Genomic DNA, 288358 nt, shown 5'->3' with positions numbered 1-288358 from the left:
AACATGGCTAATGGACTATTTATCCGAAATCACAGTGCTAGCATCCGATGAATCACAGAGTACAGAAGATTTTCCAAAGGCCTGAGGGGCGGGGGGGAGAAACTCATCCAAATTTAAACATGAATGGGACTAGATGGCTAGGTGGCACAATAGGTTATCACCCTTTCAATTTAGAGACCTAGATTTAAATTGCAAAGCAGGTAAACAATCGGAAACCTACTGACCGCTATTCCTACCTACATGCCTCTAGCTTTCATCCAGATCATACCACTCAATCCATTGTCTACAGCCAAGCTCTACGATATAACCGCATTTGCTCCAACCCCTCAGACAGAGACAAACACATACAAGATCTCTATCATGCATTCCTACAACTACAATACCCACCTGCTGAAGTGAAGAAACAGATTGACAGAGCCAGAAGAGTACCCAGAAGTCACCTACTACAGGACAGGCCTAACAAAGAAAATAACAGAACGCCACTAGCCATCACCTTCAGCCCCCAACTAAAACCTCTCCAACGCATCATCAAGGATCTACAACCTATCCTGAAGGACGACCCATCACTCTCACAGATCTTGGGAGACAGGCCAGTCCTTGCTTACAGACAGCCCCCCAGTCTGAAGCAAATACTCACCAGCAACCACACACCACACAACAGAACCACTAACCCAGGAACCTATCCTTGCAACAAAGCCCGTTGCCAACTCTGTCCACATATCTATTCAGGGGATAGCATCATAGGGTCTAATCACATCAGCCACACTATCAGAGGCTCGTTCACCTGCGCATCTACCAATGTGATATATGCCATCATGTTCCAGCAATGCCCCTCTGCCATGTACATTGGCCAAACTGGACAGTCTCTACATAAAAGAATGAATGGACACAAATCAGACGTCAAGAATTGTAATATTCAAAAACCAGTTGGAGAACACTTCAATCTCTCTGGTCACTCGATTACAGACCTAAGAGTGGCTATCCTTCAACAAAAAAGCTTCAAAAACAGACTCCAGCGAGAGACTGCTGAATTGGAATTAATTTGCAAACTGGATACAATTAACTTAGGCTTGAACAGAGACTGGGAATGGATGAGTCATTACACAAAGTAAAACTATTTCCCCATGTTATTTCTCCCCCCCCCCAACTGTTCCTCAGATATTCTTGTTAACTGCTGGAATTAGCCTACCTTGCTTGTCACCATGAAAGGTTTTCCTCCTTTCCCCGCCCTGCTGCTGGTGATGGCTTATCTTAAGTGATCACTCTCCTTACAGTGTGTATGATAAACCCATTGTTTCATGTTCTCTGTGTGTGTATATCAATCTCCCCTCTGTTTTTTCCACCAAATGCATCCGATGAAGTGAGCTGTAGCTCACTAAAGCTTATGCTCTAATAAATTTGTTAGTCTCTAAGGTGCCACAAGTACTCCTTTTCTTTTTGCGAATACAGACTAACACGGCTGCTACTCTGAAAAGAAAATAAATGTAACACTCATTCCAGTGAATATTTGTCCTCCTAGATTTCTACACATTTTTCAACAATTCTACACATCTTCAAGTCTCCTTTTGTAAGAGAGCCAAGAAACTTCAGGATTAATATGCAATGGAAGATATGTGTAGGGAAATTTATACAATCACCTACCTCCATTTTATCTGGCTCTCCAGTGCTTTATTTCAATTTAAGTGGGAAGGTCTCTTAAGAAGACAGTCTGAGCTTTCAGTTGAGGTTCACCATCTGGCTATTTTTTCTGTTTTTCTGTTTTGTAATTATTCACCCCACATAAATTGTAATTGTATATAAAAAAAATTAAATTTGTAATGCAAACCAACAAAAGCCAAGAATTTCAGGGCATCAAGTTTAATGATGAATAGATGAGCTTTTTTGGATTATTATCAAAACTAAAACACTCAAACATATTCTTTCTTTACACTCATTTAGCATTTTGCATGTTTGCCACAAAATCCCATAATAATTGTGAATTATCTGTATCTTCTATGAAGAATGTTGCCTAATATTCTAATACAATATTTGTAATACCGGTGGCTGGCAAATCAGTTTCCTCAATTCACCAGGACATTCTCAAGATATTTACTGCTCTCTTAACCATTGAGATAGATGGTTCATAACTATGCTTGTCCTATTAGATATTTATACCATGTAACATCCAATTGTCTTTTAATGCTTAGATATTTGTGTAAAACTATTAGAATCTCAAGAATTGGTCTAGTGTTGGTCATGCAAACAACATGCAATGAAAACAATATGCATTTTAATAAAGCTACATGTGAATGTATACATCTAAGAACAAAGAATGTAGGCCATACTTACCTGATGCAGGACTCTATCCTGGGAAGCAGTGACTCTGAAAAAAACTTGAGGTTTAAAGTGGATAATCTGCTGAACATGATTTCCCAGTGCAACGCTCTGTCTAAAAGGGCTAATGTGATCCCTGGATGCATAAATGAGGGAATCTCGAATAGAAGTAGAGAGGTTATTTTGCCTCTGTATTTGACACTGGTGTGACCACGGCTGGAATACTGTGTCCAATTCTGACATCCACAATTCAAGAAGAATGTTGAACAGAGGGCAGCAGGAATGCTGTGTAAGGCTTCAACCAGGTATATACATTCATCTTCCATACCTAGCAGAAATTATTGGACAGGGCATGTTTAAATAGATGCGATTAGGTGGGTTTTTTAAATTTATTTTGGCTTGTGGATTTCCTCTGTGCTAATCCCAGATGCTTTTGTTTGCTTGTAACCTTTAAGCTGAACCCCCAAGAAAGCAAGTTTGGGTGCTTAATTTTTGGAATTGCTGTTTTAAAATCTAGCAAAAGCCAGATGTAATTTTTCTTTTTTGTTTTTAATAAAATTTACCTTTTTTAAGAACAAGATTGGATTTTTGGTGTCCTAAGAGGTTTGTGCATATTGCTTGATTAGTTGGTAGCCACAACTAATTTCCTTTGTTTTCTTTCTCAGCTCTTCCCCAGAAGGGGTGGGGCGTGAAAGGGCTTGAGGATACTTCACAGGGAGGAATTCCCAAGTGCTCCTTCCTGGGTACTAAGGTTCTTTTTTGCATTTGGGTGGTGGCAGCATTTACCAAGCCAACATCAGAGAAAAGCTGTAACCTTGGAAGTTTAATACAAGCGTGAAGTGGCACGTATTAATTTTTAGAATCCTTGCAGGCCCCCACCTTCTGCACTCAAAGGGGGATTCAGCCTTGACAGTGATAAACTCAAAGAGCTCAATCTATTTAGCTTAACAAAGAGAAGGTTAAGCATGATTTGATCACAATCTATAAGTATCTACATGGGGAACAAATATTTAATAGTGGGCTCGTCAATCTAGCAGAGAAAAGTATAACATGATCCAATTGCTCGATATTAGACAAACAGAATGAAAATAAGGTGTAATTTTTTAACAGTGAGAGAATTAACTATTGGAACAATTTACCAAGGGTCATAGTGGATTCTTTTGGGAAAGTTCTATGGTCTGTGCTATATAGGAAATCAGACTAGATGATCACAATGGTCCCTTCTGGCCTTGGAATCTATGAAGTTCTAACCCATGGTATGTACCCAATTCTGTTATTTTAGGCAATACTGTGTACTTTGGTTAGGTGAAATCCTAGCCCCTCAGAGCTAGAATTTTATCTCTGAATTTCTATTTTGGCAAAGGCTCTCTTACTTCAAGGTTCAGGTCATATGTTCTTGATATTATACAGGTATGCAGACACAATGGTCAAGATGTTCAAATTTGAGTGCCTGAAAATAAGCCTCTAAATCCATATCCAAGAACTTAAATGTTCAGAAATGCTAAGCACCCTCAAGTTCCATTAAAGTCAATGGGAGCTGCAAGCATAAAGCATCTCTGAGAGCCATGCCACTTATTTAAGTGCCTAAATATGGACTTAGGGGCCTATCATTAGGTTTAATTGTATTCAACTTAGGGGCCTATCAGAGTTCTTTAATCAGTTGTTTAAAGTTGATCAAAAGATCAACCTTTTCATTTCCTATTCCCAGTACAGGAATTCATATTTGTGTTTCACCAAATTGTTCATTTAACAACACTCCCTTTCATTTTAACATTTCCCAAATGAAATGTTTCAATTTTTCAATTCAAAATGACCTTTCATTCAGAAATTTCCTTCGATTTTATTGAAAAATGCAAACGCATTAAAATGCTCAAAATATAAACAAAACTGTTTTTTAAAAACTTTTTGATTTGTCAAAAGTTGGAAAAAGCATTTCATTTTTCGGTTGACTTGAAACAATTGTGTTCTGTTATGTTTTTTTGCCAGTGAACCAAAAAATCCATTATTTTCTCAGTTCTAATGGTAGTATATTGTACTGAATCAAGAATGGTGTTCAAAGAGACAGCAATCAACAGAGAATATGAGCAAAACTGAATAAGCATAGAGTGCTTTTAATTGTGCTTCATCAACAAAAGAGTAGAAAGGACAATGAAGACATCAATGGAGAGGAAATGCTAAAAAAATCTATATATTATTTTGAATAACCTCAATTTTGTATAATAATTGCACATGCAACCTTGAAGGAGGAATAAGCGAGATTCAGAAAGGTATCCAATAATTAAAAAGGTGACCAATCATAAGGCCAAGGAAAGACCCATTTATATCTCTGTTGTGTACAGTGCAGAGAAGATATTGCAAAGAAAAAACAACAAAAGGAAAGATTACAATATGTATAAAAAATGACATCTTTAGCTGTAATTTTCAACCTATTTCAAATTCCTTTAATAAATCCAGCGATGCATGGGTTTTCATTCCAACACCCACAAGGTGAAAGAGCAATAAACTGTGGTAGTTCTAAGGACCCAGTTTACCAATGACTTACATAGTACATTCATACACAAGTTGCTCAGGAAAGATGAAAAAACGCACCTCACTCCCAGGCAATAATACTGGAGGAAGTGGCATTCATCACTATAGTTTAGTGACCCCCTAGCATTAGCATTTAATTGAGCAATAAGACACGACAGACCATTGCATTTGGGTGATTATAGAAAGTCTTGGGTGTTGTTATAAGACATGAGACTGAAGGCCAAGTGACTTCAACCACTTGAGAAACATAATAATCCCTTAGAAATGTGCTGCCTGGAGTGTTTTATTGCTATTACAAAATAGAATATATAAATAAAAATAAGGGAAATGGTTACAATTGTGTATTTACTGAACATTAGAGATGTGGGTATAAAACTGAGAGCCAGATAAAAAGCTGTGGGTGTAGCTAGAGTTTTAAAGTTTTTAAAATGTAAGTGAAATGACAGTATGCTTCCTTTTTTTGGCAATGGAAGATCTAGAGGGACAACAGTGCTGACTAAAGCATGGGCTTTAGTGCCTTAGAAATGCAGATGAAGGGAGGACTGTGTTTTATTTCTGATAGCCCAGCTGTTCCACACCATATCATCAGTTTCAATTGCTCCTAGTGGTGATGTGTCCTGACAACCGTTGGTTCCAAAGTATGGCTTAAAGTACACTGAAAAGTAATATATTTGTTATGACCGAAAGAGAGAATCTGAATTATGCAATTTTCAAAACCACTCAGATGTTGTTGTATTGGGCTAACAGCAGTACCGGTTTTAAAATGGCACCAGTAGCACCATGGAGCCAGGCCCATGCTCAGAAGTGGCCCCAGCCTGCTCTGCTTGCACTGCACCCTGAGACCCTGCCAGCCTGCTAGCTCCCACCCCCCTTCCACTACTTGCTCCTCTCGGCCTGCCCACCGGCCAGCCAAGGGCTCCTCTCCATCCCCTGGCCCCACCCGTTGGCTTCTCTCTGCCTCCTGGCCAGACCCCAGCGAACCTCCGGCTCCAGGCAGTGTCTGCTTTCCCTCCACAAGTGGGGCCTTGCCTGTCTCCCAGATCTCAGCCACCTGGGACTCGTGCAGAAACCTGGCCAATCCTGGACAGTTGTGGAGAGGAGACAGTGTCGGGGGCTTGACTGGGCCCCTCCAGGCAAGTGGGTCCTGAGGGACCCCGCTTGGGGCAGGCCCAGGCCTGGCTGATTGTGCCACTGCCGAGGGGCTGGAGCAATTCCCCGCCCTGGGGCCAACCTTGGCTGCGTGAGCAGCTAAGCCCGGCAGACACAGTCACCTCCCAGCAGGGCCGGTGAGTGCAGCCAGGAGGCAGAGAATGGAGGAATGGGTCTCTGGAGGGAGGGGAAGTGCTGGACTGTGAGAGGGTAGGAAAGATCTATGTGCGTTGGGGGTTCTGGGCCATTGTGGTGGGGTTGTGGGCTGGGGGGAGAGTCACTGGGCAGAGGTGGTGTTGTGCAGAGCACTGTGCATTTGTGGCAGGGTCTGGGCAGGAGTGGTGCTGCCATAGCAGGTCTGGGGGAGCTCTGGCCATAGGGTGGGGGGGGGTTCCAGTGTTGGGTGGTGTGGCTGTGTGGCACGGCATGGACCCACCCCTGAAAGGAAGGGGCACACTGGAAGCATAGGGCTGGGTGGGCTATTTGTGCATCTAGCAACTGCCAGTTTGTAAAAGTACCCTCACGCTGGGCTGGGTGGAGCAGGGCCGCCCCTGCCATGCCATGCTCCATTGCCTCTGGCTGGCCCCTTGCTCCGGGGACTGACTCCCCCATGCCAGGCTCCACTGCTCCCTTGGGAGCCCACAAATATGTTTGGCACTGGGCCCACAAAAGGTTAATCTGGCCCTGGCTAACAGGACAGGTATTTTTGATTTTCTTGTTAATTGAAACAGATTAGATTGTCTTTGGTGTCATTGTGGTGTGCTGAGCTAAAGAGATGCATATCTAACTCAAACACTGCTGATCTGCACCCTAAAATTAATTACATCACATATGTAAATATACAATACAATATAATATAGGAAGGGTGTCGTGGACGTCTACCTAGCAGCTTAAGAATCATAGCACCAGAACCATATTCTCCATTGTCTAAGTCTTGTGAAAATTTTCTTTAGTTTGACACTAATCCTGGTTTTCCCATATGATTCATTTATTAGGTCTAAAATTTAGTTTGCAATAAACATTGGGGAAATCAAATACTATGTCCTCGTCCCTTCCTAATAAATATCGCAAAGAAACATACAAACCTAAACAGGAGAGACTGTCTGACTTCACTGCAGGAAAATATGTGAGATTTAAAAGCCAAAAACAGTCATTTCTCAGAATTTATAATCTTATACGCTAATTATGTTATTAAAATATGGGGAAGGACAGTAAAAAGGTACAGCTTCAGTTATGCAAATTCTTAGCATTCATTAGAAAAGTGTGCTTTAGGTGAGCAGAAAGGCCTGGATTCAAAAAAGGAGTTAGGCATTATGATGCTGACTATCCCAGAACCTACATTTTAGATGCCTAGAAAATCACTGGTTCATAGAGTCTAAGTTATGCACGTACGCTCCTACACAATGAATGGGAGAGATAGGTAACTTAGATTGTGATTCACAAAAGCCAGTGTGCTAGGCAGGGAGCCATGTAAGCTAGCCAGTGAGAGATGCAGATGACTTTGATGTGTGCTAAGCCTGACCCCTCTCATGGAGATAGGTAATTAAGTCCAGGCTGCCAGGAGGCTATGAGATATTCAGTTTTACCTGTTGACACTGTTGCACTGTGAATAAATAATTAAAGAGTCACTAGAGCAGGGGGACTGGATCCTGGGTCTCCCACATTCTGTTGAGTGCTCTAATTGCTAGGCTATGGAGTCATTCTTACAATTGTGCTCTGGCCTGTATTATACAGAGCAGACTAGATCATAGAATCGTAGGGTTAGAAAGGACCGTGGGAGTCATCTAGTCATAGCCACCCCTGCTGCCAAGATGCAGGGTGCAGCCTCCTTTTCAAAACCTCCAGTGAAGAAGCTTCCACAACCTCCTGAGGCAGTCTGTTCCATTGTCCTGCTGTTCTTACAGTTAAGAAGTTTTTCCTGAGTTTTAATCTAAACCTGCTGTAATTTGAACTATTGCTTCTTGTCCTGCCCTCTATGGCAAGAGAGAACAACTTTTCTCCATCTTTTTTATGGCAACCTTTCTAGTATTTGAAGACCACTATCAGGTCCCCACACTTAATCTCCTCTTTTCCAAACTAAACATACCCAGTTCCTTCAACCTTTGCTTGTATGGCTTTGTATCATCTTTGTTTCTCACCTCTGGATCCTTTGCAGTTCCTCTACATCCTTTCTATATACTGCTGACCCAAATTGGGCACAGTACTTCAGCAGAGGTCTAACCAGCGCTCAGAAGAGTGGAACTATCACCTTCCATCACTCGCATGCTATGCCTCTAAAATTGTATTTGCTTTTTTTTTGCAACAGCAATGCATTGCTGACTCATGTTGAGGTTGTTATCCACCATAGCTCCCAAATCCTTCTCACCAGTGCTGCTGCCAAGCCAGCTTTCTCCCATTCTGCATTTGTACATTTGGTTTTTCTTCCCTAAGTGTAGCACCTTACATTTGTCTTTGTTGAATTTCTTTTTTGTTGCCTATAGCCCCGGTCTCAAAGTTATCAAGATCCCTTTGAATTTTAGTTCTATCCTCCAAAATATTAGCAACCCTCCCAGCTTTGTGTCATCTGAAAACTTGATCAATATTGTGACAAAGTTCCTCCTCTATCTTGGTGGGTCTTGCGCTTATTGGCGGATTTGCTTGCCTTGGAGCTTCACGGCAGCCCTCAGTTTGGCTGTTTTCGTGAATCCACAGTCCAGGTCAACTCCTCCTGTGTCTGATCAGGAGTTGGGAGGTTTGGGGGGAACCCGGGCCCGCCCGCTCCTCCAGGCTCCAGACCAGGGCCCTGTGGAATGCAGCTGTCTAGAGTGCCTCCTGAAACAGCTGTGCGACAGCTACAACTCCCTGGGATATTTCCCCATGGCCTCCTCCCAACACCTTTTTTATCCTCACCATAGGTCCTTCCTCCTGGTATCTGATAATGCTTGTACTCCTCAGTTCTCCAACAGTATGCGTTCTCATTCTCAGCTCCTAGCGCCTCTTGCTCCCAGCTCCTTACACGCGCACCACAAACTGAAGTCAGCTCCTTTTTAAACCCAGGTGCCCTGATTAGCCTGCCTTAATTGATTCTAGCAACTTCTTGATTGGCTGCAGGTGTTCTAATCAGCCTTTCTGTCTTAATTGTCTCCAGAAGGTTCCTGATTGTTCTGAAACCTTCCCTGTTACCTTACCCAGGGAAAAGGGACCTACTTAGCCTGGGGCTAATATAGCTGCCTTCTATTACTCTCCTGTAGCGGAGGCTTGCCAGGCCATCTATTCGGCAGCCTCCTCCGCACGGGTCAACTGGGTCAAGAGCTCTGGCTTGGTGGTAGGGGACTGGTGGCAGGTGAGCTCCCTCCCACCCGCGCTTCAGGCCATCCGGTGGAGTGCAGGTCCGCTGCTCTATCTTGGCGTTTACCTTTCTGCCATGCATCCCTCTCAGCTGGAGAACTGGCAGAATTTAGAGGGCGGGTGACAGTGCAGTGCAATTTAGAGGGCGGGTGACAGACTCCGGAAATGGACAGGACTACTCCGGTGCCTCTCCCTTCGAGGGAGAGCGCTGGTGCTTAATCAACTAGTTCTGTCCATGCTCTGGTACCAGCTCAACACCTTGGTCCCAGCCCCTGGTTTCCTGGCCAACCTCCGGACATCAATTCTGGAGTTCTTTTGGTCAGGACTGCACTGGGTTCCTGTTGGGGTTCTCCATCTACCCCTGGAGGAGGGAGGGTAGGGCCTGAAATGTCCGCTTACTCAGGTCCATGTCTTCCGCCTCCAGGCCCTGCAGAGGCTCCTTTATGGTGCAGGTAGTCCGGCGTGGAGCATACTGGCGCACGCCTTCCTGCACTGCTTCCGAGGGCTCCGATATGACTGGCAGCTTCTTAATCTCCATCCAAGAGGTCTTCCGCGAGACCTCTCCGGGCTGCCGGTCTTCTACCAGGACCTCCTCTGGACCTGGAAACTCTTTTCAATGACCAGGTCTGCGGCGGCCACCGAGGGGGCAGATCTCCTCGCGGAGCCCCTGCTACACAACCCCCAGCTCCGTGTGTAGGTGGTGGAGTCCCGCTCAGTGAGCCAGAGATTGGTCCTGGCAGAAGTCACAAGAGTCGGAGACCTCCTGGACTATGACCGAGGAGATTGGCTGGATCCCCTGACACTCGCTCAGCGCATGGGGCTCTCCAGACCTTGTACTCCCCAGCGTATACTTCAGGAGGTGAAGGCCGCTTTGTCGCCCGCTGCTCGGGTTTATCTCGACCAGGTTCTGCACAAGGGCACACCCCGCCCACCCTCTGCCCACCGGACCTTTTAATTGGACCCCTGCCACATGGACCCAACCGACCCCCTCATCCCTTCACTGTAAGACAGCTGCACGAGATGCAGCCGGTCTACTTTCAAACCACGCCAAGAAAACATCTATACATGCTCGTGCTTTACACCCTTCACACCTTCACCCTCGTGTCCCGCCCCGATACAAAATGGCGGGACCTCCTGCCACCTTTGGAGGGTGAGGAGCTCCGGTGGGCCAGCCTATATTCCACCTTAGTCCCAAGGCCCGCCGGGGATGTCAGTTGGCGGCTCCTTCATGGAGCCGTGAGCCCGGGCGTGTTCTTGGCGTGGTTCACCTCAATCCCAGACACCTGCCCCTTTTGCGGCATGAGGGAAACCCTGGCACACACATACCTGGAGTGTGCCAGGCTGCAGCCCCTATTTCAGCTACTCACCAATATTTTATTACGTTTTTGGTTGCATTTTTCCCCTCACCTTCTTATTTATGCACTCCCTATCCGTGGCCCCACAAAATCACGGGATCTCCTGGTCAACTTCCTCCTGGCCCTCACTAAAATGGCCATCTATAAAACCAGAGTGAGGAGGTTGGCCGATGGAGTCTCCTGTGACTGTGGGGCCTATTTCCGATCCTCGGTCCATTCACGTATCCGGGCAGAGTTCCTCTGAACAGCGTCCTCTGACTCCCTTGACACCTTTGAGGAGCAGTGGGCGCTATCTGGGGTTCTCTGCTCAGTGTCCCAGTCCAGTTCCCTTTGTTTGACCCTTTGACCACACTCCTGTCCCTGTTATTTCATTAGTTGTCCCCCAGAATTATTTGGTATCTAGGTCCTGTGGATCCCCTTTTTAGCCTGGAGGGGATCCTTTAGCAGTGGATGGGCTTTGCCCACTTCCCGGATCCCAATAGGATTACTCTCCTGTAGCCATCTGGCCCAACCCTGTCACAGTATGCGCTCTCTATACCTACATCCAGATAATTAATAAAGATTTTAAACAACACCAGACCTAGAACAGATCCCTGTGACCTTGAGACCTCCTTCCAATCTGACATCATTCCATTAATAGTTACTCTTTATTTGGAGTTGTTTAACTAGTTATGAATCCACTTAATGGTAGTTGTGTCAAGCCCCCATTTCTTCAGCTTACTTATCAGAATGTCATGTGGGATTGTGTCAAAGGCCTTGCTAAAGTCCAGGTATATTATGTTCACTACATTCCCCCCATCCACTAAATCAGCTTCACTGCTGTCCCTGCATTGTTCTTGTGCCTAATATTTCTAGGTTTACTGGAGGTCCTTTCCATGACAAACACTATATGAAACTGAACCAATCATATGAATTGTTCCATTATTAGTTAACAGCATCTTTTTCTCAAGGTATTTATAGATGGGGATGATCAGACACCCATCAGCATAAGATTTTGAGGGGTTTTTCAGTCCTCCATGAATAGGTTAGTATCCTTTAACGCGGTCTGTGATTAATCTGCTTGCCATATAGGAATCAATACTGTAGGTTATAATAATACTTAACTGTTATACAAGATCTTATCTGTAGATCTAAATATGCTTTACAAAGTATTATTATCTCCATTTTACAGATGGAAGAGTTGAGGAACAGCAAGGTTAAGAGCCTAAAGCAAATTTTAAATCAGGAAATATTTCTGCTAAATTTTGATTTCTGCTAAATTTACTACATCAATATAAAAGCAGAATACAATATGTATATATAATTTGCAATGGAATTACCAAAGCACATTACATGTAGCAAAGCTTTTCAAGGAAAGATCTATTCTGTGAAAATGTGGATTTCTCCATGATGATTCTGATTCTATTTCTGCTTCAAAGGTGATTTTTTAAATTAACTCCTCTTCATTTCCTCAATGCTTACTGGGGCCATCTTCAGAGAAGTGGGAGGCCAGACCATACCCCCCTTTGTCACCTGTAGTGGAAGTAAATAATTTATGGCCCTGTTACTGCCACTACCTATTAAAACTGTAGGGCTAAGAATATGAGACCATGGGGAAACTTTATGTCTGTTAGGACCAGTGCACTCTGGGAATCTCTAAAGAGTGTTTCTTTAGTCCCATTACTGCAGGACATTAAGTGAGGGAGAGGTGGGATGATTGTGTGTGCATCTCAAGATAACTCCAGTAGGATTTGGAGTGGAGTGAGCCCCTCCGTATAGAGAATATGAATGGAAGGAATGAATTAACCAATCACCCTAAGAATTGTGAAGAAAGAAGGGTAGCAGCTGGCTAGCCATAAGGAGGACATCAAAAAGGTCAAGTTGCCAGCTTTTATTTAGTAGTAGAAGTAGTAGGAACAGGTTTGAAGCATGTGGGGAAAAATAAATTTAATTTACTTTTAAATTTGTTAGATGTTTTTTCTTGTCATCAGCTATACATTTTAAAATCCAAGAACTGAAAAGCATTTGAGTGATGAGGTCTTACATTTAAATATTGTTTCCTCCTATTTGTAAATTCTAGTTGCTTCTTTGAGGATACTTTGTGTCTACAAGATGTTAACCAGAATATAAAGAAGGTAACTGAGAAACAAAAACAACCTTGTCATCCATTGAGGACTGCGAACATATTCTTAACCTCAGCATCCATCACATACTTCAGTACAGTGTGTTGCTTCATTTTCAAGCACTTGATTGATATGCTTATTAGGTTCATAAAACTGTGCAAGGAAAAACATTATACACTCAAGAAAAGAGGCAATTGTCATTAGCAATGCCATATTTCTGGTCATAGATGGATTTCCAGATCAAAGGTTGTGTTTCTTTCCTTACCTTGTAACAAAAAGTAGGATGTGGTAGCTGTCTGGTTCTTCAAGAGTGAGCCAGCACCTGAAAGAAGTGACAACCACTTGACTGGATTCTGATACAAGAGGCTTCTATATATTAAAACACACATAGCTATGTGTTAAGGAAGAAAACTCATTGAAATATTTGTATGTTAACCCTTCAATGTAATTGTCAAGAACTTAGCATGTGCTTGGCCATACCATGCAATACATGATAACAGTTATCATTCCATAGAAGAATGGAACAGGTATGTTATATTTTAAATGGTGGACTGAATTATTATTTCTATGATTCACTAATGTGTTCTTAGTATCATTTTTAAAAAATTCTCTTCCTGTTTTGATTGACTCTTTGCAGAAAGTGCATCTGCATTTTCATCTGTGCTGTAAGACCTAAAAGAAAAGCAGGTTCACACCCAACCAGAAAGGGGGCTCCTGCGAGAGGCAGGTGCTGCCCTATTTAAAACTGATGGATTGCAGGCACACATTGGCCAGAGAAGGGGTGTTCATGAAGAGGTGGATGCCGATGCCGTTACAACCAGATACAAAAGACAATAATTAAATGTCATAGCAGTAATATTTTAAAGGTATTTAGTCATCAACAAATAACCAAAAAACATGAATGTATGTTTTAAATTGTGGTTTAACAGAGGCCCAGTGATCACCCAAATATCACATTACACTAAAATTACAAAAATTCCTCATAAGAGGCACTCAGTACCTTGCAGAATTGGGCCCATGATCAGTAACTTGATTCAGGAAATCAGCCAGTGCTCAATTCCCATTTTTTACTGATCTTACCCACTTAAGACATTTCTTTGAAAGTGGTCCTAACTTAGAAATGTTAACGTAGGATGAAGTCATTAGCCTTAACACAGATACTAGTAACTCTAGGCTATGTATTTAGTGGATACAAATAAAGATGCATGTAAGTAGCCAATTATCCGAGGAAATGAACCATTGATGGATTAATGTAATTGGAATACATTCTTTTATCAAGTGAGGCATGTGCTTAAAGTGGTACTGTATTTGTTTTACACATGACTTGTTGCATATCCAATATGTAGTACATATTCCAAAGCACTGACATGCCACAAGTTAAAATTGGGAAAAAATTAAACCATCCTGCTAAACCCACAAATATTTTGATATGTCATTGGCCTAAACTCTATTCTGGAAAGAAGACAAACACAAAATAATAACATCGAGGGTGACCAGATAGCAAAGGTGAAAAATCAGGATAGGGAGTGGGGAATAATTGGCACTTATATAAGACAAAGCCCCAAATATTGGGACCGTCCCTATAAAACTGGGACGTCTGGTCACGCTAATAACATCTAACATTCCACAATAGGCACAGGTAGTTTGGTATAAAGAAGAGCAAAGATTTGATCTGCACCACTGTTACCCTGCATCTACTATGTAGTAAAGCTATATAAAGATCTGATAATGAGAAAATCAAAAACTTTTTAAAGTTTTCTTATTGATTTTTTAAAAAAAATAAAAGATAAAAAATAATACCAGAGAAACCCAAAGAGAGACACAAAATCCCAATGCGATAGCTAGACATTGAAATTAAATACAACAATCATCATTACTGACCAGGATAAAGGAATGCAGACAACAAATCTATTTTTTTATGCTTTTATCTTCTCTCTCTCTCTCTTTTTAAATTTTGACACAGAGAAAGGCCACTGCATAGCCATATGACCAGTGTATACTAGTTAATGCTTGTCTTTACACCACAAAACTTCTGGATTTCCTACCAATATTGCACATATATCCATGTGATATTGACATATATACAGATGGGAAAAATGTTATTAAAAAGAGAGACCTCATTTCGTATCTGAAACAAATAAAAGAAATTCAGGGTTGTAGAAAACCTAGATATTCCTCAGTTCTGTCAATAAAATGGCACAGCAATAGCAGAGCTCCATGGCCAGCTATAAATGAAAGCTGAGGATTCCAGCATCTCTGAAAATAAGGTCATTTTCTGAAATATCTAAATATGGAAAGTGGGGCCTAAATTTAGATACAGAAATCTGGGAGAAAAAAAACCCTAGTTTTATAACTTAATACCATGTAATATACTTTTTTTTCATGATGTATGTTATTTGTGCATGGAATTGGACTGATTTGCTATAAACCATATTTGTCATCCAGAGTATATATTTAACTATCCATAACTACATGAAGACAAATATAGGTATGCAGATGATATAAAAAGTTAAATATTTAGCCCAATAGGTTTTAAGGAGATAATTGTGTTTTTATGACCCTGGGATTAAAAAAAATGTTGATGTATTCTATAAATGACATGGATTACTTTCCAGGGAAAATTACTTTACAGTTTAATTTTTTCCCTGACATTTTCCCCAATAAATAATCAGCTGTTTTCCAACAAGACAACACACAGTCTGAACCCGGAGCCTGGAGGTTAAGCAACCATCCATTTATCTCTGTCCACATAATGTGAATTATTGGTTACGTTTAACGTATTTTACTTAATCTCTGCCAGCATTTGATCTGCTAAATTCCAGGCATGTTGTTTTGCTTTATTCTATAGATATAGACTAGGCTTCAGGTTCTACTGGAAAGCTATTGTAGTTCAATATGGCTGTCGCTCTTGACATTTACACACATCTCAACTTTATTTATATTACTGCATAGTACCTATCTTGTGAAATGAAGACTGCACATTCAGCAATTTATGCAATCTCAGCCACAGGACTATTTTACTGGCTCTTGAATAATTAGCAACGTGTATGCAGATAGAATGTACAGTAACTTGATGGACTTTGCAGGTGATGGTGGTGGGTGGAAGAAGAGAATGACAAATAGTCAGACCCTAGGGTCAAATGCTTTGCCAGTAGTTGCATATGTTTATGCCAAAATACATAAAGAAATGTCACTTCAGTACATGAGTGATAACAAACACTTCAAGTGGGACTGCACTTCATCAATCATTTCAAATGCTCAGAGTGGGTTTACCTATATAAACAAAAGCAATAAAACTACTCAAAGTCTCACCTTAAACTAGTCAAGCATGACATAAACAGTGTTACTGAGCAGTCAATCCCTGTTTTACTTGAGAGGCAGTCAGAAAGCAACCGAGAAACTGTGATTTATTAAGAGTAATAAAGCATACCTCTAATAAAAAAAAACTAGCTAACATTTTGCATAAATATGGGATTCTGATTTGGTATTATCACATGTCAGAAAGCATGTGCAGCAGGAACTTCACTCTCAACAGGTCTCTGGACCTGGTTTTGATTGCATGAGGTAGGCTCAGGATATGGAGAGCTCCTGCAAGCAGCAAGCTTTTGGCTCAACATTCATATTTTAGGAAAGAAAAGTAGCTCTTTGAAAGAAACTGATGTCCCAGAGGCTTTCCACCAGAAATGGCTTTCAGAGCCAGCAAAGTTAGAGAACACCAGCTCTTGGGCCTTTCTGTGTTGAGCCCTCCCTGTACTCTCACTTTGGTCTCATTGAAATCCCATTTAAGTTAGTTGGAAGTTTTTGTTGTTGTTGATTTCACTGGGAGTTGGATCAGGCCCCATGGGAGGGATACTTAATTTAATTCTTACCACTGATCCCTTCAGTTCATTTACTCATTTGTCTTTTATTCTTAAATCCACACCTGCTTTTTCTCAGAGTGACAGAAAGAAAAAGGGAGGTGAAGAAAAGAGAGAGAGAGAACACACTGTTAAACCATTCAATCTATGTAAGGAATATCTAGATACTCCTAAACCATTGCATTCACCTGCTTAACACAACTTGTAGATAACTACTAAACAACTGTGCAAGTGCCTTTTGTGCAATCCATTACAGACACAAAAGAGTGAGTTGCCATTTTCTTCTCTCCCCTCCTCTCTCCTGTATCCCCCCCCCCAACTTGTTATAGAAGTGTTATATGACCTTATGCACAAACTGTTTCATTAGCAGACGTCTAAACAGGACAATGCAACAATCAGAGCAGGATATGTGTTGCAATTTGAGGTACTTGAGTAATCATTGTCCAAGGGTCAGCTGGGGTTTTTTAATTAATTCCACAACAGGTTGGGTCAGGTATCACATTTTTGGTCCATCTCATACTGAGTGGTTGGTATCCCCAACTCTAATGACATGTAATCAATAGTACTACTTTGCAGCACCTTTCACCAAAGATTCTCAAAGGGCCTCATTTGTTAATGAGTTAGTTCCACAACAATCCTCTAAAGCCAAGAAATAAAATCCCCATTTTACAGCGAGGGAAGCTAAATTTCTAATCTACAGGTTTTCCTTAAAACCACACATCAAGTGAGTAGCAGACCTTGGAAGAGAACACAGACATCCTCCTGATTTACACTGCATTGCTTTAACTAAGCTTCCAGTTACATTAGAGCCACCATCCCACCACATGATAAGAATTTCCTTTCACATATATTTTTAACCCAATTTTATATATATATTTTACATGTATCACAAAAATGTTTCTGAGTCGGAATCCCATATATAACATAGCTCCTCATTAGTAAGGGCAAAATCCTTCTCTCACATTCAACTCAGCTTTGGTATTCTGCTCTTCTTTTGGTTCCCCTTTTAACATCAATGGGAGATCTGAACATGTAGGGAGAGCAGAATAAAGAAATCCGAGTGCAGCTGTTTGGATCTAAGAGAAGAATTTTGCTTTAATCTTTAAAGTTTATTCGTTGATTTTTTTTTCTATTTAGCTTATTTTAACTGAATATAAACCTACAACCTAGGCTATAGGTCCCTCTAAGAGGTTCTAGTCTGTAGCAGCTTTCAAGATAGCAGCTTCTCGAACCCAAGGAGTTCTGACTCCTTGTTCAGCCTGTTTGAAGTGTCTATAGCTTGGGGAGAGGGTGGATATTTTTCTCAGAAAATTCCAGCATTTCAAAGAAAAGTCTTACTTTCTCTTTAGTCCCAAGTTTTGAAATATATTTAAAATGCTCTGATCAAAGGGTGGGGGGAGGGGGGAAGAGCAGCTGCTCTTTAAACACTGATTCTCTCTGAAAAAATCAGCTTCTCCACCCCACATAGGCTTCAAACGTTCTCCTTAGCAAGCTAACACAGCTCAGGTGCTGCCACAGACAGTATAATATGGGGTTTGATATTCACTGAGTGTCACTTACAGTTTCACAATTAATTTTAAAACTCTGTCCATTACTTACTTTGTTAAGACCTTTGCTCAATGAAGGAATCCACATGAATGGACCTACATAGCTACACAAATCCTCAGGTAGATTGACCCTAAATTTGGTAGTGAAGTTAAGTTAATCATAGAATATCAGGGTTGGAAGGGACCTCAGGAGGTCATCTAGTCCAACCCCCTGCTCAAAGCAGGACCAATCCCCAATTTTTGCCCCATATCCCTAAATGGCCCCCTCAAGGATTGAACTCACAACTGTGGGTTTAGCAAGCCAAAAGTCAAACCACTGAGCTATCCCTCCCACCCAGTTCATCAAACTGACTAAGTGACAATGTTTCAACATCACTCTTATAAACAAGCTAATGTTGCCTTAGATCAGGAGTTCTCAAACTTCATTGCACTGCTACCCCCCATGACAACAAAAATTACTACATGACCCCAGGAAGGGGACCAAAGCCTGAGCCCACCCAAGCCCCGCCCCCGGGTGGGGGAGCCAAGGTCAAAGCCCAAGGGCTTCAGTCCCAAGCAAGGGGCCTGTAACCTGAGCCCCAGTGCCCAGGGCTGAAGCCCTTGGGCTTCACCTTTGGCCCCGGGTTTTCGGGCTTGGGCTTTGGCCCCAGGCCCCAGCAAGTCTAAGCCAATCCTGGCGACACCATTAAAATGGGGTCATGAACCGCTTTGGGGTCCCAATCCACAGTCTGAAAACTGCTGTCTTAGATCAATGAGAGTACACTGGGTGAGCCCACTTTTAAAAGTGCCAGCTGGCCAACTTTGAAGGGTGGTTGTCACTCTAGACTGAGGCACAAGTATAGAAGGGCCATTACCACCCAGGATCCATATATATAACGCTGACATCAGTTTTGAAACCCCCTATCTTTATGTGCCTGCAGGAAGTTGTCAGTACTTCTACTTCCTGTGTCCCACGTGCAGATTATCAACCAGAATTTACCTTAGCATAGGTGACCATGCCCCTTGGAATAGTGTGATGTTCACTGACCTGAGCTGCTGTTGTGAGTGATAGCTCATAACAAGATTTCTAAGAGGTTCTAGCCTGTAGCAGCTTTAATAAGATCTCTTATTTGAAATGCATACTTTTTGTATCAAAGCACACTACAATAGTCCCTTATTTGGCATACTGTCCATTTCTACAATTTCTTCTGCAGCTAGCTAGAGCAGAGATCATACGATTTGGGTGACCATAAGAGCGGTATTTTTATTACTGCTACCTTGTATATTTTCTGAGTCTCTGTGGGTTCTTCCTATCGCTGAGCAGCCACTGGAATTGGACTAGATCACTCCAGGGTTGTGATCTGGTGCATTTTTCATTTTAGGTTGCATCTTGTTCCAGAATCTCAGCTCTCAGTTTTTATAAAAACAAGCCCCGACCATTATGGTTGTGAAAAGAAACTTGAAAATGAGAACCAAGTGTAGCTGATGCAGTGACATTTGCATGAGTCTTCAGAGAAACCAAAATAACTACTGGGAGCTGGCCTTTACTTCTCTATTGAGGATTATAATTCAAATGCCTAATATCGATGAATGATTGTTTAAATGTGTAATCTACTGCGAGTGACATTTAATTTTGGTGCCATGAAGGATGGTGCTTGGGGGAGAACCACTACTTTTTCTCCCTACAATCTGAACTGTGCAGCCACAGGGGAGGAATGGAGCCCAGAGGACATCTGAACCCTCATCAAGAAAAAACAAGATCAAGCCATGGGAACCCCGTCTGATACAGTGGTGGGTATGGGCCAAGTGGCTCTCTCCCTGGCTTTAATAGCTGTTCCTCCGTCTTCTGGATCAGGCAGACATTAGTGCATTGGCTACAGTCAGGACACATTCGAAAGCTTTTCTCCATAATCATGAGACTCAGGGCTTGTATACACTTATAGCGCTGCAATGCTTAATGCAGATGCTATCTATGCTGCTGGGAGAGCTCTCATCAGCATAGCTACTCCACCTCCCCAAGAAGTGGTAGCTATGTTGACGAGAGAAGCCCTCCCATCAACATTGTGTGGTCTACACTAGGGATTAGGTCAATATAACTGTGTCACTCAGGCATATGTGAAAATCCACATTGATGTAGTTATACCGACAGAAGTTTGTAGTGTAGATCAGGGCTTTTTTTTTTTTCTTTTTATTGGTGAAAGCTTAGGTTCTATCAGTATGGCATGACTCAGGGAGCCAGGATCTAAGGCAGGGGTTCTCAAACTTCATTGTACCACAACCCTCTTCTGACAACAAAAATTACTACACGACCTCAAGAGGGGGGACTGAAGCCTGAGTCTGCCTGATTCCCACTGCCCTGGGTGGGGAGCCAAAGCCAAAGTCTGAGTCCCACTGCCCTGGGCAGGGTAGGGGTCAAAGACAAAGACAAAGGGCTTCAGCCCCAGCCAGGGGGCCTGTAACCTGAACCCCGCTGGCCAGGGCTGAATCCCTCGGGCTTCGGCCCAGGCAGTGGGACTCGGGCTTCAGCCCCGAGCCCTAGCAAGTCAAAGCCAGCTCTGGTGACCCATTTAAAATGGGATCACAACCTACTTTGGGGTCCTGACCCACAGTTTGAGAACTGCTGATCTAAGACATGTGCCTATTTGATCTATATCCTTAATCTGCCCTTATCCAGGCATGGATTTGAACCACACTGAGGATGCATTAAGCCTGAGAAACACACCAGAATATGTGGTCATGTTTGACTATACACAATCCACCATTAGTAGGTGGAGCTCAGTCTGTGGATGGAAATGGGAAAGTAACACCATTCTCCCCAACCCTCAGTTTGAGCATTGATCACCACACAGTCTACGCCTATCTTCTTGCTCATTGTTTTGGAGAGAAACTTTTAGTGAGCACAGTGTAGTTGAGTCCCATTGCCTACTGTAACAGCTGCCTTCTGAGTGCCTGAGTGTGCAGCTGATATCACAGCTTGGGCAATGAGATCAGAGGTAAATAGTCAGAAATCTAGCACGGCCCATATTTGGCTTTGAACATTTCTCCTAATCTGCTGCAGCTAGAAAACAGTGATAGGGCCCCCTCTGAAAATTCTCCAGTAGAAGGCTTGCCTAAGATCACACAGGAAGACTCTGGTAGAGGCAGGATCCAAATCCAGAACTTTTATGTCCCAGTCTAATGTTTTAACCACAAGACCATCTTTCTTCTCTGTTACAGTTAATGAGGAGCAATATTTTTGTGTTTGTGCATTGAATATTCCATCTCTTCATGTGTGGGAGTAAATAAGAGTGAGTACAATTCCATTTGTAATTTTTAATGACATCAGAATTCTAAAAAGGCCTTTGATAATTAAAGTAGATACTATGTCAAGAACATATAAATTAGGGGGAAAATGGTACATCAAAATAATTTTCTAGGTATTGAAAGAATCATACTACAGAATAAGGAGTGAAAGAAAGCGAGAAAAACATCTGATACTGTGAAACTAGCAATTGCACATTTGGTTCTCAATGATTTAACAGGTTTGCTTCAATGCAGTGGCAGCTCGAGTCCACAGTAGAAATTCTTTATTAATTTCCCCCACTAGACATGGATTTGATTGCTGACAAATGCTTAAAGCCACAAATGAAATCTACCAGCTTTTCAATTGCTTGATAAAGAGAGTATAATCACAAGGCAAACTATAATTTTTGTGTTTAAATTCCTGACATTATCCTGCCCAGGACAGCAGCCTTACTAACATTTGTATTGTCTGAGCAGGAATGCGTGCACACACAAAAAATAAATAAACCAAAGAAGTAAGTGCCTAACTATGGCCCTCTGAGACATTTGTGATGAGGGAAGTTTCTTCTAAATGTATTAGCATATTAAACTGGGTGGTTTGTGCAACATCCTCTATAAATTAGCCGCATCCTTATGGAGCACTGTTTCATGTACCATGTGCTGAGTAATAACATGAAAGGGTTCCATGCTTGTAAAACTAAAGTACTTCTTTATTAAGAGAAATATTTACAGTTCTTCAACTGCTAACATTGAAGCCATGTACCTACAGACTGACTTCCTGGTTCCTCCTCCAAACTCTTCCCTTCTGCAACCTGTGCTTCTTCCTCCTAGTTCCATGCATACATCTTCCCTTTAATAATTGTTGTTATTGTCGTCATCATCTTTTGTAATGGAAAATCAAAATGTCCTACTTTGGGAAATTCCAATTATTCTGATAACTGTTTTTATCCCAAATTGGAATAAAAAGTTTAAATATTGAATTGTTTTGTGGAATATAAAGTTCAGAAAAAAATTGTTTCAAAAACACTGATGTATGTATCAGCATCCTGGGAGTTATAGTCCAGTAAGGGAACCCAGATCATAGCAGGAAATGGGGCATGAGATGCTTGAACTACAACTCTAACGAGGCATCAAGGTGGCTTAGGGGGACACAGATTAATGTGAAGTTGACAAAAAACGAAACAATTTGATTCAGTCTGAAAAAAACAAAATGTTTTGATTCAAGTTAACCTTACTCAATTACATATTTCAGTTTTTCCAATGGAAAGCAAAAGATTTTTAAGCCAAATCCATGTTTTCCCTTAGAAAATGTCAATACTATGGAAAACATTTTCTATGAGGAAAAAACATTTTAACAGAAAATTCCCCACCACCTCTAGGTATAAGTTTTTTCCATATAGAGACAAGAGAAAGAAGTACTTTAACCAGGGCATTTTCTCATTATTGATTGCCGAATTAAAAATATTGGTGTCAGAGAAGAGGAAAATTTAAATAGATAACTAGATAAGAACCAAAGCCCAATAGAAGTCAATTTACAGAACATTTGGAGGTTTACCCTTATAGAACCTCCTTCTTCTTATGAAACCAAATTCTTGATTCAGCCAAGTTGAGCATCTCTTGTCTTACTCAGAGAAAAAAGTTTTAGCAATAAGAAAAAAAATCCCTCTCAAGCAGTGATATATACTAATACTCTCAGTAGTCTATTTCAAAAGGAGTCTGTACAAAACCTCATTTTATTTATTTTTTGGATTCAGACAACAATCAAGGAAGGGGTGCTTATTCAAGACTCTAGTTTACCTCAATCCAAATTATAAAAACAAACTAACAAATCAATCTGTAAATAGCAAGCTCTGAAAAGGGTCAATTTTCTTTAGGGTAGTATGGAGACAATTTGATACAATGCAGTTTAATGTAATGTGCAAATGGTAATCTTTTCTTCTTTCTGGTTCTGGTGATCTTCTAATATACACAGATGGGATTCTCTCCATTGACTGGGATCCTTTACTTGAACTCAATTTCTCTGAAGCTTCGGTTGTTCATTTAAGCACAATGGAATTTGTAACTGAAGCTGTAGTGCTGTTTATTCAGTCATTTCATTTCAGCAATAACCAGCAACTAGCCTCATTGTACACTTGTAGCTATTTTCCTCCTGCTGTCTCCAAATAAGTATCAACTCCCACTATTCCCCCCTCTAAAATTTTCAGCTTAGCTTTCTAAAAGATATTTCATCCATCTGGTCTTCCCTGATGTGATAAATATTGAGATTTGCTATCTTTGAGCCTGGAATCTTTCTTTCTTTCTTTCTTTCTTTCTTTCTTTCTTTCTTTCTTTCTTTCTTTCTTCTCCTCTAAGGTATATTTCTAGGAGGTGCTTCACTGCTAGGTGCTCTGTAACTTAGTCCTCTTTTCTTTCACATGCAAATACCTGCCTCTGAGTCTTCTCCCTAGCTTTGTAAGGTGGCTTTATCCCGATACACTTGACAGAATTTTGTTTTTATTAGCACTGGATAGAACCTCTGCTAACTTTTTTTTATTATACAGGATCTATGATAACACTTTTTGCCTGCAAAACACATTGTCAGCCTTGGGCTTGATGTATTCCCATGAACAGAGGGTGCACTTGCATGTGAAAGGGCACCCGCACCAGTACGGCATTCCTCACTGTGGAGGGAAGGCAGGAAAGCACTGATTCTCTGCTCCAGAGGGGAAGGAGGGCCAACAAAGAGGAAACTTTTAGTCCCAGACAAAACTCTATGAGAACCCTGGCAAAACAATTCCATTCAATACATTAATTTTATATCATTAGCTCTTTCCTTCCTTGAAAATGACAGTTTAAAGCTTTAATAAACTTCAAGAACTAGGAGACTTACCTCCCTTCAAAAAAAAAAAAAGTCAACTATATCCCAGGTATTATAATCATGCCAGTAGAAGCTATCTAGGAAATGTGCCCAAATCATACACCCATCCTGGCTGGCTATGTTCACTCTCCTAGGCAGGCAACAACTGAGTTTTCTTTCTACCACAGAGGAGCCACAGACAGGGCCACACCAGAATAATCCAGGAAATGAATCAAGCTTTTTAACTAATAAATCTTCAAAACCCCTTGTGAGGTAGTTAAGCATGTATTATTATTATTCCCATTTTACTGATGGGGTAATAAAGCCTGTGAAGGTCAGAGGTTAAAGTTTGCTCAAAGCAAAGAAGGAGTCAGTGTCAGAATTAGAACTTAGGTGTTCTGACTCAGCTCTGTGCTAATGTACTCAACTGGTTACATGTCCCCTCTTTGTGCCCAATCAACAGAGGCTATTGATCTGTAATAGCCCTCACTTACAATTTAGGTTATAGAGACTCAGAGAATCATTTTTCAAGAGAGGCTCCTAAATCAGTGCTTTTGAAAGTTTTACTCTTATGTTTTTTCCACTCTGGAGCTCCCAGGTTTAATTCTTGGTGTCAGCCAAGAAGGAGACCATCGCACTAACATCACTTAAACCTCAAATTTCTTTCTGTATAAAGATCTTCTATGGTATATTACCTTTGAATGCATGATCAGATACTTCAAAGTGCTCAGCAGCTGGGATCACTCAGTGAGAACATTCGTTGCTGGCCAGTCCTCTTCTTCAGAAATCATATAGAAGTCTAGTTGGCCTCTCTTTATATTAGAGTTGGTAAAAGAAAAAAAAGAGGCAATTGTCTCGAGAAAATATTTGTAAAAATGGCTGTTCCTTGCTCTTTGTCAGGGAAAAATGTTTTTATTGAAATTTTTGACAACTTCTGATAAATACAGAGATTTTATGTATGGTACTCTAGGCTCCAGTTCTGCCCCCCCAAAACACCAGAGGCTTCTCTGTGAATACAAAAGAAAACTGCCTTCCCAAAAGGGACTCATTCTTTGGGATTAGATCACATTAAGCGAAAATTTCAGATTCAAATGCCCTTCCAATATCCTCTGAGCTGGCTACTCAGATAACCCAAACTACAGACAGTTAACAAACAGGATTAGACCACAGGGTAGGGCTCAATTTTCAGGTCTCCCCTTAGAAATTCCAGAAGCTTCCTACCCAAATGGAGATATGTTACCTTCAGCAGACTCTTTTTCCTAGAGGCTGACCTTTATTTCTGCTCCCCTGAGTTAGAAAGAAACCACTGCTGCCTTTGTTCTCATGATTCAGACTCCCAAAGGAATTCCTGTGTTCTCTTTCAACTTCCCTGATCTATACCAGGAACTCCCTTGAGTCCTAACTTCCCTCCTGTCTTCTCTGTCCCAATATCTAGACTTTACATCATTTTATTAGAGAAACTCAGATGGAGTGTGTCAGGTATCACAGTCCCCCATTTCAAAACTGAAAGGGTCTGTAATGTTTGTTGCAGGTACCCTTTGAATACGCAGCTATTAGGCACAAAAAATCTCTATAGCAATTAGTTTTCTGTTCCAAGTAGATATATTTTCTCTTGACTTCAGCCTGATTGAATTCTCTCAAAGTCCAAGTGTTAAAGACTGATTAATTTATCTTGGATCTCAGTGTTTCACCTTAACTTTATAGTAACCCTGTGTAGGCAGCGCTCTGCAGCAGGTGTCTAACACTGCTCAGCCTTCTGGATCCAAATTAAAAGATTTTCAGATAACCAGCATGTTACATTTGAACCTGGTGTGGGTCACATAACTATAGCTAGGGCATCAACTTCTATAACAAAACAGACACACCCCTCACCAGTTTCCTAATATACATATGATTACACCATAAACCTTTTACCCAAACATTCATATCCTCTTTCCTGTTGTATATTCTCTCCTTGAATTAATTTCCTCTGCTATAAGTTATACCCATGACCACTGTTCCCTCTAAGCTGTGCGCATGTCCGCATGCACACAGAGCCTAAACCCCGCACATACGGCGAAATACCGCATGGACAAAAATTTGCACAGAAGCACAACAATTTGCACAGAAGCATTTTTTTTGCGCACACGGCCTGTCAAAAATTAGAGGGAACATTGCCCATGACTACCAAGGAGATTGGAATATGATCACTTTGTTTACTTTCTTAGTAACTTCCAAAAGGCACCACATGATTGTTAAACATAGGAAGAAGAACTGAGAAGCGGGTAAACTTTTCAGTGAAGATCTTTCTTCTGTAGTTTTCCCCACTTAAAAATGGTTTCCTTCTGGGTCAACCAGGAAAATACGAACCATTCTTCTACCATCAAGCAAATTGCTGTCTTCATATGGAAATATATACAATATAATTAACTGCAATCTGACCAAACAGATGGTAGAAAAGACACAACTAAGAGTCTCCATCTTCAGTGAGACAGCAGATTGGGCCTGGCAGTATGTTGGTTTGACATAGTATCTCCACTATTGTGGCAAATAAGTCTCACCCTACTGAACTGTTAAGGAGTGGGTTGCCACCTGCTAATTTAATCATGGATGAAGAAGCTCAGGTTGCCCGGGATGCTGAAAGCAAATTGGATTGCCTGGCAAGAGGTCCAGCTATGCTTTCTAATATTTAGCATATTTTGTTTTTATTTCATCCTCTACTCCTTTGGCCTGATCCAAAACCCACAGAAGTCAATGGAAAGCTGCCCGTTGATTTCAAAGGGCTTTGGATTAGGCCCTATGGCTGAACTCTGGTAATTCAGTATTTTCCAAAATACAGGAAGTAAAACTTACAGTAAGAATGTGAACAAGAAAAAGAAAAAGCTATAAGGACAAGTACACCATTCAGCATAATGTCCTTTACTTGTTAAAAGGGAAAGTTATTTTTTCCTCTGCAAATGAGACAATATGATGGGGAAATTAAATTAAATGGTGATGTTATTCCCCTGGGGCAAAACAATTCCATTCAATAAATTAATTTTACCTCAGTAGCTCTTTCTTTCCTTGAAAATGACAGTAATAACCTGACAGCTTAAAGCTTTAATAAACTTCAAGAACTAGGAGACTTACCTCCCTTAAAAAAAAGTCAAGTATATCACAGGTATTATAATCGTTCCTTTTTCATCATAAAGAAAAAATCCTCCAAATTCAATTCTACTTACTGTATTTACTTGATGAACCAGACCACTTAAGATGGTTTTGACAGCATGCACTTTTAGTATCTTAGTTCCCATTCTTCAGAAGATGTTCAAACCTCAGTGACATTTTGAATTAGGTGGCTCTAAGTAAATATTATATGAAAAGGGCAAACACCTGGCAAAAGTATTCTGTCTCCGAGACAGACCTGCCTGCCAAAAAAAAAAAAAAAGTTATAAAAGCATTGGTGGTTGTACTCAGTGTCTTAGAGGACTCTAGGGTCTCCAATTCCCACTGACTGAATTGGAAATAAAATAAATAGTATTTTCTTAAACTTTCTTTTAAATTTTTCTTTTAAGAAAATCAGCAGCACTATGGCATATACACCAATAACCCACCATCCCCAAGTTGAGCACCTCACTATATTTCATTTTGTAAACAAAAGCTTGTACAACTGCTTCTGTTTCTTCAGAATAGCTGCAAGGAGAAATAAAGGACTCTCTCTTTCTTTCTCTTTATTTTAATCCTCAAAGTCAACCCACAAGTGCAAATATTAACCCCCAGCCCTAGAATAAGTCATCTCTTTTATCCTTCTTCTCATAAAAACTTTATGTTTCTCCAAAAGTATTTTACAACTGTGACAGAAACCGCTGTGGCAGATTCCGGTAGAACAGGACTGAGAAAAAACCTGGGAAGTCAGCCAGAACTAAAGAATGATTCCCCTTTTGCACCCACTCCAGGGTATGATATCATCTCTTGTACTTCGGTGCCTCCACACAAAATCTTTGGATAACAAGCCAAATGTATTGTGCCAAATATCTTTGCTATTATTACCATTTTTCATTTGGGGATGAGTCTGATAAATGATTTGTAAATGTAAAAAGGCCATTAAATAGAATAATAAAGAGTTGCTCAATTCTTTAGCTGCACAGAGTGGTTCCAATTAGAGTTTGAAGGAGGAATATTGTCCTTTCTATCATTCAAGTCTGTGACACAGCACATCTCCCTGAGGTCATGGGTCCTCGATACTCAAAAAAAAAAAAAAGATGCCACCTGTATACTTAAATGGATTATAGAAGTTTCCTATTCAGTAAAAATTTGGGTCTCCCTAAAGCATTTGTTGGGTGGTTGGGCAGAAAGGGCATTTTAATAGCCTAGAGCACTACCATTTTTCACAAATCATTTCAGAAAACAGGATTATGACGCTAAATATTTGCTACTCTTTCATTTGGTTTAAATCAGAATACTACTTTTAAAATAGCCTGTTTTAGGGTGCATCAGCATGAGAATGGCCATACTGAGTCTGGTCCATCTAGCCCAGTAGCCTGTCTTCAAACAGTGAACAGAACAAGTAACCATCAAATGATCCATCCCCAGTTAACACCCTTTTAAAGCATGTCTTTAAGTAAGGGGAGCATTTGTGTTAAAGAAGAGGCCCAGTGCATGCCCCAAGATGTGCTCAGCATCCTCAACAGTTATTGAGCTCCAGGAGAATTCAGGGCACTCAGCTAATCACCAGATAGGGGCGTTACCACTTGATTTTAAAAGGTTCTATAGTTGAATTCAGTGGTAGGGGAGGGTCCTTGATGTTTTCAGGTGTTGCCCAGCGCCTTCCAAAATTGAGGCCTTACTGGGTATCTTTTGGTCTATAGCTCCAATGGCAAACATCTCAACTTTATTGTGAGCAGGGTTTGATCCTATAAGCCCAATTCTGCATTCATTTACATCCATGCAACTCCAGCTGAACTGACTTGAGTTGTGCTTGCATTTATGAAGGCAGAATTGTGACCTATAAGGATAGAAGGGAGAGGACAGAAGGCATTCTGGTGAATTCTCTCTTCTATTCCACTGAAAATATTGATTAAAATCGATTCCCTGCCACTACTATTTTTCACTGAAAACAAACAAGAGGTCATTTTTAAGCACAGAGTCCTGTGTGCTTTAGTAATTATAGAAATGATATTTTTGAGTGACTCAGAAGAGAAATTGGCCATTGTCAGACAACTTTATTAAAACCTTACATTAATAATGCCTAAATATAGCCATGCTCTCCAGCAAGTCATAGGGTCTGGAACATAGTCTTAGCCATTCTTACAAGGTCACCCAGGTGATTTCACTTGACATACAGCAGCAATTTGGCCTCCATTTCTTCTCCCAATGGCCTTATTTAACACACTTATTGAAGATCTGATCCTTGAATAGTACTATTGGCATAATAATAATGTCTCTATGAAAACAGTGATTTTACATTTTATTAAAAGTATTAATAGTAAAGGATAACTACCACTGTGAAAGCAGTATGCAAAATGTCCTCCTCTCACAGCAGAGAGAGAAAGAACCATAACATTTTCATTCTGTAAATAACAACTTTTGAAAGCAAAATAAATACCATTGCATTTCATTATAAAGCATCAAAGTTCAGCCAACCAAACCACTAGATTTGGCTGGAGTTTCTCATATTTAACATTTCAGCTTGTGCAAATAATAAATGGCATGCTTGGGACAGTGGGAAGTTTACAGTTTGTTTCTATTTTGGTATGTTGAAAAAAAAAGACAAAACCATAAACAAAAATAAGAAGTTCCTTTGCTGCATATTAATAGCATTATCTAATGCAGGGATCGGCAACATTTGGCACATGGCCCACCAGGGTAAGCCCCCTGGTGGGCCGGGCTGGTTTGTTTACCTGCCGCGTCCACAGGTTCGGCCAATTGCAGCTCCCACTGGCTGCAGTTCAGTGCTCCACGCCAATGGGGGCTGTGGGAAGTGGTGGCCAGCACATCCCCTGGCCCGCGCCACTTCCCATAGCCCCCATTGGCCTGGAGCGTCGAACCACAGCTAGTGGGAGCCGCGATTGGCCGAACCTGTGGACAAACCAGCCCGGCCCGACAGGGGGCTTACCCTGGCTGGCTGCGTGCCAAAGGTTGTTGATCCCTGATCTAATGGCATCTTTTTAAACTCATTAGACTGGAAACATATTTAAGTCTGGATGAGACAGAATCAACTGAATTTGTTCTCATGTGATGACATGCCAATTGGAAGAGAGAGATCACAAATATAAAATAAAATCTGCTCTTGTATATATTTAATTTATTAGTATATGGAAAATTAAGAAGCACTAATTGTGAAATTCAGGTCTATTCAGTGGGCTATGACAAGGCCTATCTTAAATCCTCAAAATAGAGATTAAGTAGTAATTAAGGCATATGTAGGCTTGCTGAACTTCTACACAGGGCTGAATTTCACGTAAGAATTTTATACTGCAATGGTATCTAGGATTTAGTTTTCTGGTAGCTCTTTTTTTATTGTTATTTTTAAGGTGAAATCTGACAATCAAAGCTGCACAGAGGAAGCACATCTAAGAGATTCTATCCTTGGGTACAAATGACTCCCTAAGTGATCTTGGATAGGTCAATTATAAACTCAGCTCCAATTCTACTTCCCAAGGACTTGAACCAAAACAGACTTCAGTTAATGGGAGTCTTTCCATGGGCTTTGGCTCAATAATAAGGAATACCTGCTTATACTGGTGACACCTTACCAAATGGTAAAAAGGACAAAGGATACTTTTTAAACACGGTTACTACAAGTGAGGTCAGTTCCAGGTTGAAATGCTGAAGGGAAATGTGACCCTAGACCCTTATCTCCCAGACCTCATGGCTCCTTTACTCAGCATGAACTAATTAAATTTCTCTAGGGATACCCTTCAGAAGAATATATTTCAAAGGTTCACCGAACTATAAAAGAGAGGGAGAGTGAACCCCTAGGTTGTCTTTCACTTTAAGGAGACAAACAAACCAAGCAATTTGATTTCGGTGATGGGTCCAGGGCAGGCCAGCCAGTAAAATACTGGAAAGGAGACTGGCGGTGAAAGAAACTATTTTAAACAAAAACTATATCTCACTACATTAAATTTTAGACTTTTAAATGCATGTTTTCACTTTTATTTGCTTGTAACTATCTCTTTAGACTTGTGCTCTTTGACTTGGTATCACTTAATCCATGCTCTTTTGTCTAAACTAGTTTTGCTTTCATTATAAATCACCAGTTCTGGGTCAGTTCAGTAAAGAGTGTGTTTCTAGTAAGCTAACAGGTTGGAATGTTATACTGTCTCTGTAGAGGCAGCAAACCTAATACTTTTTCTGTTGAGGGTCCAGTGAGAGGACTGGAGTCAGCAGGATGACAATTTTGGGGCAAATTCAGGGCTGGAAGCGTGCAAAGGTCATCCTGCAAGGAGTATCATGTTGGGCAAAGCCAGTGTGAGGATTGTGGCCTGCTGGTAGGCTGCTGGGGTCAGAAATCTGAACAAAAGCTACACAGCCACAGGGCACCCAGGGTTACTAAGCAGACGTTGACTCCCTTTACTGGCCTGGGTGAACCCCAAAATGTCATAGGAGGGTCTCAGGATTCTTTCACATTGCAAAAATGTGCCAAAATCCTAATACACAAATGTTAGGTAGTGGCAGTCCTAATGGAGATGTATTTCAATTTAGGAGGTATGGTTTCAGCACAAATCTAAACTCACACACCTTAAATAAAAAATAACAAAATAATAATAAGCTGAAAACCAAATATAGATGGCTGGATGAAAAAAAATTATGAACAATTAAATATATTTTAGATTTTACTATAGTACCTATCATTATAGTATATGAGTAATAATTAAAATCTCATGATTTTTTGCTCTCTTTTCTAGATAAGGAGGGTCTACTATTGGTAATGTTAGGTTTCAGAGTAGCAGCCGTGTTAGTCTGTATTCGCAAAAAGAAAAGGAGTACCCGTGGCACCTTAGAGACTAACAAATTTATTAGAGCATAAGCTTTCGTGAGCTACAGCTCACTTCATCGGATGCAACCGATGAAGTAAGCTGTAGCTCACGAAAGCTTATGCTCTAATAAATTTGTTAGTCTCTAAGGTGCCACGGGTACTCCTTTTCTTTTTATTGGTAATGTTGGAAACACTTTGTCAGAAGAAGACTTTGCAGAATGGTTGGACTCAGTTAATCTCTGTGTATTTGGCCAAACTTTTTTACAGTATTTTCAGATTATCAGTTGGATCCTTGGTTTTTCAAAAGCATTATCATAGAATCATAAAATATCAGAGTTGGAAGAGACTTCAGGAGGTCATCTAGTCCAACCCCCTGCTCAAAGCAGGACCAATCCCCAACTAAATCATCCCAACCAGGGCTTTGTCAAGCCTGGCCTTAAAAACTTCTAAGGAAGGAGATTCCACCACCTAGGTAATGCATTCCAATGTTTCACCACCCTCTTAGTGAAAAAGTTTTTCCTAATATTCAACCTAAACCTCCCCCACTGCAACTTGAGACCATTACTCCTCGTTCTGTCATCTGCTACCACTGAGAACAGTCTAGATCCATCCTCTTTGGAATCTCCTTTCAGATAGTTGAAAGCAGCTATCAAATCCCCCCTCATTCTTCTCTTCCGCAGACTAAACAATCCAAGTTCCCTCAGCCTCTCCTCATAAGTCATGTGTTCCAGTCCCCTCATCATTTTTGTTGCCCTCCACTGGACACTTTCCAATTTTTCCACATGCTTCTTGTAGTGTGGGGCCCAAAACTGGACATAGTACTCCAGATGAGGCCTCACCAATGTCGAATAGAGGGGAACAATCACGTCCCTCGATCTGTTGGCAATGCCCCTACTTATACATCCCAAAATGCCATTGGCTTTCTTGGCAACAACGGCACACTGTTGACTCATATCTGGTCATATTATGGGAGTCCATAACGATTTTGTAAATGGGCTACATGTAACTATAGACATAAGAACATAAGAATGGCCATATTGGGTCAGACCAAAGGTTCATTCAGCCCAGTATCCTGTCTACCGACGGTAACCAATTCCAGATGCCCCAGAGGGAGTGACCCTAACAGGTAATGATCAAGTGATCTCTTTCCTGCCATCCATCTCCACCCTCTGACAAACAGAGGCTAGGGGCACCATTCCTTACCCATCCTGACTAATAGCCATTAATGGACTTAACCCCCATGAATGCATCCAGTTCTCTTTTAAACCCTGTTATAGTCCTAGCCTTCATAACCTCCTCAGGCAAGGAGTTCCACAGGTTGACCATGAGCTGAGTGAAGAAGAACTTCTTTTTATTTGTTTTAAACCTGCTGCCCATTAATTTCATTTGGTGGCCTCTAATTCTTGTATTATGGGAACAAATAATTAACTTTTCCTTATTCATTTTCTCCACACCACTCATGATTTTATATACCTCTATCATATCCCCACTTAGTCTCCTCTTTTCCAAGCTGAAAAGTCCTAGCCTCTTTAATCTCTTCTCATATGGGACCCGTTCAAAACCCTTAATCATTTTAGTTGCCCTTTTCTGAACCTTTTCTAATGCCAATATATCTTTTTTGAGATGGGGGGACCACATCTGTAGGGAGTATTCAAGATGTGGGCGTACCATGGATTTATATAAGGGCAATAAGATATTCTCCGTTTTATTCTCTATCCCTTTTTTAATGATACCTAGACATGGTACTAACTATTGGTCGATCTCATGTGTGGGAGGTGTGTGGATCTGAAGGCCACTATCGTGGATTTGGAATATATGTGTTTGTAAAAAAATAGTTAAATTTAAATTGAGCAACTTTTAAAACCCCTAGAAATGCACACAAAGTTTGCAATGAAGAAACAAGGTTTTCCCGATTGTAGGATGATGCTTTCAAATGACAAAACTTTCTGGTTTGCAGTGTTGTAGCTGTCTTGGACCCTGAAGACGAGCTCTGTGTAAGCTTGAAAGCTTGTCTCTCTCATCAACAGAAGTTGGTCCAATAAAAGATATTATCTCATGTACCTTATCCCTCTAAAACTGTCTGGGTCATTTCTTTAGCTGGTGTGATCTACTGAAGCCAATGCATCTATGTCAATTTATACCATTGGAGGATCTAATCCTCTGAATATAGGCTCAGATTCAGCGAAGCATTTAAGAATGTACTTAAGTCCATCCCTATTCAACAAAGAACAAAGCATGCTTAGTGTTTTGCTGGATAGGGATGGATTTAAGTATGTATTTATGTAGTTTTCTTGGATCAGGCTATAGAACATTGTCATTATTTAATTGCAAGTGCTTTAGTTAGGGCTTCTGTTTTCCAGGGTTCATTAATTTAATTTTTCAGGTTTTATTTTTAGCATTTTTTGAGTTTTATGTAGATGTCCAAAAATGGGAGGGGAGGTGCTCAGGGCTCTCTCTTTGATACTGTAATGAGAAGGTTTTCTTGGGTACTTCCCAAAATATTTATCTAAATAGGATCTACTTTAATTTTTATTGTATGTACAAAAATGACTTACATGTTAGTTTAAACGTTGTATCCTTGTTATCGAACCCCTGGTTTAGTGTTTAGTGCATTTGTTCCTACTATGCTTTATTGTAATACTGTTTCAAATAGCATTATGTTAAAGCACTCCGTGAAACCTTTAGCGAGCACCAGGTGGGTCTATACAGACTAATTAAAGCACAACACATTAGTGCGCTTTAGAAATCGCACCCTTGTAGTCCGCATGACTGCTCCATATAGACAAGCATTTAGGCTAGGTCTACACTACAGCATAGCTGTGTATGATCTCCTGTGTAGCTGCTCTATGTCAGCGGGAGAGAGCTCTCCTGCCGGCAAAATAAAACTACCCCTAACAAGTGGCGGTAACTTTGTCGGTGGGAAAGTGCTCTCCACATTGTCACTTTTCACTGGTACAACTTTTGTCTGTTGGGTGTGTTTTTTTACACCCCTGACTGACAAAAGTTTTACTGACAAAAGTGCAGTGTAGACATAGCCTTAGATACAAGCTAGGGAGTAGAGATATCACCTATATAAACAAACTGCACTGAGAAAGAGGTGAAGTTAACAAAATTAAGTAACCATTTCTGTTGTTTTTCCAGTGTTTATTGGGTAAACACTGATTTTTTTTGTCCTAGGGGTGTTCTATTGGTGTTTATTGGTTAAACCAAAAATCAGTATCCCTAACTATAACTAAGTGAGCCACAAAAAGTTTGGAGAATTGTTTCAAATACAAATCCAAAACTTTTTTTTCTATTTTGCTTATAAAACATAATTCTGACAAAAAGCTTGTTTTATGAAGTTAACTTTTTTTTTTTTTGCCTGGGCAAAATCTGACAAGAGCACCTCCTTGCAAGAACTCCTCTCTCAAGTCATGGAAAAGAAGGAATTTGTAAAAGGATAAAAGTTATTGAGAGAAATTCTGCTAGAATTCAAAATCTATTATTGAAAATAAGAATTTTTTTTTCAAGTAATACATCAGATATTAATATATCAGAAGAGAGGTGATTTTTATGTGCTGACACTCTGCTAACACATCAGTACTTCACATCCAACTCCTATCTATCACATTTTTGTTCCTGATAGGAAGCTTCAACCTGAAAATCAGATTTAAATTTTTAAAACCCAAACTTGCTACGAATTAGCCCATTGATTTTGGTCTGTGATTCCCAGGGGATCTCAGTTCAAGAAAAAAAAATCATAGTTAGCTTTTTTCCCTTAACAAATGTAAAAAATTAGAAACAAACGGAAGCTACATTGGTTTGGCTACCTGTTTAGTATTAATAATCTCATATCATCTGTCAAAAAATAAGTTCATGGGCATTTTTACTTCCACTTACCAACTCCCTTCTCCTGAGTTGTAATTTTCCATAACTAAGTACAAATGAAATTGCTACAAAAGAAAATAAAGTTTGCATCATTTCCCACCATGGTGTAAGGCTCCTGTGTAATTATTGAGCCTGCAATGACATATATGAGTGTTTTTGACACACAAACATAGAGCAAACCACTTTGTCAACAGGCTGCTGGGAAGAATTAGAGGTTGCAGAGTTGGACAGTTTGTACAAGATAGAGTACAGAGAAAAAATGGGTAGACTGAGGAATAGAGCCACCATAGCAAAAAACAGAAACAGCACTTGCAAACAGACCAAGACAAGGACTTCACTTTACAACTCACTGTCTCAAATGATGATTACAAATTATTAGTATAACCTGTTCAGTCCCTGAAGTCTGTGCAACGGCCTCTAGCCCTCTCTGCACACTCTATCACGCTTCCTCAGCTCTCGTCCCCTAATGCCTCTACTCTACTTGCCCTACATTGATGACATCTTCATCATCTGGACCCATGGAAAAGAAGCTCTTGAGGAATTCCACCATGATTTCAACAATTTCCATCCCACCATCAACCTCAGCCTGGACCAGTCCACACAAGAGATCCACTTCCTGGACACTACGGTGCTAATAAGCGATGGTCACATAACCACCACCCTATATCGGAAACCTACTGACCGCTATTCCTACCTACATGCCTCTAGCTTTCATCCAGATCATACCACTCGATCCATTGTCTACAGCCAAGCGCTACGATATAACAGCATTTGCTCCAACCCCTCAGACAGAGACAAACACCTACAAGATCTCTATCATGCATTCCTACAACTACAATACCCATCTGCTGAAGTGAAGAAACAGATTGACAGAGCCAGAAGAGTACCCAGAAGTCACCTACTACAGGACAGGCCCAACAAAGAAAACAACAGAACGCCACTAGCCATCACCTTCAGCCCCCAACTAAAACCTCTCCAACGCATCATCAAGGATCTACAACCTATCCTGAAGGACGACCCATCACTCTCACAGATCTTGGGAGACAGACCAGTCCTTGCTTACAGACAGCCCCCCAATCTGAAGCAAATACTCACCAGCAACCACACACCACACAACAGAACCACTAACCCAGGAACCTATCCTTGCAACAAAGCCCGTTGCCAACTCTGTCCACATATCTATTCAGGGGATACCATCATAGGGCCTAATCACATCAGCCACACTATCAGAGGCTCGTTCACCTGCGCATCTACCAATGTGATATATGCCATCATGTGCCAGCAATGCCCCTCTGCCATGTACATTGGCCAAACTGGACAGTCTCTACATAAAAGAATGAATGGACATAAATCAGACGTCAAGAATTATAACATTCAAAAACCAGTTGGAGAACACTTCAATCTCTCTGGTCACTCGATCACAGACCTAAGAGTGGCTATACTTCAACAAAAAAGCTTCAAAAACAGACTCCAACGAGAGACTGTTGAATTGGAATTAATTTGCAAACTGGATACAATTAACTTAGGCTTGAATAGAGACTGGGAATGGATGAGTCATTACACAAAGTAAAACTATTTCCCCATGGTATTTCTCCCTCCCACCCCACCCCCCACTGTTCCTCTGATATTCTTGTTAACTGCTGGAATTAGCCTACCTTGTCACCATGAAAGGTTTTCCTCCTTTCCCCCCCCCTGCTGCTGGTGATGGCTTATCTTAAGTGATCACTTTCCTTACAGTGTGTATGATAAACCCATTGTTTCATGTTCTCTGTGTGTGTGTATATAAATCTCTCCTCTGTTTTTTCCACCAAATGCATCCGATGAAGTGAGCTGTAGCTCACGAAAGCTTATGCTCTAATAAATTTGTTAGTCTCTAAGGTGCCACCGGTACTCCTTTTCTTTTTGTGAATACAGACTAACACGGCTGCTACTCTGAAATCTATCACACAGTTCAACTGCTTGACTTTTGCTACTTCTTACTTTACAAAATTATAAGCACTTTAGTACTTGGTCACAAAACTCTCTCCAAGATTTCTTTATTTATTATGTCACCTTCACCAGCTTCTGATTTATTATATCTATAGTGAGTGATGGGATTGAGAAACCTTCATCATGTAATGCTGTACCTGCCCCCAAGAGGCATTGCAAACCCAAAGCACCCTGCACTGTGGGATAGCTACCCATGCTGCCCTGCTCTCCTTATTAATGCAAGAACTACTATTGTGGATGCACTCCACTGACACAAGGAGCATAGTGTGCACATGCAACTGTGGTTTAATTATAGCGGTGGCTGTATGTCGGCATAACTTGCATCGACAAAACTCTGTAGTGTAGACAAGGCCTGAGAGATGAGAGCTTTTGAGCCACACAGAGCTCTTTTTGAGGTCTGGGAAAGGTACTCCCACAAAGGTGGAATAGATTGTTTAGCATCAGTAGTTAGCACATATTGTAAAGGACCATTCAAGATAGAGTGCCCTGTTAACACCTCTGTGGTCATAGGTCAAAAAAAAGGGGGTTACAGATTGTTATAATAAGTCATAAATCCAGTGTCTCTGTTCAGTCTCTAGCAGAGTAATGACTTTAAACTCCCAGGCTTGTCTTTTGAAGGTGTTATGCAGGTTTCATTTGAGGATGAGGACTGAGAAGTCATATATAGAGTGATCGCTTTGTGAAAAGTGTTCACCCACAGATGACAGAGTATGTTTATCTTTTATCATTTTCCTGTGTGAGTCCATTCAAGAGCATAGTGATTGTCTGGTTTCACCCACATAGTCATTATTGGATGAGGTTTATCATGTGTTGGTATGTGTAGGATAGGCATGTGTAGGATCCACTGATCTTGAAAGATTTGTTGTGGGGAGTGTTGATCACTGTAGCAGTGGAGATATGTCTGTAGGTTTTACATCTGTTGTTCTGGAAGGGTCTGGGGCTGCTTTGAGTTGGTGTGACCTGCTCTGTGCGGAGCTTGCTTCTGATGATGAGCTTGGTGAGGCTGGGGGCCAGAAGATTTTTTTCAGGATAGGGTCTCCAAAGGGCATGAGTTGTAGTTGTCTGATGATACCCCATGTGAATCCTGTAAAATATTAGACTCAGAATAGAAGCCCCCTCTGCAGGCAGAAAGGAAGCCTCCTCTGCAGGAACAGAGTGCTCTGAATGGAGTGATGATACCCCATGAGGTGGTATGTGACAACTGGGGTGTGTGGTCAGGGGGCGGGGTGTTATTTCTATAACGAAGCAAGTTCTCGCAAGGTATTTGGTTAGCCTATTCTAAGATGCAATCTACTTCTCTGGTAGAATATCTTTGTTTGGTGAAGGCAGTTCTGAGTATGTTAAGGTGTGTATCCTGGACTTTCTCCTCAGAGCATATTCTGCGGTATCTGAGTGCCTGGCTGTAGATTTCTTGGTGTGTTCAGGGTGGTTAACAACAGTCTGTAACCCACTGATCCCCTCTCTTTGTCCTATGACTGCAGAGGTGTTAATGGGCCACTCTACCTTGAATGGTCTCTTAAACTACGTACTAACTATTTATGCTAAACAATCTGTTCCACCTTGCATTTTGTTGTGACACTGCGAGTTCCTTTCCCAGAGAGGAAGAAGAGCTCTGTGTAAACTTGAAAGCATGTCTCTCTCACCAACAGATGTAGGTCCAACAAAAGATATTACCTCACCCATCTTGTCTCTCTAATATCTTGGGACCGACATGGCTATAACTACTCTGCATATATCTATAATATATATATATAAAAAGAAAAGGAGTACTTGTGGCACCTTAGAGACTAACAAATTTATTAGAGCATAAGCTTTCGTGAGCTACAGTGAGCTGTAGCTCACGAAAGCTTATGCTCTAATAAATTTGTTAGTCTCTAAGGTGCCACAAGTACTCCTTTTCTTTTTGCGAATACAGACTAACACGGCTGCTACTCTGAAACCTGTCATATATCTATAGTGTCAATTAATGTGCAAACTGGTTTGAGCTTTACTGATGGAGATGTTGGACATAAAATTGTACTGATAATAATGCTGACAAGTGGAGTATGAGCTAGGTAAGTTTCTCAATTGGTTCTGCTAATGCACTACAATCTTGAATTGCAACTGTGTGACACTTCTGCTATCCTAAGCCTCTGTTGAGCCTCTGTTAGCACAAACTGTTCACTGTGCCAACTTATGCATGCCAATTTGTAATTTGGACATCTAATGGACCATGCCCATCTTCTCCAATCACATCATAGGGAGAAATTAATCTGGGGTTAATGCTAACACTATATACCAGAACCTGACTGGGATTTTACATCATTTTAATGAAGAGGTTCAAAGAGTTTGTTTGAATTTCTCTAGCAGAAGCAGCATGGTACTTTTGAATTTCAGATGTGTTTTATGCTAGATTTGGATCCTGTAAAATATTAGACTCAGAACGGGAGCCCCCTCTACAGGCAGAAAGGGAGCCTCCTCTGCAGGCATAGAGTGCTCTAAATGGAGTGAGATTATTGCAGTTCTCTTGCATAAGGAGCTAGATATGGGGTTGCACACCAGTGTTGCACACCACAGTGTTCCACACCACATCACAGACTTTCTGCATCCCAGTGCCAAGCGCCTCTGGGCATAGACTATAGAAAATGTAAGGGATTAGTGGATGAGAAGCTGGATATGAGTCAGCAGTGTACCCTTGTTGCCAAGAAGGCTAATAGCATATTGGGCTGCATTAGTAGGAGCACTGCCAGCAGATCAAGGAAAGTGATTATTCCCCTCTATTTCGCACTGGTGAGGCCAAATCTAGAGTATTGCATCCAGTTTTGGGCCCCCCACTATAGAAAGGATGTGGACAAATTGGAGAGAGTCCAGCAGAGGGCAACGAAAATGATTAGGGGGATGGGGCACATGACTTATGCAGAGTGGCTTAGGGAACTGGGTTTATTAAGTCTGCAGAAGAGAAGAGTGAGGGGGGATTTGATAGCAGCCTTCAACTACCTAAAGGGGGGTTCCAAAGACGATGAAGCTAGGCTGTTCTCAGTGGTGGCAGATGACAAAACAAGGAGCAAAAAGAAAAGGAGGACTTGTGGCACCTTAGAGACTAACAAATTTATTTGAGCATAAGCTTTTGTGAGCTACAGCTTCAGGAGCAATGGTCTCAAGTTGTAGTGGGGGAGGTCTAGGTTGGATATTAGGAAACACTATTTCACTAAGAGGGTGGTGAAGCACTGGAATGTGTTACCTAGGGAGATGGTAAAAAGAAAAGAAGTACTTGTGGCACCTTAGAGACTAACAAATTTATTAGAGCATAAGCTTTCGTGAGCTACAGCTCACTTATCCGATGAAGTGAGCTGTAGCTCACGAAAGCTTATGCTCTAATAAATTTGTTAGTCTCTAAGGTGCCACAAGTACTCCTTTTCTTTTTGCGAATACAGACTAACACGGCTGCTACTCTGAAACCTAGGGAGATGGTGGAATCGCCATCCTTAGAGGTTTTTAAGGCTCGGCTTGACAAAGCCCTGGCTGGGATGATTTAGTTGGGGTTGGTCCTACTTTGAGCAAGGAGTTGGACTAGGTGACCACCTGAGGTCTCTTCCAACCCTAATCTTCTATGTTTCTATGATCTATTGGTGACTATGCAGATCTGTTCAACAAGCCCATAGGTTTGTTATATTTTGAGTAGGATGAACTGGAAGAACAAGAGTGAGATGAATGACCATGTCTGCAATCTGAGGACAGGAGAATTCCTCTGCTGTGTACTGCTGCAGATCTTTTCTGAACACATTCCCTGCATTCTCCAGCTGTGCATACATGTGCTCTGTGAGACACTTGTTGTACATTATTCTACAAGACCACTGCTAAATTCTTCAGCAAAATGAAATTGTTGCAGCAACATACAATACATTTTAAAGATTCATCAGAAGTTTCTGTTAAATTAAATATCAGCATATCAGAAGGCATCCAAATACCTATGTATTAGTTTGGGATTTTCCAAAGTACGCAGCATTGGACTAACTCAGCTTCCATTGAAGTCAATGGCAAAACTCCCATTGATTTGAATGGGAACAGTTAGGCTGCAATTGGGAACTTCTGAAAATTCCATCCATAATTCTTTCTTTTCTCCATGTAAATGTCCATGAAGAGAAGAAGAAAGAGAGAAGGACAGGCTCTAAACTCTTATTTCATACCTACATTTTCATTAGATAGGAATAAAGTGGATAAATACTATCAAACCACATGTTTCAGGACATAAACCAGCTAAACGTCTCGATTTAGAAAGCAATGTTTTTCATAGGCATGATTTTGTATAAACGTTGGTTATGGGGGTTTTATTCCTGTGTTTGAAGCACAGAGTTCTTTTTTTGTTGGTTTGTTTTTTTTGTCAAAGAGAGGATGCAATATTATAGACACTCTAAAATGCTGCCTTTGAACCGTGTTCTGCCCTGTACTTTTGCACAAAACTCCCACGTCTTTAAGTTTTACATGCAAAGAATGGAATATGGCACTTTTAAAAGGGACTATGTGCTATATATATACATATACATATACATCATATTTGCTAGAACTAAAATATTTTGACCTAAAAAAAGGACTAAAACAAAATCACATTAAAATATACTGTACAAGAATGGTTCTCTAATAACCATCAGGCAATAACAGGGGCCAACAGTGAGAATCAGTGCACAGTGAAGGGGAAAAAAGGCAGAAAATTGAGTAAACATGTTATACATTTTAAAATCAGGGCCTGGATATTGACATGGAATAGAAGTCAGATGAAAAGAAAGAAGCAACAAAATAGAATGATTAAGACAACTGACAGGCTTAAAAGAAAACAAGGAATTTAATAATTGAAATGCTTACTGTCAAAAGAAATCAAAAGGACAAGACAATGGAAATAAATGAATCAGGTAAAACTCAAATAAAACATGGGATTCATGATCAAATAAAAATAGCAACTGGGTTTGGATTTTTAAAAAATTAAACATATAGTTTGCCCTGAAGATGGCCATTTCACTTTTTAGACCACAAGGCCATCAATCAACATTTGGTTGTGCCAAAACACTTAACAGGGACACACACATATAGGTTGCCATCTTCCTCCTTTTCATGACAAACATTGAAATATAAGCTCATACCTACGTGTATGCCAACTCAATGTACAAGGCCTCTCTCCTGCAAAATGTGATTACTTGACCAAGCTGCTATGCAAAACAGAAGATTGATGTCCTTCTGCTACAAGAGACTCATTTACAGATAATGCAATAGCATCAAAAGGTTGCATTCCAGGATACCACATAGTGGCAAGCCAACACCACCCAAACCATGGGTTGGCGACATTCATGAGTCAAGAGCTAGAACATCTGCTTTGTGGACTTGTACCTTTCAATGCCATATGCCATCTCATTGAGAATAGGCTAGCTTATGATCACCAATATCTATAAGCCACAAAAAGTCACCCTGCCCCACATTACTTCTACCAAATCACAGCCAAACTTCAATACGGATTAGAGACTTCAGTAGCCTTCATGCATCCTTGGCAAGTCTGCAGGCCCTAATGGCATCTTCCCAAAATTTCTGAAAAAGCTAGGTCAGCATGTCTGTGACTGGCTAATGCATTTCGTTGCCAACCTTAGTGCCCTTGGCAAAACGGACAAACTGCCATCCTGAAACTGGGAAAAGCAGCTGATGAACCCCAAAAATCTACTAGCCAATCTAATTCCTATGCATAATGTGCAAACTCTTGGAAAGGGTGCTACCCCACTGATTTACATCCATCTTTGAGGACTACCGCCCTAAAGAATAATCTGGGTTTAGACTCAGACGAAGCACATGCCATGAGATAATTGCACTGATGATCTACATCTTGGCCAGCTAGCAAGCAAGCTCAAAACAACAGGAGCCTTTGTGGCTCTGTCCTCAGCGTGTGACATAGTTTGGCAGGACAGCCTGTTTCTGAAAGTGTTGAAAATAGTCCTCTGCAGAACAACACTGTGTCGACTGACAAGTATGCTCACCACATGCAAACTTTGCAGACCCTTAAAGAAACCAGTCAGCGACCTCATCTACTGAACAAAAGGCTCCCACGGAGATCTATCTTGGAACCATCACTCTGAAATCTTTACATCAGCAACATACCCTACATCCGGTCACGTAAATATGGATATGAGGATAATTTCATGCTCACCACTGAAGTGAGCACTCTAACCAACATGGAAAGTATCCTTACCGAAAATCAGAAAAAACTGGAGGAATACTACCGGTGATGGCAACTCTGACCGAACCCTCAGGGAAACATCTGTGTATTCCTGAGCAATTAACATGCAAAGAAGCACCTGAATGTCACTTTCTGCAACACCAAACACACGCACAAGGATTTCTCAAAATAACTTGGAATAGTTCTGGATCATAGCTTCACATATTGCCAACACCTGATGAAGACAGCTGCCAAAATAAAGATGATCACCAACATGGGGAATAGTTGAGGAGCAGATGCTCGCACCTTGTGGACAGCCATCTTGGGCCTCATCTTCTCAGCAGCTGAATATTGCTCACCCATATAGAACACATATGAAACTTCTTGATGTGCAATTGAACACCACTATGAGAATTCTCATGGGAGTGCTGAAGTCAACATTGATCATCTGGCTTTCCATCCTCATGCATATCTTACCACCATCCCTTCAAAGAGAAGCAGTAATAATTTGAGAATATGACCACCAAATAATGAATGTAGACGTGCCTGTGGTTAGATATTTGGCTGCATAAGTGTGTTCTCCCTGTGTGCATCCTCAGCTCTGCACAGGCAGCTGGCACAGCCAGCCGGCACAGCAGACCTCGAGTGAACCACCCAATGAACAGAAGATCCGTTAAGGTACGAAGGTGTCAGGCTAGGTATATTTTCGACAAAGCATGGTAATAGCACCTGGCAGACTCTGCGAGGATACTAAGACGTATGTGCTGTGACAATGGATACAGCTCAGTGAATGTCAGGACTTTCCATTCCCCCCTCGGATGGACAAAGATACTCCCTCTGAGATACATCTTTATACTCTGAGACAAACAAGTTACTACTGCCTCTGATATCATTAGTCATTGCCCCCTAATATGGCTAGTTATCACCTTGTACATCTTGGTTTGATCAAAAAATCTCTATTAGGTACTGTCAACCTGACCTTATTTTTTTAGGAGGGGTCAGTGTGTTCCTGTTAACCTTGGGGAATGTTTCTGTACCATCCTTGATATCAGGATGTTCTGGTACCAGTTAATATCGGGATGTGTTTGCGTGAGTACTCTCTCCTTAGCACTTCTTAGGAATATGTATTTCTGCAATATCAGCCCTGTTCTTGACAGACTCTGTGAGCAGTTCCTGCCTCATACCAGGCCTCTGATACAAGGGCTTATGTCTCAGGACCTCTTCACACTACATTCCCCTGCTTTTTGTTGTTGGTTTTTTTTATGGGGAGGATGTTTACCCATCATTCTGGAAAAACATAATGCATGGACTGAAGATGACCCAGTGGGCTAAACACTGCTACTTGGCTACCTTACTTTCCCATCCATACAGTCATGCCCCATCTGTCCCTTAGTCTGCACACTCCCTTGTACGACTGATGGACTGATTTTATTTTCCAATCATGTGTAGTTCCGTATAGTGAACTTGGGAATGTTAGACCCAGGACCACGACTGAGGTGTGAGTTTTGCTTTGGTAACCTGCAGGTGACATGAGAAGGCCTTTTAAACTTAGTCGATGGTCGATAAGATGGGCTTTGGTTAGGATTATAATAATATGCATATATGTGTTTGTTTGTACCTTAAATATTTCTTATAGGACACATTTGGTCCAAGACACCTCAAAGTATCCAGGTATACAAGTATCCAACAGCCCTTACAAGCTATATAAGTACAAACAATTACATTTAAAACATTGATAAGTATTTGATTATTCTTATAATTATTATTCATTACTATGGCAGTGTTGATAGCTAGTTCCATGCCTTTTTTAACCTGGTGTTGTAATTTAGCCTTTCTGGTTTGATGCTTCAACAGTGAGAAACTAACCTCATTACTGAAAAGCAGTTTAATATTTGGAACTCTAGGAGCTAGCATGGATTTGCTGATGAGAAGGGTGACTGCCCTTGAGAATGGAAAAAACACAGTCCCACACCATTCTGATCACATTCACTTTTGCTTACTCAGGAAGATACAATGACAGGCAGGGGCTGGAGTAGGGGGAAGGGATGATTTGAAGTTAATCTTGCCATTCAACTCTCTACAAGAATTGCTTTCAGCACAGTACAGTGACATGAGGCAGCGAATCAATCCAAGAAAGGGACATAGGATAAAAATAGAGAAATGCTTACAACACTAAGTCATTTAACTGTAGGATACCTCACAACCTCTCTACTGATAGTGAATTATGTATAGCTACTCAAAACAGATATTAGATTGTGTGCAGATACGTTTGTACATATTAGATCACGCAGAATAGGGATAACTATGGGATGATGAGGAAAATAGTCAGAACCTGGATGTATTTATTGAAAAGACGACTTACTGAAGTAGCTGAACTAATAGATCAAAACACCAAAGTTTATGGGTTCAAGTCAGCTGTCGCTGGCATGGCTATAGGAGTTATAATATTCTAGTGAAATCTTCAGATTAAAATAAAAAAGATTAGAACTCCTCTCTCACTTAATTGATAAACCAAACCAGAATCAATCATTCCTGATTGCTGACTAGGTCTCAAGTTCACCATATGTCTCTCAATTCCTATGCTCAGATATAAACCTCTGCATCACAAGTAGCAAAATCTGAACTGTGGGAATTCTGTTATTCAGTAGAACACAAGGGCACAAGAAAAAGTAGAGGTCCTTATTTTGCTACCATTATTCACACTGAATAAGAGTTTATTCATTAGTTCACTGGTACATCAGTTCACTGTCAGGGAGGTACCCAAAGATTGGAAGAATCTGGCCCAGAGACAATATGCTTGCAAAATCTTTTGAAGCTCTCATGCATGTGTGTATGTTATTATTAATTTAACTATCAACAGTGTGCTCTGTGGTGTATTAGAAACACAAGATGACATGGGGTCATACACTCAGTTTGGTAATTTGGCAGAACTCCATTGAAGTCAATGTTTAATTTTTTAAAACTCACGAACATATTCTAAAATAGCTAATAAGTAATAATTAAATGTAATCTTTTTCACAGTGATTGCCTTTAAAATGTGATTATTATCATGCAATTATTTGTGGAATGTTACTGAGGCATTCTACATTAATCCACAGGCTAGCTATAGGAATGCATTGAACATGACAGTAAAGTTAATTTTATCTGCAAATGATAAACTCTCAAGAGTTGAAATTGTGATCACTATTATTATATATTATACATATAGAATGTAGCAAAGTTAGTTCTATTCCTAATATGCTCCATGCATAACAGTTCAGATCAAATTAAATGATACTAGTAATTAATATGTTTATACTAATTTTTATTCATCAGTTTTCCTAAGATTTATATTTAGTAAGTATTGTACTTTGTAGTCTCCTATGTAATAAATAAGAAATAATAATAATAATTGGGAATACTCATGCGTATACAGTTAAGCACTTATGTGTTTGCAGGATCAGGGCCTTAAACTGTATTAGTGTAAATCACACAAAATTAAAAAAAATAAAATAAAAATAAAAATATTTAAAAAAAATTTCTACCCAATTACTGGAGATAAATATCAAAGTCAGATTCAACTGGATCTTTACATTCTGTTGTGTTTTCCTATATGATGGTCCATTAGTATACACAACAAATTCTAACATATAGAGACTTCAATTGCTAATTAAGATAACCCAGGTTTGTTCCTGGCAACAATTGAAGCAAATATGAATCACTTTCTCTGATAATGTTTACGATATATATTCACAAACCCTACAGTATAAAGCACTTTGATTAAACAATGTAAGAAGCAAAAGCACAGCAAACCAACATGCTATACAAGAAACAAGAAGTGAGCATCTCCCAGGTTGTTACAAGCTAAGTGCTATCTATATACAAAAAAGAATTTTTACGCTATAGCCAGAGTTCCAGAAAAGTGACAGTTACGCTAATATACATTAGCAAAATGTAATGACAATGTGAAACATTAGCTTCCCATCCTTTTCTGTGTGCTTTACCAACATGGAAAGTTTCCGAGACTATCTACAGTAATTAGAAGTCCCTGGTTGTGTTTACACTGTTAGCAAGTGTAAAATATGATGACCCGCTGAGGATTTGCAAACAGCTAAGTTATAATGATGGATCATGGAGGGAGGACATGTAAGATTTCCCAGACTTCTGCTGGGAATACTGCAAAAGTAAAGCATGTTGTTTTCCCTTGGGGTTTATAACACCTCTTTGACTTACTCAACTTGCCTTTTTGCTCTCCAGGAGAAATTTCCCAGTTTTACTCATGATGTTCCAGGTGTTATGATAGTTAAGAAAATCATCATCTTCCTTCATGGTAGACATTGGGGTAGGGTAGAAAATGACTCCTCTGTAAAAGTTGGTACATTATCTTTGAAGAAAGATAAATTGTAATCTCTTACAAGAGTGTTTTTTAAGTGTTTTTACATTAAAAAAGTAAAAGTCCCAAGTGTGAGGACAGCATAGCAAAATAAATAGCAATTTATTCCAAATTATTGGGATGAATTATAGGAAGAGGCCTGGTAAAAGCAAAATTTGTAGTTAATTTACATTCTCATGGCATCCCAAGCAAATTATTCCTTCTCTGTGATGGGATAATGTATGAAAGCCATGCTCACTTATTTTATATTGTAACTTCTGAACAGAGCTATCACTTACTATATGTTTGCTCTTGTGTCTCAAAGAAATAAAGCAGAGAAATGAGTAATGCTTTATTACTGCCAAACCCTGCTGAAAAGTGAAGAATACCCATGGGCATAGTTTGAAACATTACTGTGGGGAAGGAGGAGCTTTGCCCATCTCACTGACACAGCCAAGAGAAAGCAGAGTTGAAGGGTGAAAATGATTCAGGAGAGCTACTTCATAGCCACAGTATCTATCTAAACCCCTCCAGATTCATGGCTAGAGCTGGATGAATAATGGGGGAAAATAATCTAATATTATTTGAAAAAATTAATGGAGACAATATAAATTATCTGACAAATATGATCCAACCATCCGTAGGCAGGGGGACCTGTCTCCCTCCCTTTGTAATAATACTGGTTGTATTATTTGTAGTGCCCACATGACTCAATCAGGATTGTGGCTTCATTGTTCTAGGTGCTGTGGGAACAGATAGTAGATATGGTATCTTCCCTGCAGAGTTTACAATTGAGGATGCAAGGTATTCAGCATTCTGATTCAATACAGGAAATCATTTAAGCCTGAAGTCAATGGGGCAAGTCAAGTGTTTAGAGACAAGCAAGCACTTTAGCTTTTTGCCAGAGGGGGGTAGAGTTCTTAGAAGTAGGGCTTTCAAATTATTTAAAAAATTAATCACAATAAATTGTGAGATTAATCATGATTAATCACAGTTTTAATCACTCTGTTCAACAATAATATAATACCATTTAAATATTTTGGGATGTTTTCTATATTTTCAAATATATTTATTTCAATTACAACACAGAATACAAAATGTACAGTGCTCACTTTATATTATTTTGATTAAATATTTGCACTGTAAAAAAGATAAAATAAATAGTACTTTTCAATTCACCTCATATAAGTACAGTAGTGCAATCTATTTATCGTGAAAGTGCAATTTACAAAATGTAGAATTATTTTTGTTACATAACTTCACAATGTAAAATTTTAGTGCCATCGAGTCCACTCAGTCCTACTTCTTGTTCAGCCAATAGCTCAGCCAAACATTTATTTACATTTATGGGAGATAATGTTGCCCCTTTCATTTTTAAAATATCCCCTGAGAGTGAGAACAGGTGTTTGCATAGCACTGTTGTAATCAGTATTACAAGGTTTATGTGCCAGATATTTTAAACATCTATATGCCCCTTCATGCTTCGACCATAATTCTAGGGGACATACTTCCATGCTGATGACGGGTTCTGCTCGATAGTGATCCAAGGCAGTACGGACCAACGCATGCTCATTTTCATTATCTGAGTCGGATGCCACCAGCAGAAGGTTGATTTTCTTTTTTTGGTGGTTCGGGTTCTGTAGTTTCCGCATCGAAGTGTTGCTCTTTTAAGACTTCTGAAAGCATGCTCCACACCCCGTACCTCTCAGATTTTGGAATGCACTTCAGATTTTTAAACCTTGGGTCAAGTGCTGTAGATATCTTCAGAAATCTCACATTGGCATCATCTTTGCATTTTGTCAAATCTGCAGTGTTCTTAAATTGAACATGTGCTGGGTTGTCATCCAAGACTACTATAATAGGAAATATATGGCAGAATGTGGGTAATACCACAGAGCAGAAGACATACAATTTTCCCCCAAGGAGTTAAATCACAAATGTAATTTACACATTTCTCACTGTATACTTTGTATTCTGTGTTGTAACTGATATCAATACATTTGAAAATGTAGAAAAAAATCCAAAAATATTTATAAATAATTTCAATTGGTATTCTATTTCAATTGGTATTCTATTATTGTTTAACAGTGCTACCAAAACTGAGATTAATCATGATTAATTTTTTAATCAAGTTAATTTGTTTTGAGTTAATCGCTTGAGATAACTGCAATTAATTGACAGCCCTACTTAGCTCCTTACAAGATCAAGCCTGGAGGGCCTGATCCAAAGTCCTTTACATTCAATGGGAGTCTTTCCATTGACTTAAATGGGCTTTAGATCAGGCCCAAAAGAAAAATTTTCATAAGTGCCTTAGAAGCTAAAGTCTTCTTGAAAGTCAATGGCACGGATGAAAGTTTTACCCTTCGAGCCTGATTTAGCACTGTACTTAAGCACATGAGTAACTTTAAGCATGTGAGTCAATGGAATTACTCACATATCTGTTTAACTTCAAGCACACACAAGTATTTGCACAACTAGGGCTTATTTTATGATAAGATTCAACAAGTGAGTTACAAACATTCAGAGAAAAGGAGAATATAGAAAGATGGTAACTGTAATAAGATTACGATTACATAAACAAAGTATGTGCACAGCTTGACGGTTCCAAATAAAAAAATCATGTTCTATAAATAAATAATTGCAAATCAGCTATTTCAAACTGTCCCTCAACTTAGCCATTGCATTTCAAGTGGAAGTTGGTAGGAGTGCCAAATTTCTGACCATCATGATTTCAAACAATATTGAAAACAAATGTATTGTAATAATTGTAAAACAGCATAACATATACAGAACAGAAATAAAATACCACATTAGGTTTTCAAACTTTTTTCTACAATCATGAGGGCTAGGAATACTTTTTTTAAAAGTGAGAGAGATAACTGAGATTCTCACATAATCACATGATTCCAGAAGCTGAGGCTTGAGCAAAAAAAGCAAACACCAAAAATCATGAGACTTGCGATAAAAGAGGAAGAGTTGGGAAAGCTAATAATCTATCCCATAAGTCCTTCCTTCACATTTGTTTATGGCCATTCCCTTTCCCCTGACTATGTTCTGTCTGGTTTAGAGCTCAATGCAAAAGAAGCATGTTGAGCTAAAACACTAAGTCTCAGCATCTGTACAGAGGCTTCTTCATAGTGCAGGACAATGTGCATTGTATTCAGCAATGTCCTGAATGAACTGAGAGTGTGTAAAATGTGCTCCCTACAATCTGAATTATGGGGTGGGGGGGTTTTGTCCGGGGAAGAAAAGGAGCTGTGGCTCCTTTAAAGATATTACCCATTCTTTTGGGTCAAGAGGAGAAGGCAAAGGGGCATCACCTGGGCTAGGGCAGACCAGAAGGGGCTCAGGTGGGCCAATGGCCCATGTGCACCTGGGGGAAGGAGGGTTTTTATATACTGTTCCCTCCAGATGGAGCCTTCTTTCACCCTAAACAGCAGTTCCTACCTCCCACCCACAGTATCAGAATAGGACCAGGATTTTTAGTCTCTGGTGGGCATTGTGCTTTTTGCCTTTTTAGGGACTAGGAAGGAATTTTTCTGTCACCCTCTGATTGGCTGAGGTGGGTGGGATTTTTCAGCTTCCTCACAGCAGTTCAGGGACCTCTGATCAGGAGATTGGGTTCAAGTTGCTGCACCTTAGCAGGTGGCATGTTTCCAGTGCAGGTGATAATTCCATTGGGGTTCCAGTTCCCTGACAAACTGGACTTTGAAGGGGACTTATGGGAAAGCATCTCCTATAGAAGCTGGGGAAGGACATTGGGGCTCCTAATGTCTGGGGTACTCAAGGAGATAGTCCCCTCTCCCCAGCCCATTGACCCACATACAAAGGGAAAGCAGTGGGCTCCCAGTAATGGGCAGAGAATGGGTTGGAAATAGGTGGAAACAATTAAGGAAATAATGATAACCTGCACTGTACAATGTATCCCGGGGTATTCCCCGATGAGTTAATAAAGCTGTGATGTAATTAAACTACATCACCTTGTATCTTGTCTTTTTTTTGTGTGTGGGTGGGAAAATGGAGTGTAGGTGTTTAAAAGATCTGTGCGTGTATTGTCTTAATAAAACTAATTTTTAGATCAATTGTTAACAGAAAACTGACTTCTGCATTGTTTGTTTTGCTTCTAAAAACTGCCTTATGCTATTTTAAAAACAAAAATAAGGCTGTGGGTCACCGACCAGGGAAAAGCCTCAATGAAAGAGGGAACCTCACTGGTTTAGACTTAGCCCCTTCTTTCCTTGTTGCTACTTGCAGAGCTGTTTCCTTCAATATTTCTTTACATGTCCCCCAATTCCAAAATGTTTTTTTTAAAATGTGTAGTTCATGTTTTAGTTCAGTGCAGTAACTACAAATTATGGGTCAGATCCAAAGCCCACTGAACCAATGGGAGCCTTTCAACTGACTTCAATTGCTTTTGAATCAAGCCCTATGTGCAGAGTGGTCATTTTAAGGATTCTGATCTTCTCCAATCATCAACCAGGAGTAGCATCTTACTCCACTTTGCTTAGAGATGAGCTGGAAAAAAAAATAGGCATAATTATTTTAATTTTAGAAATTCAAGCCTTGTCCACTCTTTACTCCCTGGGCAACTGGAAAGGTGGAAGTCTTCCCATTGAATTCAGTGGACTTTGGATTGGGTCTTTACATTACAAAAGGTAGAGTTTCACCTTCCATACACAGTCTGATCTAATTCTTCCTAAGTATTTTTCCCTGAAGTGTATTTTCTCATCATCATTTTCTCTATTCTGTGCAACAAACTTTCAGTATTACATCATCTGTCATCTTTCCCCCATCCCTTCTGTATTGTTTATTTACTTCAGTAGAATGTTCTGGTAATTAAATAGATATACATAGCTAATACCACTTATGCTTGTTAACAATCTCCATATTGTCCACACCAGAAATGAAACTATACCTGTCAGAGACTGGCTATTTCTATTTATCTTTCTGGGCTGAAATCAGTCTTTCCATCTTTCAACTTGTTGAGATAAATTATTGATCAGACCATTCTTCTCCTACCCTGATACTCCACCTCCTCTTTAACAAGCCGTGTATTATGTGCTACTGAACAGCTGAATTCTTGTGTTCATTTTTCACTCTTATGATTCAGTTTGGATTCACATTAACTTGTGAATTTTATATCCATAGTAAAGACCTTTCCAGCATTTTGTTGATGCTTAAGGGTCTCCTGTTTTTATCTCTGTTGAGCATCCTGCTTTAGTTGATGGCAAAAATGTTCATTAGACAACACTGTTCTCGCCATCCTTTTAGCCACCCTAAGCTTATGCTTTCTATAGCAGATAAAAGCACGAGTCAAAATAGTATGTCCAAACTGCTACTCTCCCTGCCTTTGAACACACAAATAAAAAAAAGATTTTGAAGCCAAAGAAATATGCTGGGAGTCTACATTTTTCTGTGATTAAGCTAGAGCCTCTTGTCTACTTAGATCAATTGTGTTAACATTTCCATTACTGATAAATTCATAACAATTATAATGTCTGTACCACCTTTAATCAGATAATCTCAGAGTGTTTTATAAACATTAACGAATTAAGCCTTGTGACACTCCTGTGAGGCACGTATATATATAAACTATTATTATATAGTGAAAGTAAGGCACAGGGAGACTTTAAATGATTCTTCAGCCTAATTTTTTGAGGCAGCTTAGCTTTTTCTATGATGGTAACTTTAAAGGTTTAACAACCAATTCTTCCACGCTACCACTGAAACCACATACAGCAAATTAGAGAGTTGGTTGCATCTTAGTTGTGGGCTGCTAATGTATTATAAACTGCATACGTACCTTTAACTAGCTCTTTCATCATAAAGTGACTCTCTACCTTTAACTTTGTGAGAGATTTTCTCTTTGATGTTTATTCCTTATTTTGCATAAATTGTTTTTCAGTTCTTAATATCTGCCATTTAATGCTCTGTCATTGTCTGTCAGTTGTTCTATTTTTATCATTAATTCAATGATGTCTGTTTTATTTTCCAGTTACTTGGGCCTTTAACTGTTTGCAGGAGGGGTTGCCATCAACCCTCAAAAGCAAAGTGTGAAGAGCATATTGCAAAGCCTTTTTTACATTTATAAACCCAACACAGACTTTGAAAATTTATATTATGAGTTGGTTCTATTAATTCATTTAATAAACTTAGTTTTGGCTCCAAGTAGTATGTTCCTGGAAATCTGCAAAAGGAAACACTTAAACAGAAGAGAGATCAGTAGTTATAGAGAATTCAGCCATCACTATTAAAACATCAGAATTTTTCACACCAATACTTCCTTTTCTAAACATAAGGAACACTGACTTTTAATAGCAACCTTTGTATCTACTTTTATCTATAGTTAAACCTGTAAGCAAAAGTTTAAAAATAGTTACCTATTTTTAATATAGGTTTCAAAGTAGCAGCCGTGTTAGTCTGTATTCGCAAAAAGAAAAGGAGTACTTGTGGAACCTTAGAGACTAACAAATTTATTTGAGCATAAGCTTTCGTGAGCTACAGCTCACTTCATCGGATGCATTTATGCTCAAATAAATTTGTTAGTCTCTAAGGTGCCACAAGTAATCCTTTTCTATTTTTAATATTGTCTCTCTATTAAGTCAAAGTAGATGACAACTATTGTATTTGTTTTAAATCTCTATTGCAGAGTTATTTGTATATAGCATAAATAGAGCAGGACACTCTAATCTCCTAGATTGACCCAGAAGCGGTTCATAGAAAGCCTTGTGCCCTCCTCATGATTTTCTATTAAACAGAGTAAATGTTTTAAGGCCACCAAGATAATTTTACCATTTTTACTAAATGGCTACACCGCCTACCTGCATTGGGGAGCCTATTTTTCAACACAATTTTCTATGCATTTTCTTTCTTTATTATACATAGCTGTTTATAAATGTCTGTGAAGTTTAAATTTCTGTTGGAAACTCGTTTACCTACTAGCTAGGTCTGACAACAGGTGAAACTTATGCTTGTTTCTGCAGTATCTTACCATGCCCTTAAACTCCCTCCCTTGCTTGAGAGTGGTTACCCTTCCCAAAGGAGAGGTGAAACAGCAATGTATTATCTATACTTTCTAAACATTGCAGATATTGAAGAAGACTGTACCAAGAGGAGATGGCAGGTTTTGAAATGTCCTTGGTTCATTTCATGATAGCTCCCAGACACATCCCTAAATATACAGGAGACATTTGTACAAGAGACTGTTCCAGATATTCAGAGACTGATTCAGAGAGATGCTGAACAAGGTGTTGCATTCCTTAACACCCATCAACTTCAATGTGACTTAAGGGCAGTCTTGAGCATTTTGCAGCATCTGACCCTTTTGTTGTGGGAAGGGCCTTTATTAAAGACTTCCAAATAAGACTTCTTAGTATGGGGAAGCCTTTGAGAGTTGCAAAAGTTGCTCAGCTCTAAGATTCTACAGTGCTATGAAGACCCATACACCATTCAGAGGATGCTTCCTTATTGCGGAGCCTGCAAATATGTTCACCCTCTGCAGAGTAAAACCCAGAGTGAAAGATTTCCACATATGGTAGCTGAGTGTTCTTCAGCAATGTGGTATTCTTGGTAATTCCTTCCTTCTATGGTTTCAGTTATATCTGTATATGACAAAACTCTGCTGAGCTGTTTAATCGTGCGCTCTGCAAATTTCACAGGCAGAGCGCCAGCCACTTAATTGCACCAATTATTATTCAAGCATTAGCACCTATTAGTCTGCACTTTTTTTTAAGGGGTTCAATCAGCATTCAGATCTTGTTTGCTTGGCAGAATGTCATAGTGGCTTTCAAAATCTGGCAAAAAGCCAAGAAAAGAGCCCACTTTTGCCACTGGGACAGCTAATCCAGACAGCATTATCGATCAAACTGACACATGCCTGCCAAAATGGTTGAAACTATGTTATGGGGAAAAACAGGAATCTGAAGCTCCAGTATTTCCCCATGCTAAACCTACCAAACGATGGAGATCCAAATATGAAATCCATATTTATATGGATAATATGAGTCTATATTTACAAGTATACTCTTGGGATTTGAGAGAGAATAACATATATTTAATGCTGCAACATTTAAAAAAAATATAAGAGACCATGGTCAGGAAATTCAGAAGAAACTTCCTGTATAGGCTTAAGTCCAAGCTTTGATCCTGGTAACACTGAATCAAAACATCAAGGTTAGACTACTCCCTTACTGGTGAAGAATTTAGAGGTTCAGTTTAGAGAAGAGGTAACTTGCCAACATAATAAAAGCACAATTACAAAAGCACCTGTAGTCATCAGAGCTTCTAAATAAATCTGAATTCCCATCATCAGGCACTGTAGAGGGAACATGAGGGTCATTTAACTTTCCCTACATTGTGGCTGTTGAACAGAGTGTGGTATAAGTAACATAAGGGAGTGGATGTTGTGTGTGAAACACAGAATGATTTTGACACTCCAAAGGCTAGTTTTCTTTTAATGCTGACCTTTTACAAAGCCATCCCACCTGATTTATTATTAATGTGGATGACACCAGAGTAGATTTGGTACCAGTTAACAGCTGGCCTATGGCATAATGTGGCTCAAAGCAAGTTGAGAGAACAAGGAAGGACAAGTGTCAAGTCCCCATTGTTCTGGCTTGCATTTTGCCTGGTAACTGACTGTATCTATCCACAGGTCGCAAAGCAGATCAGCCATCATTTCTTTTCTCCACCAACTGTGACAGCTTCTCTACAGGGCACCGCGAAGCTTAGTATAACCATGTGGAGCAGTATGTTAACAACTTTTAGTGCCTTACTTTATGAACATAAAATACCATTTTGGACTAGCAGATGAGCAGCTCATCTTTCTGATTATAGAGCTTCACAGAGCATATGACAGGTTTCAGGGTAGCAGCCGTGTTATTCTGTATTCGCAAAAAGAAAAGGAGTACTTGTGGCACCTTAGAGACTAACAAATTTATTTGAGCATAAGCTTTCGTGAGCTACAGCTCACTTCAAATGCATCCAAATGCATCCGATGAAGTGAGCTGTTGCTCACGAAAGCTTATGCTCAAATAAATTTGTTAGTCTCTAAGGTGCCACAAGTACTCCTTTTCTTTTCACAGAGCATATGCTAGTGTTAAATGCTCATTGCATAACCTTGACAGAGAAATCAGAATGTCTCTTACTGTTCCTGTTTCCCAGACTGGCTAGCTTCAACCTCTGGATGTACTGGATAGCTAATTATTAATGGACTTTTACTGACTGATATTCTGAATCGATCACCCTTCAGTTGCATGATGGAAGAAATGAGAATAATATAGAAGTGAATTTACCTACGGATGGGAGAATGCACTTTGCTTCATTTCCGTCCCACTGGAGCATCATGAGTTTGAAAGTTCAATTTGAATTGGGTTTGTGGGCCACTTAAATACTCAGGGGAGATGGGGAACTGGTGTGGGGGTGGGGGAGGAGCAGCATAGCAGGGGAGAGGAAAAATATAGTAAAACAAACAAACAAACAAACACAAAAACTCCCACAAAACCCCCAAAGACAGAGAAATTGTGAAAAAAGGAGCAGAGAAGGGGGGAGAAACACTCTAGTTTAAAAGGTTTCACAGTAGCAGCCATGTTAGTCTGTATCCGCAAAAAGAAAAGGAGGACTTGTGGCACCTTAGAGACTAACAAATTTATTTGAGCATAAGCTTTCATGAGCTACAGCTCACTTCATCGGTTGCATGAATTTGTTACTCTTTAAGGTGCCACAAATCCTCCTTTTCTTTTTTGAAATTTAAAAATGAAAGGAATACAGAATATAACGCTACATCCCACACTTGTGACAGCTGAGAGTTTTTGGGTGGATTTTCCATCTCTAAAATATAATACAGGCTTCTCTTCTGCTAGAAAAAGCACTGAACAAAAGTTAAAATCACCCATGAAAAGTTGTGTGAACCTCAAATAACTTTGCAAATTCAAAAGTCAGTGAGAGCGATTCACCCATTCCTATACATAATTCTTGGAACACTAGACAGGAAACACTTTTAAAAATACCTCCTCTTGTCACTCCCCATAAAACTAGAGCCTCACATATCTCCAGCCTCCTAGCCCCTTCTATCTTCCCATTCTCTAGATCCCTAACACACACCAGTATGCTTTGCACTTACAAAGCCGGGCCAGTACCCTCACACATTATCCACGTTGTCTCAGACTCTGGATCCACCTCTACATTTTCTCCTTCAGCCAGCTCCCTTCCATTTCTCCTGCACACAAGGCTTGACTCATGGTTTGTCTCCATAATGGCGATAACCAAATCAAGGGAAAAAGGACAGGGACTGGTAATAAAATAGACAAGTCACGGCAGAAAGGAAGCCTGGGATAGGAGGAAGGTTTTGGACACAGAAAAGAGGCAGGGTGAGTCAGGACTGAACTCCAGACATGAATGCCAACCTTCCTGGTTTCCCAGCACCCAGAATCCCTTCTCTCCATCACAGAGCATTGTGTTTAGTGACTCCCTCAAATTCTTAGGAAGTTATCAAGTCCTCTGGAGACATGAACCTGAAAATTAACCATTTTTGTCTTCACTGAACATCACTGCATCCAAAAAGGCTGACTCAGTTGAACTGCTGAAGATTTCTACTTTCAGGGCTTTTCAGAAGCTGGCATCAGGGATGCCTGTGATTGTAATCTGTAGTTCTAAAGCATCTGAAAAAATGTTAGATAATCCGTCTGAGTATTAAAGTGAGGTAATTTATCGTGCCCCAGTGGGCATGAAAATGAAAACTCACATGAAAATTCAAAGTTTGTCGGAACAGTCCAGTCCATCCATGTATATTTTTACACCTTGCCCATACACACACTGCACATATGTAATTATTATTAGTAGTAGCAGTTAAGTGCTAAAAATATGCTCAGTGCTGCATAAGACACAAAATAGTTTACAATGTAAATCAGAAGACAGTGTAGACAGGACAGCAAGGGGAGAAATAAAAAGTTGAAAATAACTGTATACATACTGTCCTCGTGAATCATGCTGAAATCCTACGAAGAGTCTCATGTTATTTTAATAGCACATAGTCAGAAAGTATCATCAATTGTGGTTCACAAAAGGGCATGTCAGTGGCATCTGGGAAATGCCTTTTCTCAGAAAAGGAAGGTTGAAAAAATGTAAGAGAAAAAAAGAAGCTCCTTTTCTGTTAGTATGTCCCTGTAGTCACAGGCTTTTTATTTGCAAAATTTTCTCTTTAGGTCCCTTTTGCTCAGTAGCTACCAACTATGAGGTCTTACAGGGTAAAATGTTCAAGTGAGTTAGGAGCTTAAGTTCCATTGACTTTCAATGAGACTGAGTGTTCCAAATGACATTTGAGAATGAAATTTAAGCTCCTAAATCACATAGCCTTTTTGAAAATTTTACCTCACCGAAAGTTAATCTTAATCACCTAAGTGACTTTTGAAAATTGAATGTAAATTCTTTTAAAGATTCTACCCACAGTGTATATGGCATTTTTGTAACATGGCCAATCATCGTCCTGGATGAAGGTCACACTAGTACATTTATTTAATTTACTATAGGTCTACAATTCACTATTTTCATGGGGATTAACAATAGCTATGTTAATTATTGATAGCTTATCAAAACTATTAAGAATGCTTCTAACTGTTCCTATCAGTGGTGTCCTTGTCTTTCCCCATTCTTTCCTGTTGATTGTTACACCCATTTGCTGCACTTTGTCTTAAATTAGATAGCCCATGTCTCAATGACTGTACTGTGTGTTTGCTCGGTATCTAGAACAATAGGGCCCTGATCCTGAAAAGGGAGCCTTCTGTAATAATAATCCTGCAGAAGAATAGCAAAGACTTTATTCACTAAATCACCCAGCTCCCCTTGCATGTTATTTCAAATTTCTTATGCGTTTTTTGATTGGCCAGGGTGGGAGAAAGAAAGAACAAACAAACAGACGATGACCTTTATGAGTAAAACATCTAAGCATAAAAAGATTAATCAACCCCCGTCAGCCAGTCACTAAATCAAATAAGAGCTTTTCTTGTACTTTTAAAGCTCAGATTTACAGTCAGGCAAATTGTGTAAAAAGGCTGGTAATACAGTGACGCCCAAAGCCACTGGGCTTTAGAAAGCTGACAGTTGCTCTAAAATAGTCATTAAACAACCTCCAGAAGAGACTCATCAGCAGATGCCCCCAGGTGAAGGAGAGAGAAAGCAGAGAGAATGAAGGAGAATCTAACATCTTGGCATGACTGAATTAAACAGAGCATATTATGCTGATTTTCAGAGTCAGCCCAGTAATTTAATTTTCATAGCAGTTCCTTTGATTGTAGCAACCATTTTATGAAACATTTATAAAACTTCTTTTTTTTAATGTAGCACCGATCTCTTTTCCATTTCATTAAGAAAAAAAATCAGCATGTACAAATTTGCTGACCATTAACTCTGTAAATGACAAAAACAAATGAAAGATTATTTTTAATGCAGTGATGTTGTTGTGGATAGATGGTAGCCACTTGGCACAATAATCTCAGCACAAATGGGAAAAGATCAATAAACTGTACATGGATATTACATGTCATATAGTAAAGTCATCTCATAAATCAGAAATTAGGCTAATATATATGTGTGCGCACATATACTGTTTTTGTATGTAACTGTAGTTATACATATATTATATACTCCATTGGGCCTGATTCTCTTCTTGCTTATGCTGGTGTAAATCACTGAGCTCAAATGAGTTAATATCTGCATAAAACTGATGTAAGCAAAAGGAGATTTAGGTCTTACTAGAGCTGGTTGGAAAACTGATTTAAAAATATATCACAAAAAGTTTTGAAAATTTCAAAACTCATTTTTATTATCCAGGTTTAGACAGGAATGGGGTTTTTGTTGATCTGATTATTTTTCACAAAAATTTGTATTAAAAATTTCAGGTTTTGTTTTTCTTCTTCCTCTTTTACCCTGCCCAGTTATTCCCTTTTCCTCCTTTCCCACAAACATTTTTCCAGTTTGCTAGTGAAACACAGGGGCAGAGGAAAGAAGAAAGGAGAAACATGGCTGCTGGGAGGGAGTGGTCTTTATATTTTTAATTTTCTGGTGTAATTGAAATAATAGACATTTTCAAAAAATCCAAAATTTTCCACTACAGTTTTGAAAAAATCAGTTTTTCAACAAAATTATTTTAGTTGAAAAACTGTTAACCAACTTTACAAGAGCTGGGTGAAACATTCAGCTCTGACAGAGACTTCCTGTGTGATATCTGGCACATCACCTCATCTGTTTGTGCCTCAATTACTCATCCATAAAATGGGTATAATACTACTTTTCTCTATCTTGTGACACTTTGCCAGTAAAGATACACTGTACACAATGTATCACAATTTTTATTTAATTAAATATTAATTGTAAGGCATATTAATTATAAGGTTTACACTTAGAATAGATGTTAAATAATATAAAACTCTCTATATATGCTCTCTATATACCTGTAAATCTGCACACAATACACCACTGACTGACATAACTATGCTGGCTGAAGTCTGTAGTTTAGATCTATCCTTAGATTGTAAACTTTTTGGGCAGGGACAGTCTTTTACCTTGGGTCTGTTCACTATCTTAAACAATGGAGCCCTGATTTCATTTTGTGCTTTTAAGTGCCACTATAATATAAACAACAAACAAGAGTATAAATACAATATGCTAAATGTAATAGAATGCAATATAAATAACAAACCATAGGTCATTTAACTTTACTTTCATCGGTTTCTCCATCTATAAAATGAGAATAATACTTACCCCCTTTTAAAACACTTTGAGGCCAACACATGAAAGGTGCTATAATTGCAAAGTACCATAAATCTACAGTATATTCATTTCTGCCAGGTCAGTGTTACACTGATAGCAGCCTAATGGACATATAAATTACATTATATATTGTGATTATTTTTTGCTGTCTCTCTTTTCACTTATTATATCCTAATAATCTGAAAAGCCATGTCAGTTACATTTAGAAAATGTTTATTAAACCTGAATAAATAGCCAGCAATTCTCTTATTTTTATTATAGCATATTATACACTGCAATTACATCTTTTGAGCATGTGTATAGAGTTTTATATTGTTTAACATCTATTCCAAGTGTAAACCTTACAATTCATATGTAGTAAAGTGCCTACCAATTACAAATTAAATTGCTGTGTAAGAGTACTTTTCCACAGAAAATTCCAGGAGCGTTTACATAAAGTTTCTTCATCTAACAAACACAAGCACTTTCTCTAATTACATCAAACACATTAACCCTTTATCTCCTGTTTTAATTAGTGGATTTAAGTAGTAAACAAAATTGATTTTCCCATAAGTAAATTAAAAAATTCACGCTATAGTCTAGAAAGCTGTTACATGGAGCTACGAATTTTGTACATCACAGCAAGGTAAATGTTGTAAAAGGCAGCGTATCACAGATTTCACTGTACAGATAAAAGGCAAAGCACAGCACTATCTTTACAGACAGAGTTTCAGAAACAGAAATTTGTATTAATTTCTGTCCTATATTTCCCACAAGAAATGTGTTTTTGCAGAATAATTCATTTTTGTATCAAAGATGATTCTGTATGCCACTAAGACAACACATTTTTTCAGAGAATCTACACAGATGGGCTGATAGACTGCCACATAACTGAGAAACTGAAATTTATAAAACAAAACTTCCAAACAACCCCAAAACAATGCTCACAAATTCCTGGTGCAGTACAGTTAGGCACAATGTTCAAATAAGGCAGAATATTTTGCCCTATGTCAGGTGGGGATTTAATTAGAGAACCAACCGGGAGGGGGGGGGGATACCACAATAGTTTATTTTACCATTTCCTAACCATTCCTTTCAAAGGTTAGCAGACTGAAAAAAGCACAAACACCAGGAAGTTCAATTATGTAGCATATTGGGCTCTACTTTTTCAAAAGTTTAACCTCTGTTGCTAGTCAGATTTAAAAAAAAAAAAAAAGCTGCTGGCCCCAGTATTTCCTGCAGTGTTATTTTTGATCGAAAACTTTGTGGATGTATATGATATTTCTGAGAGCCTATTGGCAGCTAAGCATCTCTTGCTGTAGTCTCCATCATTATTTGCCTGTCTTGTCTATTAACGAGCACTATCATCCCATCGTAGGATGACAGCTGCAACACGTACTCAGGCGCAATAAACAGCTAAATGAGGCGCACAGCAATTTCACTTGTCACCAGAGCCCTCGGCACGACTGGCTGCACAGCTTGATGCATAAATTCATGAGGCTGTTGCATATGATGGAGTATGCCTGGCTGAAAGAGGTGATGGATAGCAGGGCAGCTAAAAATGGCCATCACCTTGACTCTGTCAGGACATTTTTTAAACCTACCCTACTAGCGCTCTTGCATTCTTTCTTGGCCACTATCCCTGAGCTAGAGGCTCTTTCAGGTACTGATTTGAGACTTTTCTTTAATAAAGGTTTTTGAGCCTAAAGTCAAGTTTCTTCTGTTTGTTGCTAGGTCATATAAATGCAGTACATAATAATTTCATTTATGGTAAAACTGCTCTGAAATAATCATATAATTGAACACAAAGAAGTAATAAAGTTAAACGCTAACAATAGAAAGTCTCAATTTTCTGAAAGAAGTCTAAAATATGCTGGTTTTAAAAATTATATATAGACACAGATCAAAATAATATATTTCATGAAATATATGAATACATAAATAAAGCAACTTTTGAAAAAATCTGTGGGCAGATTCAGTCATTACACTGTGGAAACTGAAATCCCAGTACAAAAATGTATATAGTTCAAAATAACATTCCAGTGCACACTGCTGGATGTAAGTTAATAATGCATTTTCTAATTAACCAATAGAATTGAATAAAGTAACAGTCCATGAATTAACTTGTGTCTAAAAAAAAGCTATTTGGGGGGTGATTGGGTGTATGAAAGACAGAAAAAACCCATTTGAACCAACTTACTGGGCTTTCCAGAATTAACATCAGAACGCCAGTTGCCAAAGGTGCAGTATTTGATGTCCCAGTGAAATGTGTTACATCCCCTCCATCTATGTTACTGTAAGTCACCTAAGGAAGACAAATATAAAGGCAACAAAATCAATGAGGCAGTATTCTGAAAAGCTTTATGCATTAATCTCTATCACACAGTGAAATATACACCACTCCAAGGGAAGGAAGTCACTTGTTCTCCAATAAAAAAAGAAAACCCTTGGTAATAAGCAATTAATAAAGTTGTCATTATTAGTTATGCAACTATGAATCAGTGTTCACAATAAAGATGACCTTTTTCATAGTTTTACATATCTATGATTTAATCCCATTTAAAAAATCACTAGTATGTTTAAGTTTTTACAAGTATTCTGATCATTTTCTGAACATTGAATTTAAAAAGGGGGGGAATTTATTCTAGGCTGTACAAGGAATGATCTGGGAGCAAATTCTCTGCCCCTCCCCCTTTTATTATTCAGAACCTTTCCCATTCAGTCTCAACCTCAATTTTGAGTACTTCAAATTCCCCTTACTGATATTTGTATATTTTGCTTTTCTACGCTGATAATTTTCTTTCTTCGGCATCTCCTATATCAGTCCAGACACTTAGGGCTTGTCTACACTGGCATGCTAAATCAGCTTTGCTGTGATCAATACAGCATAATTGATTTAACGGGTCTGGTTAAGATGCGATAAGTCAATGGCAGTACGCTCTCCCCTCGACTTCAGTACTCCATCTACCCGAAAGGCAGAAGCTAAGTTGGCAGGAGAGCATCTCCTGCTGACATCGTTCAGAATAGACACCGCATTAGGTCAATGTAAACTACATCACTCAGGAGGGTGATTTTTTCATGCTCTGAGTGATGTAACTTGCATCAACTTAATTGGCAGTGTAGAACAGGCCTCAGATATAGTTTCCTCCCTTCCAGCAGATGGAGACCGTACACTGCAACTTCATTGATGATGTCATCCCTAGTTAAAAATAAAAACAAAAAAGGGGGGAGGCACTAACTTCAACAGCAGACAAATCAATGGCTTCATAAACTCAGTTTGATACTTGTAGTCCTAATCTATGTAAAAGACAATAGTAGTGCAAAAAATAGAAGAGAAGAGAAGAGAACCTGGATTGCCCTTGAAAAAAGAAAATTATCCCATTGTCTTTGATTCTCCACCATTCCAAAAGCATAGTTACAAACTGCAGACTGCTCTCCTTCTAAGCACTGATTCCACTGAAGCCTGACCATCAAGGTCAACATTTTCAAACTTAGGTGCCTGAAGTTAGTTGCCTGAATTTTAGACATGCTGAACTCCCATGGAAGTTAATGGCACCTCTGAAAATTTAGATGCCTAAATATGGATTTAGGTGATTGATTTTAGATATGGTATAGTGCCATATTGTGGTCAAAAATCTATTCATAAAAGAGGTAGGAGGAAGTAGTCTACAGAAGAAGGAGGCATACCAAGTTTCAGGATTCTCTGAGTAAGATACAAAATACAGACTCATGCAGTGTAATAATTAAATAAAACCATTTCATTGAAATCTGAGACTCCCTTCTTCCCCCAAGAACACAACGTTAGTCACTGAAGCTGGAAAATGTTGGCCTAACTCACTAGAGTGTTTGGAAAAAGCATGAAGCAAAACCCAAGTGGTTGCTTTCCAGATTGTCAGGAAAGAAGGATCTGCAACTATGTAGTATTGGAGTCCTAAGGGAACCAGAGCTGTTTCTACTTGTCATGTATTTATATCAGCTGGTAGGAGAGTGGATTCTCAAGCAAGTGATCTTGGTCTGCTAGCAAGCCCCTTATGTATATGAAAAATTACATCAACTGCTGGCAGTGAAGGCCTACTGAATGTTCTACCACAGTGGTTCCCCGACTGTGTACTACAGCCCCAAATGGGGTTGTGCCATTGGCAGATGGAGACATGGAGATCCCTAGTGTGCATAGGACACTATTTTGCACTGCACAGAGTGACTTCAGGTGTATGGTGTATGCAAGGTCATGATGCATGGAGGATGCCATTTTCGCTGTACAAAATGGAATCCTCCATATAGCATGATATCTCAGGTACTATATGTATAAAATCAAAATGGCATGCTCTATCTGGCATGACCTCACACATATGGTGCATGTGAGGTCACACTGTGTGGAAGACACCATTTTGCTCTACAAAATGGCACCCTCCATGAGGCATGGTGTCACACATATGATACATGTAAGGTCACACTGTGCAGAGGATACCATTTTGTTCTTCAAAATGGCATCCATCATGCTGTCTGGGGTACCAAGAGGAAATAATTAATTAGAATACGGTTGTGCTGGCAAAAAGTTTGGGAACCCTGCCCAAACCACTGGCCTAGCCTACAAGATTGGCAAAAGATGTGTTTAACGTAGGAATTGCAAACTTCCAAATCAGGCATAGATGAGAAGTGTAATTCCTAATCCCTGAAAATAAAATAAATCCTCAAAGTGGTTTGTGAGGGTTTCTGGCCCATGTGGATAGGTGCTGGGTATATGAGGTTTACTGGAGTCTGGACTATTGCCTAAGTCTCTGTGGGAATCTGGGACAGAGTTAATGTCTTTTGGGAAATCTTAACTATAAATTGTCTCACTTCCTGGATGTTTATTTACATCTTTAACTATATTTTTTTCCTGGGAATATAATATTAAAGCTATTATGCATTTCTCATTTACTATATCATGTTTCAGTGCCTGAGCAAAGAGAGTCTGTCTTATAAAGGTATAGTAGTATGAATAGCTACATGCAAATTCATGCAACTCAAGAACTTCCCAAATGCTATCAAAACTTATCTACAAAAGGACTGATTTCTCATACTGTGTGTGTATAAAGTTTTTTACAAAGCATCCTTACGCTTTGTCCTAAACACAATCACGCTTCCCACTGAGACATCTGAAGATCAAGCCTAAGGGCCAAATTCTTCTTTTAGTTACATGTTCACCTGTGTAGCTGACAGCACAATTTCCCTTAGGACTCTGATAGTCTATGGACAGCCAGTGCACTGATCTGAGCGCCAGAGTGATGTGCTGCTGTCAACCTGTGAATCAGAGGAACTGCTGCACTCACATTAAGTGAGGAAAAAGATTCATGTAAATTGCCATTGAAACCGCCTCACACCTCTTTCTAGTAGAGATGGGCAAATCTGAACCTCGTGGGTTGAAATTCAACACAAACTTAAATAATGTTTAGATGCCAAGGAGACCGATGCCTTAGAAATACTTAAGACAAGTTGATGATTTATCAAGTTTGCCTTCCACTTAGGACAGACTGAGGAGCAGAGATGGGAAGAGAGACATTGAAATGAAAAAAAATCAAAGTATATACCAACCCCATTTACAGAGTACCCATTTGAGCCAGCTCCACTTTTGGGTGCTTCTTGTATGGCTAATATAGCACATGCTTTTCTCTTGCTAGAAAAATATATTCCAGTTTTTAAATGAAATCAACCTTACCAGGGAAAAAATATAAATTAAAATCACAGGACAAAGTTTCAACAACTCAAATTAATATTGCAATCAGAAAACATTTTGACAGGAACCAGTGCCTAAATTCCACATAGATTGGACATTTTGTAAAACTTAGTACACTGGGAAGTTATTTCCGCAAACTTTTTGTTGTTGTTTGAATTGGTAATGGAGAACATGGGCCACCAAACTGTTAAGCAGGCTGAGAATGTGGGAAACTGTTTTAAGACTACGGAACTGATTTTGGAGCTGCAAACATGAACGGACTCAAATTGAGCCTACATTTGAGTTTCACTTTTGGGAATCTCAGGGAGGAAGTCTGCACAGCAAGGAAACTGCAGACTTTCTTCCTTCAAACAGCCAACTCCTTCTTCCCTGAGCCTTCTTCCATTGCTCTGTTGCAAAACCCACCTTTCCCTTCTTAGTTCCAAGTTCCTCTCCTTTTTACTGTTGCCTAGCTACTAGATTAGCCTATAGAGCCAGCTGTCACAGGAGAGGGAGTGATTCTCTCTGATACTGCCCTGCTGGTGCTGGTGGGAATGTTAGGCACTTCCAGCCAGTTCAGAAGGTCCTGGGGATTTGGAGCTGGTAGGGGCCATATCTAATGCTTCCTCAGGAAAGAAGAGGTGCTAGCCAGCAACCCTCAAAAGCCCTAGTGAGAGGAAGACACTCTGTGCCCATCAGTAGATGTAAGAAGACCACAACCCCTACCTGATGAACCCCAAAGTAATTGAGGGTAAGAGGTCCTAGGATTTAGTGTAGTGAGAGACATGTGCCCAGTGATTTTGATTCATCTTACTTGGCATTTGAAAGCAAAGCTATGCGGAAGATCTATGGTCATCACCTAGCAAATCGACATCACCTTGCAAATACCATGGTGAATCCAGCACATTTCACACAGCCCTAGTTAACAGGGGAAACATGCCAATGGGCCATATGCATTTCAGATGATGAAAAAATTTCAGATGAAAAATATTCGAACTGCAGCTCATGTAGAAGTGTTCATTAATGACACTTATGCTTTTTTTTATGCTGACAATATATGCTTTTATGGGAAATTAGGTTCCCATCCCAAGTAACATGCAGAATGGACAGACAGCAGGCTGTATACATCCTTGTTTTCATTAGAAGACTCCTTGGTCTACTCTGAGGAGAACAGTCTACTCTCTTCCTAATGCAGAAAAAAATCCCCTACTGTCTTTCACAGGCCAGACAGATGCTCCTTCTTTTTCTTGTTCATTATCATGCATGTTGATGGGGGGATGGGGGACGGTGACACTGCACCCCATATTCTTCATAGTTATATTATTATGATACGATTATGGCATAATTATGATGCATTTTGTACAAGATAAGTCACGTGAGTTATGATTTGCTGAATATGATTATCCTAATTATATGATGTATCATTTTTGTATCTGAAGTTATGAATATTGACTATGTATCTGTATTTAAAATGTAGTTACACCCTGGGTAACACCCACTGGACAAGATGCTTTCAGTCTAAATAGCTGGCAGGGAACGCCCTATTCACAATAATGGGCCATTATGGAAAACAATAGGCCCTAGGAGAAGCTCATCTCACCTGGTGAGCCTTCCTGGGAATGCTCTAGACCACCTGTTGACTACTATGAATCTACAAGGACAGGTAACCAAGCCACAGGACTCTGGACTCCATCTTGGGATGTTAGTATTTTTCCAGAAACTGGTCTGGGAACTGGTTTTGGAACAAAGGGTTCCCGCCATATATTAAAGTTATATAAGGCATGGAGTGACATCACCGAGACATTCTTCACTCCCCATACAAGAAGACTCCTGGAAACACCTGAGGAACATAGACTGAACTGGGACAAGTGCTGGACCCAGGCTAAAGGGATTTCTAGCCTGTGTATGAAATACCTGGGGATTCCAAGCTGCAAGGCAAGCTTGTGCCTTAAAAACAACAAGGAGTCTGGTGATACCTCAAAGACTAACAGATTTATTTGGGCATAAGCTTTCGTGGGTAAAAAACCCACTTCTTCAGATGCATGGAAGAAATGGGTTTTTTACCCACAAATGCTTATGTTTAAATAAATCTGTTAGTCTTTAAGGTGCCACCAGATTCCTTGTTGTTTTTGGGGATAGAGACTAACACGACTATCCCTCTGATACCTTGTGCCTTAAGAATCTACAAGTCTGCCTGTATCATCAGTTAGGGTGAGAATCTATTAATTCATAACTAATCTATCTAGTATATTAAGCTTAGGTTGCATTTTTGTTTATTTACTAGGTAATCTGCTTTGATCTGTTTGCTATAATCACTTAAAATCTCTTCTGTAGTTAATAAACTTATTTTATTTTTTAATCCAAACCAGCGAGCTTTGACTGGAGTGCTTGGGGAAAATCTCTTCTTAGTTACCAGAAGTGTGCCTTGTTCTCTTCACATTGAGGCAGAGGTGGACAAGATATTAAACCCATATACGGGCCAGATTTGACCAGGGTAGGACGGTACTACTCTCAGGTCCTAGGCTGGGAAGCTGGTAATTAGGGAGCCTGCGTGTAACTGCAGCTGGGTGTATCCCTACCTGTCTGAATGCTGGAGAAAATGCAGGCTGGAAGGCTTTGCAGCTTGTCACAGCAGCACAGTGTGAGAGAGAGAGAGCCTAGGTTGGTGGGTCAGAAGGCTCAGAGGTACCCCAGTTCCACGTGGCACCTCGGGGAAACCCATCACAGGGACTTTGCTTAATTCTTATTGGGTAAGGAGGGAAAGCAATATGAGGAACTTTTTTGGCTTTTCTTTATTGTCCCAGGTTCATTCTTAATTTACAAGTTAAACTATTTCCTTTGCAAAGTAAATTCATTATAGAAGCATCTGGGAGGGATATTTCCAAGACTGGCCAACTTCTCTGGCCAAGATCTCTGACATGTGTTTGTAGGGGTCCAGAGCTTGTTTATATTCCTTGTTTATATTCAACAGCCATGATAAAACCCAGAAGACTGGAAGCATTTTTCCCCACTGTGATAGATAGGAACAAAGCCTTCTGGAGCAAGCAGTGGATAGAAAGTAAATAGGTTCTTGAGCTCTGGGAACACTACTAGTGCTGCAGGCAGGGAAGCAGAGAACATATAATAAATATAGTTAAAGAGTAGGGAAAATATATTTATTTTTACTCCTTTAAATTTTGTAACATCCAAAGACGTGGTAAAGGCAATCTTAATTCCAGAAGGGCAGAAAACATCCTCAATGCAGGCGACGCAGTTGGCTGACAGGACAGGAGAACTGATATGGGATTCTGAGTGATCTTGTACACCAGTGAAGACTTAATCAGAGTTCAAACCCCAAACAAGTAAGAGCCAGCAAAAAAATTCACTGCCATCACCACGAGTATACAGACAAATATTTAAGATATTTTTGACTTTGCTATCCACAAATATATGTAATCTCTGTTATCAGTCCCCACAGAATGACACACGTGTAGTACAAACATATCAGTACAGTTTGGACCATAGCGAGGAACATTCTACAATTTTGGGTAAACTTGATAGGAGCATTTTTACCTATGTTGAGTGCTAATTGTCACAAGTTGCATCTCACATGTACATGTAGTGTAAAATCCACAGCCCTATAACACAATGCAATGCTAGACATAGAGTAGCGCAATATGTAGTATTTTTAGCTAAGCATGATGATTTTTTGTTTAAATGGATATTGCCTGGAAGGCACAACAAGAGAACCAGCACTGCACTAAATCAATATTCTGTCTTGTAAAACATATAACAGCATTAGGAAATAACACTTAATCTGAGTAAGACCTGGGTATGATACATTCCTATCTCTATGGAATGCTCCCCAAGTACAATGTTTACTTTCCTCTCCTTTCAGTTTATACTATACTTATCTCTGAGATTATGGTCCAAAAATAATTAACTTGGAAGCATTCATATATATAGGTCATTTTATACGGTGGTATAAGATTTTAAGTGAAAGCACAGTCATAGAAATTAAAGATGAAAAATAACTCAGAACATTTTGTCCAACTACTACCAGCATGGTCTTGTTGCCTACATTAAATTTCGCAAACACTTGTGGCTCCCCCATGAACACGCCATGGCTCCTTTAGGGAGCCACGGCTCACAATTTGGAAAGTATTGTTCTATAGATTCTTATAATATGAGAGCACCATTATGCTGCCAGGGCAGTGTAAATGGGCCATAGGCTATAAAAGAGACAGTATGAGTACACACAAACAAACACCTATCTTTCTTGAATTGAGATGACTAGAACTATATACATCCTGCAGAAACAACCCAAAATTACAGTGGCTTTTTTCAACATCATATCACATTACCCGCTCATGTTAAATTTGCTGTCTACTGTCACCTCCAGATCTCTTTTGGTCTTTCTTGTTTTACAAGTAAACACCTGTGTTTCAGATACTTTCCCCTGATGTATTAGCTTGTAGCAACTATAGACTATATAAGGCTGACAAGTGAGGCCAGATAGAGGATGATTTCTTGAGCCCCTGAGCACTCAGAATTCATTTAAAGAGGTGCTACATTATTTTACTGATTTACATTATGCCAGGGGGGAAAACAGTCACAAGGGGGAAAAGGAGTGAGTAGCAAAGCTGAAGGAGAAGAAATGAGTCAACAGAGAGAAAAATCTACGAGTTTTCTGTTTCCATTGGAGGGACATACAACTAGGAATTTGTTAAATTTTCCTCTGACATTTTATTTTTCTTCATTGCACGAAAGCATACATGTCCTAAAGGCATCTACTTGAGAGTGTGTTGTTTGGCTTGTGCCATTATTACAGGCCGAGTGTCTCTGACACATTATTACAGCCTTAGTGTCTCTAACTCATAAGAAATAACCACTATAAATTTAAACCACAGCCTTGTTTAATCCCCCTTCGCCCGCACAGCCAGGAAATTGACTGGAATGTATTACCTTGTATGTTCTCCTTGATTTATTTGCATGTTCCTCTATTTGACATTATTTTATATTTCATAATATATTTCTTCATCACATTATAATATACCATGTGTTAAAAGCAGCCATGTCCTCCATTTTTTAGTTCTGTTTACCTGTGCTATTATTATACCTATACAATAATATCCATTACGTGATAAAGGTCTGACTCAAACAATGAGTTAGGTCACCACCTTGATTATTTCCATTACCTATGTACCAAGGAAATAATTGTGTGGTAATTTATTTGATATTTGTAACAGGACGGTAGGCTCTCTGACCTGCATACGAATGTATGGCTTTTCTATTGACTCATGCTGTTAGCAAGAGTAAGAAACTGCATGAAACCACTGAAGAAGTTTTTGATTCAGAGTAGTTGGTGTGAGTTGTTCATTGCACCAGGATATAAGAAATCTGTGAGCTCCTCTGATCAGATGGACTCTCTGAGATGATCAGAGACAAGGACGCTCTGCAGAAAGTCATAGGAACAGCTAGACTTCAAAGAAAGCCTAGGCTGAGGTTTATGAACTGTCAAGTGTTGTTGTAGGCACATTGGTCCCAGGAGATGAGAGAGACAAGTTGTGTCATCTGAAAGAGCCCTGTCTAGCTCAAAAGCTTGTACCTTCCATCAACTGAAGTTGGTCCAATACTTTTTCTCTATGTTTGTTACCAATATAGCAAAACTCCAGGCAGTGGGTAAAGTTTGCTCTGATACAGCACAAGATTACTTAGTACAGAGTGGGAACAATATCTTGCTTTCAATGTTATCAGTAGACCTGGCTGAAAATTTTTCAGCAAAGTATTCTTTTTTTTAAAAAAAACCCTTTTTTGAAAGAAAAAGAAAATTTCAGAAATCAGTTTTCAAATTAACCTTTTTTTTAATGAAAACTGAAACATTTTCATTTTTTGTCCTAGTCATTTCCTGCATTTTCAGTGAGAAAATGGAAAAGGAGAGAAAGGAGAAGGGGAAAGGAGAGGAAAAGATCTGAAAACCAAAGTGTTAAAAACACTTCCAAAATTTTGTGCCAACTCTCCTGATCATTTTTCGATCAAATACGTCTCCTTTCCCCCATTACATTTCTACAAATGAAAAATAGTGAGGTCTTTTCTGTTCATGTAATATGGGTTCCATACATAGGCGCCTACTCCGTGGGTGCTCCAGGGCTGGGGCAGGGAAAAAGGTCGGGAGAGGATCGGGGTCAAGAAGAGATGGGGGAGGGGTGGAACAGGGTGCGGTAAGAGGAGGCAGGGGAAGGAATGGGGAGCGAGGGCTAGGGCAAAGCAGGGGGCAAGCATTCCCTAGGGAACTGGGGAATTCAGTGCCTATGGTTCCATAAAAAAGTGAAGAGGTATTTCACTAGCAGTGTCAAAAGTTGTTGTGTGTGGGATAGAGGAACATTTCCAAAAGAGGCACTGCTCACAAGGGCCCAGGAGTGGCTGGCTAAGCCTAGCTGCTGCAGCATGGGTATCTCCACACTAAGTAGTTGTGCCTCATGCCATCAAAAATTGGCCAAAGGAACATGTCTAAATTTGTCAAATATAATTGAGAGACACCTGTATTCTGGAATAAGGGAACCAGTACATTGGATGATTCTGATATTCCAGAACCTGGAAAGGAAGGATTATCTGAAGATAAAACATTTGTTCCTGACAAATGAGATTGCTGAGAGTGCCAGCAAGACAGAGGACAAGGAGAGGGCTGCTAATAAGGAGGAATGGTAGGCAGTTATAAAGTGGTGGCCAGAAGGTGGAACGATGGACTGAACCTTCGCCCCCCAGTAGATGTCTAGGATCGGCTTGTGGGATTGTCATATCCAGGCTGAGAAAAATTCCTAATGCTTAGAAATTCTGGACAAAAACATGCTATCTGGACAAGCAAAAATGTCAGGTAACCTGGACAGGGTGGTTGAGTGACACTAAGCCTAGCAAAACTGGAGCATCAAAGGGTGGTCGAAGAGGCTGAGTGGGCATAGAAGAAAGAGCATCGGGGTAGGAAAAGGAGAAGGGGTTGAGCTGAGCAGAACAATAGAAATTAGCTGCCAGTTATGGATAAGAGGGGACGGGCCTACTTACTGTCAGCCACATCAGAATGCCGTGGGAGATGGGAGTGGGACCCGGGAGAAGTACACCGTGGACTCAGCCTCAGTTTGAATGTCTGTTATTGATCCAATCAGTGGGATGTAATGAATAAAGAGGAAGAAAGACTGGGTCTGGGGTGTTCAAAGGCAGCTCTCTTTTCCAGAGAGGCCAAGTAGTTTTCTTGCCTGTGCAGTGACTCTTAGGGCCTGGCAAACTTGACAGTAGCTGCTGATGATGCAGCTTGGTTGGATTGTAAGAGAGAATAAAGTTTGCAACCATTAGGCCAAAGTCTGATAGTTCAAGGGCACGCATTTTTGACGAAAAGGGATAGTTTAATTTGCCATTCAAGCTAAGAGAATGGCAATTGGCTTATTTGCTACTACTGCAAATCAAACTTTGATTGATTTTAGGAGGAGGAGGACTTCTGTCTAATACTTTGCTATCATAATTCCAAACATAGTGAGGAGACAGTGCCACAAGGACATAACTTGTAGTACAGTGTGGTGCATTGCTGTGCTGCCCCACAAACACCCCAGGAAGGATTGGATTAAGGGTTAAGATTATGAGGGCAGTAATCTTAATTCCTCCACTTTCTAAAAACAAAAAAACAAAAAAATGAAGCTGGTCATACTCTCCATCATGTATTGTGACTTACAGTTATTTACTTACTTTAATCCCCATACTGATTTTATTAGTATTTATATGCAGTAATACTTTTTTTTTCATTCTTTTTACCCACACTTTAATACAGAACATGTCCATCTCATTTCTAAGCATCTGGGTTGGAAGTACATGCTTTGAATTAAGTGAAAGTTTCATCTTTTTTTCCTACCTAGTTTAAAACTTGCCTAAGCCCTTGCAGTCTGAGTAGGGGGAGGAAAAACAGGGAGGGGGAAATGTAATCTTCATGCTTTCTAGAGGCATCTTTAATTTTCAGATCCCAGCCATGTCACTTTAAAATAAAAAGACAGGAATATTACTATCATCTATGATTCTTTTAGTCTTTTTACTCTGGCATGACAGCAAACTCAAAGACACTACGTGGACCTGCAGAAGACAGTATGAGGAGAGTTACTGAGGCATTGGTTCAAGTTGTGCTATTCAGCTCTTTCTTTTTCTGTTGCCCGAGTTATTAAAAAGATAGAAATTCAATGGCTCCCTCACATACTCCCCCACAGCAAAAACTCCCATTCTATAGTAGTTGTAAAAATTAAGAAGATTCAGAAAAGGATCTGGGACAGAATACATTCTCTGTATCAAACCTGTACACATAGGCCATCCTTTTCAGGGAAGAACAATAAATGTGCTTTTACAAGACAAACTCAGTGGTAGAATTTAAATCCCCCTCTCTATACTGTTTTAGATCCAGGGTCCAGTGTGATTTCTTTCATTTACAAAGAAAAATATTCTAGACCTTTTCTGGGGAGGTTGAAGGGAGAAATGGAATGTTTGAGAACTTGGTATTGGGAATATGTGGCTTTGGGTAAATGGCAAGGTGTGAAAGGCATCTGGGGACTGTGGAGTATGATGTAGTTACCACTACTTACTTACTTACCAGATCAAAATTATTTCTCTTCCCAAAGATAGGTGGCATCCCTGCCGGCCAAAGGGAGATCCAATAAATATCATGGCTGTGCTAGCCGGGCATGGTTCAAAGACAACCATATGGCCATCGCAAATGCAATGGTTCTAATGGAAACAGAATAGACACTATTAACAAAGTAATCTGCTGCACAATGATTGTTTACCATTCTTCCATTTTTAGAGGCCCAAATGAAGATGTGCACGCTCTCTCTGCTAACTGAGTGGATAAAAAAAAGTTTAAAATTATTCATGACTGTTTTACACTTTATTTTGTTTTAGCTATGGAGATTATCCTTTTATCTCTCAAATCCTTTGCAATCATTTCCATTAATGCAGAGATAGCTCCCGGAGAGTGCAGAGATCATCAATCACACACTCCCCTGCTGCTTCATTCAACTAACACACTACTCATATCTTAGTCACTATCTGTGCTTTTAAGCATTAAAAAATCTGTAGACTTGATCATCTCTCCTTCCCAGGAGTTAGCATTGATATGATAAAGAACCTGATACATTTGGTTGATGAACTTAAGACCATCAAAATCACTTTTGGCATATTTGAATATTGGTTCTTTTTTTCAAAATGGGAATAATACAAAGGAAAAGTCAAAACATTTAAGTGAAAATAAAGGGTACTATTTTTCTTGCATTGGTTCATAACTTTTAAAAGAATGATCAAAGTTCAGCTAACAATCATGTTTGTCAGCACAAGTTACCTATGAGTACAGGCCTTCCACAGCCTAAAATACAAAACCTGTATGTACTGCCAATACAAAGAAATGAGACCCTGCCAGGACTATGATTTTCACATTAAAGGGAAGGTTTCAAATCATATTTGGCCCAAGATTGTGATTTTGTAAAAAGCAATCTTTACAGAATCTAAGACACACAGAAAGGTTTCTATGACTTTTTTTTTCCAAATTCCAATCGAAATATAAAATTGTTAGATTTTCTGTTATAGAACTAACTCATGCAGCATAAGGCTAAGTGGCCAAATCAATAAATATCACTATTATTTCTTACACTACCAGGCTTAACGATGAAAGAATTACTTAGTCCTCAAACTGGTATAGACATTTCACCTTATTATCTAGAGTCCAGTAGAAAAATGAAAGGAAAAACAAAGACATAGATATTGTAGGTCTAACCAGGTACTGTCAATAAAGGGCTAGATTCTGCCATCTTTACAGATGCTAAGCAGAATCTTATTCCTTGTTCTTGCAAACATTTATGCACATGCTTAAATTTAAGTATTTGAGCAGTCTCTCTGAAGTCAATGGGACTATCCATGTGCTTAAAGTTGAACATCTGTTAGTGTTTGTGGGATTGGGATTTTACTACTCAAACCATCCCATAGATTTACAAGGGAAAAAAAAACTACATACAAGAAAACATGTCTGAGATACATTATAGATGGTGTTACTTGGGACTAGGACTCCATAGTAAAATATTTGGGTTGTACTTCTCTTTGTGTAGTCAAATAACCGAGAAATGTTTTATCTGCCTGTTCTAAAATTTACCTTCTCATTAAAATTTTTTTTTAAATGAACACTCGTTAAAAATTAGTTAGGATTTTTCTTAACAGCTATTTATGAACTAGCTAGCAGCTTAGTGTTAAACTTATCACACTTTTTGTTAAACTGGAGTGAATCAGGCTTAAAATATTTTGAGATATATTTATTAAAAATTCAAACTGCAATATTGTAAATACCATTGCTTTTACATAAACTATTTTCTCTCCAATTCCATTTTAATGAAAACATTTTTGGAAGACTCTGGATATTATTTTTATTGCAAATCATTTATCATAATAAGCCAAAATATTACAGATGTACACTTCTATATTATTAGCCAGTATGAAATGGTTTTGACAATGTACTATTTTAATAACTATTCTGTTAAACAGTCCCATCATTTTTAGTATTTAACTATAGCTTATATAAAAAACCTGAAACAATTGGAATTGACAGCTGTATGAATTCATTTGTAATTGTGTAAGTTTAGCAATTACTGACATGCAGTTTTCAGGTTATATCACAGTCTTGAAAACTTTTTAATCCCATCTCAAGTCCCTTTAAAGAAAACCAAAAATACTTTTTTTGAAGACTCAGAGGACTTTAAATTTGCGAACAGATTTTCACTTATGTCCCTATTTAGCAAAGCACTTACCGGTAGAGTTGGTCAGTAATTTTTCAACTAAACATTTTTTCATTGAAACCAAAACTTTTCATGGAAATGTATCAAAACTATCAGGGCCAGGATGGCATTTCTGGTCAAAACTACAGATACCCACCCTCATCCTAATATAGCTAATTGCCTAGTAGGTAGGGTACTTTCTTGGGACATGGGAAACCCAGATGATTTCTGTAATCACCAGTTTATTAGCTATTTTACAGGGGTAAAATTTTTCTCTGAGAAAAATTTCAAAAGGTCTTTATTTTTGAAAACTCTCATTTTCATAGGACAAGAAAACCATTTCTCACCCATCTCTAATTAAGAGGTGATATTCAATAATTGGTATGAAATCAGAGACCCAACTAGATGATCATAATGATCCCTGATGTATGCAGTGTTGTTGTAGCCATGTTGGACCCAGGAGTTTAGAGAGACAAGGAGGGTGAGGCAATATCTTTTAGAGGACTGACTTCTACTGATGAGAGAGTCAAGATTTTAAGCATACACAGAGCTCTTATTTTGTCTCTATAATGATCCAGTCTCACTTTAAAGTCTATTAATGAAGCACATGTTCAACTTTAGGCACGTTTTTAGGTCCTTTGCTAAATAAGAATGGGCTTAAGTATATCATAAATGGTTTGCTGAACTGAGGCTCTATAGCTGGAGAAGTAGGGGTATAAAAGGTGGTTTTAAGTCACCTTTGTACTTCCCTAATTCTGGGCTGTTCTAACTTGTGTTGACTAGCTATGGTCCTAAGAGGTGCATGGGAAACAGCCAGAACAATCAGGCACCAAGAATCCAGCTCCTAACTTTATGCTCCATACTATAATCTCTACATAAAATGAAAAATCCATCTGCTTTGCAATTGACTGCAGAAGAGGAAACAAGGATCACTTTCCTTTCCATGCCTTTAGCTTCAAAGTACAACATTTAACTCCCACTTCCACATCATTCTTATAAATATCCTCAGTGTGTTACTTACGCTAAGGACCACAATGCACCATGGTGCATTTTTAAGCCTGGCTCACATGAAAGAATTGGGAGATTACAGTCATCACGTAGTGATGGAGATCCATTGTGTTAGCATTTTCTCTTTTACCTTATTCTTTGTTATTAAGGATGACTACACTGTTAAATGTCTGTTAAGATCATTTATTTTTTCCAGATCTTATTGTGATTTTTTTAATCATGAGAATCCAAATCTATTAGGAGGCTGAGAATTTATTAAACATTAAAATCCAGTGAAAATTCATTCCCATGGCAAAGACTGGAATCAGAAGAAATAATGGCACAGTATATTTTTGCTCAAGACAATGTTAAAATAATAACAAGAATAGGCAGTAATAGAGAAACATTTAACCATAATACTGGGAAAGATTAGTGCAGGGGAGGAAATAGTTCAAAACAAACCTTTGTGAAAATATTACAATAGCAATTTTACATCTTAAATCTTGGGTGCAGTAGTACTTATGATGTATTGACTTCTGAAGAATGAAAATCCTCTTCTAATCTTTGCTTGAGAACATTATATTCCCAGTATCACTTTTGCTACGTAATTGTCCCTCACAGTTGAGCCTAAGGTTTTATAAAGAGTTGTGTGGGTCATTAGAAGATAGGAGTTTAAAATGCTCTGCTGGCATAACTGTATAAAGTTGATCACATTTACCTCAAAGCAAAATATTTATATACAAGATTATTAAAGCTGTGTAAAAATATGATGTTAAAATAAATAATATTCTGACATCACACATACTACATGTAAGAATGATGTCAAAGTGAACATTCTTCATTTGTATTAATGTGGCAGAATAGAACAGGGAAAAATAAAAAACCCAGGTAAATATAACCTCTTGCAGTGTCGTATAAGAAATAATGAAGACTGTTTATGAAAATGTAGCAAAATGACATGTACTGTAACAGTATAACAGAAATCACAGAATAACAATCATGATCTAATAGTCAAAGAAGGGAGAATTCTGTGCTGATTTACAGTCTGATAAATATGACATGACAGAAGACCATCCACTATCCAAATCTTTACATACTTAAGTCAGTAACTCTCTTTCAGAGTATTTGATAGATTTGAACCCAGGTTTTTTTTTATGATGCACACCATGAATGTATTATCTGAGAACCAATGTCCCAAGTCCCATATCCCATAAGGAGTTACCTTCCATGTTTAGCCATACAAAGTTTGCGTCTAGTTTCAAAATGACAAGATTCTGCTCCAATTGTCTATTTATAACAACTTGTGTCTATTAGACTGCACCTGGCCAAAGAGGACTGAAGATTAAAATCATAGAATCATAAAATATCAGGGTTGGAAGGGAACTTAGGAGGTCATCTAGTCCAACCCCATGCTTAAAGCAGGACCAATCCCCAACTAAATCATCCCAGCCAGGGCTTTGTCAAGCCTGACCTTAAAAACTTCTAAAGAAGGAGATTCTACCACCTCCCTAGGTAACGCATTCCAGTGTTTCACCACCCTCTTAGTGAAAAAGTTTTCCTAATATCCAACCTAAGCCTCCCCCACTGCAACTTGAGACTATTACTCCTTGCTCTGCCAGCTACCACTGAGAACAGTCTAGATCCATCCTCTTTGGAACTCCCTTTCAGGTAGTTGAAAGCAGCTATCAAATCCCCCTTCATTCTTCTCTTCCACAGACTAAACAATCCCAGTTCCCTCAGCCTCTCCTGTGTTCTCCTCATGTGTTCCAGTCCCCTAATCATTTTTGTTGCCCTCCGCTGGATGTTTTCCAATTTTTCCACATCCTTCTTGTAGTGTGGGGCCCAAAACTGGACACAGTACTCCAGATGAGGCCTCACCAATGTCAAATAGAGAGGAATGATCATGTCCCTCGATCTGCTGGCAATGCCCCTACTTATACAGCCCAAAATGCCATTGGCCTTCTTGGCAACAATGGCACACTGTTGACTCATATCCAGCTTCTCGTCCACTGTAACCCCTAGGTCCTTTTCTGCAGAACTGCTGCCTAACCATTTGGTCCCTAGTCTGTAGTGGTGCATTGGATTCTTCCATCCTAAGTGCAGGACTCTGCACTTGTCCTTGTTGAACCTCATCAGATTTCTTTTGGTCCAATCCTCTAGTTTGTCTAGGTCCCTCTGTATCCTATCCCTACCTCTCCAGTGTATCATTTATGAAGATATTGAACAAAACCAGCCCGAGGACCGACCCTTGAGGCACTCCACTTGATACTGGCTGCCAACTAGACATGAAGCCATTGATCACTACCCGTTGAGCCCGACAATCTATCCACCTTATAGTCCATTCATACAGCCCATACTTCTTTAACGTGCTGGCAAGAATATTGTGAGAGATCGTGTCGAAAGCTTTGCTAAAGTCAAGGAACAACACGTTCACTGCTTTCCTCTCATCCACAGAGCCAGTTATTTCATCATAGAAGGCAATTCGATTAGTCAGGCATTAGTTGCTATGTTCCTTTCCTTGGATTTTTGCACCATACTACTACTTTAACACTCTATTTTTAATAAACGAGTGCAAATTTTCAAATCTATAAAATCCAGGAAGTGAAGGGGAGAGACAGAAGAATATATTAACGTTACCTATATAGTGACCTTTTTCAAAGCTTTCCTGGCCCTGCCATTTTTATACCATTGTGTTTTGGTCTCCATGAAAAGATAGAGGTATCAACATTGATCATTACTGTAGATGAAGGCAGTGACCAATGTTGCATCGGATTCAATTCAACAACTGAATGCTTTCACAATGAGGAAAATGCATCAAATTTCTTCCTAAATTAAGAAAGCATAGCAAAGCAAACACCACACATTTACCTTAAATCTCCACTATGGATTTTATTTGAAGTGTAAATATGGCTAAAATATTACTACTGAGTGTTGGCCAAGTCATTTGTGAGCCTATAAACTTTGATTGATGGATACTAGGGAAGAAGGACGGAAAGATCTTTTACCTGAGTATGATGTACTGAGTGACTCATGATGGTTTACGAGGATGTTTAAAGCCTTAACAGCACTGCTTGTTTCCATGTAAGAGCTGATTTTATTACTTGGACCAAAGGCCACTGACATTTTGATTCCATAAAACATACATATATCTATCAGAGAAGGTTTATTTTTCAGAATATGAAAAGTCACAATTAGGCCTATGGGCAAACACTGTTGAACTGAAATAAAAACATTTTTATGAGAAAAAATGTGATTATGGTAGAAAGGAGAAATGTAAAAGATGTCAGAGGTCTGTATACCATCTATTAACTGGCCTACAGTACATACTGTACTCCAGTCACTTTAAAAAATATAGTGGATATCTAACATCCACTGTCCCATGTGACATGGAATCCATCAAATCCATCTATAGAAGGCATATTCAAATATCCATTTAAAATTGCAAACAGGCTCAAATGCAGCTGTGGACACCTGCTTTTAGAACAATGGCCAATACTCTTGAATGGGCAGAATGAAGGAGGTTTAAAAGGATACAGTTATATGTCTCTATATGCTTTATATTCTCTACAAAATACACTTAAAATCCGTCTCTCTGTTGCACTGGAACCACTTTTAGACCACAAAGAGTTTCCTGGGTTTCCCAGGGCTCTTCAAAATCCTTCATGTTGGAGTTCCTTATGCTTGAAGTGAAATCACTTGGCCAGTGAGAGGTACAATTTCAAAAGTGTTGGAGGTACCACTAAGGCAGTGTGAAATACCAGTAAAAATGTTAGAAGTTTCAGGGCTTTGCACATCATATTAATTTCACAAAAATTGATTTTCCATTCAACATGGTTCTAATTTAAAGTGATACGTTCAGATATATACATCTGCTGACATGAAAACTGATGCATGCATATTTTGATGCAAAAAAAAAATTGTAGGCACAATCCCACAAAAAATGAAAGTGCAAAGGTTTTCATGAAAAACACACCAACACATAAAAGGGTACATGCCCTGACCCTACCTGGTGCCACCACCCCAGATATCCATGCATTTGCAGGACTGAGCCAGATCTGGGATCTTCATTGTATGATGCCTGGTGCATTACCATCAACCATGGTCACTCTGACTGGAGGACCAGTCCTTAGTAGGACCATGAGTGTTTGATTTGAGGTATCCATCAACTTGCTGAGGCTCAAACGTGCATGCTTTGCATGACAAAGACACAAAATGAAGCACATAAAAAGCTATTCATACAAGAAACTTGTGCAATCCATTCCTTCACTGTGAATAACTTTTTCTATAAACCTCAGTTTCAGGATTTCAGACAGGTTTCAACAAGGAAAATGAGGAGACATCAAATTTCTGTCAAAAGTAGGAGATTTTGGGAATTAAGCAAATGACATCTCTCAAAATGAGGGACATTTGAAAGAGATCTAGAGGCAACCCTTTCATGTACTGGTACTCTGTGAGGCTTTCCATATAAGGTGACATTATTCTAAAACACATAAAACCTGACTACTGAGGTTTTACCTGGATGAAGTGTGGAATGGATGAGGATAGCAGGGACACAGGGTTAAGTTCTGTGGCCACTGCACTTGTCTGTCGTTTGGAAGACAGAGCTATTCCATACTGTTTTTCTTACAGGTTGTTAAGACCTCTGCTTCCACATATAGTTATGGATCCTCCAGTGGCTCAAACCTCAATACTACCTTTCATATTGACCTATGGACAGCCCAGAGGTTCCATCCATGAAATACACAGATGGAAAGGGTGCCTTGCAAAACGACTCCTCCCACATCACATTAAATATTTAGTTGACACGATGCAGAAGACCTTGACCAGAAAATCCTTAACCTAAGTGAGGTTCATGCAGAATGAACATTCCACCATAACAGTGGATAGCAGCAGGCATCTTAAATCTCCCAGCAATGGAAGAGTTTGTTGCCAGCTCGCATGTTCTTTTTTCAATCTACTGCATCCTTAACACAACCATAACAGGCAAATATACACACATCTTTCCCAAAATAATTGTACCTCTATGGATTCATTTTTGAAATCTATTAGAAGTCAATCATTACTGGCTTCTGCTAAAATCTTATACAATATTTTGAAAACATATCCCTGGTAGTCTTTGCAAATTGGCTTACTTCCCCTTTTTTTTTTTGGTGGGTGGGGGTGGGGGTGGGGGAGAGAGTGTGAATGCAATCTCAACGCCATACCTAAATCCCACGGCAATCATTAATTGTTATACTATCAGGTTATGGGAACAGATTATATAGAAACAAGTGTCCTCATAAATGTATGTACAGTGGAGTCCATGATTTAGTTTTCAATTCCACAAGCCATGTTCCCTCATTCCCATGAGATCCACTGATCACTCAGGATTGTGTTTTGGGGCAATTGCTCCATTTCTGCACCAAGTCATTATTTTGTAAATGCCAACAAACAGGCCTTCCACCAAGCCCCACCCTGCTTCTTTCCAGCTTCTGCCCCCCTCCCCCAAGTGATGCTGGGAGCAAGCAGGGCAGGGCAGAATGGGCTGGGGCTGGGGCTGGGTTGCTCACTGCCTCTGGCGCCAGCCCCCCCCACTAACTCCCCAGGCCTCCCTTGACCCTGCATCCTCCTGAAGTGGGGGGCCCCCCAAATCGCGGGGCCTGGAGCAGTTGTCCCAGTCCGTCCGATGGATGGGATGGCTCTGCTTGGATCCATTCTGGGCACCACCAAAAATTATACAAACCTGGCACCCATGCTGGCCAAAGCTAGCTTGGTTTGATATCGCTTGTGCTCAGTGGGCAGTCTAATCAGGATGGTTGATGGCTCCCTTGATTCTCATAGCTCCCACTGTGCTCAAGGTTGCAATGTATTAGCCTGAACACAAATATGAACTTAAAAGTGTACACAAAGTATTTATTTAGATAATACATGCAGATACATTTACCCATTTCCTAGAAGGATAACTTTATGAAATTAACTTGAAATATTTAAGTACGGTAACTGACGTACATGCTGTATAGTCAGACTCACTGATGCACTTAGTATTTTCTTGTTATGAAAAATTAGACTTGATTTATTTTTATAAAAATAAAGGTGATCTTTCTAAAATATATGCATCTGAATAAGGGGACAATTTTTCTTATAAGAATGAAATATTCAAAAATAAACATTGATTTCTCTTGGATACACAAAGGTTTTTAACTATCAGTTTAAATAACCACTTCCCCTAGATACCTAGTCCTTAAAACTTCCATTTAAAATCACTTCTGGTTCTAAGTTGCTGATTCTTGAAATATCCTTGTTTCAATGTCACAGGCTAGGTGTCCATTTGCCTTTCTTTACCAAAAAAAAAAAAAGTAGGTAATGCTGTGGCTTTTGAGATATAGCAACGTGACGCAAAGTGACAAATAGGACAATATGTCACAATGAAATATGCTATATTACAGCATAATGCAATGCTGATACCTAAAGAATCTATAATATAAATCTTATAAGAGAAACCTTACTGCTGTACTTGAGTCCAGGGATTTTTCTGATAGATTAAAAGGCTACCGTTACAATCCAGCCAACTTTAACAAGGATAATCATGTATTTATAGTTTATACATGGTCATATATTTTTGCGATATTCTTTTTACAATGATGTCTGAGTCAGGATTTGTGTGTGTGTATAAATAGACTTTAATATTAGCTCACTCCTTTTGCCTGATGGTATCACTCAATGATACCACAATTTAGAGTTGTGTTTCCCATTTCAACCCAATGGAAATGACTATGACTTCAAGAGCAATGAATTGTTTCATCAGTAGCTACAGGCTTATTAAAAAAAATAGGGGCCCTGATTCTTGAGTCTGTCCATGTTCCACTTGGTATACCTCCCCTGAGGTAGAAGTGAAAGGAGGATTTAAGATGTTTTTGTGCTGCTATTATTGTTGGGCTATCTAGGGTCTAATCTGGCCACCAGCATAGGTTAGAGCAGTTTCAAGGCTCCTCTAAATTGCATTCAGCTACTGCTACCCCAAGAGGTCATTGTAACATCCGAGAATAGCTAGAGCATAGTGGTGCTCTGGTCTCAGCCCTTTTCGCCAGTCAGGTACCACTACATTTCCCATACTGAGGGCTGTGAGAAGATGTAGGTATAGCATCACCCTCCGCACTCCGTGCCTCTGGAGGAACATTAGAGCATCTCCTGAGGGCTGAATCCAGCTGGTTCTCAGCCTTCTTACAGTACCAAAGCAGCTATACTGTACCCATGTTTCAGGCCCATATTTTTAGTACCAATGGCTGGCAATCAGAAATGAGAGGTAGCAGGCCCGCCGATGGGGGCAGGCAACGGGGGAATTTCCCAGGGGCCTGGGTGATTTAAAAGGGTCCAGGGCTCCCGGCCACTGCTGCCACTACTACAGCAGCATGGCAGGGAGCCCCGGGCCCTTTTAAATTGCCTGGGCTGGCCACAGGGCTCCTAGGAACACGCAGGGTGGCGACCGCTCCGGGCCCCGCATTTTGGGGGGCCTCGTGGGCCAGTTTGTTTGGCCATCACAGCTGTTCCCAGAAGTGATAGGTCGGTCCCGGAAGTGACGGATTCGTTATTTCCATCCCAGGCCCCGCACTCTCCTAGGGATGGCCTGGGGCCCAGAATTGATGTCAGCAGGCCTGAGAGGAAGTGTATGGAGTTTTAATTAAATATTACTTTGCGAGAAAGTTTTCTCAGGTGTTTCAAATGCAATATATCACAGCTATCATAGAGTATATCTACCTGCAGTATATATTTACTCCATACATAAATGTTATATTAAGAGAATGGTCAAGTTATACGGTTAAGAAATCAAAAATCAGGAAATGTCAAAGTTAAGATTGCATATGTCACCTTAAGCCTGCCCTTTGTTTGTATTACAGCAAAGTCCTTAATTACTTGATCATATATTTTTTCTTTTGCTCTCCTTTTTTCCCCTCCCTGCTCCTTTTTATTCTCCCTTTGTCCAGAAAATGCCTCTGGTTCAGAGCTTCAAGCTGTACGAGTTTAAAATCAAGAGTGTTTTACAGATAGAAAATATATTAAAAAATTTATAACTATACTAAGAATATGGAATTCATCTGTACACAACAAGGATTCCCAAATTACCCATGATGAAGTCACCCGTATCTCATCAAGATACATTCCAATACACTTATGATAAATTCCCTGCACACTGGAAAAGAATACATAAGAGCTGAACTCTTCTCTGACATTTATCTTCTCTTGTGAGGAGGGATAACTCACAAGTGCTGTAGTTACAAGTGAGTTATTATATCTCTCCTCACAAGCAAAGATAAATGTCACAACAGAGATGAGCCATCATGTACATATGCTGTAAATGTATATACGAGTATATAAAACACGATAAATATTTCTTTTCCCTTCCTACTTTTGAGGATTGAAATTGTTTTGGATTGCAGCTACTGCAAATTAAAAGGCATTGGAAATCGATGTTTAAGTGGCAGAGTTCAAATAGGACACTTTAACACTGTGTTATATCATTAATAAAATAACTATAAAAATAATCCCTGTGCTTGTGTTTCAGAGTCGAGTGATTAGGCCAGAAGTCTGGGACCTGTGAGACCCATGTTCAATTCCCAGCTCCAGACTTTTTGCGACCCTGGGCCAATCACTTGGTCTTTCTGTGCCTCAGTTCTCTACCTGTAAAATGGGGATAATCACTTTGCTACCTCAAAGGCTGCTGAGAGAATAAATATATTATAGATTGAGAGGTGCTCAGGTAATATGGTAATCAGGGTGGGGGGGCATTATATCCAGGAGTAAGACTTAAATATAGATTTCTAAAAACAGAATTTACCCAATGAAGAAATTCTGCAAAATATTTTCAACCACCTCCTCCCCACCGGGGGAAAAAAAATTCTCAGGGTGAAGCTGAGGTTCTAAGTATGATAAGTGGAGAAACTATGAGCCTATTCAGTTCTCCCTTCTCAACCAAAACTCACACAGGTTTTAGCAGGAGTTCTGCCTACCTGGGGAGTCAATAAGGTACTTAAGATCACTAAGCCTTTGCAACTGCTTTTCTCCAGTGGGAGAAAAAGGGGAGGTGGCAGGCGCGTGAAGTATGAGAAAATGGTTTTCTTTCACCAAAATGAAATTAATTTTTTGTCATAAAATAGAAAAAAAAATCAAAATCAAAAAGCTTCTTTCTATTTTTAATGAAAATATGTTTTCCATTTTGACAAGCATAATCTTAATTCATTGCTACTTTAAGCAGTGTTAATTAACTATTGACCCCCCCAAAAAAATCCCAGCAGGGTGGCAAAATATAAAGCATTCCTGTATACATAAAAAGACCATGTGCAAACTGTGTGCATATGTGGGTGAGCTTCATCTCATAAAAGAGCGAGAGCTTGGAAAAATATGTGTTTGTTTCTATACACAGTGGCCCTTTACAGTTGGTGAGCTATTGGCATGCACTTTTAAATAGAGTAGCTGTATCTACAGGTTTTTCAATGGGTTGCTAGTAACACCCACTCCTGGTTACCCCAAATATTTTTTCTCATGACTAGATGGATATAATTTAATTTATGTAAAATACATGGTATATTTTTGTATAACCTGAAATGTCAGCTCCCAGCTTCTAAAATGTATCCTTGTATTCTTTATTAAAGTGAAAATTTAAGGACTCACGATTTCCTTTATTTGTAATAAGGATTTTGAGAGGATTTGCAAAGGAGACTGAGCACCTCAGAAATCAGAGCTAGATAAGCAATGCTAAAATGATTGTGCAGATGTGTTTTCAACATGCTGCAAACTGATTTAACTAGATTCATAGATTCACAGTTTCTAAGGCCAGAAGGGACACTTATGACCATCCAGTCTGACATCCTGTGTAACACAGGCCATAGAACTTCCCCAGTAGAATTCCTAGAGCACATATTTCAGAAAAACATCTAAGCTCAATTTAAAAATTGTCTGTGATGAGGGCTAAGATTTACTGTTTCATGGGGGCTTGATCTGGTAACCTTTTCTTTTACAAACCTAAAAGAACACAAATTTGGTAACATATTACATTCTGGAGGGTCTCCACTGAAGAGCAACATTTCAGCCTAACGTTTGAATGACATTTTTAAGAAGTATATGTTATAAATAGAATACCAGAGGAGGTTTTTTTCCATTCTGTAATACATACTGTATCAACTCTTCCTGATCATTCCGTTACATACAAAGTTTATACATGATTCTGCACACACCTCACCTATACAATGCTAATATCCATGTGATAAGTTTCCAAGTCTGTAATGATGGTATGCAGCTTTGACAGCCTTATCTCCTTTTCTGCCTACTAATTTATATTCACAGGACTATTCTAAAGATTCCAAAACTTTCAGCATCTGCAAACAAAAGCCACAAAACAAAAAACATGCTAGAAAAATGGTTCCTTTTCTTCCTTCAAATGCAGATGAACTCCCACCTTCAACTTAAAAAAAGTTACATGTGTTTGAGATTCAGGACAATTGTTGCATCCTGGATTATTGACAGTTTTAAAGTCTGACAAAGCCTGATCCATCCAGACTAAAATTCAAACCACTGGAAAAGGGGGGAAACACAGCTGTTCGAAATAGCCCATCATTTGCTTCTAGCTCTGAAAAGTCCTGAATTATTAAACTGCAATATTATAACATTATTCTCTCTCCAAAACTATTTAGGGAATTTGAGAGTTTCCTCCTCTTCTTAGGCCTGTATGATTAGACTTAACCAGTGTGATGACTAAGACACCTAATTTAACAAGAAGAGGGATATGAAATAGAGGACTGTAATGGGACTTGCCTCACCACTGCAGCACCTCCTGCTGGCTGTATGGGGAATTAGTGCTGCATCCTCTTCTGGAGGTGTCTCTCCCACTGTCACCTCTGTTCCTGGACCCACATCACTCCCAGGACTGTGGTGCCCTCTGCAGCCCCCCAACTGTGGAACACTATGTTCCCCACCTTCCAGAGGGGACCTGCAGTTCACTGTCCAGCTACTCCCTCCAGTGGCAAACTGCAATCCAAGGTCTAGCCACTTTCCACTTGGCTCCAGCACCCTCCTTGCCCTTGTGTCAGGGCCTCAATCTGCAACCCCCAACAGCCAGCCAGGAGCTGTCTTTTGCTCTCTCAGCCCGTGTTGACAACACTGTTCTGTTCTGTCCTGTCCAGAGTTCTGGCAGGTCTCGCAGCCCTTCAGGGACCCAGTCCTTCTCCCCTGGGCTCCCAACAGAGAACTCCCTCCTCTGCCCTGCAGCTCCCTTTTTATATGGGCCTGCTCTGCCCTGATTAGCTGCTCCCCTCAGCCCTTCTCTGATTGGCTGCCTTTCATACAGCCTCCCTAGGGCTGCTTTTAACCCCTTTTCTGCCAGTGTGGGGCAGACACTCCATCACAAGGACAATCATTTTTTTAAATGTTCTAAAAATATGGTACCATTTTTTGCCCCTCTGGTAAAAGACATAGCATTTACAAAATTCATATGAGTGGTATTTAGGGTTTACTGTTCTCAGTCTGGGATGTGGTGTACAGTAATCATTCTAGATCCAATATGCTTGAAAGAGAGCCTCTCTATTCATGGACACTGTTCCAACTACCTTTGCATGACAGAACATGGGCTTCCGCTGCACCCTTCCCCCAGACTTACTGCCTGGGAAGCTAAACCACTTAACAGTACAGTTGCCAATACCACAAGGAAATGTTCATATATTGAGATAGATGTGAAAATAGAACTATAATCAGACTATTACCATTCATTAACTTACCGCTGAGAATATCCACTTTGCTGAAGAGAGAGGCACCATTCATGATACCAGCTACACAGGACCCACACTGAAAGAAACTTCAGGTCTGATGCTGCCTGCAGTGAGCTCAGTGGAGACAAGATCAATCCACTTTTTCTTAAATAGGTGCTACTCTATTTTAGTGTGAATTTATTTTCAAAGGAATACAACTATGAATTTTCAGAGAGTTAAGGAAAATTAATGCAGCTTGCTTTTACAGCAAATGGCAAAATGAATGGCGTAAAATGACAAACCTTACAGACTATTTAATTGCTGTCACCTACAGTATATGAAGAGTGGTACCAAATCATAAATCAGTTAAATACAACTGCAATGTAGCAAAGAATTTTCTGCATACACTGAAATTCTCACTTTTTACTTTGCCTTCTGGTTAGACTTTATTCAGTCTCCTATTTCTATATTACAGTAAAAGCTCTGTTATCTGACATGTTGGGGGAATTGGAGATGCCAGTTAATTGAATATTCTGGTTAACTGAGAGTTATACTTTACCAATGGAATACCAATTTTCAAAGAATTAGATTACAATAAAATGAATAAAGTATAAAATAGTATACAGGTACTCACCAATCTAGTAGTAGTACTGCACTGCAGAGTGGTTGGTTTCTTGAAGCACTTAGGTGTATACAGGTAAAGTTTTCTATACAGTATGTTATCTTATGACACTACATATCACTATGGGCTTCGCATGACGTACACCAGATCACTAAAAATACACTTAAACTAAAACTATACTCAACATATTTAATCTTTCTTTGATGATTCAGAAGACACTTCAGGATCTTGCAGTGCCTCAGGTCATCATTATCAACACCAATTACCACTGTAGATGTAGAAGGTGTAGGAGATTGGGCTGAATCTGTAATGACCCTATGACACACCCCAGAAGCTGCTTTTTTGAATAAAGGGGATATCAGCTTGCTTACTTGTCTTCTGCCTCTTTTGCATAACAGTAGAGTGAAGAATGTGCAAATGCTAATGTGCTGGGCAGTATACTAGTCCTAGTAACTAGATTGAAGATTTGTATTGGGATAGATCAGAAATGCTGGTTAATTGAGTTTTCTGGCTAATTGAGTGCCGTAAAACAGAGCTTACTGTATTTTATAGTAGTTACACATTGGAAAGCACAGTGAGCTACTCCACATGGGCAGCAGTGTATAAATGTTGCTCTATTGTGTTTTATCATATTCACGATTCACACAAGTTAACTGCTGCAGAGAATTGTATTCTAATAACACTAAAACAGACAATTTCAGCAGCAAAGCTGAAGTTCATGACTCCACAGACATGTTACATGTGTTCTAAACCCAAGGGTGACATATTCAATATTCTGATCAATTCGATAGCCTGACACCACATATATAGACTAGTGCAAATGTATTCTACTTGCTTTGCTGATTCTAAAGTAAATGGTAAAACATTCCAGATTTGTGGCATAACTTATCGATGAAAAGCACATCATATCTGATATGTTCAATAAGTAACCATTCAGCCTTTTACAAGCCAATAACTTATCAATTTACATATACATCCCAGCCCATATAGACAGATAACCACCATAAACTGAAGCACTGAATGAACAATATTCATTTAAACTTTTCACCTGAATTTTGATTCATTAACTTAATCATAGCTATGGATCAATAAATAACTCTTCAATGTGCAGGAGAATAGTGAATTTTAATATAAATAATATTGATTTAACAAAGAATAATAAAAAGGGGAAAAGAAAGTTTGGAATGACCTGCACTCCTGTACTTTGTATATGTAAGTGGGTGTTTAAATACTATTGAAAATTGACCTTTCCCGAAGGGAAAGATTCTCAAGACGATATCAATAAATCAAGAATTTGCACTTAAGACAACTTTGTTCCTTGCTGCATTTTTTTCTCAGAACATGTAGGAGCTTCACAATATCTGGAGGAGCACAGAATTATTTTCAGAACAAGCTATGTGCAGGGGATGTATCCATATACTAAACAATGTATTCTATGTGCCATGTGGGTAAAGTCCTGACCCCATTAATATCAAGGTATGTTATAATCTATGAATGTACATTTAAAAGAATGTAGCAGAATTAATACACAATCAAATCTATAAAGTACCATTCACACTTATGGCTCTAAATAAATGAGTCAGCTAGAAGAGCTTCCTCATATCCTCAAGCTTCTAATAAGCTTGGCCAACCACCATTATTCACTTCAGTTTTATATCACATACATTGCATCCCTAACATGTGTTGAATGGTGTAACCACGATTCTGATTACTATGACCTGCACCTTTAAATACAGAGTGCTCACCTGTGTGCTAAAGGATTCGTAGATTTTACTTCAAGAAAAGGACTATTATGATCATCTAGTTTGGCCTCTTGCATAACAAAGCATATACCTTTTAGAAAGACATCTAATCTTGATTTAAAGACTTCAAGCATTGGCGAATACCCACTACATCCTTTAGTAAAATGCTCCAATGGTTAATTCTCTCACTGTTAAAAATGTGCATCTTATTTCTAGTCTGAATTTTTCAGCTTTCAGCCACTGAAATATCATAATGCCTTTGCCTGCTAGATTAAAGAGCTCTCTACAATCAGAAATCTTCTCCCTATGTAGGTACTTATACACAATGATCAAGTCACCTCTTAACCTTTGTTCTGATAAGCTATATAGATTGAACTTCTTAAGTCTCTCTCTGCAAGGCAGGTTTTCCAGATCACAAGTCATTCTTGAATTTTAAAAAGAGTGAGAAACACATTAAGCTTCTTTCCATAGATTTTTTTTTTCTTTAAAAAAAATATTTCATTGCTTACTTGAACAATTGAAAGTACATATTTTGTTCCATGTATGAAAAAAAGAACACCCCGCAATTTGATCACTGATCACAACAGATTATTACCAAATCTTTTTTGTTCTACTTTTTGAAAACATCCTTTAAAAAAATCCCACAAAATGTTTTGTTTGAAAAAAAAATCTGGTTGGAAGCTTTTGTGACAGTTACTGCAGTGACACAATTTATTGTATCTCCCTTCTCACCTCCAGGCAAGCTAATGTCCATGCACATTCATTCAAATCTTATGACTCACTCTGATTTTCATGTACAAATGCTGCTCCATTTGCCAGATATGAACATTCCAGATGTTCAAGCAAAGTACAATACTTAGTACAGCCAGCAGAAGATACGATAAGTCCACAAAGAAATTGAACTCCTATACATTTTGTACAAAATACATTTGCTCTATGTATCACTGGAAAAATGAAGAGCAATACATTTTTCACAAAGCTGTATTTTGTTTGGAGTTTAATGGCCACTGCATTAGAAATCATAGCTACACTTTTTTGATGTTTTGAACTACATTTTTAGGTTTTCCCTAAATTATAGTAGTTATTCACATTAGTGGCCTGTGAAAGCATATTGGCAGGTTGTCTGCCCAAAGTTAAATATTATTGTCAACATCATTTAGAAGGAAAAAAAAATGCTCAAGTATTGTTTAATAGTACAAAATGATTGTTGCTCACTCTTACAAAATTCTGGTTTCTCTTTAAGAGAGGTTCCAAGTTTTCCAGGCCCCCTTCCTCCTCTTTGCCCTCTTCTACTGCTTATGTGTGTGGCAGCTTTCTCTCCTCCCTGACCCTACCCCAGCTGGCCATGGGAGGAAGTGGTTCCTTGGATTTGGAAAGGTAGTCAGTTAACCAGTTAATCAGCAATAACCTTTTTCACTAAAGGCCAATGTCAGGCGGTGGTTCTCTGTGAGTCTCTCTCGCCTTAGGTATAGGCCACACTCACTCCAGGCCACCTTCACCATCACCATACTTTATTATACTGTTCTAGCAGGCCATTGCCTGTAGTACTATTTACAACTCCCAGTCAACTCCCCACTTCTTGCTTCTGGGGAAAAAGGGAACAGTACTAGCAGCAGCCAGTTCTGCCTTCCTTCTGACTCTCCACCGCTTTCATCCTCCCCCTTCCAGGGCTTCCTTCCTTTCCATTTATCTGCTCGCAACTGCTGGAGTTGTTTCCCCTTCTAATTAAACATTCAGCTGTGGGTCCTACTTGTTAATTGGGACCTAAGCAGAGGATTAATTAATCTACATTGGTGGGTATTTGAGTGACAAGGTGCTGAGTAAACTTCTGCCTCAGAACCCCTGCCGCACCCAGACTGAGATAGCTACTACTCAATGCGAATAAGGGTAACTTATTATTGACTTAAATGGAATTACTCAGGGTGCAAGGTACTATTTAATTGTGAGTAAGGTATTGCAATCTGAGCCTAAAATAGCACTTACCAGGTCTGACTGTTTTATAGAATGAGCATAGAATCAGAAGTTAGAGATGGAAAACACCTATTCCATCATCCGTTCTCTGTTACAGAAGAATCAGCTACAACAGTCACAATTCAATATTTAATATTAAGAATTAACCAAGGAATGAAAGTTTAGTGGTCTTGTTTTAGCCATACAGTGACGGAACATATATTGTGTAAAGGCAATTTTAATCCTTTTTTTAAACATTTGAAGGGAGCCTCAATTTCAAAGTCTCAATTCAGTCCAATATATTTTTTAAAAATCCTGTTGTTAGAAATACAACCTATGGCCCCAATTCTGCAATAAAATGTGTACAGACACATTTCAGTGTGGCTCCACACAGGTGCATGCTTGTACACAGAGACTTGCAAGGTCACGGATTAAGTAAAAGCGGTTAGAGGGAAAATATTTTCTCTCGTTGATTCTACTCCCACCCCTCACTTCCCCCCAGTTTGTTTACTTCATATATTGACTGCTCCTTCTAAATAGTCAGTTTTACTATCTCACTACACACACAGTTCCCTCAGTTTTTATTTTTAATTTTTTTTAGTGTTTTGGTCAGCAACATGGAACTGAATATATTTTTTTAAAAATAGGCAAATGCATCTGTAAAATTACAATAAACAGCTGGTGTGACCCTGGGAACCCCTAAGTGCCAACTGGCAGAGGGTCAACCATACTGTAACTGGTGTCAGGCCTGACACATTCATCACCTCTAACATACTGTTGTCATAATATATCTAAAAGGTGTCATGTAAGGTATCGTGTAAACTGGTGACACACTGGTCCCAAAAATCATTGTGTGATGTATGTTCAGGTTATGTACAAAGAGTTATGTGTGTGCGTGTGTGTGCGCACTGAAAAATATGTTCTTAAAATGCATTTGGGAGGCAATGCATAAACCTAGCCTGCCCACGACAAAGAAATGTGTATTTTTCTCTTTGACCAGCTCAATTACTGGCAGAGGACAATGAAAATACATTTACATATAAGATAAACAAACCTATTGAGCTAACGAGCAGCATCTTAGCAAACACACCCAGGGAAAGTGTCTGCACCGCAGCAATCCTTCTTAGCTCTTGAGGCAGAGACAATTGACTTTGGGTAATATAAAGGGAGCAAAGGGAAATCTTAGCTATTCATCATTTGGGAAACCAAGCCCTTTAGTTCTATGAACATTGGATCCCCTGGCCTCAAGAGCTGGAAATGCTGGTAACTTGATGTACGAAAACTGCATAGAAAAAGATTGTAACTTGCTAAGATTAAGTTTAAGTCACTAGAAAGCATGTTTTATTTTGTTTTATTCGTAACCATACCTACCATACTTGCTTAGTATCACTTAAACTTCTTTGTTAATAAACGTTCTTGTTTTATTACAAAGCCATCTCAGCACTGTGCATTGATAAAGTGTTAGCCATCAGGTAACCTAACAGGCTGGTGTATGCGCTGTCTCTTTGGAGGCAACAAACTTAATTTCTGTGAGAGAGCAGTGAAAGGGACTGGACACTGCAGGGAGATATGTCTAGGGAACTTGGGAACTGGAGTTCACTGATTGTTATCTGCAAGGCAAGGTTTAGACTGGCAGAGTCTTGGAGATTATTGGCAAGGAAGACACACTAGTGTGTAAGGGAACTGACACACAGCTTAGCAGCAGCAAAACTCTCAATTGCTGAGGCAGAGGATTAACAGGGCCTCACAGTTCTGGGTGTCCGAGTAGGATGTCACAGCAAGGGACACAGGCAGGCAGAGGACCTGACATTACTTTTAACTTGTTCTTAAATTGACTAGTTTTCAAATTGATACTAAGCCTTTAACTTACTTGTCTTTATTTTAAGAGGCCTAAGCCAAGAAAAAAAATCAAATTGAAAATTATTTTAAAGTCTCCAGAAATCTCCAATGTTAAATGAAAATACAGATATTATTTGACACACCTCTTGACAAATTGTCTGAGGCATTCAGATCTTGCAGTGAGGAGGCCCATATACGAGAAGTTTCTGGATAGATATGCTCCAAACCATCAGCACAAAGTAGCCTTATGTTTCCTATGCTAGCTTCCCACCACCACTCCACACAGCTGTCATAGGTGGCATGGCCACAGCATTCCTAACCCCACTGATTTGCCACCTCCATATCAGCTCATTGTGGACATTACCAGCTGGTGCAAGTTAGCAGCCTTTTGGCCAGTCTCATTTCACCATGGCCAGCCATCACTGGGGGTGCAAAGATAGATTTAAGCCAGCTTTGTACTCTTAATTGCCTGAGTTGTGTTGCATGCTCCTCAGCCACCCCTGAGGATCTTGGCCATTAGGAATTTGTTGAAACCTACTACCATGGAAATATGATGCAAAGGCCTACTACAAAGCCCAAAGAAGGCAAGGGTAATACAGGCAGTCCTCGGACTTATGACACAATTGGTTCCTGAAAATCGTGTCTTAAGTTGAAAATTTCATAACTCAAATTTCCCATAGGAACAATGTTGGATCGAGCATCATAAAGTTGAAACCGACATTGTAACATCAAAACAAAATGACATTTTATAAACGTAAGTGCTGTTCATCATAACTTGAATGATGTAAAGTTGAGGACTGCCTGTATTCCCATTTTCTTCAGTAGATTTTGGATCAGGCCTTAAATTAATAAGATCATCATTGCAGAATATTTCAGAAGAAATGTGACATTGCAACTACCTCACCGGAGCCGGTGTGATTTGAAACTAAGGTGAAGATTGTGCATCTGATGAACAGGAGCATTCATCCTTCTTTTTTGTCACTGTATTGTGTAATTTTCATGTCAATGCAACAATTTCTGTTTAAATGTTTGCATGAAAAGCTCACTAAAAATCAAATGTTTTCTGCAGTGTCTATAGCACACTCTTAAGTGGTACATATCACAATTAGTATTCAAAATATAATCAAAAAAAGGTATGGTGTGAGCACAGTGCATCCTATTCAAATTTGCAATGACAAAGATTTTGTTTGCAATCAACACTGTTCAGTAAATTTTAATTTTCAAAATCCAGACATTTATACCCAAATCCTCCCTAGCCCCTGACCTGCATAAAAAAAAATTACTCCATCCAACCCCATGTACTGTATTTGTGCATCACTAAATCCAAAATAGCTATATGGGTTTAAATCAAATGTAGAGAGGAGAAAAGAAAAGAAAAGAAAAGAAAAGAAAAGAAAAGAAAGTGGCACTTGCTTTATGTTGAGAATTTCTATGGCAAGTTTCAGACCAATGTGAATTAAAATGGCTAGGTTATAAATCCCTCGAAAATAAGGTTTATAATGGAAATGCTGACAGACATATAACGATAGCAGCAGTAGCTGGCACCACTGTAATAAAAGGACTTAAATGAAAAAGATTGGTATGCTTCACAAAGGCTTGTGGATTTCAGGGTAGAGATCTATGCAGACTCAATGTAAAGATGGACGTTAATATGCCCAAGTCATTATGATGCATGGGTGTCGGTTACAAAGAATTTTGACACTCAATTTCTAGTCAAACTGAAAGAATTTAAAGAAAAAGCACAACTCATAGATTCCAAGGCCAGAAGAGACCAGGGTGATCATCCAGTCTGACCTCCTGTATAACAGTCACAGAACTTCCCCCTAAAAACTCCTAAAGTACATCTTTTTTTAAAAAAAAATCCAATCTTGATTAAAAATGGTCAGTGATGGAGTACCTACCACAACCCTTAGTAAATTGTTGCAATGGGTAATTAACCTCACTATTAAAACTTACTCCTTATTGCCAGTCTGAATTTGTTTAGATTCAACTTCCAGACCTTGGCTCATGGTGATACCTTTCTCTGCTAGACTGAAGAGCCCATTATAAAATATCTGTTCCTCGTGTAGATACTTATACACCATAGTCAAGTCACCCCTTAACCTTCTTTTTGTTAAACTAAATAGATTGAGCTCCTTGAGTCCATCACCTCTCTGAAGCCTCTCCAATTTATCAACATCCTTCTTGAATTGTGGGCACCAGAACCGAACACAGTATTCCAGCAGCAGACACACCAGCACCAAATACAGAGGTAAAATAACTTTTTACGCCTCCTCAAGATTCCCTTGTTTATGCATCCCAGGATTGCATTAGCTCTTTTGGCCACAGCATCACTCTGGGAGTTCATGTTCAGCCATAGACGGCACATGACTCTTTCATTTGGGGAGGCTTATGTGAGCGCTGGAAGCTCCCTAGAAGTGGGGGGACAGGTGCTTGGACCATGCCCCTCCCGCAGCTCCAAGGCCCTGCCCTCCTATGCCTCTTCCCCCTGTGGTCCCATCCTCACTCTGCCTCTTCCTGCCCCCACTCCAACTCTTCCCCTGAAGCACCCCCCTTTATTCACTTCTCCCTGTCCCCTCCCCTTTGGTGCTCCCCCTTAAGGTGAGAAAAAAAAAGTGGGAGATCATAGACCTCTCACTTTTCAAAGCAATGAGGCCATGGCCCCCGACCCACCCTGTTCCGGCACCCCTTAGCTAAGTTGCTGTTGCATGAACATGCACAGCAGGAGAAGGAGGAGGAGCCCCACAGCTGGGCCAGCCGGTCAGAAGCTGGGCCAGCCAGTCAGAAGCTGTGCATGCTGATCCCAGAGCAACTCAGCTAAGGGGCGCCAGAACGCAAGGGAGGGGAAGGGGGCCATGGCCCCATCACTTTTAAAAGTGAGAGCAGGGGTGGGAAGAGGCAGAGTGAAAGCAGGAAGAGGCATAGAGAGGATAGAGTCTCAGGGGAAGAGGCCAAGCAGGGGCGGGGCCTCAGGGCAGAGCACAGGCGGGGACACGGTTCGGGCTCCCCACTTCTAGGGAGCTTCCAGCTCCAAAGGCCAGCACGCCTCCAAATGGAGGTGACCCACACCACATCTGGCATTTCTTGCCCCCCTGCAAGGCCAGCCTTTTTTTTAAAGGAGGCTTACCCCTCCTCCCCCAAGCCTCTTATATGCACAGCCCATGTGTTCAGCTGATTATCTAATATGACCCAAATCTTTTTCAGAGTCAGTGCTTCCCAGGATAGAGTCCCTTATCCTGTAAGGATGGCCTACATTCTTTGTTTCTAGACCTATAAATTTAGACATCATAAAATGCGTATTGTTTGCTTGCACCCAGTTTATCAAGCGACCCAGCTTGCTCTGAGTAGCGACCAGTCCTTTTCATTATTTACCCCCCACCCCAATTTTTGTGTTATCTACAAACTTTATTGGTGATCATTTTGTGTTTTCTTCCAGGTCATTGAAAAAAATGTTGAATAGTGTAGGGCCAAGGATCAATCCCTAAGGGACCACACTGGAAACAGACCCGCTCAATGACAGTTCTCCATTTACAATTAAATTTTGAGACAATGATGAATTTAACATTGCCCTCTCCCTCCTCTCACATGATCTTTTTAGTTATCAGATTCTTTCTAGTGCCTTGTCATCTGAACACAGAACAGTATGTAAAAGTATCCTAGACACAACAGCCCTGTACTCTGCACATGCAATCCAAACAAAAACTAGGTTAAATATCCAAAGAACCATATTCTGTATATTTAGCAAGACTTTTATATGGACCCCCATCGTCTTAGTATCTGAGGACATACTGTATTCCCAATGCTTATTAGATTCCCTTCCACCTTGGATAAGATTTTCTTTCCCTTACTAGAGGCTGCAGATCTGAGTCAATCACTGAGCCCTAAAACATCAAGGCTCAGAAGCCTCCAACTTAAATTCAACCATTAAGTTATTACCTATATAATGTTAACCAAAACCAACAGCAGCAAATGTAACATTGTAGTTTTGAAGTCCAGGGAGTCACTAGGTTGACACAAAAATTCCCACTGAAAAACTGAAGCAATAGCCCCGAACCACTACTTCTTAGTGTTTTCAGAATTAAATGTTTCCTATTTATTCAGTGGGCTACAAAAACTGAAAATACTTTTTTTTTTTTTTTGGCAGCAGTATACCTGACTTGACCACTGAAAAATCCACCAAGTTTTATTTGACATCCCCTAGCAGTTACAATTTAGAAATACATCTGGTCACTTACATATTCCTGTTTTCAAATAATAATGAACCAGGTTTCTCTCAAATAGCTCCATTTGGTAATCCTTTCATGTCTATTCTGCTCCTGCGCTGTTCCTGCACTGCATTGTCTACAGGGAAAGGGATGCAGAGTGAAAAGGAGCAGTTGTGTGTGTCAGTGTGCGTTCTTTTTCCATGCCTATAAAACCCAACCCAAACTGTCAAGGTGACAATCCAAAACGATAATCAAAACCACTTTTTACATTCCATCTTGTAACTGCCTCAGGCAAGTTTTAAAGGAGATGCTAACAAATCCCAAAGTATAGCTGGTATTAAATATTTGATATAACCAGAAATGTATACAATGACATCAAGCTTACGTTATATATCTCTGTAATTTCTATACCGTAGGTAAACAGTCATATTTCAATAACAATGTCTTAGACAGGTATTTGGAAATCTACATAAAAATCTGTTTACATTTTAAAAATGGCTCTGGTTGCTCAAAACAGCTACAACAACAACAAAAAAGGGATCTTACTAGGGAATATTACCTCCCAGAAACATACTAGGAAAAATATTTCAGGTGGGGCTTTTAACTGTTTATATCTTTTCTTGTATTTTATTTAGAATGATCTTATATTTATACTTATATTTGTGGACTGGTTTAAATGGTAAGACTTTCAATTAACAAAAGAGTTTACACTCATGCCCACATTTTAATGTTTACATTACTTAGGATCTATTAAAATGCAATTCATTTTTATATAATGTCCTTCACAGGAAACACTGAGAAAGCTTATAGAAAGAAGGAATCCTAAACTAAAAGGAAAAAAGAAGGCGTAAGGAGAAATTTAAAGAGGTTACTTGGTGGCTCAGAAAGAGAGAGAGAGAGAGAGAGATAAATAAGGCAGCATAGTAGAAAGAGTGACCTTGCCCCCAGCTCTTCAGAGTCCGAGAACAAAAAGCAAAGAGACCAGAGATCAATGGGAGTAAATGGTTATGGAGTAGGTGGACAGTAAGTGAGATCGATAAGAAGGAGAGTATCTTGAAAATCAGGAGAGCAATTCTGCCTAATTTGGAGATGGGCAGGAAATTATAATTATTTGTATGACAGTAGTACCTACTTGCTCTGATACCACACCGTATTCTGTACAAACACACAGTAAGGAATAGAATTCAGGTCTCCTGACATCCAGCCCAGTGCCCTGGCCCGTACACCACACTGCCTTAAAATGAAAGTGATAGAGGATGCGTAGAGCTCAGAGAAGAATTTGCCCAGTTAACTTAACTTCTTTTTTCTACTTGTAGAATGTCAATACACAGACTACTGGGGTTTTTCAAGTTTATTTGTTATTCAAATATACTAAAGGAACTTCTGTTGCCAGTTTTTTCCTTTTCTGTGGATTGATAATACAGGATTCACCATGTGTATTAAACATCTGGAAATAAAAAAGAACTGGAAAGATATATATAAAATAGTTTATCTTATTGCCTTTACTTTGTAATATTCAGGTGTACCACACACCCTGTGTCATTTTCATTCACATTGATATTAGACCTAAAGGACCAGAAGGATCCAAACTGGTTCCATGGTGAAACAACCTCCTTTCCAGTCATCTGTAAAGTATCATGCATGCATGTTACACTATACAAATATATTATTATAAAATAATGGAGGGTAAGGGTAAGCAACTGAGAAGCCTGGACAATTAGGTTTTCTGAAAGTAGACTTAGGGCTCAGGTATAGAAATAAATCCCAGAGCTGAGGGATTGACACCAACAATGCCTTGCCATTGGTCCCTTGTGCCTCACATATGGGACTTAAGTGCTCCAGGAGCATAGAGGAAGGGCTTTGACATAAAAGGCCTAGAGTTGGCCTTGACCTTGGTAATGAAACAATGATTTGCTACTGGCAGTTGCCTAATAGTGATGGTAGCATGTGGAGCATGGTTGTAATATGCTCTGACTAATCCATGAGCTGCTCAGTAGGACAACTGTATTGTGCACTAACGGCACTTCCAAGTGCTCTTCACAGTTCGTGTCAGATAGAGTTCTCTAGTTCAAACAGAAATTATTTTGGCTATGGCTTGAGCCATGCAAGAAGTCAGACTAGATTATCAGAGCAGTCCCTTCTGGCCATCAAAACTATGATTTTTGAAAAGAGTGCATTGTCGTAGACAAGCTAAAAGGTCCCTAAGTGTTTATTAATGTTCATTAATGCACTTTTGATCTAGTCCTGTTTCAAAGAGGACTAGATCAAAAGTGCATTAACAAACTGTTAATGTGCATCAAAAGGGTCCACATGGCAGTGGAGCACAGCAAGCTGGAGCAGGATAGATTCATATCCCAGTTTGCTGCAAAATAAGTGTTCATGTAGACAAAGCCTTAAGTCATGGGTGACTGTAGCAAAGTCTTCATTTAAGAAGAAAAGGTGCAATCTCTAAGCCAGCTGCTGCCATCTAAGAACAGATAAGAGTTTGATACAAAATTGAGATTCTGAATACAGTAATTTTGACATCTCAATTGAGGGAGAGATTACAGAATTCATCAGTTCCTCAAAATATTTCCCTGCGTAGATCAGCATCACCTCTATCTTATCAGGAACGAGTCTGAGTCAGCTGACTTCCACCAAGGCCCCTCTCCCTTCAGAAATGTGATGCATAAACAAACAACTCAGTCTGGGTCCACTGAAAAGGAGATGCAAAGTGGAGGGTCATCATGTATTGATGAAAGTAGCACATATTGCCTCATCATTTCCCCCAGTGGCCTCAGGTAAGTGCTGAACTTGCAGGACCATCCGACTGAGTCTTGTAGGACTCCATAGTTGGTAGGAAAGGCTCTGGGTTGCTCTGACAAGGAGAAGCTGAATGACTTTAAAGTGCAAATATTTTCTAAAGCTATATCGTGTGCAGTCTCCTGGGTATATAGGGCTGCTTAGGGAAGGACTGCATGAAGTTTGGCCACACCTGGCCTTTTTAGGTGGGCCATGCAAAAGATGGACAGAAAGAGGATCCTTTGCCTTGAACTTTTTTTTTTAAAATAGATTTGCAAAAGCGAGAACACATCACCTGTTCAAAAAAAAAACCCAGCAAACAGTATGAAAACATTCATTTTCCATGAACTAATTCCATTAGAAATCAAGGGGATTATTCCAACCATCATAGTCTCTCGTGTAGACATGGCCTTAGACCTTACAGCAGCGCAGTTGTACCAATGCAGCTGCACCACTGTAAGATCTCCTCTGTAGTCGCTCTATGCCGATGGGAGAGAGCTCTTCCATAGACATAATTAAACCACCACCAGCGAGCGGCGGTAGCTATGTCGGCAATAGCTATGTTGGCAGGAAAGCATCTCCCACTGACAAAGCACTGTTCGCACCAGTGCTTCTGTTGGTGTAAATTTTGTCACTCAGGGGTGTGTTTTTTCACATGCCTGAGTGACATAAGTCATACCAACAAAAATGCTAGTGTAGACATAGCCTAAAGTTTTATTTGCTGGACTTAATTTCCAGTCTTTCTCAGATAGTGAATAGAAGCAAAAAACAGAGATTAAATAATTTAGGGGAGCTGTTTCATACTAACTATTTGTGTTTTAGTTTGTTACCAGACTGGGGGTCAGGCAGCTGCTCTGACAGCACTCAGTTGAATTGCAGGGTGTGCTCCCAAGTCCCAGCCCGATGCAAATCCCGTTTCCTGTCAGCTGGGGAGAAACATCTAGAAAATAATGTTTTATTTGATTTTCTTTTACAGCAGTGCAATGTCAGCCCATTCATTTGGGATCCAATGAAAAGGGAAGTGATATATGTGAAAATAAGGTTTCCCAGAGAGAAGTTTTTAAAATTTATTTTAAAATTTTGTATCAGCACTGTAGATTATGCTCAGTTGTCAGCCACTGAAATAAATTGTGCCTGCAGTCTAGGAGGGTGGAGCATGACAGGTAGTGAAGTAGCATTTTCATTAACCAAAAAAAAAAAAACCCACCTCTGAAATGTGTCAGTATGCGTGCAGCTCAATAAGAAACCACAAGAGGAAATTAAATCTGGTGATATGTATCTTCTTGTTATAATTCCCTTTGGCAAGCACCAAACAAACTCCGGCTCATAAGACTGAGGTGGTAACATTTCAATTATTCCCTAGTGAACAAAACTGTGATGTCATAAAGCATATTACATCACCCCATAAGTGCTGGAACTAGGGGCGCTGCCACACTCCTGGCTTGAAGTGGTTTCCATCATATACAGGGTTTACACTTTGGTTCAATGGCTCTCAGCACCCCCACTATACAGATTGTTCCAGTGCCCCTGCATCACCACAGACTCAAGCAGAATTGAGAAACTGGAAAGAAGAGGGAGACCACCATTACTGAAACTGCAAATGTAGGCAAAGAACATAGAAAAATATTCACAAACATACATCATCATACTGTAATATTCATAATATAAAAGGGCCCACAGACCCCAATCAGGACCACAGTACTGTTGTGCTAAATGCTGTATAAAGAGGTAAATATGATCCCTGCCTCCAAAGGCCTTATTTTTGTGTACTGAAGATGTTCTTGACCAAGTTTGCATGAGTCTGAAAATCCTTCATTAATAAAGGAGACAGCTTGGAGGTCAAAACACCGCATTTTGAATATCTTGACTCCCTGGAGCTACAGATTCCATTCCCAACTGGGGTTGACTCAGTCCTTCATCCTTCCAACTTTTATAAAAGTTAAGGCCAGAAGGGACCATCAGATCATCTAGTCTGACATCTTGAAAATCACAGACCATAACATTTCATCCAGTTATTCCAGTATTTAGCTCCATAACTTATATTTGATTAAGGTACATAGGTAACTTAGGTAAGTACATTAAGGTCCACGCAGTATTCTGTGTGTGCGCAGGGGAGAGGTGGGGAGGGACTTTTTGGATACGAGCTCAGTTTTCAAGTCTTATCTATTTCACGTAGCCATTAATGATTCCATGGTACTTCTATAAGAAAAGAAGTTTACACAGGTATTTTTGGCCAACACTGTAGTGCAGTTGTTGCCCTGCTTTCCGGAAGCAGTTGCATGGAACTCCCATTCTTCAAGTCAGAAGCCAAAATTAATGGGAGCTAGAAAAACTTCCCAGTGGGCAGGTTATTCCATAACTGCCTGCCATAGGATTTCTTGCACCTTCTTCTGAAGCATCTTGTACAGGACAATGTCAGAGATGGAACACTGAACTAAATGGAATACTGGCCTGATTCAGGCCTGGTCTATGCTACAGAGTTAGGTCGACACAAGGCAGCTTATATTGAAATAACTATGGAAGTGTCTACATTTAAATTTCACTCCAAATGATGTAACTGCTCCCCCTACGCTGACTTAACTCCACCTCCACGAAAGGTGTAGAGTCAATGTTGATATAGTTAGGCTGACACAGTGTCAGTGTAGACACTGCATGCCTTACATCAACTATTAGTGGCTTTCAGAACCCATCCCACAATGCACTACACTGATAGTATACAATCGATAAAAGTGCTCCTGATGGGGACATGCACTGCCAACACAAGAAAGGAAGTGTAGACAGGCACAAGAGATGTAATTACTGCAGTGGTTGTACACCAACATATGTTAGGTTGATTTAATTTTGTAGTGTGGATATGTCCTAACTAAGGCAATTTCTATGCTCCTATGTCATCTTTATAAGGCCATGATCTAGAAAAACACTTAAGCACATACTTAACTAAGGATCTGAGTAGTCCCACTGAAGTCAGTGGGTGTACTTGTGCTTAAGTGCTTTGCTGGATCAGGACTATAGTTTGCATGAACATCTTAGTGGCGAATTTGTCACTAACTGTCATTTGGGAAGAGCTTCTCATCATGCTCGGAAATGCCAGTAGCGGCTCCTTTACCTCAGTCATCATACAGACAGGACAATAGTGGCCTGGGAACCTTTGTTTTCAGTCTCCAGCCAACTTCCACATAAAGGTTTTGCTAGAGAACCTTAAAACTACCCAAATTGTAGCCATTATACACTGCACAGAACTAAGCTCTCCATTCTAATACTTTCTCTAATAGAAGACTAGTATTCCCTGCATCCTACATTCAATCTATTATGGGCAACCTTGTAATTCCCAAATATCTATAATGCATTCAGAATGCTTGCTGCTTAGTAGTGACATACAATAAAGAGAACATAGTCTTTGGTTAGAAAACATCTTTTGCAACATGTTTCTTGTGACTGCCTCATATACTTGCTGCCTGTAAATTATTTTGGGGAAAATCCATACTCTGGATTCAGAACTGGCAGCTTTTGGCATCAGAATTATTGGTTTACAGAGAGTGGGGAAAAAAACAAAACAAAACACACCCTCTGTTCCCCAGACCAGTAAAACATTGCATTTGTATCACAGTATAATCCTGTGAAGCACTAGCAAGATAGCATCATAGAAATTCAGCCAATACTTTCTTTCAGGATATAAAATAGGCAGTGACTTATGTTGGAGTTACATGATGCTGACAAGAGGCGATAGCGATGCTTAGCAATAATAATATTGCTAATTACATTGCTATAATAAAGATATAATAAATAATGCTATTAGTTCCTCTCTAGCATAACACATCCTTATGGCATTGTAAACACAGATAATATGGCTGGCAAACATCAATTCCAATACTTTACAACATAATGGGAAGCCAGTCTCTGGCCAAGTAAAAATAAAAGGGACCAAATTATTCTTTTGATCCACTGCTATATGGTACTGTAGCTTTGCCTGGTATTTTTGATGAAAATCTCACTGGTTTTATTCATATGATGAAAGCAAAATAATATTGTATAATAAAAATTTATCTGTTCAATTCTAAGCTTTAACAGTAGTTTTCGGAGTTATTTTATAAAACAACTAAGACAAATCAGTCCTTCAAAAATGTCAAAGAAAGTATTTCAAACCCATCAAATTATTTTTGGAAACTGTTGAATATTTCTTATAATTTTTCACATACTGAAGACAGTTTACAAAAGCTTCTTGCATGTATATTTAATGAACCATATTTGTAATCAAACATGGGATCACTTGTATTTCTATAGTGAAGAAGCTGTAGTTGGCAAGTATATTACAGGCTAGTTTTTTGAAGGTAGCTTTTATCTTTATCTCATGTGTCAAAAAGCTACAGAAATGTGGTATTTGCATGTATCACATAACCTTTAACCAGAACAAACTTTGACCTTTGTTTCTAATGACCAAATGTATTCACTTTCTTAACCCTTTGATTTTTTACTCGCAGTGTATATTATTGTTGATCACTACAATTCAATGAAAGTTTTCCATGAGTAATAAATGCCAATTTTTTTTAAAATAAAATCTGTGCCACTACTAAATTGCATTCATGGTACTGTCGAGCAAATGAACTAATCCCACAACCATGGGGTAACAAAATTCTGTTTGGCAGTCAAAAGCACACTGATATCACTGAATAGCAGCAACAGAATGAGACTAACAAATTTATTAGAGCATAAGCTTTCGTGAGCTACAGCTCACTTCATCGGATGCATTTGGTGGAAAAAACAGAGGAGAGATTTATATACACACACTCTCCTCTGTTTTTTCCACCAAATGCATCCGATGAAGTGAGCTGTAGCTCACGAAAGCTTATGCTCTAATAAATTTGTTAGTCTCTAAGGTGCCACAAGTACTCCTTTTCTTTTTGCGAATACAGACTAACACGGCTGCTACTCTGAAACCAGCAACAGAATGGTTTCTTATCACCAGCACCCTCACCATCAGCAATGTTTTCATGAGTCAAATATTACACATATTTTAAGTGTGTGTAGAGGATTACAAAAAATCTCTATGTGCATCTCCAGAGAGCCGCCACAAAGGGTTAAACAAAATCAACCCTGACAATACTAGAAACAGTTCTCTCAGTGTGTGTTGGTTCACTGCTCCACAGGGCATAGCAGATGTTGTGTCTGGTAGTAAGAAGGGCCCAGGAGGTGTGAGCTGTCAATCACTTTTTTTTCTAACTACAGGCTATGCTATGGATATGAAGCACGACTAAAACAATCTGTCTCAGCTGGGGTGTGTGAGGTATCAATAACCCTTGGTAGAGGTGTCAAGAGCCTGGCTGGAATCAAACTACCCTGCTGACCAGCTGCTTAGCAAGTTAACAAGCTAGCATTCAGCATTCACTGCCCTCCCAATGCAACAATTAACACAACTGAAGAATTACTTTATTGAAATTCTTAAGAAGGAACCTCACCAGAGCTCCCTCATACTCACTACAGACACATTTATAGTTTTAAAATATAAATATATACAGGGATAAGGTTGTAATAAGTAAATGGCCTGGATGAAAGCTAGTGAAATATAGTGTATTTTATTTGTAAAGGATACACTCAGATGGAATGTTATCAAATTTGCAAATTTGCATTGAACAAACAGAAATACTTACAAAGTATTTCCACATATCAATTTCATTGTGATCTGTACCTACTTGTACATTGGAAAGAATGAAGCTATTGTCAGACAAAATCCTCTTCAGAAGCCAAACTAAAGTAAATGTAAACAATAGGGACAAACAACAAAATGAAAGAGTTGTGCTGAACTAATAAACTAAAGGATAGCTGTGTAGCTGCTTGTTACATGACTGGTCCCAGTATTTATGTAACAGACAGATTGTAAAATGAACAGAAAAACAGTCTGAAACCACTAACATTTTACGCTCCTGGGTCATATTCTATTCTCAGTTATATCAGCGTAAATCTGGAGTAACTCAATTAAAATCGACAAAATTCTACCAGATTTACACCAGTTTAGCAGGGCAGAATCTGGCCATGGGTTTGTAGAAGTATTATTTGATTTTTCATTTTACAAACTGCTAACTCTAGCAGGCTAAGTTAATGCTTTTCCTGAGGCCCCCCCCACTTTTTTGTTTTGATTTGAAAACTGAATTACTTTCAAGTCCTTTCGTATTCTACATTACTTTATTTTCTGGTTTGGTTCTCAAGGGCATCAGGCAGTGATTATATACTGTTCTGTTCTGCAAAGATACATGGTGTTCAGCAAAACATGAATATTAGCTTTAAGCAATTTAATGTTGTTTGCTTTGAAATTCAATAATGCCATCAGCCCATAAGACCTCTTAGAGCAGAGCATTTCACACAGTGAAAGCTGCTTTCTGCTACAAAAGCACAGCAGCTGTGGCTCCTGCAGATACTCTTAAAGACAGATATAATAAAACACTGGGAGGGAGTAGGTCGACACAGGAGCATGAAATGGACGAGATGAAGCCCCTTTGTCACAGTCAAACAGGCTGTAAAGTTACTATAGTAACATACAGTATTAAGTCCAGGTGGATTGACTTAATGTTGCCTAAACAGAAAAAAGGTTAACAAAAACCAAACCAATAATTACACTCATTTTGCCAAAATGTTTGCCAAGATGTTATTATTTCTGATTTAACCAAAATCAGGATGTGGGCAGTTCTCTAATCTGGTGGGTACCACTACTTAGAAGTTTAGAGCAAAAGCTAAGTTGCGAAAAAAGAATATGGACAATTCTGCTATTCCCATGAATGACACAGTAGTGAAATGCAGGCAAGAGATGGAGGCAGAATTTAACTGTCTTGAATGAGTCTTTAGCTCTTCAGGAGCTGGCCAAACCTTTCCTAGTGTGAGAAACCTAAACACGTTATGGTGTTCAAAATCATCCTGACTTCCAACACCCGCTAATCACTATGGCATTACAGATAGAGATATTTTAATATTTTCCCAATCAATTAAAACTAGAGTTGATTGACTTGGCCATTCTTTTTTTCCCCAAAAGGCCTTGGAATCCCCTCCTTTTATCCTTAGTTGTGTATTTGTTGGATGCATAAGATGATGTTCTCAACATCTTCCCAACCGGCTCTCCCCAATGTTCAAGGTATAGACATCTCCTCCACACTAATTCTTAAATGCTCCTCAAGGTTAGCACTCTCTCTCACAAATCCCTCCCAGTAAGGATTTTCAAGGGGATCAGACTATCCCTGTTCCCATATTGTAGCAGCAGGAGCAGAAAGGCTCCTCCCAATACAATTTTTGCTGCAATGGCCATTTACCTCACTCTGGTCTGAGAGGTGTCCCAGGATGCACCACGATCCTGGGAACTAAGCAATCTGGGGAGGTTCTGTGCAGAAGTAAAAACTTCCTTGTTTCTTTATGAAACTATTTAGGACAACAGAATTGACACTTTCTGCTAACGGAACTACAAACGTTGGTTGGTCACTCCATCTCAAAAAAGATATTGGAATTGGAAAAGGTACAGAAAACAGCAACAAAAACCATTAGGGGTATGGAACAGCTTCCATATCAGAAGAGATTAATAAGACTGGGACTTTTCAGCTTGGAAAAGAGATGACTAAGGGGTGATATGATAGAAGTCTATAAAATCATGACTGGGTTAGAGAAAGTAAATAAGGAAGTGTTATTTATTCCTTCTCATAACCCAAGAACTAGGGTCATCAAAATTAAATTAATAGGCAGCAGGTTTAAAACAAAGTAAAAGAAGTATTTCTTCACACAATGCACAGTCAACCTGTGGAACTCATTGCCAGGGGATGTTGTGAAGGCCAAGACTATAATAGGATTTAAAAGAGAACTAGATAAGTTCATAGAGGATAGGTCCATCAATGGCGATTAGCCTAGCCTTGGTTTACCAGAAGCTGAGAATGGGCGATAGGGGATGGATGATTACCTGTTCTGTTCATTCCCTCTGGAGCACCTGGCACTGGCCACCATCAGAAGATGGAATACTGGGCTAGATGGACCTTTGATCTGAGCCAGTATGGCTGTTCTTATGTTCTAGTTGTGTCACACATGCTAATGGGTTCAAAATTAATGTCTTTAATCTTTCTAGAATGAAGAAAATATGTTGCTACATTGAACGTCATATGGAGATTTTCAGTTTAATTAGTCCATTGAGGGCCAGGGAACTAGCTATTAAATCACAAAGAGAAATTGATATAGACACTGTATACCAGAGGTTTCCCTAATCATTTAAATGAGGAAGCACCAGAATTATCACCTCTTACATACCTTATCATGCTTATACATTCTATTAGTTATAGACAAGTAGGAAGGTTGACTACTTTTCCTTCTACTTACATTTGAGTGACAGGTGTGGGGATCACCATAGTCTGTATCCAGTTGCAGCTACTATGCATGGGTATGTAGCAGTGCCTGGAAAGAAAAAGTTGCACATTCACTGTATCCCAGCTATTAGTCGTCTTTGCGATCTTAGGACAGTTCACAGTTGACATAAGCATGTTCTCAGCCCCCACTGAGGTTCATGCTCTGCTAAATTCTGCCATGACACAGGCTGCCAACATTCTTTTAAACAACTGGAGTTCATAGGTGGTTGAAGTAGGACTATAGCACGTGCATTCAGAGCTGATTGGTAACGTGCAGGGAAATATTGAAAAGAGTTCACTTGATATGGTGTTCTCTAGTTAGAGATGCAATGTTTGAGTGCGTATCACAACAGGAGACTGTCCTTACTATGTGCCTGTTTCGCCAACAGGATTCTTTACCATTCCCCGTCCTAGGGATTAAGGCCCAGTCATGGGAGAATACTTTTATATTTAGCAACAGTTGAGCCCAACAGCAGCTGTGTGGCAGTACCTATTGTGACAGTTTTCTTCAGAAAATCCCTGCTTCTCAGCATGTAGCTGGAGTCAAAGCCACTAGACAGTTTCAGTCTAGATCAGAGGCTGAAGATTTTAGAACATTAACACTGCCCAGTTTGAAAATTCCCTAATATTACAGTATGTCGAAAAGTGATACTTGTTTTGCCTTTACATCTCCCCCCCTTTTAAATTTCCCCTGCACAGAACTTTCCCATTAGTTACTATGCCTGAGTATGATAATCTTGCTGGTAGAATCAAGAAGCCAGGGAAGCCTGGGTGCCTAGATCAGGGGTTGGATTGAAGTACTTATCCACAGCTCTGAAAATTACTCCAAATTCCAGTGCATCCCAAATTGAGTGTTCACATTCCCTGATGAATGTTCGAAATGCTCCCAGATGAAAATTCCAACTCATCTTGCTTTGGGAGGCACTGTAGTTGAATAGATTAAGCATAGGATTTAGAGACAACAGACTTGGATTATAGCCTTGGTTCAAACTACTTGCTTTGTGACTTTGGCCATGTCACTTAACAGTAAAAACAGGGGTCATAATGGTTATCAAAGGGCAGTAGTATTTTACCTACTTCCTACGTAATTAAATAATGTTAAATAGTGCAAAGCATTGCTGAGGCTCATTGGTGGCATAGTCAAAGCAGAAATCAGAGCCTCCTGATTTACAGGACGGTACTTAATCCTCTAAATCATATAGCTTTGTACGGATACCAACAACAACTTTTTCTGAGGAAGTTTTTTCAAAGTTCAAAAGTGTGAATTAAAAAAAGTCTACTTCTAGATTTTACAGACATCCACATAGTAAGAAATGTCATGCACAAAAATGCATCTTTTAAAATTTTGTAAAGTTGATCCTCCTTTCTGGAAGGTTAATGAGTTGAAAATCAAAAATGTTGTTGAAAATAATTTTTCACAATGAATATTTTGCCCAGCTCAACTCATTAACCAGTGGTGACACTTTCATGGCACCACACTTTGCTTTCTCCTTCAAAAAGGGAAACTCAGTTTCTATTTAATTTAAAGCATTAGAGGTGCAACTGTCCTTTGCAGGATAATGGGAGAAATGGCCAGTGGATCTACACTGTTATAGAACTACTCCCCATGCGCCAAATAACCCCTCATTGCCCCCTCCCCAAACTCTACCTTCCCCTAAATAAGACTCCAAAGCCATCATGGCTGGAAATCACTAAGCTGTTAATGTACAGGTGATGTGGATTCCCTGAACAGGCTCCCCAAATCCTCTTTGCCTGCATCAAGGGCCAGCCATACCCTTGGAGAAAGAGCAGGGTTTGCCAAAAGTGCTCAATGGACCTAGTTTCTCCATTTTCAAACTAGTGCACAGCGTAGGATAGGTGATTGAAATCCAATGCTTCAGTTTGAAAAATTATAGGACTACAGTGTATTTTATCCTAAAGCTAAGGAAGTAGTGATAGTATCAAAGGTCCAGTTGGGCAAGTAGCAATATGCACACCGGTTACATTGCTGTCATGGTTTGACCTCAAGCTCTAGATCCGAACAAATCGCAAAGTACAAGAAAGTTCAGATCTAATTTGTAGGTCAGGTCCATCTTTGTATTCTTCATTTCTAAGTTAAAGCAACAGGATTTTAGGTTGTTCTCATTTTAGTTATCCATGATGCTTTAAAAAGTGAAGAAGCAGGTCCATTGAAAAGCCATGTATTTCCCATGATTAATTTCCACTTGTATGTTCTTTGTACATTAAAAAGCTAAATTTTACTAAAATCATACCAAAGACTTTTTCATGTTACAAGAACAATATCAATCTCAATTATAAGAATATCTTCAAAAGATAGACGATGTGATTCTGAAGTTTATTTAATAGCTTTTAAAAATGGGATTTCAATCCTATGAAGTGTTGAAGGGCTACAGTTATTGGGCATAGAGATGTTAAAGACCTGTGGTTGCATTTTTAGAGGCAGTCCTTCAGCATTTCTCTGTGGTTCCCAGAATATCTGTTCATTAGTTGAACTTGTGATGCTAATTGATAGGCTTAAAGGAAAGTGATAAAAGTTGAACATGCAAGTGATGAAAAAAGCACTTTTACACTGTTTTGTTTCTGAAATGAGAGCCCTAGCCTTTCCTAATATGTACAAAGAAAATTAGGGTATGCATACACTGCAACTGGGAACATGCTTTCCAGCTCAGGTAGACAAACATGCACTAGCTCTGCTCAAACTCGCATGCCAGAAGTAGCAGTATAGCCAGAGATAGCATGAGCACCAGGTTGGGCTAGCTGTCAAGCTGCTATCCACACTACTGTTGGCTACATGGTTACTTTTAGTGTGCTAGCTCAACCAGATCTAGTGCATACCTATGTTCCCAAGCCGGGAAGCACATTCCCAGCTGCAACATAAATGTACCCTTAGAGTGAAGGGAAATGTTACTAAGAGTGAAATATTGATAAATATACCACAGTACTGATCTCACTGGTGAACAAATGTCTTAAAAATAATACAGTCCAAATCTCCGGGTATCTAGTTCACATATGTCCCAAGCAAAGTTTTCTATAAACAAAGAAGGAAAGAACAGCAAAAGTCTACATAAACTCTATTCGCAAAAAGAAAAGGAGTACTTGTGGCACTTTAGAGACTAACACATTTATTTGAGCATAAGCTTTCATGAGCTACAGCTCACTTCATCGGATGCATTCAGTGGAAAATATAGTGGGGAGATTTATATACACAGAGAAAATGAAACAATGGGTGTTATCATACACACTGTAAGGAGAGTGATCACTTAAGATGAGCTATTACAATGCCATTCAAAGCCTCAGAAACAACTCTGACATCATAATCAAAAAGGCTGACAAAGGAGATGCTGTCGTCATCATGAATAGGTTGGAATATGAACAAGAGGCTACTAGGCAGCTCTCCACCACTACTTTCTACAAGCCATTACCTTCTGATCCCACTGAGGGTTACCAAAAGAAACTACACCATTTGCTCAAGAAACTCCCTGAAAAAGCACAAGAACAAATCCACACAGACACACCCCTTGAACCCCGACCTGGGGTATTCTATGTGCTACTCAAGATTCATAAACCTGGAAATCCTGGACGCCCCATCATCTCAGGCATTGGCACCCTGACAGCAGGATTGTCTGGCTATGTAGACTCCCTCCTCAGGCCCTATGCTACCAGCACTCCCAGCTATCTTCGAGACCGACTTCCTGAGGAAACTACAATCCATGGGTGATCTTCCTGAAAACACCATCCTGGCCACTATGGATGTAGAAGCCCTCTACACCAACATTCCACACAAAGATGGACTGACTACAAGCTGTCAGGAACAGTATCCCCAATAATGTCACAGCTAACCTGGTGGCTGAACTTTGTTACTTTGTCCTCACCCATAACTATTTCACATTTGGGGACAATGTATACCTTCAAATCAGCGGCAATCTGATGGGTACCCAAATGGCCCCACAGTATGCCAACATTTTTATGGCTGACTTAGAACAATGCTTCCTCAGATCTCGTCCCCTAATGCCCCTACTTTAGTTGCGCTACATAGATGACATCTTCATCATCTGGATCCATGGAAAAGAAGCCCTTGAGGAATTCCACCATGATTTCAACAATTTCCATCCCACTGGACCAGTCCACAAAAGACCAGCCTGGACCAGTCCACACAAGAGATCCACTTCCTGGACACTACGGTGCTAATAAGCGATGGTCACATAAACACCACCCTATACCGGAAACCTACTGACCGCTATTCCTACCTATATGCCTCCAGCTTTAACCCAGATCACACCACACAATCCGTTGTCTAAAGCCAAGCTCTACGATACAACTGCATTTGCTCCAACCTCTCAGAAAGAGACAAACACCTACAAGATCTCTATCATGCATTCTTACAACTACAATACCCACCTGCTGAAGTGAAGAAACAGATTGACAGAGCCAGAAGAGTACCCAGAAGTCACCTACTACAGGACAGGCCCAACAAAGAAAACAACAGAACGCCACTAGCCATCACCTTCAGCCCCCAACTAAAACCTCTCCAACCCATCATCAAGGATCTACAACCTATCCTGAAGGACGACCCATCACTCTCACAGATCTTGGGAGACAGGCCAGTCCTTGCTTACAGACAGCCCCCCAACCTGAAGCAAATACTCACCAGCAACCACACAACAAAAAAACTAACTCAGGAACATATCCTTGCAACAAAGCCCATTGCCAACTCTATCCACATATCTATTCAGGGGACACCATCATAGGGCCTAATCACACCAGCCACACTATCAGAGGCTCGTTCACCTGCGCATCTACCAATGTGATATATGCCATCATGTGCCAGCAATGCCCCTCTGCCATGTACATTGGTCAAACTGGACAGTCTCTACATAAAAGAATGAATGGACACAAATCAGACGTCAAGAATTATAACATTCAAAAACCAGTTGGAGAACACTTCAATCTCTCTGGTCACTCGATTACAGACCTAAGAGTGGCTATTCTTCAACAAAAAAACTTCAAAAACAGACTCCAACGAGAGACTGCTGAATTGGAATTAATTTGCAAACTGGATACAATTAACTTAGGCTTGATAGAGACTGGGAGTAGATGGGTCATTACACAAAGTAAAACTATTTCTCCATGTTATTTCTCCACCACCTACTGTTACTCACATGTTCTTGTCAACTGCTAGAAATGGCCCACCTTGATTATCACTACAAAAGATTGTCTTCCTCCCTCTACCCTCCTGCTGGTAATAGCTCATCTTAAGTGATCACTCTCCTTACAGTGTGTATGATAACACCCATTGTTTCATGTTCTCTGTGTATATAAATCTCCCCACTGTATTTTCCACTGAATGCATCCGATGAAGTGAGCTGTAGCTCACGAAAGCTTATGCTCAAATAAATTTGTTAGTCTGTAAGGTGCCACAAGTACTCCTTTTCTTTTTGCGAATACAGATTAACATGGCTGCTACTCTGAAATAAAGTCTATTAAGGTCCTTGCCATTTATGAACTTATTTATCAGGGAAGAACTTGCGTCTGATTGTGATGGGCACTATAGAAATCCCTGTTATGGAGGATAGCTTAGTTTAATAACCAGAGTATGGAACTGGATGTAAGGACATCTGTCACTGAGTCATAGGGCCCTACCAAATTCACAGTCTATTTTGGTCAATTTCAGAGATTCATGGGATTTAAAAAAAATCATAATTTTCATGATTTCAGCTATTTAAATCTGAAACTTCACAGGGTTGTATTACAGAGTTCCTGACCCAAAAAGGAGTTGTGAGGGGGTCACAAGGTTATTGTAGGGGGTTGCAGTACTGCTACCCTTACTTCTGCCTTCAGAGCTGGGAAGCTGGAGAGCAGTGGCTGCTGTCCGAGAGCCCAGCTCTGAAGGTAGAGCCACTGCCAGCAGCAGTGCAGTAAGGATGGCATGGTATGGTATTATAACACTTACTTCTGTGCTGCTGTCTGCAGAGCTGGGCCCTCACTCAGCAGCCACCACTCTCTGGATGCCCAGCTCTGTCACCAGTTCTGTCACCCTTACTTCTGAAGGTGGGGTGCCACCTTCAGAGCTGGGAGCCTGGCCAACAGCCGACACTCTCGGGCCACCCAGCTCTGAAGGCAGCACAAAAGTAATAGTGTCAATACTGTGTCCCCCCTAAAATAACCTTGTGACCCCCCTGCAACTCCCTTTTGAGTCAGGACCCCCAATTTGAGAAACACTGGTCTCTCCCGTGAAATCTGTATAGTATAGGGTAAAAGCACCCAAAAGATCAGATTTTATGGTGGGAGACCAGATTTCATGGTGCAGGACATGTTTTTCATGGCCATGAATTTGGTAGGGCCCTACTCATAGTGTTATCTTAGACTGGTCACTTAGACAGGTCAGTTTTTGGACACTTAGCTTGACATCCCAAAAGAACATTAATGCATCTGCTTAGGGCAGCCACAATTGAGTTCTTCGTGTCTGTCACAGGGTGTTCTACTCACTGCTGGCACACTTCCTTCTGGCCACATCTGGGGATTAGCTCTGCCAGGCCAACACCCCATCCTGCAGTTGCACTCCGTCACTCTCCCATTCTTGCTTTCTCAGGACACAACTGCTCCTGCTTCGTGGCTGGGCCCTCCAGCCAGGTCACTAGGGCTTTCCCCTTTTGGGGAAATTGCATGCATCAAAGTCTCTCAGGACCCACTGTCACCAACAGTTTTCTCTTTCACTGCCCCTTAACGGTGCCACTTCCCTAGTGTCTGAGAGGGGAACCCAGACTCCCCTCTACACTGGGGTCCAGGCCAGAGATCCTACAACAAGCTGTCAAGGTCTGCACAGTCCTAACCCTTAATGCTGTATCCTTCAGCTACTTTCTACCTTGTCTTCTCTCACTCTAAAAGCGACTGCAGTCTCTGTCCCTCTGCAGCCTCCTTCTTCTCTCAGCTGCTGGGCTTTATACTAAAGCTGTCAAATGATTTTTTAAAAAAATCACAGTGAATTATAAGATTAAAAAAAACAGTTGTGATTAATCACAGTTTTAATGGCATTGTTAAACACTAATAGAATACCATTTTAAATTCATTATAAATATTTTGGATGTTTTTCTATATTTTCAAATATATTGATTTCCAGTACAACACAGAATATAGTGTGTACAGTGCTCATTTATATTATTATTTTGATTACAAATATTTACACTGTAAAAAAAATAAAAGAAATAGTGTTTTTCAATTCACCTCATACAAGTACTACAGTGCAATCTTTTTATTGTGAAAGTGCAACTTACAAATGTAGAATGTAGGGGAAGCTGCCGCTTTGTGAGGAACAGTTAATGCAGCATCTGACTAAAGAGTCACTGTTTGCCATTATGGAGACTTTACTTTTGTTCCTTTTTGTTTTGCAGTCTCTCAATCTACACTGAAGGCCATTCAGATTGAAAATATCATACACATTGCACATGTAACTGCCTTCATGATTGATGGGACTATGTCTATGCAGATTGAAAGGAGGGATACAGCCTCTGAAGTGTTGTGTGAAAAGCTGTGACATATCCCAAGGATTTTTTCCTGTATCTGGTGGCCAGTTGATTAAGATTTTGTTTATACTGAAACACATATGTAAACAAACATTTAAGAAGAATTTATTGATTACAGTATTACCTAAAAAATCATGGACTCCTAGATCTGCCAGGCTCCTGCTTAGGAAAAAAATAATACTTCTAGAAAAACCTCTTCAGTTCATAAGTGCTGGAACTAGCGGTGCCGGGGGTGGAGCAATATCCCCAGACTTGAAGTGGTTTCCATCATATACAGGGTTTACAGTTTTGTTCAATGGCTCTCAGCAACCTCACTATATAAATTGTTCCAGCCCACCACATTCTCATTTCCCTTGGATTTTATTTCATTATTTCCGGCCTAACATCTCACTGCATGAACAAAGAAAATATCACCTGGAAAGGGCTTCAGGCTAGCTACTTCCAAAGGATTCAACCTTCTGAGTACTATCAATATCATCCCTATACTCACATGCTTAGCACTTTTTAATACATTCGCTGAAAACCATTAACAAAGCAACAATCTTAGTCAAGTTCTTAACCCTGTGTCACAATGAAATAAGTTCATGTAAATCTGTGAACTGCACGACAATGATCAAATTAACAGTCATTTCAGAAAAAAAAACCCTCAGGCTGAAAAACAATTAGTAGTCTCTCACTCTATCTTTTCCTACTAATAAAAATTACGATATTATTGTTGACTGTGCTAATAAAACACCTTCCGTGACCCTGATGTAACTTGATGTAAAATATAAAGACTATTCCATTGTGCAGATTGCACACATGTTTTATTGAACATTTCTATTTGCTTCTCATCTGATAACTGAATTGCTTCTACTAGAACTTTTGTCAAAATGTTACTACACTTCCTTCTTGTGGTGGAGGGGCAACAATTCATATGATGAAGTGAATACCAAATTTAAAAAAACTCCACAGCCTTTTAGTTTAGCTCCCATAAAGCTAAGAACACTCTAGATTCTGTTCTACAAATAGGATATTAAAGTAATTCCCATCTTTCAAGCATTTTTAGAAAACAAATATTAGTAAACAAAGGGTAAATAGTAGTGGAAACCATCCTCATCCCCAATCAATTTAAAGTCTACAACTTCTAGAAAACTACCCTGGTACAAATGAGAAATGCAAATTACATAGAAGGAAAGGAAGAGATCAAATGAGAAACTATGTTCCTCACCTAGACTTGGAAATCTATTCTTCTATAAAGGGAGGAGCACCCACAATTTCCATGGGAATTCTTACAGAGTCACTCAGTGCTTTGAAGAGTCATGCCCACAGCTACTAAATCCTAAATACTAAATCAGCACTGTTGGAGACAGGAATTTGCCCAGAAAAGGTGAATCATTCTGCAGGTTGAGTAACAATATGTTATAAACAACAAAGTAGTAGCACGGCCTTAGAATGCTTATATTTGTTGGTCTTATATAGCATTGGAATGGCATGCATTTCAGTCATTGACTTTACCTTAAAAATCAAATTCTGGATGCAATATGCTGTTGCTATTGGAGTTTTTGTTGCTGGTCTATCTTGTCTTTTAGACCGTAAGCTCTTCAGGGCTGGGACACTTTTCTGTTCTAGGTGTGTACAGTGCCTAACAAAACAGGGCTCTGACCTTAGTAGGGGCTTTTTAGGATTAAGTAACAACAACTACTCTTGTGTGGAAGGATGACTGAAATGCTCTAGGAAGGGATAATAATAGTTTCCTCCGTCACACATTTTGTGGGAAGTAGAGTTGTGCCTGCAAACTTTGGATCCCAATTTGGCCCCAAATTTCATGGCTTTGGCCCATCTCTAGTAGGAAAATACCAGTCATTTTCTCTCACAATTAAAACATAAAACACAAATCTTCCATTAATAATAATCCAAGATTCATAACCATTAATTATCTGGAAAAAGGAGTGAACAGTGAAGTAACAAAATTTGCACATGATACAAAATTATTATGGTTAATCCAAAACTGACTACAAAGAATTACAGAGGGATCTTACAAAACTGGGTGACTGGGCAACAAAGTGGCAGATGAAATTCAGCATTGATTACTGAAAAACAACGCACAGTGGAAAAAATAATGGGCCCAATTTATATTATAAAATGATGGGGTTTAAATTACCTGTTATCACTCAAGAAAGATCTTGGAGTCACTCTGGCTAATTCTTTGAAAATGTCCACTCAATGTGTAGCAGTGGTCTAAAAGGCTAACAGAATGTTAGGAACTATTAGGAAAGGGATAGAAAATAAGACAGAAAATATAATGCCACTATATAAATCTGAAGTTCACCCAACCTTGAATACTGTGTCCAGGTCAGGTTGCAACATCTCAAAAAGGATATAGTAGAACCAGAAAAGATTCAAGGAAGGGCAACAAAAATTATCAGGGTATGGAACAGCTTTGGTACAAGGAAAGACTAGAAAGATTAGGGCTGTTTAGCTTAGAATTGAGACAACTAAGGGGGATATGATAGAAGTCTATAAAATCATGGATGGTGTGGAAAAAGTGAACAGGAAGTGTTGTTTACCCTTTCTTATAATACAAAAACAAAAGATCACCCGATGAAATTAATAAGCAGCAGGTTTAACACAAACAAGAGGAACTACTTTTTCACACCACACACAAACATGCCATGGGATATTGGGATGGCCAAAGCATAACAGGGTTCAAAAAGAATTAGATAAGTTAATGGAAAATAGCATCAATGACTATTAGCAAAGATGATCAGGGATGCAACACCATGCTCAGGGCAACCCTAAACTTCTGACTGCCAGAAGCCAGAGGTGGAAGTTGGGGTGGATCACTTCAGCTGACCTGTTCTATACATTTTCTATGAAGCTTTGGTAATGGTCACCATTGGAGACAGGATACTGGGCTAGATGGACTATTGGTCTGACCCAGTATGGCCGTTCTTATGTTCTTAAGATTTCACAGGAGTCACAACTTCGGTCAGACGTCGTCAATTAGTATAGCTCCAGTGAAATCAATGTAATGAAACCAATTTACACCAGATGAGAATTGGGCCATAATTATTACACAATCTGTAAAGCAAGAACTAACCTTTATCTTTTCTCTCTGAGCTTATCATTACCCTTTGCTATACTACATGCTGCATTTACTTTTTTTTTTTTTTAAAGCTATGGGATGCTAGGATGTACTTCAGATAGTCGACAGAATAACAGCTGCATTCTATCTTGATTTACCCGGCATACTCACCAGAAATAGTTAAATGACCAATGAGAGAGAAGGGAAGAGCCTTACAAAGTATTATTTACAAAGGAAATCGTTCCAGCCAAGTGCTATGCTGCTAATATCCTGTGTATTGGTCAGCACTGAATTTGGTCCTAGAGTTCTTGATACATAAGTCTCTTCGCTTGATTTCTGTGAGGAGAAAAAGGTGAGGTTCAATCTGAAAAAGAAATAGAAGAATGAAATGAAAGAGGGGAAGGGGGAGGAGGAGGGTTGCAGGAAACAAAAGCTAAGAACAGGCCTCACACATAAGTCAGCTCTGTCCCCTTCAGGCAGGTGTGACTCATGACTAGCACTTACATAGTATTTAAGCCAACACTGATACTGACCTTTCAACATGACAAAAGTAACATTATCCCTGTTCCAATGCATCAGGTATACACTGGCTTTCTTTCATTATTACTTTCCAAAAAGAAAGCTGCATTGTATCACTTCTTGCTGGGCAAATACACTAGTCACAATTCTCCCTTGGATATTCAAATGAGACTCCCAGTAAAATCAATGGGAGACCCACATGTATAGTATCGAAGGGCAGATTGTAGTTCACTGTGTTTATTGTGACCAATGCTAAGAAAAAAATTCTCATATCCATGTTGAGTTCTATCCTTTTTTAGTTCTCTCTATAGTGTCTCTGGATAATGTTTCAGAAAGGATCTGACATTAAACCCATCTCTTATTGTGTAATTACTTAGGACTGTGTCATAGACCAACTAGTCAAGACATTTTCTGAGCCTCTGAGCCACTAATTCAACTGTCTTGAGAACAGCAGGACCAGTTGCAGAGGCAACAGCTTTTAGGAAATCAAAAAGGGAAGTACCAGAATTACCAACATGTGCATTGCCATACACTTCAATGGATCAATTCTTCCACAGACCTCTGCCAGGTGCTGCTTTTATTTATTGGTGAACAAGGTGTAAAGAGCATCGTCCTCTGCATTGTTCATACAGTCCCTGAATGGTAGCACCATTCTTCATTGCAAGAGAGCCAGGTATCAAAGTTTTTAGTCCAAAGGCTCCTAAGAGCTTGGACTATTAGGGAATGGGTCTGTTAATTTATAGTGATGGATGCTACCCACTTCTCTGATAGAACCAGCTTCCAGCCAATACAAAACTGTGCTGATTGTCCCATCTTCCATTACCATATTTAGAGCTTCTAGCTGAAAGAGTTAGTTACAAAGCTGTCTTGACAGCCTGCAGGAAGCCACAATGCTTATCCTGTAGCCTTGCTGATTCACTGGGTCAGATACGTGTGATCTGAGGTGATTAGGAGAGAAAAATGGGGTTGAGTGGTGGCTTCAGGAGGAAGTGTCTGGTGAAAAGTGAAGAAAGCACTATGAGTAACTGCGTCATGTGCGACACACAATGGACCCATAAGCATAAAACACTTATTTGCACCCATGGGACAAAGAAATCAGGAGAACTGAAACTGAGATAGGTGAGGTCAGGGGGGGAAGAGACCTCCTCAAGACGAGTTGCATTGATCAGAGAAAGGATTGATTCCGCTTATATTGGAAGTTAATGCAACCACCCTCTCCCCTCCAAAAGACCTATCTAACCAACCTAACCACTGAACAAACATGGAAGAAAATGCATAACATGTGGAACCAGATATGGAACATTACTGTTTGATCATTTGCTTTTTATGGCATCCCATCATCTGTCTTTTATGGAGCAAGGACTTTGTCTGCACAGCACTTAGCACATTTTGGATTCTATAAATGAATAAAGACAATACTAATAAAAGCTTAAATATTGCACAATTGTGTGATGGGTCCTATGCATGCCTCCAGCTGAGTAAAGAAATCCCATTAGCAGTAAAATATATTCTGATAATTTCAATACGTCTGGGAAGGGGTGCAAGTCTCCCAGGAGGGTTTGGTTGAAAGAAAATGTACAGTAGTACATTTGAGTTGTCTGTGTGGGTCACAATATGGCTTACCATTTCATATGGTGAATTAATTGACAAGGAGAACAATAGCATCCAACAGTGAACAAAGAGTGAATCTCTCTCTGCAGTTCTTGGAATGGCCCCTTGGGGGGTTTGTTTGAGGCTTGAGGGGAGCTGCAATGGGGATACAAAGACATGGTATAATGATCTGGGCCTCTCTGCTGCATGACCTCCGTCCACTTCCTCTGTTATCTTAAAGAGCATTATGCTCCAAGAAGTGGTATGTACCAAAAAAAATTTAAAAAAACCCCCTCCAAAATTAACCAACCAAACACACACCTCACCAACGATCTGCAAACTGAGTGTTACAATAGCAACTTTCCTACTCCAATCATTTGATTTTCTGTAGCTATCTTTGCTGAATAGCAGCTTTTATTCAGTCTATAAATGCGTATATAAAAATCTTAATATTAATATGAAGCGAATTTTAGAAGATTGTATTGCTAACTGTTCCTTCAGCAACTGTACATTAAAATAGGAAAAAGCATAAAGCAAGGCCAGGTCTCAGGTGAAATATTACATGATAGGTTTTAATTTTTAAGTTATTTTGATTTAATTTACTTGGATTATTGAGGGCTAAGCAGTCCATAATTATAAAATGACATTGACATGCATCTCAGGCAAGTCACTATGAGACAGCATTAAATTAAAAAGGCTACAAAAACTGTACTGACACTGCATGCATCTGATAAGTGAGCTGTAGCTCACGAAAGCTTATGCTCAACTAAATTTGTTAGGTTTCAGAGTAGCAGCCGTGTTAGTCTGTATTCGCAAAAAGAAAAGGAGTACCCGTGGCACCTTAGAGACTAACAAATTTATTAGAGCATAAGCTTTCGTGAGCTACAGCTCACTTCATCGGATGCATTCGATGAAGTGAGCTGTAGCTCACGAAAGCTTATGCTCTAATAAATTTGTTAGTCTCTAAGGTGCCACAAGTACTCCTTTTCTTTTTGTAATGACATTGTCTATTTGTCTCTTCTCGAATTCATCTTTCACATTTAGTCATTCATCTGTACCCCATCTCAAGTCATTAAGGATAATAATTTCTAACTGCTTCATGATCCACTTTTTTTTTTACTGCAGAATGCACAAAAGTAATTAATCCAAATTGAAACAATTATAGAAAAACAATATTCAATAACTGAGTTGCCAAAAAGTTTTACTGTACCCTAAGGATGCAAAAAATTGCCTGTGAAGCAGTTATATTATTCCACATTACATTTATTCCTGCAAGCTAGCCAAACTCAAATTAATTGTACTGACTAAACTTTTCTTCTTAGAGAAAATTAAAGATATGCTGTTGTCAACACTTGAGCACAACCATGCCAACACTTAAACGCAGAGAAGGGTGTGACATCCTGCCCTGGCTGCCTTGTGCTAATTAATCACTCTGGTATTTAGGACCATCCAAGCAGACAAATTAATGGAGAATAATTAGTGTATCTTTGTTCCAGCTCAGCTTTGCACACCAGACACTCTCAGGGAGAGAGGGGAGTTTGTAGAAAGTGAGCTATTAGCATGCGCATAGTTTCGCTTCTGTTCAGCAAGTTCTGCAGAGATTAAGAGAAAAACCAAATTAGCAGTCCCTGTGACTGGGGTTAGACATCTTTCTGAAAAGAAGCCCACTGTTTGGGTATCAGCTTCCAGAAGCAAGTTGTTAATCCAGATGTTAGTTTTCACAAAGCACAAAACACAATTACAAATCTCCTCTTCTCCCCTCTCCTCTCGCACATACACACCAACAAAGAGGTATATGGAAGAATTGCTCCTTTACATTAAAATGATTTATATTAAATTCTATCATCATTCAGTGTGGTTTTATATATCCATGCGAGACTTCTAAACATTAACCTTCCCTTTCTATGTCACTATTGGGGCTACACTAACTTTGATGGAGAAAACAGGAGAGAATGTGATAGACCATGTAAACAATTTGATTACTTTAATCATCAACAACTTTTACTACTATTTTACACCATCCTTTTATGGGCATTCCCTTAGAATGCAGAACTCCACTTGTTCTGAACAGAAATCCCGAGTAGCAACAAATTTAAATTAATTGCAAACATAAAATCCAACTAACATTTTGAGATAGTCTAAAGCATGACTAAGTGCATGCAATAGTTACTAAACTGCAACAAAACAGAGATCTACATTTCCCAAAGATATTACAGATATCCTGATTTAGTTGTATGCAATTTAGGAACCGTTTTGTCACAAATTCTCCAGTTATTTCTTCTCCTGGGATCCAATTCTGCAAGGATTTGACACCTTTTGAAAAGGTGTTGGGGATTGAAGATGCTCAACACTTTGCAGATCAGACCCATTAACCAAGGCACAGTTCATATTTTTATATAAGTGCAAATGGTTGACTCACACACTACCCTCATGATAGTTAGCAAGGCCCCAGTCCTGTGCCAGGGTTCTTTTGGGAACCAGAGTCCACTCACATAGACATCATAGCAGAATTAGGGCCAAAAACTCTAGTTCTGAACTCCAACATTTGGAGAAGACTGAGATAGAACTTTGCTTCTCAGATCTAGTCTAATGGATGCAGACTGCAGACACTGAGCTTCACATGCCTGAGCATTTCATATATAGAAGGGGAAGGGGGGATAGAGGGGTGGAAACAGGGTCAGAAAAAAAAAGGAGGAAGACCACAGAGGGAACCACTACAAAAGCACACATTCTTACAATTCCTCACTGGGCTTAAAAATAGACTGAATCTCTACAGCCTCCTACCATACTAAATTACTGTCTGAGATAAAGCCAGATGCCATTAGAAAGGCTACCATCCTGGGAGTAGGTCCTCCTAGATTTTTGAAGGTGCATAATCCTCATTAAAGGAAAACCCTGAGCGTAGGAAGGGCTGTGCTGACATCAAGGCACCTGGCCATGACTAAAAGAGCTGGCCCCATATGTGGCTGCTGCTGAGCAGCAGAATGTAATTTAGTCGCACCAGCAGGAGCAGAGGTCAATGATTTTATATTAATGGGGATCACGACAGTTCTAAGCTGTGGCGTGCTTTGAAATAAGTGTTGTACAAGGCAGCAAAGAGAGCTCAGCAGAGGAAATGAGCTGTGTCATTGTCTCCTCATGCCTTGCAGCAAACACTGGAATGTTTAAAGTTGCCATAGACTTAAAGCCATAATATTTTATAAACAACAATTACCTGTTTCAATCTAACATGTCTATACATGATTATTTTTTCTATCGGTTTATTGTTGCAGATGGCATTGCTGATCCAAATACAATCCACACATTTTAGACAAAAATGGAGGAAACGTGATAAACGTACAGAAATCCAATATACTTGTAATTAATAATTCCTGTGCAAGGATTATGATCATGTATGACATGAAATCACTATGTATCAATGAACAATTCATGTCAATATCACCTTAAAAATAAAAACAAAAACAAAAATTCAACCAGGCAAAAAGATCTATGCTTTCATTAAAAGATGTTCCAGAGTTTTAATGTTTGAATCAGAGCTTGAATTAAATTCACATTTAATCAAGCTTCTTTGTGGAAATAAAATGTGAGCCTTACTGTGTTTCATAGGTTTATATTTGGAATTTCATATGAGCGCATGACACAGTAATCCTTTACATGGATCAATATCTAACCCAAGGATTAACTGAAGTTCTTAATTAGGTTTTCTGGGTAAAGATTATTATTAATTATTATTATTATTTGTATTCCACTAGCCTTGCAAAGTGCTAGGCACTGTCCAAACACATATGAAGAAGGCAGTCCCAGCAGTAAAGAGTTTTCAGTCTAAGAAGACAAGCAACATAAAAAGGGTGGAGAAGCAGAATAAAACATACATTTTTACCACTAAATAAATTAATTATCAGCAATCTTCAAGTTACCCTTTAACCCAGCTAGTATTAGCTAACAACAGAAATGGATGTTTGAAGGAGAGTTGTGGCCTTGTGGATCAGTTCAGAGAGAGTGTTCCATGCCTTAGGGGAGCAAGGAAGAGGATGCAGAGATGACTGAGAACAAGCTGCCGGGTGGGGATTGAAGGTGATAGACCAGCGAGGGAGGTGAGTGATTGTGACAGGGTGTAAAAGCCCTGCACTGGTAACAAAGGAGTTAAAGAGCTCCTGAGAGCAAGGTTGATTCCTCCCACCTGGTCCTATGAGTCATGCTAGGGATGGAATAGGGGTTTAAAAGCAGGAAGTTCCAGTCAGTTGCTGGGCAGCTCTGGAGAGAGCAGACAGTAGCTCTACAGCTTCCAAAAGGAACTTCATGGAATCTCCCCTCAGGGAGGACACTCACCCATCCCATACCCCTACAAGGAGGCAATAGGCTTCCATATACCGGCCGGGTTAGGCCCAGCAGCAAGCCATTAGGCATTTGGTACTGAACCCTCCATCCCTTCAGAGGGTTAAGAGTCTGAAAGGAAAGCCCCTGTCCCCTCCAAATGCAAGCAGATTATGTGGACTGAGGCACCCCAGGGGTTTTGCAGTCCTCAGACGGCACCATCGCTAACCTGAGGATTATCATAGTGATGAAACAAGATACAAGAACTAATAAGCACGAAGGGTTGCAAATGGCCTTGAATGTGAGGACAAGAAGCTTAAACATAATTAGGAGATAGAAAAGGTGGAACTGATGGAGAAATTCAAAGAAGAGGGTGACATGGACAGAATGACAAGCAAAAGAAGATTAATTTAGCAGCTGTGTTTTGAGCAGCCTGCATCAAGGGGATGTATAACTGAAGGGACAAAGAGGAGGATGCTGCAGAAGTTAAGGTGGGAGATAAAGGCTGAAACAAAAGTTTTAGCTATGTGGTCAAAAAGAAAAGTCAGACCTTAAACGTTAGGGAGAAAAAAGCAGCAAGGTTTGGACATGACCTAGGTATGTGGAGTAAGCATAGTGGCAGTTGGTGATAACTCCCATGTTACAATCCTGAGTGATACAGAGGATGGTGGTATTGTTATCAGTGATGAAGAATAAGGGGAATGGAGAGGTCCTCAGAGGAAATAAGGAATCGAGTTTTGGACATATTAAATATAATTTGATGATGTGACAACCAGGATGAGATGCCCAAGAGACAGGCTAAGAAGAGGGATTGGATGGAAGGAGACAAGTTTAGGGGCAGGGAGAGTTTTCTAAGGTGTGAATAAGTGGCTGGGATTAGTAGAAGTGAATGGGAGTGGAGAAATATTGCTGTTTGATCAGGAACAAGGCAGAGCTGGAGGAGGAGAGAACGCATTTGTAGAAAAGAAAATCTGCCTGGTTATGGGATTTTTTCCAGCAATGTTCAGCAGCAGGACTGGTGGAACTGAAGCAGATGAATCCTCTTACATCCAAAGCAGAGCGTTGTGGTCCAATGACATAAACATAGTTCACTCAGAGCTAGCAACTCTCGAGTCCCAGTCCAAATTCTCTAAAATCAGCTTCCTCTGGTGCCCGGCCAAAAAAGTAAACTTCTCAGCCTTAGTTTCCCTGCCTGTTAAATAAGCAGAATTTCTCCATCACTGTGGCTTTATAAGTATTAACTGTATGCATAATGCTTTGAAGATCAACAGTGCTATAGAAGGGTCAAACATTCTCTCCCCATTTATCACTATATTGCCCCACATCAGACTCTCACTGCATATAAGCTGAGAGGACTAGCCACTGTTCCCATGTTGTCTGGGTACATGCTCACCGGATTCATTAGAAATTGTTGCTAGAAACAACGCTAAAGGGTTCCTGCCTCTGTTGCTTCTTCACCAGAGCTGTGTGCAAAACCTTTGCTGGGATCACAGACCTTGTAGGCACTGGAAGTGGAGGATTATCTGAGGCCCAGAACTTGGTTGCCACAAAACTGTATGGCCAACTCTTAAGTATTTTTAAAAATGAGTATGATATGATCCTAATATAGGTGTTCATTAACTAATCATAAATCACAATGGACACCACTGACATCCATACGAGTACTAATCAGATTGACGAGCACAACTGCTATAATGAATGCCAAATGAATTCATGATAAAGACACACTCATTTTAGAGTGTGTGTTACTGTATGAATCACTTTGGCAGTGAATCCTAAGAGAAAAAGGATTTGCCTTTCTGTTCTACTGCCATTATGCACGTGTAACTCCACTGAAATACTTTGGACCGCTCTCTCATTCAGGACCTGATCCAGTCCTTGAGAATCAATGGAAAGATTCCAGTTGACTTGTATGGGCTATAAGGCCCCCACTGTGCAATCATTACGGTAGGGTGCGGCAAGGATAAAAATATACTTTGATAGGCAGCCTCATTCGCTGCACAGTGTCCAATGTGTGCACTAAATGAAGCAGCAGCCTGCAATATACATGATCATATAATTAAAGATTGCATCATGAAGGCCTATACACAGGGGCTGAGAAAAGGTTAGAGAGGCCTCAACACTGACATTTCTTCACTTTTGAGTGTTGTCCGTTGCGATCTCATTTCTCAGTCGATGCAGTTTTGTATGTAATCTCTTTATATACGAATTTTGTTGATAGATAGGTTTGACTTGAAAGTTTATAATACAAATTTACTTGCCCAACCACAAAGTCTACCAGTCCAAATTCTAAAACGATAAAAAAAAATAATAATAATTTATCTGCCCATCAAAACAACTTACTAACTTTGAAACTGATAGCTCTGTTTCCCCATTTTTTAAGCTTTTCAATATCACATTTTCTCCCCTTCTGCATACACAGTTGGACTTTTGATGCAAAAGCTTTTCAGAGGGATGGAATTAAAAAAAACAGTGCTAATTGGCTGAAATTTTGATTATTATTTGTATTGCAGTAATGTCTAGAACTCCACTCACGTATCAGGACCCCACTGTGATAGGCACTGTATAAACACAAAACAGAAAGCATTTCCTGCCTTAAAGAACATTTTCAAAGCTGCTTAAGAGATGCATAAACCTAATTCTCACTTAAATAAATGGGAATTGGGTGTCCAAACTGCATTGACTGTAAACTCTAAAATATTTCTAAGTAGTTGTTCCTATAACACATGTACCATTGCACTTCCTGAGACAGCGAGTTACATTTCCACAGACCGAGGGTGGGAATGGCAATTGCTACTTTTAACACTGAGTAAGAGAATAGGGGGAAAGGCATCCTGAGCCCTAGAGTTAGTTAAATCCATCATTTATGGCCTTAGGAACAGAGGATACCGTCTTTAAAACAAAAATAAAAACAACATCAAGATATAAATGAATATAAGTGTACATTACAGAGTCTTCTCAAACAACAGCCCAAAAGCAAATCCTTCACAGCACTGGACGATTTCTATAATTCAGTTCTGCCCACAAAAGCATCATAAAATATTTTAGCCAGATGTCTTTAAAATATTTAGATTTCTATATATTATAATTAATTTTCTTATTCAAAATTCTCATTTCAATACTGCCAAATGTGCAACATGAAAACTGGTCTTGATCCTCATTTATACTAACACCTCTTTTCACTTCACTCTGGCAGCATAAAGGAGCCTTAAAGTGAGTATAAATGTAATTTATGTCCAATTTAAGGATCCTTTAGATTGCCAGAATTGTGTGAAGGAGCCTTAAAGTAAATAAGAACCAGACCCTGTTTGTTTTAACTAGTAAGTCTCTACCAAGACTATAGCATTGCATCTCTATAATCTACAACATACAGCCTAAGCTTGTAGCATCATGATTCAATCTCATAATCTGATATTCAGCAAAAATTAAAAGGTCTGTGTGTGCTACTATTGCTGTTGTCATAATGGGATATACTCTAGTGGACTCCAATACTTAGAAAATTAGGTCTTATGCATCTTAACAAACACACCTTAGAATATAGGAGCAGGTAAAGCACACAAATCATGAAAATATACTAGTGAAATAATTTACTCCTTTGTGATATGTTACAAAATTGTTTAAGGCAATTTATGCTTTTTGATGGCATCTTTATAGAGGACTACTGCTTTAAAAGGAATTTTTAAAATACCAGTAAACAGCTACAATATTTTAATTCTATGTAGTATACTTTGGATAAAAAAAAGATTACTCACAGCTATTTTTCAGTGAGTAGATTTCAAAGCTCTCTCAATTTCCTATCTTTCATACCTACCTCTGAAATAAACAATTTTTTGAAAATTTTCACTAACCAATCAACTTGAGAGAGAGAAAAAAAAATCCAATTTCTGTAACCTGAGAGGGAAATTTCTGATGAAAGAATATAGAATAATAATGCTTCGGAGGAAGATGACATTCAAAATGGTCAGGATGTGAACTAATGGAACATCAATGCAAAAAAAGACTATTCTATTATATACAGGTTGTTATACTATGCTCAGAATGGTAGCATTTGAGTGCCTATATTAAAATACTCTCCACAGTGAAGTTTTAATGGACTAAGAGTCAAGACAGTTATTAAAGATTACTAGACAACCTTAACTCTTCCCTTTCGATACGAATTATGGGTGTAATACACTACAGGCTCTCATACATTAAGGCTTTCAATGATGCTGTCAGATACTGCCTTGAGCAGGTCCCCTGTACTGGAGTAAATTTCGCTCAGACAAAAGAGTATTTTGTTGCATGATCATACTATATACACTGAAATAGATAAATACTATGTATGCTATGCTTCTTGTTTAACTGTGCTTGAGTGAATTAGCACAAGCTAATTTAGGTTTCCTTCATTCCTTTAAAGTAATAATAGAATCCTGTTAATGGAGCACCTTAAGGGGACAGCCTACTGTTCTGGATGATAGTCTCAATTAAGAGCAGATTATTAGATCATCTTGTCTGACCTCCTATATAACACACACCTCAGAATTTCACCCAGTTGCCCCTATGTTGAGCCTAGTAGTGTGCATTTGACATTTAAAGTATATATTCCAGAAAGGCATCCAGGCTTGATTTGAAGACTTTCAGAGAGGAAGAATCCACCACTTCTCCTGGTCGCATTTTCCAATAGTTAATCATCCCCACTGATTTAAAAAATGTGCCTTACAGAGCCCTTTACTCCTAAGAAAAAGTCTGAAATGATCTATAATGAAATATTGTACCAAATAAGAATAGAGGGCACATTCTGTCAAATTCTGTCTTGTCTCCTGTGCACACCAGTTTCTACAGAGAAGGTGCATGTTCAGAATTTGACTTAAAATTTGTACTCACTACATCTCCCTCTCTGTTCTCTCTCTTTCTCAGTATGCCAGTTTCCATATTAAAACATCAAGGCTTAGAACGTTAGATACGTTTAGCACCTGGTTAAGAATTGTGGCTCAGAATATCATACCAAACACCACTTAACCACTTGGCACTGGCTGAATATGTTCCCCTTAAGATGACGTTTCATAAATACTGCCCAATTAAGTATTTGTTTCTATTCCTTATTGCAAGGATAAATCAGTTTCCTGGAAATGTGCCAATAAAATGGCTTGTATTGCATTTACATTCTTGATAGATTTGGTGAAGATGTCTCCATGTTAGTATAATAAAAGCTTATTATCAGTTCAGCTGCAGAAACCTGTTTTCATTTATCAAGAAAATAGCAGGTTCAACACAAGTTGTCTTTTTAAGTGAAAAATTGGAGGCATGTTATAAAGAAATTATGAGCCATCACAGAGAATGATGGCACCGTCAACCATGTTTTTAAATTTGACAGTCCTTTACCTGAAAAAGAAGACATAACATGAGAGTGGAAGAAACAAAACAAAACACAAACAGGCAGATGGTGAGGGAGGAAAAGGTAACAATAGTAAAAGGATGCTTTAGCATCAGAAGCTGTAGCCACTGCCTACCCAGTGTGGTGTGTATTAAGCAGAAGGGACTTTGCTAAATTAATAAAAAAAATTTTTTTAAAAGTGGACAACAACTTTTCCTTGAAAATAAAGAATAATGAGAATGAAACCCCTTCCCCATGATACTGATGCACAATTTTCTCTATTGCTCCCATTTCAGAGAAAGATATTACTTTCTTTCAGCACTTTCTAATGCAAAAGATCTTTGAAAAAAAGGGTGAGGAAGATGTACAGGTGGAGGGATTCCTGAAAGAGAAAACGGATCCCCAAATGGAAACGGAGAAGGGAAAACAGTCACCATAGGCCTCAGGTGAAAGTTCTCAGCATACCCTCAAATGTGTTTCCTAGATGGAGAGAGAAATGAACCACTGGCCAAAGACGATGCACTTTTATCTCCCATACTTTATACATTGTTCACTCATTACTGATCTGGCTAGAGGAACAGGAGTTGAGCATCAGTATCTAAGAGGTGATTTAATCTCATAGGGTAGACACATAGAGGCCCAGAGTGTCAGGGTAGATCCAAGAAGGTCCTTCTCAAAAATCCCAGCAATGCACTCACTGAACAAAGTAGGATAGAACTTCTAGTGTCCAGATGATGTTTAGCAACTGAGCCGTAAGGTCCCAGTCATATTCACAATATCAGTACAAAATGCCCAAACTTCAATTTAAATTGAAAATAATATTGCTCCAAACAAAACAGTTCCTGTAAAAACATTTTTTGAGTATCTAGGCTTCTTGCTTTATTTTGAGCTATTTTAAACAATTTCATTTTCCCTTTCAATTTGTTGCTACTTCTCAAAGAGCCAGAGGTAAATAGAGACAGCCTTGCTAAATATATGGATTTTAGAAAAAGTTTTTCCTTCGCAGTGAGAATTAAGTGCAAACTTACAGGATGTCTTTCCCTACTCATGACTTGTTTAAGCCATTTAGAAAGTGTGAGCAAAAGATGTGAATATAAAACTGGCACTATGGAATATAATGTACTTTGATTGCTCTAACCTAGTCCTATCAATATAGAGGATAAAATCATATGAACAGAACAAGTTTCAAATACAGTTAAAAAAAACTTTCTGATACTATAGGTTAACACTAGATTTTACTTCAGATCCAGTACCACAGTTTTATCCTCACTATTGATGGGACCTTAGTTTAGGGTGTATCAGATATGCCACAAGTACTCCTTTTCTTAATGCAAGTTTTGAAACTAATAATTTGTATACACATCCTCTGTTCACACCCTTTAAAAGATTTCACATATGACTGTACTCTGAAAAGCAACTGTGTAAAAGTTGCAGGTTTCAGAATAGTAGCGGTGTTAGTCTGTATTCACAAAAAGAAAAGGAGTACTTGTGGCACCTTAGAGACTAACAAATTTATTTGACCATAAGCTTTCGTGAGCTTTCTGTAAAAGTGGTCTCTCTTCAATTCCAGACTGAATTTGCTCAGTTTACAAATTAAAATGAAATAAAATAAGCCAACTCTATCTGACATCTTAAAATCAAGGTGGGTTCTCTCTGGTTCCTGTACCCCTGTTAGTAATAATGAATGTAAAAATAGAATGTAGCAAAAAAACAAAAAACAAAAAACTTCAGATGTACAATCCTGAAAAAAAAAATCAAGCTCACTCTTCCACAGCTCTATTGGCACTATTGTGCCATCAGGAGTGAAGAAGCATAACATACTTATTTTAGTCAGTAACAAATATATGACACTCTGAATACACCCAGAGCCAATGTGTTAAGAATAGCTATGCTTATCCAGGTTGTTTTCCATTTATAAAACTACACAAAGTCTAACCATAATTAACGAGTAAGGGAAGACATTCTGGAAGCTTGCATTTAAATCTAGGTAATGGGATTTTCCAGACTAACTTTAAACATAGTTTGGCTGTATCCCTATACGATGCCCCTATCCCAATATTGAAGTAAGTGATGGGCACATGGGGCCTTGTCCCCTTTCACACCATCCAAACCCAGTGTAAAGGAACAGGAGGGATTAGAGAAAGTGGCCCCAACAGACATTGCTTTCTAGTGCTTTCCCCCCAATAGTGGGATACATATGTTGCTGTGCTCCATCAGCATATAGCATTTACGGGCAGAAAGTAAAGTATAAAAACAAACTGAAAATTACAGGAGAAATTTTAGATAAATAATTACTTGTTGTCTAAGTTGGAATCTGGCCAAGACACAATGGTTAAATATTTCTACTCTGACAGACAGTTCCATGTGATCTTTAATGACCACAGGAGGTTAAGAAGAAGTGCCATGGATTTTACATGGCATCCAAAAGATTGTACCTCCAAAGCAAAGTAACCCAAATGCTTCAATATTAGAACTAGCAGGAAATTTGCAAACATTCAGATAGTTCCAGAGCACACTTTGATTCACCCATGCTGACAGTTCTTTTAAATCATCTTTCTTTTTCTTTTTTTTAATATACGGTGGTGTGAGTGAAGTTTTGTTCACATGATTTTCATGGAAAATGAATTTCAGGATTGTAGCTAAAATTAGTTTCCAATAAAACAACATTTATGTTGAGAAGAAGTAAAAGTAATGTAGAGGCCTTCTTAGGATTTCATTCCTGGAGTTAGCGAAGGAGGGTGGTTGCAGCAGCAGTTCAAAGAAGGAGAGAATGGAATAAAAAAAAAAGAGGATGTACTTTGAAATCTTGAGTGCTAAGTATTTTTAACATGGCAGGCATCATTCAGAGCAGCAACAGCAGCTGCCATGTGTTTGTTTTTTAAAGACAGTACAAACAAAATAGCATAATGCAGCATCAAAATGAAGAAGTAGTTCTAGACTATTTCAGCTAAATTGCTGTGGTTAGCAACCTTGGTAGTACATAATGCTGTTGAATATCCAACCTAGTTTTAGACTGGAATAATTTTTCTGAGATACTGAAAATAGCTGCTCCTCTAATTAGTGAGGAGCTGCACTGAGTGCTTATCTTCTTTTCTTGTTCAAAGTATCAAACTATTTCATTACAACACAAACAGGAGACAATTTGATGTAGAAAGTAAGAGAAGGTGTTTTAATCTGTACTAAGAAGCAGTTGCCCTTAATTATTTTAAAAATAAAATGAAACAAAATACCAGAATATTTCAATTCTATTATGTCATGTGACATGTCAGTAGCAGCAGTGGATAATATAACATGCTACAATATGACTTGACTACTATTGACATATTATTTCTGCATTTCAAAAGTAATATAAAGTTTAAAACCAAATACATTTTGAAATGAAAATTCAGAATTTTTATTTAACAGGAAATTTTGAAAATATTTGTCTTTGAAATTGTAACAAAAAATTTAAAATACCAAAAAAACTCACAAAAATCAAAATTCTCAGTTTCAACTCTAGGCTAAATTTCAGTCTCTAGGCTAAATTACCTAGGTAAGCAAAAATGTCCATTTTAATATGGTTAGGGCACTATCTTGTTTTTAACATGATCCCTTAACACAATATATTTGGGTTTATACAGCGGTCTCGTGTTTTTAATTGTAACCCTTCTGCCCACTAGTGTTAGCAGAAACAAGGACCGGGTTCACAATAATGACTCACGTTCCCATCCAGAGTCTCATTGGTATTCCTGTTATGAGAAATTAATAAAATAAAATACAATATAACCCTCTCTGGTCATACTTTTCAAGTGATTCTTCCCCACTCACAAGCACTCTTGTGCTGGAATGAAAGAGTCTTAATTGATAGGAAGGGGAACACAAATGAGAGAATATCAGAAATTAAAAGTTATTATGCTGATAAATTTAAGAAATTCCATGTTGACTTGCAAGAAATCTATTCAGCTCTTCTGCTTCACAATCTCAAAAAGTGTTTAGTGCTAGGAGTCCATGTCTTTGATATCCCCCCTGAACCCCACTCACAGCCTTAGTCAGTTAAGTGTAGCCTGAGCATTTAGGGGTGGGCTCTCCCCCTCTGGTCCTGGCTCCTCCTGTCACAGCTGCCAGGTCTGATCTCACCCTAGAGCATGGCTGTGGGCTCAGGGTTCAATTTTCCCTGACTGAGTGGGTCAAGGTCCCAGGAAGGTGACTTAGCTCACTTCTACTATCCAGGGTCAGTTCCATCACCACTGTTGCTGACAGTCCAGCCCATCCAGAGTCTATTCTGTCACCAGTCCATGTTGTCTCTCTGAACAATCTGCTGCACTACTCTGGTCTGGGCTTCCCAGTAACACAATTTAAAGGATCTGCTTTAAAGATCTGGTCAGGTCCTCTCAGAAGGTTAGCTCAGCTCTATAACATTGGCAGTCAGCATTACTTTCGTCAAGCTGCTGGCTCTTTCAGTTGGGAACCAAGTACACCAGATACCTGGTCAGAATCTTTGCCTCTTGGAATCAGAGCTTTCAGGTGAGAAAGTGCCCCCCCCCTTTTATATCATTATTATTACTATTCTGTGTGCCCAACCTCCTCTACCCAACTGGGTACAAAACTGGAATTTGGTGAGGTGACCCCTCATGCACACACATTTAGTGCAGTTCTTTTGCCTTTTGGTTACATAATAAGGATAATTATATTTTGTTTCCCTTACACTCAAAACTTAGATGAATTTAAAACAACTAAAAACCTTCACAGTGGAATGGTTGGTCACAGAAATGCAAATTAATCATAGCTCACTCTTTTACCCCAAATGCCAATAGAGAGCTTTATCCCACTGTGGCTCTGGTGTGGCATAAGGTATGTGTGTAAGGGAAGGGAGGGGGGTGGCAAGAAGAGCCAGAACTAGGTCCCCAACTGTGTAGATCCACCACCTATTCTCCCCGCACCTCCCATGTCAGAGGGGCAGCAGCCTGCTAGGATACTATTGTAGCACTGACACTACCAACATAATGGCAAAGTGATTTCACTCCACTACCACTGCACATCCTTGGGTGGGGCAGAGGGATACATAATCTGGCTACTTGACCAGAACACTGGTTCCAGAATTTATCGTTATTGCAGTATGTTAATACTGTAGCATGTTATATATCAAATAGGAGTAAGATCAGGTACCACACTAAGTATTTTTGAACATATTAAAATCTACAGATTCAAGCTAAACCAATGTAAGGAAAAATAAATTAAGAGTGTCTATGCCAGAACTTGCACTGATTTATTAAATCATTTTAAACTCACTCCTTTAATTAAACTGGTGCAAACTTGTGTGTAGACCAGACCTTAGAGATTCTAGAGGATGGCTCCATTTCATCAACTCTTCTCTTTTCCCTCTATAGCAGCCCAACCCTCCCTCACTAAAGGGGCAATATGACTCAATCAATCTATTCTAACATATGGCATTTGAAACACACCCAATGGGATTTAGGAGCCTAAGTCACGTGAAGTGCTTTTGAAAATACCTCTGTGCCCCTCAGTTTTCACAGTGGGGAAAATAAACAAAAATTCACAGATTTTCTATATGAATTTATAGATGAATATCAAGATTAATTAACAAAGAAACAACAACTGCTGCCATTTAGTCATTTACCTTTTTATTTTTAATGAAAGTAAAAATACAGCAATAGAATCTCCTAACAGTATTGTGAGGCTTAATTGTTTGCAAAAGGTTTAGTGATTCTCAGGTGAAAAGCGTTATAGAAGTGCAGTTATTGTTTTAGAATGATTGTAAATTAAAACAAAATCCACATACAAAAGTTTTCCCTGAGAAGTTCTTTTGGTGGTAAAAATGTATCAAGCTGATACGCTTTCATTGAAAGACATGCAAAGGCTTACATTTAAATTAAATATCAAATTATAAATATTAATATTCCAAACAAGAAAAGATCCATCTTTACTGATAGTTTTGTCAAAAAATATTCAAAGAAAAACTTAAATCCAAACTACCACAGTGTCCTCCTCACTCCGACCCACTAACTTTGCCAAGATTTTTTTTTTGTATTTTTTTAAATCAGGAACATTTATGCTATGAAAATGAAATGCATTTCTGCCTTATAATGCATCTCAAGCAGACACAGATGTGAGACACATCTAGGGTGTGATCTAAATTTTATGGACCACTGTTCTGCCACACCAATCCTAACCATCCAATATTTTTGCATTCTGCATAATCAATTTATTCAGCTTGCTTAGCATTTTCTCTCTGTCCCTTGACATTTTGGATTTGAGAAATAATCACTTTCCTTTACAGTATGCAGTTTCCTCTCATCCAAATCACACACAAAAATGGAAAGCTCAAATCAAAACAAAATAAATAAAATAAAAATAAAGGACGGATGGTAGACAAAAAATCGAGGTGTTTCCACTGGAATTGGATTTCTCTTAAGCAGCAAATAATTATTCTTGGCACATGATAGGGATACAACAACTGACTCTTTGCCCACCGCCATCCCCAGTGTATGCACATACATACCGAGCAACTAAAAACTGAATCAAATCACAGTGCATTAAGAGGCAGAAACAAACTGAAGTGTTGGTAATGTGGAACACAATGGAATTTGGTTTCAAGTGATCTCCCGTATAGTGTTCATGTGGAGCTTGATCCTGCAAGGTGCTGAGTATACTGGCCCTGATCCAGCAAAGCAATTATGCACATGAGCAGCCTCATTGACTTCAAGGGAAGCATGTGTTCAAGTACTTTGGTGGATCAAACTACTGGCTCTATGCATGGAATGTTGCTTGCCAAAAGCCTTTTTATACTGTTTGTTACAGGGTGGCTTGCCCCTTAAGGGCTGGAAGCCTGGGGCCACCCAACTCTGATTATTGAAGGAACTGCTGTGGCCCATCTGTGCCCCACTAACAGCCTAGATGGGGCTTTATAGGCGAATCAGCTGTTCTCCATCAAGGGCAGCAGGAAACTACAAAAGGATGAAAGCTCAGAAAAGACCTTGAGTAGTCAGTGCCAGGCAAAGTCTGGGAATGACTGTGAATTAGGACCCAGCTCTGGGAAAAAAAAAGGCTGGGCACTCCTTACTCAAGAGGGGAGAGAAACACTGAAGTGGAGGTGGGGCCTGAAGGGCCAGTGTGTGTGTACGAAAGGATGAAACAAATTGGACTCTTAGAAGGGGAGTGATTTAATTACCTTTGGAATGAGTAAGTTATTGAGGGGCCCTGAAAATTAGGAAACAGGCAGGAGACTGCAGAATGACCTCTTGCCAGGAGGGAATGCTTGGGAGGCTGCTGGCCCTGTTACAATGTTGCTGAGGAGAGTATCCCTCACTTGGGTGCATTGACTTGTTAGGCTCAGATGGGGTGGGGGGGGGGGGGAGGAGAAACAGTTTCTTTGACTCCTTTAAAGGAAAGGGAGAATTTCACCCTTCTGAGTGCCATTCAGCTGCTATACAGTTTGTATGTTGCCAATTAAAGCCTAACTTGCCTTGGCACTAAAATACCTAGCGGACTTCTGTTTCACCTTGGAAGGTGAACAGTTTACTTGTGCATAGGTATTGAATGGGGAAGTTCACTGTTGTATGGATCTGCAAGTAATTATTAAGATATAACAATCAAAACTTAACAGGATTCCACCATGCAGCCTTTCCTTCCTGATAGCAAGTAGTTGGTAGTACAGGACATTAAACACAGTAAAGTCTACTGATTACACTCCACAACACAAAGAGGAAAATTAAGGCCACCCAATGTCTTCTGAGGTCCTGTCTATGTAGTACATTTAAAATTCTCTCAGACATCACCCTTATTTTGGATTTACTTGTTTCCAGACAAAAACTGATTTTTCCAGTAGCTGATCTTGTACTTTTCAAACTCAGATCACAAAAAAGTATAAATCATGATTTAACTCTTTATTTTATAGATGTAGATAGCTGATGCAATTAAAGAGAAGATTGCATTTCTATTTACCTGGAAGAAAATAATAGTTGTGCTTACTTCTGAATCAGAAATAGCTCAAGTCGTACCAGTAAATCATGGGGTATGGATGACCTGAGTCCAGAGAAGGGAGCATTATGAGTAGTAGTTTGGACCAGGACCAAGACTCTGGGGTCTGTGTAGGCCACTGCTATTGCCATTGGGCAGTGGGAGTGGTGATGGGTCTGGGAGACTGGCTCCCATGTGGCGGTGGTGGAGCATGAGGGAGGTTGATATAGTTGGCTGCCTAGGGGAGTAAGCCAGGGATTCCCTATGTTAGCCACCTCCTTTCCTCAATAATCTAGTTGCTATGTCTCTGTTGATGCCACGGCCTGGACTGATTGCCAGTTCTGGGGTCTGGATAGGATTTTTCCCACTTGGCAAACTGGAAAGCTGCTGTCTGGGTTTTTTCCACTGTCCATACAGCATCCAGGAGGTCCAGCTTTGTGAATTATCAATTATGAATGTTGCAACTTTGGCAGTTTCCAGTGGGGTTGGGGAGCTTGACCCAGTGGGATGCCCGGGCATTGGTCCTGAGCACAGTAATACCTGGTAGGGGGGGCTGCCTCTATGATTCATGCTGCTTTTGGGAAGTTGGTTGGGACTCTGGCTTCCAGTTAAAGTTCCTGAAGGTATAAAGACAGCTTGGCCTTCACGCACATCCTGAGGTCTATATAGTCCACCCAGGCTGCTGGTGCAAGTTGAGACTGACCTGGAATAAAATCATGAGGAGGGTTCCAGTGCTGTTGACAGATTTAGAAAGCTTGAGCATTCATTTTGAGAATGATATTGCATGGTGAAGAAGTGTGCTTCTAATGTGGTTCCTCTCATCAGAGCTCTCCTAGCTCCTGGTTGGAAGCAGGAAGTGGGTTAAGACTCTGACTTTCAGTCAGGGTTTCGTGGCAAGCCTGAGGGAGGGAATGTGGTGGTCATACTGACCTTCAGGTTTACAGTCCACCCTAAGGCCACTGATACCATTGGAGAACCTACCCGGAACAGCCCTGCCAGGTAGTTTGGTAGTAAAAGTTTTAAATAAAGTTTAACAATCTTATGTCTGTCTCACGTTCTTTTGTTCACATCAACTATACACCTTCAATTCTAAAGGAGTGATTTGCAGGAGCATATACTTATTTACACACGTCCTTTCTAATAAAGCGTGCATTGTAACTGCCTGATATAGAACTATTTAATTTTTACTGAGCTAATTGTTTGAGCATTTTATGTTGTAGCATTTTCATTACTAACATTTTCACAAGTTTTCATTAATTGCATATGCCTGAATCAGGATGCCTGGCAACTGTTTTCAGGGAAGCTGAATGGGAGCAGCCGCTCCTCAATATCACTAGAAGAGAGTGACAAGGTGTCTTAAATTGGGTGATCACTCAAAAACAGATATAGAAAAATTAGTGACTACATCTAAAAATGTGGACCTTCGCAACTAATAAGAAAAAAATATAGTCAACACTATTTTAACAAAAAATCCCTAGTCAGAACTGCACTACCTTGACTGCAAACACCGTTGATACTCAGAGATTTAAACAGCCTTACAGAGGATAGCTTTGTTCAGAAGAACTGGCAAGACTGTTAATTACTCAGGTGGAGTTAGCATACAGCTCATTAAACCATGTCAAAACTTTCAGTCCTTCTGCACTGAATCAGTCCCTTCAGGAGCTCTCACATCAATATAATCTGGTTCTTAAAAAACACATTAATTCACGTGATCTGTTGTTGCACCATAAAATGATTTTATTTTCTTTGTAAAATGGGTCTGATTCTACCAGAGTCATAACTGCAGTGAAGAGAATTTTTGTAATTAATCTCTAGTGTGTGTGTCTGTATGAGGTCAAAGAGCATTTGCAGCCTGCACTGTGCAGGCAATATGAATGGTAGGTTTATTGGAAAACCTTTTAAATTAGCTTATTTGCTGCATTATGAAAATTCCAAAATGGAATGTCATTTTCTGCATAGTCATATTTTTATTGGATCTCTGCAAAATATACACATTTCAATCACTCTGAGCCACGAGTTTTAGGTTAGAGTAATACTTAACTGTACTTCATGATTGTGAACATGAGTAATGGTTGTTTTCCCAAGCCCCTGGACTAATCTGAAAATAAGGAGTAAAATTATCGTAATTGCCTATGTGACTGAAAAGACTAAGTCCCATTTTCAAAAGTGTTGAGGCAGTTAGGATTTATAAAGTTCAGGGAGGTGTGTTTTCAAAAACGTTGTTCTAAGTGACTTAGGAGCTGTCAAGGTTCCTTCCCCACTCTGAACGCTAGGGTACAGATGTGGGGACCTGCATAAAAACCTCCTAAACTTACTTTTACCAGCTTAGGTTAAAACTTCTCCAAGGTACAAACTACTTTACCTTTTGCCCTTGGACTTTCGCCACCACCACCAAATGTCTAACCGGGTTTTTTATTAGGAAAGAGCCGTTTGGAAACTTCTTTCCCCCCAAAATCCTCACCAAAACCTTGTACCCCCCTTCCTGGGGAAGGTTTGATAAAAATCCTCACCAATTTGCATAGGTGACCACAGACCCAAACCCTTGGATCTTAAGAACAATGAAAAAAGCATTCAGTTTCTTACAAGAAGAATTTTAAGAGAAGAAAAAGTAAAAAGGATCACCTCTGTAAAATCAGGATGGTAAATATCTTACAGGGTAATTAGATTCAAAACATAGAGAATCCCTCTAGGCAAAACCTTAAATTACAAAAAGACATAAAGACAGGAATATCCATTCCATTCAGCACAGCTTATTTTCTCAGCCATTTAAAGAAATCAGAATCTAACACATATCTAGCTAGATTACTTACTAAATTCTAAGACTCCATTCCTGTTCTGTCCCTGGCTAAAGCATCACACAGACAGACCTAGATCCTTTGTCCCTCCCTCCCCCCTCCAGCTTTGAAAGTATCATTGTCTCTTGGTCATTGTGGTCAGGTGCCAGCGAGGTTATCCTAGCTTCTTAACCCTTTACAGGTGCAACGGTTTTTCCTCTGGCCAGGAGGGATTTTAAAGGTGTTTACCCTTCCCTTTATATTTATGACAGGAGCCTAAGTGCCAAAGTCACTTTTGAAAATGGGACTAAAAGCACCTACATGACTTAGACATTTTGGAAAAATTTCCCATGCTGTCAAGTAGGAAGGTGTCTCTGGGTGTGTGCACAGGTGATGTCCTTTTGGGATTTGATCTTTCAAAATGAATGTGCAAAGACTGGTTTTCTTCCAACTTCTGCAAACCAAAATGCAATGTCCAGTTCACCAACTGAGCCCGATGGGCTTCACAAACGCCTCGTCATTATACAAACCAATCATGGTTGATTTATCTGTGGATTTCATTTAGCTGAACAATAAATAAAATCAATTTGGCATTGATTTATAAACGCCTCTGTTTCTCAAGAGGCACTACAACAAAGGGCAATTGTTAGCATCCCAAAATTCTGAGCAAACGTTTAACAATTGGAATAATGAATTGTAGGAGTAGTTGGATTACTATAAAGCTAATGGCAATTTACATTCAAGATAAAAATCAAAGGCATGATCCTGTTCATTGTGTCCAGTCACTCCAATTGTATTCAGAGGGAATTTTTTGCATATTGTCATAAGATCAGGCCCAAGTTTATAAGATCTATAACAGAGGGAAAACAATTTACTACTCAGGAAGAATTAACTCTGTTAAACACATTTCTAAAATGACATTTCTAAATGGTTTGCAACTATTGATGAATGAAAGCCATCGTCATGGTTTTAAAGTTTAGTTTGTTGATTTTTAAATACAACGCTTCACAGGAACCAATGCTTATTCTTTTCTCGCTTTGCCGGAGAAAGCGACTAGGAACAAGTTACAGAACACACTAAAACATGGAGGGAAAAAAAAAGATTCTACATCGTTCTCCTGGTGTTATTCCACCGATTTCTCACACACCAAACCTCCAAATGGGATAATGCATTTTTAAAATATGAACTTGAAGCTAAAATATTAAACATGTATTTCCTCCTCCTATAGGATAAGTGCTGAAATGTGTCACACTATTGGGGAGAATGACCCGTAATGTTTTTTTTTTCTCTTCTCCTCCTCCTTCTGGAGCAGTTATTGTGGCATGCAGTGAACCAAATCAACAATGTGATTCAAGCTGTCGCTGCAGCTTCATGGTAAAAGAAAGGATAAACTATAAAAACTACCCTCCTACAGCTCTTAGTTCTTGCTTCCCACACTTTAACATCTTCTGTCACCCCTGGCACTGTTAGTGACCCATGCTAAGCTAAACTAAAGGATGATAAGTTTGCTGCCTTTGCCCTTGTCCTAAGGGGCTGCACATTATCCTATCAAGCATCAGAAGCCATTTCTGTGGGATATTTGTCAACCTACGAAGTCCTTTTAGAACAAATGAAATAGGCAGCGAATTACAAAAATGTCATTCTCTAAAGGAAATGGATGAAGGCTTTTGTTCTCCAGTAACAAATAGATGCCATAGGCTTATAACACTATTTTTGTATTAAATTTGACAGGGTTACTATTTCCAGTTCATTAGGGGAACAGTTTGAAAACTATTTTTCATGCTTTTAAAAATAATGTTTTCTAAATAAATATAAGCAATAGCAGACGTAACATTCTAAATGAAAGATCAGGGTTAATTTCAAGCCACTTCTACTAGGGTGATCAATTACATCTACGTAAAATGTATTTTTTCAGAAAAAATTATTATAAATGTATTATTTAATTGGCATAACTTTTGATAAATATGAGTTATAATTGCCTTCCCCTCTTTTCTCTTTTCTTATTTTTAAACCATACGATGGTCTTACAGAATACCATGATATATTTACCCTGGGCTAAGGTCAAGCAAAGGAACAATAACTCATCTCCTTAAATGAATGCTTCAAAGTAAATCTTCTGTGTTTAATAGCAGTAAACAGAGGTCAGGATGACAGTCTCCCAGGCTTGAGAATAAAGCTTGTGTGTTAATATCCTCCAAGAATCACAACTGCACCCCTGGGTGACAAAATGCTTGCTAAAATGTGATACAGACAAAATATTATACACCCCTATGGACATGAATGTAATTGAAAATTTTCAAAAAACTGAACTGAGACACAAATTTAGAAATAGGTCAATAGATGTTATTCCATGATCCCCATTTAGATAATTTGTTAGAATGCGTCATAGCAGATTATTAGACTTTTTTTTCTTTTTTGACAACAGTATGCCTGGCTTTAACTGGCTGAAAATTAAGCAATATAATATATTATCAGTAAACAGAACATGGCTCATATGTCAGTCATAGCATCTAATGTGTAAGGTTTGTTTCTCCTCTTATCAACTAATCAATAGTTAAGTTAACATTTTATTTACCACAAAGTGCTATATTCTCCTCTAATCTTTACAGCTCATTTTGCATGTAAAATATTCTATCAAATATCTTATATCACTCCGACCATTTATTGCTGGCTATTTTGACTATTTTACTGAGCATGCTAATAAGAAGAGCACAGAATTAGCTTTGTAGCGAAATAAGATCAGTAAATCTAAATAGTGTTAACTCATCTCTTGCTTTGTAACTGTCACTAACAATGTTTGTGCAATTATAATCTGGGATTTTTATTGGTAAAATTTTACATGAGTTAACTGGGCAAGACTCAATGCATAATAAACACTAGACTGCTGAAAAATATGCTCCTTCATTGTAGCGCATTTTTCAAGATACACACCAATGCACCTCTGAGATTAGACTGTCCTTTAGTTATTGTTAGTCAGATAAAGAGGCAACTAAACTTTAAAATGGATAGCCTCCTGAAGTGCCAGTACATTCCACTCACCTCCCCTTGCAGCCTTAGAGGTGGGGAGGCTTTGTCGCGGACAACAGGGGAAAGAAAACCCTTGGCTCTTTTAAAGAACTGTACCACCCATTGTTCTCTTCCATCCTTGTGTGCACTCCGAAGCTTCTTGGCTGATCAGAAGGGTGCATTGTAAACCATTTGGCTCCCATGCATCCAAGGGTGGTCTTATAAGACCTATTGCTTGCCGGGGGGTGCCACTCTGTGCCCTGAGGAAAAGCACCCCTTTTCCACACCCCACGTAGGATTAGAGTAGGACCACGTTTGGGAGCTTTACTATAGGCATCATACTAGTCCACTTTGTGGGATTGGAAAGGAATTTTCCACTCATTGCCAGATTGCCCTACATAGTGGGGGGAGAGGTGGGGGAGAAGTTGCCTTTCCCATAGCAACCCAGGGACTCAGTGCAGGTATGTTGTAAAATTCATGTTGCAGCAACTTGCCAGGTGCCCAGTGCAGGTAATGGATCAATAAGGGGTCTAGTTCCTCTAAATTCATTTCCCTGGAAGTGAATTTAGGGGAAGGCATTCCCTAAAGATGATGGGGAATAGGGCTGGGACTCCTAAATTCTGATACACTAAGAAGGCAACCCCCTTAGCTCTTAGATGAGGGAAGTGCATTGGGGTCCCAGCAACATTACTGGGATCAGGAGGCTGAGGGCAACCCTCTGCCAGGTAGTACAGATTACTGGATGGGTTATCGCGGGATAGATAAGTAACATTAGATGAGTTACTTAATAAAGTTACAGCCTTCGTTAAAACTTCAGTCCTAGTGTCTTGTTTGTCTTCCTGTTTGAGACAAAAACCTATTTTTAACGTCAATAGGAGCTATGCACGTATATAAGAGAGGATACCCAATTTAAACAGAGTGGTGTTGTCTCAGTGATCTTTTAAAGAATATAATACTTTATTAAAATTGGTCACTAACAGTGACAGGGCAGAATTTCACACTTAGATTCCTAAAGTTGGCCACCTAACCCTTTTTTCTGAAATACTGAACATCCTACAGCTCTTATGGGTGTCAATGAGAGATGTAAAGTACTTAGAACTCTGAAAGGCAGGCCATACATAGGATTTATCTGCCTAAATCGGGATATCAGCCGCTAACTTTAACATACCCAGTTCTGCAAATCTGGCCCTACTTTTTTTTAGTACTCATCACTGGATGTGCTAAACAGTTTGGGGATATTGTTTTAGGCTGTTGAACAGCTGCTGCATTCTACTGCAGACATGGAAGAAGAGATCACTGTACAGTTTTTCATTTCATTGTTAGGTTTGCATAGCACTTGAGGAGCCTTTAGATGAAAGGAGCTATCTGAGAAGATTATTTTTACAGGAAACCTATGCGAACAGTCACATACTAACTTTAATCACCTGTCCTAACACCCAGTAAAATTTCAGTCTCTCTGAAGTTCCTTTATATTAGTCACATTATATTATGTGACTACCTATTATAATGGCCAAAATAATACTGATCCCTTTGGTGGCAGATAAGAGGTTTCACTTTAATATTAGGACAGGCTGAATTCTTTTCAGGCCAAGTTTAATAGGAACTCTTCAGTTAAAGTAACCTAAATAGTAACCAAAAAAACCTCCCACCCCACTTAGAAAGATATACTTCTTTTACTCCCCTGGTCATACAGAGTTTCTATTACAACAGACTTTAAGATGTTAGCTGTAATCCTACAGTTTTACTCTGGCTCTAAAGAAAACTCCTCTATAAATGCAAAATGGTCTGAGCATGTTATGGCGTACAGCATGCATCTAGCAACCAGGCACTCGTATTGCACTTCGATATACTCAGTGTTATACAGCGGGTCTTGCAACTTGTAAAAATCAACAATTTAAAAAAACAAGTGGATTCCTACATGTACACAGACAGTATGCACATTTCTAATTTTTCTTATGTTTTAGAGATATTAGCTATGGTGGTTTTCCCCATCTAAAGTATGGGGAATTTTTCCCAGACCAGAGAAGGAAGAAGTGTATTCAGTTTTTATGTATATACATGCACACAAACACACTTTATATGTATATGCAGCATATTCGTAAGAAAAAGAAAGTTTACCAATAGAGTAATTGTATTGTCAGGTATTTGTCCTAGTGTCATCATTAACCCATGATATAATCTTGTATCAACAGCAAATAAAAGGAAAATAAACACACCACAAAGTACCACAGGTAAATTAAAAAAAAATTTGCTTATAAATAAACTGTTTGTAGCTGTGATAAAAACTCAAAAGATGACTGCCATAATAAACTTTCTGAAACCTTAGTAATAATACTTTGCACTTATACTTTGCCTTTCAATTTAAGGAGCTCAGTGTGCTTTACAAACATCAAGTAGCTGTGACAAAGGTGTGACACTGATCTATTTGTAGAAGTGACATAATTAAGGCCTGGAGAGTTTCAGAGATTTGCACAAGTTGGCTCAGCGAATCAGTGGCAGAACAGGGAATAGAACCCAGGAGTCCTGTGCATTAATCATCATTGCATCCATCTTTAGGATTCGGTGTAGATCTATTTCTCTGCCAACAACGGCTCAAGAATACAAATACTTTTTGAAAAATATTTATGCTAGAGATAGAAGGGTCAGTATTTCAGTGGCTATATATAAAAAAGGTGGGCCTGGCTCCAGAACAATATGGTGGTTTTCACCTATGCTCCGATAACTAGATGAAACCTAACATTTTAAGGCATGTGAGAATTCCCTCTGCAATTTTCGGCATAATGTAAAACTTGATTAAGAGCAGGTCTTTTCCTGTATGTGCCAAATGACCCCAAAGTTGCCAATTTAATGATAATTGACAATGTAGAAACAGCTGCTGCTTATCAGAGAACACAACTTATGAAAATTATTCACAAGTTGCCACAAATGCACTTTATTGGCATCTTAGATGAAAGTGTGCTATATTTGATCATCCAAATCTATCAAAGTATCTGAGACCAGCAATGGCAGCAAAATCAGGGTGCATGGGTGCACTTGGAAAAGTATTGATAATTGTCTATATAACTCTAAATGTTGTCATATACTGTACTGCACTCAATAACACAATGCCACAGGATTGTTGGCATGGAAAGGCTTTGGTTTTATCAGCACAAAGTATCGAAACAAATCTTAATCATATGCATCACATGAAATTAACATTTACAATTTTAATATTGATATTGCCAATGCCACCAGGCAAATCTTCAGTATGGGAAGAACAGACAATTTTAATCAAAGGTAACAAATGCCCCAGGCTTGTGAGTGACTGAAGCACGAAGTTTGTCCCCAGCTGGAAACTCCCTATGCTCATTGAAGAAAGTCACCTTCTGTTTATCTAAAGAAAGTAGCACTTACCCTCTCACATCTAGGTTTCCTTTTCCAATGTGGACTCTACTGAGTTGCCCCAAAACAGATTTAGTGGGATATACAGGCCTGCTCCCAGTGAGGTTCCAAATAATAATAAAAACAGCAGCAGCACACTTCACTCTTAAAAACAGGTTTCAGAGTAGCAGCTGTGTTAGTCTGTATTCGCAAAAAGAAAAGGAGTACTTGTGGCACCTTGGAGACTAACAAATTTATTTGAGTATAAGCTTTCGTGAGCTACAGCTCATCCGATGAAGTGAGCTGTAGCTCACGAAAGCTTATGCTCAAATAAATTTGTTAGTCTCTAAGGTGCCACAAGTACTCCTTTTCTTTTCACTCTTAAAGTGCTTTTTCAAGTATCTCTCAGTGCTTTATCCCTATTTTACAAACTGAGAAACAAAGACAGAGCCAAAAGTGAACTGACTTGCCCAAATTTATGCAGCAACTTATGGAACCCGGTCTCTCAACTTTGAGTCAATGCTCAATCCAGTAGCCCACGTAGACTCCCCATAAACTACAACAAAGAAGATGCGATATACATGGACTAACTAGTCTCCCAAATAGATAAAAAAGCAAGAGTTATGCACCCTGTGGTTGACAGTGGACAGCCCTGTAGATTTGAACATTTTTTTTTAATTTTATTGCTTGTGCACTTTCATGCACTTCACCTAGGGTAGTACAGTGAAAAGTACCTACAGAACAAAGGAATGTGAGAGGACAGGACAACATACTTTATTTTCTCTAATCATTATTACTGTTTTTATAGAACAGGCATACTCAAGCCAGTTTGCTTGCCACAAGAAGCCATGAGTCTAGACATGCCATAACTTATGAGAAAAATGAAACTGAGTGGCTAGGGGAGCTAAGGTAACAAAGGTTACAAATACAAGATCATGAACAAACTGAAACACGGTAGGTCCATATTTGTATTCAGGTCTTCGCAGAGTTTGTTAGGTTTGTTTTTCCCCAGAAAAACTAGGCAGAGGGCAAATATTCTGGGCAATCCCTGTTTTTATGCCTTCTTCATCTTCTGTCTCTAACAGATGCTTTTTTCTTTCCATGACTTTTTTCTCATGTCCACCTCTTTCTCTCCCTTTGTGGAGACAAAGAGGATATTTCTCTCAGTGTTTGTGTGTCAGAGTCTGTGCCCATTGGGCTTACCCTGACTTAGCCACTGTAGACATAATTATTGCTTCTTCCCCACCACCCCAAAATAAGGAGTGGGGATTCACTAAGGAAGTGTTTTGCATCGGTGGGGCACTGTCACGGTGTTGTCGGCCCATTTTAAGGGGAGTCTGAGCCCCGGCTATCCATGATGAGCTAAAGTTAGAAGAATAGGCCTATTTCGGCTACTTGAATAATGAGGTCTGAGTTTGATAAAAGACCATCAGGGCTCAGTTGAAGAGAGGTGATCATATAGGAGATGCTCTCAAGGGAAAAGAGCTCCAACTTATCACTGCAAGGGTAAATACTGTGTATGTTAGAGATTCATTTTTCATACTGGCCCATTTCAACAGTAGTAACCTCCATTGATTTTGTTGGATCTGGCCAAATTCAGCCCCGTCTAAATGGAATATAAATAAATAAAAGTCTTCCTAAACTGATTTTGTGCAACTGATTTTTTTGTCTTAGAGATTGAAACTACTGTATTTGGGAAACATCTGACCCATTAGCAAGGGTCACAGACATTCATCCTTGCATGATGAAAAAAATACACTCAGGTTTTTAAATCTTAAAAGACCATTTAGATGGCTTCCAACTATGGATGGCTCTTCAGGTCATTTTCTGTTCTAAGAGATGAGCAGAGACTCTGACTCCGCAACAGTGAGCTACTGCTAACCTCCCTGAATCCATTTCAGGACACTTCTAGTGCCTTTTTATTCACAGAAGTTCACCTTTCCTCTCCTCCAAATACTATTCCCCACACACCCTCCATAAAGACCATTCTCCTGATCTGTCTGCAATATTGTAAATCCTTCACTATTGTGAACAACATGCATCTTATCTCTGTAATTTGAGAAGGGGGTGGGGATTGCTCCTGATATAAAGAAGCATCTTTCCCCCACCCCACCCCCTTTTCTAGTGGATGAGCAATGACCAGTAGAATTCTGAAAGCTATCCAGGGTGCCTGTCAAAATTTCTGATCCAGGAAAACGTATACCCAAACCACCCTCTGTGATTACAAATTATAGCCCTTTTACTTAAGACAAACATCAGATGAATGATAAAACTGGTGTGTGTGTGTGTGTGTGTGTGTGTGTGTGTGTAAAATGCATAGACATAAGCTTTTCTCTTGATTATTACACTACCAGGGAAATTGTCACACACATAGGTATGTGTATGCTTACACCCCTGTATAAGTGCAAGGTAATATCTTATATATGGCTATAGATACATAAATACTTTACCTAGCATACACACACACACACACACACGATAGTGGAATTATCAAAAGCACTCAATGCTGGACTCTCTCTTCTCCCATTAAAGTCTGTGGTAACACTCCTATTGACTTCAATGGGAATACAGTAATGCTAGTGCTACTGGAACGCCTGTCCATAGTAATACACACACATACACACTATCTACATACAGAGCAACATTTAAAAATATACGTATTGTACATAAAATATATATGCATCAATCCATATGCCGAGCTCTTTAGGTCAGAAAATATAGATGAATACTATATAAATGGGCACACTAGAGCTGAAATGAAATGTTCATATTAGAACAGATTAAGGGGGCATTGTCTGAGCTTGTGTGTGGTTTTGGCTATAATGCAGGCAAAAGCCTGAATGAGCTCAGCTCTCCAATGCTGGCTTTAATCTAAACGGGGTGGGGTGGGATGGACACTAAACCTCCACCAAAGTGTGGAAAAAAACCACTTAAACAAACAACTTCAGTATTTTCACTATTTTCATTGAGTCACTGGTGATAAAATACACACAATGTACCCTTTGAGCTTGTAAAAGGCTTCCCCCCTGCTATTGTGCTAAAGCTTATTTTACAGTTTAATACTTTGTATCATAGCATGTCCAACTCCTCTTCATCTTTAGGTTTTTGAAAAATAAAAACCCACATTGTATTACATGAAATTCAATCCTTGTTTGGCAGGATTTTATAGAGTCTGTGCTGAGAGCTGTAACACTGAATTTTAAAAGTGCTCAGGAAACAGTAGCTAAGTGGGGAAATGTATTTGCCTGAGCCAGAGATTGCATCCTTTTTAGACTTTTCTAAAATACTGGCACTTGTCAAGCAGAATACACATGCACACTTATTAAGGATGCAGCAGAACTTAGCCGACACTGTAAGCTGGAGTTTTAATTCATTCCATTTCTGTGCCTCATAGGGAAAAAAAAAAGTAAACGATGAGGTATGTGCACACCCCCACCCCTCTTTCCTGAACATTCAGCCTCTCTGATCCTCCTGTTTGTAGACCTGATCTATATCTCAGGTGCTAGTGACAGTTTCCTTCATTAGGAAATACATTTGTATGGCAAACAACATTTTGGCAGATATGTTAATGGTCACAGTGTAATGTTCTTTAGCAACATAATCTAAAAATATATACGGTACTGGATGAAGCCATCATTTCCAAGGCACAAGACACAACTGAAGTGAAACAGAACACACACCTCTTCAGTTCTTGACTTGTCCAGCACAGTGTTGTTATCAGACATGAAAAGAAAAGTGATTTTGCAAATCATCTGGAGGTGGAAAAGAGTGAGGATGCAAAATTCAGCACAGGTCTATAAGGAGAGAACTTTAATGCCTCTGTGCTTGTTTTCAACTGTGACCAAGGTTTGGCTGGGCACTAACCATAGCATACCTCATCAGCCACTGTCATAGCTACTCCAGGGTACCAGCAGGGAGCCAGCTCCATAGCCTGAATTCTCAACTACCAGCTACCCACTGCCTCCTCTGCACTAGCTGCAGAGACCCTGCCGAGAAATCAGCATGCAACCCAAGAAAGCATCCTTTCCTCTGGAATAAAAATTAATATTACTTGTCATATTTCATGTCTGAGCTCTTTTCATGCTTTATCCTCTGGTAATGAAGGCTAAATTACCAATATTAGTAGATTTTCATGGCTAGCACAGAAAGAGCTGTTACTAGAATAAATGTTCGCATTGCTTCTGTTGGACACAGGCTTTGCTAATGCAGCTTTGCTAATTATTTCTAAATAGGCAATAATCTGCATCCCCTAGTGCTAGGTAGTGGATTGGCCACGTACCTGCTATTTCCCTTATTTACATGTTTTACAACTTTATCAACTACACTAATTACACTCTGAACACTGTTTAAAATTTTCTGTTAATAGAGATACAATGATGCACCAGAGGATGTGTATTTATGCCATAATTACGCCTCTGTTCCTGCGATGCAGTCTCCAATTAGCTGTCGACAGTGGCACAAGCAGCTGCCTGATATTCTAAAGCAGTGAAACATCTGCACGGCGGATGATACGCTCACATGGATTTTTTTTTTAAGCCTGGAAATTTACACCCAAGGGAGTGCAGACAAATAGGAGCCTGTCATGTGTAGGGATGATTAGAAATCCTCACCATGGCAACATTGGAGCAGCCATGTCACAGAGTGAGGGGACACATGTCTAGATGAAGGCGATAAAAACATTTGCCTTTTTTTTTTTTAAGCTTCAGCATTCCCAACTTCCCTCCCTCCCCCTCTCCTTTTCATATTCTTCTCTTTGCATCTAAAGCCAACCAAAACAGCAGGGTGAAAAGGCCAAACTCTGCAGCCCATGCAAGGAATATGACTGTAGATTTAATGTCAGGAAAACAGTGAGTAATCAGAAGATGCTGTCAGGAATCTAGTGGATATTCTCCTTTGGGTGGGAGAGGAAGAAGGTGGAGGAATAAAGGAAGGGGGAAAATATGGACCTCATTCAAAATAATATAATGTAAATGTCTTCATCCTGGAATGACATTTAATGGAGAACTTCCTTTTAACCCTCATTAACAGTTACAGTTTCCCCATGAATAGTTGGCCAGCCAGTATACAACACAGTGAGGACAGAAAGAAAACAAGTGCCTCCTAGTCTGGTGTAAGTCTCTGTTTCTGGAGTGAAGTTCCAGCAATGTCATTATATGTGCAGAAAATGCATCTGGGGATGTTCAATATTATCATCATTTTTATACTGAAAATCTTAAATTATTGAGAGAATAAAGTTAATTGGATCAGACTGGGCCATTACCATGTGTTCATATCTATTTAGAATCATAGAATCATAGAATATCAGGGTTGGAAGGGACCCCAGAAGGTCATCTAGTCCAACCCCCTGCTCAAAGCAGGACCAAGTCCCAGTTAAATCATCCCAGCCAGGGCTTTGTCAAGCCTGACCTTAAAAACCTCTAAGGAAGGAGATTCTACCACCTCCCTAGGTAACGCATTCCAGTGTTTCACCACCCTCTAGTTAAAAAGTTTTTCCTAATATCCAATCTAAACCTCCCCCATTGCAACTTGAGACCATTACTCCTCGTTCTGTCATCTGCTACCATTGAGAACAGTCTAGAGCCATCCTCTTTGAAACCCCCTTTCAGGTAGTTGAAAGCAGCTATCAAATCCCCCCTCATTCTTCTCTTCTGCAGACTAAACAATCCCAGCTCCCTCAGCCTCTCCTCATAAGTCATGTGCTCTAGACCCCTAATCATTTTCGTTGCCCTTCGTTGCACTCTTTCCAATTTATCCACATCCTTCCTGTAGTGTGGGGCCCAAAACTGGACACAGTACTCCAGATGAGGCCTCACCAGTGTCGAATAGAGGGGAACGATCACGTCCCTCGATCTGCTCGCTATGCCCCTACTTATACATCCCAAAATGCCATTGGCCTTCTTGGCAACAAGGGCACACTGCTGACTCATATCCAGCTTCTCGTCCACTGTCACCCCTAGGTCCTTTTCCGCAGAACTGCTGCCGAGCCATTCGGTCCCTAGTCTGTAGCGGTGCATTGGATTCTTCCATCCTAAGTGCAGGACCCTGCATTTATCCTTATTGAACCTCATTAGATTTCTTTTGGCCCAATCTTCCAATTTGTCTAGGTCCTTCTGTATCCTATCCCTCCCCTCCAGCGTATCTACCACTCCTCCCAGTTTAGTATCATCCGCAAATTTGCTGAGAGTGCAATCCACACCATCCTCCAGATCATTTATGAAGATATTGAACAAAACGGGCCCCAGGACCGACCCCTGGGGCACTCCACTTGACACCGGCTGCCAACTAGACATGGAGCCATTGATCACTACCCGTTGAGCCCGACAATCTAGCCAGCTTTCTACCCACCTTATAGTGCATTCATCCAGCCCATACTTCCTTAACTTGCTGACAAGAATGCTGTGGGAGACCGTGTCAAAAGCTTTGCTAAAGTCAAGAAACAATACATCCACTGCTTTCCCTTCATCCACAGAACCAGTAATCTCATCATAAAAGGCGATTAGATTAGTCAGGCATGACCTTCCCTTGGTGAATCCATGCTGACTGTTCCTGATCACTTTCCTCTCCTCTAAGTGCTTCAGGATTGATTCTTTGAGGACCTGCTCCATGATTTTTCCAGGGACTGAGGTGAGGCTGACCGGCCTGTAGTTCCCAGGATCCTCCTTCTTCCCTTTTTTAAAGATGGGCACTACATTAGCCTTTTTCCAGTCATCCGGGACTTCCCCCGTTCGCCACGAGATTTCAAAGATAATGGCCAAGGGCTCTGCAATCACAGCCGCCAATTCCTTCAGCACTCTCGGATGCAATTCGTCCGGCCCCATGGACTTGTGCACGTCCAGCTTTTCTAAATAGTCCCTAACCACCTCTATCTCTACAGAGGGCTGGCCATCTCTTCCCCGTTTTGTGTTGCCCAGCACAGCAGTCTGGGAGCTGACCTTGTTAGTGAAAACAGAGGCAAAAAAAGCATTGAGTACATTAGCTTTTTCCACATCCTCTTGCCTCCCTCATTCAGTAAGGGGCCCACACTTTCCTTGGCTTTCTTCTTGTTGCCAACATACCTGAAGAAACCCTTCTTGTTACTCTTGACATCTCTTGCTATTTAGTACAATCGAACTATTAACATTAGAGATGGGCCAAAGTTGACATTTTGAATCTGAACTTTCTTTCAATTTCAGGGAGAAGGTTTGAATTCAAACCCCTGGCTTCTAACATATCCACCTATAGTTTTGTTTCCAGGTCCCATACAAAAAGAAAGTGGTATATTTTCTGGTTCCGTTGAAGCCAAAACCTTACAACAATAGCTAATGTTATTCTCCAAAGATTTCAGTCCAGTCCAAGAGAGCAGAAATATTGCAAGGCAGCTGATCTCATGAGATTTTCATCATTCAAGATGACAGGTTTCAGAGTAGCAGCCGTGTTAATCTGTATTCGCAAAAAGAAAAAAGGAGTACTTGTGGCACCTTAGAGACTAACAAATTTATTTGAGCATAAGCTTTCGTGAGCTACAGCTCACTTCATCAAGATGGTGAAAGTTTTAGGCGGCCAGCTGCTCTCTCCTGAAAACAGCTCACAACATTTCAGTGCCATTGAATAAAACCCTAGACACTAACCTAACCCTAATCTGCTGCTTCTGACCATCTCTACTTATAGTGTTAACATATATTTATTGTTTTTTTCTATGCAACTCATCACCACAGTATCTGAAATGGATATTCATATTTAGAAACAATTATTGCATATACAAAATTGACAATTATCAAAACTTTAAATAATTTTAATTTAGTGATTGTAAATTCTCAAAGACCGGACTCAACTCATCAAAAACATCAGTGTGACAGAGACAAGATTTTCTTGAATTGTTGTAGTGTATTCCTATAGCTGGATCTCTGTATTGCAGAGACCTCAGGACAGAACCATGTGTTATACTGCATATCTTAGAAGCTGCTGTACCTAGGCAGAGCCATGTTTTGGCTCCATTTCAGCCTTTGCTTTGAATCTCCCACCTTAGGTGTTAAGAGTCAGCCCCCTTAATGTTATTTTCTTTGTGACAATTAAAAGTATGTAAATAATGAACACTTATTACTTTACTTGGATGTTTCAAATACTGTGGGAAAGAGTAATATTTTTCAAATGATAATGCAGAAGTTTCCCAGGGTTATTACTATGTGCTGTAATTACTACATATATTCAGTGAAATTCTGTGTGGTATTACAAGGTACATATGTCACCACACTTTATGCATAAAGTTCACTTATTATGCACTGTGCGTACCCTGCTTTGCACAGCGTTCATACTGGAGTGCATGATATTGAAGATCCACTATGTGTCAGAGCAAGGACAGAGTTTATCAGATAAACAAGTCATTTTTGGAAACTGCAGATGCTCCTACTGTGAAGCATTAAACGTGGCCCCTCTTAGATACACAGAATGGGGTTCTGGTCGACTGAACACAGGCTGATAAGCTCTGCACAGCTCTGAATGCTGTTTGCCCACATACTAATGTTAAACAAAAGAACTGCAGACTGCAGAGAAAGGATGCGGGTCAGACAACTAAATTGCTTAAACCCTAAAGCAGCCTGCTGAAAAGAAAAAGCATGAAAGAAGCTGATATGAAGCTTTTCTGCAGAATTGTTCTGTTTAGTATCCCTGTTAAGAAAATGATGGCAAGTATCTTGTTAAACTATATATTCCCGAATATGACAAGAGGACAGACACCTAGTAAACAAGATTCCGTGTCTCACTTGTCATTACATGTTCAGCTATATATCAGTTTTACATTATGTCCATATTATGAATACAATAAAACAAAAATAAAGCTGTATACATAACACATGCTGTTAAATTATATTTTTTGCATTCAGTTACCTGATTTGTCATTGGGAGTTTGCAGGTAATACCAGTCTGTCATTGGAGAAATCCACTTTGTGTTCAAATTTTACAAGTGTGCATTAGAACTTTGTTATAGTTCAACTGTTACAATGCCATTTAACTCCATTACACAGACAGTTTAATAATAAATCTCTGACAAAGTACATTATTCTGACAACATCTAAACTTGCTTTGGATGAAACTGTGATATGTTGTTGTTTTAAGATTTCTACTATTTTGAAACATAATAAAATACTGAAAAAAGTATCACCTCTGAAAGCAGAATTCTCTCTCTCTCTCTCTCTCTCACACACACACACACACACACACACACACACACACACACACAGTTTCTCTCTCAAGGGCTATAGGGAGTGGAAGGTACTGAAGTCTCAGAACCTTGAACAGTACCTACCAGTGGATGAATGGCCCACACTAGGAGACTAAGAGCATCCAATAGCATTCAAACCAAGGTATCACAAAAAAGAATGGGAATAGCCAGTATATAAGGGGAAACAGTATATAGCAGAAAAGATAGAAAAAAGCCCTCAAGGATTCATACCAAAAATTTTTTAAATCATTTTTGTCAAAAAATATAAAACATCATAGGTTGTCATTGGCATCTCCCTGGGGTGTTCATCTGATAATACATGAGAATCTAATCCAAAAAGCCTCTGCAAATGTGAAGCAATTATACATTTGAATACATTTGCACAATGCCATTCATACTGATACTAATGCTTGCTGGGCTGAAAATTGCTGGTTCACAAATAAGGTAAACAAGTTTATAACAATAACTATTCTTGTAATAGAACTGCCTTGTTTCCCAATAGTACTCCTGCCAACAAAACCAGCTTCAATTTGTCAGGCATGTGTGAATCTCACAGGTCTTCTGAATGAACCCCTACTAGTCCCAGGCTAATTTCTGAACCTTAATGGGCTGAGGAATCCAAACTGATGATCCTTTAAAACAATCTCTATAAATACCATACAGAGAAAGGCACTACATTCATTGCTATACTTTTAGCACAGTAATTTCTATAGAAGTTGAGTGTGGCCAGTGGTGAATCAATAGCAGGTGTGTTGTAACTAGGAGAGCTTAGTTCAGGAGCAGACAAGAAATATCACAGGTTAGTGGAGTAAAAGAAAGAGTGAGATCCCTGCTGAAAGAAAAAGCATTCAGTTGCTAGGCTGAACTGATGCTGACACTGTGACACAGCAGGTTTAGTGAATGATCCACCAAGGGACCTGTTTACACAGTTCATAGGTGGAGATAAAATGTTGCCATTCCAACCATCAGAAAAGGGAAAGGAATAGGAAATTGCACAAAAATAATGCTCTGAAGTGGTTCAGCTTCTATTTCCACAAAGAAACTGCTCCAGTGCCTTATATTAAGACACTAGAGGTTTGAACTATTATGCAAGCTACTTAGATGACATCTGTCATCATAGAGTGTGTTTATCCTCACCAAAAACTTGTGAGGTAAGTGCTATTATTCCTGTTTCACAGGTGTGGAACCGATGCACAGAGAGACTAAGTAACTTGCCCAAGGTCACACAGGAAGTCTGGTGAAGCAGGGATGAATGTGGACCTCTGGAGTCCTCGGCTGCAGCTCTAACCACTGGACCACCCCCTTCTTATAATTAACCAGCCCATTGTTAGCTCATATATGGCCCGAGTCAATCCTAAAGGCATTTGCTTAAGTACTTTGCTAAATTGGGATGAGCTGCTGAATCAGGGCCTAAAAACTGGTGCTGAGTTCCACTGCCACACACAGAGGCTGTAGTACTAACTAGCAGTAGTGGGTTAAATAAAGCATTTTAACCCTTTTAAGAGTTCCGTTTGCAAGCCAAACAAAAGCTTAACAGGATACAGGTGATCGTTTTCTCTCTTTACATCTAACCAATGTTTGCAAATGGCCTAAGTGCTTATAACTCAGGATTTGCTATCATAGGTATGCATCCTATTCTTCATGTATATGGGGCTTATTCCAACTCTTTATATAATCCCTGCCTCTGGATTGTATGAACCAGCTATTGTTAGAGGTGCTATATTTGCCTAATTTAAAAGTTTTACAGCTAGTGAGCCTCCCTCTTCTCCCGCTCCTTTTTGCTTTGGTAACTGGCAATGGCAAAGTTCTGATGATAAAAGCAGAAGACATCAATGCAAGATGAAGAGCCTAAATGCTGCCTGACTATGTCGATTTATTCCAAAAGATAAACAACAATATAATCTGAAAGATGTTTGCAGGCGATAGCATTCAGCCAATTGTAAAATTGGCCCTATGTTTATGTAAGAGAGTGAAACAAGGCCAAGTACACTGCTAAGGATGAACTAAATCTAAGAGCTGTAGGTGGGTTCATAATTCATTTGGAGAAAAGCTATGTGCAGCTAACAACCTCTCTCAAAGACCACTCTTCATGACATTTGTTTACAAAAGTAGGAGAAGCTTTATGAAAGTCTAGTTTATTTCATTTTCCTTTCTTTTTGTCTTTCCTTCTTGCTGTCAGGCATAGTTCTGTGAGATGCTGAACACCTTCAGTTCCTAATGGTTTCAATGGCTTTTTAAGGCATTCAGCACTTTCTTGTATCATGCCCATTAATTACATTTTAACAGACAGACTTTATCACCCTGTAGAATAAGATGTAATTTATTGGATATCTGCAAAATTAGAGGTTGCCTTGAACGTAATATATTTCAGTATGTAGGAAACATTCTGTGCACTTCTATGATAGCACAGTAAACTAATGAATGTACATTCATCTTTTTTTTTTAAAAAAAAAAGACACTGAATATCTGTTGTGGGATCATACAAACTTTGTCCCTCTACCAAGCCTATTTGGAAGAAAGGCTGGTACAGCAATTCCCAGATGGTGAAGAATTGTTTTTATATTTCAGTTAAGGACTGAAATTGAGAAATTTCTCTTTCACACCTCAATTTCTGTGTAGCTTGCACTATTATACTCAGCTGTATTACAGAGCATGAAGCCTCTAAAATATGTAAATTTCCAGATGAATTTCTGAACAGAGGAGAGTCGCACAGATGCAACACATTGCAAAAACCGGAGAATGTCAAAGAAAGGAAATAGATCAAAACAACGTTTTTGACATTACTTTCAATTAAACTGCAACGGTGAGGTCCACATACGCATGGTGAATTTTTAAGGAAAGAAAAGACACGAAGGAATTATTTTATACTGTGTACTGGAGGAATACCAAATAAACAGTGAGATCTGTTTCAATACATCATTACCCTCCAATAATGATTTCAGATCTCTTCGGCTTATCCAGTACATAATCTAAAACTACACTATTCTGGTAAGAGAATTTGAAATCTCAAATTCTAGAAAAGCACAGAATCATACAAATTAGAGATGAAAGAGAGCTATTTATTCATCTAGTCCATCACCATGCCAAGCACAATTGCCCTCTCTAATAATTTCTATTTCCCTTGGGAGAATAACTGTAGAATTCCATCTTTTAAATTTGTGCCCCTTTTAGAAAAAGATTATCAGCCAAATTTCTAAAACCAGACTTCTGTTTGTGTGCATACAACTACTCTAAACAGGGTAGGCAAATCTTATATTTTCATATATAAATGAACATTTAGATGATGTTTAGTAGTTCACACAGAAAAACCTGATGAATGTGTTTGGTTATATATAGGCAACATAAAAAGTCTGTCAACTTAGGATAAAGTCTGCAGAAATAATGCTGAAGGTAAGAAGAAAATTAACAAGCCTTGCACTGCAACAGAAAAAGAAGGTATTATAAGCAAATATGGCTCTCTCCTTCCCTCTTCACACCAAATACTCAAATATAATTAAACGTATTCAACAAGAAATTTTTGAAAATCTGGAACAAAAGCATATTCATTTGTGTGTGAATTTAAATATTTGAGGAATTTTAATTCACTGATCAGACTTTGCTTCCCCCCTTCCCTTTGCTGATGACCTTATCTCAAGTCCTGTCCCAGTTATCACAAAATCCTGGTGTCTTAGTTATGCAACATAAGCCTCTGTTACCAGAAAAGGTTACCAGCATCAACACATGCGAGTGGCAGGAGTTATCCCAGTTGGGTGGTGGATCATCTTGCCTTCAAATCTGACCGCACATCATAAACAAGAATTGATGTATGTGCAGGAGTTACTAAGGCTAAACTCTTGATCAATATGTCAGATTTCAAAAGCGATTGCAACAAAGTAGATTCAGGATTATGAGGCGGTTGCATTCACAAAAACGGTGGAAGGACAAGTCTGAACCACTTTTTTTGCATGTCAAAAGATAAAGCACATGATGAAAGATCTTAAGCATGCGGATAGTACCTCCATAGCCAGTTTAGCTGTGACTCATTAGGGAGACCAAAAACATACTACACATAAAAGGTTAGTTAACAGTACATACACACACAAGCTTCAGCTACAGTGAAGACCAACACTTTTGCACAACCACATGATTCTCCCAATCGGTACCATAAACATCCATTAACATGATAATACCCATTAATCCAGCCAAACGCAACTCATTTATCATCTTTCTATTGCAACCCATCTGTGTGCATGTAGGGAGGAGAGATTCACAGCCTTATCTGTTGGGGGATTAGCTTCAGAGGAAGGGCTGATTTTCAGTAATTCTTTGGTAAGGAAAAGCTCATTTGTTTCCATTTATTGAAATACCTATTTGTTATTCTACTTTCATGATCTCACTTATGTCTTAAGCAAAGCGCTTGGAATGAAGTGGGAGGGAGGAGTGCAGTAACAATATCTGATTGCAGAAATCAAGACAGACTATATTTAGGACTTTTTTTTAAAAATTATCTTTGCATCACTACTTGCTCACATTTTTCTGATGTTTAGCTTATGGACCAAGAGATATATTTTAATGGATGGCAAAGACATGTCAATGCCTGAAAGAATCCATTCTAACCTGAAAATGCGGTTTTCAGTTTTGTTGTTTTCTACATAGATCTCCTCTCTTGGACACAACAAGCTAAATACATAAGGCTGTAAGCTAACAAACCATATCCTAATTCCAAAGGATGGCCAAGTGTGGCTCTATGTACAGTCTTATTATAGCAGCAATTACACAACTTAGCCTCTCTCTAAAAGTGCCTTTTGTGCCACTAGAGAAATCATCACTGCTATAGACCACAGAGATGGAGGCCTATCTCTTTAGCAATCTGGATGCATAGGGCACCAGAGAGTCTGAACATTCTGAATGTATAACAACATTGTTTAAAGCAACTAAGAAAAATAAAATCACTGCAGAAGGACAGGGAAATTCTCATTTGGGTTCATGCTTGGGATTTTATGTTAAATATAAAAAAGAGAATATAGCTGTAACAGCGTCCCTGATCCTTGGCTGTAACTGAGTGCTCAGTATAATTTGGAGGAAGGGTTTGGTGGTGGACATTTCTGCCCATTGCACCAACATAGGAGCTGCTACACTAATTCCACACTATCAGAGGATCTTTAAGGTAAGCTAGCATTAGAGCAGCGTGGCAGTCACATACAGCTGCCTTAATGCAGGGAAGAATCTGTCACTAAATACAACGTAATGTAACTGTAAACACAAAATTCTGTAAATGCAACAATTAAAGTTCCAAGTTCAATTTCCATGGGGTGGATGGGTCAGTTTGTTTAGCAGAAGAAAAAGCAGGGAAAATAGCTCTCTCTCTATTGGTTTAACTGTGTACTTCCATAGCTGCAGAGTCAAATGGAATTTACTCACCTATGGAATTCTACAGTGAATACTGTGGCCACCATTAAAAATTCAAGGGGAAATCCTGGTCTTATTGAAGTAAATAGCAGAACACTTATTTATTATAACTGGGCCAAGATTTCATCCTCAGTACTTACCAACAGTTACCACTCAGTGTTATATATCTGAGACAGTGCAGTTAATCTTCAGAAATCTAACCAGAAACAACAACTGTAACTTAGATACCACTATGTGGGTACTGTTGGTAAATACAAGCTTTAATAGATACTAATGTGTTGATTAACATTGCCATTGGGCTTAATAATGCTCACAATCAAATCAATATCATAACATAACATCCACTGACGTCACTGGAAACTGAATCTGCTCTAGTCCATATAAACAGTAGCAGAGGCTTTGAGCCCGCATTGTAATCCATTTGAGTGGACTGTTCTACCCATGTGATTTCTTATCGACTTCAAAGGGTCTCTGTTTAGATGCAGTAGTCTGTCTGAATGGATCACAATGCAGGACTAGATCCAAGAGGCTCAATTTAACAGATATTTCAGATTGTGCATAGGTAATTATCAATCACTTATATCTACTTTAATTGTTAACTGGTTTTGCAAATTAACCTGGAGACTAGCTCTAAGGAAGTAAAGCCATTTGACTTATATGCACACACAAGGGGGAAATGAAAGCCTTCACATGTTTTCCACAGCAGAACATGGTGTTTTTCTTCACCCTTACATAATATGAAAGCAAATCAATTTTGGGATGCATGGAAAATGTCAGCAAAAAAGGATAATTTTTCAGACAGTTCTGAGAATGTGAGGGGATATTAAAAAGAACCTGAACATAACCTTTACTATAGCATTCCTTTAAAAGAAAAAGCTTTAGAATGAGCTAAAAATTGTGTGAGACAATAAATCAAAGTGACATCTCAGAAGTAGTTGTGATGCTCTGCTCAGGACACCCAAAACCATAAACCACTATGTTACCTCTCTGTCTCAGGCAAGGGAGACTTTTGCTAGAGTTTAGATGTGTCTGAGTAACCTTTGGGTGGGCTAGAGTTTACTTCACTGCACCTCTCCTAATTCAACACATTTCCTATAAAAAGCACATGGAGACCCACAATTCAGTCATTCAGGATTGCATTGGGTAAACCTCCCCACAATAAAGCCCAAAAAGAACAAGAGGAATTAAATTAATTCTTAAGTACCAACTTTATAGAATTTTATACTGGTAAAAACATAATAAATAATAGCATAATTTCTGCTAAACAACAATGGTATTTCATAATCTACATACATTAATCTAAGTTATACATAATATAAAAAAAGGAACCAACTAATTCTAAACAGCTTAATCCACACAGAAATGCAGTGAGAAGTAACTCAGAGTTTGAAAAGCTGTGGTTGCGTTCACCTGAATCTCAGTTGGAATCTTTGGTCCTCAACTCTGTATAGTCTGCTGAATCAAAGCCCTGCAATAATATCTTTCCTTCTCTTGCTTGCAGAAATATCCAATCAGAACTCACACAGCCACTTTTCCTCCTCTGCTCAACTGTGGAATCATTCAGTTAGTTAGTCAGCTAAGTAATTAAGTCAGTATTAAGTATATAATTGAAAAATCCTGTTACAAGAAAAATACAAAACTGAGAACAGAAAAATATTAATGACTCTTTCCCTATTATCACATTGAAAAAGAAAAGCACTGGTGAGTCATACTGGTTAACACACTTTCATTAAAACAAATTATCTTGAATCAAACATTCATGGTACATAACTAAAATAAAAGAAATTATGTTTCCCTCTCAATTTCCCCTTTCTGTAACTTACACTGCCATGGCTTTCTCGTTAGAAAGTTAATAGCGTTAACATACTGCAAAATGCCTTCTACTCCTGTAGAAGGCTGAGACTCTCCCAAACCAAAGAGGTCACATGTCCCCTTGTAAAGCAGTTTCCATGATTACTTGCCCTCAATGGAGTCTATTGAGCATGCCCAAAACTGCCACACCCAGTCCAGAGACTTATAGGTGTGGAATAGTAATTGTGCATCTGCCTAGCAAGTCACCCTGACAACTCATTCCCTCCCTCCCTTCTCCTCTCTAGAGCTCTTAAAGATATTAGGCATGTAGGTTACATCAGGTATCTGCCACACCAGTCTGTCTGCCTCACAAACTCAACAAGACTCTGCCAGTCTAGACTTTGTCTTCAAAGTAACATTCAGTGAACCCCAGTTCCCGAGTTCTTCAAAGACATCTCTCTGCCTTGTCCAGTTTCTCTCACTGGAAACTCAGATAAATGGTTACATTTGCTGTCTCCAAAGAGACCACGTACACACCAGGTTGCTGGCTTGATGAGCACACGCTATCTTAAACACAGCACTGAGATGGTTAATAGTAAAACTAAGAATAAGTTTATAAATAAAGGAGAAATTTAAGTGATACTAAGCAGCGAACAGAAATGGAAAATGATTACAACAAAACAAAATAAAACACTTTTGACTAAGCCTTAATTTTAGAAAGTTACAATCTTTAGCTGCAAAAAGAAAAGGAGTACTTGTGGCACCTTAGAGACTAACAAATTTATTAGAGCATAAGCTTTCGTGAGCTACAGCTCACTTCATCGGATGCATTTGGTGGAAAAAACAGAGGAGAGATTTCGATGTGTGTGTATATAAATCTCTCCTCTGTTTTTTCCACCAAATGCATCCGATGAAGTGAGCTGTAGCTCACGAAAGCTTATGCTCTAATAAATTTGTTAGTCTCTAAGGTGCCACAAGTACTCCTTTTCTTTTTGCGAATACAGACTAACACGGCTGCTACTCTGAAACCAATCTTTATCTGAAGAGCTTTCTCATGTACAGTAAGCCACCAGCATCTCCAACCCTTCAGGTAGGAGAATCCAATGTTCACAGAACCAGAGGGGGCTGTCTGCTCTGTCCCCTAAATGATTGATAACTAGAACGTCCTTTTGCTCCCCTTATCTTTCCCAAAATCCTTTGTCTTTCTCTCAAGAGCCAGTCAGACCTCCTGGGGGTTCAGACTGTGGTGTGTACCCTCAATGTGCTCACCCAGCTGTTCCTCCTCCACTTAGTAGCTTTGCCTACCTTATATGCAAATGTACTTCCACTGTCCTCTGCTTGCAATCTAAGAAGGCAAACGGGTAAATCTACGTTCCTTTGTCTAAGGCAAGCTAGTTTATTCACCGCCTCCAAAACATATTTTAACATATGTTTAACACAGAGCTAACTTTTTAATACATAACCTGTATATACATCACACAATATTAATGACCAGCACGTAACCAGTTTTTATAAGATATTAGGGTTTAGCTAGATAGTCTGACAATAATGTGTTGAGTGTGCCCTTTTCCAGCAAATTCTCATTGCTTTTTCCAGATTTAGATCTGGCTTTTCTAACAGTCTTTTTTCTTATCTTGAATCGTGATATCTTTTGTACCTATCACAATCTGATCTCTAACCATTATCTTGAATCGTGATATCTTTTGTACCTATCACAATCTGATCTCTAACCATTGACTCATATTCTGAAAATTACATGTCTGATTTCTTATCATTAAATCTGTTAAAATTATTAAAAAGTCTCTTCTCCATTTGATTTCTTGAGTGAAATTGAAATCTTTCAAATGTCTCATTTATTTTTGGTACACCCAGTATCCCTCAATTTTTAAGACAAATCCAGTGAGCCTATTTGCTAACATTACACTCAAATTACATAGGGAAATTGCATCAGAACCAGCAATATTTAAAAAGATGGTAATCTTTTATTTATCTTCCTTACAAGTAAATCCTGATGCCCTCAAAAACAAATCAAAGTCTTGTTTAAACTTTTTCTAATTTTCTGCAGCATTTAACATTTTTAGAAATGTGGGACTCTTAATTGATCCATTTTAGATCATTCAAATTTGTTTTTCATTTCAGAGTAACTTTTACCTCAGTTTTTCCCCAGTCTTTTCCAGTTCTTTTTAACACTTACTCCTGATACCATATGTTGTTTTATATTCAAGTAATCCACTAGTCTTCATAATAACTAATTACTAGTAAATTAACAGCAGCCTTTACGAGATACATAGTTAACATATATAGAGGGAGCATTTTAACTCCAGTCAATCTCTCAGTCTAACTTAAAACCAGTGGCTTCCTCCCACTCCCTGGAGTTTCTATTAGTTCTCTTAAAGCCACACTACAACAGTAATCAAAGATGACAGTGTTGGATCTCAAAGCTGAGAAGAATTCCTGCAAGAGAGCTTAGTAATAAGTAAATGACATCAGGTAGTGAAGATTTGTCTCCCACTTATGGCACTGAGAGTTGAACAATTAATCTGTTTCCTGAGACTGCACTGGAAGTTTCCTTCATCTAATTAGCAATGTTCAGTAAACATCCCAGAAGGAACTCAGTGTGGTTACTTTACAGAGCTTACAGTTGGAGGTAATGCTGATATGTCTCTTATGAAAATGAGCTTTAATATCACCTTCAAACAATGGCTATGTATTTAAATGCTCTTCATAACTGAAGATTAGCCAGAAGCTATCTTCTACTGTTTTGTGAAAAGCAGAAATATCTATATTTCACACACACAGAGAGAACGCACACACATGCACTCACTCCCTCCCCCCCCGTAGTGTACAGAATGGACACCAACATCATTTCTGTTGGTGAAATGGAACAAAAACAAATCACTCAACTATAAAGCAACAATACATTTGCTGATGCTCTTAATGGAAAAAGAAAATAAAGTTTTCTAAAGTTGGTAGAATGTATATGGAAAGTGTGAACAAACTACAACATCATTTGCTTCCACCACAGAACAAAAAGCACTTGAGTGATGTTTTCATAAAGAAGTCACTGTCTGCCCATTACATCCAGGAGGTGAAACAGATGTAAGAAAACTACCAAGAACACAAATGAAGAAATGTAACTTGGAAAAGTTTAAGCACGTGACTAAGCTCTTGCAGGATCAGGGCCGTAGGCTGCAAGCTCCTTAGGACAGAGAGTATGAGGCAGATCCTCAGCTAATGTAAACTGCCTTAGGGTCTTTGACTTCAATCATTTACATTAGCTGAGGATGTGCCACTATATCTTTCTCTTGGTGTGGGCAGCACCATCCCTAGCACACTATGATCAGTATCATAATACAAAAAATGATAGTTCAAGCATGACGAAAGGGGGGAGGTTATACTGTAAGTGCTTAGATCTCCCAACTCCCTCTGAAGTTATTGGAAGTAATGCATATATATGAGAGCCAAATTTATTTTGAAACACCTTCTTATTATGGGTCCATGTGAACTATGCAATGTCCTCCCCCTCCCCCCCACACACACCTTTTTTTAAATCCATACCATAAGTTCAGAGTGTCAAGCTATCTGGAGTGGCTCAAGCACTGAGTACCCATCGCAGGGCAGACTGTTACAAATCAGAACACAAACCCCAAACTGGTTGAATATTCTAAACTTAGATTTCACCAACCAGGCATCAACTGTGAACTCCTCAAGCACTATAAAGCTTTAACATGGAATCCCAGATAGTCCCCTTGGATTCTCCAGTTTATCTTGTCACCTAGGCAAGCTCGTCTTTGTGATACATGGTCTCTGACACCAAAAATCACAATATTCAGGTTCCTTCCAGTCCCAAAGGACCAGTCATTTAACCTAGGTCAATTTCACCTTAGATCTCACACCAAAGATAACTCTTGTAGCCAATCCTATAACAAATTATCTAACGATTTATTAACTAAGATAAAGATATGAGAGTTATTTACAAGGAAAGATAAACGTACACATACAAACAAGTCACAGTCTTAGGTTCCACAAGGTGTTAGAAGGTTCTATAATAAGCAAGCTCTACAAGTCCTTTGGGCTAACCCAAGCTAAGTGCTCGGGATCTTTTGCTTATGCTTAGTAATCCTTCCCCTTCAGAGTCTAAGCTGCATCAAGATCCAGTTTCTTCCCACCAGGGATTTTTATTCTCCTCCCCAGAGTCCTTATGCATGTCTCCTCTTCATGGGGGTTTGAGCAATCAAAAGTCTTTTGTTCTCTGATGTTCCATAGTAGTTTGTCTGGTGTCTGTGGGTCTTCTTTTGTTGGGCAGCAGATAATACTTCCTGTGGCAAACTAGTATTTCATACTTGGTAATGCTTCGCTCCTGTTTGTGAAGATGTACAGTTTTAGAGCAAACTCTTTTACAATTACAGAGCGAACACTTAACAATTATCATTTAACTTGGGATACAAATATTTTAAATGACTGATGCATGCAGCAACTTAAAAGGACTTCATAAAGTCTAAACACTAAACACATTTTTATACATTTAACATCTATTTTAACAGGTGAGCCAGACTGGTTTTCCACTAGGCATTGGTCAGTGTTTGGTTGAGGACTAGGGGCCTTGGCATAAGCTGACACCTGATCTGCCAGTGTTACAGAGTTCCAGTTACACTGTAGCACATGCAGTAGGCTGGACACTGGCTTCCATTACCCTCATACTACAATGTTAGTGTCACTAGGATTGTGTAGATGTAGCAAAGAGTAGAATTTGACCTACTGCATTTATTTTAATATCCAACAGTGCTGTCAATGAAATATATGCCTCAAAGCACCTGTTTGAAACCCCCATCAGTCAGCTGTATTTCTTGGAACATAGAATTTTTCTCTTTGTATAATGTGTGTATCTGAAAATGTGATTAATCACAGTTCTGTTTTCCCTTTCTCTCTATTAACAAGGAAATCCAATATAAAAACAATGTTGTGGTTGAGAATTTAAACTTGCAAACATCATGAAATTTAACCTATGGCTTCTGTATCAAAACATTTGATCACTTTGAATATACATATAGGGAATATATTGTATATTTAATGGTATACATTTCAGCACCAGAAAATATTGAAATATTGTACATGCCCAAGGGGATGTAGATACGGTTGCCTTAGGAAATATAACTGAGTTTCCCTAGTTGTGTGTATTTAAGATCTCAATCACAATGTTGCATTAAACAGAGTTTTTATGATACATTTTATTCTTACAGTAAAATGCATTCTGTATTCCTTTGTGAAAGAAAAGACCAGTCTTGTTATACTTCAATAATGCTTGTTACTAGAAGAGAATTGAAATGTATTGAAAACAAATTGACTTCATTCAAACATTTTTAAAATAAGGGAATCAATATGCTAGAAAATGAATCAAAATGGACCTGAACTATATCCAAACTTAAAGGTATCCAACATTTTGGCCTAGGCACATCTCTACTTATAAGTTAAATTGAAGCCTGGCACACAGTTAGCAAAATTTAATTTGCAAATATAGTAGGTATTAGTTTTGCAGAAGTCCAGTGACATTATATATACAAAAGGCAGAAAGAAAAATGCCTGAAGGATTTGTCTTTGCATATTTATACTTGTGATTCTGGCTGAAAAATAAATTTCGGGGAGCAAGTAAGTATCTAAACACTTTTAGAACTTTTCAGGTAAGTTTTAGAAAAAAGAGTGAATGGTTCTAGGGGGAAGGAGGCTTATATTGCTTAAGAATCAGTTTTCTAATACCACCCACTCCTCTCCCATCCAAATTCATTCTCAAACAAACAATTAGAAATTTTACAAAAATGATGGGCACAAATTCATCTTATCAGTAATTTTCATACCATCTCAGTGAAAATGAATACAAATAACATTTCCCCTTGATAGAATACAATTTTTTAAATATACAAATCAATATAGATTTGTCATAAGAATGTGGTCCTTGCTTGGTTTCAGCACACTGCATGTATTTGTAAGGGAATAGCTCACATTTCACTGCTTGTGAGCAATGCACTTTATATATTTTACATGAGAACAGACATAAATAGAGCTGGTCAGGAATTTTCTGGCAATGCTTTTTTCCCAATCAGAAAATGCCAGTTCTTTGAAACCAAAATGGTTTGTGGAAAAGGGAGAGTTTTGATGAATCTCATGGATTCTAAAATTATTTGCAAAAAGGTTTAAAATTGTCAAAACATCTTGTTTAGACATTTTCCAAATGAAAAGTTTCATTTTCTCGTTCTAAATAAATTTGTTTTGAATTTTTAGTTAATCTTTACTTAAAAGGATTTAAAAAGGTAAAAAAACAGAAACAAACCATTTGGACTGACCCAATCCCAAACTGTTGCAAAATTATCAGTTTCTGAAAAATTTCAAGTTTGACTTTTTGTCCCAATTCAGGAAAGGAAAAAAAAAATCAAAATCTTTCAAACTCTCTTAGGATGGGAAAACCCTTTTATACCCAGCTCTAATTATAAGCTCATTGATAGGTGAGACCTGTTTTCATGTAAATCTGCCTACTTTTCCTAAACACACACATACACCCCGCATATAGAGTGGTAATACACATATGGCAAATTTATTATTCTCCATCTAAGAAATCAAATATCTAAGTTGCCTCAAAAGCCTGATAGAATTGGTGTTTCCTGTTGAAATTCCCTCTTTCTGGAACACAACTTTGAAATCATTTTGGTTAAAAGTTTCAGATCTGGGCCCTGAATGTAGGCGCCTAAAATTATACTTATATACTTACCTAAAAGTGGCATCATTATCAGACCACAACTCCCAGAAAAGTTGATGAAACTGGCAGTTGCTCAGCTCTTTTGAAAAAAACAAGCCACTTATTAGGCAAATAAGGTATTTACTTCAGGAACTCAGGGTTGAAGATTTAAACCTCTATTTTCAGTTCCAAGAGCCTAATGAAGCTGGTGTGTACTAGTTCTTCAGGAGTAGTAGATCTAAGAGCTCTTGTAGTGTTCAATGGAACGGGGGTTGGGCATTCCAGAGGGACACTGGGAAGACTCGGGGGTTAGTGTGCACCTGTCACCCGCCTCTACAGAGAGAGAGAGAAGCCTGCTGAGGCTGGGAGGCAGTGCTTGTGTTGCCATATATTGGTGGATTCAGGTAGCTCATCCACAGCAGGCACAGGGAAGGTGGTAATGAGATGCCTCCCAAGCCTGAAAACCTTTGGGAAGTATCATACCAACTAAATATTAATCCCAGTGACAGCAGCTCCGCTCTCATGAGCGAGATCATCATATTTTCAAAAATAAAAACCAAAAGGAGACTCCTTGACAACATTTTTTAAGGATACAGAGTAGCCAGACAAGACACCAGGATACTTAAAATGTGCTGGTATCATTCCTGGTAGCTTCTGAGTCAGACTCACATCCACATTTCTCTGGTAGTACAAGTTTGTTTTTTTCCCCCCAGAAACGTATTCAAATGCTAAGTTATTCATGAGACACTGAAAAAGTGCCAATAAGATTCATTTTGGCTACGTCTATCCTAATGACTATACGCATGTCCAGGCATGTGGTTGTTCCATAGTTGGCACTGTCCACATCTGACCCTCAGAAGCATATGGCTGAAGGTAAGTAGAGGGCGAATTACCTAGCATTCCTGAGGGTGTGGGTAAGTACATGCCTTGTGCATGGCCCCATACTCATGACAGTTTCCAGTGTGGACAGAGGTAAGGGGTGTGTATCACACCTCGTGTCTCAGTAGTCCTCCACCCCTACTCCCACAATGCACTGAATCCTTTTTGCCTGACCCTTACACAATTTATAAACATCCCTGTCCCCCTGATTTTCACCAATTTGATCAATATAGGTGAATATGGATCCCCTTCTGAGAGCAGCCACCTGACCCGCCAACCACACCCAGGTGCTGATCAATGTGGTTGGAGTACACCATTTTCCACGACATTGCTTGGAGCAGCAGGAACATACACTTGTACAGGGAAATTTCACAGAGGCTGGAGCAGGTGGCCATTGAGCCAACTCTGACTCAGTTCCTGCAACATATAAACCACTTGAAGTTCCTGTGTAGTAAGGCAAAAGACTTAAACTGTTGCTCTGGGAGGGCTCATCATGCATTCCCCTTGTGCAACAAGCTGGAGCAGGTGCTGTCAAGGATGCCCAGTGCATAGCCTGAAGTGGCTCATGACACCCTCCTTAAGCCTGCTGGCTTCATTGTTTATCAGGATGCTGATGAGGGCCAGGATGAGGAGGCAGCAGGGACTATGGAGAACAAGGAGTGTGAGATTTTTCACCTCAAGCCAGTTAAGAAAGCATCTCCTGACAACCAGGAGGACCACCTTGAGTCACAGCTGGAACCAGGACATGAGGCTGGTGAGTTACAGTGGACTCCCACCCTCCCCACCAATATCCTTATACTAATGCAACATTCCTGATTTCACTGCACCCCAAAATGATCCACTGGAGGGCCCTGAGCGATGGTTCTGATAATGGTTACCCTTCTATATATACCTGAATGGGGGAGTTTTGTACGCTATTAAGGTGAAACATGCAGATTTGCATTGATGGTGGAACCTCAATATTCAGCTCCAAGCATGCACTCCAGTATAGACATAGCCTTTGACCAGAAGATTATCTGTGACCATATCTATGCTCATGCAACTTTCATCTTCCCTCCAAATGCTGTTCATCAGACTGAACACTCGTGCCAGAGGACTGTTTGTTTTAGGTGAACAAAGAGCAAATTCTACTTGGTGCAGCAATATGTGTTGGAAAGACACACACACACACACACACACACACTATATATAGATATAGATATAGATAGATATATATATATATATATATATATAAATAAATAAATAAATAAATAAATAAATATAAATCCACTGCTCAAGTGAAAAACCAGGGCATTTTAGGTATACCAAAAGGGGTTCCTGAGACATCTAGACATTATGTGAAAAATCAGGACTGTCCAAGTACTGCCTTTGTTTTTTGTTATTGCTTTGAGCTTCCCTGGTTGTCTGTATTCACACACCATCTCCTGCCTTATACTTAGATCACAAGCTCTTTGGAGCAGGGGCTATCTTTGTTTTATTTCAGAGTAGCAGCCGTGTTAGTCTGTATTTGCAAAAAGAAAAGGAGTACTTGTGGCATCTTAGAGACTAACAAATTTATTTGAGCATAAGCTTTCGTAAGCTTCAGCTCACATCCGATGAAGTGAGCTGTAGCTCACGAAAGCTTATGCTCAAATAAATTTGTTAGTCTCTAAGGTGCCACAAGTACTCCTTTTCTTTTTACGAATACAGACGGCTGCTACTCTGAAACCTGCTTCTTTCTGGTGGTTTTACTCTAAGAGGCTAATGTATAATCTCTTCGGGTTTTGTATTTCTGTGCATTTGACAAATCGTTTCGAATACTCTTCAGTCACACACGTGCATACAACACTCATTGCCTCATCTTTAAAATTCCCATAGATGTTATTTTGCTATTAAAACAGCCATTGTGGGGCAACCCTTGCTTTTTTTTTTTTTAATTGGTACATGTAACTTCTAATATCTAATGCATATGTGCATTGATGTGATGCAATAGGCAAAGTGCAGGGACATGCATGACAAATTAGAAGAGCTAAAGTGAGTGAAGGGAAGTAAAATCAGTGCTGGTTTAACTGGCTAAGAAAGACACCACAAATCGCTTGTTGGTACTAAAATCTAGTCTGCGATTAAGATTAACTTAGTACCTGAAAGCAATGAAGTCAATGCTTTGGAAACTAGAATTGTTATTATGGTTTAGTCAGCCAGTTATCCATAAGCAATTAAAATCAGATTCAACATCACACTGTAGATTAAAGGAAAAGTAGGCACAGAAACAAACAGTGCCAAAAAATGGACAGGACTTGGGGAGAGAACAGGATAGGAAAAGCAATGGTGCTAGCTATTTGTTGGAATGAAGAAAAATAACTTTGCTACATGACATGAAATGGTTTCTTTTGTACAGATTTATTATTCCATTTATTCTTAAAACAAAACCAACTGTAGACATTTACCTTAGGAATAGAAAGTTGCTTATTTCAGTACTGTGGAGTTTAACACAACTATGGATTGATGGTTTCAAAAGGCACCAGTCACACTTCCACAGCATTTGCTGATAGAAATATAAAAGCTTCACTTTAAAGGATAAATAAAGCAACACTATTATCTAAACAGGGTAAAATTTAACATTCTTGTGGTTTGTGGAAATTTTTGATGTGCCTGCTGGCTTTTCAATAAAAATCAATTATGCCTTAAATGTGAGCAGTAGTCAACATACTACAGACTATAAATTCAATTTCATACTCAGAAATATGGATTAGCTGAACTTGATGCCCTTCCATTGATTTCAGAAAGCAAAAGCTGATAAGGTAAATAACAGTAAGAAGCTCTCTGACACTTCACATCAAGTTCCGGATTTCCATATTATTTTTGTAAGAACTTTCCAGTCACCATAATATCCTCCTTGTGAAATATGTATGATGAATAGATATTATATGGATTGCTGATTCATCTCTGTTTACAGAATGGATATTTAGCTTTTATAATACAAGATGGGAACTGGATAGGAAATGAATATACTGGTTTCCTTTAGCACCAGGCAAGATGTGTATCATCCAGCCTGAATGAAGCCTGTGGCTAATTACAGAACATTGTGATTAAGCTCATGTACTTTGGACTGCAGTCTCATATAAGACTCTAGAGCTCAGATATGCAAGAGGGAACCAGTCTCTAAAATACAAAGAAAATACAATCCACTATTTAAAACCAAATCAGTTCTATGTTCTCTGAGATATTTACCATAAGAAAATGAAAAGTAAACACGCATTCTAAATCCTAAAATGTTAGTCTAAGCAAGAGTTGTATCAAACAATGCTTCACCCTGACAGATGGTATACGCAGGTTACAGTTCCTCAATACACAGGTTTGTATTACCTTCCAGCCTGGAACTGCCCTTCCCCAGTTCAAAGTCTTTTTCCTCCAGATATTCCTCCAGGTGTTGAGACAGGGGAAGAGAGGCCAAGTGATGATGTCACTGTCTCTCTTTTTTAAAAATCTTCTTCCAGCTTGCTAGAAAGATGCTTGCTGTGATCTGGGGGTTAGGCAGACCCAATTGGTCAAGCAGTCTCCATTGCCTATGTGCTCTCTCTGAGAATTCTCTATGGTGATCCTTGCGGGAGTGGATTCCCTTTAATGGGCCATCAGCACATGTCTGGCTGGTCCTTTGTTGCAACTGAAAGGTTGGCTGTGGGGGATCTCCCAACCTCACCCCATAGTTCAGTAACACAGAGCAATTCTTCATAACGTCCCATATAATGATAGGTTTCAGAGTAGCAGCCATGTTAGTCTGTATTCGCAAAAAAAAAAAAAAAAAAAAAAAAAAAGAAAGAGTACTTGTGGCACCTTAGCGACTAACACATTTATTTGAGCATAAGCTTTCGTGAGCTACAGCTCACTTCATCGGATGCATTCAGTGGAAAATCTCCCCACTGTACTGATGAAGTGAGCTGCAGCTCATGAAAGCTTATGCTCAAATAAATGTGTTAGTCTCTAAGGTGCCACAAGTACTCTTTTTTCCATATAATGATAGAGATAGCTCAGTGGGTTGAGCATTGGCCTGCTAAACCCAGGGTTGTGAGTTCAATCCTTGAGGGGGCCATTTAGGAATCTGGAGCAAAAATTGGGGATTGGTGCAGCTTTGAGCAGGGGCTTGGATTAGATGACCTCCTAAGGTCCCTTCCAACCCTGATATTCTATGACTATATTGTTGCTCCCTTGATAGTCTTCTCTGACAAGCAATATCTTACACTAATCCCTATGGCTGGAACATCCTCCCATATTCTGCATAGCACACAACCAGTGATGCTGCTTACTACAACAGTCATATTGCAGTAACCTTGTGGCCTATTGGGTAGCTCACTGGACTAGGACTCAGGAAGCCAGAATTCTATGCCTAGCTCTGTCACTGGCCTGTTAGGTGACCACTGGGCAAAACGCTTTCCCTTCTCATTTCGCTATAAAACTGGAACAATGACATTTATCTCCTTTGGGAAACTCTTTAATACATATGGATGAAAAGTGCTATAGAAGAACTAGGTATTATTATGATGCTCCCCTGGCCTGGTTGTTTTGTTCACCATTTTACACTTAGATTGCAATCCCTTTGGATCTGGGACGGTCTTCAAAATTGGCTCTGCATTGGAATGAACCTGACACCTTTCACATTTTTGAGGGAGACCCACTACCCAGAATACCAAATAGCCTAGTGGTTAGGGAACGGGTTCAAGTCCCTGATCTGAATCAGGCAGAGCAGGGACTTGAAGCAAGGTCTCCCACATCCAAAGTTAATGCCTTGCCACCAGGTTATTGCCTATTCTGTGGGGTAGGTCGGTCTCTCATGCACAGGGGTGCTGGAGCAATTTTTATGGAGGTGCTAAGAACCATTGAACCAAACTGTAAACCTTGTTTATAATGGAAACCACTTCAAACCAGGGATACGGCAGCCAAGGGTGTGGCAACCCTAGTTTCAGCACCTATGTGCGCATGCGCACGCATGCGCACGCACGCACACACACACCCCCACCCTGAGAAACCCATCTCAACTAAAGTTTTTATCAGACCCGAAACATTCATGTGAAAAGTTTTGGTCTCAATGAATTGGCATTTTCTAACAATCCATTTTGTCAAGAAATTCTCATCTAGTTCTAATTACATGAGAGTCACCTTTTGTTATCCTTCACTGTGGTAAGTCTAATTTAGGCCCCGATCCTGCAACTACTTTTTGCCAGAATAGTTCTGATCCTGCTCAGATCCAACATGGACTGTAAAGCATAATGCACACCATACTACCCTAAAATATTAACTGTCTCATACTTATTTAAATGCAGGTACACTTTCATACAACACTTGTATTGGAAATACGTGTTAATTTCTTCCTAAATATGCAATGAAGGACCCTGATTAATATATGTTCTTTGTAAATTATAATTCTAGCTAAGTTTACATAGTGACTACAAATGCAGCTAATAAAACCAATAAAAGCTACCCAACATTGTCTTTATATTATTCCATTGTAACCAAAAAATTGAAAAAACACACGCATTGTTTAAAAATAATTCTTGTAGATACACTTGGAAAACTGCAAACATTCATAAACAGCTCTCTCTTTGGGGAAAGAGAAAAAATGCCATTAAACAGGTGTTAGAATTTAAATGACATCTCATTAGTGACTTCTTTTTTCAGCTCAGAGACAAATAAAAGCATTATTTCATTTAAAAGCATTGGTGTTACTCCTAAGGGTTTCTGGTATCATAATGTTTTGTTTTATAAAAGCTATTTAGCCCCTTCCAACATTCTTGCTTATTTCTACAAAATAAGCAGACTATCCTTCTAAATTGAGATTGAGAAAGAAGCCATGGGTGAATAAGGTTATTGTAAATAACCCTGCTCCTTCCCTGTAAGTCACATAGAAGTGTCATCTTCCTCAACAATAGAGGAAAACTGAGGAAACAAAGGAATCTAGAGTAGGAGTAAGGAGGTTATATTACTTCTTTATTTGGCTCTAATGCAACTGCTGCTAGAATACTGTATCCAATTTTGGTGTCCACAATACAAGGATTGTCTTGATAAAATGGAAAGGTTTCAGAGAAGAGCCACAAGAATGATTAAAGGACTGGAAAAATATGTCTTATGGTGAGTTTAACAAAGAGAAAAGTAGTTTAGATTTACAAAGAGAAAATTAAGGGATGACTTGATTACAGCCTATAAATCCATAGATGGGGAACAAAAATTTGATATTAGAGACTTCAACCTAGCAGACTAAGATATAACAAAGATCCCCTGGCTTGAAGTTGAAGCTAGACAAATTCACATTGTTAAAAATGTACACTTTATTTCCAATGGGGTAATTAAGCATTAGAATAATGTACTAAGGATTGTGGTGGATTTTCCATCACTAACAATCAAGACTGAATGTTTTTCTAAAAGATATGCCCTAGTTGAAATATGAGTAATCCTCCTAATCATCAGAAGGGTAATCTAGTGAATAAAGCACATGTCAGGGTCAGGCATCTTAGGTTAAGTGCAATATTATATAGTGGCAGAGCCAGTAGTAGAATTTATGTGAGCTTTGGTTTCTCTATCTTTAAAAAGAAAAGGAGTACTTGTGGCACCTTAGAGACTAACAAATTTATTTGAGCATAAGCTTTTGTGAGCTACAGCTCACTTCATCAATACAGTGGGGAGATTTTTCACTGAATGCATCCGATGAAGTGAGCTGTAGCTCACAAAAGCTTATGCTCAAATAAATTTGTTAGTCTCTAAGGTGCCACAAGTGCTCCTTTTCTTTCTGCGAATACAGACTAACACGGCTGCTACTCTGAAATCTATCTTTAAAAGGTAGTATAATCGTTACACAAAATATAGTAGCTATATACAAAGGAGTTTTGCAAGGCTTAGCTATTAGCTTAAGTCACTAGTTACTATGGTGATGGGTCCATTAGGTAATGCTTGTGAAGCACTTTGAGATCCTTGGATGAAAAACACATGCATTGCTGGGTTCTAAATTAACTGTAAACACTTTAGGAAAAGATCTGGGTATCTAGACACCTAATTGAAAACCTCCACATAAGGAATAGGATAGAAAATAATACTGAAAATATTACAATACCATTATATAAATCAATGATACAACTTCCCTTGGAAAACTGTATTCAGTTCTGACCATTCCTGAGGGAATGTTACAGAAGCACAGGGTGTTCAAAAGCAGTACAAGTGATAAGGATGGAAAAACCTCTATTTGAGAAGAAGTGGAAAAGATTGTGACTGCTGGAGAATGAGGGGGTGGGTTACAGATTGCTAAAACAATTAATAGTACAGAGAAGGCAATCAGGAACTTATGTTCATCCTTACTCTTAATAAAAGAACAAGGGGACATTTAATGAAATGGAAAGGCAAAAACTGATACAAGGATTTATTTTATAGACACACACACACTCACAATATTTACCCACATTTTGTTCCCCAAAGATATCATTGAAACCGTGAGTTCTGTATGGTTTAAAATGGGATTGGACTTTCATATGGGTAAATAAACTCTAAACAAACTATGGGTAAATAAAGTAGATAGGCTCTAGTTATGGGCCACTGACCAAAAGTTACAATTAGAGGTGTTGGAAATTTGAATAATTTCCATTTGCTGACATCATTTTTAGATGAAAATGGCAGTTAAAAAAATCTCCCCTCCCAAAAATTTCTATAGAGCTGTTCAAGTTTTTTTTATTTGAGAAATTTTGAAATATTAAGAAACCATGAGTTAAGGCTTTTGAAAAATTTTCACAATTTTTCCCCACCAGCTCTATTGACAACATTAAGTAAGTGAATTCAAAAGCCGGTAGCCAAAAACAACAGTTACCTTTGTATTTAACTTAAGCTGTCTCTTTCCAATGCAACAATGTACAAAAACATGATGTGCCTATTATGAGAACTTTTTTAAAACTATCACATTTAATAATCACAAAATTTTATCTGGAGGACCAAGACCAGTCCATTTAAGACATATGTCCACATCGCACAGCCAGATCTATTGGGAACATTCTGCTCAGCAAAGAATCAAATAGACTGAAAGGGGAAAAAAAAAAAAAAAAAAAAAAAAAAAGGTTGTCAAGACAGTTGAGAGGTTGACACTATGGACAGCACTACAGCTTGATGAGGCGATAAAAAGAGTGTTTGCTGGTGAATAGAAATAAACTAGAAAACCTGCTGACTGAATATACAGTGTGCAAGTGAATTTCCGTAAATTACTAAAGGCGTATATTGTATACAAATAACCATAAGAGATGCTGTGGGATGGGGGAGGCAGGAAGAGGAACACTGGATATGAATTTAGGTGAAAGTAGTCTTCAGGGCGTACATGTCATTGGGACTGAAAAACTTATTTAAAAAAATTGCTCTGATGCAGCAACATATTTAGGCTGAAAAGTGTTGACAGTGTATGAGATATTTAAAACTCCTATTGACTTCTCTGGGTCCAGGATTTCACCCATTGCCCTTCACCAAGCTGAAGAAACTATACAGGTTCCAATATCCAGCTAGCATTCTGTACACACATAGTGGAAAAGGGAGGATAGGAATGGACTGCAAGTTCAGCATTTTGGTCACATTTTCTTTGTTTTCAGTTATTTTTTTAGACTGCAGGAAACCAACCAACCATACCACTTGTTAAAGAAATAATACCACACATGATACGCTAAGCTGGCTCTGGGCCCCTACAGATTTTGAAGAATTGTGAACACAAACATTCTTACCACATTAAAAAAAGTTATATGATGCCCTGAAACTGGAACTGTGAGCGCTCAGCACTCTTGAAAATCCTTTTCCTTTCATAGGCCTATCTGAAAAGAAACTGGGGTAAATCTATTGCTTGGTTTCAAAGTTTGTCACAAGGATATTTTTTTAAATGTGGTAAGAATGTTTGTATTCACAATTCTTCAAAATCTGCAGGGGCCCAGAGCCAGCTTAGAGTATCATGTGTGGTATTATTTCTTTAACAAGTGGTATGGTTGCTGGGGGGGGGGGGAGGGATAGCTCAGTGGTTTGAGCATTGGCCTGCTAAACTTAGGGTCATGAGTTCAATCCTTAAGGGGGCTATTAAGGGATCTGGGGCAAAAATTGGGGTTTGGTCTTGCTTTGAGCAGGGGATTGGACTAGATGACCTCCTGAGGACCCTTCCAACCCTGAGATTCTATGATATTTCGTGCTGTATTTATGGACTTTCTTTTCCAGCCAACAACTGTGCATCATAAGGGGAGGAGAAGCAACTCCATGGCATAAGAGAAAGTAGTCTGCACGTGATAAACATTGTCAAAATGTTACTACAAAGGACACTTTTATGGCTGATATGATAATGAGCAAGGTCATAGCTGGCCCTCTCAAAGTAGCCTGAAGAGTATAATTAACAGATATCTATCCAACTTCAAGAGCTCACTGATAGCAGGGAACTCTGAGGCACGACAACGTGGAGACTCAGACAAGGACTTCGACAACCTGAGAGAGCATATTCTCTGCCCAATATACACTGCATGCTCCTGTTTCATTTAATACTGTATTTGCTGCTGCTGTATTTTGTATTGTATGTTGCTGCACTTGCCAACTCCTAACACATAGTCACTCTTTATATATACCTGGTCCAGAATGACATCCAATCTTCCCATATCTAAGTATAAATTAATGTCCCTTTAGAGCCACCCAACATGGAGGCTATCAACCATCCCAACTGAAGGTCCTTTCATATGGTACTTACACTTTCATTGACCAGACTGAGTGTTACCTGAAACAGTTTATCAATATATCTTTCTCATTCAGAAATGTAAAGGAGCCATATTTCAACAAAGTTCTCAGCAAAATCCATCTGTATCAAATGTATTTCATTGATGCACACTATCTAGTAGGTTGTAATCACAAAACATTTTTTTTAAAACATGCAACTTTTCCAACATAAATTGAGAGCAATAGGTATTTGGTTTTGACGGGAAGCCCATTATTTTACTGTCAGCTTCTTTCTGAGACACTAAGCAGAGTCTATATGAAAAGTCTGGTTCCCTAACACACAGCAGCTTGTTAAAGAGACACGAGTGACATACCAGCATACTCCTAGTTTCCTACTGAGTCTCCAACATCTGTTACTCCATAACTGTCTGAAGTACATAGCACTTTCTAAGAAAATGTGAGCTTTGCTTTTATGCATATGCTCCAGTGCAAAATGTCTGAGACTAATCCCTACCCTTGGATTTTCATGTCATTTGTTTATTTACATGTTACAGAAGGTAGATTAAGAACACATCCAAATAGCAATAGAATTTACAGTACACGTGACAAACATACAGAATACAAATATTGCTGACTCAACACAAACCAACAGGGCCAATTTAAGAACGAACATTCACTAACTTGTAGAACTGCTAGTTAGTTGGTCTATAATGTAAGCTATAGTGAATGTCACAAACTTTATCCATATTGGAACAGATTAACAATTTTGACTGCAAGTTTAAATTAAAAAAAAGAAATCCAAATGACAACTAGAACAAAAATGCATGGTGAGCTGCAGGTAAGTAGTAAATCAGAATGGTCGTGCCTTGACTGAGTTAGCAAAATATAAGAGGCCTAGCTAATAAGAGGTCCAGAGATGTCATATTGAATGAATTGGACATATTTAGATTCTCTTTCATTAATAACAGTTGATTTATCATGCCAATTAATTACATGAAAAAACAACAATTTAATAAACATTACATGAAATGAAACACAATTGCTAATACAAAGAAAAGAGGCTTGTCTAGATACTTTCTCCTGCAATCTATTCTCAGTTAAAGAAAAGTACTCTCATTTTCTAAAGGTACACAATTAAATTTGAACTAGTTTAAAAATATAGCACTAAGTTAAGTATGACCCATCTGTAAAATGTGTTGGTGCTCAGCCAGTGTACAATCTGGGCAACACATTGAACCACCAAAAGCAAGTCACTCCTTTGCTCAGCATTCTTCAAATGGTTCCCAATTCACTTCCAATGCCAATTCAAGGTTTTGGTGCTAATCTTCAGAGATACCAGTGAACCAGGACCCAGCTACATACAGACTGCATCTCCATCCACGATCCACCTAGACCATTGTGTTCTTCTTGGCTAAGGCAACTAGCAAAGCCTCAGGTGAAACAAATGAGACAGATATAAAGCATATTCAGTTGGGGGTGGGATGGAGAGACGAGAAACAGAATAAGCAATGAGATGAGATCAAACTAGGCCAAAATCTGGGTGATGCTAGGAGGGTGGCTTTGCAGACTGTCCCATTTGCTGCAGTTTTCCCATCATAAGTGACATTTTAAATATTTCCACAAGAACACAACCAGCACCAAGCAGAGCACCCTAGACTTGACAAAGATGAAGAGCAGAATCCTCTACAAAACTGGTTATGGAAATGGTCACGCAGAGCTAATTTGATCTGATCAGTACTCAGATACTATGGTGACAGGTGCTATAGAAAAATCTAAAGCAGATATTTACAATACAATACAACACAACAACAAAAAGCATTCCGGTAGCCACCTCCCAAAACAATACACCCTAGCTTTTTTTTGGGGGGGGGAGGAAAAGTAAGACGACCTATACTATCAGCATCTAATGTCTTCTGGTGCACAATCCTGTAGGAATTCATCTGTACAAATAATAGTTGCTTTTGTGACTCTGGTTTATACTCTTCAAGGCACAACTACATAGATTCTACTAATATATTTAGTAAAATACCATTTCATGAAAAATTTGAACTGGAAAACTTTTCCTTCATTAACTTTATCTCCTGATTTAGGTATGAAGATGTTTGAGAAATAGTCCAAAGTATCCAAATATGTTTTTTTAAAAAAACAAGTTATTTGTGGTAGCATTGCTCCAAAATAGATTTATGGTTTGTTTTTTCCATCTTGAAATCAAAATGTGGGTGACAATGCATAGTAATAAAACGTTGAGGGGAAAAAAAGAAAAAAACAAACAAACAAAAAAAACTTTTACAGGAAAAAATGGCCAACCCAACTGATTAGAACTCAGGCCACATGCCTGAGGTTAAGCAGCAAAAACTTTTTTTTGAGGCTTAATTAACACAGTGATTTTGATTTGTACAGAGCCTACATTTTACTTGTAACAACATTAGTTACTGGTGCTGAATATCATTAAGTGTGTAGATCTCCAGATGACTTATAACATTACTAATTCCGCATAAAGGAAAGAGCATTGGAAGGGTAATTTTATTTTAGAAAAATGAAATTTAACATATTTTGCACTGAAATGTTCCATTACATCTGAGGCAGCTACTATTAAAATATATCCCATTATAAAGTGATTCTGCATTCTACAGGAGTGGCTCCAAGCCCTACAGCCTACCATGTGCCACTTCTACAACAACACTGTAGCTGGCTGTTGCAGTCATAGCCATGTAAGCAACTCTTGAGTGGCCACTGTAGCACCTACTTGCCTCTATCCACCCCCCCCCCCCCGAATGATTACAGTCCATTGACTGCTATATAAAAGTAAGAGATGCTAGTAGCATCTTCTCCTAATAAGACACTTTGGGGTTCAACCCAGAGTAGCAAGGGGCTGTGTCACTGCCTGCTGTGAAATTCTGGGTGCCTTAAATGCTATGTTGCTGTGGCACATGGCTGTTGGAGTCAGGACTAGCATTCAAGTACACAGGTCACACCCTGGCTTCCACCACCCAGTTGCTTTTTATAGGTGACCCCAACTCTAATCCAGTCCCAAATTTCTCAAAAACTGTCTGACCTGCAGTCCACAGCCCTTTCACTGAACACTAAACAGAAGTTTTCAAGTTTGCTGCTTCCTTAAAGAGGCAGTATCCTGCAGCTTATTACCTAAACTGGGTTTAAAAAAACAACAACACTTCTATCAAACCACTGAATTACTTTTACTATAAAGTAAAGCAACTCTGTTAAATAAAAAAAAGTCATAGGTTTACATAATAGCAAGGAATGAAGATGTAGCAAGAAAGGCTACAAATAAACAAAACGTGAATATTTGCTTCTAAGACTAAAACCTAATTTCAGCAAGTTACAATCTTTGCCTATGTAGGTTTCTCACCTATATTCAGTTCCCAGAGATGCCAGCCCTCTTATCTGAAGAATTCATTCTTCTGTGATTTCAAGAGCTCTGGCCCCTTAGTCCTTTCTGTGATGGGTGCCAAAATGGCTTTTCCTCTTTTCTTATATCTTCCCAAAGTTGGTCATTGGTCCTGCTTCAAGCGTCAGGAAAATTTCTTGCTGGCTCAGTCTCCATCTCACGTCAAGATTGTTAAATAGTCATTGTTCCCACTTGTTCTCCTGATGGCTTTGTTTACCTTCCATATAAATGTTCTGTCTGTCGGTCTTTGATCATACCTTGCTTAAGAAACCCATTCTGTTCTCTGGAACAGGTGTGGCCGACACCCTGGCTTATCAAACACATTTTAAGAACGTAGTTGCAGCACATATCTATTAAGTCCTTTGTGGGCTTACTGTACACACAAGAATATCTTAGCTTTTCATTGATATATTACATTCCACCTTTTGGGTGTATAGTATGGCAGTGCACCAGCTGGCATTGGGGTGCTCTCAGTGTGTCAGCTACCAGTGGGAGATGTGATTAATAAATGGACTATCAGCAAGAAAGCAAAGTCAGGGCCAGACAAAAGAAATACTAGGCTAAAAATTGTGGGGTGTAGGGAGGAGACACACCTAGAGGGTTGCTCTGCTTTGATCATAAGAACATAAGAATGGCTATACTGGGTCAGACCAATGGTCCATCTAGCTCAGTATCCTCTCTTTTGACAGTGGCCAGTGCCAGATGTTTCAGAATTAAAAGAACAGGGCAATTATTGAGTGATCCATCCCACCATCCAGTCCCAGCATCTGGCAGTCAGAGGTTAAGTGACATGCAGAGCATGGGGTTGCATCCCTGACCATCTTGGCTAATAGCCACTGATGGATTTATCTTCTATGAACTTATAGAGTTCTTTTTTGAAGCCAGTTATACTTTTGGCTCTCACTACATCCCCTGGCAATGAGTTCCATAGACTGACTGTATGTTATGTGAAGAAATACTTATGTTTTAAACCTGCTGCTCATTAACAGAAGAACATGTAATCACCCAATGAAATTATGTGAAGGAGTAAACAACAACACTTCCCTATTCACTTTCTTCATACCATTCATGATTTTATAAACCTTTATCATCTCTTTTCTAAGCTGTTTCCATCTTTTTAATCTCTCCTCATAAGGAAGCTGTTCCATACAGCTAATCATTTTTGTTGCCTTCTCTGTACCTTTTTTAATACCAATATATATTTTTTTAAAATAAGACTACCAGAACTATGCTCAGTATTCAAGCAGGGTGGGTACCATGGATTTATATAGTGGCATTATGATATTTTCTGTCTCATCTATTCCTTTCCTAATAGTTCTTAATATTGTTAGCCTTTTTTTCCCCCACTGCTTTTCCATCTTGCAGATATTTTCAGAAAACTAACCCAAGTAAGTCCAAGTTTACATTCGTGAGTGGTAACAGCTAATTTAGATCCCATCATTTCGGATTTATAGTTTGGATTATGTTTTCCAAAGTGCATTACTTTGCATTTATCAACATTGAATTTCATCTGCCATTTTGTTACCCAGTCACCCAGTATTGTGAGATCCTTTTGTAACTCTTCCCAGTCATCTTTAGACTTTACTATCCTGAGTAACTTTGTATTGTCTGCCACCTCACTGTTTTCCACATCATTTATAAATATCTCAAACAGCACAGGTGCCAGGACATACCTTGGGGGACCCTGCTATTTACCTCTCTCTGTTGTGAAAACTGAGCATTTATTCCTACACTTTAAAAGACAGGGAACAATCAGTTGCTGATCCATCAGAGGAGCTTTCCTCTTATTCCATGACTGCTTACTTTGCTTAAGAGCCTTTGGTGAGGGACCCTGTCAAAAGGCTTTCTGAAAGTCCAAATACACTTTAACAACTCAAAAAGAAAAGGAGTACTTGTGGCACCTTAGAGACTAACAAATTTATTAGAGCATAAGCTTTCGTGAGCTACAGCTCACTTCATCGGATGCATTTGGTGGAAAAAACAGAGGAGAGATTTATATACACACACACAGAGAACATGAAACAATGGGTTTATCATACACACTGTAAGGAGAGTGATCACTTAAGATAAGCCATCACCAGCAGCGGGGGAGGGGGGGAAGGAGGAAAACCTTTCATGGTGACAAGCAAGGTAGGCTAATTCCAGCAGTTAACAAGAATATCAGAGGAACAGTGGGGGGTGGGGTGGGAGGGAGAAATACCTTGGGGAAATAGGGGTTAAAAGTCACCTACTACAGGACAGGCCCAAGAAAGAAAACAACAGAACGCCACTAGCCATCACCTTCAGCCCCCAACTAAAACCTCTCCAACGCATCATCAAGGATCTACAACCTATCCTGAAGGACGACCCATCACTCTCACAGATCTTGGGAGACAGGCCAGTCCTTGCTTACAGACAGCCCCCCAATCTGAAGCAAATACTCACCAGCAACCACACACCACACAACAGAACCACTAACCCAGGAACCTATCCTTGCAACAAAGCCCGTTGCCAACTCTGTCCACATATCTATTCAGGGGATACCATCATAGGGCCTAATCACATCAGCCACACAATCAGAGGCTCGTTCACCTGCGCATCTACCAATGTGATATAGCCATCATGTGCCAGCAATGCCCCTCTGCCATGTACATTGGCCAAACTGGACAGTCTCTACGTAAAAGAATGAATGGACACAAATCAGACGTCAAGAATTATAACATTCAAAAACCAGTTGGAGAACACTTCAATCTCTCTGGTCACTCGATCACAGACCTAAGAGTGGCTATACTTCAACAAAAAAGCTTCAAAAACAGACTCCAACGAGAGACTGCTGAATTGGAATTAATTTGCAAACTGGATACAATTAACTTAGGCTTGAATAGAGACTGGGAATGGATGAGTCATTACACAAAGTAAAACTATTTCCCCATGGTATTTCTCCCTCCCACCCCACCCCCCACTGTTCCTCTGATATTCTTGTTAACTGCTGGAATTAGCCTACCTTGCTTGTCACCATGAAAGGTTTTCCTCCTTTCCCCCCCCTGCTGCTGGTGATGGCTTATCTTAAGTGATCACTCTCCTTACAGTGTGTATGATAAACCCATTGTTTCATGTTCTCTGTGTGTGTGTATATAAATCTCTCCTCTGTTTTTTCCACCAAATGCATCCGATGAAGTGAGCTGTAGCTCACGAAAGCTTATGTTCTAATAAATTTGTTAGTCTCTAAGGTGCCACAAGTACTCCTTTTCTTTTTGCGAATACAGACTAACACGGCTGCTACTCTGAAATTTATCAACTCAATCACCCTTGTCCACTTGTGTTAACCCCTTCAAAGAATTCTAATAGATTGGTGAGGCATGATTTCCTTTAAGAAAAGCCATATTGATTCTTCTGCAACACATCATATAGGTGTCTAATAATCATGTTCTTTATTATAGTTTCAACCAGTTGGTCTAGTACTGTAGTTAGGCTTACTGGCCTGTAATTGCAAGGATCGCCTCTGGAGCCCTTTTTAACAATTGGCATTACTTTAGCTATCCTTCATTCATCTGGTGCAGAGGCTGATTTAAGTGACAGGTTACATACTACAGTTAGTAGTTCTGCAATTTCAAATGTGATCTCCTTCAGAACACTTTGGTGAATATCATCTGGTCCTGGTGACTTATTACTGTTGAGTTTATCAATTTGTTCTAAAACCTCCTCTACTGACACTTCAATCTTGGACAGTTCCTCAGATTCGTCACCTAAAAAGACTGGCTCAGGTGTGGGAAACTCCCTCACATCCTCTGTAGTGAAGACCGATGCAAAAAAATTCATTTAGTTTCTCCACAACAGCTTTGGTTTTTGAGTGCTCCTTTGGAATCTTGATTGTCTAGTGATTGTTTAACTGGTGTCTTACTGAAGACATACTTAATTTGTTTTTTTGTTTGTTGTGCTGTTAGAATGTGTATCTTTTGCTAGTACCTCTTCAAGTTCTTTTTTGGTCTGCTTAATTATACTTTTACATTTGATTTGCCAGAGCTTATATTCCCTTCTATTTTCCCCAGGAGGATTTGACGTCCTAATTAAAAAAAAAAAAAAGTTTTTTGCCTCCATCCACCTCTTTTACTCTTCTGTTTAGCCCAGGGGCTCACTTTCTTTTTCTTCTTTTTTGGTCCTCTTACTTAAAAAAAAATTGAAGTATACATTTAGTTTGAGCCTTTATTTATTTTTTTAAATAATTTCCCGTACATCTTGCAGGCATTTCACTCCTGCAACTGTTCCTTTAATTTCTGTTTAACCAGCATCCTCATTTTTGTGGTGTTCCCCTTTTCTGAAGTTAAACGCTGCCATTGTGGGCTTCTCTGGCATTTTTCCCTTTTTCAAGGAAGTTAAATTTAATTACATTATTGTCACTATTACCAAATTGTTCAGCTATATTCAGCTCCTGGACCAGATCACATGCAATACTTAGGACATCAATTTGCAGTTTTTTTTTCCCCCTCCATGTGAAGACAAACATTTCATCTCCCCCATCATGGGAGGTACATGGAGGGTATTACAGCCTAGTTCCCTCTCCAGTCCCAGTCTGGCAGGAAGAAAGAATTCCTTGCAGGAAAAATGGAGTAATTTTAATGAGCATTCCCATTCTCTGTGAAATGCATGGGAAGCATCTGGGAATGCTACGGAGATAAAGCACCTCAACCACTATGACCTAGGCTTCCACAGACCCTCAAGGGTTATGCTGATTTGGTGGGGGCTAAATACCTTGTCAGCACATTTGAGGGGAGGAAATAATGATGCCACTTCCATGAACAAGGTGGGAGCAAGAGCATCCAGCTCCCTATGTCGTAGGAATGTAACAGCTCTAGGTAGGGAATGACAGGGCCTCTAGTTCTTAATACCATTTCTTCTACTATTGGGATTTTTTAAAAAAATCTGTTTATTTACATAGATAAAATTAATGTTATTCTGATGTTATTTAGAAAAAATTCAATGTTTCTCAAGGATAGGGACAATATAGAAAGGGAAAAAAAACCCAAAACAAAATAAACCAAAAGGTAACCAACTGTGCATTCTCTTTGATCAGGTCCAATTTCCAAAATAGAGGGGAGGAAAAACAAAACAAAACTAACAGACAAGCGATTGTGCTGCCTGCTTCAACAAAACTGTTGTGAAATAATGCTGACCACAGAAGAGCCCCATACTGCCTGTCCAAAACTTCAGAAAAATATAAACAAATATTTGAGTCATTCTGTTCTTAGAATGTTACTTGTTTGGTCCTTAATTCACAGGAAGCTTTTTGCTTTCAAACTTAAGGGAACTGGGAAGCTTGTTGCTGGGAATTGTTGAACAGCTTTGGCAAGGTGCTGAGTGCCATCTACTCAATGGTTATTGAAGGTGCTCAGCACCTCACAAAAGTGAACCTTGAACAAATTAAAAGTAAACTTGTGCAAAGTTAGAACTCAAGAGTAACAAAGATGAAAAGAGTTTTATTAATTTGGTATACATTTCAACCCAAAAACACTTATATAAATCGCAGAATCATACATGTGAGAACATTGCCTGACAAACTGCTCTCACTCAGTGGTGGTCTTGTTGTGTTTCATTTAAAACAGATGTTTTATGCACGGTACGGTATTTTATCTCAGGCCCTACAAGCAAATTTTGGTCAGCAGTTTGTTTGTTTATTCCCCCATTTAAACAGGGCAAAGGGAGAGAGTACTAGACAGCTTCTGAAAATATAACAACTATTTCTTCTTGGTTTTCCTGATTTTTGGTTTCCAGCTCCACTGATTATCCTTACAAGAATTCTGCTAGTGCTGCAGAACATCACAAGGGTATCTCTGTCCATGCAAGGGAAGCAGGAACAGCTTTCAGAGCAACACCTTTACCGCTTCATCTTTTGGGTTATGCTGCCTCACTAATATTTAAAATGGCTTAGCATGCACTTCCGAGTTGTAATTTAGACAAACTCTTGGTTCACCCTCCAGCTCCAGACTAAGATCAACCATACATAAATATTGTTAGTTACAGCTACTCAAATCAGTAGAGACCTATTCAGCCTCCCTGCCTTCTCTTTTTTTAAAAAAAGGGCAAACTGGTTGTTTTTTTTTTTGTTTTGTTTTGTTTTTTTTTTTAATCAACAGCCATCTGTGAGCCTGCCTTTTAGACCATCAAACTCTTCCATCCATTACAGAGAGCCTTCTCACCTCTGCTGCATGACAGCCCAATAAAGATGACATACTAATTCAACGACTTGTAATTTCAGCTAAACAAAGACAAGTGCTGCTGCTTCTTCTTTTGTGTTTTGGTGCCATATCGGTGAAGCCAGCTATGCAAACATAGCACTGGGAGGGTTTTATGACAGCAGTTGAATGGGGATAGTAGCTTGGTGTTGCTTTTTTATGGTTCTTGGCTCTAATTTTTGGTCTCTGCTGCTGGCCATTGCCATTATGTCTGGATTCTATGTCAGCAGCAGCTAATTGTTCCAATAATGTTTATCATAGGGATCCACCAGGGAGCTGTATATGTGGAGATAAGCTACAGAGCAATGATACTCACTATCTTACTGATCTCTATACACAGTGCTTTTGCCTCATGCCAAAAAGCTCTTTAGGTTTCTAATCTAAAAATACCCCAACAACAACAACAACAACAAAAAAACCCACACAGCTTAATCATTGTACCAACAATAGCATCTAAGGGGATTTAATCAGGTTCCTCTGATAATCTTAGCAACACATGAAAGTCATGTGCAAAAGCAGTAATTGAAGCAGTTGGTTAATTCTACCACCTGCCGTTGAAGTCACATGTTAATCTAAATGAGATCCCCTTCCCATGAAGTGGGATGCAGGGCACTTTTTAAACCATAAATGTGTATTATACAAGCTTTGCAGAGTAATAAAGAAACAGTTTATTAAAAGAAAAGTATGAAGTATCCAAAGCTTGCCCAACATTTCATGTTGCTATCGGGTGCCATATCCAAGTGAAAATGTCATTCTGATGTCTAGACCCCAATGAACACTACAGTTCACATATAACAGACAAGAGGATTTCCCTCCAGCAGATGCCTCCAAATAACATTAGGAAATCAAGGAACTGAACTGTGGGAAAATGAAAATGTTTCTCATGGTCTGATCCCCTGGGAATAGTGACTGAAAAAAATATTCTGGAATCAGCCATTAGAGCGACTGTCTCAGTACACAGTAGTAGTTTGTGCACCAGATATTTAAAAACAAAATCATATTCATAGCCTATTTATATTGTTAACTTTTCTTATAAATTGTTCACTTCAGTACAAAAACTTCATATGCATAGATGTTTAAGTTCACAAGCAGGTAGCTCTGAATACTTCTCCAGCTTCTTCAGTCCCAACGCCCAAACATGAGACAAAAATAAGGAGTCCACATGCCCATTACTCTGGCTGAAATGGATTGTAATTGAAGGTCCAGTGGTTAAAACAGGATTATCAAATACTTATTCCCAACAGGTCCTTTAAGATGTCTTAGAATATCCTGCACACTCATTATTCAACTGCTTGAGTATATTAGTCAAACACACTTGGCAAAGCTAATAAAATCCTACAATTTCATCTTTAAAGTACCCTTCTGGAGAATGATACAGTTTCTATAGGCTTTTTAAACCCTCTTACTAGAGAATTCTGTCCTTGCTACATAATTCCTTAAATTCTACTGGATAGTTATAATTTTCTATTAAGTTCCATAAAACTTTTTCATAAGGGCCAGGTTGTAATGTCTGGTACAAATTTTCCAATACTCCACTGGATCTTAGAAGCAGAAATCTTGGTGTATTTTATTTCTCCTCTCATTTGCTCTGTCTTGGCTGTACATAGCCAAATGCAACGAAACCTTTTGGTTGAAAGAAAAAACAAAAACAAAAAATAATGTTCTCTAGTGAATTGAAGAGCTCAAGCCAAAATATGACCAGAAGGCGTGAGATGCATTGTCCTAGGGATGGGGGTTCCATGGCCAAGAGGAGATGGGTGATGGCGGGGAGGGGACTCCCTCCTAAGGGGGACAGAGGCATCCATCTGCTGACCAGACCGAGAGACTTGAGAAGTGTGCTGCTTAACTGGAGCTAGAATTCAGGATGTGACGGAATGTCTGCCGAGACTGATCAAGCCCTTGGACCGCTACCCCTTTCAACTTCTCCATGTTGGCACCAATGATACTGCCAAGAATGACCTTGAGGAGGTCACTGCAGATTGTGTGGCCCTGGGAAGAAGGATAAAGGAGTTTGAGGCGCAAGTCATGTTCTCGTCCATTCTTTCTGTTGAAGGAAAAGACTCAGCTAGGGACCATCGAATTGTGAAGGTAAATGTGTGGTTATGCAGGTGGTGTTGGAGAGAAGGCTTTGGATTCTTCAACCAAATGATGTTGTTCCAGAAAGAAGGATTGCTAGGAAGAGATGGGATCCACCTAACAAAGAGAGGAAAGAGTATCTTCCTCGCTAGGTTAGCAAGCCTGCCTGTGGAGGCTTTAAACTAGGTTCTCCGGGGGACGGTGACCTAAGCCCTGAAGTAAGTGAGGAAGTGGGATACCAGGAGGAAACACAAGGAGGAGGGTGAAACGTGGGGGGTCCTCCTGATTCATACTGAGAAAGAAGGGCAATCAGCTAGTTATCTTAGGTGCATGTACATGAACACAAGAAGCCTGGGAAATAAGCAGGAAGAATTGGAAGTCCTGGCACAGTCAAAGAACTATGATGTGTTTGGAACAACAGAGCCTTGGTGGGGTAGCTCACATGACTGTAGCACTGCCATGCATGGATATAAACTGTTCAGGAAGCATAGGCAGGGGAGGAAAGGTGGAAGAGTTGCACTGTATGTAAAAGCAGTATGATTGCTCAGAGCTCCAGTATGAAACTGGAGAAAAGCCTATTGTGAGTCTTTGGGTTAAGTTTAGAACTGAGAGCAACAAGGATGATATTGTGGTGGGCACGGGCTATAGACCACCGGAGAATGATGAGACGAGGCTTTCTTTGGACAATTAACTGAAGTTTGCAGAACACAGGCCCTGGTTCTAATGGGGAACTTCAGTCACCCTGCCACCTGCTGAGAGAGCAATACAGCAGTGTACACACAATCCAGGAAGTTTTTGGAGAGCGTTAGGGACAACTTCCTGGTGCAACTACTGGCGGAAACAACCAGGGGCCATTCTCCTCTTGACCTGCTGCTTACAAACAGGGAAGAATTGATAGGGGAAGTACAAGGGGGTGGCAACCTGGGCAGCAGTGACCATAAGATAGTTGAGTTTAGGATCCTGACAAAAGAAAGAAAGAAAGGAGAGTAGCAAAATATGGATCCTGGACTTCAGAAAAGCAGACTGACTCCCATAGGGATCCGATGGGCAGAATCCCCTGGGAGGCTAATATGAAGGGGAAAGGAGTCCAGGAAAGCTGGCTGTACTTTAAAGAAGCCTTATTGAGGGTACAGGAATAATCCATCCCAATGTGCAGAAAGAATAGCAAATATGGCAGGCAACAGCTTGGCTTAACAGTGAAATCTTCAGTTAGCTTAAACACAAAAAGGAAGCTTACAAGAAGTGGAAACTTGGACAGATGACTGGGGAGGAATATAAAAATATTGCTCGAGCATGCGGGGGAGTAATCAAGAAGGCCAAAACATAACTGGAGTTGCACCTATACTCCTCCCCAGTCAACTAACCTCACCAGTACCGAATAGAGCAGGACAATTACCTCCCCTGTCTTACAAACAACACTCCTGATAATACACCCCACAATATTAGCCTTTTTCACTTCTGCATCACATAATGGATCACAAATTGAGTCAACAATAACCTCCAGATCCTTTTCAGCAGTACTACCTCCTAGCTAGCTATTCCACATTTTGTATCTGTCCATTTGATTTTTTCCTAAGTACAGTAATTAAGTGTTGCATATTTGTTATATGATTTTTTTTAAAAAATTCCACCAATAGTCTGCATACAGAAGATGTTGTGTAACCTATAAGATAACAAAACCTTTCTTTTCAGTCCATAATTTAACTTCAATCTATTTTGGAGTTCACTAGGACATTTATATGCTACTAAACTTTTAAATATCTGATTCAAATAGTGATTTTTAAATAAACTATAAGTGTGCAAGTACCAAGGGGGAAAATGAATGCAATATATGCTTGATTTAAAATAAATGAGAAAAAGTCATGCGTAACCATGGTACAAATGATTTCTAAGAGAAAAAAGAAAACAGCAGTGAGCTTTTATATTAGTTTCCGAAGGTGCATCTTTAAGAAAAATGATAAAGTTTAATACAAGTCCTTTGCCAACAGCCATGTGGGTGTATTTTTAAGGATTTTAAATAGTGAATAATTAATATCAGATGCTATAGCAGCTTCTGTCCCCTTCCAGCCAGTAAACGTGGAAACACTGCAAGCCACTTAAGTATATGACTAGAAAAGTAGTTCTAGAAAAATAGTACTTTGGTAAGTGCCTTCCTGAATATCTTTGCTTAATTTAAACAAAAAATATGTCCTCTCAAGACACTTGGAAAACAGCCAGTTTTTAAACAGCTGTATATACTGACTATTTTATTGTATGCATCATTAAACACAGTTGGCAGATAAGTTCTGATGCCTGAAACTTTCTTGCTAGAAATAGTTGGTGGTGATATATGAAGCAGAAGAACTAAAACTTGATTCCGGATATCAAACTCAGTCAACAGATTTGGAAGTTACAAGAAAAAATAATTTTGCTTTGTTCTGAACATTGAGAAATTTGATTTGGAAGTCATTTGTGGTGAATTCAAGTGGAAAACCAAGATATTATTTTAAATATTTTATAGAGTTTGTGGGTGATACCAAGCTGGAGGTGGTCGTGTTTCAAATGCTTTGGATGATAGTATTAAAATTCAAAATGATCTGGACAAACTGGAGAAATGGTCTGAAATAAATAGGATGACATTCAATATGGAGAAATACAAAGTATTCCATTTAGGATTCCTTCCTAAATGGAATTGCACACATACAAAATGGGAAAGGAATGCCTAGGAAGGAGTACTGCAGAAAGGAATCTGGGAGTTTTAGTGGATCACAAGCTAAATATGAGTCAACAGTGTAACACTGTTGCAAAAAAAGCAAACATCCTTTTGAGGGGTATTAGCTGGAGAGTTGTTAGCACGACAAGAGAAGTAATTCTTCTGCTCTACTCCATGCTGAGTAAGCCTCAACTGGAGTAATGTGTCCAGTTCTGGTCACCATATTTCAGGAAAGATGTTGACAAACTGGAGAAAGCCCAGAGAACAACAACAAAACTTATTAAAGGTCTAGAAAACATGATCTGTGAGGGAAGATTGGAAAAATTGGGCTTGTATAGTCTGGAGAAGAGAAGACTGACAGGGGACACGATAACAGTTTTCAAGTACATAAAAGGTTGTTGCAAGGAGGGAGAGAAATTGTTCTAATTCATCTTTGAGGACAGGACAAGAAGCAATGTGCTTAAATTGCTGTAAGGATGGTTTAGACAGGACATTTAAAAAAAAAAAAAACCTTCCTGTCAGGGTGGTTAAGCACTGGAAAAAATTGCCTAGGGAAGTTGTTGAATCTCCATCATTAGAGATTAACAGCAGGTTAGAGAAACACCTGTCAAGGATGGTCTAGATAATACCTCATCCTGCCCTGAATACAGGGGACTGGACTAGGTGACCCCAAGAGATCCATTCCAGTCCTACAAATCTATGATTTTTGTAGTTCACATCAATTACCATATTCAATCCCACCCCTAGAGAGATACACCGTGGGCACAATTAAACCACAGTAAACACTCACCAAACAAGTTATTTCACTATGGTATCTCAGATACCGTTACACAATAACTAGGAAACCATTAACCATCTATCTATTACTGCAATGGACATAAAATATAATTAGCCTGGTGTCACCACGGTCTTTCCTTTGAATACTACATATTTCTCCCATCTGTAAGATTTGCATTATAACATTTGTTATCGCCTCTGAATGGTTATATTGAAACTTGTCTGAATTTGATTGTAAGATATTCAGGGCAGGGGCTTGATTGTTCACATGTTTGCAGAGGATATATTCTTATTGTTCTATCTAAAAGTATTATACATGTAATCACACTTATTAGATATATCAATAGGTGTTTTAATGGACATGTCTTAATAAATGATCAATAAATAAACTATTTAAATATATTGAAGATCCAGCTCCAATCAAAGTAAACATTCCAGATGATATTCAGGAATTTGGTATCATGGTTCTATTTTTTAAAAATAAAGTGACCTTTTTATTTTCACCACAACTAAACTTAAATTCAGCCCAAAGTAGTCTTTCTACTGACACAGTATCAACTTGTAATCAAAGGCAAACATGGTGAACGCTACAGTCTCATAGTAGAATTTAATCAAGAAGCTAGTGTGGATCGTAGCCCAAAGCTCTCCTCTCCATCAAAGTAACTTGCCCCTTGCAAAAGATTAGTGGAGACAACCTTTATGGTTTTTTATTATGCCATTACTATGGATGAGGTGTTATATTATTCATGTGCATCAGAAAACATAGGACAAAATAACTGGGGAAAGAGTGGCTCTTAAATCTTCATCAAGAAAGGGAAAATGCCTCTTTTGGATCAAGAGGTAAACATCCAAGCATTCTTATAACTACACAACATTGTTCCACTCACCAAGTTGGAATTTTATCACTGGGAGCAGTTCTTGGCTTCCAGTGATGCCAAGACACTGTGTTTAGCAAAAGACCAAGTGTCAAATGTTTCCATTTGAAGTCACAGTGAAAGCCAGGCAATTTTGTTGAGGCAAACTTTAAAAGCCCTTTAAAAAAAAACAAGATCTATCTAGGCATCTCCCTATTTGCTGAACATCTGTGGAGATTTGAAACCATAAGTAATTCTACTGAAAATCAGAAAGTTGTAATTCACATCTCTAAACGGTATCTGACTGAATCACTTGAGCAAATATAGAGCGCCTAGGAAAAATTGCAGCATTTTGCTAATTTTATGTGCTTCAGCACATAACCTTTTGGTAAATCTATTCTACCAAACATGAGACAGGAGATATGTACTTGATTTCAGCTGTATATGAAACTCCAATTAATATCTGTATAAGCTGCATATATAGATCAAGGGCAAATTACAGTCTGCTGTGTAGAGCTATGAATCTGAAAATAAGTGGATTTGTGGAAGATAGCAGAATTAAGATGGATGATGACAAGAAAACAGGCTTTGAATGAGATCCTCAATCACTTATTTTAACACCAAAATCAACTGCAAGATATAAATCTGGGTGTGAAATTTAGCCCAAAACCTGGAGCTAAAAAGATAGTCATAGAAATTTATTATAAGCCTCAATACTGTAAACATCTATACCTGGGTTTAAGGGTCTGCCCAAACAGAGCTCATTGCAAAACTGGAACTGTAGATTATAAACTATTTGGGGATTGAGTCTCTATACATGGCTACAGCACCAAGCATATTTTGGGCACTGTCGTAATATAAATAACAAAATATGAGTAACAGTAAATATTCTAAAAATTCTCCAGTGAGTTACAATCCATTACTTCTGGTTAAGAAAAATCCTCTGAATAGTTAATAACAAAATATTAGGGGCTTCATGCTTTGTATCAAACTACCAACCACATTAAATTGTATCTGTTGCATATGGACACTCTGCAAAGTATTATTGGCCCATCAAATACAACTTTTTAAAATGTTATAGTTGCATGTAACAACAGAATAAGGAAATATGGGCCCCAATTCAGCAAAACAGTGATGGTCCAACAATAAGTCATGAGTATCTGCTTTCTACTATGAATATTGAAACCCCTTCCATTTGAGACATATTGTAGCTAGAGGGGTGACCATGAAAGACATGCTACCATAGTGAAAGTAGAAGTCTCATGAGTAGAGTGTAGGAGTTTTGTATTCCCACAAATGTGTCTGCCTTCTGGACCAAGAGGATCATTTCCCTTTCCTGTTCCCTCATGGAACAAGTTGCTGAGAAATCCTGAAGCCAAAACTCATGCAATTTCCTGGCCCTTACGCAGATCTTTCTCCTGCAAAGGGAATGGGATATTAATCAGCTGGTAGAGCATGAAACACAACACACCTATAAAATGGAGACAAATGATCTACCAAGTTAAATTTTAGAAAATCCAGTTTTGGTTCTACAAATGAAGAATCTTACAAATTAGATTTGGTGTTTTTATTCCTCAAGACTGTTTGCTTCAATTTTTCTCAAAAAAGTTTGGGGAGAGGGGGACAGGGTGTGTTCCTGTTCTAAGGTATGGGGGGGGACAGGGTGCATTCCTTTCATCTAAATTTCAGTCCCATGACAATGTGCATGAAAGAGTTATGAAAATAATGAAAACCTTAACTTGAACATAGCTATTTACTATCCATTTAAGTTTTCCTAGAGGTTTTAGGTGTTTACTTCCTAATAACTCTAAACTACAAGCTTGAATTAATAAAGAGGAAGGGGAAAAAAGATGATCTTATCCCAGAACAAAAATGCCTACACATTTATAAATATTTTGAAATGCAGGTCCCACAAGATAAATGCATATCTGAGCCATTGTTCAAGAACAAATTACATGCATAAGTTGTAAATACTGTATGACAAGTAAAAGCAAAAAAGTGTAGTGTATTGGTGCTGTAGGTCAAAGTTAGGGTATTGAGAATATTTTTCTGTTAATAAAATTACTGTCACTTACCATGATCCTAGTTTATAAAATTAAATTAATGCATGCCATTGGGAAGCACCTCTTAGGGCCTACAGTGTGTGAGAACTGTGAAAAGAAAAGGAGTACTTGTGGCACCTTAGAGACCAACAAATTTATTTGAGCATAAGCTTCCGTAAACTATAGCTCACTTCATCGGATGCATTCAGTGGAAAATACAGTAGGGAGATTTATATACATAGAGAACATGAAACAATGGGTGTTACCATACACACTGTAACCAGAGTGATCACTTAAGGTGAGCTATTACCAGCAGGAGAGCGGGGCGGGGGGAACCTTTTGTAGTGACAATCAAGGTGGGCCATTTCCAGCAGTTGACAAGAATGTCTGAGGATCGGGGGGGGGGGGGGGAATGCATCAACTCTTCTCCTATAAAAGGCATCTTGATGGCATTTGTTAACTGTGAACCACTCCAATTTTCTTCACCAGTTAAATACTCTCTTCATTTGGTTTGTGAATAAGGAAAAAATAACCCCTTCTATAACCTACCTCCTGGTAAAATAAATACTCTATTACAGCAGGGGTTGAGCATTCTGTTGTACTACCTGGTGGAACAGAACTGAACTCCTCATCAGCTAATTGGATTCCCAAAGGCTCGAAAGCTGTGTGAGATTTCACAACTGGCGAAATACAAGTGATACAGATTTCTGGATTAGCTCGCTGTGCAGCAAGAAAATAGTGTTTTATAATGTTCATGTTTCTTCCTAATTTTAGTTTGGCTTTTCATTAATTTTTAAGTTGTCCTTGGCCTCCTTTGGCCTTTATTTTCTCTCCCCTCCCCATATTCTATACATAAACATTTTACAATAGTACAGATATAATTTTGGATCAAAATTAATTTAAAAAGAAGAGACTCTTAATTTATGTTGGTTTTTAAATGAAAATAAAAAAAGAAAGCTTACACAGAAAAGTCAAGAGCATGAATCAGAAATGCAAAGGAAAAAAAAAATTGGCACCTTGCATTTTCAGTAACCACTATAAAGATGTTGGCTGCCCTTCTGCACCCTTTCACGGCCGGGGTGCCTCTTCACTGCCCTGCCTTGCCCTTTTGTCTTCTTCCAGTCACTGTTACAGACACTTCACACACTTGCTTGTCACACAGCACCCTTTTGGTGGTCTGGGTTTATTCAGAAAAATAACTCTAAAGGAAAATTCAAAGTCCTAAAAAAAATCTTTCCCAGGAAATGGATCTTACCTCAGAGCCTGAGCGAGTGAAAGGGTTCCTTCACAGAGTCCCCCTCCCCCTTTATTTTAATGAGTTCTTAGGGGGTGACCTGAGTTTGGCTTCTAGCTATCCTGCTTAGCACTCACTCCCCTATAACCTTCCCAATGTCTGTCATCTCAAACAGATTCTGCTGTCTTATAAGGAACCATCTGTTGGAGGTTCCCTCCCTGTGCCAGGAGTCTCTGGTTAGCTCATTTAGCAAGACTGCTCCAGGCAGCTCTCTCTGCTCTCTCAAAATCACCTTTTAAACAGATATTGGTATCCTAATTCCAAGATTTTGGGGAAGGGTCCAAGAGGTAAGCCCACCTCATTCTGGTATTTTTTTTTGGAGGGAGGTGGTCATCAGGCCTCCCATCCATGATCTTTGTGGTGGTAGTGTTAGCTATGGAGGCTCACTAACAATATTTACTCTCTATAAATATATTTGCTCTCTATAAATATATCAGAGGGATAAATATAGGAGAGGGAGATGAATTATTTAAGCTCAGCACCAATGTGGACACAAGAACAAATGGGTATAAACTCGCCACCAGGAAGTTTAGACTTGAAATCAGACGAAGGTTTTTAACCATCAGAGGAGTGAAGTTTTGGAATAACCTTCCAAGGGAAGCAGTGGGGGCAAAAGATCTATCTGGTTTTAAGATTCTACTCGATAAGTTTATGAAGGAGATGGTATGATGGGATAATGGGATTTTGGTAAGTAATTGATCTTTAAATATTCAGGGTAAATAGGCCAAATCCCCTGAGATGGGATATTAGATGGATGGGATCTGAGTTACTATAGAAAATTCTTTCCTGGGTATCTGGCTGGTGAATCTTGCCCATATGCTCAGGGTTTAGCTGATTGCCATATTTGGGGTCGGGAAGGAATTTTCCTCCAGGGCAGATTGGAGAGGCCCTGGAGGTTTTTCGCCTTCCTCTGTAGCATGGGGCATGGTTGACTTGAGGGAGGCTTCTCTGCTCCTTGAAGTCTTTGAACCATGATTTAAGGACTTCAATAGCTCAGACATGGGTGAGGTTTTTCATAGGAGTGGGTGGGTGAGATTCTGTGGCCTGCGCTGTGCAGGAGGTCGGACTAGATGATCAGAATGGTCCCTTCTGACCTTAGTATCTATGAATCTATGAATAAACCCACCCTCATCAGTGATCTTCCTTCCACCAATTGTGACACAGCAGAACACTAAAAAATGCTGCTGGGTCTTGATACTGCTGCCCTTTTCACAATGAAACTCAGCAAAGCTGCATTCACCTACCACACAATGGGTTTCTGGAAAAGTGTTTTCTAAGTAACCTTTTGAGCCATGAGGCTTATTGACCCTACAGTGCTTTCATCTACAGGGTTTTCACCAGTGCCTAGCAGTAAATTTTCAGTTTCTGTTGCCCACTGAGAATATCAGGCATGGAGGGAGGAAGGAGGTAGGGGGCTGCTGCTCCTGGTGCTACCAGGCCTTGGGCTCTCCCTGCTGCTGCTGCTCTAGCCACTCTCATGGCTGGACCTGACACCACCCCCCTTCTCTGCTGCCTGGCTGGTGGATCCCCCCCCCCAGTTGCTGTTGCTGCTCCTGCAGCCCTTGTGGGGGGAGGCTGGCCTGCTCCCTGGAAGAGGGGAGTAAGGGACCCCTGTTCCAGCCCCACGTGTTGCTGCTGCTGTGAACACCACCACCACCACCTGTGAGGGGTCCTTTCTGCCTGTCTGGCCACTGGACCGCCACTTAGAGTTGCTGCTGCTGTGTTTTGCTGCCTGGGAGCTGCTGGAGCCTTGAGGAGAAGGATGAAGAGGAGCACCTGCTGCTGGGGGAGCACTCAGAGACTCTGCAGACCACCGTGGAGGGGGCCTTCAAGGACTGAGTGACTTTCAAACTGTGCTCTTGTTGTGGGGGTTTTGACTGTGTTTGAGGGGACACAAGGGGTGTGGCATGGAGCCTGCCCCCTGGTTCATCTGTTTGTCCCACCACCCCTACTGGCTGCTTACCATCTGCCTCGGTTCCTGCCTCTGGAACTCAGCTGCTTTCTCAGCTTGCCATGCCCTACTTCCACCATTTGGGCCAGAAGCAGCAGCCAACCTAAAAAGACTCTTTTGTGCAAGCGCAGGTGGGTTCATGTGCCGTCTCCCCCTCTCCCTTTGCAGCCCTTTGCTCCCCCCCTTTTTCCCCAGCCAATTGTTAGCTCTAGTTTGTTTGCCTGCCCCGCCCTTTTCCCTCTGCAGCCTTTGTTTGTTTGCCCTGCCCCAGTCCTGAAGCGACCCCCTTGGTTTCTCAGCCCCATTCCCAACCTGGTTGTCTCCCTCCCCCTGTGGCCCCTGCTTGCCCTGATTAGCCCCTCTCCTCATGTGCCCATGCCTCCTCCCATGCGCTTGTGCCCCTCCCCTGTTTGAGTTTGCCCCTATTTCACTGCACCCCCATGCTGTTATATCCCCCACTCCCCTAGTGCAACTAGAGGAGCCGGATTCCCATACAGAGGGGAAAAAAATATCAGGCACACAATCTAAGCCCTCATAGATCAGTGCTAATGGGATTTGGTGGGGGAGGGGGAGGAATGTTAAATTCTGCCGGTCATCTGTCCCAAAGAACATGAACGAGGGAGCAGGCTTGTCAGACATCCACTAAAGATAGCAGAAGCATCTGATATTCTCTCCTGAACCTGAGGCATGGTGGTCTACCCATTGTCCAAATAATATTCTGAGGGCCAGTAGCAAGATCCTGCATCTGTCTCTCCCATAGATAACATGAAATGAGTAACTAGGATTGAATGTTGAGGAAGCGGGGTACAGTGAGAAATATTAAAGGGCCTATTTCTGAGCATGAGATGGCTGCATGGCATAGACAGAAATCTTCAAAGTTCAGATATACATCCAGATATATATCACAACTTTCTGGAAGTTCTCTCATTCCCAGCTAGGACTTGTGTTGTCAGAAACTACTCTCATTTTCATTCCAACTTCATATACCAACAATTGTTTCTCATTTCATTGTGACACCATACCATTTATAAAACTGCTCAACTTGGGATAAAAATATGATCCATTTTTGAGCCCTGGAGCTCTTAAATATACACAGCTACCAGTGACAAAGTGGAGCATCAAATTTTCCGAATTTGGCTCTTCAGTTTAATATTTCAGAGGTCTATCAGATCATTTAGTAATTTAGTAAAGGCTCATGCTGTATGAGCCTTAGACAGAGTAAACTTTTACCTCCACTTGCAGACACCATAAGTACTGTACTAACCAAAGCTGGAGGTATTTTTCATACAGTCCCCTATTCTGTGATGATTTTTCTGGCACATTCCTGTGAGATCTGTAGACATTGTTTAGAGGACAGGACCATGCCTTTAAAGGATTCTTCCCAATAGTTGGCAATCTAGTTGCAACAAACATCAGACTGGCTTTGACAAGGACTTAAAGATATTTTTTCAATAGCAGTGCAGTTTGTGAAAACTCCAAATATACTAATGTTTCAAGATGGATACACACAGACAAGACTTCTCTTCATATAAATGTAGGATTTGCCCTACTGGATCCAACCATTTATGTTAATACCATGCCTTTTGTAGAGGCCAATACCAGATTACCTTCCTCTGCAGCAAATAAAATAATTATTAAAAATACACTAAGGTTTTTATCAGATTAGCAGCTTCATCAGCAATGCTTTCTTTGTATAGTAAAGGACCTTTGTCCAAGTGTGCTGGAAGAAGGATAGGAGACACTGGATGTGGTTTAATTAGGCCACAAATTTATTCCTAAATGTCAGGGAGTACCCAACATAATGACAGGTTTCAGAGTAGCAACCGTGTTAGTCTGTATTCGCAAAAAGAAAAGGAGTACTTGTGGCACCTTAGAGACTAACAAATTTATTAGAGCATAAGCTTTCGTGAGCTACAGCTCACTTCAACGGATGCATTTTGTTCCACCAAATGCATCCGATGAAGTGAGCTGTAGCTCACGAAAGCTTATGCTCTAATAAATTTGTTAGTCTCTAAGGTGCTACAAGTACTCCTTTTCTTTTTACCCAACATAAGTATATAATACAAGCCTAATCATCTATATTACCTGGGTGGGGGCTGCTGTCAGCCCTCCCCATTTTCCCATCCTGATCTCCAGCCTACCCACTGCTGGGACCTAGCCACTACCTCCTCAAATAAGGGTTAAGTGGTGTTGGCTCCCTGTCATACCTGACATAGCAGCCCAACCCCCCATTTCCACTCCTTTAAAGAAAACTTCCTTTAAAGCCTTTACCAATCCATTATATCCGATCACCATATCCCTTCTCTCTGGAGTACCTGCACTGAACATCTTCCTTATGCTTACATAATGAGTTGTGACATCCTAGCACAACCCCCATTTCACATCCACCCCAACCTGCTGTGGGGAAGGCACCTTGACTTGGCCAACCTGGTGGTGAGGGGAAAAATTATTTCCCAGTCCCCAAAGAAAGAAGAACTAGCACAGTCCCCAGAGTGGATCATGACAAAACCTGCTGTTTATCTACCTCCATGACTGAGAGGGTGAGTGTTGCTCCACCTGGTTGAGGTAAGAGAGGACTTTTTCTGCACCAGCACAGATGTAAACAGTCTCCTCTCCTCCGGTCACCTGAGGGTGTGGAGATGGGGGAAGATGCATCAGCATCCCCATGTTGACCTGGTCTGAAGCTGCTGCAGCAAGTCACTCTCTGTCTATTTAGCTCTTAAAGCGGCCATACACCTTTTCCTACAAGCCAGACAATAGCCCCTACCACTATTGACAGACATGAGCAGGTGATTATTGGGAAACTTGTAATGCAACTTCTCATGCCGAACCTGACTTGAGTAGCTGAATAGGAAGCAATGCCATAAAACTGGTGCCTTTCACAAACACTAAAATTCACTTGTAAACATGCTGCAGCCTTTTATACATAGTTCTGTATATTATATAATTAAGCTTCCAGTACAAACCAATTCAAACCTCTCAGTTAATAGACACACTTAAATTCAAAGTCCTCCCTCTGCCCAGAGAATACAAAATAGGATATAGAAAATCGTTTTGCAGAATTGTTGGATTATTAATTCTCTTCATATCTTTATTGGAGTGTAGTTACAATAGGAGTAAGATAAAAGTCTAAAGAGCCTTTTCCTTTCATTTTCCACTATAGAAGATTTTTTTGTTTTTTTTTTTTTTGGTCTACAAAGCCTCAGACAACCACTGGGGCCAAGCCAGGATTCCTGTAGTGAAACAATTGACTTGGCATCACGTTGACATATATAAACAACAGTCTGTCAACAGGCCTCACATTTGTGACAGAACATTTTTGGCAAAACAGTAGCATCCTTCTGAGCACTATGGCAATAACAGCCAGCAGCACTCATTCATGACTTCACTCTCCAGCACAATATTAATTAAAAGATTATAACAGTGATACTTATCCAAGAAGTTTTTTTTAAAAAGGCCAAAATAACAGGCCATGCAGCAGAGTGGAACTTTTGTTGAATGAGAACATGCCTCTAGCTGCTTTTTTATACAGTAGGTTTAGACTTAACCACTGTAGTTAACCTCTGTCAGTCATAATTAGTGGATGAATGTAATTGCTTGGTTGCAACTGGCTTTTTGGAAGTGTACATACGCAGGTCATTAAATTATAAATGAACATCTTTCTAGCCCAGTTAAATAGAAATGTAGTATTACTTATGAAAATAAGCACAATTGTGGATTTTTCTTTTTTAAATTAAGGACAAAGTTTAGGGGTGATGTTTAAAATGGTATATGACAGATGTCTTAACTCAGATTCTCTAGACCTACTATAACCCACTTATTCATGTGTAAAAGGGAGTCTACATTAGTGGAAACTACACACCATAAAGTAAAATAAGGTGTCAATTGTGAGCTAGCTATCACATTCTTACATCCTCCTGTTAAGTGCTTTTTTGTACTTTTCTAGCCCTTTAAAATGCGATCTACAGCAATTTATAGTCCCTCAGGCTATGTTTACACTGCCTTGCAGTGTGTGGAGTATAGTGGTGTGAAAAGCAATACGCACCAAAAAGTTGCGATGTAACTCCCCTGTGTGGACATTGTGAGCATGAACTAAAGGATTCCTAGTTTGCATTAATGTAGTCCTGTTTCAGCATGCAAGAAAGGTACCAAAATTAGTTTAAATAAAACAAAAGAACAAAGAATACTTTCTGTAAGATCACTTCTATCCATTTACCCATCCAGAGTACTCCATATGTCTTATAACAGGCCCAGTAACTCACCCTCACCAGCCCTGCTACTTTCACTGCCTAACTGGGAGGAAAGGAAGGGTTTTATAGAGGGCTTTATCACTCAGAACACTTTGCAGAGAAGGGAGGGACGGAGGGACCGACCGACCGACCTACCTCCCCTGTCTCTGTCTCTGTCTCTCCCTCTGAGTGATCAACAGTTTGTCTAGCCAATCATCTCTTTATCTCTCACTCCTGATTCTATCAGGGCTTCACCCAATCACAGGAAGCATAAGTTACAAGTTGGCAAATGTGTGCAAGTTTCATTGAATCACAAGCACTCATTCCAAGGCATCTAAATTCATGCAACATACCTGCAGAGGAGACCAGAAAGTGGAAAGTACCTAGGTTCAGACTCCTCTGAATTTGGTTCCACACTTTACTTTTGGCCTGCACACTTTGACTTTAGCAGTAATGGATGGAGCACAACAAATGAAGTTTTGAATTAAGTGTAATATTAATCAGTTAATTAGGCAAAGGATGGCTCTGTGGTTTGAGCATTGGCCTGCTAAACCCAGGGTTGTGAGTTCAATCCTTGAGGGGGCCATTTAGGGATCTGGGGCAACAATTAGGCATTGGTCTAATCTATTCTGATATTCTATTCTATGAAAACTCTCAGGTTCAGATCCACAAAGAGTATTTAGGTGCCTAAAGCCCAGATTTAGGAGTTTATGCCTGACGTGTGTGTGAAGCACAAAACTCCCCCTGGGCCCTGTAGGTGCCTAAACTCACTTGGCACTTATGTTACAAGTTCTCTCGGAGCCTAAGTTTCTACCTCTGGGCATGCACACTGCTGCCTCCCTCTAGGAGTCCGGACACTGAGCTACCACCTAAGCCAGAGGTGAGCAAACTATGGCCCCCAGGCCACATCTGGACCACGGGACTGTCCTGCCCCACCCTTGAGCTCTGGGCCAGGGAGGCTAGCCCCCTTCCCTGCAGCCTCAGCACGCTGCACCATCAGTGCTCTGGCCCGCTGGTCCTGCCGGGCAGCACGGGCGGTGTGGCTGGCTCTGGTGGGGCTGTGAGCTCCTGCTGCTCTGAGCAGCATGGTAAGGGGGCAGGGAGGTTAGATAAGGGACAGGGGGTTCATTCATTCCCCATAAGAAGCTATTTAGGCACTTCCACCACCTAACTCCAGTGGCAAGTTCCCATTTATGGGCCATGCTGCAGCGCAGACTTAGGCACCTGTCACCGAGAGAGGGGTGGGACTTAGGCCATACCTCAGTTGTTGGTATCTCCCATTGGCTAGCTGCCTTTTGTGGATCACATTCTAAGGCTTCCCTCTCTCCTCATTCATTATACAGAGAGCCTAGGTGCCTACCCCACACTTGGTGAATCAGTGGTGTTCATGTGATTTTGTAGGCACCACATTTCATTGGAACCCTAGGTCCCTTTGTGGATCTGGAGCTGGACCTGACTTCCATGTATATCATGCACATATCAGGACTACCAGATGAAACCTTAAAATTGCCTTTATGATCAGAGGGAGTTATCTTTTGTGCTTGTGTAAGGGGACTGTTGCCCCCTTACTAACATTCAGTGGGGGTGTTTTAGTTGCTAGCTCCCAGTACTAAAAAGGGGGAAGGGTCGATGGGGAAATCAGGACCCTGAGACTGATAGTCCCCAGGAACAATGGGGAGAGGCCAATGCTCTAGGTCAGCCTGAATGACAGGGCGGGCAGGCTAATCAGGGAGTCAGGAGGCCAGGGAGATCCCCTCCTCCGTGTGAGCTGGAATTGCCTGGGTCAGATAGAGTGGGGCCGAGCTAAGGAGAAAGCAGGGCCCCAGCTAAGTTGGGGAGCAGAGCTGTGCCAGATGCACAGGGACCAGAAAAGCAGCCCAGAGAGAGCAGACCCTGTCCTCGGAGCAGAGCTGCAGCTCCAAAGCCAGAGGCACAGCCCACAGAGAGCAGACTTGTCCTGGGAGCAGAGCTGCAGCAACCAGAGCCACAGGGGCCAGAAAAGCAGCCCACAAAGCAGGTCAGTGCTGGGAGCAGAGTCACAGAAGCAGCCTGCAGAGCAGACCTGTCCTGGGAGCAGAGCTGCAGCAACCAGAGGCAGAGGGGCCAAAGAAGCAGCCCAAGGAGCTGGAGGCAGAGCAGCAGAGGGAGAGTGGTGGAGCTGGGTGCGATGAGCAACTGGGGAGACCGAGGGGGACCCTGGGCAGCACGCCCAGCACAGGGAGACGCCTCAGCCAAGAGGCTCTGCAGGCCAGGCTTGGATCATAACCCCGACAGGGCGAGGGCAACACTGGGAAGAAGGGTCCTACCACTTAGAGCCTGAGAGCGTGTGGCCACCACCAGAGCAAGTGTCCAACCCACAGCATCCCTGCAGCACAGGCAGGATCTGAGAAGAAGGCCTGGGACTTACAAGGAACAGACTGTGAAGTGCCCAGACATTCCAGAGTTTGTGATGTTCCCTGCCACCAAGCGGGTTGATATGTTTCCTTTAACCTTTCCATTTTTCCTTACTCTTTTTTAAATTAATTGTTGATTAAATAACTTGCATTTGCTTTAACTTGTATGTAATGGTCAGAGAAGTGCCCAGTGCAGAGAGAGTACCCCGGAGTGGGGATACTCTATCCCCTGTCCTAGGTGACTACAGCAGGGTTGGGGGTCGAGCCCCCCAGGAATCCTGGGCTCAGCCTTGTTGGGGTTACGAGGACTCTGCCAGACAGGAGAGTGGAAGGCCAGGGAGGCCACTGGGTAAAGGAAGTGGGAGTGAGGACTCAGATCCTTTCACTAGCCCACTTCACCGGGGTAGTGCAGAAGCCAGGAAAGTTCCCCACAATAGCGGGACTATTCCCCCGCTTACACTTGGAAGTTATAACACAATTAAAAGCCAACAACAAAAGGTAGTGGAGGCCGGGGAAGAAGAGGAAATCAACATTCTATCATTTCTCCACATCACCAGAGAGCATCACAATGACTATTTATTTATTTATTAAAAGGCACTGCATTCACAGGGCACACCTTTGTGTGCCGCATAGTTAATCATAGCGGATTAAGTTTATTTATTTATTTATTGCAAGCTTTATAAGATGTGCCTCCAGGCATACTTATACAGTTTAAAAAATACACAAATTAATATATTTAACTTAAGCAAATAGCAGCTCAACCATTAATATCTTTACCCTCCACACAGTCATACCCTCAGGCCACAACCTACACAGTGACCTAAAGGCCAAAACATTCCGGGGAGAGCTGTGCAAAATTCAGAAGTTTCAGCCTATAGGAAAGTCCCTCATTTCAATATTTGGTTTTGTCTCAAACGGGGGCAAAAAGTTGCAATTTTGAAAGTTTTTCTGAACTGTAAATTCCAAAAAATTTTAGACCCAGATGTCAAAATATTTCATTGACATTTTGATAGAAATGAAACATTTTGACATTCCCAGAACTGAAGGAGTTGATTTTGATTTATTGAACATGCCCCAAAATGTTTCATTTTGAGGCAGCTTAATTTTAAATTGCATTTTTCCATAATGGAGCACTGACTTACAGGATCTGTACTTTAGGCCCCCATTTTCCCATCTGGGCCAGAATCCCTGTTTGGACTAAATCTTCCATAATGTACCCTGAGTCATGTGCCTCCCATGATGCACCATACAACTCAGTCAGAGTTAGATATGCATTGTGCTGCAGGAGATGTAGTCCTCCAGGAGCCTGGCTCACAAGAGAACGAACAACTTCCCTAAGGTAATTTGCTATTATGAAAAAATGCAAATTAAATGTTGTATTCAATTGATTTAAAATGAAACATTTCAGATCAGTTCAAAAAATGGAAAATTCCGGTTTGGATCAAAGCAAATATTTCATTTCAGTTTTCATGATGGGATATCAAATTTTTAGTAAAATGAAAGTTTGTCCACAGATTTTTTTTTTTTTTTTTTTTTAGAAACTGCACTTTCAGTTGAAAAATCATTCGAATGGAAAATGGCCAACTAGCTCTCTTTCAGGGTAAATGGAATCAACAATGAAGGCAAGTTTCTGAATTGAAGGCCTTCCATACTATATCACCCTGATGGCTACACTTCAAAACTACACTGAAATGTAGCCATTGGGCTTTCACAAGTAGTCCTCTTAGCCTTTACAATAGTATTCTCACAACAAAGGAAACTAAAATTTAACTAGCTCAGGTTAAGCAGTTTTTTCTGAACTCACAACTATTACAAATAGAATTCTGTTTATATTTTTTCTTCTTCTTATCCTTTTCCCTCTCCCCCCCCCGCCGCAAAAAAAACCCAAACACTTTTTTGTTATACAGTTTCAAGTTCACTCTCTAGCTGTCTGCTCTCAAAGGAAAATGTCACATACACAAAAAGGATTTAAAATGACTCTTCGGGGGCTCAGAAAACCTGAAATACTAAGGCTTCAAATGATTAAATGTATAGAATGATTTGTGGTGGTTTGTGAAAATTTTATTGAACATTAACTACCAGAGTGATACCATAGTATTCAATCCAAATTCCCTTCCTCCCTTTTCTCTCCCAACATTTTCAAATGTCTTAGCTTTTTAAATTTAGTGGTTTCTTTTGTTAGATAGTTAATGGTTCTAAGGCTGAAAACAACTTGAAAAACTTTCGGGCTTTATAAAGATAAAGTGGTCTCTGTCTAATCCAAAGGCTCTAAGTGGATTTTTGCCACTGTCCCCATTTTTTTAAATGTCATGGTGTAGAAGGTCTTCAGCTAAGGAATTTCATGTTCCAGATTCATCTGTAAATTTGGTAGCTTGTGCCTATTAATTAGTAGATTGCAAGAATTTACACAAAATGTAGGGAACATGTTCACTCTTGTTTTTTCTCCAATGTGCTACTAAAATTACTGCATGAGCACCCTTTAATTTTAGTGGGAGCTGTGTATAACCACATCCAAGTTAAAAATTTAGTCCCGTAGATGCACTGAGCATAGTGGAAGGCAAACTCTACCCTGAAAAAACAATACATTCCCATGCATGACATACATACATAGAATTATTCATGGAGAGACCCTCAGAAGTAAATCCTGGAACACTTTTACACTGAAATACTTTTATACAATTGGGCAATTTTAAACCTTGATGCCCAAAGTTAGGCTACTGAATCTATATTTAGGCACCTAAATAAAAATGTGGCCTGATTATCAGAGCATCTCTTCTGTAATTCCCATTAAGTGATGAGATCTGGATGGTCAGCACTTCTGGAAATCAGGATATTTTATTTACATTCCTAACTTTAGATGCTCCAGTTTTAAAATTTTTGGCATTGGTTATTTTCTGACTTTGACTTGCATAGCATTATCTTGGATATTCTTCATTAATCAACACTTTGTGCGTCCAGAGTAGCAGTTGCATGCCTAATCTCATATTAATATTAACATTAACGACAGGTATTAACATTTTACATCTCTAAATCTGAAGATTATGGTTGTACATCTCTAAATCTAAAAATTCTTTCAATACACTCACTGACTGTGCATGTCAGAGGATAACTAGCCTTATATTAACTCATTCTTTAACTCATTCTTTAACTCAGATTCCTTTTTTGAATTTCTAGGACATTCAAAGTGGCCAAGTAAGTCATCTTAAGTGTAACTGACTCACTTGTTTTCTCTTTTTTCCCCAGCATTCTCTAAACTAATGATTCATCTGTACATCTATTGGTCCCCACTATGTCTGTACAGTGGTAGTATGAAAGAAACAATCACTATCTTTGAAAGATGGCTAGTGTTCCACCTTTTCAGATAAATGAAAACAATTTAATTTTCAAAATTCAGATTTTCAAACATTGTAAATCTCTTTTCTGTTTTATCACTGTTAATGTCGCACGCACAGAGTCACAGAGGATTAGGGTTGGAAGAGACCTCAGGAGGACATCTAGTCCAACCCCCTGCTCAAAGCAGGACCAACCCCAAATAAATCATCCCAGCCAGGGCTTTGTCAAGCTGGGCCTTAAAAACCTCTACGAATAGAGATTCCACCACCTCCCTAGGTAACCCATTCCAGTGCTTCACCACCCTCCTAGTGACATAGTGTTTCCTAATATCTAACCTCAACCTCCCGCACTGCAACTTGAGACCATTGCTCTTTGTTCTATCATCTGCCACCACTGAGAACAGTCAAGCTCCATCCTCTTTGGAACCCCCCTTCATGTAGTTGAAGGCTGCTATTAAATCCCCTCTCACTCTTCTCTTCTTCAGACTAAATAACCCCAGTTTCCTCAGCCTCTCCTAGTAAGTTATGTGCCCCAGACCCCTGATCATTTTCATTGCCCTCCGCTGGACTCTCTCCAATTTGTCCACATCCTTTCTGTAGTGGGGGGCCCAAAACTGGACACAATACTCTAGATGTGGCCTCACCAGTGCCAAATAGAGGGGAATAATCACTTTCCTTGATCTGCTGGCAATGCTCCTATTAATGTAGATCAATATGCCGTGAGCCTTATTGGCAATGAGGGCATATCCAGCTTCTCATCCACTGTAATCCCTCGGTCCTTTTCTGCAGAACTACTGCTTAGCCAATCAGTCCCCAGCCTGTAGTGGTGCATGGGATTCTTCCATCCTAAATGCAGGATTCTGCACTTGGCCTTGTTGAACCTCAGATTTCTTTTGGCCCAATCCTCCAATTTGTCTAGGTCACTCTGGACTCTATCCCTACTCTCCAGCGTATCTACCTCTCCCCCCAGCTTAGCGTCATCTGGGAACTTGCTGAGGGTGCAATCCATCCCAGATTAATAAAGATGTTGAACAAAACTGGTCCTAGGACCAACCCCTGGGGCACTCTGCTTGATACTGGCTACCAACTAGACATCAAGCCATTGATCACTACCTGTTGAGCCTGACAAGCTAGCCAGCTTTCTATCCACCTTATAGTCCATTCATGCAATTCATACTTTTTTAACTTGGTGGCAAGAATACTGTGGGAGACTGTAAAAGCTTTGCTAACATCAAAATATATCATGTCCGCTGCTTTCCCCATATCCACAGAGCCAGTTATCTCATCATAGAAGGCAATCAGGTTGTTCAGGCATGACTTGCCCTTGGTGAATCCATGTTGACTGTTCCTGCTTCAAAAAGGTTTCCTTGAGGACCTGCTCCATGATTTTTCCATGGACTGAGGTGAGGCTGACCACTCTGTAGTTCCCAAGGTTCTCCTTCTTCCCTTATTAAGATATGGGCACTATATTTGCCCTTTTCCAATTGTCTGGAAACTCCCCCAATCACCACAAGTTTTCAAAGATAACGGCCAATGGCTCTGCAATCACATAAGCCAATTCCCTCAGCACCATCGGATGTATTAGATCTGGAGCCATGGACTTGTGCATGTCCAGCTTTTCTAAATATTCCTTAACCTGTTCTTTCACCACTGAGGGTTACCCATACTGTGTTGCCCAGAACAGCTGTGTGGGAGCTGACCTTATCTGTGAAGACCAAGGCAAAAAAAGCATTGGGTACTTCAGCTTTTTCTACCTTATCTGTCACTAGGTTGCCTCCCCCCATTCATTAAGGGTCCAACACTTTCCCTGACCTTTTTCTTATTGCTAACATACCTGTAGAAACTCTTCTTGTTACCCTTCACATCCCTTGCTAGCTGCAACTCCAAGTTGTGCTTTGGCCTTCCTGATTATACTGCTGCATACTCAAGCAATATTTTTATACTCCTCTCTAGTCATCTGTCCAAGTTTCCACTTCTTGTAAGCTTCCTTTTTGTGTATAAGCTCACCAAAGGTTTCACTGTTAAGCCAAGCTAGTCGCCTGCCATATTTGTTAATCTTTCTGCACTTTGGGATGGTTTGTTCCTATGCCCTCAATAAGGCTTCTTTAAAATACAGCCAGCTTTCCTGGACTCCTTTCTCTCTCATATTCGCCTCCCAGAGGATCCTGCCCATCACTTCCCTAAGGGAGTCAAAGTCTGCTTTTCTAAAGTCCAGGGTCTGTATTTTGCTACTCTCCTTTCTTCCTTTTGTCAGGATCCTGAACTCAACCATCCCATGGTCACTGCTGCCGAGATTGCCACCCACTTCTACTTCCCCTACCAATTCTATCCTGTTTGTAAGCAGCAGGTCAAGAGGAGAACGGCCCCTGGTAGTTGCACCAGGAAATTGTCCCCAACACTCTCCAAAAACTTCCTGGATTGTGTGTGCACGGCTGTATTCCTCTCTCAGCAGGTGGCAGTGTGACTGAAGTCCCCTATTAGAATCAGAGCCTGTGTTTTGGAAACTTCAGTTAATTGTCCAAAGAAAGCCTCGCCTACCTCATCCTCCTGGTCTGGTGGTCTATAGCACATGTCCACCACAACATCACCCTTGTTGCTCTCACTTCTAAACTTAACCGAAAGACTCTCAACAGGTTATTTTCTGTGTTTTATCACCGTTAATGCAGCATACATACTAGACACTTTGAAACATTTACTAAGATCTTCAGTTCAGACAAATTTTCCCTATTGCATGTGCAGAAATATTCTTGATGTGCATAACTGCATGCACAAATTATGCAAGTTTGGAAATCCAGCCAAAATACAATTTAAATACCAGAAATCAATCTTCATGTTCCACTCTTAAACATATTTCATCATCATAGTTCTGTGGTATTCTGAAGAGTATGCTATTTGAAAGGTCTTCAAATGAATTTCAAATGTATCTTAAAAAGCACTTAGCGCTATGCTTCTTTTCCAGAATGAGTGACCTTGACACATCTGTGTAAAGCATGTTTGTCTTTCAAATCACAAAGTTCTAAGATGGGGAAATTAAGATAACTACATCTTTGTGAGTACAGTCCTGCTGGCAAAACACCTATCAGCTTTAAGGAAAGAGGACTTCAACTGGATCTTCATATGAGAAAAACCAGTGGGATTTGGCCCTCCATGATACAGTAACAGGTTCTTAAAAATGTACTATAACTATATTTTCATTTCAAACTTAACATAGTAACTGTGCAATAAATGTATTCTAAAGGGATTTTTTCAGTAATTAAATCTTTACTGTTTTACCTTTGCTAGTAGACATCATTGCAGTATACTTTATACTATGAGAAAGAATACTGTGGAAATATTAATTTCTTGCCAAAGCATTTGTAAAGACATCAGAAGTCACTGCAATTGAACAAAACAAATAATTATGTAATGAATACAAAATGTCTGCAGTAAACAAACTGTATCTCTATAGATCCATGATATTGCAAAGAAGTCTTGGCATGTGTCAGGGTTTGGCTGGAAAACAGGTACAGTATACACTAATATGGCAAAAGCAGCATTATTTATCTATTTCCTGCCCATTCTTGTCCCTAATTTTCTCTTCATTTTCTAGATTTGATAGAAGCTAGAGTCAGGGAAGATACTTGACAAAGCATATAGTGACAAGCCCTGATTTCCTAAATCCTACCTCAGAAAGTACATCCCCTTGCAGGCAGCTAGAACTGGCATATGCTCCTCCTGTGGTACTGGTCACAGCTTTTCAAGTAAATGTTTGGCCTGAGAAACTGGCCAAGTATTTTTAATCATTGATATGTAGTTACTGGACAACTATTCTATAGATAGGTATAAACATACCTAGCTACTCTCTGTCCTAGTAGATGGAATATCCTTTTTTAAAAAGAGATTTAAAGATTTAAGCCCCAGCCCTCCATTGTGCAGCAGGCAGCTGGACTCCTAAACAGAGTAGAGCCCTGTTGATTTTAATGGGGCTCACAGTTGTGCTGTACTCTATGTGCTACATGGTACAGAAGCTTTATATAACAGAAGCTGAGTCCCAATTTTGCATAGAGAACTCCTCTTTCAGTGAAAGTAGAGCTATCAAAGTTTTGTTTTGATTTTTTACCCTGTTGAAAACTTTGACTTTTCATATTTAAAAAAAAAAAGCTGAATGCCCAAAAACTGAAAAATGTTCTGCTTTCAGCCAAAACATTTTGGCTGAAAATTGAAAATTTTGCTTAAAAAATGCATTGCTGTGCCTCCTGGGTATTGTAATTCAGCTGTTTCATACCCCATTCCTTTCTATGGGCTAGATTAGCTGGCTGAAATACCTTTCCCATGATGCACTGCAGTTGCTCAGCAAATAGGGAGTCCACAGTGCATCATGAGAGAGGTAGGATGGCCAGGGAAATCAGCCCATAGAGGAGAATAGGGGCATGAGACATTCAAACTACAACTGCCATGAGATATAATGGCAACACTTCTGAAACCAAATTTTTGGGTTTTTCCACTGAAAAACCCCTCTAGGTGTTTGGTCTTGTGACAAAAAGTCAAAAATTTCTGTGTAAAGTAGACAGTTTTCACAAAAATATTGTTGTGTCAAAAACCAATTTTCCATTGAAAAACAATTTTGAGAAAAAAAAAATGTTGACTGGCCCTTAATGGGACACTTATCTACATATTTAGACAACAATCTTAACTATGGCCTCAATCCATGCAAAGATTTCAGGATCAAGTTATACATACACATCCTACCTAATTTTTAGTTCATAATATTTAGGGCTGTCAAGCGATTGAAAAAAATTAATTGTGATTAATAATGCTGTTAAACAAGAATAAAATTCCATTTATTTAAATATTTTTAGATGTTTTCTACATTTTCAAATATATTGATTTCAATTACAACAGAATACTAAGTGTACAGTGCTCACTTTATTTATTTGATTACAAATATTTGCACTGTGAAAATAATAAGAGAAATAGTATTTTTCAATTCCCCCATTACACGTACTGCAGGGCAACGTCTTTATCACAAAAGTTCAACTTACAAATGTAGAATTATGTACAAAAATAACTGTATTCAAAAACAAAACAATGTAAAACTGTAGAGTCTACAAGTCCACTCAGTCCTACTTCTTGTTCAGCCAATCACTCAAACAAGTGTGTTCACATTTGCAGGAGATAATGGTCTGCGCTGTTTTGGATTGTTGTTGAGCAGAACCAGTCATCAGCATGAACACATGTCCTCAGGAATGGTGGCCGAAGCATGAAGGGGCATACAAATGTTTAGCATATCTGGCACATAAATACCTTGCAATGCCGGTTAAAAGTGCCATGTGAATTCCTGTTCTCTCTTTCAGATGATGTTATAAATAAGAAGCGGACAGCATTATCTCCTGTAAATGAAAACAAATGTGTTTGTCTTAGTGATTGGCTGAATAAGAAGTAGGACTAAGTAGACTTGATGGCTCTAAAGTTTTACACTGTGTTGTTTTTGAGTGCAGTTATGTAACAAAAAAAAATCTACATTTGTAAGTTGCACTTTCATGATAGAGAATGCACTACAGTACCTATATGAGGTGAATTGAAAAATACTATATCATTTTTACAGTGCAAATATTTGTAAGAAAAATATAAAAATTGAGCGCTGAACACTGTGTTCTATATTGTAATTGAAATCAATGTATTTGAAAATGTAGAAAAACATCCAAAATATTTAATACATTTCAATTGGTAGTCTATTGTTTAATAGTTCTATTAAAGCTACTGTTACTATAATTAATTTTTAAAATTGCGATTCAATTTTTTTGGTTAAGCGCATGAGTTAACTGCAATTAATCAACAGCCCTAATATTTTGTTTTTAAAATGTTTGTGTCAATTAGTATGGAATAAGTATACAAGTAGTACTAGTAAAAACAGTTACTTGGATGGTATGTCTTAAAATGGATGTATGATCAGACTATCTTTAACTCCTATCTCTGCTGAGCATGCTTATGTTCTCTCCACTATTCTTTGACTAAAGCCTTGATTCTGCAAGTTACAACATGCAAGCAGGCATCCATGGACATGACCAGCCATACTGAAATCAAAGAAGTTTTCCACAAGTGCACTATCTTGTAGGATAGGCACCTAAGACAGTTAAACAAGCATCACCAGCCTGCTCCAACTTGCTTAGCTTCTTTACTGTTTTTGAAAGAACTATTTATTATATGGTTTTTCACTGTGAACAACCATTTTAACATCCTCCCAGAATTGCTGAATTGTTTATTGGTCTGTGTAGTGAGGCGGTGTGGTTCCCCGCCGCTCTGGAGAGAGACGAGTCCCTCGGACACCAGAGTGGGCGGAGCCAGGGAGCTCTGAGCCCGCCCTCCTGAGAGTCAGGCATGGCACCAGAAGTATAAAGGCCTGACCCCAGAGCTCACTGAGAGAGCAGCCGCTGGGGAGGCTGGACGCCTCTGGCCTAACTCATGATTGGGAAACCCCAGTGGCCTGTGGTGAACCCAAGGACTGACCCGACCTGCCCCGCGCCAGCTACCTGGAGGAGTTGCTGAGTCTACCCCTCGCCAGCAACCCCAAGGAGCCCATGGTGCTGGATGGCCCGGAGAACACCACCCAGATCAAGGTACCTCAAGAGGGGGAGTCTGGAAGTAGCCCGGGGCAGCCGCCCCTAGTCTGGCTGCAGCACTACCAGAACCCATGTTAGTGTGTTGTGGCCAGGATCCACACCGACACAGCAGCGGGTCTTCGGCCGCTGCTAGGGCCCCGGGTTGGGAAGCAATGGAGTGGGAGGGCCTGCATCCCCCCCAGCAACCCAACTCACGAGTAGCAGTCTCCCCCTCTCCCAGGCCCCTTTGGAACCCAGGGCTTGGGCTTGCTATTATATACTGTTACTGCTCAGCCCCTGCCTGAGGGTCACAGCCCCTTACTCACCATTGCCCTGCCCTGACCTAGGGTATGGGCTTGCTATCATATGCTGTTTTGCTCAGCCCCTGCTTGAGCACCTGACTCACTAGAGGCCCCAGCCTAACCTAGGGCCTGAACTTACTGGGTTTATTTCTACCTTCACAAAGGCTGCAGAGGAAGACTCCCGCGGCTGGACTAATTCCCAGCAAGACCTATTCCCAAACTTAATGAGGCGGTGTGGTTCCCCACCAAGCTGGAGAGAGATGAGCCCGGCTAACCTCTCTACAGTCTCCAAATTATACTGTTTGTTGTTGTATTTCCTTGATATGTTCCTTTAAACATCTATATTTTATAAGTTTCAAAACTAATATATCCTAAAATATTTGTATACTGAATATGAGCTAGAGGAAAAAAGAACTTTGCTTGCTTTTAGTGTTCTGCTCCTGTTGTAATTGTTTGAGGAGTTTCAGTAGTACCTATTAATAATATGTAATACTTGGTACTTCATCTTCTGACTGAGAATTAGAAAACTGTACAAGTAATGAATTAGGGTGGGATTTTCAGGAACACCTAAGGGAGTCAGAGGAATTTCAATGACAAATTAGTGCCTAACTCCTTCAGGCCACATTAAAAATTCACAATGTGGTTGCTCTATTAATTTGATTTTGATTATTAGTGTTGCTTTTAGGTTTTCACTTCATGAATTGAGCAAATGTTACCAAACTCTGAAATGCATCTGTTATTTTCTGGTTTCAGTGTAAGCAAACACTGCAATATTTCAAAGTGAAGGCCTGTTGGTAAATAAAGACTTAATAGCTCCTAATGCATCAGTGGCCCAGCTTTTGCAAGCTGATGGTGAATGCTCATGGAGTTCAAAAATCAAATGGCAGCCCTTACAACAGTGACTACTGAATAAGTAAATTGCACTCTTTATAGCTTGGTGATGAGGAATTATGACACTAAAATGTTAAAGCATTTACCAGTGGGGAAAAATGTCAACACATGATAACAGATGTGGACATGGAACAGTGACCATAATATAGTTAAATGTAGAGGCTGCAACTTTATTTAATAGCCAAGACCTACATGGGGTAACAACTCAAAAACTTACCAGTAAGGTTGTTCAAGTACAGATCTAAACTGTGGCCCAATTCTACAAATGGCCCAATTCTACTATAAACTTGAGGGTGAGTGTGCAGGCAAGTCCCCTCTACACTTTCAACCCCTCAAAGGAAACTTGACTGAATGCTTCAGTTCAGACCCATCCCTAATAGACTCTCCTCTTTCCCATGCCAAGTGGAGCTCATTGATAGAGGAATGAGTCCAAAGGCAATACTTCCATTTACTTTAATGGGAGGAGACCTGAAATCAATGGGAGATGAAGTTGCAGAGCACCTTCACATGCCAAAGCCAAGTGTGGGATGTAATATTTGACACTAACCTGAAATGAGGTATGTTGTAATAATTGAGCCTACACATTTACTATAACTCTAAATGCAACTGTAAAAAGTACATAAAAGTTCACAAAATCTCACAATTACCCATAATAAATATTGTTTTAATTAAACATGAAAAAGACAAACTGAATTAGTCTAAACAAAAAGGCTTGTTCAAAACCTGTGTTGAAATCATCCTGGTAGAAACAAAAAATATATAACCAAGAATTAATAAACCAAAATTGGTGTGTCAAATATTAAGCCTAATTGGTGGACAAAATAATGGGGGAATGCACTATTCCATCCATCACTCCCTTTTTGGATCATTAAAACAAAAAAACAACTAACTTGCAGAGGAGGAAGAGAAAAGAATAGATGAAAGCTACTGGATTGAGTTTCACCATAATGGCTACTACCCTATTGTTTTCTTGGGACCCCAGGCCTTCATCATTCTAAGCCTAAGAAATGTCCTCACCAGAAGAGACAAAATAAAAGTAAATAAATAAAAGGAATCCAGAAGACATCACTACCCCGGCCAGCTCCAGCTGAATTCCAATCACCACCTGAAATGGCATTGGGCTTAAACAACAGCTCCAGCCCATTTCAGCTCGCTTCTTGTCTTTTACCCAAAAGGACAGTTTTGAATTTTAACAGCAGCAGAAACAAAAACAGCTCCAGTTTATCTCAAACTTTTTTTAAACCAAAAATATAGTTATTACCCTCTAAGACACTGTTAGAAGGGAAAACAACCTTTGTTTAAAACATTATTCTGCAAGAAAAGGCATCAAAAAATGTTAAAATAAAAGGCTTACTTATACTTTATATTTCAGATGCACTAACTTTCTTTTTTTAATAAAAATTAAAACAATTTTTAATCGTGTGTTTGCCATAGCACTAAGCAAGATAGTCTCTGTATACCAAACCCCAGACCTTGTTTAACGCTGTTTAATGCTAGACAGTGACTGGGTGAAGTTAACACCTTTAGTCCATTTATTCCATTTAAATTAATACAACAGGGACACAAAAAATTATTGAAGCAGAAAAGTTAAAATGCTGGGGGATTTCTTCCATTAGTGCAAATAGCTCTATCTACAACATCAGTTTAATGATTCTTTCATTTCTGATGTAAATAATTTCCAGCAACTAAGTCAGGAGGCACCAAATTTCACTGCAAAAAAGATAAATGTGGGACTAAATGAGGTCTCCCAAGTGAAGTACAATTTACAGGTATGGATGTTACTAAGGCCCAAATTTTGCCATCAGATACATAAATTCCCACTTACTCAGAGAGACAATAAAAGTTTTAAACTTTTTCAGTTTTCCAGCCTTAATATGCCTAGGCCACAAAAATGGAATTTAAACATTGCTTTCATTGAGTGTCAACTTTACTTTTTACTTCATAGTCATTGGACTGTTGCTCTTTAAATAGGCCAGTCTTCGCTTACAGACAGCCCCCCACCTGAAGCAAATACGCACCAGCAACTACACACCACACAACAAAAACACTAACCCAGGAACCAATCCCTGCAACAAACCCCGTTGCCAACTCTGTCTGCATATCTATTCAAGGGACACCACCATAGACCTAACCACATCAACCATACCGTCAGGGGCTCATTCACCTGCACATCTACCAATGTGATATATGCCATCATTTGCCAGCAATGCCCCTCTGCCATGTACATTGGCCAAACCGGACAGTCTCTACACAAAAGAATAAATGGACACAAATCAGACATCAATCATTGTAATATTCAAAACCCAGTAGGAGAACACTTCAGTCTCCCTGGACACTCAATAACAGGCTTAAAAGTTCTTCAAAACAACTTCAAAAACAGACTCCAATGAGAAACTGCAGAACTGGAATTAATTTGCAAACTGGATAACATTAAATTAGGCCTGAATAAAGACTGGGAGTGGCTGGGTCACTACAAAAAAGTAATTTTCCCTCTGCTGATACTCGCACCTTCTTGTCAACTGTTGGAAATGGGACAGCTTGATTGCATCGGCCTCGTTCGCACTACAAAAGTAATTTTCCCTCCCTTCATATTCACCCCTTCTTGTCAAGTGTTGAGACTAGACCACTTCCACCTTAACTGAATTGGCTCATTAGCACTGACCCCCACTTGGTAAGGCAACTCCCATCTTTTCATGTGCTATAATATATATTCTGCTTACTGTATTTTTCACTCCATGCATCTGATGAAGAGGCTTTTAGCCCATGAAAGCTTACGCCTACATCAATTTGTTAGTCTCTAAGGTGCCACAAGAACGTCTCGTTGTTTTTGCTGATACAGACTAACATGGCTACCACTCTGAAATCTTTAAATAGGCTTTTTTAAAAAATATAATATATATAAATAAAAGGGATACATGAACTCTCCCCCCTCCATTTTTTTTTAAATTTCTTCTTCTTTCCAGTTTCACTTTGGCTCCTACCACCACAACTAACAGCTCTTAACTGGGAATTAAAAACGCTTCTGAAAGACCTGAAACATTTTGGAGTTATACTCTACCTGCTTTTCAAGGCTACACAATCCATTTGCATGCTCCATATTTTCCGTCTTAATTTGGATCATGTCATGTTTATGCCACTGTGATGGTTTGGATCACAGAAACCCCCTTGGGACTGCCACCTGATGTGCTAAACCTACCATACTCTGCTCCTGCTTTCCTACCCTGTCATCTTAGGACTTCAGTGCCCTACCTGGTTTGAGCCAGACTCGCTAGCCTGCTGCAAACCCAGACCCAGGTCTGAACCATGTCCCCTAAAAGCTGTAGGCTAAACAAAGGAGCTTACAGAAGTGTTCCTGTCTTTAGCACTCAAATGCCCAACTCCCAATAGGGTCCAAACCTTAAATAAATCTGTTTTACCCTGTATAAAAAACTTATACAGGGTGAACTTATAAATTGTTCGCCCTCTATAACACTGATAGAGAGATATGCACAGCTGTTTGTCCACACTCAAAGTATTAATACATACTCTGAGTTAATAAGTAAAAAGTGATTTTATTAAATAGAGAAAGTAGGATTTAAATGGTTCCAAGTAGTAACAGACCGAACAAAGTGAATTACCAAGCCAAAAAAAAAAAAACATGCAAGTCTATGTCTAATCAAAGTAAACACAGATAAAAACCTCACCAGTTCCAGTAAGCTTTCTTTTACAGAATAATCTCCTTCTAGTCTGAGTCCAGCAGTCACTCACATTCCCTGTAGTTACTGTCCTTTGTTCCAGTTTCTTTCAGGTATCTTTGGGGATGGAGAGGCTCTCTCTCTCTCTTTAGCCAGCTGAAGACAAAATGGAGGGATCTCCTAGGGGTTTAAATAGATTCTCTCTTGTGGGTTGAGACCCCCTCCTCTCTCCTATGCAAAGTCCAGCTACAAAATGGAGTTTTGGAGTCACCTGGGCAAGTCACATGTCCAAGCATGACTGAGTTCCTTACCAGCCAAGCCACATTCCTGGGAAACCTCAGATGTGGACAGGCATCTCCAAGTTCATTGCTGGCTTAAGGGCTTCTTGATTGGGCACTTACTAAGAATAGTCTTTTCTCAGGAAGCTGACCAACTGCTTCACTAAAACCTACTTAAAATCAGACAAGTATACATCCAATATTCATAACTTTGAATACAAAATGATACATGCATACAAATAGGCTTAGATTCAGTAAATCATAACCTCTATGGAGATATGTTACATGGAATATGTAGCATAAAACATTCCAGTTATGTCATATATATATATATATATATATATATACACATTCATAAGCATATTTCCATAAAGCCTTATGGGGGCACTGTCACAGCCACCTTAGGTGATGTAGTAATAAAGTTATGTTATGTGACACTAACACTAAGTAAATTAAAAAAAATTAAACAAAACACACACACTTTTCCTTTGTCTTACATCTTTAGCACAGGTACCGCTCTCCTGCTGGTAATAGCTCACCTTACCTTGTTACAGTGTGTATGGTAACATCCATTGTTTCATGTTCTCTATGTATATATATCTCCCCACTGTATTTTCCACTACATGCATCCAAAGAAGTGAGCTGTAGCTCATGAAAGCTTATGCTCAAATAAATTTGTTAGTCTCTAAGGTGCCACAAGTACTCCTTTTCTTTCTGAAAAGTGTTCACCCACAGGTGATAGGAAAATAATAAAAGACTATGTGAGTTTGAGAGTGTAGTAATTGTCTGGTTTCACCCATGTAGTTGTTGTTGGAGCATTCAGTGCAAAGGATGAGGTATACCACATGTTGTGTAGGACCCATGGATCTTGAAGAGTGTGTTGTAGGGGTGCTGATCATTATACCAGTGGAGATAAGTCTGAGTTTTGCATTTGTTGTTCTGGGCAGGGTCTGGTGCTGCTTTGAGTTGGTGTGTCCTGGTCTGTGTGTAGCTTGCTTCTGATGATGAAGAGCTTGGAGAAGTTGGGGGATTGGACATTGGACAGTTCTAGGACATTGGCTCAGTATTAACGCACAAAAAGGGCTTTGTAGTAGTATTTGCAGTGCTATTGCCAAATCACCATCAGTTATTAGTGTCTTGAATTTATTTAATGGTCTCCCCTAGCCAATCATAGATAAGTCTTATCCCTTTAAGAGACCACAACCCAAAATGGCATAACTGTTTAAAAAACAAAATTTTAAACTTCTCAAGATAATAGATTTTTTTAAAGTATTGTTACAAGTAATTTCAGATTCAGGAATTAGTGAGGCTCTGGATTGTAATAGCAGGTACAATCTTTCTTCATTGTGTCTCACAAATTGAGCAGATCACTTCAAGGAAAGTGCCTCTCAAGTACTTTATTAGTGACACACTACTAAGAATCTTTTAAAAAGGCACTTTTGAGGTACCTACTCTTCAGGTATGCAATACAAACTGATTCCATACCTGTAAGAGGAAGAATTAATACACACAAAGCTCTGAATCACTCCCCAACACACACTGTTCTATCCTTTCAACACCATCTATCAATGTACATTTCTCAGAATAAAATAGCTTTCTGTCCATGTTAAACCCTGGGAAATCATTATGTCCATTATGTTACAGATGTCCCATCTAGAGAGTAACTGTGAAGAAGAGATTCTGCAAGCAATGTTAAGATTTGGCCAACGAGGTACCTATTCTATCTATCCAATTACTGAAAATGGAAGTTTCAAGGGTGTTTTTGGTCATATAAAATTTTTAAAAATTTTACAGAGCAGACTTTTTCCATGAACAGAAAAGATGAAAGGGATAGAGGTAGTGAATCAAAATGTGGAAAGAAAAATAAAACTTATCTTTATCAATGAATAAATAAGTGTATTTTGACCACAGTTTAACAAGATAGTTTTGTAAACCTCTATTTAAAAAGAGAAGGAGAGAATCATCTGTAAAGTAGAATGTTCTATATTCCTCAAAGTGGCTATTTAGTTCAAGCTAGAAATTGAATATTTTTTCATCTTCTTTAATATGAAATTATTTCAGTGGTATGTTACAGTGGTCTGGTATCTTCCAAATCTCTATTTCTTTTCCTGTTAATCTTTTTTCATTTGTGTTTTCTTTAATAATTATTTAGCTCTGATTATAAGATGTGTTGGGTGGTTAACACATACCTTCTGAAAGGATTTACAAAATTATAACCAACATATGTCTGAAACACAAAGGGATTTGGTAGAAGCAGAAATGTTTTGGGAAGAACTTGGACTTTCATGGGAAGAATTTTTTTTTATCTATTTATTAAGTCCTTAAAATCTCTTCTTGGATGTTCACTGAGTTTTACTGCTGTCAATGAGACTCTCTCACATACACATCCAAAAAAAATCAGAATTTGATCCATTTAAAAAAAAAGATTAAATTATTATGTTTTTCTTTCTTTCAAAGGCCCACAAAACTTTGGAGTCTGTTTGTAAACGGGGCTGAAAAATTCTAAATCCCCAGCCACTACTTGGATGCTTAAGGCATGTGAACTGCAGTAAGAAAATAACTGATAAAGATAAAACAAATAGATACAGATATTTAAGTTAATATTTACATAGAAACATAACAACAACAAGGAGTATTTCAGATGAACCCCCTACATTTGCAATCCTACATGGAAGTATTTAGTAGTGTGGAATGACCAGTTAACAAAAGACAGATAAATATCCTCATATTTCACACATCTTCTCAAATAAGTATCACAGGGATATTGTCTTTGGGATGAAGACTGATTGACAGCTTTGCTCCTGCAGCACAATGGAACTTTCTACAATAAGAGTAAAGTTTGTGCAGAAGACAGAGCTTCCTTGGCTACAGCCCCAGTCTGGAATGAACTCCTACATAAACTGAAGACCATCACAAACCTCAGCACCTTCTGCTCTAAGTGCAGTGTACATTTCTTTGATCTTGCCTTCTCTAAAATATATAGCAGTATGAATATATTATAAAAGAAATCCAAAACAAAACACTTGACTGAATGTACTTCTTGCCCTGGAGAGAGGATGAGAGAACAAATATTAGTCACATTGCTTAATGCCAAGGTGCTTGGATACTGCAGTGATGAGTGAGGTACAAGAACTTTGAGCATAGTGCACATTTCACAAACTGTGACCCCATTTCACCCAGTCAGCTGCCATCTACAGACTTGAAATCTTTTTATCAGAGCTAAACAGGAAGTTTTCTAAATGTTTTTTTCATGAAAATGCTAATTCATCAAAATAGAAATGGTCAGTAAAGGATGGTTTCAACAAGTTTCCCTTTTGAAAAAAGAATGAAAAATATTTAGAAGTTGTTGAAAGATCCCATTTTGACATTTTTCAAAATAAAAAAGTTCTGGGCTTTAGGTCAAAGTGACTTTCTTTAGAAATTTAAGTTGTTAAAAAAATGTAAAAATCAAAATCAGAACAAAAATGTTTTGATTGACCTGATCTCCCCCTATACTCACATGATTTTTGATTTGAGAATTTTTTTTTGACTGTTCATCCTGATTTGGGATGGGAAATTTTAATCAAAATCTCAAACATCCCCTGGGGGCAGGAAAACTTTCCTACCCACTCTGCTTCTTACCAGCTGCCATGGTTCGTGTACATTTTGAATACTGGCTACATGCACCACAAGCCATCTCACATGCACCTTATAAACCATCTTCCAGTTTATCTTCCTCTTATTGTCCATGGTCACTTAAAGATCCATAGATTTTAAGGCCGGATGGGTCCATTATGATAATCCAGTCTGAACTACATAACACAGGCCAATGAATCTTACCCAGTAATTTGTATATCAAGTTCATAACTTCCATTTGAGCAATAGCATATTGTTCAGAAAGACATCACATCTTGATTTAAAGATTTCAGTTGTTGCATAGATTGGATCAGAAACGTCACCTTTTCCCATCCCAATGTTCCCCTATGCTGAAGGGAGCAGATTTCACCCAAGGCACAATCTGAAGACAAGGAAGTTAAACACAGGTGTAGACTTAAGTGGAATCTGGCCTGGAAAATATGTATTAAATAATGGTAATAGTGTGAGAGATGGAAAGAGCCCACCTGGACTTGTAGGAACTCATTACAGGTTCCCATTTTTTTTCCCTTTGTTACTGTGGCCTGTTCTTCTATTATTCTGACAATGCGTCCCTGTTTTATTATACTTTTAGGAATAAGTTATAGTTCTCTCAGGCTATGTCTAATGGCCCTGCAGTTCAGGCAAGGGTGTAAATTGTAGCATGCACTAGTTTACTGCACTGTAACTTTCCTACGTGGACACTGCTGGCACAAACTAAAAGGTACCTAGTTCATGTTAAGGTAGTCCTCTAAACAGGACTATGTTAATGCAAACAAGGTACCTTTTACTTTGTGTCCAGAGTCTCCACCGGGGGAATTACATCACAGTCCCATAGCCCAAACTGCAGGGCAGTGTAGACAAGCCCTAAACTAAGCACTCACCTCCTAAAGAAAATCACAGAATGGGGGAAAGTATTAACACTTTTTCAGTCATTCATATGATGTAGCTATGTCAATGTGTATAAGATAAGCAAAATACTCCAACAATAAATCTTTTTGAAGCAATAGATTTTTTTTCATTTTCTACTAACATTTGAATCTTGCACAAAAATAAAAATGAAGTTCAAGTAAGGTATTTTCTGAAGATCAATATTAGTTATAGAAGTAAAAATTGTATGCTTGAGGTTCTAGATTCTAGGGAAAAATTCTAGTAAAACAATAAATTACTATAGCTTTATCATTTGGTAGAGATATTAGAAGTATTTTTTTCTGCAAGTGATAATTGCAACTATAGCAGCATCCATTTCAAGGAAATTACACTACTGATTCAGCTGTGATGGCGATGTGGGAATGACAGTAGTGCTATTGCTGCAATTTACCTTTTTAACTAATAGTTCATTATTTTCTGTATGGATCCTTTTAAAATTTCACATATGCTTTTAAGATATCATTTACCATTTAAATACTTACCACTTATTCTTCACTCTCCAGGCTCTTCAGTCTTTAAATACATTATTAATTTTTGTGTCCATACGTGAGTGGGCACAAAGATCCTGTTTCTCACCAGATCTTCTATCAATCATGACAGATAAGTGGCATTCAATAAACCATCAAGGCCAGAGTTGTGACAAATGCAATATCAGAGGAATGACCACACTGGATCAGACCTAACGGGATCTAGTTCAGTGTCCTGCATCCAGCAGTGGCCAGTAGTCCCAGATGCTTCAGAGGAAGTGTACAACAGTGTTACATGTGGGATAATCTGTTCACCACATTAGTTTTCATCCTATTTTAATAATTAGTTGTCTTATAATAATAAATAATAATAATATTAATAAAATATAATAATTCTGGGTTTTTTGCAAAGTTCTTGGCCTTAATGACTTCGAGTGGTAGTGAGTTCCATAGTCTAATTATGCATTATTTGAACAGATGTTTCCTTTTTTAAATTTTGAATTTGTCAACTTTTAATTTCAATGAATTATTCCATGCTGTGAAAATGTCATCCAGGTGTCACATCTCTGCTTAGAGAATTGGTAGAAATGATACATTGCCTTAAGGGTGCTGGTTTAGAGTCATCTTACTGTGACAATTTCTTCAGTGTCCTCATTGGGTTGGGAAACACAGAAAGTAATCACTCTCTTTTTTAGGCTTTTCAAAGCTGATTACTAAGTCCTGTTACAACCTGGAAGGACACAACCTCCTCTAGGTCATTAGTGTGTTGGCTTGATCCAGAGAGGAGCCTCCTTTTCTACAGAGTATTCACCCTTCTCCTTTGGTTTGAGACACCTTGATGCCACATGACAACTATCAGGGAAATCATGAACAGTTGTCAGAGGGTCACTACCACCCTGTCCTTCCCATATTGCTAAATAGTAGGAGTGTCCCATTTAGATGGGAAGGAATGGAAAACTTCATTGTGAACTACAGGGCTAGGGAATGAAAGAGAAACATCCCTTATATGTTAACTCCCATAACAAAAGTAGCTACACAATTTCTCAAGATACACGATGAGGTGAAGCAAAGGGGCTGGGGGGGAGGGGCGGAGAATGAGAACCTTCAGACATCTTTAAGTTACCATGTCAGAGAAATGAAGAATATTCTTTTCCATTATCCTCCACTAAATCTCTTGGGAGAAAAAGCTTGTGTATGTGGTGGGGTGAAAATGACAGTCTCTACAAACAACAAGTTAAGCTGGATTGTAATGAAGGAACTGAGCTGGGGAACACCAGATGTCCTCAGGTTTCCTACTCTTCTTCCTCTCTCATATTTGTGCATTTTCTGTTAGGGTCTGCCTCAACCATGACATCTTCTATGATGGCCAAGCCACCTGCTTAATGTTGGCCTAGGGGAGATACCCATAATGGTTAGAAGACTATCTAAGTTGACAATAAGCATGAAAGAATGAACCTGCCTTGGAGGGAAACATGTTTGTTCTATGGTGTGTTTAGCACCTCTTCAAAGGGACCACTGATGTTACACCACAGGATCCTGAAATAAAGCCTCTGCTGCAAGAACATGCTTAAGTATTCCATTGAATTGGGACTTTAATAGCTAGGATTGCAGGAAAACACTACACTACAAGAGTGCACATTTCCTCTCTAATATGTTTTTTATTACTGTTAATATTACAGCAGAGAAAGCAATTAGCCATCTTGGAAAAGGTATCTCTTACAAAGATATCAAGTCCCTCTGAAAATCCAAGGAAAAGAAGCACGTTACTTAGCCTTAGGAGTATGGCTTTTGGATTAGCCTATAACAGATGGCTTTGTTTTGATGGAGGTGAAAGGCTGAACTAATTCTAGGGATAAATTCCAGAGCAGTTTTAGGGAGAACTGGGTGGTAATCTGAAGAAAGGCCCTCTTCCATTATTCCCTACAATCAAAAATTCTGATAGTATTCTTGTGAGACATTCACAAAAGAATTTCAGAAAGCATGGATCTTCAAAGTGGCTTAGAGAGCTTCTGTTTGTAGGTGTTTTGAGATCTGCTATTGTAGGGAGTACGAGACTAGACTCAGTGACCCATGGAGGGCCGTTTCAATTCTATGTTCCAAATCTTCAGTATAAAATGGGTAGTCTGAATAAATCCTCTCAACACAAAGACACTAAGTTCTCATACAAACTGCTAAACAGTTGCCAACTTTCTATATTTCCCCCTGCAATTTTTTGAATGGAAAAAAAGAAAAAAGTATTTGGAGTAACTGTCCCAACTTATCTCTAAATTATTTCTCGGGAGGAGGAATTCTGAAGGAAGCAGCATGGAAATGAGGCAGTATTCCCTTAGTCACCTTTGAAAATCCCCATCTAAAAGTAATAGAGCAAGTATGACCCTGAAAACATTCCTCTGGCCCTTGTTTAGCAAGATGCTACATTTATATAAAGGCAGAGAGAGAGAGAGAGAGAGGACAGACAGACACTCTGCATCTAAAGGCTCACAGTGGAAGAATTAATAGCATATAAAAGCATGACACGTTCTCATATGCATTCACTCACTAAAATATATCTGAGCAATTCAATGCAATTCTGGTAAAAGTGTATATTTTAAAATCTATGTTTGCAATATTACTATTGCAAGATAAAGTATGATAGCATGTTAAGCTAAGATCTTTCTTCATCCACATAGAATATATACAAATGAAAAGCACAAGTTATTTCATATCTGTGTGCACATGTACAAACACACACATACCTACACATAAAGAAGCTACATACTAACTACTCAAGCTTCTTTAAATAAAATTTTTAAAAAAAACCCTTAAAATTTCTGGCCAACTCTGCCCTATAAATTCACAATCCTCTCTGGTGTTAATTAGGGTATGCACAAATGACCAGCTGCTTGCTTCTGTGATGCGGAACTTCATTAGTAAACTACTTGCAGGCTATGTTTCTTGGTTGGGTTTATAAAATCATTATGGAATATATATCAATACCGTCTTTCCTTCCTTCCTGTTGGTTTGCTCCCTTGTAACAATACAAACAATTGCTACCTGCAGTCTAACACACATCAGATACAATGCTCCCCCACAGTCACAACAGTAGGCATTGTTGGTTAGATTAGTGGACATAAATCAATGCCCAGAAGGGAGGGCGATGGCAAGAATGCGTGCTTGGTGAGGCAGGCACCTCTTCCTGCTCAGATCCTCCATTTTCCATTGGCTGAGCTGTGGAGTCTGAGTGATCAGCTCTTGCACTCCATTCCCACTCTTCCAATCTATTTAAACTCTGAATCGGCTTTTTAAAGGATCTGTTGCACAGGGCCTGAGCAGCTGACAAGCAGCTCCATGAGGGGCTGGTGGAATTAGCAGACTGACTGATTCCTCAGTCCCAAAAGGGTGAGGGCCTGCCTGAAATGGGTAGTTCATCTCCCAGGGGGAAGGCATGTGTATGGGGCAGAGACAGTATCTCCCAGAAGGTCCCTGAACTGCAGAGATAGTCACACAGAGTGTGTGGGGGGAGTATATGGGATTGCAATGACACTTCCAACACCAGTGCTCTCAAGACAGAAGAGGACTTAGCAAGTAAAGATGAGTTATTGGGAGCCAATGTGAAACACACAGTGGAAGCAAGTGTTGATTTTAGGATTTGACAGACAACTTAGGGTCCATTTGTTAGAGGCCCTTAAGGAAGAGATTTAGGAGAGAGTATAAGGACATGTTTACCCTTCTACTTCAAGAAAGTTAGAGAGAGAGGATGCTGGTGAAATAAAAAGAAGGAAGAAGAAAACCCCAGCAATCCAACATGGTGAGAACACTCAATAATTAGAGTACACCCTTTCATAGCTACACCAATGTGCTATTTCCCTTTTCAAATATCAATGGCACATGCAACATATGGGGATGGGGCACAGTTGAGATACAACGAAGAGTTAAGACTTACAGCACTAGAAGATCTATATTTGTTATGAGGTAAGAAGAACCAAGACTGAATGACTCCATCTCATCTGACCCAGCAGGCTTATAACAGATTCTGAGTTACTGATTCCAAAACCACAGGCATCAAAAAGGGATGTCAGGTCCAATGTATAAACAGTTACACTATCACAGCCCTCCAGCTGAGCAAGATTAGTTCAGATCCCTTTTGAGGTAACAAAAGTTTACACTAACATCCAAAGTGTCTCAATAAATCAGCCCTTCCCCTATGCTCTGTCTCTATTACTCTTTCTGGGTTATTCTGGAATCTTCTTCTCTCCCCCCAGGTCTAGTATTAAGCACTGGTGTCAAGGTTCCTTCCCCACTCTGAACTCTAGGGTACACTCTAGGGAACTCTGTGGGGACCTGCAGGAAAAACCCCCGAAGCTTATTTTTACCAGCTTAGGTTAAAACTTCCCCAAGGTACAAACTATTTTATCTTTTGTCCCTGGACTTTATTGCTGCCACCACCAAGCGTCTAACAAATAAAACCCGGAAAGAGCCCACTTGGAAATATCTTTCCCCCAAAAATCCCCCCCAAGCCCTACACCCCCTTTCCTGGGGAAGGCTTGATAAAAATCCTCATCAATTTGCATAGGTGACCACAGTCCCAAACCTTTCGATCTTAAGAACAATGAAAAAAGCATTCCGTTTCTTAAAAGAAGAATTTTAATAGAAGAAAAAGTAAAAAGAATCACCTCTGTAAAATCAGGATGGTAAATACCTTACAGGGTAATTAGATTCAAAACATAGAGAATCCCTCTAGGCAAAACCTTAAGTTACCAAAAGACACAAAAACAGGAATATCCATTCCATTCAGCACAGGTTATTTTCCTCAGCCATTTAAAGAAATCATAATCTAACGCATATCTAGTTAGATGACTTACTAAGTTCTAATACTCCATTCCTGTTCTGTCTCTGGCAAAAGCATGAGACAGACAGACCCAGACCCTTTGTTTCTCCCCCCTCCAGCTTTGAAAATATCTTGTCTCCTCTTTGGTCATTGTAGTCAGGTGCCAGCGAGGTTATCCTAGCTTCTTAACCCTTTACAGATGCAAGGGTTTTTCCTCTGGCCGGGAGGGATTTTAAAGGTGTTTACCCTTCCCTTTTTATTTATGACACGCCCCCCAAATCATAAATATGGTGAAATGCTGGCTGCAACACTAGGTCCCAATCATTGGAGTGCTCATTTACAAATTTACATATCATGGCCCCCAAAGTCCCATTAAATTTCTCCACCAGGCCATTTGTTTGATGATGGTAAGGGATGGCAACCAAGTGATTCAGCCCATGAGCTTCCCAAAGGCTTTCCATAGTTCCTGTAGGAAATTAGTTCCTCCATCTATGAGGATGTCGGAGGGCCAACCTACCCTGGCAAAAATGTCTGCTAGTGCCTGGCATACACTTTTAGTTTCAATGAAGTCACCCAAATGAGGGTCATTCTTATCAGTTGCCAGCTTGTGCAGATCAAGGAATGACTGGTTCACATTCTTTTCCAGTGCAAGGCACACTCCACTGCTGTCAACCTATTCTCCCAATCATCACGATCTGGTTTCTTGATGTCCTGCAAAAAGATGTCCACGCCATCAGCACTTTTCCTTTCGGAAAAAACAGAGTTAATAAGACACATGCACCTCTATATATACTACCAAGTATATAAAGACTAACAATATTTTCCACATCTCAAGGACGATTTTAACCAGTTGGTTCTGGGAAACTTTCACAGGAGAGTGCATCAGCCACTTTGTTAGACGCTCCTGAGATGTGTTGGATGTCGAAATCAAAATCTTGGAGAGCTAAACTCCACCGAATAAGTTTTTTATTATTTCCCGTGGCGGTATGAAGCCACTGTAGCACAGCATGGTCAGTTTGCAAGTGGAAATGCCGTCCCCAAACATATGGGCATAGCTTTTCCAGAGGTTAGACAATGGCGTCACATTCCTTTTCACTGACTGACCAGTTGCTTGCCTTCTCAGACAGCTTCTTGGTGAGAAACACAACAGGGTGGAATTCTTGATCCGGTGCTTCCTGCATTAAAACTGTTCCTACACCACACTCTGACGCATCTGTGGTTACTAGGAACGGTTTGTCAAAGTCTGGGGCCCTTAGTACATGATCAGACATGAGTGTCGCTTTAAACTGGTTAAAGGCCTTCTGACACTCTTCGGTCCACTGAATGGCACTAGCTGTGTCTTTTTGGTTAGGTCTGTCGGTGGGACGGTGATCTGGCTGTATTGCGGTACAAATCGCCTGTAATATCCGGCCAAGCCTAAGAAGGATTGGACCTGTTTCTTTGACCTTGGGACAGGCCACTTTTGGATAGAATCCACTTTGGCCTGTAGGGAGTTGATAGTTCCTTGACCCACCTGGTGTCCAAGGTAAGTCACTCTGTTTAAGCCTATTTGACACTTCTTAGCCTTAACAGTTAGTCCTGCCTCCCTTATGCGCTCAAAGACTTTTTGTAGATGTTCCAGGTGTTCTGCCCAGGAATCTGAAAATATGGCCACATCGTGAAGGTAGGCAACTGCATATTCTCCTAATCCTGCTAGGAGACTATCTACAAGTCTTTGGAAGGTGGTGGGTGCATTCCACAGCCCGAAAGGGAGTACATTAAATTCATACAGCCCGAAACGGGTGGTGAAGGCTGACCTTTCCTTGGCGGATTCATCTAGCGGTACCTGCCAGTACCCCTTGGTTAAGTCCAAGGTAGAGATGAACTGGGCCCGTCCCAGTTTCTCTAATAGTTCATCTGTGCATGGCATTGGATAGTTGTCTGGGCGAGTTACGTTTTTGCGTGGACTACCATAAGCTAAATGCTGTATCTCCCCATCTGGTTTGGGAACTAGAACCACTGGAGATGCCCATGCACTGCCAGAGAGGTGGATTACACCCATCTGTAGCATATCCTGGATCTCCTGTTCTATAGCAGTTTTAGCTTGAGGAGATACCCGGAAAGGTTGGACTTTAATTGGGTGAGCATTACCCAATTACCTGTGTCAATGGAGTGGTATGCCCATTCAGTCAGTCCTGGGGTGGCTGAGAACGTCGGCGTGTAGCTAGTGCACAGCTCCTGGATCTGCTGTCGCTGCATATGCCCAAGGGTCATGGAGAGGTTCACCTCTTCCATACCACCGGCACTTTTCCCTTCGTAGTAGACACCTTCAGGCCACTCAGCATCACCTCCTCCCTGGGCTGTAAACTGACAAACTTTTAATTCTCTGGAATAAAAGGGCTTTAGAGAATTAATATGGTACACCTTAGGCTTTCAGTTGGAGGTGGGCAAGGCTATGAGATAATTAACAGCTCCCAGGCACTCCTGGACTGTGAATGAATCTTCCCACAATGCTTCCATTTTATAGGCCTGGAGAGCCTTTAAGACCATGACCTGGTCCCCTACTTTGAAGGAACGCTCTCTGGCATGTTTATCATACCAGGCTTTTTGCTCTTTTTGAGCATCCTGTAGGTTTTCTTTAGCAAGTGCTAAAGAGGTTTGGAGTGCGTTTTGTAGGTTGGTTACAAATTTCCAGAATGATAGTTCCTGGAGAAGGTGTAAACCCCTCCCATTGCTGCTTCACCAACTGTAACGGCCCCTTAACCTTGCGGCCATATATAAGTTCAAATGGTGAAAACCCTAAACTAGGATGTGGTACAGCTCTGTAGGCAAAAAGCAACTGCTGCAACACTAGGTCCCAATCATTGGGGTGCTCATTTATGAATTTACATATCAGGGCCCCCAAAGTCCCATGAAATTTCTCCACCAGGCCATTTGTTTGATGATGGTAAGGGGTGGCAACCAAGTGATTCACCCCCATGAGCTTCCCAAAGGCTTTCCATAGTTCCTGCCAGGAAATTAGTTCCTTCATCTGTGAGGATGTCGGAGGGCCAACCTACCCTGGCAAAAATGTCTGCTAGTGCCTGACACACACTTTTAGCCCTGGTGTTGCTTAGAGCTATTGCTTCCGGCCATCGGGTGGCAAAATCCATGAAAATCAATATGTACTGCTTTCCTCTGGGTGTCTTTTTCAGAAAAGGACCCAGAATATCCACAGCTACTTGCTTAAATGGAACCTCAATGATGGTGAGTGGCTGGAGAGGGGCTTTGACCTGGTCTTGGGGTTTTCCCACTTTTGGCATACCTCACAAGACCGGACATAGGTAATAACATCCCTGCCCATTCCCTCCCAGTGGAATGACCTCTGCAACAGGTCTTTGGTCCTGTTCACCCCAGCATGGCCACTAGGATGATCGTGGGCTAAGCTCAAGAGCTTGACCCGGTATTTAGTTGGAACTACCAACTGTCTCTGAGGATGCCAGTCTTCCTGGTGTCCACCAGAAAGAGTTTCCTTGTATAAAAGTCCTCTTTCTACAACAAACCTGGATCGATTAGAAGAGCTAAGAGGCAGTGGGTTGCTCCATGCCACCGTCCAAGCTCTCTGCAGGCTTTCTTCTGCTTCCTGTTCGGTCTGGAACTGTTCCCTTGATGCTGGAGACATCATTTCCTCATTGGATCGTGGACCTAGGATTCGTCCCTCTGGAAGTGATGTAGGGAATGGGGCGGTTTCCGTTGACTGTGAACCGCTCTTCGCTGATGCGCTGTTTGGGTTTCAGGCTCAGACTGAGTCTCTTGTGTAGGGTTATCTGCTGCTGCCGGTTCAGGTTTGGTGGGGCCCTCTGGTGTTAGGGTTGCAAGTACTGGATTCAGTGCTGGCAATGGGTCTGGTGCTGGTTGTCCCGCCCATTCCAGTTCTGGGACTGGATCCATTACTGCTGTTGCAGATGTTGGCATGGGGTCCAGGTCCATCACCTCTGACCAGGTCCTGGTAGAAGTTTCTGGAACAGAGCTAGGCATGATGGCTTGCTTACCCTGGCTGCGGGTGACCATTCCCACCCTCTTGGCTAGCTTCACATGGATTGGCCAAGTCTTCCCCCCCATCATCATATACTGCAAAAGTCCACGTTCCTGACCAGCTCTTGTACTGGACAGGCAACTTGGCTGTAGGCAAATTGAAAGAGTTGGATGTGAAGGGTTCAATTGTCACTTGGATCTCTGGGTTGATTAAATTGGAAGGAAGCATGGATAGCTTCCTTGTGCTCCGGTGTCCCTCCACATGGTGACCTTCTTTCCACCCACACTCACAGTTTCCCCTCGCTCTGAGGGTATCTGGTGTTATTCCGGTGCAATTAACTGTAATCAGTTGGGGTTCTTGGGGCAGTTGGCCTTCACATACCCTGGCTCGTTACATTTAAAATATCGTCCAGCTGACGGGTCACTGGGGTGAGGTGGGTTGCTGGAGAATGGTGTGGCAGGACAAAAAGGTGTCTGGAGTATTCCTTGGTAGTTGGGGCCTTGGGCTGCCCCCGGTAGTATGGGGTGGGTTGAGGGTGTCCCTTCGGGTATCCGCTCCAACTGCGACCAGCGTTGTTCCTCTCTCCACCCATTTTGTTCCGGCTTGTCCCACCTCTCTGGCAGTCTGGGACTGCTTGTATCGATCAGCATAAGAAGCAAGACTTTCTGCTGAGTCCATTTCCTTATCCCATAAACACTGTTTTATTTCCTCCTTAGACATAGTCGGGAATTGCTCCTGACTCACACATTCCATCAAAGCTAGTGACACCCCTTCCTTGGACCCATTTATCTAACAGATCCTTCATCTGGTTTAGATAATCCACATTACTTAGTCCAGGCCCTCTCTTAAGGGTTTGAAATTTTACTCTGTATGTTTCAGATATAATTTGAAATTGCTTTAAAACCAAATCCTTGAACTTATTATAGTCAGAAGCCTCATCAATAGGCATCTTATTGAATATGTCCAGAGCTCTTCCAGTTAACTTTGTGACGAATTTGGTCATCTTGTGAGCTTCAGGACTTTTATGGAGAGTGCACAGTCTCTCAAAGGTGAGAAAATATTCAGCAATATCACTGGATTCATCAGACTGTGGACATAGTCACTCCCATTTGTGGATTGTTGGGGAAGGATGGTTAGGTTTATCCAGTAGATTCTGCTCAGCCTTTGCCTTCTCCATCTCCAGTACATGCTTCCTCTTTTTCCTTTTCCTCCATAGCTCTCCTGTGGGCATCCTCTTTGGCTGTCTCTGCCTTGGCTCTGTCATATTTGCCTCTCTGTTTTTAACTAACTTTACATCCGAGAGTTAGAAATAAAAACAAAACAAAAAACTTCACTGGAATATATATATATAGGTTGTGCTGAACCGGATACCTATGTTCTCTAATGGTGATTGTCAGCCTACAGAAAAATCCTTAAAAAAAAACAAAACAAAAAAACACTAACACTTCTGTCTCCAGGCAAATAGACAGAAAAAGTCTCCAGTTGCTCTTAAAAGAAGAATTTTAATTAAAGAAAAAAAAATAAAAGAATCACCTCTGTAAAATAAGGATGGTAAATACCTTCCAGGGTAATCAGATTCAAAACATAGAGAATCCCTCTAGGCAAAACCTTAAGTTACAAAAAGACACAAAAAACAGGAATATACATTCCCTCCAGCACAACTTATTTTATCAGCCACTTAAACAAAACAGAATCGAACACATATCTAACTAGATTGCTTACTGACTTTTTACAGGAGTTCTGAACTGCATTCCTGCTCTGGTCTGGGCAAAAGCATCACACAGACAGAAAGAACCTTTTTTTTCCCTCTCTTCCCCCCACCCCGCTTTGAAAGTATCTTGTCTCCTCATTGGTCATTTTGGTCAGGTGCCAGCGAGCTTGTCTTAGCTTCTTAACCCTTTACAGGTGAAAGGGGTTTTCCTCTGGTCAGGAGGGATTTAAAAGCATTTACTCTTCCCTTTATATTTATGACAACTGGCAACTCAGACTGAGTCTTCCTGAGATGTCAGTTCTCCTCCACACTCTGGTTCAGACCCCTTCAGAGGAGTCACTCTGCTGTGTTTAGTTGCTCCCCTCAGACTGGATATGCTCAGCCTTTTATGAGACCCAGCTGTCCATTAAATTATCACCTAACCCCTCTTAGTCCTACTCCCTCTGGCTGAGAAGCAACTAATTAATTAAGGTCCTGGTGTGCAGTAAAAAACAAACTGGTTTTTAATCTTTTCCAGACCATGATGGGGATTTACCCCATTGATGTCCATTTTGCCTTTAATGAAGGGAAATGCTTTCATACTTGTAACAAATACAAGCATGCAAGTAAGATGTGGAGGCCATTGGAAAGAGGTCATCAAGGGCCCAGTAGCTTGACAGGTGCAGTGGAAGGAAACAGCAGTGCTAGAAAGATCCCTATCCTCAGTTATATTGGACTTGCTGAGGGCTCTTATGGGATTATTTAAACAAAATAGGGTTTATATTTGGAATGGATTTCAGTCAGTTTTCAGATCCCATATGATGGCAAGAGGTTTCACATATGGGAAAAGAATTTGAAATCCATTCTAATCTTTTAACAAATATTTTGGAACAAAATATACGTGGAAGTAACAGCTAAAAGAGTGGCCTGGCCTTAGGTGAGATTATTTTTGTCAAACCAATAGCTATTTCCCCTCCCTCAGGAAAAGTTCCTTTAAAAAAAAAAAACTAAAAGAGAGTACAGGATTATCCAACAAGTATTTTCCCCTCATGGTTCCTCTGTCCTCAATATTTCTCCATTGACACAGTGGTAAATGTGATAAAATGAGGTGGTCTGGAAATGAAGTTCACAAAGTGCAACATGAAGTCTACATTTTAGTTGTTCCTTATTTATCCCAAGGATTTTTACTTGTTGGGTTTTCAGCTGGAAGATTATTAGTATAGGTTGCTCCATATCATGCTCAGCTTTTGAAAGGCTTAGCTGGAATGGCCAACAGTGAAGGAAACGAGCTTGCAGCTCACAGTTCATTATCTTGAGGACTTTCTCTTGGCAGGTAATTGTGGGTCAGGCAAATGCACCTGTCTCTTTAGAGCATTTTAAGAGTTATCTCACTAGTCTCAGAAAAGATGGAAGGCCCAACACAGAAGCTGATTTGTTTGGGAATTGAATTAGACAATATTTATTATGGCAACTCACAAAATATTTGAATAATGTCAGGGAGTTGATAGCAGCAATCAAAGGTGCAATCAAAGTTACACTAAAACAGTTACAGGAATCATGAGTCACTTAAACTTTGAATATGTTGCTGTCACTCCAGGTAAGGCCTTCTGCCCACCTGGTAGCCTCTACCTCTAGGTTCAAAAAGCCTCATCATTTTGTCAAAGTGTCCAAAGAAATAAAGGAAATTTGGGGTTATGGGAAACATTTCTCAAGCAATTTAATGGAGTATCTATTTGGTGATCTAACTGGATGTTGCAAAAATAACTTCAGTATAATGTGACACCTTTGAGGCAATTAGTTTCAGAGCTTTAGGATTGGGGCAGAGATGTCAGCAGCAGCTGTGGGTTCCGATTCTCAAAGGTCCAGGCAATTGGGCATTGGAAATTGGATTGTTAGAGGATCTATATTCACCCTACCAATGGCTTGTGGGGGTATACCATAAATCTGAACCAATATTGCTGTTTGTGACTTCAGAAGACATCAGGGAAGGGTTAAGGAGCTGACTAGGAAGATAGCTGAGTCATTAGTGATTATCTTCAAAAGCTCATGGAAGACAGGAGAGATTCCAGAGGACTGAAAGAGGGCAAATATAGTGCCAATCTATAAAAAGGGAAATAAAGATAACCTAGGGAATTACAGACCAGTCAGATTAACTTCAGTACCCAAAAAGATAATGGAGCAATAATTAAGCAATCAATTTCCTAACTCCCAGAAGATAAGGTAACAATCAACATGGATTTGTCAAGAACAAATAATGTCAAACTAACCTGATAGCTTTCTTTGACAGGGTAACAAGCCTAGTGGATAGAGGGTAGTGGTAGATGTGGTATATTTTGACTTTAGTAAGGCTTTTGATACTGTCTCACATGACTTTCTCATAAACAAGGGTGGGTGCATAACTGTCTGGAAAACCGTTCCCAGAGAATAGTCATCAGTGGTTCACAGTCAAGCCGGAAGGGCATATCAAATGGGGTTCCACAGGGACTGGTCCTGTATACAGGTCTGTTCAATGTCTTCATAAATCATTTAGATAATGGCATAGAGAATACACTTATAAAGTTTGTGGATGATACCAGCTACCAACTACCAACCAGGTAGTTAAGCACTGGAACAAATTGCCTAAGGAGGTTGTGAAACTGCTCTCACTGGATGTTTTTAAGAATAGGTTAGACAAACCGCTGTCAGGAATGGTCTAGTTATTACGTAGTCATGCCTTGAGTTCAAGGGGACTGGACTAGACCTCTTGAGGTCCCTTCCAGTCCTACACTTCTATGATTCTATGTCTGCATCTGCAGGCACTCTACTTGTGTGCTGAACCCACAGCAGACAGCTAGGTCACCAGATGGGTTACAACTGAATTTCAAGTGAAGTCATTTGTCTTCAGTGGTATGGCAGAAGGGGCACATTCTTGGATCATATTATGTCTCTTCTACTCTTGATTGCCAAACTACATCTGCTTGATGTCCTCGTTATTCACTTTAGTGAAAATGATCTTGGGGATTTTACCAGAGTAAATTTAAGAGAGTTATGGTTCAGAGGGATGTGGACTTAATTAGGTGGTTATGGCTACACATGATTGATCTGGTCAGAGATGCTTGTTAGGCAAGTTTGGTGGAAAGCCATTAAGCAAGCCTGTATGGACATGGCCCAGAAGACTGTGAACCGTGAGGTTGCCAGGAGAATTATGGCTACAGGTGGATTGGTGATCACACAGAGACATCCAACACATCCTGAGGTTTTTAGAGATGATGAGGTCCACTTGGCAGATTCTAAAATTCCAACAAGACTTGTTTTTAAATATATTACAATTTTTACCCTAGCCTTTTTTAAAACTTCCTGTAGGATGTTAGAGCTTGAAGATAGCCTTTTTAACACAAGAGTTCTTTCCTGCTACTCCACAAAGGTTTTGTTAATGTTAATTCGTGTTTATTGGATAACGATTTTATCAACTGTATACAGTTTTCATGGCAGGCTGTCTGAGAGCATGAAGGTGTGTCTGAGGAGAAAAGTTAAGGAATTAAAGTAGCTCAGCAGCTCACAAACACTGCGAAAAATCTTTAAAAACTTTGCAATTCTCAGAAGTAGTGACTCATGCACTCAATCAAGTACATTAGATGTCACCCGTAAGTAACTCCAATAAAGGACTTGGCATTTTGCCATATCATGTCTCCAGGTCAGTTCAGACAGTAACCGGCAACTATTTTCAGAACTCCAAAACATGAGAAGCAATTTAATTACGAAGGAATGGGAGAAGAGAATACCATATGCAAGATCCAGTCTCCCAAGTACCCTGAAGACTTCTACTTTTGGGGTTACCACAAGGATGAGGTATTAGGAAAGGAATATGCCTGGTACTACACTCTAGCACCCCGGTGTCTGTTTATGGAGTCATGCTGAAATCTTCTAGGAGTCCTGGTTGCCTGATTGCTATGACAGAAGGGAATTAGGTAAGAGGTAAACTTAGATGGGAGCTTCAAATGAAAAGGTAGGTGAAAGTCCCCCAGCCCCAATTCTAACATGGTCCCAATATTTAAATTGTTGCCTTCAAGGAGGAGACCCCATGGTCAGGCACAGTGAGAAAAAATGATCAGATGATGAGGATCTCCCATTACAAAATGATTTCAAAGTATATTTTTAAAACCACTATCCAGAGGAGAAAATTAATCTTAAATACAGAGACATAGGCTGTCCCTTTATTACTGGAGAACAACTTGCCCTTGGATGAAGGAGACAATTCTCAAATTTTCAGATCAAGAAAAAGAATGACAGAATTAGAAGCATTATGTGGATGAATTTGCTTTGTTACAGAGCAAATTCAACGTCTATTGATGTTATAAGTACATCAGAAGTGAGCTGATTTACCTAATCATTCACCTCTGGTTGGATCCTTTACAATCCTCAATTTTCAGCAGGACATATCACTCAGAAATACTCTGCTTGTAAGAAAACTAGGGAAGCAATGCAATTCATAGCATCCAGCATGTAATTTATTTTTTGCCATTGCTTCGCTGAAGTTATGATTGTTCAGTTCTGCTTAGAAAGAGGAACACTCATACCTTAGAGGGTTTTTTTTTTAAAAAAAAACCCTTTAATTAAAACAAATTAACCACCTTCAGCAACAACATGTAACGGTAATTCATTCCTTTGAAAAAGCTTTATTTTATTGTATCTTATCAACTAGCATTCAAGCTATTAGATTGTATTTATTTAGGAAGGTTTAAAAGAAGGTGGAGGGAAATGATACATAAAGGATTTGCTTTGCTTTTCTAATTGAAAATTTCAGTGCAGTTAACACTTTTCACTTCTCCTTGTCCACTCTAATCTTATTTATTGTGCCTCTGACACCTTCCATTATCCTTCCTCTGACTCACTATTTTAGCTGAAATGGCACTACCCTTTTTACAATGAAAAAGATATTGTTTCTGTGGCACCAGTGGCAACTTCATATGCTTTCATATACATTAAAGAGTGAATTATCATTAATTATGCACTACAAATTTTCATGGCAACAGCCTGAAAGTGACAAAACATTTGCTTTTGTCATAATTTTATTAAGTGAATCCACATTGAGCTGCTGAGATTTATGACACTTTACTGTGTTTTTAATTTGCAATGCAGGGTCAGGATCATGACAGTGACTTGATTTGATTTTGCACATTATTTTCTGCGATCATGGTAAAGATGTTAATGAAATTGTTTGAACTAAACTGTTTTTATCATTCCAACAAGATATATTTATTGCATATTAAGAGAAATTTCTTGTTAACATTACTTAATCTACTAAAGGTTCAATTTAATAATGGGGGAGGGGGGAAGGGGAACAAGGCTAGAAAGCATTACTGCTTAAAACCAGAGTGATACATTAAAAAAAACCACTGCTTACAGTGAATTCAAGGTGGCAATCAGGATAAACAGATCATGTGAACAGACTTTTAATGTGTGAATATTAATTATGGACATGGAAAACACTTCTTGTCCACTGAGTGGGAATAACAAAGATTTGCATTCCCAAATGACAAGGGTCCCAGAGCTCTAGTTACCTGGGAAAATGAGATCAAAGCAAAATAAGAACCGTCTAGGCCTGATTTTCCTGAGGAAACTCTGTTACCTTAGTTGTTAACATCATGAGTGTAACTATTTACCCACTAATGACTGGCAATGAACATTAAGCACTATTTGGCAAAGATCAGGCCTGTAAGCACGGATGGCATTCTTCTAGACAGGTTTTCCAATAAACTGCCTCCTAAACCAACACTAAAGTGGTACTCACAAAAATCCTGTAAACATAGTGGTCACATTCAGATAAAATCTATACCTATACGAGAATATTCTAATCTGTTAATTGTAGTGGTGGTTTTTGAATAGCCTTCTAGACAGGCAAAGGTTCCCTTTTACCCCTCTCAGCCTCAGACCCTAATCCTGTAGCTCACCTTGATCCCACAGAGCTCCAATTACCTCAGTGAACTTCACGCAGGTTCAATGGTGTGCCCACACACAATGACTTGCATGATCAGGGCCTTACTGAGTGCAGTCTTACAATATCCACAGTGCAGTGGTTAGGGAGCAGAAATATAGAAAGCACCTAATCCAGGGAGAGCAGGCGACAGGTTGGGACTAGCAATCAAGATTCTCTCACAGCACATAGATCTTTCTATTTTACTTCCTCAATACATATATTAATAAAAAAGGATAGGGGGGTTGAAGGAAGACCAGAGCTGGGGCATTTTGGTTTCATTTTATTTTAACAAGTTTGCCCTGTTAATTTTTGGATCATCATCAATACAATGGAAATGTTGGTTGGATGACTTGTGGTAGGGTTAAAAAAAAAGCTTAAAATTATTATTCAAATGTCAAATATGATTATTAAAAAAAGGTTTGGTTGTTACAGCCATTACAAGGTATTCAGAAAGGGTAGTTGAGGTGGGGGGTTAATCAAGAGCATTTTGGATTTTTCTTTTGTGTTTGTGTGGGGGGAAGAATTGCCGAGAAGAATTGCAGGTTGGTCCTCCTGTCTACAAAGACTTCCGTTCAGCAAAGTGCTTAAGTGCTTTCCTCCATAAAAATTGACTTAAGCACATGCTTAAAGTTAAGCATCTGATAAAGTAACTTGCTGAATCAGGGCCTGTCAAACATACAGCTAAGGGTAGCATAAAATCCCTCCTTTACCTGTAAAGGGTTAAGAATCTCAGATAACCTGGTTGGCACATGACCAAAAGGACCAGTAAGGGGAGAAGATACTTTCAAATCTGTGGGGGAAGATTTGTGTTTTGGGCTTTTGTGTTCTCTCTAGAGACAAAGAGAGAGACCAAGCAAGCAATACAGCTCCTACTGAATGATACATCTAAACTTACAGAAATAGTAAGTAATAGCAAGGAAATGCGTTAGAGTATCTTTTGTTTTAGCTTGTGAATTTTCCCTGTGCTAAGAGGGGGGTTTATCCCTGTTTTTTGTAACTTTAAAGTTTTGCCTAGAGGAGAATCCTGTGTTTTGAATCTGATTACCCTGTAAAGTTACCTTCCATCCTGATTTTACAGAGGTGCTTCTTTACTTTTTTTTTCTTTTATTATAAAGTTCTGTTTAAGAATCTAATTGGTTTTTAGTGTCCTAAAAACCAAGGGTATGGTCTGTGCTCACCTGGTTTACTTATTTGGTTGGTAGATTATTCTCAAGCCTCCCCAGGAAAGGGGGTGAAGGGGTTTGGGGAGATATTTTAGGGAAACAGGAACTCCAAGTGGTCCTTTTCCTGAATCTTTGCCTAACTTATTTGGTGGTAGCAGTGATACCGTTCCATGGACAAGGAAGAATTTGTGCCTTGGTGAAGTTTTCAACCTAAGCTGGTAGAAATAAGCTTAGGGGTCTTTCATGTGGGTCCCCACATCTGTACCCTAGAGTTCAGAGTGGGGAGGGAACCCTGACAGGGCCTAAGAAGGGAAGAAGCCAAGGTTCACCATCTTGGTCTTTATTCACCTGTGACTGGTGTTCAGTTATGGTCTTTTGTGACTATGATGGGATAAGACATTTACAATAGGTAATAGTCCAAAAGAACGAGTGTGCATGGTGCTGAAACATAGCACGATGAAGTATATAATCTGGGGAATAAAAGGCTGGGGATAGAATAATATTGATGTGTGCCCCAGTCTATGGGTGTCATAGATTGCATAGTGGGGCATAATGTAAGGAGGACAAAATAAATATTAAATAATTCTGATGGTTCCCCACCTCTCTTATGCAGGGCTAAAATCTGATGAAATCAAATAAATTTAACATGTTTTTCAATTTTATCTTCAAGAGTAAATGAAGTGCTCTAGATCACCTGACCTTTTTCCTTTAAATCTTATTTCTAAGTACTGACAATGCATTTATGAAAATGTTTCCTGTCACTAGCGGCTGCCTAGTCTTTAATAACCCTAATACTCTATGCAGTAGAGGCTGTCCAATCTGTACGAGTATGTTTAACAAATTTTGTATCTGCATTTCATATTTTCTATTGGGACTCTCAAGTTATGTTTTCATTTTCACTTTCAAAATTTGAGGCTAGAAATAGAATACATTAAAGTGCATAAGGGTTTCATAAAATGGTCAGATACTAGTCAACGGTCTTTGGCACTGAACACTTTTTTCCACTGAGCTAAAAAATTCTACCTAGATTCTGTTTATAAAAATGGAATGCATTTTTTCTTTTTTCCTCAGCAATAGTAATTTTACTTGATCTCATAGCAGCCAAACTATTAAATATAAGCATGCTCATAAGCAAGGAACAAGGCAGGCAATGTCTATGATTTCCAGTAGAAGGTCATAATCCAGATTTTTTTTTAATAAGTATTACAATGAGGAACAGAGTATAGCCACAAAAGGAATAGTTATAATTTATGCCTGACTTACTTCAGCAGAATATAGTTTATTTATAAACTGCTTATGGCAAACTCTGTATGCCCCTGTTCTATGCATGTGCTGAACTGTCTTCTGGTAAATTATTTAAATTACACCTAGCAGTAATTCCTGAGGACTTTCATACTTCATTTTCTCTATTAATGTAATAGGGAAAAGCTGCTTTGCAAGGATTGCTCTAAATTCCCAGAGTGTGAGTTCCAAACTCTGTATGTGTTGCATTATGCCTGTCAAAAAACTTGTCTTCTCCTGAAATTTATTACTGAAGTCTCTCCACTAGAACTACTCATTGAAGCCTTACAGAAAGCTCATACATGATTTAAGAAGCTAACAGTACTGAAAGAAATAGGTCAGGTTAAAAAAAAACCCTGAATTTAAGCTACCTTCACTTATTACTTATGCAAGATTATGCATAATTTAGCACACTGCTGAATATGCAAGGACAGAATAATTGTTTACCAAAATATTTACTCTGTGTTTGTACCTGTGTTTTAGTGAGATAAGGTGATTTTTCAGCCCTTGCTAATCACTTTAGAATTAGAAAAGGATTAAATAAGTTTTTGATTATGCTGATAACTGCATGTCAAATATGTAAACAAAGGTCATGTTTAACAACCTCATTCAAAGAGGATACCTGGTACTCTATACACATCATGTTGTCAGGGGTGCAGTGGACGGGGGCGGGGTTAATGCTGAATGCTTTAACTAGGGTTTCTTCCCTTCCTTAAGATCAGTCCAACTCTTACCAAAAGCTGGTGTTTTAAGTGATACAGCTATGAAAAGAGTGTCCAACTCTCTCCCTTTCCCACCATTCAAATAAAGCTGCCTGTCATATAATTTTCTAAGAGTCAAAAACAAGTCAAAGAATTGGTGAACAGTTAATGTGAGGGAACAATTTCAGTTCAAGAGAGGATCCTGGGGCAGCTATTTTCGAAAAGCATTCAGGAGAACATAGCTCTTACTCTAGTCAGCATAACTGTGTTTATCTTTTATGTCTCATATGTCAGAAGAGTCTTTGAAATGAAACCTGGCTAAAAAAAAATGCTACTGCTAGCTATATACTTGAGTAAAAGAGTATATTATTCAGCAGTAATATACAGTGTGAATATGGATAACCACGACAAAAGTGATAGCTTATTAAAGACTCTATAGAACTGCTATTCATACTCAAATAAGCTAAGAAAGTGCAGCTAAGAAAGTGCACTCATGAAAATTATTATTTTATGGATACTGTGCATCACAAATCTAATAGTTTTGAAATTGAAGAAACATTCTATTAATCTAGTTCACACGTGCAATGCCATACAATTGCTTCTCGACCAATATGTTTTATTAGAAGTACAATCTTTAAATTTCATAATGAACAGGCTTTTCTTTTCTCCCAAATTCAGGAGACACCAGAACAGACAGACAAGAACTGCAACATTCATTCGCTAGTGTGTTAAAGTGACACGTGTAGCAACTGGAAAGCATCATGCTACAATGTTGGGCATGTGGTCTCGCAATAGTTTTCATAAAGCAGAATATCTACTGAAGAGAGGGCACAGGGATGTAAAATACATTTCATACCACAGTAAAGAAATGCATTTCTACAGACATCAGCAGTGTTACCTTAGAGAGTAATTTGGACTACAATGTGAATGCTGGAATATTTGCTTCTCCAGAATGACTTTGGATACAAGGCATGCCTGCCCGCTCAATTGATTTTAGTTGATAGTTCTGTTAAAGCTTGGGGAAAAATCACAATGCCCAGTCCTGCAAGCAGTGGCGAATTAGCCACTGGGCCAATGGGGCCCATGCCCAGGGGCCCCAGTCAGTTGGGGGGCCCTGGAAAAATGGGTGCCCCTGTATACTGACTCTGTTCCCTGACAAGAGTGATGGGGGAGAATGGGGGAAGCCTCTGTACCCCAACACCCTTTCCCCAGCAGGAATGTGGGTAGGGGAAAGGGAGGGGAGGACCTGCAGGTGGAAGGGTTGGGGAGGGACCTCCAGTTGCTCTGGCCCAGGGCCCCACAAAACCATAATCCGCCTCTGTCTTCAAGCAATGAAGGAGATACAGTAGGCAGCAAGCCCAATAAAAGGGTGAGGACATTGGCTTAGGACCTTATGTTTAAGTCTAATTAAAAGGTTTTTGAATTACCACATTACCTGGAAACAAAACTCAAAAAAGAGGGACCTTTAAAGTTTAAAGCTCCATGTGCCGACAGGTGGAAAAGCCAATTGAAACACCATAAAATGCCTGTGTCAAGCAGTTCTTATATAAAATAAGACAGCATGTGAAGTAAAAATATTCCTTTTGAACCTACACCCAATCACTAAGCTTGTTCACGTTCTACTCCCAAATGTCCTCAAAGCTGATGTATACAGGAGGTCCCTTCCTTTACATATTACCATGTTATCTGTATATAAAATCACAAATCCACATAGTGCTATTAGTCCAATTTGGAAAGTTCACTTTTTCTTTGTTTAGCAAGAATAATATTTCATAACAATAGACCTCAAAATCAGATTTGGATTAGGGTAAGATATTAGATGATTTAGAGAACCAGTATGTTTTACTATCCAAAACCAGCAAAACAATTTCAGTTTCTTCAAAAGAAGAAAAGCATAGCTTTGGGCCAAACTACATATAAACTACACAGGCAAGAGGCAAAATCTTAACCCACACTTCCTTTTGGGAATTCAACCAATCTACCCAGGGGCCTAAAATTAAGTATGTGCAGAAGTAATTTCAGGTTCACAGTCTTATCACTGTACTACAGCTAAAACTGTAACAGCCTCTTGAACTACTGTGGTCATTCTCAACCTTTGAGTGGCCATGAAATAGTACATACAAAATGATCAATAGAAAAATAAATATATAATTATTCAGCTACAAGATAAACCACTCACCTAGATTTTTCAACTCCCTTTTCTGTGGAGAATCTGCTCAGGCAATCTTTTTCTACAGAACATTTCTCTCTTCTCCCACCCCCATCTTGGCTGAATGGGCACCATCTTTTTTATAAACTGCTGATTTTAAGGTTAGGACATCCCTGGCTAGGATGATTTAATTGGGGATTGGTCCTGCTTTTAGCAGGGGGATTGGACTAGATGACCTCCTGAGGTCCCTTCCAACCCTGATATTCTAAGATTCTATGATTAAGGGACAAGATTCACCTGCTCTAAATGAACCCTATCTGCTTTTCTTCAGCTGCAAAGAGCTGAGGGAAGAACTCCTGGCCACTTGCCCTCTTTTTGGCAGTGCAGTTCACAAGACATTCATAAACATAGGTAGGGATGAGGAGGAAGATTTGAGAGGAATAGGTTTCCTCTACTCCAACTACTAGCTATTTATTTTAGATATATTCCTAGATTTTTTTTTGTGCTGGGCAGAGCTCTGAGTCACTGGGGCCCTGCACAAGTGAAGCAAATTATCATGTCAGGACCTTACTGATGTCCCCCTTTCTGTGAGTACAAGAAAAATACATTCCCACTTTTGGTCTTCCCAGCCATGCAACATTTTCAGTGGTGACTCATTTAACTGAGATGCTTTGAGAGATGCTGAACTCTGTCACCACCTGCCTTGCAGCCTTGGCTGCTTCTGTGTTACACAGCTTTGGCTCAGAGCCCTGATACTAACAGCATGTTCATAGCACAATAGCCTCCCCTTGGCTTCCACTAGCCTTGTTACTCCTTGCAGGGTGACTCCAACAGCCCTTCCACTCCTGAAGCTCCCCCAGACCATCTCCTCCACGCTCCTCTCACTGGATACTGTAAGAAGTTATTAAGCTTTTTCCTTCCAAAGAGAGGGAGAGTACACACCAGCCTGTTAGTTCAGCCGAGAACTTCACCCTTCAGTTTCATACAGAGTACTGCAATGGTTTTGTAATAAAACAAGAGTTATTAAAAAAGTCTATTAACAAAGAACAGAGATTTAAGTGATAAATATGAATACAATGGACAGGTATGGTTACAAGTAAACCAAAGCAAAACATACTTTCTAGTGACTAAAACTTAACTTCAGCAAGTTACAATCTCTGCCTAAGCAGGTTTCTCACCTATAGTCAATTCCAGTTACTCTTGGTTTTCACGCCAAGAGAATCCACATCTCATGACCTCAAAAGGAGCTGTTCCTCCTTTGTCCCATAGGTGATGGATGCCAAAATGTCTTTTTCCTTCTCCTTATGTTTTCCAAAAAGTCTATTGTCTCTGTTCAAGAGCCAGAAAGGCTTTCTGGGGGTGCAGGCTCCTTCCCTCATTGTGAGCTTTAAGCTGTCTTTGGCCCTGTTTAACTTGATGGCTTTGTTTATCTTACATACAGATGTACTTTTTGTTGCCCTCTGAGGTATTACCTAGCTCAATTTACATTGGAGACACAGAAAATAAGGGAAACAACATTCCTTTGTCTAGGACAGGCTGGGCTCATGCACTGCTTGCAGAACACCTTTTATGAACATATTTTCAACACGTCTATAATTCTTATGCACTGCCTGTACAGACACCACACGATAATCTTAATGACCAGCATTTACCAGTGTGCCTATCACACCTTACACCACATCTTTTAAATACAGATTATGACAACAGTGAGTTGAGGCAATGAGTGTGGCAGGTCTGATATGAGTTATGGTATACCAGTTGGCATTGAGGGACTCCCTTGGTGATTCTAACCCAACAGGGATCTGAGGTATGAAAACGGAGGCTTTACAAAGGAGGCTATTGTAGCATGCAAGCAAGAACTGAAGGGCTCAGTAATGGATGCATCTAATATTGTGGAAGTCCAGAAATTCTAAAAATTTGGTCCTGGCTTTGGCTTTCCCAGCTGGGTGCTCTGGAATAAGAAGCTGAGCTCCCTAAGCATAGGGGAAAATTTGGATCTGGACCTGAACGTAACAACTCAGGACCATATCTATTTGATAGGTTTCAGAATAGCAGCCGTGTTAGTCTGTATTCGCAAAAAGAAAAGGAGTACTTGTGGCACCTTAGAGACTAACAAATTTATTAGAGCATAAGCTTTCGTGAGCTACCGATGAAGTGAGCTGTAGCTCACAAAAGCTTATGCTCTAATAAATTTGTTAGTCTCTAAGGTGCCACAAGTACTCCTTTTCTTTTTATCTATTTGATGTTATTGGTAAGATAAAATTCATAAAGAAGTCACTTGAGTTGTGGTTCATTTAATTCAACTCCAGAAAGCAACCGTTCAAAGATAGACATGAAACTCTGTCCCTAACCCACTGGCACCTTCTCCTTGACTTAGATCTATTTAAATCAAAACAATTAATATTATCAAAAACAAAAGGAACCACCAAGAAGACCATTCTATGCTCCTATGCGGTTGCATAATTTTACTGTCTCCTTTGTCCAACCTTTCCTCAGCTCCTCCCTATGTTATTTCTTCCCGTGGTTCCAGCCTTATCTTAGTCGCTAGTCTTTCAAAGGATCCACACAGACATAAAATAATCTTCGTACAGGTCCTTTTTGCAGGATTGTGTCTGAAATGTCAATGCTACAACTGGCTCTATGCTGCGAACTCCTGTGTGGAGCCCCATTGACTTCAAAGGGGTTCTGTGTAGGGACAGGGGTCCTTGTGTCTAGTACTCATTGCAGAATCCAGGGCCTTCAATTGATTGCATTCTCTTTTGGATAGGGAATCTTTCTTTATTCTGTGAAACATCATGTTGATCTATGGAGTTATAGAAATAATAATTAATCCTTTGGTATCAAAGTAAAGATGTATACATACATTTTATATAACAACACGTCCTGGTCTCAGAACTCTGCAATACTGCACCGTAACAGAGCACATAAATGTTACAGCTTCATCCTTGCCAGAACATTCTTGTTTTGCTGGGTTGTGTCATAACCTCAGCATTAATTTTAACATGTCTTGAGGACTGGCCTTTGTTATATTAATATTTACAATCACTCACTGTAGCTCTCTTTTCACTGTGACCTTGGCAGTAATAGATGAAAGTACTTTAACCCTCAGAAGACCTGAGACATTTATTAGATTCCTAATGAAAGGAATGTATAGGAGAATGTATTACAGTGATGACCATTACAAATTTGCATTTGGCAACAGTTACTATCCAGAGGTACCTGAGGTGTCACATTTTTCTTTCTATACATGTGAAATTAGTGAGATAACGGTGTGATATCTGTATAACATTTCCACCACCTGCAAAGGGTTAATGTTACCTTAGGCAGTATTTTTCCAATAAAAACATGTATTGCCAACTCTAAGACTTGTGTGAGGCAGTTAGGTCTTTCACTTGTGTAAAAATGTAAATAAAACACACATACGTGATAAACAGAAGGCTGAAATATTTATCACTGAAGGGCAGTAAGTAATAATGCTTTGCTCCCTTCTCGAAAAACAAAGAGTACTTAATGATATTGTAGCTTCATCAGGGACATAATTATTCCAAAAAAAGGGTGCACTTTTTCAGTACTTATTGGGAAAAGGCAATAGTTGAGGCCTGCAGCCTATTTCCAGTCTTTATGATGCATATGTACAGTGCTGCTTTGCTTCATTATACTGTAAATCATAAAAAGCACAATAGTGCCTCCTGATTGGAAGGATCGTCTGCTGCATAAAAGGCCCCATAAATCAAAACAGAGTGATCCCTTGGGTATGTGTGCTTTCTGGATCAAATCAACTTAGTCTCAGAAAGAGAGAGAAAATGGTTTATTTAAAATACAAGTAATTAAACAGAGATATTTGTCCCCCTATTCTCAGTGAAGATACAAAGTGATCACTAAAAAGAAACACTAGTTTTCTCTTTTAAAAGCAGATTTGTCTAGAAAGCATTTTCACTTGACTCAAAAGACATCAGATTATTGTTGGCCGTGTGAAGTTACAGAGATTACCTACAAATCAGGCAGGCATACGTATTTCAAAGTTTAAAAGATAGTAATGGTCCACACAGCCTTTTATATTTAGTTCAAATAGATTCATAGATACTAAGGTCAGAAGGGACCATTCTGATCATCTAGCCCAACCTCCTGCACAACGCAGGCCACAGAATCGCACCCACCTACTCCTACGAAAAACCTCACCTATGTCTGAGCTATTGAAGTCCTCAAATCGTGGTTTAAAGACTTCAAGGAGCAGAGAATCCTCCCTCAAGTGACCCGTGCCCCATGCTACAGAGGAAGGCGAAAAACCTCCAGGGCTTCTCCAATCTGCCCTGGAGGAAAATTCCTTCCCGACCCCAAATATGGCGATCAGCTAAACCCTGAGCATATGGGCAAGATTCACCAGCCAGATACTACAGAAAATTCTTTCCTGGGTAACTCAGATCCCATCCATCTAATATCCCACCTCAGGGGATTAGGCCTATTTACTCTGAATATTTAAAGATCAATTAATTATCGAAATCACATTATCCCATCATACTATCTCCTCCATAAACTTATCGAGTAGAATCTTAAAACCAGATAGATCTTTTGCCCCCACTGCTTCCCTTGGCAGGCTATTCCAAAACTTCACTCCTCTGATGGTTAGAAACCTTCATCTAATTTCAAGTCTAAACTTCCTGGTGGCCAGTTTATACCCATTTGTTCTTGTGTCCACATTGGTGTTGAGCTGAAATAATTCCTCTCCCTCTCCTGTATTTATCGCTCTGATATATTTATAGAGAGCAATCATATCTCCCCTCAACCTTCTTTTAGTTAGGCTAAACAAGTCAAGCTCCTTAAGTCTCCTTTCATAAGACAAGTTTTCCATTCCTCGGATCATCCTAGTAGCCTTTCTCTGTACCTGCTCCAGTTTGAATTCATCCTTTTTAAACATGGGAGACCAGAACTGCACACAGTATTCTAGGTGAGGTCTCACCAGTGCCTTGTATAATGGTACTAAAACCTCCTTATCCCTACTGGAAATGCCTCTCCTGATGCATCCCAAAACTGCATTAGCTTTTTTCACAGCCATATCACATTGGCAGTTCACAGTCATCCTATGATCAACCAATACTCCAAGGTCCTTCTCCTCTTCCGTTACTTCTAATTGATACGTCCCCAATTTATAACTAAAATTCTTGTTATTAATCCCTAAATGCATAACCTTACACTTCTCACTATTAAATTTCATCCTATTACTATTATTCCAGTTTACAAGGTCATCCAGATCCTCCTGTATAATATCCCAATCCTTCTCTGAATTGGCAATACCTCCCAGCTTTGTATCATCTGCAAACTTTATTAGCACACTCCCACTTTTTGTGCCAAGGTCAGTAATAAAAAGATTAAATAAGATTGGTCCCAAAACTGATCCCTGAGGAACTCCACTGGTAACCTCCCTCCAGCCTGACAGTTCGCCTTTCAGTAACCCGTTACAGTCTCCCCTTTAACCAATTCCTTATCCACCTTTTGATGTTCATATTGATCCCCATCTTCAATTTAACTAATAATTCCCCATGTGGCATGGTAACAAACGTCTTACTGAAATCTAGATAAATTAGATCCACTGCGTTTCCTTTATCTAAAAAATCTGTTACTTTCTCAAAGAAGGAGATTTGTCATGCTACCATTATCCCTAAGATCCTCTTTAGCCTTATTGAAGGCTGAGGAAAAGTATTTGTTTAGATATTGGGCCATGCCTAGATTATCTTTAACCTCCACTCCATCCTCAGTGTTTAGCGGCCCCACTTCTTCTTTCTTAGTTTTCTTCTTATTTATATGGCTATAGAACCTTTTACTATTGGTTTTAATTCCCTTTGCAAGGTCCAACTCTACTCGACTTTTAGCCTGTCTCACTTTATCCCTACATGTTCTGACCTTAATAAGGTAGCTTTCCTTGCTGATCCCTCCCATCTTCCACTCCCTGTATGCTTTCTGCTTCTTCTTAATCACCTCTCTAAGATGCTTGCTCATCCAGCTTGGTCTACAACTCCTGCCTATGAATTTTTTCCACTTTCTTGGGATACAGGCTTCCGATAGCTTCTGCAGCTTTGATTTAAAGTAATCCCAGGCCTCCTCTATCTTTAGATCCATAAATTCTACAGTCCAAACCACTTCCCTAACTAATTTCCTTAATTTTTGAAAGTCAGCCCTTTTGAAATCAAAAACTCTAGTTGCAGATTTATTTTTGTTAATCCTTCTGTTTAGTTTGAACTGAATTAGCTCATGATCACTTGAGCCAAGATTATTCCCTTCAACCATTTCTTCTATGAGGTCCTCGCTACTCACCAAAATTAAATCTAAAATGGCATCCCCTCTAGTCGGTTCAGCAACTACTTGATGAAGGAATCCATCAGCTATCGCATCTAGGAAAATCTGAGCCCTATTATTATTACTAGCACTGGTCCTCCAGTCTATATCTGAGAAGTTAAAGTCGCCCATGATCACGCAGTTTCCATTAGTATTTACTTTATTAAAAACATTAAAAAGGGCTCTATCCATATCCAGATTAGATCCCGGAGGTCTATAGCACACCCGAAGCACTATCGTAGGAGAGGCTCTACTAGTTATCTTCCCCAATGTAATTTTTGCCCAGACGGACTCTGTCTTATCCATTGCATCGCTTCTTATTTCTTTACATTCTACCTCATCATTGATATACAATGCTACTCCATTACCTTTACCTTTATTTCTGTCTTTCCTAAACAGCATCTACCCTTCAATACCTGTAGTCCAGTCATGACTACTATTCCACCATGTTTCTGTTATCCCTATAATATCTGGTTTCACTTCCTGCCCCAGTAGCTGTAGTTCCTCCATTTTGTTACCTAGGCTCCTCGCATTGGTGTACAAACATCTTAATTTTTGCTGTTTGGCCTCGCTCACATTTTGTATTCTATTAGGCACAGTCATTCCACAGCCAGTATAACCTATTAGACTGGTATCCACACTGCCCTCGCTCCTTATATACATTCTCCTACCCATGGCTGTATCCTTTCTTACTTCATCTTCTTCCCTCTCAATGCTAAAATCTGGCGTGGAGATTACCTGGACATCTCCCAACCATCTCCCCCAAATTCCTAGTTTAAAGCTCTCTTTATCAGTTGTGACAGCCTCCATCCTAGAAGTCTATTTCCTTCCCTACTCAGATGAAGTCCATCCCGAGAGAACTGTCCTCTGTCCATGAATATCTCCCAGTGGCCATGCATCCCAAAGCCCTCCTTTCGCACCACTGCCTAAGCCATCTGTTGACAGTCATAATCTTGTCACACCTTTGTTGCCCTTCTCTAGGAACAGGCAGAATTCCACTAAAGATCACCTGAGCCTCGATTTCCTTAAGTGTCTTCCCCAGCCTAGCATAGTCTCCCTTAATACTTTCCAGTGAGAATCTAGCCGTATCATTTGTTCCCACATGAAGGATAATTAGGGGATTCTTTCCCACTCCCTTTAGGATCCTTTTCAACCTCAGGTCTACATCCCGTATCTTAGCACCCGGAAGACAGCACACCCTTCTATTCTCTGGATCAGCTCTAGTTACAGGCCTGTCTATTCTTCTCAATAAAAAGTCCCCGATCACATAGACCTGCCTTTTCCTGGTGACGGTGCTATTCTCCAATCTCTCCCGTTCCCTCTGGCTGCAAATTCTTTCCATTCCTATTTTCCCTTATAATCCTCTTCAACCCATCCTGTATCCTCCTGGGGCTCATATTTGGTGTCGTCTCCTTTGACTCTTCCCCTTGTTCTATAGGACTAGCTTCTCTTCTCTTCTTCCTTGCCCTTCCACCTTCAGCAACTACCTGCTGAGCCCCTTCTTCATTTTCCAACTCTGCAAACCTGTTCCTAAGGTCTATTTCTCCTTCACTAGCCTGTCTTTTCCTCTGCCTGGTTCTTTTAGTCACATGCTTCCACTGACCACTTTCCTCACCCAGTCTCCCCTCAAAATTTCCCAGCCCTGCTTCCATCTGTAAGTTCGAGCTTTTCCCTTCAGATACCTCATGTCTTTGCTCCATCATCTGCTCAAACCCCTTCCTAAACTTAACCAGACTTTCCACCTGCATCTCCAAACCTCGGATCTTTTCCTCCATCAGCTCTATCAGACGGCATTTCATGCAGAAAAAATTCTTACCAAGTCCCCCCTCCAGGATCATGTACATACCGCAGCTTCCACATCCAGTCATCCTCATTGTGTCTTCCACTACAGGCGTCACTCGCGCAGCTGCCTCCGTATCCGTCATAGCCTTCCCACCTAAGTCCTGTTAATCTGGGAAACACAAGCCACACCAAAAAGATCACTCCCCACAGCAAAAACAAACCCCAAACAAGCACCACAATACAAACTCCCCTTGCAAACTCCCACTCAAACTCCCCTGTTTACAGCTCTGTTTGCTAGCTCCTGTGCCGTTGCTAGCAAAATCAGGCCAAGGCCAGTTGATACCAAAAGGCATTACATCTGAGTATTGGATAACCTCACTCTATTAAAGGCAAGTCTTAGACACAGTTCCACAATTTTCCACATTGTTTCTCTGATTACACTATTGAATGCCTTTTGAAAGTCCACAAAATTGATGACAAGACTGCCTTGGAATTCAGTTGTGTTATCAATAATCCATCTCAGACTGAAAATAGCATCTGTACATGATCTCCCTTGTCTAAATCCAGATTGTTGTTCAGGTAGGATGGTATCCATCTTTCCTTTCATTTACGTAAAAGAATAAATGGACACAAATCTGACGTCAAGAATTATAACATTCAAAAACCAGTCGGAGAACACTTCAATCTCTCCGGTCACTTGATTCAGACCTGAGGGTGGCTATCCTTCAACAAAAAAACTTCAAAAACAGACTCCAACGAGAGACTGCTGAATTGGAATTAATTTGCAAACTGGATACAATTAACTTAGGCTTGAATAGAGACTGGGAATGGATGAGTCATTACACAAAGTAAAACTATTTCCCAATGTTATTTCTCCCCCCCACCCTACCCCCAATGTTCCTCAGATGTTCTTGTTAACTGCTGGAAACAGCCTACCTTGCTTGTCACCATGAAAGGTTTTCCTCCTTTCCCCCTCCCTGCTGCTGGTGATGGCTCATCTTAAGTGATCACTTTCCTTACAGTGTGTATGATAAAACCCATTGTTTCATGTTCTCTGTGTGTGTATATAAATCTCCCCACTCTATTTTCCACCAAATGCATCCGATGAAGTGAGCTGTAGCTCACGAAAGCTTATGCTCAAATAAATTTGTTAGTCTCTAAGGTGCCACAAATACTCCTTTTCTTTTTGCGAATACAGACTAACATGGCTGCTACTCTGAAACCGTTCAGAAGAACTGTTGCTAACACTTTTCCTGTAACAGATAGAAGTGTTACTCCCCTCCAATTTGAGCAATTGGTTAGATCACCTTTCTTTCGTAACTTGATTACGATACCGAGTGTCCATTCTTTTGGCACTTTCTCCTCTGTCCATATTTTGTTTCACAGCGAACAAATGACTGATTCCACGTCTTCAAGTAAAAGTCGTAATGGAGAAGATAGGTTTGAGATACAATGCAAAGAAATGTAAAGTCACGTTAATGGGGACAATAGAGACAGAAATCAAAACTGAAGAAGAGAAACTGGAGAATGTGGACAATTTTACATATCTTGGAAGTACCATCAGCCAAGATGTACTAGTTCCGAGGAAATAAGAAGAAGATTCGGGATGGGAAACACTGCATTTGGAAGACTCAAAAACATCTGGCAACTCAAAAATATCTCCCTCAAGACATAAATGGACATGTATAAAGCAATTGTTATCACCATCACAACATCTAGCAGTGAGACATAGCAATTTACCAAGAAAGATACGCAAAAGCTGAATGCATTTAATCACAAATGTCTGAGAAGAATATTGGAAATAACATATAGAGATAGGAAGACAAATGAAGTCAGAAAAATTACTAGCCAAGGCACCCTCACACAAATAATTTACAAAAGAAGACATCAGTGGCTGGGACATGTGCTGAGAATGCAAACAGAACACTTACCAAATACCGCCCTTGAATGGAAGCCAGAAAACACAAGAAGAAAGAGAGGAAGACTGCAAACAACATGGAAACAAACAGTTCTGAACAACATCAAGCACCTCAACATGAAATGGGAAGATTTGGAGAGAAGACAGTTGATAGACAAGGATGGCAAATGTGGATAGCCCAATGTGCAGCAAAGGATGGGATGGACTAAGGTCTAAGGTAAGGTCTTAGACACAGCTGAGGTGCACTGATGATAAAGTGTAGAGAAAGTGTGCATTACCCTTGACCATACTACACCTGTTCTTTGATTAAATGAGGGCTCAGGTTTAAGTGCTGTCAATCCAGCAACTCACTACATTTGCTTCATGGTTGTTTTTCTTTTAAAGGACAAAACTAGCTGCAGTGAACATTAATCTATAATACCAGCAGAGAAGGGGATGGGAGAGACAGAATGGAGTGGAGAGCTGCAATTATTTTGTCCTCTCACCCAGATAATTTTTTTTCAATAAAATCCTCACACTTCAAGAAGTGATTTTGTAACAAAAACTTTGGAGAAAACATGGATGAGTCACAGCAAATTTTGACAATGGATTTTATCAAAATAAGAGACATTTAGGGGTCTCTGCAGATGGAGACATGCTGTTCCCCTCTGCCCAGGGGCGCGCAGAGACATGCCAGCAGCCAACCGCTTCCGGGAGCAGTGTGGGGCCACGGCATGAATCATAGAATATCTGGGTTGGAAGGGACCTCAGGAGGTCATCTAGTCCAATCCCCTGCTCAAAGTAGGACCAATCCCCAACTAAATCATTCCAGCCAGGGCTTTGTCAAGCCTGAACTTAAAAACCTCAAAGCAAGAAGATTCCACCACCTCCCTTGGTAACCCATTCCAATGCTTCACCACCCTTCTAGTGAAAAAAGTTTTTCCTAATATCCAACCTAAACCTCCTCCACTGCAACTTGAGACCATTACTCCTTGTTCTGTCATCTGGTACCACTGAGAATACCACCAAGCTCCTTCCTCTTTGGAACCCACTTTCAGGTAGTTGAAAGCAGCTATCAAATCCCGCCTCATTCTTCTCTTCTGCAGACTAAATAATCCCAGTTCCCTCAGCCTTTCCTCATAAAGCATGTGCTTCAGCCCCCTATTTATTTTTGTTGCCCTCCGCTGGACTCTTTCCAATTTTTCCACATCCTTCTTGTAGTGCGGGGCCCAAAACTGGACACAGTACTCCAGATGAGGCCTCACCAATGCTGAATAGAGGGGAATGATCATGTCCCTCGATCTGCTGGCAATGCTCCTTCTTATACCAGCCCAAAATGCCGTTAGCCTTCTTGGCAACAAGGGCACACTGCAGGCAGCCTGCCTGAGCCCTACTGCGCCACTGCTTGGAGCTGCCTACACCCAACCCCCCCCCGGTCAGAATTCCCTCCTACACCCAAACTCCCTCCCAGACTCTGCACCCCTTCCTGCACCCCAAGCCCCTACCCCAGGTCAGAATTCCCTCCTGAACCCAACTCCCTCCCAGAAAGAAACTAATATAATAGCTGTTCTAAGGTAAGAAGCAGGCTATTTTGAAATAACTTAACTATATTCTACATATTTTAAGACTAAAATGTAACCACAGAACAGCTTTATGTTAATTGAAAGGCAAAGTTTAGTACAGCATTAATAGCCTCGATGCCATAATTGTGATCATTTTATTTTAAATTAAGGAAAAGACTTGTATACAGGGACCCCACAAAATCTAATAGCCCTGGACCCACAGGAGAGTTAATCTGGCCCTGTGAACAAGTATACATCTACTGCTTCAGCCAGCTCTTCCATTACTACCTGCGTATGTGTCTTAGGAACCCCTTACTAGCACTGGAACCCCTTACTGGAACCCCTTACTTGCACTGGTGAGCAGTTACTTTTTATTGACTTCTGGGACAGTTTGTGTGAATAACTGTCTGCCAAGATGAGTAAAGGCTCATCATCTGGCCCTCTGGAATTAACTTATTTTGAGGACTCAAAATATGGAAGGAAAAATATAAAAAACTCCTGGCAGATGATGGTGACTCATATTATCCTAATTAAGGATAAACTGCTGTTGAGCTAGCAAAATAAAATAGTAAGAATACATAAAAATCTGGATTTCATTTTTTGCATATGTAGAAAAAATTTGTTGTGCAGGCAAACTTAATGAATACCTGTGCAGACGTTTTTTCACTAAACAAATAGGAGTTTTATATCAGGGGACGGGATGATTTGGCCCACTAAAATTAGTAAATGTCCTAAAACTCTTCTGTTCATAGACAAAGCTATTGAGATATGGGTCTACATTTAAAAAAAACCACCTCTGTAAAAACCAAATGGACAATACAACAGTACTGCCCTTTCTTTTACTTCTTGACATTCGATTGCTGTACTGGTTTATGATATTTGCATATTAATAAATTGAAGAAAAAATTCTGATTTCTTAGATAATTCCTTAGAACCCAAACATTTCTACCTGCTCTGTCCTTCTCCTCCCAGCGCTCCCAGTTGTAGACACAGACAGACAATGTCTGATCACAGAAAAGTCTGGATTGAAGTTATTTATTGTAGCATTTTCTGTTCAACTTGCATATTTGCTAATATCAATTATATAAGATTATCTCACTGTGGCTGTTTCAGTAACCATATGTAATTGACAAATAAGATTCCTCTTTCTTTTTCTTTCTTTCTATTTGCAATTGAGTCCTCAGAAAATAATTTCATCACTTGCTAAGAAGACCTCAATATACTTCACTCTTCTTAGATGTCAGCATCAGGCTTTTGATTATATTTCATTCTTGGCTTACTATACACAGTCTGTTAGCTACTAACATATATTTCTGCCAAGTTATTTTTGTATACATGTCTAGTTTTTTATATACCACACTCTTTATTGCAGTGAAGTATTTGAACTGCTGTAACTTTCCAGCTAAAATTTGTAGGGCCTTCTTAACCCTTTATAGTTAGTTGATATATTTTAAACATACTAAAAACTAATGTGAATCCCTCTTTATATAACTAACTATTGTGACTATATAATGAAGAGATTGATAGCATTTTCTTTTTTTATTACTGGCAAAATGGTATGGGATACAGAGTTTTTTAAAGCTTTTTAAAATATACTACAATATTATAAATACTGGGTAAAAATTTCAAAAACATCTATGTGACTTAGGAGCCTAAGCCCTATTTTCAAAAGTGACGTATAAATTATGCATTTAGGCCCAGATTGTAAAGGTATTTAGGTGTTGCTGCAGTCAGCATTGCAATGCCTAACTGATTTAGGAGCCAGTCTCAGTTTCAAAAGTGACTAAGTACTTAGGAGTCTATATCCCATTAACTGTCAATAGAATTTGCCTCCTAAATGCCTAAAACACTTTTGAAAATAAGACTAAAGTGCACTAATGTGTTGCACAATAATTGGCCTTTCTAGACCCTGCTGGTGTACGCTAAAGTTTCCCTAGTGTTTCAAACAGCACTATGCTGAAGCGCACCAGCAGGGTCAACATAGACCAATTAATGTGCAACATGTTAGTGTACTTTAGAAATCACACTGACATAGAGCACATTACCCCACCCTGCAGACAAGCCCTTGGACTCCTAAATCAGTTAGGTGTTGCAACTCTTGACACTGCAATGCCTAAATACCTTTACAACTCTGTGTCTTATGCAGCTGAAAACTGAAGGCAAAAATCAGGCTTATAACGGTAGAGCTTGAATTAATGTGCCAATTAAAACACACAGTGTTTGATACATTTGGAATTTGGGCTGGTGAAATTCAATGAAGAGAAATTAAAACATCTGAAATAGAAATTGTTACAATTTCACAAAGTTTTATCTAAACAAAATTCTGCTCCCCTTTTCACCTGTGCTATTAATGTTTCCCAGTCAGATACTGTGGTTAGGTACATGTCAAATATATCTGGTCTCCTCTATAGTACAACAACATGCCAGGAAAACAAGATTCCAGAACAATACTAAAAGGGTTTGATACATGCCATAGGCATTGCATACTGAAAAAGCATGTGATGGGTTTATTCTTGATAGGGAATTTATTTGTATGGGTTGGGGACATAATCCATGAGAAAAAGTTATCCTGTTTATACCATAATGTCCTAACGGTGAGAGAATATGTTGCTATGCAATTTGGAATTGCTCTTTCCCATTGCAGAAGGGTGGGGGAGAAGAGGGGAGAGATCATACGCAGACACACCAAAGCCTACCTCCTCCTTGTGCCTCTGATGCACATAGGAATGTGCCTGGGGGAGAGAGAGGAGCTTCTCTGCCTCCCATTGGCTGACCATCGGAGGGCATAGGAGACCGATTCAATCTCACACCCTCTCCCTCCCATTCAAAGCCTTCTTGGGTGTCCAGGGACCATCTTGCTACATGTTGATGGGCAAACTTCAACCATCTAATGCCTAGTTATTCACCCAGGAGAAAATGATCTTGGGGCCTGCACTGGAGTAAACTTGAGAATTAGGATTCAGAGAGACAGGGAATGGCTTAGACAGTCATGGCTGAACTTGAGATTGGTTTAGTCACAAATGCTCATGAGGTGAGTGTGATGGGGAGCTCTCCAGCCAGCTCATGTGGACAGGGCTTGGAAGAGTGTGAACTATGAATTGGCCAGAATCCTTTTGGATGCAGGTGGGTCAGTGATCACAAATAGGGACATGTGTTACAAGACGTCTGAGCTTTTAGGGACATCACCTAGGGACATCTGGTTCAAGGTGGCTAAGCCTTCAGAGATGATGGCATGCACTTGTCAGATACAGGAATTGACATTTAGCTGGAAGACCTTAGGGACTGGGAGCAGGGTTGTGTCAAAGCTAACTGACAGCACCATGAGTGGCTGGTGTCCAGTGGAGATAAATGCTGAAACTCAGCTTTCAGAGGAAAATGAGATCCAAGCTTTGACTGGTGGACCTTTTATCTATAAGGAGAAGGGAATCCTGAAGTCTTCACAGTCAGAGATCCCCTTATGGGGGATGGGTGAGAGAGCTGAATCCTAGGGGTAGGCTGAATAGGATCTCTCCTGAGTTACTGATTATATAGTGTGAAACTAGTAACCCCATGCTGGACCAATTAAATGCCTGGTATGTGAGACATACGTAGCATACAACACCCATCCTCCATTGTTAAGATAACAAAATTGTGGTCTGCAACTTAAATATATCTCTGTATATATCATTTATTCACCTGAATGTTCTGATCAATCTCTGTTTGGCAGCTCTGAGACTGAACCGGTGATGCTAGTTATTCTTTGCGCTTTTTCTGATCCCTTCACCTTAAGGGATTTGTGCTCTTCAGCCACACCAGATAAAGAAGAGCCTGGAATTTCTTTTTCCTTAATTCCTGGGATCCCAGAGAAGCAAAATGCTGGGGTGTGAGGAATACAGAAAAGTTGAGCTTGGGGCGAGATGGAGTCACTTCTCCTGCCAAACTCACCCTGAAATAATTTTAATTAATACGTTCTGCAATTTGCCTTTAGCTTTAAAGAATTTCCCTGCATTTTAAGTAGGTCCCAAAATGTACTGACTAAAACCTGATTCAGCCTGAGTCCTTGTTACTGGAGGGGGCTGTTTTATTGTTTCTCACCTGATGTCTCTGCAATGCTTAGTCATTAGTATGTAATTATTTCTACTGACAGAATTAAGGCTGCACACTGAAAGGATCAGAGAGGATGCTGCCCTGTTACATTGGCCGTTATCTGGAACAGCATTTTGTGCCAGAATTTGTGGATGTTTATAAAATATGTCCTCTATTACATCAGATGCAACTGATTGGAATGTAATGTTACTTAAGTATATCTAATTAAACAGTTTAATTAGTTAATAACTTTTGTATTGAAATGAACTGTGCTTAGTGAAAATTTTTAAAGTGCTATGATATAAGTGCTAAATATAGTAGATTTACTGTACAGTGTATGTGCCAAAGCTAGAACACAGAAGTTTCACTTTATTATGAAAGTAGTGAACTAAACAAGATGCATTCATATTAATAGTAAAGGTATTTAACTTTACTCATTAGGACTAGTCATGAATGTAGGGACCTATGTTATTACAATTTTTACACTTGTGGAAATTTGTTTTAAGTGTAATGGGGGCGGGGGGAGCTCTCCAAAGAGCTTATTGGTGTAAGAGTCTCACCTCTGTCTGGGGTTGATTTGGCCTTCATCTCAGTCAGTCCAATCTCCCCTTCACTGATTATAGAATCATACAATTGTAGGGCTGGACAGGATTTCCAGAGGTCTTCTAATCCACCCCCACCCCAGCAGTGAGGCAGGATTATGGGGAAGCTGTTCTTAGCATGGAAATTCATATTCCATATGGACCAACCCTGTCCCCACTGATGTCAATGATCAAATTCCCATTCATTTAAATGAAAACAGGATTTGAACTTAAACAATGTGATATTTTGTGTTTCCTTGTTTGTTTTGGAGTCAGAAAATTGCTGCAACCCTTAACACTGGAGATTTCCGGACAAATAACATCTAACGGTATGTCTATACTATGCGCTGGATCGGCGGGCAGTGATCGACCCCCAAGTGCTCTCCCATCGACTCCTGTACTCCAGCACCACGAGAGCGAAGGCAGAGTCGACAGGGGAGCGTCAGCAGTCGACTCACCATAGTGAAGACACCGCAGTGAGTAGATCTAAGTATGTCGACTTCAGCTACATTATTCACATAGCTGAAATTGTGTAACTTAGATCAATTCCCCTCCCAAGTGTAAACCAGACCTAAGAGAAGTTAGGTGCTGCACATGAGCTAGTAAGTGAAGAGGTAAGAGATATATATTAAAGCACAACACCAGGTCATAAGCTAGAGTCCTCGTTGGAGGTGGTTCACCAAAAAACACATCTTGATCACCATAATTTATATGCATTGAGGAATTTGTATCAGTTTATACATTTACAATGAAGTACTGGTTTTCGCTGTTCTTTACAAAGGCAATAAAGGCAATCCTGAGACGGAATTCTATTGCTTTTAAAATATATATATATATGATTACAATTAGTGGCCAGATTCTTATCCTGTATAAATTGACGTAACTCCTGAATTCAGTTTCAACTCCTGATTTCCACTAGCTGAGGATCTGGCTTCAGATTTATATAAATATTGTCTTGGAAGATGTTTAATTGATCTTTCTTTGCTATGCAAATGAGATCTATGAACAAGTACACAATTGACAACGTAAATAAATAATTAAAGATTGGCCAATCAAAATTATTTGTGTCAGGTTTTAAATTCACAACTTATCATTAATATCCTGTTTACCAATTCATGCTAAAATAAACTCTAATTATGGCACATATTTGCTTCATAAAGGCGTTGGTTTAGGTTTTTAAGGAATGCTTTGTATAACCTGATTATTTTTATTTTTCAAATCAGTTGCACAACTGCTTGCTCCCATAGAGACGGCAGAGCTGTGCCACACATGGTGGTTAAACAGCATATGAATTAAACTCCATATAAGCAAATTTCTTTGTAAGTAATTTATATTGTGTGGTAAACTTGTATCCAACTAGAATGGCAAATTAAAACATTAATCACATCTGCAAAATTTAAGGTTTTGTGCATACAGAAAAAATATTAGGGAAATACATTTTCCTGTATTGCTGAAATAAATATTCCACATATGGAAGCCAGTCTAATCCTTCTCATTATAGTGTGGATGAAGATGAACATTAAGCCCATATAACATTTCTTTCAGAATTAGTCGATAGCTCATTTTAGTAGGTAGCGCATATTTCCAAACCTGAAATGCCCACATTCAATCAGATTAGCAGTCTCTTTCCCCTTGCTACTAAAGCTTTTCATCACTGTTAAGTAACCACTGTGATTATTTCATATCACATACCGATGAGAAGGCAAAACAGTTACAAGCTTTTTTCCTGGCATTAAGCAGGTTGTAAGCTGTGGTAAACTAACTCACTCTGAAGTTATCAAGAGTTCCAGCATTCTTGACAGTTACCACCATAGGCAGCCTGACACCCCACCCCCTTAATACACTCCCCCATCAAAATCCAAAATACCATCCCCTGTCTTAAACACATTTTTATCCATCTGCTTCAGAAAGCAGCCCATGTGTGTAGACTTACTGCACTATATCAGTAGAGTATGAGCTTACTTTAGATATAAGCTTTTAGTGACATTTCATAGGCTGTGATTTCCTTACAAATTGTCTATATAGTCTCTCAAATTCAAGCTAGCATATATTATAGTTTTGTGGAGCTATAACCAAATACATAACACTGAATTAAATACTTCATCTAATACTACATTGTAGCCCTAATTTATGGCTGAAATTGACCTGGTCCATCCATGACCAGAGAGGATCCCAAACACAAGCAAACCAGTTTCATGGTGTGCAGGACAAAAACCGGCATGTAGTAGAATGGCTATGCAGCACAGGCTGGTCACTCCACAAAACAACGGGTGGTGAGCTAAGACAGTAGGCCAATTCACTGACCAAAAACCGTGTATAGGGGGATGCTGCAGATGGCTGCAGTTTTATTATACTTATCCCCACATCCTGCCCCCAGATTGCAGACAGAATTCCATCTCCACATAGTTCCCATGTTGGTTCCCCCCATGAAAAGCTCTATTAATTTGGGCTTTGCAGAAGAGGCATCAATTCCAACCTCTGCATGTTTACTGATTTGTTACAGTTGCCTCTCTCTTCAATCAATGTTCATTTTCTTTCAGCATTTCGCAAGGTACAGTTGTGTTTAGAGCCTTAGCATGCTGCGCTATGGCCAGTCCACAGAGCCAAGGACAATTAGGAAAATGGTATTACTAAAAAGGACATAACATGGTGATGTTAGGAAAATGCATTTCTTAAATAATATTTGGAGGCATTATTCAAGCTTCACATGTAAAATAAGCATTCATGACGTCTTTCGTCAATCATGTAAATGTTCTCATTTAAGCAAAGCAAAAATTGAGAAGCTGAAATTTTGATTGGTCTAATCACTTAATAAAAAAGATAATTATATGAGAAAAATTAATATTCAAATAATCAGAAAATATGAAATTATCACATTTATAACTGTGTATATTAATGTACAAACACACCTTCATGCATGTATATGAGAAAGATTGGTATGCATGACTTTAGTCATTGGATATAACAACATTTAACATCCTCACACAAGCACTAAGGCCAGATTTTAAAAGGTCTTCAAGTATCTAAAGACAGAGAGAGCTGCCCAGTGGGATTTTCAAATGCAGCTATGCACCTAACTCCCATTTTAAAAATCCACTAGGAATCTCTCTGCATCTTTAGGCCCTAAGACCTAACCCACAAAGACGTATTCACTTATGCCTCACTTTACCAATACGAATAGCTCACTGGACTATAAGAGAACTACTCATATGAGCAAAGTTATGCTGGTCTGCAAGTCTTTGCAGGATCAGGGTCTAATTTTGTTTCTTTTGTTAGTTTGATGAAATAAAAAATACAATGAATAATTCTTTTGTATTCTTAAGTGTAATAAATATAAAGTACAGAAGTAATTACTATCCTCCTTTTAAATTGAAAAGTCCAACCTCCCCCAATGTACACTCATTTTTTTTTAAGTCTAACAATTGCCTGTGCCGGTAGACAGCTATTGCAAGGTAAGCTCAATTCTTTTCATTCTATAATTGATTGATTAATCAGTCTTATTCACCATGGTATCATCATTTTATTCTAAGAATCTTCACAATATTGAAGTATTTTATATCTATTCATTAATGAGGTTAGTTTACCTAAAGTGATAATATGTCATTATGACAGAGTTAAAGCCACCTGCGGCCCCGTATTAGAAAAGTACTTAGGTGACTAGTATTAAGCATGTGACTGGTCCCATCAAGTTGAAGGACTGCTTAAGGACCACTGCTCAATACCTTCTTAAGTACTTTGTTGGAGTGGGGCCTAAAGCCAGTTGTATCACTGCGTTCTGTGGCTTTAAATTCCAACAACAGGTTTGCTTGTAACTGATGGTGGTTTTAACCTCAATGCAAAGTGAAAAGGTAAAACTTTCTGTGGTGCTCCCAGCAAATGTCTATTAAAATTAAATCTCATAAAATTGGTAAATATCAAACATTTTATGGCCTCAGTCCTGCAATCCAATCTGTCTGGATGGGACTCCTGCACCCCAAAGATTTTTTATTCTATACCTCTACTGTGAGGAGCCATTTGTTTTTTTTTTGTTTCCCCTTAATTCTGAGAAATGTTCAGATATTTGCATAATTCCACAGTAAAGGCGAGGAGAGAAGGGTTTAGCAACAGAAAGATTTTTAAAATTAATTTCAAAATCTTAGGCCCTCATCCCACAGAGACTTATTATGCATGTGAGCGCTTTTACACATGAGAATGGTTCCATTGAGTTAAGTGGAACTACTTGTGTGCATAAAACTACTCAGGTGAATAAATCTTTGTGGGACTGGAGCCTGAGCTAGCATATTCCGAAAGAGTGGTGGAATTATCTTTCTAACTTGCCATTTCTTTGAAGAAATGATTAGTTTGAAACAATTTAAAAAGCCATATGTGTTGTCTGCTTCAAGGGCCTGATTCTGGAACTCTTTTTCATGAGTAGTCCTATTCTGCATATCCATCTAGAGTATTTCATCATTGTATCTCATTGTGTCTTCCATGTGTCTTCAGATGTTTGGATTATAGGATTTGACCCTTCTGGGCCCCACTGCTGCACATACTTGTGCACATGCTTAATTTTACTGATGTGGTTAGTCTCATTCACAGCTAGATCTACTCACAGCAGTGAAAGTTTGCCCAGGTCCTAAATGTTTGCAGTATCAGGGCCTTCAGAAACTCCCCTCTCTTCCCTTGTCCAAAATTATTGTAAAAGAAGGAATTTGTGATTCATTTCTGCTTCCCACAATTTGAGCCCTGGACTTCTGATGCTAGGATTTTAAATAACAAAATGTACAATTTGATTATCCAAACCTTGCTAAAGGGTTATTAGTACACTAACTTTTCCCCCCTTTGCTTGTTTATTGTAAGAGTTTTAATGATTAGATTTAGGTTTAAATATTATGGATTTAGTTATGGCAGTTGCTGTTTAAGGATTGGCTCTTTAAGGGGTTTGGGGGACTGTGTATTTAACCTTAGCCTTTTTTAAATTCACAGATTCATAGATTCCAGGGCTAGTAGGGACCATTGTGAACATTTTGGCTATGTCTACACAACCACTGATGTTAGTATAACTATGTCGCTTGGGGTGTGAATAAACTACCTCTCCCCCCGAGCGACATAAATTATACCAAGATAAGTGGTAGTGTGCACAGGACTATGTTGGCAGGACAGCTTCTCCCACTGATGTAGCTACCACCGCTCCTTGGGGATGGGTTAATTATGTGGACGGGAGAACGCTCTCCCGTCGGCTTAGAGTGGCTATAGCCCTAGTCTTAGCCTTAGCCCTAGCCCTAACACAGGCCATAGAACTTCCCAAATATAATTCCTAGAGCATATCTTTTTAAAAAAATCCCATTTTGATTTTAAAATTGCCAGTGATGGAGAATACACCACATCCCTCATTAAATTGTTCCAATGGTTAATCCCCCTCACCGTTAATGTACTGAGTTTTATTTCAACACGACACCACTGACTGCACTGAACATTGTTATCACTGTACAATGATAACAGACATGTCCAACCTCCTAGTTGCATACATAATCATTTGCTGTGAATGTCTTTATACAGAGTGCATATCCAGAGCTTGCAGTCCAACAAAAAACAAATAAAAAATGAAATGAATGAGAATGAGCACCAACAAAATAAAGACCAGAGCTTCAAGTATAAGACAAAAGCTACAAAAGCAATATTAAATGTAAACCTGAGTATTCCATGAAATCCAAGTTCCTTTAATTTCTGAAGCCATGCAAAGGCCACCCAAACCAGTAACACATTCTGCACTGAAAGAAGCTGGGATGCCAAAGTAGGATGTGAAATGGATTTCCATGTGGTTATAGTGTGGGGTGGTATGCTGCAAGGTATAATAATAGTTCAGAACCGAGTGTGCTAATGAAGAAATTAAATCACATGCCTTTTTCTGGTCTCTTCCTTAAGAAGGGTACATTTTGTGCTGACAGTGCACAGCTGATAAAATAACAGGCTTTTTTTAAAAAACCTTGCTCATTGAGATAGTCTCAGAACCCCTGCTGCTACCGCTGACATTTCTCCTAATATGCAAATATTGTTAGTTGCTTTCTATGATGCATTCACATATGCCCAATACCATTATTAGTTTATGATCAGCTAACAGCATAACACTTTGCTGACTTTGTCATGCTAGTCTCATGAAAAGACTTTAAAAATAAAAATAATAAAAATAGTGAGGTTTGAGAAGAAAATTGTCACTGCCTCAGATTTTAAAGGAGAGTTAATCCTTTTGTATGAAGTAGGGGTTATATGAAGATCATTTATATAACATAAAGATTGGAGGTGAAAAAAACCCAGTAAACTGAGTGAACTTAAATTCTTGGGGTAAAATGGCATTATTATTAAACTAAATACAGAACTTTTGAAATGCAATGCAGATGCAGTAGGCATGAATACTATCTTATTTAAATGTCTGTATTAAGCACAACCTCTCTCTGCTAAAAATGGGGAAAAAACAAACAAGTCATATTCATCAAAGTAATTGTGTAGGTACTTTCAGTACCAAAATGCCTAGAATGAAAGATTGAACTGCTAACGGCAGCAGTGACAGCCATGAATCATGGTAGGCTACTTCGGGGCCTTTACCACCATAAAACAAAAGATGTAGATGAAAAATGCTGCAATTAAGTGATTTGATTTCTGCCCCCTTTTTCCTACTGCATTCGTGCATGGCTGCACAGCAAAGATTGATGGGAAAAATTACTCTACGTGATCTCTGACAGAGCCTTGGAACAATTCTATAAGGGGAAAACATACAAATCAAATCAGCTTTCTTGTATTCAAACAAAATAATACGTACAAAGCAAATACTTTAGCCTATATCTAAAGCAACAAAATTTGCATGCACACATAAATTGTTGAGAAATGCTCTGCTATCAAAACCAAACTCATGGATTTTCCAGCTAGTTGGGTAATACTGATATTTGTTTAAATAAATATTCCATCAGTACTGCTGAGTGGCATCCTAAGAATGTTTGTGCAATAGGAAGAACAAATTGCAGAAACAAATTTCCAGAGGTGAAATGTTCTTATCTTTTATATCAATACATTATTAATAAAAATACACACAAAGATAAGAGGATAACAAAATCTTTCTGTGCATTGGACTCCACTATCATTGCCATCATTTAAATGGATGTTTTCAATAGGTGTTGATATCTGAGTTCAGGACAAGAGTATAAAGACTGTAGTACTTGTATACCGGGGAATTTTGTAATATGACCGGCATATACTTTAAAAATATACTAAAAGTGCAAAAAGCACTGGCTAAAATAAACAAGCACTGTTAATGCAAATAGGAGGTGACTGACTCTACCATAGTCTGCTGTTCTGAAATTATGTGAGTTTTATTTCCTGCTGAGAGAGGAAAGGCCTCAAAGACTCAGCCCACTGTAAAAAATGTGCAGTTGATTTTACTCAAATATGCACAATGGAATCAACCCACTGGAAGAAATGTGTGGAAGATTTGACTCCATTATGCATAGGGAGTCTGTATCTGAACAGACACAGGAGAGGACTGGTAATTAAAGTGAAATCATTTTGTAAAAATCCTAATGTTGCACTGTGTTTAAATCCTCACGTGTTTCCCTTGCCAGTGTTGGATGCTGGTTTTCATTTTGATATGTATTTTTTCAATATCGTGAACATTTCTTCCTTCCCATAGGTTCTCTTTATCCATGCTGCATAAGATCATATATTTTGTTTCTACACTCAGCTGACTTTTTCAACTTTGGATTTTTTTTCTTATTCTGATAAATACATACAAGCCTCCTGAGATAGAGACTTCATCTACATAAGCCTCTCCACCCTCCGCAGCTTTCAGCCTGATTTATGGGGGCCTACAAACCATTCTCCATGACTAGAGAAGCAACTTTTTTATTTTCAAAGTTAATCCAGTTCTTGAATGAATTAAGTGCTGTAGAGGACCCTGACAGCTACATGGTGCTTTCATCCAGCTGGCAGACATCTCCTCAAACTTTTTTCCCTGGAACATAAACATTAAAAGCCCAGCTTCCTGATTGCCTAACACAGAGCCCTTATAAAATCTAGGATACCTCATTATTTTTTCAGTGTTTTACAGTATCATTGACTGTAACAGGCTGGCAGGAGTCCTCTGTTGACCTGTTTTCTTAGTGGGAGGCAGAAGAACCCTGAAAAAAGCCACCGGCTGATTCATGGCAATGAACCCAAACAGGTGTGGCTCATTAACTCCACCCTGGCAATAACAGAAGTGAAAACAGTGACTTGGGAAGGCAGAGAGAACTTGGAGATAGAGTAGGAACATCTCAGCACAGAAACCTTAAGAACAGACAAGCTTATGGAGGATTTATATGTTTGTTGTTATTATGTGAGCTACTAATAAAACTATTGCACCAGGAAACTTTTGGATTGTAAACTCCTTGGGTTGGAATGAAAATTTGTTATAGGTTTGTCTCAGTACATGGCTGGGCATGCTTATGGCATTATCAATGTGAAATTAAATAAATAAATAAATAACTTAATAATAATAATTAATAGTTAATCAAGAATGACTTAAACTTGCATTAAATACAGTATACATAGTAGGGTGGAAACTCCAAAACAGGGGTATTATAATTTTAAAAGTACTTGTTGGTGAAAGAAGGTTTGGGGATTTGGGGTTTTTGTTTTTTTTAAACGCAAACCTTCCAGGAGATACATTCCATCCTGAAGGTTTCCACTACCCACCCATCATTACTTTACTGGGTTACTTTTTAGACCCTGGAAGTTTACCCAGATTGCGGAGCATCCTGCAACATTCTTCAGAAGGTGATCTGTACAGGATGGAATTGTACTGTACTGACAAACAATGCCTCTTAACTTATTTAAATTAATAAGAGAGAGGCAGCTACTAGCACCAATGGCTGTGTATCTGTCCCACAGAAAGTTGAGTAAAGAGGCTAATTCAAGATGAAAATGTGTTTTCTTTGTGAATATTTCATAAAACTGTTGAATTTCACTCAGCATTCTCACATAAGCATGCTCAAGTCAACTCACATATTATGAATTGCCTAACTGTGATGTATTCTTCTGGAGATTGGGAGCAAGAGTTTCCACATGAGATGTGACTTGGGAGACATTAATCAGGATAAATGTTTTGGGTGCCAAAGAAGTTGTGTGTCTTCAGAACCATAAATGTAAATTGTTCTGTGTTTGGACAGCATCTAGCACAATGGGGTCCTGGCCCACGATGGGGACTACTAAGTGCTACGCTATTACAAATAATATTAATTAATTAATTTAATTAATGACCAAACTGATACCACCTGCAATTGGTAGCTTACAGAACATCAGTTGGTAGTTTCGTAAGACAGTTGCTACTGAGTAAGTGACTGAATCAAAAAACCCCACCATTACAGCTGCAAATATTATTGACAGTCTCACTAATGACTCCAAAGATTGAATGGATATGGAGACTAGATTACATTACCTTTTACCTCAAAGATGCTAAGGCAGTCTTGAGAAGCCAACATTATTGTCCCCTGTATTGTTCATTTTCTTTGGGGAATAAAGTCTTTATTTTCCAGATGTCAGAGAAATACTTTTAAATACTACACATGCTACAATATTCAATCAAAATAGCAAACAGAAACTTATCATTAATTACAAGGCATTTACTTACTGCTTATCATTTTTCCTCCATAACATTGCCAAGGTTTGTCCTTTTCATTCTACCCTCAGCGCTAAAACCCTTGTCCTCATCCACATTGTCCCCCATGCTGATTATTGCAACCTCTTACTCTTTGGCCTCCTGAAAACTGCCAGCTCTATTCAAAATGTTGCTACAACTTCAGGACCATTCAAAATGTTGCTGCTAAAATAATCTGCCTGGTCCATTATTGATCTGACCACGCATCATCTTCCCTTTTGAATTCCTTCATTAGCGTCACCTTCTCCACCACAACAAATTCAAGGTTTTTTTATGACTCTGACCCTCCCTATTTAACTGCTCTTGGATTTTATTGTGTCATCCTCCCTTCTCCCCACCAGTCATGCCCTTGTGGATTGTCCATTTATACACTGAGCAATAGATCATACGTAGGAAGGTAGATAATACCTGGCTACATGGGGCTCATTGATTCTGCCACTCTTACTTAAGTAGTTCTTTTTCTTTTGAGAATAGACCTATAGAGTTCTGACTGATACAAAAGTATTCATCAAGGGGTAACACTATCAGTAGTAGTAAATGTTTGGCAGTGCCTTAGCTGCACAGCAAAATGGGAGACCCATTTCATTGCATAACATTTGGAATCCTTCCCTGAGTGACCCTCACCCTTCAGATTATATTTATGCAACATATTACCACATGATTTGGCTTTAATCTCTGGGTATGCATTATGTACATTGTCTTTCTAAAATATAATAAGAAACAGACCTACTCACTGAGGTCAATTTCCTTAAAGAGATTTTCATGGCATATGGATCTACTCACACAGCTCCTTTTTCAGGACTGGGGTCTAAGATTTTGAATGATCTCACATCAACTAGGAGGTTAAACTTCCATCTTGAAGCCTTTCTGTCACATGTACACTTCAGCTTTGTGTGCTCTGTTTCTCTGGATAGAAATAAAGTAATAGGGGCCTACACACCGTAGATATATCTCTGTTGATTTATTGTATATCTGATGGAAAACTACAGAGATCACAAGTGGGTTTGCTATGTTCACCAAGGCTGATATAAAAGTGAGATCCTTGGATAAGGAGTTAATCCCAGTTTAATATATCACATTAGAAATAGCAATTTTAGCTATATTTTCTATTCTATGATACTGCAGCAGGGCTGGAAGCAAATGTTAAACAGTACTTCAGGAAGGCAGATAAACTATTAAATAAATACCCTGTAACTATTTAAATAACCAATGCCTTACTACTTTACATTGTAATTTATCTGTAGTTACAGGAGAATGGTGGCACAATAATTACACTGCTTTTAAAAGAACCACCCAGATGCTATAGTGATAGGTGCCATAGAAATCATATACGACTTTTTTAAAAAATGAAACCTACCACAAACTTCTACAGTTTGACTTTTATTTTCTTAATTACAAATCAATGGTAGATATTTGTTTTTATTATTTATTCTTTCTTTTGTTGTTGATTGCTCCATGCTTACATATGCATAAATTCTCTATATTTTCCTTACAAGGTTCTCTCATCTTGTCAATGATCTAGATATAGTACACTCAAGAGAGAGTTGCCACTACAGAACACAAGTAAAACCCAACATATCATGTATGATACAGACAATATTCACTGACACCGCAGCAATCAACATTTTGCCCCATGTGTATTATGCGAAGGAGAGAAGGAGTTTATCCCTTGTATTTGATAAATGAATATCTGGTAAATTCACTGCAGGAGGAGAACTACACTTAGAACTATATGGACTCTACTATGCAGGTAGTTCAGCAAGCTACTTAACATGCTGAACCACCAAGATGGGTAAAAACTCCCTTAGAATTAAAAAGCCATTTAACTATGTAAGAAAAAACGTCCCGAATCAATGTACCAAAAATATGCTGTTACTCTCTCCTCCAGTCAGGTGAATTCAAAACATAGATAGCAGAGACATCAATGGTCCTTTGTTTAGACCACACGACACTACAGAGAGATGATCACTTAGCTTTTGTTTTGGTTCCAATTCATTTTTTCAAGAAGTGTAATTAAAAACTGCATTAATGCCACCAATTATGGCCTCCAAGGGACCAGAAACCCCATGTTACTATGTGATGGAACACAACTGAGCTGCAAACATCCATTTACCATTATAATACTCATTAATCCTGCCAAATACAACTCATTATGAGACTTCAAGGAAATCATCTCATAGGCAAACACAGCACAGAATCTATCTGTCACTGCATTCCTCACAGCACAAGTTGCAGGGATGGAAATTGTTCAATGTAACCAATTTATGAAGCTGCAAACTATACATTCATTTCTGACACAAACCAGGAGCTGTCTGCAAATATACAAGGACTACTTTACAATTGAAACAGCCCCATAATTGTAACTCTTTCAAAAACGAGCACTTTCAAAGAAAGATAAGGAAAGGAGTTCTAATAAAATAAGAACTGACATGAATTTTTGCCCAAATCTCAAACCAACTGAAACATACTTTTTAGAAGGTTAATATAAATTAGTAAACTTTTTTCCTTTGATTTTAATTTTTGCTTGTGATCCTCGCCAAGACCTGAAAAAGCAGCACTGCAACATCAAAAGAGGAAGCACCCTAAAACAAGCTGTTCTTGGGGTATGTCCAGCTCAAATGTAAGCAAGCCAAGCAGAAAAATCCTATATTTATTCATGAGATTTCTAACCCATTTTTGCTTATTCTAGAGACCAATCATTTGGATAACCATCCAAATCAATCCTCCAAACCTTTTGGGGCTCCTGCTGGTCAGAAATATTTTAGTGGACTGTTATCGGTGTGGTATACATACCTGTGTTAATCTGCAAAACACACATCTACATTGTACAGAACCTTGTCACCAATGTATTTTTAAACTTTTTCATATTCTCAAAGACTCAATTCTATAGGTGGTTTCTTTTTTTAAATAGATTTAAAGGCCAAAAGGGGCTATTAGTTTGACCTCTATTTTGATAATTAGTTGCCATAAGTAGCCTAAACCTTATTCAACTACATTTCAGTTTTTAAAATAACACACTCTAGGTACTGAGTACATGGCTACAGCCTAATGACATATGAAAGCACCATTCAACTGATAGAACAGACATATCTGGGAGAACCCCTGTGATTTTCTACAATTTCAAGGTCTTAATAGCTGAATTATTATTGTAAAGTTTGGTATACTATAGAAGAGCTCAGCAAGCAGCGTGCAATTCAGGTACTCCATGTCTGAAAGAAAGCTCCAGATACTCCACCGCCAGGTCAGTAGTAATTATAGCTAAGAATTGAGTTGTTCAGATCATTGCTAAAAAGCCCCCACTGACATTCACTGGCCTTCCATTCCTCCTACGCCCACCCCTTCAAAACAGCATTTTCATGAAGTGGGATTGATATCAGCTAAGCCTGAGCTCTCTTTCTTTCTGGCTGCAGGATCAGTACTGACCAAATGGGTTCCTATGAATAAGACCACAGTAATACAAAAAGAATAGAAGCCCAATCAGAACAACGATGTAGGAAAACTCTTATAACCCTTTTTAGACCAGCTTAAAATCCAGCATTTTTGAGTCAATAAGAAAGAGTCTTTTTCCGTTATGGTGACAGATGGAAAAAATGCTATATGTTGCCAGGAAATAAGAGAAAACCAATCAAGGAATTAAGGAATGAAGGGTAAGGGAGGAGATTCCAATAAAATACAAAGTTATCTTATGTCACCAGGCTCCGCTGACAATTCTTCACTCATATATTTCTTAATATTATTTGAAAATGTAAAATATCATGGTCTGAAAATTGCAAGATGCTTCATTCAGGAAATAAAATGTTTGTCATTGAGCGATGGTGCATATACTCCTTTTTCACTTCTGAGACATCTGCTCTGTAACTTAAGAAAATAAAATGAATAAATCACCCCTCAAAGACATGTATTCTCAATTTCTACACTTCGTGTTTTGTGGCCATGTTAGACATTTATACTGAATGTTCATCTTTTTGGTAGGAGAAGGAAATAAGAGGCCTGTCCCAAACTATTTGAGGATTGACCCAAGCCCAAGGGAGGAAGAGAAGGATTTCTTATTAAGAGAACCCAGCTTCTGTGAGAAGAGACTCCCTTGGAAGCACTGGTAAAAATAAGAAAGGAGGTAGATACCTAGCTGGAGCCTCTTCTCCCCACCCAGGATACAAGTTGGGGCATGTGGGAACACCAGGCCAAAACAGGCCGCCATGTAAACTGGTGTGGTTTGTAAATCTAGACTGGATGTCTAACTGGATGTCTAACTAGACTGGATGTCTGCTATAGCTGAACCACAAGCTATTGGGCCTGATGCAGGAATCATGTGAAATTCTATTATCTATGTTAAACAGGAGGTCAGATTAGATGACCACACCCTTCTGGTTTTAAACATCTATGAATGAGCAGCATCTCCCAGGTATGGGGTCAGCCCCCGGGAACAGATAATCCCCCAGCAACAGTGGCCTTCACAACCCCTAGATGCCCATGATATCAGCAAAGTTTTCCTGTGTTGCTGGACAAGTCACTTAATCTCTCTGTGCTTTAGTTCTTCACCTGTAAAATGGGAGTACTACCTTAGTGGTGTGATGAGAATAAATATACCATGCAGTCAGTTACCTTCTACTTTTAATTATAAATCTGTTGGGCCCAAAAGTTATAAAAGCCTATTTGATGGGTCCCTGGTGCCTCAGACTGAAAATCATGCCATAATGAATTACCACATTCCCCAAATGCATGCTAATTGAACCCCAAGTCTCCAGGGTTCAGAGGAGAGGAAGCAAGAGTTTTGGGGCTCTGAAACCTTATCTGACTAAGGTAGGCAGGTTTGTATTTTTACTGGTAAGGGGGATATGGGGCATTTTTAGAAGAAAGAAGTTACTGAGGCATACATTCAAGGAAGAGAGAGCTGCAGAAAGATAGAAGCCTATTGGAAGGTGCTCACAGGAAGGAGAAGATGTTTTAAGGGAGTAGGTGGTTGAATGAGGAAGTTCTCAGAATAATTATGATCATTTATTATTAGTATTATGGTAATGGCTAGTGGTACCAGCAAAGAATGATTATCCCGGGAAATACTTCGTCCCACTGGGATGAGACGGAGTCACAGTAATACGACCCTTCTTCTGGTCTATCAGTACTGGCTTCACGCTGTACGACCTGAGCTGTTGAGTCTTTCTCAGTGACTTCCTTAACCCCGGGTAGCTAGCTGCCCTGCATCTTCGCCGCCTCTGTTAACCATCATTTTCAGGGTTCACACTAGATCTGTCTATCTTGCATAATGCCCAAGGTGATATTTTGGACGAGCCTTCATCACTGATGGCATAGCTCCAACAAGCAATCCCCTACTTCAGATGTTACACGTCCTCCACCACGATGAGGTACAGGTGGGGATAAAATTCCATCAACCAAGGGGTGGAGGCAGCCCAGAGGCAGACCCCATATTACATGGGCTCATCAAATCTGTTCTGATTTTGGACTCTCAGGCCGATAAGCCTTTGCAGTTGCTCAGAAACAGACCAACTGAACGATCACTACGAACGACTGTCTGGCTAAGCAGGGAAAGACCTTAAAAAGCCTGGGTTGGATTCAGATAAGCATTTTAAAATTTATTTCCTTGTCCAAACTGAAGAGGTTCTTCCATTTCGAGGGGGGTTGTGGATATATGTATATATAATGCATTTACTCTTTATATACAATTTCAAAATTTTAAAAAGTTGCTCAGATTGGAACTGTGATAAATGCAGGTGAGGGTACTCCCTTTTATGGACACCCAGCCAGCCAGTTAGTTATGGAATCCCTGTTAGTAGGTGTTCTCTACTTGCTTTACATGTAAAAGGTTAAAAAAGCCCATAAGTAAAAGGAAGGGAGTAGGCACCTGACCAAAAGAGCCAATGGGAGGGCTAGAACTTTTTAAAATTGGGAAAAAATGTTCCCTTTGTCTGTCTGTTGTTATTCTCTGGAGAGAGGGGACAGAGCAGAGACAGGGCTGGGACTATGCTGTAAGAGTTTTAAACCAGGTATGAAAAAGCATCAAATCATACCTAGGAATTACTTATCTGAAACCACAGATATGTAAGTAGATCAGGAAATGTCTAGGAAGACACGGTTAGGGCTATCTCTTTTATTTCATATTGGCTTGTGGACTCCTCTGTGCTAACCCCCAACTGCTTTTGTTTTGCTTGCAACCATTAAGCTGGACATCAAGAAAACCATTCTTGATGCTTAATTATTATATTTGATCTTTCTAAATCTAGCAATATCCTAAATTCCAGATGTATTTTCTTTCTTTTTGTTTTTAATAAAATTTACCTTTTTTAAGAACAGGTTTGGGGTTTTTTGTGTCCTAAGAGTTTTGTGCATATGTTGTTTAATTAGCCGGTGGCAACATCCGATTTCCTTTGTTTTTCTTTCTCAGCTCTTCTCTGGATGGGAGCTGAAAGGGCTTAAGGGTACCCCACAGGAAGGAATTCCCAAGTGCACCTTTCTCCGTTCTCTAAAAAGGGGGGGGGCAGGGGTTGCACTTGGGTAGTGGCAGCATCTGCCCAGCCAAGGTTAGAGAAAAGCTGTAACCTTGGGAGTTTAATACCAGCCTGGAGTGACCAGCATTAATTTTTTTTTTACGTTCTGCACTCAAAATGCCAGAGTGGGGAA

At 39.5% G+C, this 288358-nt stretch overlaps 1 long non-coding RNA gene across 2 annotated transcripts; it reads right to left on the bottom strand.

The window, feature by feature from the left end:
- Positions 1–62215: 62215 nt before the first annotated feature.
- On the bottom strand, positions 62216–255964 carry LOC122459294. 2 transcript variants are annotated; one of them, XR_006279878.1, is made up of 4 exons: positions 255875–255964; positions 168452–168589; positions 168025–168133; positions 62216–64642 (listed from the first exon to the last, which is right to left on the bottom strand). It is a non-coding gene; the product is annotated as an uncharacterized LOC122459294 (long non-coding RNA). The 2 variants fall into 2 exon arrangements; XR_006279879.1 differs by lacking the exon at positions 62216–64642 and adding an exon at positions 93373–93479.
- Positions 255965–288358: the final 32394 nt, after the last annotated feature.

This window comes from Dermochelys coriacea, chromosome 3, assembly GCF_009764565.3.
Source record: "Dermochelys coriacea isolate rDerCor1 chromosome 3, rDerCor1.pri.v4, whole genome shotgun sequence".
In the NCBI taxonomy this organism is placed as follows: domain Eukaryota; kingdom Metazoa; phylum Chordata; order Testudines; family Dermochelyidae; genus Dermochelys; species Dermochelys coriacea.
Note: the sequence above shows the minus strand (reverse complement) of the source record. Positions and strands in the feature narration are given on the sequence as shown.